The 242,523-nt window shown below is 39.7% G+C and overlaps 10 protein-coding genes, 1 long non-coding RNA gene and 1 pseudogene across 15 annotated transcripts; 5 read left to right on the forward strand and 7 right to left on the reverse strand.

The window, feature by feature from the left end:
- The first annotated feature begins 2,073 nt into the window (after positions 1-2,073).
- On the forward strand, positions 2,074-74,466 carry pot1 (protection of telomeres 1 homolog). Of its 2 annotated transcripts, none has more exons than XM_087843352.1 (20): positions 2,074-2,130; positions 11,265-11,402; positions 22,124-22,196; positions 23,258-23,358; positions 28,203-28,310; positions 39,689-39,760; positions 40,983-41,106; positions 42,858-42,988; positions 43,175-43,471; positions 44,312-44,467; positions 66,071-66,252; positions 66,936-67,033; positions 70,052-70,078; positions 70,398-70,554; positions 70,921-71,129; positions 71,256-71,391; positions 72,054-72,136; positions 72,893-72,987; positions 73,352-73,457; positions 74,148-74,464. In XM_087843352.1, exons 1-20 carry the CDS (start codon positions 2,074-2,076, stop codon positions 74,264-74,266), a joined length of 2,469 nt encoding a protein of 822 aa, XP_087699478.1. In that variant the 3' UTR covers positions 74,267-74,464. The 2 variants fall into 2 exon arrangements, with proteins under 2 accessions (XP_087699478.1, XP_087699479.1); XM_087843353.1 differs by having other exon boundaries at positions 2,087-2,130; positions 23,261-23,358; positions 74,148-74,466.
- LOC148102026 (uncharacterized) lies at positions 15,511-16,409 on the forward strand. The gene has a single exon (XM_087843351.1). It carries the CDS (start codon positions 15,511-15,513, stop codon positions 16,204-16,206), a length of 696 nt encoding a protein of 231 aa, XP_087699477.1. The 3' UTR covers positions 16,207-16,409.
- Positions 34,948-36,240, reverse strand: LOC148102027 (uncharacterized). Its single transcript, XM_087844336.1, has one exon. It carries the CDS (start codon positions 36,238-36,240, stop codon positions 34,948-34,950), a length of 1,293 nt encoding a protein of 430 aa, XP_087700462.1.
- Positions 74,467-78,390: 3,924 nt separating the features above from the next.
- gpr37a (G protein-coupled receptor 37a) lies at positions 78,391-87,092 on the forward strand. Its single transcript, XM_006782285.2, has 2 exons — positions 78,391-79,689; positions 84,731-87,092. Exons 1-2 carry the CDS (start codon positions 78,784-78,786, stop codon positions 85,562-85,564), a joined length of 1,740 nt encoding a protein of 579 aa, XP_006782348.2. The 5' UTR covers positions 78,391-78,783; the 3' UTR covers positions 85,565-87,092.
- An 11,686-nt stretch (positions 87,093-98,778) lies between these two features.
- Positions 98,779-101,114, reverse strand: LOC102797205 (hyaluronidase-like; annotated as a pseudogene).
- A 6,192-nt stretch (positions 101,115-107,306) lies between these two features.
- On the reverse strand, positions 107,307-109,855 carry LOC102777029 (hyaluronidase-like). The gene is made up of 3 exons (XM_006782284.1): positions 108,941-109,855; positions 108,321-108,410; positions 107,307-107,636 (listed from the first exon to the last, which is right to left on the reverse strand). The coding sequence occupies exons 1-3, from the start codon at positions 109,853-109,855 to the stop codon at positions 107,307-107,309; spliced, it is 1,335 nt and encodes a 444-aa protein (XP_006782347.1).
- Positions 109,856-112,454: 2,599 nt separating this feature from the next.
- hyal4 (hyaluronidase 4) lies at positions 112,455-126,773 on the reverse strand. Its single transcript, XM_006782283.3, has 4 exons — positions 126,652-126,773; positions 118,599-119,588; positions 115,095-115,184; positions 112,455-114,541 (listed from the first exon to the last, which is right to left on the reverse strand). The coding sequence occupies exons 2-4, from the start codon at positions 119,553-119,555 to the stop codon at positions 114,041-114,043; spliced, it is 1,548 nt and encodes a 515-aa protein (XP_006782346.2). The 5' UTR covers positions 119,556-119,588; positions 126,652-126,773; the 3' UTR covers positions 112,455-114,040.
- Positions 126,774-139,729: 12,956 nt separating this feature from the next.
- LOC148102028 (uncharacterized) lies at positions 139,730-141,353 on the reverse strand. The gene is made up of 3 exons (XM_087844617.1): positions 141,073-141,353; positions 140,442-140,727; positions 139,730-140,002 (listed from the first exon to the last, which is right to left on the reverse strand). The coding sequence occupies exons 1-3, from the start codon at positions 141,351-141,353 to the stop codon at positions 139,730-139,732; spliced, it is 840 nt and encodes a 279-aa protein (XP_087700743.1).
- Positions 141,354-143,709: 2,356 nt separating this feature from the next.
- Positions 143,710-152,937, reverse strand: hyal6 (hyaluronoglucosaminidase 6). The gene is made up of 4 exons (XM_006782282.2): positions 152,792-152,937; positions 146,458-147,411; positions 146,010-146,099; positions 143,710-144,198 (listed from the first exon to the last, which is right to left on the reverse strand). Exons 2-4 carry the CDS (start codon positions 147,376-147,378, stop codon positions 143,710-143,712), a joined length of 1,500 nt encoding a protein of 499 aa, XP_006782345.2. The 5' UTR covers positions 147,379-147,411; positions 152,792-152,937.
- A 4,306-nt stretch (positions 152,938-157,243) lies between these two features.
- LOC102776151 (actin nucleation-promoting factor WASL-like) lies at positions 157,244-183,422 on the forward strand. 2 transcript variants are annotated; one of them, XM_087843354.1, is made up of 11 exons: positions 157,245-157,728; positions 164,837-164,971; positions 167,161-167,247; positions 167,511-167,607; positions 168,539-168,562; positions 173,016-173,217; positions 174,863-174,905; positions 177,856-178,009; positions 180,157-180,764; positions 181,863-181,971; positions 182,347-183,422. In XM_087843354.1, exons 1-11 carry the CDS (start codon positions 157,624-157,626, stop codon positions 182,406-182,408), a joined length of 1,626 nt encoding a protein of 541 aa, XP_087699480.1. In that variant the 5' UTR covers positions 157,245-157,623; the 3' UTR covers positions 182,409-183,422. The 2 variants fall into 2 exon arrangements, with proteins under 2 accessions (XP_006782344.1, XP_087699480.1); XM_006782281.3 differs by lacking the exon at positions 168,539-168,562 and having other exon boundaries at positions 157,244-157,728.
- Positions 183,423-191,110: 7,688 nt separating this feature from the next.
- On the reverse strand, positions 191,111-213,086 carry pard6a (par-6 family cell polarity regulator alpha). 3 transcript variants are annotated; one of them, XM_087843356.1, is made up of 7 exons: positions 212,689-213,086; positions 207,753-208,151; positions 199,752-199,974; positions 194,186-194,475; positions 193,787-193,912; positions 192,723-192,922; positions 191,111-192,413 (listed from the first exon to the last, which is right to left on the reverse strand). In XM_087843356.1, the coding sequence occupies exons 2-7, from the start codon at positions 207,828-207,830 to the stop codon at positions 192,086-192,088; spliced, it is 1,245 nt and encodes a 414-aa protein (XP_087699482.1). In that variant the 5' UTR covers positions 207,831-208,151; positions 212,689-213,086; the 3' UTR covers positions 191,111-192,085. The 3 variants fall into 3 exon arrangements, with proteins under 3 accessions (XP_087699482.1, XP_087699483.1, XP_087699484.1); XM_087843357.1 differs by lacking the exon at positions 212,689-213,086 and having other exon boundaries at positions 207,753-208,192; XM_087843358.1 differs by lacking the exons at positions 207,753-208,151; positions 212,689-213,086 and adding an exon at positions 203,506-203,587.
- Positions 213,087-235,522: 22,436 nt separating this feature from the next.
- Positions 235,523-237,304, forward strand: LOC148102029 (uncharacterized). Its single transcript, XR_015719268.1, has 3 exons — positions 235,523-235,562; positions 236,365-236,493; positions 236,953-237,304. It is a non-coding gene; the product is annotated as an uncharacterized LOC148102029 (long non-coding RNA).
- The last annotated feature ends 5,219 nt before the right edge of the window (positions 237,305-242,523 follow it).

Here is a 242,523-nt window from a genome sequence, read left to right on the forward strand (position 1 = left end):
GTGAGCGTCGCTTTCTCCGGGAAGTGGGAGGTGGCAAACTGGGCTGCGATTCCTCCAAAAGACCGGGCTGCGATGAGGAAGCAGAGAGTTTGTGAAGCTCAGAACGTGGCAGACCCAAAAACAGAGCGAAGGACTGCAGTGGAGTGAGTCTAACGTCCGGCGTCCAGTAATCCTTCTTCCTCCGCCGCTTAACCCTCTTGTCGGACTGGTAATCCAGGGGTGGAGGCGGAGGTGTAGCGACTGGAGAGAATGAGCATGTGCTCAATCTGATCGCCCGAGGCATAGGCGCCGGCTCGGCCGTAGCCATGGCAGTTTGGAGGCTGCGGGGCCCTCCCCAAGCCAAACGTGAACCATAGAAAGGTGACTCGAGCTCCCGGGCATGCTTAGCCTCCTGCCTCACGCTCTCCTTGAGGAAGGCAGAAGCTGCGGGTTGCCAATACCACACGGAGTCTGCTGGGTCCATGTTATGGTCGCGATCTTCTGTTATGTGATGGCTGTGTGCAGGCAGGAGAAGGACCCAAAGTGCAGACTCCGGAGACAGAAAGTAACTCAAAACAGCTTTAATGTTAAACTCAAATATAACATAAATGAAAATATCAAAATAAACTTACACCAGAAGACTGGGAAAAACACACAGCTATATAAACGGTAGATCGCGACAATGACAAACTGAAACACAGGGCTTAAATACATAGAGGGAGCAATCAGGGAATGGACAACAGGAGGGAAACACAGCTGGGGCAAATCAGAACTGACGAGACAAGGAAGCGTAAACTGAACACACTGAGATAAGACAGAGACCTTCAAAGTAAAACAGGAAACACATAACACAGACTGAACAAAAGACACAGACTCACATGCAGGCACTACAATAGAGGGAACAGAGATGTGGGACCAGGGCAGACAGACACTGACTGGACACGGGGATACAGCAGACAGGGGAGACAGCAACTAAGGATTACACAGAGACAAACCATAAGACATGACTCTAATGAAAACCCAAAGACTAGAAATTATAAATAATATAATAAACTCAAAACCCCTGGGTCAACCACCCAGGCATCCTAACATATTCAGGTTGTAAATAATGTTTTTAAAAAGTAACTAAGTAACTAAGTAATTAATTACTTTTGAAAATAAGTAATCAGTAAAGTAATGGGATTACTTTTTTGGGGAAGTAATCAGTAATTAATTACTGATTACTTTTTTCAAGTAACTTGACCAACACTGGCTAACACAGAACCCTGAAAAACAGCACATATTATTGACCTTTTTGTGCATGTAGTAGGAGGGTTTTTCAGTACCATCTAATGTTTTTCTGTTTCCCTTATTAGAAAGAAATATAGTCATTTGCTTTAGTATCAGATTTTTCAGAAGACAAATCTTCTATTCCACATCTTATTGCAGTTCTCATACCTCCTTCTCCATCTTTTGAGCTATACTTCTATCCTACTTCTTGCGCCAATAACCCATAGAGCTCACTTTGCATTTCTAATTTTTATGTTTTGTGGTATCACTTAAACCCAAGAACACTCCTTTCATGTACACATGCAGGAGAAACCTGGATGTTAACTTTGGGATGTATCAGAAAGATACCCTCGATATGTTGAACTTACATCATACTACAGCAACAAGCCAAAACACAAAATAGTTGAAGTAAGGAAAATGGATGTGTGGAGAAGGTGACTTGAGTGTGATGGTGGAAAATCAAATGCCTAACTTACTTTTATAACTTCCACTTCACTTATTCCTGCCTTTTCTTATTTGTATCCCTTAAATTTCACTTAACGTGAAAATATTTGATTGTGATATGTTTAAATTGGAATAAAGTGTCATTTGAATTGTTAATTTTAAATTTGAGTGTTGAAAGCAGCTTGTATTTTAATTGTAAGAGAGTGAAGTTTAAACACAATTTGATTTGTTTTTTTGGGGGTGGGGGGGTGGGACGTTTTTCTATTTGCATTTCAAAACTGACTTTGATTTTTCTTATTTTTTCAAGCAACATTTTCTGTTACGGTTCAAGCATTACGTCTTGGGTCATGTTTATGCAGTGGCCTGGGTTATTTTCTACGCATGCGCCTAACAGAATCAGCCTGTCAATTCGAAAGCAAGCGAGGGAAAACTGCTGTGGTAAGTTTTTCACGTTTATTGACAGCGTGTAGTATGCTCTTTCATTATAATGACTACTTAAGATTCACTTTCGGATTTTCTTTTATTAACTTTAATTAGTTTGCAGATAGTTTGTTCGATGACGTCGTTTGACGTCGTTGTACTTATGAAAAAGCGTGTGTTGCGTTTTCATAGTGTTTTAGTTTCTTACTCACTTGTAAATACGTACATCATACACAGCACATGCCCAGATGTTTTAACAACAAGCACACTGCATTCTGGAGTTCGACCGACATCTAAATTAGTAGTATTATTTACCTAAAGAAAAACAAGTCTATTTAGATCCTCGTTGTCTTCCGCGTGTCCACAACTTCTCAAAGTTTAAGCCATAAACGTGCAGCATTATGTGTCTAATATTATCCGAAATTCCCAGTACGAGGTATATATTTATAAAAAAATATGTATAGTATATTCTGTTTCATTGCGTTGTTGTCCAGATCAGCAAAGTTTAAATTGAAGCATTTCTGAGTGGAGTTTGGTTCGGGGTTATTTGAAAAACAGAACTTATTTCTCGCTTTTCCTTGTTTTCTACCTTAATCCATCAGGTTGCAGGGTCAATAAGAAGTCTGTAATTTTCCTTAAGTAAGTGCTAAATGGGTTATGAGTTCACGTTAAACTAGATGCTAGCAAAGCTGCTAGTCTTTGTGGTGGTGTTTGCTAGCTAACGACCTCGTTAACAACTTAATTCCCTGTGACATTAGTTGAACGGAAGATAATATTACAGTACAACAGCCCGTTCTCAATACCCAAGTAGGCAAGTTTGTACTTGGTAAGTTCACTTTGAAGTCCAGACTTCCGAGGACGCAAACTTTACAACTGGAAGCGGGGAGTACTTGATGACGTCACAGCTCTGCTCAGCTAACAGTGTGTTTTTACTGCCACCCCCTTAATTTTATTGTGATTAATACTTACAGAAATTCCTCTGATACGCCTAATCACGCCTAATATTGAATAATCAATATTCATTTTCAAGTAACATACATATTTGTGTAACATACATGTAATTATAACCTTATAAAAGCTAACAGACACCTCTCCACCTTTATTCTTAGTCTTATTCATGACCATTATTATTTGCCTTTTAACATCCATAGAATTATATGCTCTTTTATATCATCTATGATCTGCTTCATAGTGTCTAACAAACTTCATACAGTTAAGCATTAAGAGTCCCTACAAGACTGAAGGATAAACTTCATCTCTCTCAATAACACATTTGACCTGTATACATAGCTCACACTATGTATTGAACAGAAAACAAACAGTTCAAATGTTATAATTACTTTATATCTTATACTATTATTCCTAGACTCTCAAAACTTACATTAAACAGTAGGTGTTAACAATAAAGTTGAGTAAATATTAAAAAGATGTAATTTGGTCTTTTCCAAAGAATTCATTTGCAAATATACTGACAGTTCTCCACTGAGACATAAAAATTAAATAAAATACTCAGTTATGAATCTTAACTTTAAGCTCAGGCAAACGGATTTTGCTCAGGGAAAGAATTATATATTTTTGCAAATGTTGTGCTCCTCTCACTGGGTATCATCATGCATATTGAAAAATAGCCTAAGCGTACTGGCATTCTTGAAGTAAAGGTGCAAAGTTTTCCTAAATATAAGGTGTGTGTGTGTGTGTGTGTGTGTGTGTGTGTGTGTGTGTGTGTGTGTGTGTGTGTGGGTGGGGGGGTGGGGGGCTATGCTCCTTTGCTCCTTGTTTGTCATGAAAACGTGACAGAATTTGAATGCTTGGGAGGAAGAGAAGAGTAAACATATGTACACAATTCGAATGTGGTGTGTTAAAAAAAAGAAAGAAAAGAAAATATGACACTTTTTAAACCTTTTGGAGCAACTCTCACTGGTAAAGACACAACATACTTTAAACTGTTATATTTTAGCTAACAAGATCAACTACTGTAGCTTTATTACTATATTTAGTTAAAAAATACTAAAATAATTTAGATGGTTAAATTATGACTAAAACTAAATGACACTTTAGTCAAAAGACTATCATTAAAACTAAATTAACATTAGCTGTCAAAATTAACACTACTAACTTGTGCAAGAACTGATGACTCAGTGGAAACAAGGCAGCTCTAACAAAGAAGCTCTCTTAAGAGGTTACCTTTTCTGGTGCTCCTGGCAGCAGCGATGACTGTTAAATTAAAAACCAAGAATGTACTGTCTGCTTATTCTGTCTCTTTAGCAGTAAGTGGTTCTTCATTGTTGGCTAGCTGCATTGAAAGGGGAGAATCTGCCTGTTAGCCACAATATTTGGGTTTGTTTATATTGTATGTATTTGTTTATAGACATTATAAATGAGGACTGTGGACAAGAGCTGTTTGAGCGAGTTGTGCGCTAGTGGTTCACAGGACCCACAAGCTGAAGTTCAACACTGTCCCCCTTATTTGGGGGGTTAATTTTTGGGGTTTGTTTCTGTCTTTTTCACTTCGTTGATTGTTCTGTCACAAGTTAGTTAAGATGAACTAAGTATATTAGCAGCAAACAACCAACCGAGTGATGTCACATTCAAACTGGTGCTACAGATGCTCTAAAAATGTTACATTTAACCCTTTTTTAAATCCTAGCTTCATGGACAGCGTTAAATTGATGAGAGTATTTTTAGAGTAGGGGTTCATAGTGTAAATTAGCCTTAATACATGTAGTGTTTCATGGACACTTTAAGATGCACTTGATTTACTGTGTTTTGAGTGGTGTGTTACTGTTGTATTGACTTATGACATATGACTGTTCAGTTGGAAGACATTTCTCTTCTCCAGGATACGGACTGTTAGGGCTGCTCAATTAATCGAATTTTAATCACGATTACGATCTGGGCTTTCAACGATCATTAAAAATGACTGAGCCAATTATTAGCCAGTGAAAATAATCGTGATTATCATTTTTGCCATAATCGAGCAGCCCTACGGACTGTTTCTGTTATTAGCATTTTATTAACTAATGCACTATTGCTTACAAAAAAATCCACCAGGTGTGTGGCAGGCAGCATCTTCCTAACTTCAGCCATCTATCAGATTTGACTCCCTTTGGCAGAAGTTTCACATTGGGGAAAATTTGAAGTTGATTACTTTTACAGAAGCAGGTGGTGGCTATTAACAGACAATGCTTACATTGTAAGTGCCTTATGATGCACATTTATTGTATTGGTTATTTACTTTTGAGATGGGTAATTATTCTCTGATTTTATTTCTGATTTGAACAACTGTTGATGGAATTACAAATGTAAACACAGCCTATAAGGAATTCTATACTTATTTAATTACAATTGAGTACTTACCTTGTATTTTGTTAATTTTACATTGTTGCTACATTTTAAGAAAAAGAACTGATGACTTATGAGAGAGTGGTCCAAACTGTTTAAAATTACATGGACTATAAAACTCTGAGTCACTGACCTAGGCCTTTAGGTTAGATATTGAATTTTCATTAACATCTACACCATTATATAGTCTTGTTTTCAGCAGAATAATATTTTTCATAAAGCACTGGGCAAGCTTCAGAATAATAATATGCTGGCTTTTCTTCATTGCAGCCACCAGAGAGTAAAGTGAATAGTGACTAGGCAGTTTAGTAGTTAGTGGTAGTCCCTACTAATAAAACATTCTCAAAGAAGAAACTTTGATAATTTGATAATGTATTTACAAAAGCACGAGTGTGCCTATATGAACTTGCACATATACAGTGGGGCAAAAAAGTATTTAGTCAGCCACCGATTGTGCAAGTTCCCCCACTTAAAATGATGACAGAGGTCAGTAATTTGCACCAGAGGTACACTTCAACTGTGAGAGACAGAATGTGAAAAAAAAAATCCATGAATTCACATGGTAGGATTTGTAAAGAATTTATTCATAAATCAGGGTGGAAAATAAGTATTTGGTCAATAACAAAAATACAACTCAATACTTTGTAACATAACCTTTGTTGGCAATAACAGAGGTCAAACGTTTACTATAGGTCTTTACCAGGTTTGCACACACAGTAGCTGGTATTTTGGCCCATTCCTCCATGCAGATCTTCTCAAGAGCAGTGATGTTTTGGGGCTGTCGCCGAGCAACACGGACTTTCAACTCCCGCCACAGATTTTCTATGGGGTTGAGGTCTGGAAACTGGCTAGGCCACTCCAGGACTTTCAAATGCTTCTTACGGAGCCACTCCTTTGTTGCCCGGGCGGTGTGTTTTGGATCATTGTCATGTTGGAAGACCCAGCCTCGTTTCATCTTCAAAGTTCTCACTGATGGAAGGAGGTTTTGGCTCAAAATCTCACGATACTTGGCCCCATTCATTCTGTCCTTAACACGGATCAGTCGTCCTGTCCCCTTGGCAGAAAAACAGCCCCATAGCATGATGTTTCCACCCCCATGCTTCACAGTAGGTATGGTGTTCTTGGGATGCAACTCAGTATTCTTCTTCCTCCAAACACGACGAGTTGAGTTTATACCAAAAAGTTCTACTTTGGTTTCATCTGACCACATGACATTCTCCCAGTCCTCTGCTGTATCATCCATGTGCTCTCTGGCAAACTTCAGACGGGCCTGGACATGCACTGGCTTCAGCAGCGGAACACGTCTGGCACTGCGGGATTTGATTCCCTGCCGTTGTAGTGTGTTACTGATGGTGACCTTTGTTACTTTGGTCCCAGCTCTCTGCAGGTCATTCACCAGGTCCCCCCGTGTGGTTCTGGGATCTTTGCTCACCGTTTTCATGATCATTTTGACCCCACGGGATGAGATCTTGCGTGGAGCCCCAGATCGAGGGAGATTAGCAGTGGTCTTGTATGTCTTCCATTTTCTGATGATTGCTCCCACAGTTGATTTTTTCACACCAAGCTGCTTGCCTATTGTAGATTCACTCTTCCCAGTCTGGTGCAGGTCTACAATTCTTTTCCTGGTGTCCTTCGAAAGCTCTTTGGTCTTGGCCATGGCGGAGTTTGGAGTCTGACTGGTTGAGGCTGTGGACAGGTGTCTTTTATACAGATGATGAGGTCAAACAGGTGCCATTCATACAGGTAACGAGTGGGGGACAGAAAAGCTTCTTACAGAAGACGTTACAGGTCTGTGAGAGCCAGGGATTTTCCTTGTTTGAGGTGACCAAATACTTATTTTCCACCCTGATTTACGAATAAATTCTTTACAAATCCTACCATGTGAATTCATGGATTTTTTTTTTCACATTCTGTCTCTCACAGTTGAAGTGTACCTCTGGTGCAAATTACTGACCTCTGTCATCATTTTAAGTGGGGGAACTTGCACAATCGGTGGCTGACTAAATACTTTTTTGCCCCACTGTATGTGACTGTCCCTTTCCCCTCTTTACCACAATGAATCTAAATTTGTAGCAAACAATAAATAACTGTTCACATTTTACCTGGTCTGATCACTAAATCTTTGTGAGAGAGCAAAAGAGCTCACTCATCCTTTTTCACCCACCTAAAGGGAGGAAAAGTCAAGTTCCCCAAGGCTTTTTAAGTGGTGACCACTCGCTGTGCCATAGTTTGCCTGGTGTGTGTGTCTGGTGACCTGCTGCTGGACATGCTTATGAGACAGTGAGGAAATTTTACTTTCACGTGGCTGCAGCTTGATGAAAGTGAAGAAATTAACAATTTTAAGTATTAAAACCAACAAAACTAAAAATTATGTGTATATAAAATTTTAGGGACTTTGTCAAGTGTATGTATAGTTCAGGGCATTTTGGCTTTGGCTTCCTCTGTATAATAAGCTTGTCTCCCCCACAGACATAAGGAGCAGGCCCAAGAAGATATCAGAAAAGTGAAATGAAGATAACATTAATGGAAGCATTGTTAGTTTAACTACAGTTTAAACTTCTTAACAGCTGATGATCTTTCTAAAAAGACAACATAGTGTGACTGTGTGTCTGTGTTTTCTTTAAAAAAGAGGAAAGGAAAACTGCTTCTACTGCTGCTTTGTCTATATCAGTGGTTCTTAACCTGGGTTCGATCGAACCCTAGGGGTTCGGTGAGTCGATCTCAGGGGTTCGGCAGAGCCTCCGCCGTGACATGCACGGCTCATTTTGTGCACCAGTAAAAAACATATATATGTCTTGAATTTGAAAAAAATCTTATTTTATTTTTCACTAAAGAGGGGTTCAGTGAATGTGCATATGAAAATGGTGGGGTTCGGTACCTCCAAAAAGGTTAAGAACCACTGGTCTATATGCTCCCAGCACATAGCTTTCCAACATTATTTTGCTTTAATATACAGTATCGCTGTATATGTTTAATATGAAACGAATTAAAAGGGCTTCTCTATATTGTAAATCATATTGTTGAGATTTTTAGATACCCTGGTATAGCCACCTAAGCGTAGGTTGGTCTGCTGCTTTTGAACCTGCTAGCCTCCATCCAGAAATACTTCTGTCTATTGACCTTGATATCCTTGACCTGTCTCATGCCAGGTTATTTACCAGCTCAATAACCTGTGCATGCAGTGAGTGTGTCTGTTTCAAAATGGTTTGGATGAGCCACACTGCTGTTTAAATAGGGATTTGAACCTACATAAATTAAAGCTGAGGCTTGGCACTTTTAATATAGTATTCATTTCTATACACAGATGCTCAAATTTGTTTTTTATAAAGCACATTTAAACGCAACTCACTGACTGAAGTGCTATACAAAAGACAGAATGGATAAAAATAAATAAGGGAATTGATAAGAAAGAAATCAAATACACTATAGTAGGTGCTAAACTGATAAAGGCAAATCAGACAGACTCAAATGCCAATGAATAAAAATATGTTTTAAGTCTTAAAATACTGAATGGAGCTGCTAGATGGTTCACTTTAATCATCAGATTGCTGTTTGTTCTTGAATAGATCATTTTAGTTCGATTGCAGCTTTTTTGAGACAGATATCACTATATACCAAAATTGGGCTAAAAGGGACTTAAAAAGCTTCATAAAGCTCGGGGAACTAAAGAAACTAAAAATTCTTTTACTTTTTTATGACAGATGGCCATTTGATTCATTGTTAATTTAAAAATAATAACTAGAGCAAGTCAGCAATTCAGTGTCTGGTATCAGGTTATACAATGTGTAGTGAAAAATGATTGTTACTGTTATTTTTTATTTAATTAATTTAGTTTTTGGTTGTGGAAAATAATCTTTATGTGAGTTGGCAGGAGTGGATGCATCCAGTCTTTCCCTGCATGTCCACAGAGAGCCCGTGACTCACTACTGGAGTGTAGTTTTAAGTGATTTTTATAAACTGTGTTCTTTCAGTGCTGTTGTTGTCAACACACTTCATGTGCTCAGCACTCAAAAACGGCTCCTAACTTGATAAAAGCCCCTATAGGATACAGTGTTTGGCTCAGTCATACTTCAGTAAATCATAATGGCTTATGAGGGGGGCCAGTCAGTACCTATATTATACTGTGTGAATACCACACTCTGTTTATGGTTCAGCGGTGAGCTGGTATTAGGTGGTTCATGTTTGGGGTTTTCAGTGATGCTCTGAGCAATAGGAAGGCTGTTGTCTATATGGGATGGCCATTCCTACATTTGGCAGGGATCGGCTGTTGTCCCAGTGCAGCTGACTGTTGGCAGCCGGCTGGTGGCCTCTGTGTTGCTTCTTTGTCAGTGAATCCTCCTCCTGTCAGAGCAGACTGAGGATGACTAACAAGACTAGCTGTATGCAGCTGTCATTATGAACTCATCACAAAGCTGCAGGCCTGTTCTTTCATTTGTAGGAAATAAAAACAACCAACTATTTAAATGCATTTAGTTTATGTAGAAAAGTAAAGGCAGTAATCACTTTTAGGAAAATCTCTTCTTGACTTTTATTGTTCTTTTTAGAGGTGATGCTGCATTTGTTGATAGGCTTTATTTTGTTTTAAAATATTATTTTCAATCCAGTTTTATGGTTTGAAAAATGGTTGGCTTTGTGGACGTTATTTGTTTTTAATTCTGTTGTATGAAGGTTATTTGTCAGGCTAAGATTTTGGAAAATCTGATTTTTTTTCTAGGTGAAAGTGCTAAATAAGTAACTCAAATAACATCAACCCCCTCATAAATTTTAGTAGCTGAAAATCTGCCAGCACAGCTGCCACTCCCTGTCTCATGAGACTGGACGGGTCCTGGCTTAAAGTTTGCTCAGCTTTGTGGCAGAGGATAAAATAACTGCCAATGGGAGTAAATGATGCCTGACGTTGCTGGTAAATGGGTATGAAACGGAACAAGTAAATGCATTTATGAACTCAACCCATTTTGACTTCTAAAATCCGCTATTTGTATACCAGAGTTTGCTTGTAAACCTTGCGTACACCATAAAGAAGAGAGCGCAGTTTACTCTTTGATATTTTTACATGATTTGTAGTGGTGTGCAGCATTAACCAGTTAAATAAAAATTATGGACTATTTTTTGGTGTTTGAACTGAGTTGCCAGATGAGTAGCCGTGCCACAGGCCAGGCTGATGAACCTACAGGTGTAGGTGAGCCTGTGAACACAGAGCAGCTCTGAACTCATGAGTAAATCACTCATCCTACACTAATTCAGGCCTCAAGCTCCACCCCTTGGGTTTAAATCAGAGAGTTTTATTTGATGGTGTTTTTTTACCCTTGTTGAGTTTCCACCTGACTGAGCAGTTGAGCACACGCTCTGCTGAACAGCTCGTCTGCCTCGCAGGCTGTTCCTGCTTTGCTGTCCTCTCTTGGTGAGGGTACCACCAAGGGACTCGCCAGTCAAATGTGCTTGAGATAAAACTAACCAGCTCTGACATGAAGCAGCATGTTACCTGCTATGAACAGGGCCAATACTTTTCTTGGGTTTTTCTCTGAAATGCCTAACAGATTTGAATCCTTCTGCTGTACTGTTGACATGGATCTGGTGGTACCTGTCAGGTAATGAGTTGTCTGTGGTAGAGGAGGGTTCAACCAGACTTTAAACAAACTGATCACACAGTGGATCAGTGTCTGTCAGCTGCTGCGGGTTCTATATTCTTGGGCAGATGACACATTCAGGTCTGAAGCTGCTGACATTCACTTTTGTCAACTGGATAGGTGGCAGACTGGAATTATACTAAACTTGTCCTTTTTTATTTTATTTTATTTTTGCTATCTCAGCCTCTCAGGTCTCACCTTGATGTCATGCCTGTCCATGTGCTGTTGGAGGGTACGGGGCCTCAGATACCAGCACATCTGACCAGGATTCCCATCTCTCTCATCACCACCAGCACAGATGTCACAGACAAAATAGTCAAGGTCTGTTACAGCAAGCCTAAAAACAAAATATATAAAGTGCCCATGAACGTGTGTGTGTGTGTGTGTACACAAATAAGATCTGTGTGTCCCAAGCAATAATGGCTTTGTACTGCTCTGGCAGAATGAACATTGTGTGATGATGGTAAATGGCCTGGTTCTTATATAGCACCTTTCTACTCTACCTGAGCATCTCTCATTCTCACAAGCACTTTTTTTCTACATTACATTGCATTCTCTCTAACATTCATACTCCGATGAATGCATCCGGTTAGTATCTTGCCTAAGGCATGCAGACTGGAGCAGGGATTGAACCACCAGCCTTCCAAGTAGCTGCTTTACCTCCATACCTACAACCACCCAGACTCACTCAGTATAAAAACCTGTAATCTTAAAGATTACATAAAGGAGTTGACGTCGATTGTGCGCAAAGCATGTATAGTCCTTAGGGTTGCAAAGGGGTGGAAAATTTCCAGTAAATTTCCGAAAAGTTTCCGGTAAATTTCCATAGTAAGTTAAGCTTGGGAATTTTGGAAATATTCCATATTGGAAACTTTCCATGGAAATAATGGGAATTATGGAAATTAATGGGAATTTAGGAGAACTAACTGGGAATATATTATTTCCAAGCATAAATATAAACAGAAATCATAAGAAAACCTCCATGCAAAATGTTTTCAACAGATATTTCAACAGATTTATTTGTAAGTACAGTAGAATAGAACACGTTTCATTAACTTGTTTCATGGATGAATAAAAACAGAAATGTTGAGTTCAATATTACCATCCCCTAACCCCGCTCATTCAAAAATGCCCCCTGTCTCCACAAAGTCCCATTCAAAAGGTTAAATGAAAAATGCCACTTATCCTCCAAAACGTCCCATTAAACATGCAAATCTTCCTTCAAGCAATCCTCTTTTCTCATTTTTGCTCAATCAATAGACTCTTCCTGGACCTCATCATCATCCAACAACATGTCCACTTCCTCAGCATCCAACTCTGAGTCTTCCTCTTCAGTGTCACTTTCCAGCCTTGTTGAGGATGGCTCTGTGTCAGGCTCAAAGAGCCGTAGGTTTGCCCGAATACCGACCAGCTTTTCCACTCTCACATTTGTGAGCCTGTTGCAAACCTTTGTGTGGGTGTTCCCAAACAGTGACCAGTTGCGCTCGGAGGTGGCTGATGATGGTGTGATTTGGAGCAGGATGGAGGCTACAGGTGCAAGGGCCTCAGATTCACATAGTCCCTTCCACCAGGTGGCTGCGGATATGTGCTGGCATGACTGCCATATTCTATCCCCTTTCCAAAGGCCTTGCTTTGTTCGATACTTTGCCAAACTGCCTAGAACTTTGCCTTTATCGAGACCCAGGTGGTCAGACATGGCTGTAATGACCGCATAGGCACCGTTGATCTCTTCCCCAGAAAGTATGCCCTTGTCATATTTGGGGTCCAGCATGTATGCTGCTGCATGCACTGGCTTCATGCAGAACTCCTTCCGCTGTTCCAATGACTTGACCACAGCCGTTTCCTCTGCTTTCAGTAGTAGGGAAGTGGGCAGAATTGTCTGGATTTCTTCTTTGAGTTTTGCAAAAAGGCACTGGACATCTGACAAGATGGCACCATCCCCCTCTATCTTCGCTATTGCTGCTGCAATAGGTTTGAGGATTTTCTGACTGCTAGATACTCTTTCCCAGAACACATCATCCAAGATGACCCTTGTTTGCCTTTAACATATTTCAGAACTTGCTTCGCTCTCTTATTCAGAGTGTCCATTGTTTTTAGTGCCATTATGTCTTTTAGGAGAAGATTTAGTGTATGGGCAGCACAACCAATAGTAGTTATATGAGGGTAGGTCTCCTCCACATGTGCCCAGGCAACCTTCATGTTGGCTGCGTTGTCAGTGACCAGTGCAAAAACCTTATCTGGTCCAAGGTCATTGATGATCACTTTTAGCTCATCTGCAATGTATTGGCCTGTGTGTCTGTTTTCCTTTGTGTCTACACTCTTGTAGAACACAGGCTGAGGAGTGGTGATTATGTAGTTAATAATTCCTTGTCCCCTGATATTGGACCATCCATCAGAGATGACTGAAATACAGTCAGCTTGGTCAATGGTCTGTTTCACCTTTGCTTGAACTCGACTGAACTCTTCATCCAGTAGATGAGTAGACAATGCATGTCTGGTTGGGGGAATGTATGCTGGTTAGAGAACATTCAAAAATCTCTTCCAGTACACATTGGATGTCAGCATCAGGGGTGAGCCAGTTGCATAGATTGCACGAGCGAAACACTCATCTGCGTTTTTCTGGCTAGTGTCATCCATAAAATCAAAGAATCCTCTGATGCCAGAGGGACCAGGAGCTGATGAGTGGGTATCTGACTCTGATACAGCTGAAACAGATTCATTTTCCCCTTGAGTGGAACTCCTGGCTGCTGCATGTGTTGGGCCTTGAGGAATTTTTTTGCACTTTGCAATGTGCTGCTGCATTTTTGTGGCATTCTTCACGTACGTCTTATCACAATACTTACACATATATACAGATTTCCTTTGTACATTAGCTGGTGTAAAATGTCTCCACACATCACATAGCGCACGTGGCATTTTTCTGTAAAATAAAACAAGAGCTTGTAAAAATGCTAATGCAATGCAAGAGATCGTAATAATACAATTGCAATATGATAATAAACAGATATAAATAGTAAGGCTAGCTAAACAACTGGAATAATCTTCAAAACAAAACAGCCAAATGAGGAAGCTAGCATCTTCTTTATGTTATACTAGCTATGGCTTATTTAGCATCTAACAGATGCTAGCATTTTATTTAGCATCTTATCAGATTGCTATCTACCAGATTAATACATTTTATGTGATATTCACAATTTAAACATTTAATGAATATATTTTCCCATAATATCATCAAAACTTACCTCACTTGTTAAGTCCACAGGCTCAAATGTGTGCCTTCAATACTCTTTGTCCTTCAGGCTCAAAAGTGTGGTCCATGTGTACATGTGATGGAGGCATGCACAGTGCCAGTAGGTGGTCTCAATAGCCATGCAGCAAGCATGTGCTCTGTACATGTGATTAAGGAATGGCATGGATATTCAAGTGTATTTGAATTGCATTTGTTTGTTTTTGTCAATATTATGCTAAAATATACTTTGCTCAACTATATTTAAGTTCCCTAAGAAGAGCCAACCTTCAATTTTGAAAATTCTCAGTTTATTCCCATAAATTCCCGTTAATTCCTGTTTATTCCCATGGAAAGTTCCGGGAATTTTGCAACCCTAATAGTCCTAACTCTGGAAAGTGTATTAATGTAACTAATAGACTTGACCTGGAAGTTGCATCTGAATTTATTCATATGTGCATATATCAGTGTTTTATATCTATTTAAATTTTTATGATTGTGACTCATGAAAATCAAAAAGTATCTCAGATTATTAGAATATTTCGTTATAGGGCTGGGCTATATCATACCGTTCACGGTAATACCGGTATAATTTTGGGCAACGATAGGAAAATGAAATATCGCGATAGAATATGGGTAAAACGTGCATGCGCAGTGCCTATGTTTACATAGGCACATGGCGGCGACGCAGAATGAGAAGAACGAAAGAGGGTCGTTAAATGAAACGGATGAACCAGAATTGGTTTGTAAAAATGCTGCAACTTCAGTGGTGTGGAACTGGTTTAGCTTTCGTCCGTCAGATACACAACAAAGCACTATTTTTGGTAGAGCATGCTACCGGGCCGTCATTATTACCGTGTTGTTTGGAAAATACGGCACACTTAAAATCAATCCTTTGACTTTTCTGAAAATTGACAGTGCCCCTTATAATCCCGTGTGCCTTATGTATGAATTCTGGTTGTGTTTATTGACCTCGAAACGATTTTATGTCGTACGCGGCGCTCGAAAATCTGTCAAATGTTTTAGTGCGGCTTTGCTAATTGCTAAGCTACGAAGCCGCACCGCTTGATGGACTGTCGGAGCATTACGGCTATATTAGGCAGGCGCCTCGCGGAGTGATACGTACTGTGAAGTACGTGTCACTCCGTATCGTATCACTTGGAAGAGATACACGGAAACGGAGCGAGCGAGACAACAAACTAAATGGGGCCTAAGAGAACGCCGTCCGCTGAGGAAATTGAGGACATCAAAAAGTCACTGGACTTTTTAACTGAAGAAACATCAGCTATCAAGCTACAGCAAAAATATATCCTGGACATTGTCGAGGAGATAAAGTCGCTTCGCAATCAGAATGCGGAGAAGGAGAAACGGATTGTCTATCTGGAGAGCAGGGTCGCGGACCTGGAGCAATACACCAGAATGAACGATGTGATCATCACAGGGCTACACATAAAACCCCGGTCATATGCTCGGGCTGTGACTGCTGACAGCAAAGAGGACCATGGAGAACTGGATGTTAGCTCTGCAGAGCAACAGGTAGCTGGTTTCTTGCAGTCAAAAGGGATCGACCTGGACTGTAATAACATCGAGGCATGCCACCCTTTGCCCAGGAGAAACGCTAGTGATAAACCAGCTGTCATCATAAGATTTGTAAACAGGAAAAACAAGAATGCACTGCTGAAGCAGGGGAGAAAACTAAAGGGATCGAACGTCTACATGAATGACCATCTAACTAAATACAACGCTGACATGGCTAAGAAAGCACGACACCTAAAGAAACTGGGTAAAATTCAAAATACATGGACTGCAAACTGTAAAATATTTATTAAACTCAACGGTACACCGGAGGAAGCCAAAGTGCTGGTCATCAAACGCATCCAGGATCTGGAAAAATATTAACATGACTACAAATGCAAGGAGCTGAACAAACAATCAACATTCATCAAAGCAGGTAACAGAAGATAACAACGGAAGCTAAAGCACAACATATTAAATCATGGAACAATCAACTAATTTAACATCTGGGAATTATACACTGCTATCACAGAGGATTGCTAATTATGAGAATCTGGAGTTAAATGCACCACAAAACATGGAATACAATACACACTTCACAGAGCAGGACATTGATCCAGAATTGAACTTTTTTAACATCAGAAACATCAGCTGCTATTATACTGAAGATCAATTCAATAAAACTGTCAAGGCTGACTGCAAAATGTCCATAATCCACTTTAATAGTAGAAGTTTATATGCCAATTTTCACAAAATAAGAGAATACTTAAGCAAATTTGCACATCCATTCAGTGTGATTGCAGTATCTGAGACGTGGATTAATATGGAGAAAGGAGTGGACTTTGAAATAGACGGATATGAATTAAATGTTATGAACAGAAAGAATAAGAATGGTGGGGGTGTGGCTTTGTTTGTGGATAAAAATTTAAAATACAGGGTGGTGGAAAAAATGACGGTGGTGGTGGATAACATATTAGAGTGTGTAACAATAGAAATTAGTATGGAAAAAAAGAAAAATGTCATTGTAAGTTGTATATATAGAACACCAGGTTCTAATATTGAAATATTTAAGGAGTGGGTAGATAAAACATTTATTAGGACAAATCAAAAAGTTATGTTCATTTGTGGGGATTTCAACATAGACCTATTAAATCCAAACAAACATAGTATGACAGATGAGTTTATTAATACAATGTATAGCATGGGACTCTGTCCAGTGATTACTAAACCCAGCAGGATTACAGCACAGTCGGCAACCTTAATAGACAATATATTTACTAATGAAATAGAAAACAGATCTATAAGTGGTCTCCTAATTAATGACATCAGTGATCATCTACCTGTTTTTGTAGTGTATAACAGCAATTACAGGAAGGCCAAACAGGAAAATACAACAAAATACAAACGAGTGAGAACAGAGGAGTCCATAAATGCATTTAAAAGTGATTTACTTAAGCAAGAATGGGAGATGCTGTATGAGGAAAAAAATATTGATAAAGCATATGAGATTTTTTTAGGAAAATTTAAACTGTTATATGATAGCTGTTGCCCAGTAAAAAAATATAGTAAAAATCAAAAATATGTTGCGTGCCCATGGATCACAAAAGGATTACAAAATGCATGTAAAAAGAAAAATACCTTATATAGAGAATTTATAACAATCAGAAGTACAGAAGCTGAAAATAAATACAAGAAATATAAAAATAAATTAACTAGTATTTTGAGGTCATGTAAAAAGGAATATTATGAGAAATTATTAAATATGAATAAAAATAATATTAAAGGGATTTGGAAAACATTAAATACCATCATTAAAAATGGTTCTAGGCAGTCAAATTATCCTTCGTATTTCGTTAACAATGATAAAAATATTAGTAACATGAGTGATGTGGTTAATGAGTTCAATAAATTCTTTGTAAGTGTTGGGCCAGATTTGGCTGGTACAATTCCTGATATAACAGATTCTGCAGAGAAAGAAACTAAACTCATTGACTGTAATCCTCATTCAATGTTTTTAACGGTGGTAGAAGAAAAGGAAATCATTGATATTGTTGGGAAATCACAAACAAAAAATTCTACAGACTCTGATGACATTGACATGGAAATCGTTAAGAAAGTGATCAGTGGCATCTCCAAACCCTTAACACACATTTGCAATTTGTCTCTACAAACTGGTGCATTCCCAACACAAATGAAAACAGCTAAAGTAATACCACTGTTTAAAAATGGAGATAGACACCAATTCACAAATTACAGGCCTGTTTCTCTACTTTCACAATTTTCAAAAATACTGGAAAAAGTTTTCATTAATAGACTTGACAAATTTATAGATAAACACAAAATAATAATGGACAGTCAGTATGGTTTCAGACCAAATAGATCAACATCTATGGCATTAATGGAACTAATTGAAAATATCACCAACAATATAGATCAAAGACAATGCACAGTTAGTGTGTTCATTGATCTAAAAAAAGCTTTTGACACAATTAACCATGAAATATTACTTCATAAACTGGAGTACTATGGTATTAGAGGAGTGGTGCTAGAGTGGGTCAGAAGTTATTTGAGAGACAGGCAACAATTTGTGAAGATTGGTGAATATCAATCAGAGTGCCTGGACATTGTTTGCGGAGTTCCACAGGGGTCAGTATTGGGACCAAAGCTGTTTATCCTCTATATCAATGATATATGTAAAACATCTGATATATTGCAGTTTATTTTATTTGCAGATGATACAAATATTTTTTGTGCTGGAGAGAATTCACAGCAGCTTTTGGAAATTGTCACACAAGAAATGATTAAACTAAAAACATGGTTTGACAGAAACAAGTTATCACTAAATTTGAAAAAAACTACATTTATGTTATTTGGAAATTGTAAAAAAGATGCCGGAGCAAAATTGTTAATAAACAATGTTGAAGTAGAGCAAGTTTCTGAAACAAAATTTCTGGGTGTGATAATAGATAACAAAATCTGCTGGAAACCTCAAATAAAGCATATACAAGCTAAACTGTCAAGAAGCATCTCTGTACTGAGTAAAGTTAAACATTTTTTGCCTTCCAAATCACTCCGGGTACTTTACTGTTCACTTATATTGCCATATTTAGAATACTGTGTGGAAATCTGGGGAAATACATACAAAACTTCACTTCAACCACTATGTAAAACTCAGAAAAAAGCAATCAGGATTATTACTAAAGCAGGATTTAGAGACCACACTAACATCATGTTCTTGAAATTAAAAATTCTGAAGTTTATGGATCTTATAAAATATAAAACTGCAAAAATTATGTACAAAGCCAGATACAATATGTTACCAGGAAATGTACAGAGGATGTTTTTTGACAGAGACGGGGACTATGCATTGAGGGGAAAATTCAATCTGAAGACTCTTAAAGCACGGACACAGGTTAAAACCTTTTGTGTTACTATTTATGGGGTAAAACTGTGGAACAGTTTTACTGTGGACCTACAGCAATGTTCAAGCATTAGTCAGTTTATAAAGATGTTTCGAAAACTGATTTTGGAAGAATATGAAACTGATAAAGTTGATCACCCATTGTATATATAACTATGCTAAACTGTATCTAAATTATATCTATCACTGTAGCTATGTTTATACATGTTCTCCTTGTTTATTGTGTGGGGTAAGTGATGATGGGAATTAGGTGAATAGTGGGATTCAATAGAACGTTAAGCATGGGGTAGGGATTAATAAGTATGTTATACTTCTTCCTACTCCATTTCAGACCTAATAATTGTCATTTCATGTAATTGAGACTCTGTTTGATTTATTTATTTATTTATTTTTATTTTTATTTTTATATATATTTTTTTATTTTCTTTTCTTTGTTTTATCTGAGCACATACGTGTGTGTACACAGAGTAAATCCAAGTATGTGTACTTGTGTATATATTGTTTTTTTTTTTTTTTTTTTTTTTTGTTTTTGTATATGTCTGAAATAAAGATACTACTACTACTACTACTACTACTACTACTGTGCTTCAACATAATATTACCGTATTGTGTGTGTATAACCTCTTTTTAAGTTTTGTGGATATTATACATGGTTATGCTGAGGATATGTCGGCCAATTTCCACTGGAAATGTCTTTTGGTTAAACTGTCAGCAAGGAATTTGCACTGTTAAATTTTTATATAACTTTAATGCACATAATAAACAGCTGCTTGTTTAAGTGAAAATACATTGATGGGGTTTTTTGCACTAATAAAGTTGTGGAGTTGTAAAGCATTTTGTCTAGTGTCAATTATATCATCAGTTATATCGTTATCGCAAATTTTCAAATGTATATCGTGATAAATATTTTTGGTCATATCGCCCTGCTCTATTTCCTTATATAAATCAGAAAAGGATTACAATATAGATCATTGATCTATATTGTAATCAGAACATTGATCATTTTAAAGTTGTAAAGTTGTAATTCAAGCCAAACTGCCAGGGGCGCTATAGCCTCTACAAAATGCCTTGTGTAGAGAGTTAGTGAAACAAATTATCAGTCGTCTTGTGATACAACATAAATATTCTTTATTGCACAAGGTGTAACCATTGATAGCCTTGCATCTGTCCACTGCCAGGCATTTCATTTTGGACAAATTCTCTCTTCTAATTTTGTGTGGGTTTTTTTTTTTTTTGTCCCCCCATCTGACCAGGCGCAGCTTTTTAAACCTTTTTATCAACGTCCATATATTGATCACCACAATATGTTTGTGTGCTAAAAGAGAAATCATTTCCTTCCTTGTTACTAAAACTGGTTCTGAAGTAAGATTAACTCAGAGAATGTAACCGTGGCGGTTTATGTTGGAAGAACAGCTGTAATCTCTACATTTTCCCTTTTTTCTCAATAGCATTTCAACTTTAATCTCAAAATGATCAATGACACTTCCCCGCTGTTTTTCTTTCCCTTTTTCTTTCTCCCTTTTCTTTTCCCCAGTCAAATCTGTCCCGTGTTTAGCAAGTGAAAATAAAATAAAATAAACAATAAAAGCAAAGGTGAATCAAATAGACCATTACGGCAAGGTTGGGATGGTCCATTTGGTAAAGTAAATCCGTTGGCCATCTTTCTTTGCCTTTAGATAATAATTCTGATGGCAAAAGAACCAAACGCGACAGGTGAGAAAAAAGAAATGGAAAAAAAACCCCCATCAATGACAATGTTTTTGTTTTTTTGTTCTTTTTTAAATTGTGACCCTAAAACTCTGTCTGTATGTTCATTTATATACTTGCTACTTGGTTGGGACTCCTTTTCCACAAATGTCTACCTCAGTGTGGTGTGCCATTACCTTGTGGCACAGCTGAGATGTTACTAAAGGCCATGTTGCTTTGATAATGGCCTTTAGCTCTTCTTTATTTTGAAGTTGACATTTACTCATCTTCCTCTTGACAGTACTCCATAGAGGCCCTGTGGGGTTCAGGTCATGCAAGCTGGCTGACCAGTCAGGGTAACAACATGGTAGATATGGTACAAGTTTTGGCACTGTGGGCAGGCACCAAGTCTTGCTGGAAAATGAAGTTGGCATTTCTATAAAGCTCAAATCATCACAGACTGTGGAATTTTGACACTGAACTTCAAACACCTTGGACTCTAAGATGAGAAAATAGACTGTTGCTCAGTGGTTCAAAGGCTTTTCAGATAAAAGTAAATTGTACCTCTTCAATCTTCACCCAGACTCCAGGACCTTGATTTAGAAACAAAATCTACAAAGATACTTGATATTAGGAATGCAACAGTGGTAGCTCCTTTCCTGAAGAAGCCCCTTTCTGTACATGGTGGTTCATGATGCACTGACACCAGCCTCGGTCCACTACTTATGAAGCTTCCTAGTTTCTTGAATTGACTTTTCTTGACAACCCTGTCAAGACTGAAATCATCTCTGTTGCCTTTTCACGTTTTCCTAGCACACACTTCTCTTCCAGGCATGTTTCAATCAAAATGCTTTGATATAGCACTCTGCTAACAGTCAACTATAATGAGCAATAATTTGGAATCATTAGAATTAAAGCAAATAAGACCTGAAATGTATATAGATAAGGTGACAAGTTCACAGTGCATTTTTCTCACTTTTTAGCTTCCAGTTCCCATCTTTTCATGATTTAGAGCACAGCAGTGATATAAGCACAATCACCTTTTGTCCTCTGGCCCATTTCTTAAGGTCTTATTAACATTGCTTGGTTTTCAGATTTGGCTTTGATATATTGACAGGAAATTTTGCAGAACGTCAGTCACAGCAAAATGCTTTTGAGTTCATTTTCACATCAGGATTTTTTTTCAATTTACAGGGGGAAGTGGTTCACAAGGGGCCGCTAGTGCCATTGAACAATGACAGTTTTATCCTGAAGATGGTCATCCAAGGTAATGTTTAAACAAGTATCAGCTGTTCGTCAATAAATTCAAATATGTGTGTGTTTTGTCATGCCTTTACTTACTGTTCCCATTACCCTCCGTGTGTTTATGATAATGTGGTGGTTGGTTATCATGTCAAAATTTAGTTTAGTTTAGAGAGACTTTTGCACTCGACATTGTATATAGGTGTTTGCGTTTTATTTTACTTTTTTCATTTTATAATTTTTTTTAAGTAAGACACTGTTTAATTACATCTGACTAAACAGATTTCTTGTGTTGTCCAGCAGTCGATTCAGAATACGAAGAAATTTAGTTTATTATCGCACACACCAAAGAGAACTAGTATATCCTCTTTAGGCAATAGTTTCCCAGTGTTAGTTATAACTAGTAATTCAAGTAGCCTAATAGTGTAGCTCTAGCTATAGTTGCTGTACATAATATAAACTATCAACTGAATTTTAACATGAGACCCATGTCCTTCATCTTTCACTGGGCCTGAGTTCAGTGTTGTCATTTGGAAAAGAGTGGATTTGCTCACTTAGGGTTTCAAAGTTTCTGCCTCAGGCGGAGGAGTCCACATACATTATCTCAGCTTCATGTTCATGTGTAGAGGAAGAGTGGAACAGAAGATTGAAAAATGGTTTGATGCAACTATATGAATTTGGTGAAGAGCAGAAAGCAAAGCTGTGAATTTACAGGTTGATCAGTGTTACTACTGTCACCTTTGCCCACAAGCTGTGGGCATTGACCAAAATAAAAACAATGCAGATGGAAGCAGTAGAAATAAGTTTCTTTCAAAGTGTGTCTGGACTAACCTAAGCGTTGGGGTGAGAAGCTTGCCCATTTGTAAGCGGCTCAGAGTAGAGCTACTGCTCCTCCACATCACAAGTTGAGGTGGCTTGATCATGAGATTAGGACACCTCTAGAATGCCTCATAAATGTGGTGTTTCGGGCATAGCCAAGGACTATTGGCTTTTGTACTTAGACTGCAGCCCCTGCAACTCGACCCCTTGAATTTACCTTTTCCCTTATCCTTTCCAGTTTTAACACATTCGTATGATGTTTTCCAGAAGAAGATTCCATGCTGAACAGCTCATCTCAGAACTCATCTGTCAATGTTGTTTTGTTTGGATCACTGGCCAAGAACTTCAGTCAGTCTGCCAACCAAGGGGTAGGTCTCTGAATTAGGGCTGTGCGCTATGACCAAAATCTCATATCCCGATATAAGAATTCTATCGTCCCGATAACGATATAAATCACAAAAATGTAACATTTTCTGTAAATTCTGTGAATCTCAGGCAGCTCGACTTGTGGAAAGTGTTTCCAGATGCGCGTCATGTAGCTGGAGTCAAGTGTTTTATCCGATGCATGAAACTATACATTTTTAGACATAAGTTGTAACGGCCGCCGTTTTCTTTGTGAGCATTTATTACACAGTGTGCTGCGGGGAAAAGCCTGTTCTAACGTTTGAGTCTAAGGTTTATTTTTTAGCACCTGACGGCTCTTTTTTACTTCTCATCTGTAAATTATCTGCTCTTTCACGTGATTCAGTTTATTTTGAAAAGTCTCAACAGGATCTTGAGCTTTATTGTGAAAGGTTTATGTGGAACATAAACAAGCGGACATGCGATGGTGTTACCGTCGTTGTTGCTAACCGCAACGCATAAAAACAGGCGCTTGTCCGTCCGTAGTGTGGTTATTAGGGATGGGTATTGTTTAGGTTTTATCCGATACCGGTGCCAAACCGGTACTTTTGAAACGGTGCCGGTGCTTAAACGGTGCTCAAACTGGTGCTTAAAGAATGGAGAACACAAAATTGGTCCAAAAACCTCTCATGTTCAGCTGTTTTCCACTTTTTCTTTGGTCATTTTAGCCTTTTTGGCCAGGGTGAAGGGAGTATCTGCCATCAAACAAGAAGACAGCCGCATGTAGCTATGATGATGTTTGCTAGTTCACCTTACATGCATTAATGTAATAACGTGGTTAGCCTACTCAACGTAAATTACACACAAACAACATTAAGCTACTCACGCAGAGAAGAACGGCTGCTGCTGCCATCATCATCAGTCATCATTTCTGCTACACTGGCAGGGCTACGGCTACACCCGCAGTAGATGTGCACGGTGTGAGGTCTCGCAGCAAGCTATCAAATACGGCGCATTTCTCGGCTTTTAAAAAAAACGCTATGCGTCACCAGGTGTTTCATTGGATTTGAGGTGTTACCTCCTGTGCACAGTATCACAATATCAGCTTAAAGCACTTGTTGCAGGCTGCTGAGTTTGCATCTTTTGCTGTGAAGTACAGCCAGACTTTTGACCGCTTCGCCTTGGGCATTTTTAATCTGTAGCTCTGCTCTAAAAGAACGTACGTACCTGGACGGTACTCAGTAAAAAAAAAGCACCGAAATAAAGCACCGAAATGTGCGCTGCTTTTCGGTCTGGTTACTACCGTTTATGTCAGAACCGGTGCCATCATGGCACCGGATACCGGTACCCATCCCTAGTGGTTATATAAAATATAAGAGAAAGAGAGAACTTGAAGAAATCAATATAGCCACTACAGTGACCATCAAAATGATGAAAAAATATTGCCGTAAACAGTTTATTTTGCGACACCACGAAACAAACGATAGTGTAAAATGAAACAATAGACGTTTTTATATCGTCATCCGATACATATCGTTATATCGAACAGCCCTACTCTGAATCTTCAAAAATAAGTCATTTTAGACTTTTGTCTTCACAAAGCATCAGGGCTGAATGAGATGGAGTAATAAATGTTGCATTTTAAAGTTTGTATTATTTACATTGAAAAACTAAGGAGTGGTTTTGTTAGAAACATCTAAAAAAGCCAGCACAGTTCTGGAAAAACATTCTTTGTACAGATGAAATCAAGATCAACCTCTACTAGAAAGGCAAGAAAAAAGTTTGGAGAAGGTGTAGAACAGCTCACGATCCAAAGCAAACCATAAACACAGCGAAGGCAGTGCGATGGTTTGGGCATGTATGGCTGCCAGCGACACTAGTGTTTATTAACCCTTTCATGCATAGCGGTCACTACAGTGGACAGCTATTCAAAGACTGTTTTTATTGTATTTGTGTCAGTGTTGATGGTATACTTGTACATAAACCACTACATTGGACACTGATGTGTCACTCAATACCCTGCCATCCACTGGTCGTTTAATGTTACTATAGATATGTTTCATTGTAATTATTGTTATTTAATCCCTAATAATGGCTAAAGATGAGGTTGTCATAAATCATGCATGAAAGAGTTGATGATGTGACACAGGACAGAAGCAGCTGAATGAATTCTGAGGTGTCTGTCTGACATACTGTCTGCCCAAATTGAGCTAAATGCAGTCAAATTGATGGAGGAGTTTTATTATACAGATGAACAATGACCCAAAACATACAGCCAAAGCAACCCATGAGTTTATTAAAGCAAAGAAGTGGAATATTCTTAAATGGCCAAGTCAGTCACCTGATCCCAACTGAGCATTTCACTTGTTGAAGGCTAAACTTTGGATAGAAAGGCCCAGAAACAAACAGCAACTGAAAGCCACTGCAGTAAAGGCTGGCAGAGCATTAGAAAGGAGGAAACCCAACATCTGGTGATGTCACTGACATGAAGGGATTGTTTTTAAAAAGAAATGCTTTAGTTCCTCACATTTTTGGTGCAATCTTTTTGTCCAACCCACTGAATTAAAGCCGAACCGCAACTGCATCTGAGTTGTTTACCTAAAATTTATTGTGTTAATGTACAAAACCAAAATTAGAAAAAAGGGATCTGTGTCCAAATATTTATCGATCTAACTGTATATTTGCTATTTCCAGTCAGTACTGTTTTGCCAATGTTACAAGTGGCTCTACTTTGCAACAAAATTGGGAGTCCACACAACTAAGTTACGCATTAACTATTTTATTTGCAAAAGGTAGAAACGGGTCATAAATCAGTAAACAGTGGTGAGGTGGTTGCTTGAGGGTCTATCAGACTGGGAGGCTGTTTACCATGTGAGGAGCAGCAAGAGAAAAACATGTCAGTGCTTTATAATGGCCTTTATTATTAGCTCCTGATGACAACCAGTTGGCTAGAAATTCTTCGCTCTGCCCATGAGTCACATAATCTAACAAAATAGATTAGGAGGCTCATCACACCATTTAGAAAAAAATGTTAAAATAATGTTCACATCAAATGTCTTCACGAAGTCTAAGGAACACAGGCCATATCAAATTTTTGACCAAAAAGATTTGGCTTTGGTTTTATTTTAAGAGACTTGAGCTGTTCTAGCTGTTATTAGTGAGTTGTTATTAGTCTTTAGTAAACACTTAAATGCAGGGTTTGGGATTTGCCAATGATTGCCGCAACTGTGAGAGACCAAATGAAACTATCCATAATAATATTTTTTTTGTTATTTCTGAAGTTATTCAACTTATCTATGATGTTACTTTGTAAAAAAAATAATACTTTTATTCATTAAAGACTAACCCCTACAGTAACTACATTTAAGGAATACTGGTAGATGATTGGTTTAGAAACTGCCAACCCTCACTCATCTTTTATCTTGGTCTAATTATTATGATTAATCACTGGCTCTCCCACACATTGTCTTTTGTCCTGTCTTCCTCTTCTCACCCCAACCGGTCGTGGCAGATGGCCGCCCCTCTCTGTGCCTGGTTCTGCCAGATTTTTTTCCCTGTTAAGGGAGTTTTTCCTTCCCACCAATGTTACGGAAGTGGAGGAAGCGCAGTTTTTGTCTTTCCCCATATTTCAAAAGTGCTTCATCTTTTTACTATGACTGTCGCCCGGCATAATTTGCAGATGATAATGGTTTTAGCCGCTGCGATGCTTTCGACCAAAACAGGTGCAACTTGATGACATCATCAACATGCGCTATCACGGTATAGTCAAAATCTCTATCATTGGCCAAATTTATATAGTTTCTATCGTATATCGTTTATATCGCCCACCCCTAATGGAAATTATAATTTTCTTTCATAAAACCTGTTACTTAAATGTCTAATGAGCTGAGGGGCATTCATGTGATTTGTGGATGAATATAACATTATTTCTTTTTTGTTTTGATTAGCTGAATCACTTTGCACATAGAGTATTTGAAGAAATCAGTGGTGAGTTGTGTTTGTGTCTCTGATTGTTTGAAGTAATGGAATCTTATGTTCTAAAAAATACAATAGTATAAAGTATATGTTATCAATGTTATCTTGTGAATTTTATTTTATTGTAATAACAAATATTTGCAAAGAGCAAAGACTTGTCATGTCTCCAGGACATGTCTCCATTTGGTAATATTAGAGACTGGATTTTAACACTTTAAATAGCTTTAAAGAGTAGACTTTAATGGTGAGCTCTGTTCTGTCCTGATTAGTCCCTCATGTTTCAAGTGTAACACTAAAATATCTCAGTTAGCTCCTGTCAGTTTTGCTCCAACTCACTGTGACAGTCTGCTATGATACTGTACTGTATAATATCTGTGACATTTTTGCAGAGTTGAATTTGTTTGTGTCCAGGGCAGAGACATTGAGTACATCAACGATAATCCTCCCCAGCTGCATATCACTATGTTTCTGGTTTCCTCACAGTAGCATTTTCATGGAACTCAAGCTCCCATAAAGCTTGTTAAAGGCAAGAAGTCATCACAGCTTGAGCTGTTGCACTCAGCCATATATCCCAGAGATTTTGTCAGGCTGTGTCTCTGTAACATGATTATTCAGAGTATCTGCTGTCCCCTTGTCAGCCCTGAGGGGAGGCTTTGAAGCCATATTGGGGTAGCTGACATGCCAAACAAAAGACAATCTACACTTTTCACACCAGCTTATCATCTGTGGGATGTGTTGATGTCTTGCTCCCAACACAAAAGTCTCTCAGGGTGCAATATTTGCTGCTCCAATTCTCCCTCTGGAAGAAAAGTTGCATGATTTGTCTCTCAGCTCTCTGGGTTTAAATCCCTGATTTCTCCTGTTGTTGTTTTTTTAATCTTGTGTTTTCTTACAGGATGTAGTGGTGGCCTCTGGCTTCACTGTGGGCAAATCTCCCACAGTTCATAAGGACAATCTGCACCCCTGTAACCTGCTGCTAACAGAAGATGGAGCCTGCATTTATGTAAGGACCACTAACTAATATAATGTATACATTAGCATTAGGCATTAATGGAAAAATTCTGTTTCATATTCACAATTTGACAGTTCTTTGATGCTCCCTGTCTTTAATTTATTCTTCAGAACTTTTTATATATGTTGACTCATATATTTTTGTGTTTAAAAAGCAACACTAATCATCCCTACATCAATTTTCTTAACTACTTGTCAGCTGACTAATTTCATCATAAATAATCAAGATTATAATATTAACTAAAACAGGGGTCGGCAACCTTTCTGATGGCGAGTGCCATTTAAAATTTCCTCAGAGGTCAGTGTGCCATATGATTGCATTAGCAATAAATTTAATAACGCTCTGTATTAACAGTTACACACTATATAGAACAACTTTATATAATTATATTTGTTCACAGATGTTGGCAGCTATCAGCGAATAGTTATCAGCTATTTTGAAACAAAGAAAGACACTTTTTATCCATAACAAAGACTCCATAACAGCAAATGGACTGTAAAACAGAAAATACAAATGCTATTTATGGTCTCCTCACAACAATGATAAGAAAAATAAACTGGGCCAATATGGCATGTTTGTTAATACACTCTGATCTCTGGTCTCCCACTCAGAGACACAGGTCTCCAAGTGTCCAGCATTCTGACGGCTACCTGAGGACACTCTTCATGTGAGAGAGAAAATCTGCTCACACAGATATGTAGAGCCAAATACTGTCAATAATGCCTCTGCAATGTTCTGAAGCCAGTTAAACTTGTCAGGTAGTGATGTCCAGCAGGTGAAAATGCAAGCTCCATGAACACGCACAGCTATGGATTCCAGCTGCTTCAATGTTGCATTAACTGGCATTAACTCAGCCAGTTAATGCGAGACAAACCCAGCTACTCATTAAAGATTTCTGGTTTGATCAGAAAATAAAACATTGGTCCATGCACCTGAAAGTCCCAAAAATGCATTGTGTCTCGAGTCTACGGATGTAGACAGTAAGTTATTTTTAGCCAATTACAAGTTGAATCTGGTACTTGGGGTTGTTAGTTAAGAAGAGGCACAACTAATGTGTCTATGCGAGCTAATTTGCGATGTGCACCGCTGGCGCGGCCATTTATTTTTTGATGCACCTTCTCAGATTAATTCACTGCGTGTCGTGCCCAGGGCTGGACTGGGACAAAAAAACAGCCCAGGCATTTTGACTAAAGACCGGCCCACCAGGTATTAAAGCCATAAAGCCTTTGAATGAAAACAAACGCTGTTGTGACAGTTAGAGCAGGGCAATATGACCAAAAATATTTATCACGATATACATTTGAAAATTTGCGATAACGATATAACTGATGATATAATTGACACTAGACAAAATACTTTACAACTCCACAACTTTATTAGTGCAAAAAACCCCATCAATGTATTTTCACTTAAACAAGCAGCTGTTTTTTTATGTGCATTAAAGTTATTTAAAAATTTAACAGTGCAAATTCCTTGCTGACAGTTTAACCAAAAGGCATTTCCAGTGGAAATTGGCCGATATATCCTCAGCATAACCATGTATAATATCCACAAAACTTAAAAAGAGGTTATACACACACAATACGGTAATATTATGTTGAAGCACAGTACGTATCACTCCGCGAGGCGCCTGCCTAATATAGCCGTAATACTCCGACAATCCATCAAGCGGGTTTGTAGCTTAGCAATTAGCAAAGTCGTACTAAAACATTTGACAGATTTTCGAGCGCCGTGTACGACATAAAATCGTTTCGAGGTCAATAAACACAACCAGAATTCATACATAAGGCACACGGGATTATAAGGGGCACTGTCAATTTTCAGAAAAATCAAAGGATTGATTTTAAGTGTGCCGTATTTTCCAAACAACACGGTAATAACAACGGCCCGGTAGCATGCTCTACCAAAAATAGTGCTTTGTTGTGTATCTGACGGACGAAAGCTAAACCAGTTCCACACCACTGAAGTTGTAGCATTTTTACAAACCAATTCTGGTTCATCCGTTTCATTTAACGACCCTCTTTCGTTCTTCTCATTCTGCGTCGCCGCCATGTGCCTATGTAAACATAGGCACTGCGCATGCACGTTTTACCCATATTCTATTGCGATATTTCATTTTCCTATCGTTGCCCAAAATTACACCGGTATTACCGTGAACGGTATGATATAGCCCAGCCCTAGTGACAGTGATGTACACTGTCTTGTTGGTATATGTATGATTTCTATACATTTTACATCAGATAAAAACTTTGGTTGTAAGATTCAGATAATTATTTAATAACAGACAGACATTTTAAATGAGAATAAGAAAGAAAAGTATTTCTTTGTGCCCACCTCTCCCTGTTAATGCCCTACCTGGCCCCCCTGGCAAAACTTTGCTAGATCCGCCCCTGCACAGTTACCAGCTCTCAGCTACATAAAAAAAAGGATCCTGGTGTTATTTGTCTCTCAGAAACAGTTCATAACTTCCCTTCAACTCATTCAAGTCACCTAAAAGGTAAACCTGTTTCTCCATCACCTGTTCAGCTCTGATGATTCAGTAAGGACATCTACTGGTTTCATCCTCATGTTTCCCTCTCACCACATATCCAAACGACATCATGACCAGCAGCTTTTACAGCTGTGGCTCCAGCAAACATTAGCTGATACTAGAAATTAATATTAAATAAATTCTAACAACAGCTGATCAAGCTTAAACGTGCTGGTGTTAGTTAGCACGACATCCAGCAGTTTCCTCTTTCTCGTGCAAAGTGAGCGATAAACAAACAAGAGAGAAAAGCCGATCAGCTGATCATTAATCAGTTTCATGATTAAAATAGCAACAGGAGAGAGAGGGGGAGAGAATGAGAGAAGAAGAGGCAGCTGTGCAGCAAAGACACAGAAAAACTTGAGGTTACTCTATTCCGTAACCCCCGTTCTCTGATAACATGAGTGAGGTGTCTCACTATGGGGAACGCTCTCTCAGCGTTGTCCCCAGAAGCCTCTATATCATTACTCCAGCCAGTATTGGCTGGCAGTCGTGACGCTTGCGTCAGGGAGGGGCCACCCTCCTCCCTATAAAAGGGTGTGACGCAGCGTCACCCGTCATTCAAGATAAGCTCACCTCTTCCTCGCTTCGTGCAAGGAGGGTGATCTGGTGAGACACCTCACTCATGTTATCAGAGAACGGGGGTTACGCAATAGAGTAACCTCAAGTTCTCTTTCAACCATTCGTTTCGGTGTCTCACTATGGGGATATGCAGACTCCCGTATTGCCAGATAAGCCCATCTGAACGACTGACTGCCAATTTAGGAGGTCTCGTGGGGACCCACACTTAACACAGTGTGGGCTAGAGACGGTGCAGTGACATCCAACCTGTAAAACCTTGCAAAGGTCAAAGGTGAAGCCCAGCTTCACCTTTGACCTTGACATATCTCTTCTATAGAGACACCCCTAAAAAGGGCCCAAGAGGTTGCCATCCCTCTGGCACAATGAGCACGAAGTCCCTCCGGGGAGGGGGCAGACCCGTGCTGGAATAAGCCAATTGGATCGCCTCAACAATCCAGTGGGAAATGCGTTGTTTGCTAACGGGCTTGCCAAGATGTGGTTTAGCCCAGGAAACAAACAGCTGATCCGACCTCCTGAAAGCCTCTCTATATAGGTACATAAAGCCCTAACTGGACAGAGAGCATGTAGGCGCTCCTGTTCAGGGGAGGAGAAAGGAGGAGGGCAAAAAGCTTCCAGCTCCAATGGGGTGCATTGGAGATAAGGATTTTTGGGCACAAAGGCTGGATTTGGCCCGAGTGTGACTCTAGAGTTATCCCGCGTGAATCGGGTGGACTCTTTGTGTATTGACAGCGCATGAATATCACTGACACGCTCCGCAGATGCGAGAGCCAGGAGCAATGCAGTCTTCAAAGACAGGATTTTTATTTCCACCTGTTTTAGTGGTTCAAATGGTGGCTGTGAAACTGCCCCCCAGCACCAGGGATAAATCCCACGTGGGAACGAGAGGTTTAGACACTGGGTGGAGCCGTCGTGCCCCTTTCATGAAACGGCAGACTAGCAGGTGATGGCTCACTGGGCCATCCACGAAGCCCACATGGCAGGCTGAAATGGCTGCTAGATATACTTTAATTGTGGAAAAGGCCTTTCCTTTATCTAACAGTTCTTGGAGAAAGGAGAGAATTGTTGTCACAGAGCACTGAAAGGAGAGAGTGTGAGACTTTCCACACCATTCCTCAAATACCCTCCACTTGTTCTCATACAATGATCTTGTGGAGGGGGCTCTAGCACTCTGAATAGTGGCTATAACACCCTGGGGGAGTCCTGCCGTACTCAGATTCAACCTCTCACGGGCCAAGCCCACAGGGCAAGTTTTTTTCACCCTCGGGGTGAGGGTGAAAAGTCTCCCCCCTGGCTTGGGAGACTAGGTCTCGTCGGAGAGGGAGAGGCCAAGGTTCGCTCCACAAGAGGGGCATAATCTCTGCTAACCAATGGGACCTCATCCACCTTGGGGCGATCAATATCATTGTTAGCCCTCTCTCTCTCACTCTGGTTAGAGTGGGAGAAATTAAGGCCAGCGGAGGGAACGCATAAAGCATAGCATGTGGCCAGTTGTGAGCTAATGCGTCTACCCCTAGCGGAGCCTCCTGGTCCCTCAGGGAGAAATACAGTGGACACTGAGCGTTCTTCCTCGAGGCAAACAGATCGACCTGTGGCTGGCCAAAGCGGGTCCAGATTTGGGTCACCACATGTGGGTGCAGGGTCCAGTCCCCGTTCTGCGGGTTTCCCCTGGACATTAAGTCTGCTCCCAAGTTCAGAGCTCCTGGAATGTGAGTAGCTCTCAGTGACAACAGATTGATGCTGCTCCACATGATCAGTCTGCGAGCCAGCATGTGCAAAGGACGGGAACGTAACCCGCCCTGTCTGTTAATGTATGCCACAACAGTGGTGTTGTCTGTTCTGATCAGAACATGGTGGTTTCTCAACAGGGGAAGGAAGTGTCTCAGTGCTAGAAATGCTGCTAGCAATTCTAGCCAATTTATGTGAGCACCCCTCTGTTGTGAGTCCCAGTTGCCGCTCACTGCTCTGCCCTCGTGAGTGGCACCCCAGCCCGTGAGACTCGCGTCCGTGGTCACCACCTTTCTGGCTGTGACAGCCCCCAGTGACCCCCCCCCCCCCGAGTGAGAAATGTGGGATTTCTCCAACAGTGGAGTGCTGCAGCGCAGTCTGCTGTCACTCTGATATAGCGGTAGGTATGGCGCTTTCGATTCAGTCTCAGTGATGCAACCCATCGCTGAAATTCCCTCATATGCAGTCTGCCTAGTGGGATGACTGCCAGTGAAGACGCCATTAATCCCAGCATCTGCAGGTATTTTCTGAATGGGAGACATCTTCCCAACTGAAAAATGCCGGCATGTGATAGCATTTTTTTTACTCTGTCCACAGAAAGACACGCTCTGTACGAGGCGGCGTTTAGAGCTATTCCTATGAAAGAGATGGCCTGAGCTGGCTGCAGGACACTCTTTTGGTAGTTTATGGTGAAACCCAGAGCCATCAGATGATCCACTGTCAACCTGGTGTGCTCTCTTCCCATTATTTCGGACTCTGATAGCAGCAGCCAATCGTCTATGTATGTTGCTATGCGGATGCCCCACCTCTTCAGTGGGGCTATGGCTGCCTCTGTGCATTTCACAAATACCCGAGGGCTCAGTGAGAGACCAAACGGCAGGACCTGGTACTCGTACATTCTGCCCTGAAACGCAAAGCGCAGGAATTTTCTTTGAGGTGGGTAAATAGTGATGTGAAAGTGCAGCAGAGTGGTGGTCGTCAACGTCCTGAATTTGTATGACCTCAGATGCTGATTCAGAGCCCGTAGGTCCAGTATCGGACGCAGTCCCCCTCCCTTCTTGGGCACGAGAAAATACTTTGAGTAAAAGCCGCATTGGCTCTGCTCCTGGGGTATTTCTCGTACTGCTCCCTTTGATAGCAAGGTAGTTATTTCTTCTTGCAGGATCCTGGCTGATTCGCCTTTTGCAAGAGAGAAAATTACTTTGTGAAAACTGGGAGGGGTGGTTGCGAATTGCAAACGATAGCCTCGCTCTAATGTCCTTACAACCCATTCTGGCGCAGCGAGAGCTCGCCATTTCTCTATTCTTGCTGACAGCGGCCCCAAAGACAGGCACTCCACAGTAGACGGAGCTCTGGCTCCCTCTTGTGGCGGAAACTGGTCCTTCGGGCCAGACCCGACTGCGCATGCGCGGGCGGCCCGCGCTTGACCAGCACCTATGGGGCCGGACACCACTGAGGGAATCAACCCCGGTGGTGTCTGGGTGCGTGGGGGCATTATGTTTTTCAACATACTTTCTGTGTTTTTCACACATTTTTCCCGTGCCCTTGGCGACATGCCTGGATGCAACGGGTGAGTTTTTAATAAACAGTGTGTTTTGTGAGACAGACATGCTTGATTCAGCTGAACAGTGTCTCGCCGTCTCTTTGTTGAAATGCGCTCTGTGGGATCCAACTCGAGTCCCAGGCGCTGAAAGGTGGAGGCAGAACACACTTCTCCGAACGGGCTCCGGAACTGAGCCCTGGAGTGAACTTGGAGCCCGGGCTGGTCCGGCTCCAATCTCCCCGTGGGGGATGTTAGGCAGTCCGCTTCTTCTTGCGGTCCGACTGCTTGGCTGGTGGTGGGGCACCCTGAGCGGCAGCAGGCGGGACGTGTTTCCTGGGCCAGTGGGTCTTAGGGTTTTGCGATCCTAGGGGACCCTGGGCCGCGACCTGCGGGGCTGGGCGGCGAGGAATTTTAAACGTCGGCATGCCGGCTGGACGGCTGGTGACCTGAGTGAACGTGCGGCGACTGGGTGGAGGCGCAGCCTGGGTCTTCCTAGGGAGACACAGCTGCAGGGCCTCTCCCTCTTTCTTTTTCTCCTCACACCGTCTTTGCATGGTGGCAACGGCGGTCCCAAAAAGCCCAGCGGGGTCGATGCTTTCGTCCAGTATGTCACGTTTTTCTCTGTCCGAAAGCCCCGACAAGTTCAGCCATCTTGCCCTCTCCTGTAGGACGATGATGCTGAGGGCTCTGCCCGCCGCTTGTACTGCTGCTCTAGTGAGGTGGAGACACTGGTCCGTAACTACGCCCAGCTCTTCCCACAGCTCGCTAGCATCCGGGTTCGCAGCAGCCTGGTCCTGGAGCTCCGCCGAGTAGGCTAGCAGGAGCGATGAGGCGTTCAATGCCCTCGCGGTGGTGGCAACCGATTTATACGCCTTGTCAGCCAGGGAGGACTGCAGGCATTCGGCCTTGGAGGGCAGGGACGGACCAGATGACATGGAAAGTTTCTGGTTTGGGTGGAGATGAGAAGCCACCAGATTCTCCACTGTGGGAATTTGGTAGATGCCCTTCTCTTTCATTCCAGCGCAGTCAAACGCCGCCGCTCCCTGCACGGGGTTGGGTGACGAAAATGGCTTTGCCCAGCAGCGTGTGACCTCGTCCACGCATTCGGGGAAAAGCGGCAGTACCTGCTTAGTAGTGCGCTTTGCTACGGGGAGCCTTTTACCCTCGTATCGTGAGGTGGAGGTCTCCGTTGTCACCGCGGGCCATGGGATTGCCAGCTTTTCAGCTGCCCGTTTTGCAACGTCAAATAGCTCCATGCCGCGGGACTGTGGACTTAGGGTTATCACAATCGGCTCCTTGTGTCGCAGAATTCCGACCAGAGGAGGCAAAGAAAACGTCGTCATCCTCGTCCGAGACGAGATGTTCCGACGCTCCCTCAGAGGATTCGCTGAGTAGCTCGTCATTAGCCTCGAGAGAAACAAACATAGCTTCGCAGCTGACCTCGGCATCATCCACCAGCGGGAGGACGATATCTCGTCGCCCCAGCTGGTGCCTGGTGTGGCGGACTCAGTGTGCTCCATCGGTGGGCCGACTGGAGACAGCATTGGGTCCTTCCTCGACAGGCTAGCCTGGCGGGCTAGCCTTCAGCGAAGGCTTTTTTGGGTGAAGCGAGCGCAGTGTTCGCATATACCCGGTGTGGAAATAGCTGCTTGGGCGTGTTGCAGCCCGAGGCACATCACACACGTGTCATGTGTATCTGAACCTGAGATTTTGCAACCGCAGGGGCAAATTCTGGGCAGCGGTTTGCAGTCTGCCATATTAAGGAAGCTTGGTGTAGCTAGCTTGGAATGGCTGGACGGCTAACGCTGATCTTTTTTTTTTTTTTTTCTTTTCTTCTCTCGGTCGGGTAGCTATGGTGAGCTAGTATGACCTAGCTAGTGTGGTGGCTAGCGCTTGTGCTACTTGGCTTGGTGACCGTGTGTAGCAAAGACAGTTAGCTTGGTCAGCTAACTGTTGTGCTAGATGCGTGGTGGCAGCTAGCACACTCTCCGACCTGGCTCTGTGGTGAAGAGCAGGCGACTCGAAATGCGAGCCGTGCTAGCGCCCGGTGACCAAGGTGTTAGCTTGCTCGTGTGGACAGTTAAGCTAGCACTCACGTTCACAGTCAGGAGAGATGAGGTTTCTAAGAAGCGAGAAGAGGAAATTGAATGACGGGTGACGCTGCGTCACACCCTTTTATAGGGAGGAGGGTGGCCCCTCCCTGACGCAAGCGTCACGACTGCCAGCCAATACTGGCTGGAGTAATGATATAGAGGCTTCTGAGGACAACGCTGAGAGAGCGTTCCCCATAGTGAGACACCGAAACGAATGTTTGAAAGAGAACTCCAGCTTTGTGTCTTTTTCATTCTAGCTGAAGTCCGGGACAAACTGCGTCCCCTCTCAGCTCAACACGAAACGCGTAATATTTCCTCTAAATACGAGAGGATTCTGTCTTTTTACGGGACGGTTGGCAACTCTACTAACTAACCTTATGAATAAAATAAAGTTCAACATCAGTAACATCAAAGCACCCACCCAGCTGTATAGAAACTCCGTCATGCTAGCTAGTACGCAGTACATGTTATTGTAACTGACTGTAAAAAGTCAGAACAACGAAAATAAACTCCACCTAAACTTGGTTTATATCTGACCCAGATAGACTGCAGGTCATAACTTCCTACCTGAAGTTCAGTTCACCTGACACTCTGACCGGCAGCCGCCTCGGGGCTCTCCTCCTCCTGCCTCCCCTCTCCCTCAGCCACCTTCTGGCCTCCACCACTTGCTAATGTTACTGAATCTGTGGAAGCTCCGCCATAGCCCCCACCAAACAACAGAGTTATTTTTACACACCGGCCAGCATCTGGCCAATCCACCACCTTTCATTGTTTATACCATTACAAAAAAAATAAAAAATCATCGGCCCTCTGAGCAAATGGCCAGTCTAGCTATGGTCGTGCCAACAGTTAACCCTAGGGTTGCCGACCCCTGCTGTAGATTCAGTGATCACTCCTGGTTGGAGTGCTGCATGGCTAATATTTCCTAATATTTGTTAATGAGCAATTCAGGGCTATGCAGAACAAAGTGAGCATCAAGCTCCTTGCTAAATCCTGCACTTGATGGTGACTTGTGCAGTTACCTTGAAGTCGGCCTCTAGTGTTGTTCTTCACATCCCCAATTAATTTCTTGTACAGCCCTAAGCATTCCAGGATCCACATGTGAGTCATTGAGTCATAAGCCTTTTTGTAATCAATCCAGGCAGTGCACAGATTGGTCAGTATGGTCTTACAGTCTCGATTGACTGCTCTGTCTACCAGTATCTGGTGTGTCTAGCAATTCCTTTCTGGGCCCCTCATGTACTGAATCATGTGCCTGTTCATTTCAGCCACTATGACGCCGGGACTGGCTGGATGGGATGGTTTCTTCTGGGGATCATAACTGTCTGGCTTTCAGTTAGCCATTCCGGTTGCATCTCGTCCATTAGCTGGTTCATATGTGCTGCCAGGCATTCATCAAGTGCAGTTAGCTTATTTAACCAATAGATGTCTTTACCAACTGTCACTGCTGTCTTCCTCTGTGTCATGTGGGAATCTCTAAGCTCCTGCATTCATGCACAACAAACAAAAATGATACCACAGCACACCATGTGCCAGCAACCTTGAGCAAAGAAGTCAGATAGATGTAAATAAACCTTTTTTCGATAACTCTCCCTCTACCATATATCAATCTCCTTTTATCACATGGCCACGTACAATGCCTACGTGCCATTTTAATTTCACCTACTGATTAAAAGATGTCAAAAAATATATCTTAACCTTTGCAGTAACCATTATTACCTAAATTTACTTCAACCACTCTACAAGGTCAAGAGCACTTCCTAAGAGCATAGAAAAACACTATGTTTAAATAAAAACTACTATTAAGATCATATAACTCCCGCTGGGGGAGAAGACAACCAGTGAGACCACATACAGAGTATTTTTGCTTGCCGAGTCTCACTTTTGTTTGGTCTCCAAAGACCTGAATATTTAGCAGCGTGAGATAGAAGAAACAACTCTAAGTACTCGGAAGATGTCAGTGTTTTCTTATTGCTACATGACAGTTTAAAAGAATTTACCACAGTTAGTGTTTGGGAAAAGGTGTAGCGAGAAACGAGAGGGTGACTAAAGCTGGAAGAGTGAGGGAAATCACCAGAGGACAGAAGGACAACGAAACAACGAAAATAAACTCCACCTCAACTTGGTTTATATCTGACCCAGATAGACTGCAGGTCATAACTTCTTACCTGAAGTTCAGTTCACCTGACGCTCGGACCGGCGGCCGCCTCGGGTCTCTCCTCGTCCTTCCTCCGATCTCCCTCATCCACCTGCTGGCCTCCACCACTTGTTAATTTTACTGAATCTGTGGAAGCTCCGCGATGCCACCACCAAACAACTGAGTTATTTTTACACACCGGCCACCATCTGGCCAATCCAACACCTTTTATTGTTTATACCGTTACAAAAAAAAAATCATTGGGCCACCGAGCAAATGCCCAGTATGCCCAATGGCCAGTCCAGCTATGGTCATGCAATTTGTTAAGCCTTCACGTGCCAACTGTGGCACGCGTGCCTAGGGTTGCCGACCCCTGAACTAAAACATTACATTTGCTGTTATTAATAAGTAACATTTAATCACACATGCTTTACTAATGTGACTACTACTTTTCTGCATGTCCTCCTACAGTCCAAAGATATGCATGTGAGGTTACCTGGTGACTCTAAATTTGCCGTATATCTTAATGCTGTTGCATTGCAAATCACATTGCATTGTGTCTGCCAAGAAGATGTACAGGAAACTTTATAGAGGTCATATAAAGTCATGTTAACAGTTCATTAAAATCCATTTTGATGACGTCCAACAAGGTCTTCAAAATCATCTTAAACATTTATTAGTCAAAAATTGACAAAATGCCTTATAACGTAGGGGGGAAAAAAACACTAAAGCACCTCACCTCTATCTCCTGTCTCCTTTTAGGTGTTGCGTCCAGTGCTTTCTAACCCCAGATCCCCACCAGCCAACAAAAGGAGATCCCCAGTCTCTGCTGAGGTCAGAATGAGTATCCTGTTTAGTTATAGAGATTGCTGGAGTTTGTCTTGGAGGTCTTGTAGCTGTCAGAATGCTTTATGTCATTTAAGGGCTGTCCTAAAGTCACCTTCCGTGAATTGGGATGTCACCAGACTTTTGTGTCTGCCTATTTGTCATTGTTTAACAGCTTCTTTAAGCCTTTAAAAATCCAGCTTTGAATAACTGCTTGCTAGGGATTGGAAGTGAACCGGGTCTTGCAGAAAACCGGTTCTCAGTATTCCAATTCCTTGAAATTCTTGGTCAGTTAATGAGAACACAATGACAATTGATAAGTGAATCAATAAGGAATCGATCAGTGATATCTGTAATGGAATTGAAATTGCTAAACTTGTGTCAGTTCCAATCCTTAAAGCTTGCTATTGCTGTTTTCACAAATGGCTTAAAACATGTACAAATCAGCAGATGATAATAATAAGTATATTTTTAGCTAAAGCCAAAATGCTTAAAAAAAACCCCTCAAATTACATGGTTAATTGTCTAATTGTTTAATTGTCTAAATGACAATATTCAGAAGCCTTAAAATCTAAAGCTGATTTCATACAGAAATTCTGGATTTTTGGCGGATGATTCTTGGCATCTTAGGCCAGCGGTCCCCAACCCCCGGGCCTCGGACTGGTACCGGTCCGTGAGTCGTTTGGTACCGGGCCACGAGAGTTGAGGCTCAGGTGTGAAATGTATGGTTTTCAGGGTTTTTATCGGTTTTCAGCGTTATTTTGTTATCGTTTTTATTGTTAACTCGGTTTTCCTGGGTCTTTTCACGTGTGTTATGAATAAATTTGTTTTATTTAGTTTTTAGTTTTATTTTGTTGTATTTATCCGCAACACGTTAAAGGCCGGTCCGTGAAAATACTGTCGGGCATAAACCGGTCCGTGGCGCAAAAAAGGTTGGGGACCGCTGTCTTAAGCCGTCCCCTCTGTTCAACGATGGCTGTTCACAGGGACTGCTTCACAGTGACTGCTTCTGGGACTTGCTCAGTTGTCTTCAGTCATAATACAAAAGATTAAAGGAGCACAAGGAAGATGTCAGAAATGAACAGATACTTGTTTTTGTATAATTGTAGGTAGTAGCATTTAACACCTCAAATACAGGACATGTATTAAGTTGCAGAATTGATCAGTGTAGAACTGACATGATGTTAACATGCTCATATTGGTGTTTTAACACAGTTTTGCTTCTCCTCAGCTTTCTTCAGCCAAGGCTCCAAAGTACACATATGCCAAACTGGACAGCTTGAAAGCTGGATCTGTTGTCAATGTGTATGGTGTAGTGGTGTTCTTCAAACAGCCTTTTAAGAGCCGTGGTACAGGTCAGTAAAGAACCCATATCAGAGTTTAGTTGGACTTTTAACCAGAAGATAAGGTGGATAAAGCTGTGCTAGTTGCTACTTAAGTAGTTTCACTCAGCAGGCTATTTGTTTCCTTAGTAGCCTTCGTCAAAAAATGCATTTGTCTTCTATCGATGTTTGTGGCAATGTCTGGCATTAAAAACAGAAGCTCTTCATCTCCCCAACCATGTGATCTGCAGCTCAGAAACAGGTTTGCTGTCCTGTATGTACTTATTCACTCTAACCTGTCTATGAAGCCCTCTGAGCATCCACTTTTGCGTCTCTCTCAAAGAATTATTTAAACATTAAAAAAGAACCCCCTCAGATCTTGAGCCCCTGGCATCCCATTGTAAACTTCAGGTAAAGAATTTTGGCGTCATGGTTTTTCTTTATTAATTCACTGTAACTTTAAGATGGATCAAACTATGTTAAATTCAACTTTTAAATTCATGCCTTTATTATATCCAAACTATACTTTTGCAGTCAGTTATAGACTAAATATAACACTGATGGAGGACATTTTTCTGCAAAATAATTATTTTTACTTTTGATACTATATGCAAAATTTTCAAATAATACAATTTTATGTGTACTAAAGTGTTTTCATAGTTCTTTATTACTCCCATTTCTAAAGAAAGTCTCTTATGTAGCATGTATAGAGGCTTGCTTATTTACAGGTGAGTGAAATCAATACTCGTGGTTTGAGTATTGGCATGATTTAAGCACAAAGGAATTCACAAAAAGATTGAGTGAAGGAATAAAGCACACAAAATCAAATTAAGTTATTTTTATTGCTATTCTTGGCAGTGATTATTCCCATGCTGACACTGTTGAAAGACAGCCAAGAGGCCATCGAATATAGTTAAAAATGACAATAAAGGTTTTCACGTGCAACAAAAGTTTAGAGAAATAAACATTTTATTTTTAACCAATTGGATGGAAAGCAGGGGCTGAAGCCTCCTCTCCAACAGAGAGTTGGGGAATGGCTGCAATCACAGCATTGTAAGATGGTAAAAAATGTACCCTTAGACCCCTCCTCGATTCAGAGATGGTCTTTCCCTGTACTTTACCCTCTATGAATGGTACTCATGACCATTGATCAATAGGGTTTGATCAGTGGTTGTTGATCAGTGATCATTAGAATTTGCGTATTAATGATCAGGGAACTGACCTCCCAGCCCATTGTTCATCAGTGGGCTGGTTTCAGTCATTGTAAAATGTACTGTTTATAAGATTGGGGAAACCTGCAGTCAGCTGACACTGAAAAAGTCACTTGAATGAGTGACGAAACGTTTCTCCTACTGAAAACACTACGTCCAGATGAACAGAATCAACCTTTTCGGGCTTCTGTTTAATAGTTTCCCTTCCTACTCACAGTCATTCAGCCAGTCTGATTTCCCAGTTATTTGGGACAATCTGTTGGGGAACAGGTAACAGTAGCTAAACTACTTTCGCTTGCTGGCTAGCTACAGGATTTTCACAGGTGTCGAGCTGTGTCTTCAGTTCACTGAGCTTGGCCTTCAAAGCTAAAGCCAGGTTGCATTAGAAGTATCATTACCAAAAAATCCCAAGGAATAGCTTAACATTTGACCCACTGAGGAGGAAGGTACAGGAGGGACAGGTGAAGAAGACAAGTGTTTTGGTGCTTACTGTCCTAGTCTCTGAAACAGTTGAATTGTTTTTATGGTAGACTAGACACTTTTTTCTGATATCATAAAGTTCTGTTTTCACAGATTTCTGCTCTAGCCTGAAGATTACTGACCACTCTAATGAAAAGATTGGCTGCACCATCTTCTGTGAGAAACTGGAGGACCATCCCAAAATCTTTCAGAATGGAGACATTGTTCGCATGCACAGAGTTAAGGTGCAAGACTGCAGAGTGCTTTTAGTGTGTTTAGTATCTATAATTTGCCCTACTGATTTGTAAATTTTCAGGTGAGAACTAAATATTGCAAAATCACCTCTATTAATAAATAGTAATATTAATGTATTGATGAATAATCTTTATTCATGAGAAATGTAATAACTAATTCTACACCTGTCTACACAGGCTCAAGTTTTCAACAAGTCCATCACGCTGGTCAACACCTTTGGTTTTTCTGTGGTGACATTTGATGGGGTGAAAGGTGCACCGGTTGAACCGCGAACATCCAGCCGTTCATTCCACTTTGACCAAGACGACCAGCGGACGGTGGAGGAGCTACGATCCTGGGCTGCCACTCAGGATCTCTTCGCCTCAGTTACCAGCACAGTCCCGCTGTCTGCTGTTCAGCCCAAAGCTTACTTTGACCTGACCTGCCAGCTCCTGGCCAAGGCCCCTGTTGATACCACCTGCACCTTGTTGAGGGTAAGAAGAAAAGCACTTTTCAATGCCATGTGAATGTTTTTGAAAGAATTTGTTAACCTTTGTTTTCCACGTGGATTAACATCCGTAATCTTGTGGCTTCAACTGGGAAGAGATCTCATGTGTTTTGTTTTGGTACTGATGTGTTTTACTTTACACCTCAGGTTTGAGAACAGAAGCTACGCTGTAAGTGGCGACTGGTTTCCTGCCAGTGATGGGGGAGATAAATTTGAATAGGATTTGGCAGTAAACGCCAGGCTCTTGCCAGTCAGCTCTCACCCACTTCTAGAGTCTGTTGTTATGCAACAACACATACAATCAGGAAAATATGTTTTTCAAATTATAGCAGGCTATTTGATAAAGAAAAGAAAACCTCATCAAAAAGAAGATCAAAACTGTCAGTGGAAAGTGGTGATTCACTCAGACACCAAAAGTGACAATTGGTGGAAGAATACTTGCATCCTTGTAGTCTTGGGATCATGTGTTGGTGCCACCTGACCAGAACCTTCAAATCCAGAACCTTAATGTTGTAAGAGGCCAGTGACAACTCACCATGCATAATCTTTCTCTGGTCCATTTAGTAATGTCTGTTTTCAAATAGCTTTTCGGGCTTTGTGATTCTTTCATGATTCTATTCCAATACAGCGTGACATTGCTTCTGCTTTTTAGGCACCATGTTTGTATTCAGGCATAGAGCTTTTTGTGACTGTACGGGCTGCAAACTGCTGCAAAATTAGAGTGACAGATGACTAGATGAGCATCACCTGCACGTTTCTGTGCTTTTATCAGGTCAAAAATGTGTGTCGTGCTCATTACCTATATCATGTTTTTTTATTTTCCCAGGTGTGGGATGGGACCAGGTGTCCTCACACTCTGCTGAAGGTAACTGTTGAGCCACATGTCACAGAGGGACAGTTGTCCTTCTCCAAGGAGAGGGAGAACCTCATTGCCGATGTCCTCGTCTATGACAACCATGTGGAAGTGGCTAGAAAACTGAAGGTCAGAGATTATAGATAATCCTAGAGCTAAATCTTGTGATTACCCTCAGAAATCACATTCTTCCTTACCTTTACTAATTTACTTTTTGCATATATGGTACGGAAGCCTGTGTGAATAAAAACAAACAAACATATTTTGCAAAGTACACTTGGGTACTGTTATAACTGCAGGTAGCTGATTATTAAATATTTCATTGGCATTACGCTTTCTTTGGTGTCACACAAGGCAATCATTTGACTGCCCCATAAACAGCCCTTATTCTTCTCAAAGAAGCAATTAAAGTAATTGAAAGTAGAAAAAACTGAACGTGTAAATTTATACAATGAAGCCAGAAGGAGGAGCTGCTGAGAGAAACCAGGGGACACGGGTGGTATTAGATGTGTCAGAAGGCCACAATGGCTGCAGGACTACTAGAGCCTTGTTACTTCCCGGATTGATTATTGTAATTCACTTCTTTTTGGTCTTACTCAAAAATCCACCCACAAGCTCCAACGCGTCCAGAACTCTGCTGCCCGTATCATCACCAGGACCCCTTCTGCCCACCACATCACTCCTGTCCTGTCTGCAGCAGCTTCATTGGCTCCCGGTCAAATATCGCATCAATTTCAAAATACTCTTGTACACATTTAAGGCTATTCATCATCTCTCTCCTCCATATCTCTTTGACCTGGTTAAGATCACCGCCCCATCTCGTTGTCTCAGATCTTCTTCTTCCCTTTCACTCTCCGTCCCTTCCCCCCGTCTTGCAACCATGGGGAGCCGGGCTTTCAGCTGCTCTGCTCCACGACTCTGGAATTCCCTACCTCCTGATTTAAGAAACATCTCTTCCTTCTCTCTCTTTAAGTCCAAACTCAAAACCCACTTGTTCAAAATAGCTTATCCCACATAACCTTTCCACTCTCCTATTTTATTTGTTTATGTCTTATGCTTTTATGATTCTCTAAACTTCTTGCTTTTATGTTGCTTTTAAGTGTACAGCGACCTTGAGTGTTTTGAAAGGCGCTTTCAAATAAAATGTATTATTACTTACTTCATACAAACTGGGACAGTAGCTTCTCAAAACAAAGCTGACAATGGTTGGTACATGTAATAATGTTAATAAAGACACAGTCTCAATTCATTTTTCCTACGATAAGCCAGATAAGCTTCAGTATATGCTTATCAGCATTCACAGTATTGTTATTCAAATCTTTACTATTATAATATTTTATTATCTATTTTGTATGTTTTTTGTCGTCTATCTCCTTCAACACCGTTCAACACTGAAAAACCATTCAACCACCGTTAGATTCCTGTTCTTTTGGACATTACTGCTCCTTTTTTACTCATTTTTAACTTTTATATTTTTTAAATTATTCAGCTTTATTCAACAAAAATTTATAAAGTATTTCACTGGGGAGACCCTTCAAATCCTCATTGAACTTACCCATCTTTCAACTCTAACTACTTCCACATACGTTGACCTAGAGCCACCATTCAAACTTTAAAACGAAGCCAAGACATTCAACTAATTAACTTTATTCTTTTTAATATCTTTTATACTTTTTCTTCCATTCCAGTGTAAGTTTCATGGTTTTTTTCCACCTGCTTCAGAGTTTATAATGGGTGTGTATGGGACAGAAAGTTGGAGGTTAGAGTGAGACAGGTCAACTGTTAGAGTGGGAGCAGGGGAAACATTTATCTTAAAATCTTCTCTTTAAACTGCTGCTGTGTCCAGAGTGTTCGGGCTACGGCCATTATTTTACCCTCAAAACATAGCCATCGTTGCACACTTTCATCCAGTGTTATTATTATTGTAGTATATGTTATGGTTCTTTCATGAATGCCACCAATGCACAGCCTCCTCCATGCAACTCTTCCATAGAGTCCAATGTTAAGATGGCTCCCAAAATTGAGCACAAAATTCAGAAAACTGAGAATTTTGTAGACGGGATATGGCTGGCGCTCAATTTTGTCAGTACGATTTGTAGTTTTCTTTTAGGAAGCTTGTTCAGGGTCACTTTTCTGTTTATTTAAACTAGCAGAAGAGTGGTGCGTATCTGTCTCTCTCTCTGTGTGTGTGTGTGTGTGTGTGTGTGTGTGTGTGTGTGTGTGTGGTGCCACTGGTTGGAGTCTCTATAACAGGGGTCGGCAACCTTTCTGATGACGAGTGCCATCTAAAATCAGCGAATAGTTATCAGCTATTTTGAAACAAAAAAGACACTTTTTATCCATAACAAGAACTCCATAACAGCAAATCAGCTGTACAACAGAAAATACAAATGCTATTTATCGTCTCCTCACAACAATGATAAGAAAAATAAACTGGGCCAATATGGCATGTTTGTTAATACAGGGATACACATGTTAATGTGATCTCTGGTCTAACACTGAGAGACACAGGTCTCCCAAGTGTCCAGCATTCAGACGGCTACCTGAGGACTCATGTGAGAGAAAATCTGCTCACACAGATATGTAGAGCCAAATACTGCCAATAATGCCTCTGCAATGTTCTGAAGATAGTTAAACTTGTCAGGTAGTGATGTCCAGCAGGTGAAAATGCAACCTCCATGAACACGCACATCTATGGATTCCAGCTGCTTTGATGTTGCATTAACTGGCATTAACTCAGCCAGTTAATGCGAGACAAACCCAGCTGCAGATTAAAGCTTTCTGGTTTGATCAGAAAATAAAACATTGGTCCACACACCTGAAAGTCCCAAAAACGCCTTGTGAATTATGTCTCGAGTCTACGGATGTATCTGTGTATTTCCGTGGTGCTGATTCTGCGCTGAGCAGACAGCTCCTGCAGCTTTTGAAGTGTCGGAATGTGGAATGCGAGCTGATTTGCGATGTGCACCGCTGGCACGGCCATTTATTTTTTTAATGCACCTTCTCAGATTAATTCACTGCGAGTCATGCCCAGGGCTGGACTGGGACAAAAACTTGGCCCGGGCATTTTGACTAGAGACCGGCCCACCAGGTATTAAAGCCATAAAGCCTTTGACTGAAAACAAACGCTGTTGTGACCGTGATGTACGCTGTCTTGTTGGTATATGTATGATTTCTATACATTTTACGTCAGATAAAAACTTTGGTTGTAAGATTCAGATAATTATTTAATAACAGCCAGACATTTTAAATGAGAATAAGAATGTATTTCTCTGTGCCCCCCTCTCCCTGTTAATGCCCTACCTGGCCCCCCTGGCAAAACTTTGCTAGATCCGCCCCTGCACAGTTACCAGGTGTCAGCTACATTAAAAAAAAAAGGATCCTGGTGTTATTTGTCTCTCAGAAACAGTTGATAACTTCCCTTCAACTCATTCATTCATGTCACCTAAAAGGTAAACCTGTTTCTCCATCACCTGTTCAGCTCTGATGATTCAGTAAGGACATCTCCTGGTTTCATCTTCATGTTTCCTTCTCACCACATATCCAAACCAATATCATGACCAGCAGCTTTTACAGCTGTGGCTCCAGCAAACATTAGCTGATACTAGAAATTAATATTAAATAAATTCTAACAACAGCTGATCAAGCAAAGTGGGCAATAAACAAACAAGAGAGAAAAGCCGATCAGCTGATCATTGATCAGTTTCATGATTGAAGTAGTAACAGGAGAGGGAGGGGGAGAGAATGAGAGAAGAAGAGGCAGCTGTGCAGCGTAACAACAGAATAACTCCAGCTTTGTGTCTTCTTCCATTCTAGCTGAAGTCCGGGACAAACTGTTCCTTTTCAGCTCAATACGAAACGCGTAATATTTTCTATGAATACGGGACGATTCTGTCTTTTTACGGGACGGTTGGCAACTCTACTAACTAACCTTATGAATAAAATAAAGTTCAACATCAGTAACATCAAAGCACCCACCCAGCAGTATATAAACTCCGTCATGCTAGCGAGTACGCAGTACGATTTATTGTAACTGACTGTAAAAAGTCAGCACAACGAAAACAAACTCCACCTCAACTTGGTTTATATCTGACCCAGATAGACTGCAGGTCATAACTTCCTACCTGAAGTTCAGTTCACCTGATACTCGGACCGGCAGCCGCCTCAGGGCTCTCCTCCTCCTGCCTCCCCTTTCTCTCATCCACCTGCTGGCCTCCACCACTTGCTAATTTTACTGAATCTGTGGAAGCTGCCATAGCCACCACCAAACAACTGAGTTATTTTTACACACCGGACAGCATCTGGCCAATCCACCACCTTTTATTGTTTATACCATTACAAAAAATAAATAAATAAATAAATCATCGGCCCACCGAGCAAATGCCGGTATGCTCAATGGCCAGTCCAGCTATGGCCGTGCCAGCAGTTAAGCCTTCACGTGCCAACTGTAGCACGCGTGCCTAGGGTTGCCGACCCCTGCTCTATAGCAACCAGGCTCACACCTGCCTGCTTAATGAGCTCTGTCTGTCACTGCCAAGATTAATATTAAATATTGGCAGTCTTCTGTTTCAACTGCTGCTGTGTTCACAGTGTTTGCTCTACAGCCATCATTTTACCCTCAAAACGTAGCCACTGTTGTTCTCTTTCCAACAGTGTGTCTTTTAAAGTTCAGCGATATAAAAGTTTTAAACTGTATTGCTCAAAGTACAGGGATAACCTTCTACCTGACCCATAGAAAAACATTGTATTTTTTTTTAAAGTGAACGTGCTCCTTGTTTTTATTACTTTTTTTATATAAACCATCACATCTCTATATCTATACATGCATGTTTATATACCTAAATGAGTATATACAAAGGAGGGAAGAAAAAAAGAAAGAAGAAAAAAAAGGGGGAAAGAGAAAAACTAACAAACAACAAAACAAAAACACATCGATCACATCTTGAGTCCGCCCCTGGAAACATCCTTGAAACCTTCAGTTTAGACAAATGGAGCCTATTCAGGACCTTAAATTGTAGTAGTCCATGCCTGCAGCAGACAGAAGTGGAGTGAACCAGTTCTTGTGCTTTAGTTCACTGATCTTCAGTGATGTTAGTATCCAGTTCCTCACTCCAAGCGTTTCTCAAGTGGTCCAATAAAGTTGCACTGTCTATTTGCGAAAGTTGGTTGTAGATCCTGGAAATAGCTCCTTTCTTTAGTGGGTACAGATCACCTGAAACTAGTTTTTGTGGTTCATTGGGAAAGGATGGAAACGTTTCTTTAATAAAATGATGTATTTGTAAATACTTGAAAAAAATCTGTTTTCTATGGAAAATTTCTGCTGAAGTTGTTGAAACGAAGGAAAAAGATTATCAATAAACAGATCCTTGATTGTGAGTATCCCTTTGGAAGTCCACAGCTGGAATGTGGATCCTGAGAACAATGTGTATGCTTGATTATGAGTTAATGGTGTAAAGATTGAACATTGACGCCAATGAAAATGCCTTCTAATCTGAGACCAAATTTTTAGTGAGTTGGACACTACCGAATTTTTACATTTATACTTACCCGGATCTGAATTTGAATAAACCAAAGATTTAAGAGTATTAGGGAAAAAAGTCATACTTTCCATCTGTTCCCAATCATGTCTATGTTCCCCGACCTAGAATGACATACAACGTATGTTACAGGCCCAATAATAGAGCTGAAAGCAAGGCAACCCCATTCCTCCTGTAATCTTGGGTCTTTGGTCTTTATTCTGGGTGTCTTCTTGTTCCAGATAAACTGAGAAATTAACTGGTCTATTTTCTTGAAAAAAGTTTTTGTGATCAATATTGGGATACATTGAAACAAAAATAAGAATTTGGGTAAAGTGCTCATCCTAATGATATTTATTCGGCCAGCAAGCGAGATGGGCAGTTAAGACAGTCTTTCCAAGTTCTTTCCAGTTTGATGGTATAAATTAATAAAATTATGTTTGAAAAGGCCAGAGAATTCACGGGTTACATTTATTCCAAGATATTTGAAGGTATTTGAGATGGTAAAAGGAAACAAAGTCAATGTAGTGCTATCTAACTTTTCTAAAGAACTAATAGGAAACAATATGCTTTTTCTTAGGTTGATTTTGTATCCAGAAATTTTCCCAACTTCAGTTAAAACTGTCATAATTTTTGGCAATTATTTAATAGGGTTAGTGATATATAGCAACAAATCATCTACATAGAGAGACACCTTATGTTCTACACCAAATCTCCTTATTCCTTTATAATTCTTTGTAGAGCGTAATTGAATGGCGAGAGGTTATATGACAAGTGCAAGTAGCAATGGGGACAGAGGACACCCTTGTCTTGTAGAGCGGTGGAGGAGGAAAGGACTAGAAATGATAGTATTTGTGTTAACTGAAGCCCGAGGTTTTGTGTAAAGCAGCTTAACAAAGGAAATATGATTAGGACCTATGCCAAACTTTGACAGGGTTGAGAAGAGGAAATCCCACTCGACCCTGTCAAAGGCCTTCTCCGCATCTAGTGAGAGTAGTATTTCAGATTGATCATAAATATTATGTGTATATATAACATTTAATAGCCTTCTAATATTAAAAAATAACTGTCTGTTTTTTTACAAATCCCGTTTGATCCTCCGACACGACTGTTGGGAGAACTATCTCTAATCGCATAGCCTGAATTTTTGCCAATATTTTATTATCTACGTTCAATAGACTTATTGGTCGGTACAAACCTGGCTCCAAAGGATCTTTACCAGGCTTGTGGATTAAAGTGATAGTGGTATCATACATGGTTGAGGGTAAGAATCCTTTAGTTAAAGCTTCGTTATATACCTAAAAAAAAAAAAAAATTGTATTTTTAGTGAGAAGTTTATCTCAACATCAGGAATGACCCCACTTTTTAAATCGCTTCTGTGACCACATTTTGACAGCGGGAACATAAAGAACACACTGTTGTGTAGAACAAGTCCTCGGGATCCTCGTGGTTTGAAACTGATTTTGACAGGAGTTAGAGTCTTGGATTAAGAAGGAGTTTTTCAACAGGTGCACCGAGGTAGATTTGACAGGGTTTTGCCACAGAATAATAGTATGTCAGTAGTTAGTGCAGGCCTACTGGATAGAGCATTTTGCTTGGCCTGCTAAATTCAAGCTTATTGTTCATTGGTGGATTTCTCTTCTGCACACAGGCGGTTCAAATCTGGGCAGTTGGAATCAGATGATGACTTTTAGAATCACCTTTTGTGACTGGATGATTAAACTTACAGCATTTAGCTGTCTGGAGTGAATTCTCCCACATTTCAGTCATTCAGTGATTAAAAGAATATGAACTTTTAATATTCATTAAGATGTTTTTGATTCTAAATTTTCTTTTGTCATTACTCAGGTTTCTCAAATGTACATTTTAAACCTGTTCAGCTACTTTCCAACTTCTTCTGTGTGAACGTCAGCTTTCACCAGTTCTGCACTTTTCTATTTAGGTGAAAAGTTATGTATTTTTCAGCTCATTCAACATTTTTAATTTAACATTCAGCAGTTATTTCATTTCAGCTCAAAACATTCAGCTATCAGCATTCACATTGCAGTTTCCTCCGAATATACATTTTCTAGTTAAACATATGTTTTCTCTACAGTTGGAAAATGAGATAAAGAAAATATATGTCAGTGGTTTACGAAGTAAAATTTTATTTCAGACTAAAACACCAAATAATGCCCTGAGTCACTTCAACCCAAGGGATACCAGCATGTACTAAAAATGAAGACCGTACAAGGGTTAAACAGACCGTCCATGTCTGAAAACCCTCCAATGTGAATTAAAACAATCCTGATAAGAAGAGTGAGGCAATTGGGGTAATTAATTGATGAATTTACTCAGGTCATCTTGGTCTAATGTTAAAATTAGTTTGATGATCTGAAACATTTAAGTGCAACAACATTGCAAAAACTAAGAAATCAGGAAGGATGCAAATACTTTTTCATGGTAATGTATAAGTCTGTGAAAGACGGTGAGAATAGTGGGCGAGCATATCCATCATCATTCAGAGCACCAAGATATAAATTATATTGTGTCAGTTAAGTATGGAACAAGACCACACAGTTTTGTAGTTGGAGGTTGTCAGGTACATCCTGCTTTTTACAGACTGGTTCATTATAAAACTCTGAATACATTGAATAAGTTTGCTGTTTATTCACTTCAAATTGACACCAGTTTATGAAGCATTTCTCATGCTTTCGTGTGTTTCAAGTGTTGCATCAAACAGAACTTAATTAACAACCAAGCTTTTGAATACAAGTCAGCTTTCCTTTTTTGCTTGTTAACCTGAAAGACCTGACCAGATGATCAGATCTGCCATACCAATGAACTATACCTACATTTTTTAAATTAAGATATTTTAGGTTGTTGCAGATCATTCTTCAGGCATTCCTTTATTTTATTTAATTTTTAAATTTTCCTTTCCTTTCCTGCAGCCACTAATTTAATTTACTGCTATAAAAATTAACTTGATAGTTGCTGCAGAGAGCATAATGGATGTGTAATCTATTTTCTTGTTCATAGAGGTTTTGTTGTGTTGTATTACATAAGGGTCTTTGTGTGGTGAGTTGAGGAGTCGCAGATGGATGCCACTCATATTCATTAGGAGAAATGTAGCCTTTTGAGAAATATAGCACTTTGAGAGTCGTGAATTTTTACCAGCCAAACAACACTACAATTTGTATTTTACTTGCATTAAGTATTGTTGGTTTAGTGCAGTGGTTCTCAAAGTGTGTGGCGCGCCCCACTGGTGGCGTGCAGAGTTCTGACAGGTGGGGCACAAGTTACCTGGCAAAAAAGTCATGCAGAACTAATGTTTAACATCAGAATCACTTTTACAGCGGAACAAAGACGTTTGTGGCAGTTACGTTAATATTATGCACATCCGCTGCAGTAATGCAGTAATGGATTTGAATTACTCCCAGGTGAAAGTAATTTGTTTTCCTACGGGTTACATTATTTTAACATTTCTCCATAAAATGACCTGAAACTTGTCATCTCATAATTACCAATTTAATTAATACAAACCTATAGGCTACAGTTTCACAGCACAAACACTTATTCTAATGAGGACACACATGAACTTTCTCTTAGTTTTTAGTTGTGAACAAAAAGCTGACAACACAAAGCAAATATATAACCAGTATAAAGAGATTTTAAAGCAACAGTCACAGTGATTCTACTTGAACATGAACAGGTAGAAATGGAGGCTATAACCTGATTGCTTATCACTACTTCTGTTACTTGTTAAAGTTAATGGTCTGGGTGCTGGGCTGGGGTCAATATTCACTCAACTTTAACATCACTCTGGGTTCTTGGCTAGCTTGGCGTTAGCATGCTGTCTGTTCAGAGGCTTGCAATGAGCCGATGCATTAGCAGCATAATGCAGTTTGCATTTCACCATTGTACTCTTGTCCTTTTATGCAGTAAATATAAAAGTAATGTCCATATCCACTATGCAGACTGGGCCACTATTTTTCTCCTCCCGCACATGAAATGAAAGCAGCTGATTCTAGCACAAGTGCAAGTGGAACCGATAAGCAGGATCAATAGGCAGGCAAACTAACAATTCAGAGAAATTAAACTACAGGATGATACTATTCCTATGGAGCATTAATAGCAAGCAACAAGAAACAGGTTCTTTTTATCATTATTGCATATGGAACTGAAAAATCCTTTTTCTTTTTTTTGTCGAGGGAGTTGGTTTTGGGGCCTGCCTCAAATGGCAGTTCTCCTGGACTGCATTTTCAAGCCACATTGTTAGTGTTTTGGCCCATGTTATTTTTCTGACCCCCAAGGGACTCTACCTGGTTAAAGCTGAGTTGAGAATTCATTAACCAAGTTTGGTAAAAATGGATAACAAAGACAAACATCAACAACGTGATGGGGAGATACACTTCAATTACTCCTATAACTGGAGGTGGGGCCTAGCAGACAACTACTAGCTACAGCTAACCAATGTTAGTACATGTCATAGAGACTGCACTGCTAACTGAAAGCTTTACCGAATGGATAAGTTATGAAAAAACACACTCATCCACCATATATCCATTAGGGGAAAATTAGGGAATAATATAGCTATATAGACGCTTCTTTCGTTGGCTGGTCCTTTTTAGAGGTACAAACTAGTATCTCGAACCAACAACCTTCTGACTAGGAAATGATCTGTTCCATCTCCTGAAAGCCACCCCGTGTTTTTATTTAGACATTTCATTTAGATCCTTCATGGTGGTTTCTTAATGAGGGCTGAAAGCCATGATTTGAGATCTCGATTTCTCCACAAGAAATACTTAATCAAACTGGGATTTGTGTTTTCTGTGTATACCTGCATTCACCTTTTTGGAATCTCAGTATTTTATTAATTTTTCATGCATGTTGTTTTGGAAGCAGGTTGCTCATATTCATTATGAGAAATATATTTCTATTTGAACAAAAGCTTACAGACATGCGTAATAATAGAATTGTAAATCTTCATTTCTTCATTAGTCCATCTAAAAGCAATACTGCAGTAATTTTCATTTTTTATTTTTTTATATTTTGTAACTCAGTATAATGTTTATGAGCAGACAATGGGAGCTGTTTCTTTCTGTGGAGAACTCAGTGAATTGCCACTTTTAATGTGACTGGAAATGATTGAAATTGCTCTGATGTTCTTTAATATTTAATTTACCCAATTTACCAACAGTTATCCCCAGTGAAGCCAATTTCCTTTCAGTAAATTTCTCTCTAAGAAATGATTGTCTGTCAGTTGTTATAATCAGTAAAATTTTAAGTCTGTCAGGCTGAGTTAGTCAAGGCTATTCTACTATTACACATACCCGTCCATGTAAATGTTTTAAAACACCTAATCAAAGCAATTAAAGAAATATTGAAATTATGTTGAATGAGACCATCTCCACACCAGTCTCTTTGATTGCAATATCCATTGCGTGTTATAAATGTTGTGGAGTGGAACAATTAATTTAAAATTAATAGTATGCATTTATTTATTTATTTATTTGTTTTTATGATGTGACAACACTAACACTGCAAAATCCTGTCACTGACAGCATTGACATTTGGTTAATTAAAAGGTAAAAAGCTTCTTTTTTTTCCTTTTAGGTCATTAAAATGACATCTAGAAAAAGATACCCATTTCAATACAAATTTAGCAGAAAATATATTTTTACTGAAATATTTATCCCTACATCTTTGTTTCTGTGAATCAGTGTTGTTTACTGCTGTAACACTAAGCTGGTCAAAAATGTGGGAGGTCATAAGCTTATTTAGCATATTACATTTAATTATGTCAATTTCCTGTATCTGTCATAGATCAAAACATTACCCAGAATTCAAATGTTGAACGTCATATTGACATGCAAGTTGGGTCATGGTCTAAATTGTGGACCTAGTTTGGACATCGTATAGATGTCCAGAATTGGTTATGGATTGTTTGATTGATTATTTGATATGGCGATTCTAATTAGTGCAAATATAGGTTATTCAAGGACAAATATAAATTATTGGAAATCCACATTCCTAAACCCCTCACTAAGAACATACATTAAATTAAAAAAAACTTAAGCTGATTCCTATGTTATGCAATAAGTGAGCCCACACTTGATCCAGGACTTGAGTTTTGTCTGCTTTCTTCATTTCATTGAATTAAAGCCAAACTTCAGAATAGTGTGCATCCAACTGTGTTTACTTTTGTATACCAGAGTCTATCAAAGACTTGATGTGTCTGTAAAATTTCATTTGTTTTTAAACATGTTTAAACCCTCAAAAAGGTTCATTTGACAAAGTAATGATAAATAGAGCAGATAAAATAAAATGAACTGTTTCTTTACTCTGTGGTTTTATATAATTGCCAGCTTGATATAATGATTGAACTCATAGTAGCTTAAACTATGTAGAAATGGAGGGAAACTGGGATGCAGCCATTTGATTTCTTTAATGGTCAATTCTTGAAACGCTGTGAGGGGAAAAAACTTTGCTTGCTTGAAGAAATAACTATGACAATGTGAACAAAACAATCAGTGTGTGCTCAACTCCTGCAGCTTCAACTCATTATATAATTTTTAGTGCTCATGCTTGATGATCTAAGCATTTCCATGCCATTGAATCTTTTTGGGAATTGCGAGGTAGGGGGAGGGGGGTGTGTACTGATGCAGACACCCTTCACTCCTGCAATGTTTCCTGTTTAGAGATGACACCATTGCGAAAATTATGCATTTATGTCGGCTTGGGGAGCGATTAGTTCTTTTCAGCACTGTAGCTAGGCCAACAAAGAGTCCGAGCTCACTTGAGCCAAGCGTTGCCTTAACTTTAATCAGTAATGACTTCATGAATTTCTTCACAAATAAAATTTTAACCATTAGACAAAAAGTGACTCATAACCCTCTTCTAGACATGTCATACAGCCTCCTTCAGTACTATTGAAACTAGCTATTTACTATTATTTTCACCTTTTAATCTCAGATTTTTCTAAGGTAAGTTAAATAATCATATAATGAAAATTAAATTCAATTGAATGTTTGCATTGTACATTGTCTCCATTAGTTTAAGAAATGACGACTGGCAAATGGCTAATATAGAGTTAGGTTCTACTACCCAGGAAGTCCTCATTGGCTAAAGACTTGTTAATCACAGTGAGATGCACCTTGCTTATTATGCCAAAAGTGGTGATGGCAACAAAAAAGGGGGATTTCATAAACCAATAGGTGATGTTATGGAGCCTATTTCGTCTTGTAAATTTAATATGGGTAAGATTGGCTTTTTAAAGAAGCCAAATGCATTAAAGACAATTAAATAATAATAGGATTTATAGGATTTATTTTTCCACCGTGGTAGTTTACTGGACAAGTGACAACATAACTTACTACTATATAAACTAGCTGATTTTGAAGGAGCTCTTTGAATTAAAAAAAAATAATTACTAGATGATTCAGAAACAAAAAAATGCTTCTATTTCTTGTGGTCTTGTTTTACCTTAGGTCTCAGAGTACATTTGATGTATTTGAATTGTGGTGTACTTCCTTTGGTCACAGCCCCCGTCTCCCATTGAGTTGATGTTCCAGCACAAAGAGCTCCACTGTCGAGTCATGCTGTATCTCTCTGGCTTTTAAAAGCCATTTCCTGCAGCTCCATAAATAAGCCATTTTGAAATGAACAGTTTCTTCCTCTCTTCTTCTAACGCCCAAAGCAATCTTTTGAACTTTACATAGTCTTTTTATGGAGCGACCAAGCAGCATTAATACCATAAGACGGCGGCAGTGGCGTCTTGGCTGTCGGGTGGTGAGCAGAAAGTGGAGTGTTTAGTTTTCGTACAGACTCAGAGAGGATGCCAGAGGCTTCTCCACTCTGTTTCTTTGGCCTATTTTAAAGGAAAATGATTTGTTTGCAGGGGAAGCAGCAGGGTACTATTTTTCTGTCAGAGGCCGATCACTCTCTGAGCTCTGGACCAGTGCACTGAGTTCTATATCCCATGAAAGCCCCATTTGGCCCCATATAGATAATGTTACCCCTTCTTTGCAGAATTGTTTTAATTCAATCACATTGGAGATGTTTTGAGTATGAATGGCCTATTTAAGGTCAGGCCAAAGCATCTTAATCAGATTTAAGTCTTGATTTTAACTAGGCCACTCCAGAACCTTAATTTTCTTTAGCTTCTTTTTCTTTTTTTTAAATTTCAGGTTGCTGTCTTTCTGAATATCCCAAGTGCATTTTAGATTTGATGCACAAACAATGGCTGGAGGTTTTGTTTTTTGCAGCATTTTGTATGGTAAAAAGCAGAAGTTATATTTCCATCAAATACAGCAAGTCCTCCAGGTCTTGAATCAGCAAAGCAGCCAAAGAATGCACAAAATGGTTTACTGAAAAATGATAAATGTAAATGAAAGCATGCATTTGTTGACGGGAGAGAATAGCTTCGGCACCTTTTGTATGCACTGCGACCTTAGTCTTCTGACCAGATGAGTTAGGTTCTTGTCTAAACATAGTGCTGTTTTTCTCAGCTGCTCATTATAATCATACCTGGGGTCTCTGGGCTGCTGCACAGGATTTAATGTGTGCATACAAACAACAAGCTCGAGTGGGCCACATCTGAGTCGACACCGCATGACACTGCCGTTATTTGTCCTTCCTTCTGTCCTCTGGTGATTTCCCTCACTCTTCCAGCTTTAGTCAGCCTCTCGTTTCTCGCTACACCTTTTCCCAAACACTAACTGTGGTAAATTCTTTTAAACTGTCATGTAGCAATAAGAAAACACTGACATCTTCCGAGTACTTAGAGTTGTTTCTTCTATCTCACGCTGCTAAATATTCAGGTCTTTGGAGACCAAACAAAAGTGAGACTTGGCAAGCAAAAATACTCTGTATGTGGTCTCACTGGTTGCCTTCTCCCCCAGCGGGAGTTATATGATCTTAATAGTAGCTTTTATTTAAACATAGTGTTTTTCTATGCTCTTAGGAAGTGCTCCTGACCTTGTAGAGTGGTTGAAGTGAATTTAGGTAATAATGGTTACTGCAAAGGTTAAGATATATTTTTTGACATCTTTTAATCAGTAGGTGAAATTAAAATGGCACGTAGGCATTGTATGTGGCCATGTGATAAAAGGAGATTGATATATGGTAGAGGGAGAGTTATCGAAAAAAGGTTTATTTACATCTATCTGACTTCTTTGCTCAAGGTTGCTGGCACATGGTGTGCTGTGGTATCATTTTTGTTTGTTGTGCATGAATGCAGGAGCTTAGAGATTCCCACATGACACAGAGGAAGACAGCAGTGACAGTTGGTAAAGACATCTATTGGTTAAATAAGCTAACTGCACTTGATGAATGCCTGGCAGCACATATGAACCAGCTAATGGACGAGATGCAACCGGAATGGCTAACTGAAAGCCAGACAGTTATGATCCCCAGAAGAAACCATCCCATCCAGCCAGTCCCGGCGTCATAGTGGCTGAAATGAACAGGCACATGATTCAGTACATGAGGGGCCCAGAAAGGAATTGCTAGACACACCAGATACTGGTAGACAGAGCAGTCAATCGAGACTGTAAGACCATACTGACCAATCTGTGCACTGCCTGGATTGATTACAAAAAGGCTTATGACTCAATGACTCACATGTGGATCCTGGAATGCTTAGGGCTGTACAAGAAATTAATTGGGGATGTGAAGAACAACACTAGAGGCCGACTTCAAGGTAACTGCACAAGTCACCATCAAGTGCAGGATTTAGCAAGGAGCTTGATGCTCACTTTGTTCTGCAATGCCCTGAATTGCTCATTAACAAATATTAGGAAATATTAGCCATGCAGCACTCCAGCCAGGAGTGATCACTGAATCTACAGCAGGGGTCGGCAACCCTAGGGTTAACTGTTGGCACGACCATAGCTAGACTGGCCATTTGCTCGGAGGGCCGATGAAAATTAAATTCAATTGAATGTTTGCATTGTACATTATTGTCTCCATTAGTTTAAGAAATGACGACTGGCAAATGGCTAATATAGAGTTAGGTTCTACTACCCAGGAAGTCCTCATTGGCTAAAGACTTGTTAATCACAGTGAGATGCACCTTGCTTATTATGCCAAAAGTGGTGATGGCAACAAAAAAGGGGGATTTCATAAACCAATAGGTGATGTTAAGGAGCCTATTTCGTCTTGTAAATTTAATATGGGTAAGATTGGCATTTTAAAGAAGCCAGATGCATTAAAGACAATTAAATAATAATAGGATTTATAGGATTTATTTTTCCACCGTGGTAGTTTACTGGACAAGTGACAACATAACTTACTACTATATAAACTAGCTGATTTTGAAGGAGCTCTTTGAATTAAAAAAAAATAATCACTAGATGATTCAGAAACAAAAAAATGCTTCTATTTCTTGTGGTCTTGTTTTACCTTAGGTCTCAGAGTACATTTGATGTTGCTCAAATGGCCGATGATTTTTTTTTTTTTTTTGTATTGGTATAAACAATGAAAAGTGGTGGATTGGCCAGATGCTGGCCGGTGTGTAAAAACAACTCCGTTGTTTGGTGGGGGCTATGGCGGAGCTTCCACAGATTCAGTAACATTAGCAAGTGGTGGAGGCCAGAAGGTGGATGAGGGAGAGGGGAGGCAGGAGGAGGAGAGCCCCGAGGCGGCTGCCGGTCCGAGTATCAGGTGAACTGAACTTCAGGTAGGAAGTTATGACCTGCAGTCTATCTGGGTCAGATATAAACCAAGTTGAGGTGGAGTTTGTTTTCGTTGTTCTGACTTTTTACAGTCAGTTACAATAACTCGTACTGCATACTAGCTAGCATGACGGAGTTTCTATACAGCTGGGTGGGTGCGATGATGTTACTGTTACTGATGTTGAACTTTATTTTATCCATAAGGTTAGTTAGTAGAGTTGCCAACCGTCCCGTAAAAAGACAGAATCGTCCCGTATTCATAGAAAATATTACGCGTTTCGTATTGAGCTGAAAAGGAACAGTTTGTCCCGGACTTCAGCTAGAATGGAAGAAGACACAAAGCTGGAGTTATTCTGTCGTTACGCTGCACAGCTGCCTCTTCTTCTCTCATTCTCTCCCCCTCCCTCTCCTGTTGCTACTTCAATCATGAAACTGATCAATGATCAGCTGATCGGCTTTTCTCTCTTGTTTGTTTATTGCCCACTTTGCTTGATCAGCTGTTGTTAGAATTTATTTAATATTAATTTCTAGTATCAGCTGATGTTTGCTGGAGCCACAGCTGTAAAAGCTGCTGGTCATGATATTGGTTTGGATATGTGGTGAGAGGGAAACATGAGGATGAAACCAGGAGATGTCCTTACTGGATCATCAGAGCTGAACAGGTGATAGAGAAACAGGTTTACCTTTTAGGTGACATGAATGGGTTGAAGGGAAGTTATGAACTGTTTCTGAGAGACAAATAACATACAATACAAATACATAATTTTTTATGTAGCTGACACCTGGTAACTGTGCAGGGGCGGGTCCAGCAAAGTTTTGCCAGGGGCCCAGGTAGGGCATTAACAGGGAGAGGGGGGCACAGAGAAATACTTTCTTAATCTCATTTAAAATGTCTGGCTGTTATTAAATAATTATCTTAAGCTTACAACCAAAGTTTTTATCTGATGTAAAATGTATAGAAATCATACATATACCAACAAGACAGCGTACATCACGGTCACAACAGCGTTTGTTTTCATTTAAAGGCTTTATGGCTTTAATACCTGGTGGGCCGGTCTCTAGTCAAAATGCCTGGGCCATTTTTTTTAGTTCCAGTCCAGCCCTGGGCACAACACACAGTGAATTAATCTGAAAAGGTGCATTAAAAAATAATTGGCCGTGCCAGCGGCGCACATCGCAAATCAGCTCGCATAGACACATTACTTGTGCTGCTTCTTAATGACGGTATCTTAACTAACAACCCCAACTACCAGATTCAACTTGTAATTGGCTAAAAATCACTTAGCCTACTGGTGAGAGGGACGTTGTTAACTTTCCACATTTCGACACTTCAAATGCTTCAGGAGCTGTCCGCTCAGCACAGCATCAGCACCATGGAAATACACAAATACATCCGAGACATAATTCACAAGGCGTTTTTGGGACTTTCAGGTGTGTGGACCAATGTTTTATTTTCTGATCAAACCAGAAAGCTTTAATGCAGCTAGATTTGTCTCGCATTAACTGGCTGAGTTAATGCCAACATCAAAGCAGCTGAAATCCATGGATGTGCGTGTTCATGGAGCTTGCATTTTCACCTGCTGGACATCACTACCTGACAAGTTTAACCGTCTTCAGAACATTGCAGACACTCGGAGACTTGTGTCTCTCAGTGTTAGACCAGAGATCACATTAACATGTGTATCCCTGTATTAACAAACATGCCATATTGGCCCAGTTTATTTTTCTTATCATTGTTGTGAGGAGATGATAAATAGCTTTTGTATTTTCTGTTGTACAGTTCATTTGCTGTTATGGAGTTCTTGTTATGGATAAAAAGTGTCTTTTTTGTTTCAAAATAGCTGATAACTATTCGCTGATAGCTGCCAACATCTGCAAACAAATAAAATTCTATAAAGTTGTTCTATATAGTGTGTAACTGTTTATATAGAGTGTTATTAAATTTATTGCTAATGCAATCATATGGCACATAAACTTCTTAGGAAATTTTAGATGGCACTCGTCATCAGAAAGGTTGCCTACCCCTGATCTACAGCAACGACATCAGAATGTCACTTGGACTGGAGAAGTGTAGCTGGATGGTAATAACGAGAGGGAAGGTAGTCAGAAGTGAGGGAATTGCGCAAAGGCAACATTGCAGATACTGAGGATAGCTACAAGCAATGTTCCCTCTAAACTGCGTGCGTGCGCAATCGCGCAATGCTGGCACGGTCTCTGCGCACAGAAAATCTGTGTTGCGCACAAAAAAATCTAACCTGAATTGCAATTAAAATAAATACGTTAACAATTCATTCTGTTTTGCAGTGTGAGTAAGTAAGTGATTGGTGTCTGGCTGCTCCAGCCAATGATGCGATTCACATTCGTATATATGCAGCTAATAGATGACAGTCTATGACAGCGTCCTTATGTGCCGACACCGGTGTTTTAGCTAGCAAAGCGGCGTGGCTGATGTGGAGTGAAGCCACGTTAATGAAAACGTGTACAACCAGTGAGCAGGACAGACAGAACAATTGACGGAAAAAGTGACTTTATATTAGTTTTAAATTGTGTTGATAGGCCACGTAAAACCAGAGTTATGATAAAAAATATTGCAATGTTTGTTTTTTTTCTGAATACTATCGTTGTTTATATTTACTGCAGGAAGAAACGTTTAAAACGGCATTTTATAAGGAAAGTGCTCGAAAGCATTCTCCGCCTGTGAGCAAAAACAAAACCAAAAAAACCCCACCCTTTCCTATTGGTGGAAATATTTACCATGTCGACCAATCAAAAGTGATATTGCAACATGGCATTTAGTTGTTTAGGAAGTTTTAGGAGTGTTTTGAGATGTGAGAGATTTGCGATGTTTAACGTGTTTGGAGTCTAAAGTTAGTGTGTTGTCTTGTTAGTGTGTAGTGTAGTCAATAGATTTGTTGTGTGTGTCAGAACAACGAGGCACTGCTGAATGTTACAGGTGTTACAGTGATACATCTCCTGTTGTCAGGCCTGCAGGTATCAGGCTGTTGTTCTCCTTTATCTCATAGTGGACAGAAATTATTTTTTGGAGGGGCACAAATAATTTGTGTGGCATCTTATTTGATGCAGAACAGCTTATTGTTCTGTAAATAGTTTGAAATGTTTATTTTAAAAAATGCATTGGCTGCATTTTTAGGTAAACAGCTGCAAAAAAAACCCTTGTTGTTTGCATAATTCAGTTACTTTTTTTGAAGAAGTAACTATATAATTAATTGCCCAACATTGAGTTACAGGACTCTCTCCCAGACCCCAGACTCATACTCATAATACAACTCAGAGCTTTATAAAAAAAGAAAGAAAGAAAGTTGTGTTTTCAAAATTGGAGTTCAATTTTTTTTTTTTTGCTTTTTTGCTGTAGTTTTCATTTTTGAAAACCTTGTGAATGTGATAACTCAAGAAGGAAGTCACCTAGGATTTTCAAATAAGTATCATAGGTGCATCTGCTAAAAATCTCAGTGATGTTAAGTTTTCTGAAAATCTTGTGAACACAATAATTTGACTAAGATGTCACCTAGGTTTTTCTAATTGATACAGGATGCAGCACAACAGGTGCATCTACAGGAAGGTTGAGAGGTAGCACTGGCGGCCAGTGTTTTTTATGCTTATAACTGTGAGGTGCAAAATGAGGTTACTGAACTATGCAGGAAATCATATTGTTACATTATTGCTATTCATTTACTTATTTGTTAATTATTTAATCAATGTTTTAAGTTTTCATTTGCTTGGACAATGGAGAAGGGCGACAGGAAGGTGGGGGGAGAGAGTGATGGAGAATGAAAGGAACTCTAACCTTAAGTACAAGTTTCCTACTCCCACCCATTGTCATAATTGTCTGTTTAGCCATTCATTTTCGTAGTCTATGGCTTTCATATCTTTCATATTTGTATCATCTTGTTTTTTGTTTTTCTACACTTTCCTACACATTTCCCTAAATGTTTCTTGCTTTTGCTTCCTGTTTGTTTACATCATAGGTCTTAGGGGAATTTTTGCTTATTTGTCATTAGTATTAATTAATTGTTACTAATTTTTTATTTACAGTGTAATGAATTAGGTTTACATTATCATAGCTTTGTGGCTACAGTGCCTGCGGTAGCGGGTGCATTGTCCTGCACATTGCAATGCTTTGCATTTTCAAGTCAAGTCATCTTTATTTATATAGCACATTTAAAAGACATCAAGTGTCGGCCAAAGTGCTGAACAGAGGGATAATATAATAAGGAGAATTAAAATAGAATGAAAACATTAAAGAAAGATTGTAAGACATCCATATATGTTGTTATCCCAGAAGAAGCCGTTCTCATTACAATTCTTAAATTCTTAATCAAAGCTTAGAACAACTTCGTAGTGATTAGTAGTCACACTCTCCTGTCTAAGAACAACATGGCCCAAGCCATAACCAGATCTTTGTGTTGGTGTCAAGGATTCAGGACTTTAATTAGCCTTTGGCCATATGTATGTGTCTAACTCTCAAAGCGTCAGTGAGTCGCTCAGACACTTGATTACTGAAGTGTTTTTTGATAATAAAGGTGGAGACAGATTGCTTTTGGCTACAGGATCATCACAGCTGAGAGGGGGTAAAAACAAAATGACAAACCCCCCAAATCCAATGACCAGTCTCTGAATCACTGTCACCACCACTGACTGTAGGTTTGGTGCAACATTGCCCTCTGCTGATAAGTAACTGGTATTAAAAAAATATAGCTGGAGGAACATTTTGCAGCTAAGTAGCTTAATTGACAACAGGTCAATAAACATGTTTGGATATAAACAACAGTGTCTTAGAAAGACAGAGAAGTGCTTTTTCAGAAGTAAAAAATGGCCACAGATTCACCAATCTGGAAAAAAATGTGGGAGAATTTCAGGATAGGGCATTATGGTCGTGCTGTGGTTAACACTGATGCCTCAAGGCAATAAGGTCCTCAGTTTGAATCTATTATCTGACCCGCATTATTACATTTGGGATGTATGCAGGATTCTACTATATAAACACTGACATGTGTGCACTTTGTATTCATATTATTAACATTCCTTGTGTACATGGTATTAAAGTTTTGAAGGACGTTGAAGTTTTTCAAAAACAACACAAAGCATCCAGGTGTTGTTACGCTGCTGGGACGACAGCTCTCAGAGTTAGACGAGGCTCTATAACTATTTTCTTCCAGTGATTAATGTTCCACATGTCGGCGTCACTGAAGTCGCACCGAACCCTGAGTTGTTACAGATGGTGACTTGCATGGCACCAGTGAGAGAGTGGGAGAATGTTTGTTGTTGCTCAGACTGAAAATAGTTACATCATCTGTTGTTTGTCTTTTGTCTTGCTAAATGTTTTTGTGAAACACTGAAGCCACAATGCATTTACAACAAACTTCACAATTGACTTGGCATTTTTGTGCTGATGTCTTCATCTCTCTTGCAGGTTACTAGTTGAAAACATGTTTTTTTTTGTGTTTGTTTGTTTTTATAGCATTTCAATACTAAAAAGTTTTGTCTTTTCTGGGGGGGTTTTTTGTTTGTTTGTTTTTTTTTGGTGGGGGGGGTCCCATCAGCCTGGAGTCTTCCTGAGGATCTACAACCTGCAAGCACGTCCAGGATCCAGTAAAGTGCCTGATCTTACCAGAAGCCAATTACAGGTAGATCACCTGGCTTTTCATCTGCACGGAGGGATGTCGTATGGCAGAGGGATCGGGATTCTTCCTGATAACAGCCCTGACGTGCAGGAGCTGAAGAGGTACGGTGAGAGATGAGAGAAAAATGTGGTTTGTTCCTCGGCTGCAGCAGAGGGGTGGAGCAGTGGGTTCAGGGTGTGGTGTTAGGTGATGACTGACCAAAACAGCTGACCTCCATCATCTTATTGTGACTGTTTGGGTAGTTTGCTGGGACCTGGCATGAGAGCATTGTGGGGAACGAAGCAGGAAGAGGGAGCTTGCAAGCTGTATGAACTGAAATTGTAAAGCTTTTGTAAACAAACATTTACGTGCATTACAAGTCTGTGTGAGTGGGGTCCTTTTGTCACAACACCACTGGACAATATAAAGAAAAATGCATTTATCAGTAACACTGTGCTCCCACACTGTTTTACTAGTAACTATACCAGTTGAGTAAGTAAGATCTACTTTAGACACTTTTTTTGAAAAAAAGTGTCTTCTTGAAAAAAAAAAACGTTTTAGGGAAGCCTACTCCATGGTGTACACAGCTGTCCATAACAGTATTATCGCCACCAAGACTTAATCTTGGTTAAGAATCAACCCTGTATTATGGATGCTCTTGTTTTTGTCTGTAAACTATAATTTTATTGTAGTATTTGATTCATTTTCCTGGTTTTATTTGCTAAGTGTGTAGTATTTTTTTGTCATCTTTGTTTTTAATTGCATCACTAAATACATTTTTTTTTCTTTTTATTTCTGTCTATAGAGTTATTGAAGCTTTCCAAGAAAATGATGAAGAAGCACTCTCTGAACTCAACGACTCAGATCTCTTGGAGGTCTGGAAAACTCCACCAGAGTCTCTTGGTACGAATGAGCTCTAGATTTCGCACCTCCGTACTAACTATGGTCACTGCTGCTCCTACTGATTAAACTTAAATAGATTTCAAACAAGCCTGATTTTACAGGACACTTATATAATCGCTCATGCAGTAATATTATGTGTATAACATTCCAATTTTTATACCTTTGTTAAAAAAGATGGAAGATATCATAGTTTTGTTTTTATTGTGATTGCGAAAAACAAATATTATGCTGTATTTGAACTTCATGTTTTACCTTAACAGACTTGGAAACATTACAGGAAAATAGGAATAATAATTGAATTCATGACTAGGGATGGGTATTGTTTAGGTTTTATCCGATACCAGTGCCAAACCGGTACTTTTGAAACGGTGCCTGTGCTTAAACGGTGCTCAAACCGGTGCTTAAAGAATGGAGAACACAAAATTGGTCCAAAAACCTCTCATGTTTAGCTGTTTTTTTGCAAAAAGATAACAATGTTAGCCTTTTCTGCAGCTTGGGCATATATGGTATCACTCTTGGCTGGAAGCAGTGCTTAAACAATGGAAAAAACACAAACTTTGTCCAAAAACCTCTCATGTTTAGCTGTTTTCCACTTTTTCTTTGGTCATTTTAGCCTTTTTGGCCAGGGTGAAGGGAGTATCTGCCATCAAACAAGAAGACAGCTGCATGTAGCTATGATGATGTTTGCTAGTTCACCTTACATGCATTAATGTAATAACTAGTGATGGGATTTCCGGCTCTTTTTAGAGATCCGGCTCTTTTGGTTCGGCTCACTAAAAAGAGCTGGCTCTTTCGGCTCCGAACCGGCTCTTCAGGTTGTTTTGTTGCTTGAATTAATTTATTATTAACAATAATATAAAATTATGCACAAAAGGAATTACTAACGTAAAAACAAGTGGTTTTATTTATATATGTTTATATATAGATATATGCGGTGGCCTCTAGAGACAAAATACGTACAAACTCCAAAACACATTTCTAGCATGAACTGAACTTCCAAAGCAGAGCTACTAGATCACTTAAATTACACAATTGAAAGCATGTGTGTATTGTTTGTGTATTTATACACAGGCACTCATATATATTCAAATAATTTTAAAAAAATGTTCATTTACCTGTTACTACCGCACACCAAATCCGGTCGTTGGTACTTGCTGGCTTGTGTAGCCACTAGGTAACAAAAGCGCAACACTGCCCCCTAGCATCCTGGAGCACTTCTGTTGTCTTTTGTACGTGTTTTGAGTTTTTATATGCTTCTGAGTTTTTACGTGCTTCGGAGTTTGTACGTGTTTTGGAGTTTTTACGTGTTTTGGAGTTTGTACGTGTTTTTACGTGTTTTGGAGTTTGTTTCTTCTTTTTTTTTATGTGTTTTGGAGTTTGTACGTGCTTCAGGGTTTGTACGTGATTTGAAGTTAGTGCTTTGTCTGTAGGGGCCACCGTAAATATACTTTTATTTATTCACTCCACATAAAATGTAATAAATAAATCATATAATACAAAAGTCAACTATTCACATTTCAACTTTTAACTATTTAAATTTTCAGCTTTTTCCTTTTACAAATTTAAAGTGAAACAACACAAAACACTGCAAACCACAACACAATTAAATATAAATTAAAATATCAAAACAAAAAGAAGATGCATATTCTCTGTCATATGGACCTGCATGAATAAACTTTCTGAATCCTTTATCATCTGCAACTGAAAATAGTTGTGGATGATTACGTTACCTTTCTAAAGTGACGTTGTTGTCCCTGGCTCTCTTTCTCTCTCCTGCTCTGTTCCTGTGCTACTGTGTGTAACTACCGCCCCTCCCCCCTCTGCCCAGCGTAAAGCACAAGGCTCGTGTGCGGAGTGAAGCAGAAAAAAAGAGCGAGAGAGAGGGTGAGAGAAAGAAAAAAAAAAAAAAACCCAAGTGACGGCTCGCGATAAGGAGCCGGCTCACGTTGTTCACGTCAAAGACCCGGCTCTAAGAGCCATTTCGTTCGCGAACGACCCATCACTAGTAATAACCTGGTTAGCCTACTCAACGTAAATTATACACGAACAACATTAAGCTACTCACGCAGAGAAGAACGGCTGCTGCTGCCATCATCATCATCATCATTTCTGCTACACTGGCAGGGCTAGGGGCCAGGACTCTCCTCTTCGGGTTTTTGGGGGATGTTGCAAACTCCGGGTCCGATAACAGGCACCACACCCGCAGTAGATGCGCTCGGTGTGAGGTCTCGCAGCAAGCTATCAAATACGGCACATTTTTCGGCTTTTAAAAAAACGCTATGCGTCGCCAGGTGTTTCATCGGATTTGAGGTGTTACCTCCTTTGACAGTATCACCTTAAAGCAGTTGTTGCAGGCTGCTGAGTTTGCATATTTTGCTGTGAAGTACAGCCAGACTTTTGACCGCTTCGCCTTGGGCATTTTTAATCTGTAGCTCTACTCTTAAAGAGCCTACGTACCTGGACCCGCCTACTATCCTCGGAAACGTAAAATGATTGGCTAGAATTCAAAGTGTATGACATCTCAGGAAAAAAAAGCACCGAAATGTGCGCTGCTTTTCGGTCTGGTTACTACCGTTTATGTCAGAACCGGTGCCATCATGGCACCGGATACCGGTACCCATCCCTATTCATGACATAGTAACAGTGGTATAGTTTTTTTTTTTTTATAAAGTACAGTTGGGGCCAAAGAAGTAAAAGAAGTTTAGTTTTAAAACCCAAATGAATTTACTTTTGTCCTTTGAAAGCTTCTGTTTGTGTAATGCTTGTATAGTGTTTACGTTTTATCTGTACTGAACAGCTAAAGAAATTTATAACTAAAAATGTAGTGTTGAATTTACTTCTATGTAGTTCTTCAGATATTGCTTTACAAACTGTTGTTCAGTACCAAGGAGATGTTTAATTCAGGATAGCGAGCTTGCTGTTGTGTGCTATATTTAAGCCTGTCCAACTTAATGCTTATTTATTTGCCTTCTTGTGTTTCGTTCCGTCTTTGATGCTTCGATTTGTTCTGTGTTGTAGATGGTGAAACAGTGGATTGCAGTACAGGTATGAAATTCAGCACTGCATTGGTAATTGCTAATTGGTTGGATTTGAAAGTGCAGGTAATGTATTATAATGAATATAAAGCAGTAAATTAGGACCAATCCTGTCTAAATAAAAACCCTCAAAGAATGACTCAGTGCATATGATCATTTTTTTAAAGTAAATCCTTAATTTATTTTAAAAAATTACATCTGTGTATAATTTCTTATGTGGTTTTATATTTATTTACCATTTTAATAATTGTTATCCATTCTATTTACTATTTACTACCAAGTGTTTAATGATGAACATTTTTCCTCTGTGGGTTGGTTTTTGTGTTCAGAGAGAAGCTGTGGCCATGACATGCAGAAGGTGACACTATCTGAAGTTAAGCGGAGTGGCCTGGGTCGAGTTCACCATGTCAGGGCCCAGCTGAAGGCCTATGAACCCCGCAGACTGCATGAGGCGCTCAAGCTTTACTGCAGCAAGTGTAAATCAATGTAGGCACATACGCTGTGTTCCTGTTGCTTCATGTGGTAATGTGTAGATTTTAGTGCTGTCAGTGTTAATCTCATTAAAATGACATTAATGCCATAACTGCATTAACGTGGAAAATCTCCATTAACGAGTTACCGCAGATCACCCCACTGGATGGCGCTAACGCATTAACGAGCTAACTGCGCTAACGCTTTGACGCTGTTCAGCCCCACTCACGGGCGATCCGCGGTAACTCGTTATCAGAGATTTTCCGCGTTAATGCAGTTATGGCGTTCATTCATCATTTTAACAAGATTATCGCTGACAGCAGTAGTAGATTTGATCTCAGATGGTGTTGATATATAAGTTTAAAATGATGATGATCTCAGGCAGGATGTCCCAGATGATGAGCTGTTGGAAAGTATCTTCTCTGAGGCATCAAAGGACTGTGGACCCTGCAGTCCCCCACCATGGGCGCTCTCTGGACAGGTCAGCCTCCCAAGACGCGCCCCAGGTCCCTCAAACCGAGCTCTAACTGTTTACCTGCTCACTCAGCTTATGTTTGAGGGCAAAACCAAGGATGTCATCTTGCTCATGGGTAACAATCCGCAATTATTAGAAAGCATAAAAGCTAAAAACATATCAAAAGAAATATCAAGACTGTGGTCTAGGAATCCATCCATCATCAAATCCACAAAAACTCCAATATCTTGGTATCTTACAGGTTCAACACTGGAGGAAATGTGCCAGCTCATGGCCAGCTACCAGAACATCATCCCCGTAAGGTCATCAGGAGGTCATCTGTCTCTGCTCGACCTATCTGCACCTTTTCTGTTCAGAGGCAGGAAGAGATACTACGGGTCAGAGATAAATCTCACACACTGATAGAGCGCTGGTAGAGCTAAGCAGGAGCTTGATCAGTCATAACGATTCCATCAATATTGACAGCCACTGATTATTATTTATACTTTAAATGTTTTTCAAAATTATATATTAAATGGTTATACACACATGCAATTTAAAGATTGTAACAAAGACAAATATCAAATAAATAAAACACACCCTTTATAATGACTCAAATACAAGCGAGCGTAGTCATTTTAAAGAGTGTGTTCGAATTTTCTTGACCCCGCCCACTTAAATGATGGATATTGAGAGGCTGTCACAGGCTGTCATTTTTATTTCTTTATTTTTATATAATTAAATATTTTAAGATAATTCTTAGGAGTAACTCATTCATAACAAAAATACAGAACAGATGATGCTTTTATTAATCCATTATGTTACCACAAGATGAATTTTCACAGTGAGATAGTATGTTTGGTTTTGTGTGTCTGCTGTTGTTGCCTTGTCATTTATCTTATTCATAAGAACAGGTTACTGTCCTTAAACAGGCAGTTCAGAAGCTTTTATATAAAAATGTTTTTTGACCTTCAAATTCTGATTCAAACAGTCGTGTTAGTTCTTGAACATGTCGTCATTGTAGTGTGTGTGTGTGTGTGTGTGTGTGTGTGTGTTCCAGCTGTAAGCGGTGTTCCAAGGCTGCAGTGAGGGAGCAGGGTTGGGAAGGAGTTGAGATGATAGATGAGAAAATTATCGCTGAAGGTGAGACAGAGATTGGTTTGAATCATCAGACTGTCGGAGTAAATACTGGCGGTGGAGAAGAGCTGAAAGCAATTAAAACAAACAGATAACACAAAATTGCCAATGCTTCATGTTCATTTTTTCTCCCGACTATCTCGTGGTTTTTTACAACTTTTTCATAACTAAAGCCAAAATCATATTTCAACTTCCAAGTTCCAAGCAGCACAACAAAGAACGAAGCCCAAGTGAATAATGTGGTGACATTAATGTGATTATTGTGGCAAAACAAACTCGTCATTTGTCAAATGTCAGCTAAGACTTCTCAGGCTGCACTTTTTCCTCTGGGGACATTGGCACGTCTTTTCTCTTTACTTTCGTGCCATTTGAGTATCTTTGTGTTTAGAGTGTTGGTTAGACAAAACAAGACATTTAAAAATGGCATCTTAAGGAAATTTCTTGCATGCATTTTTGGTCTCAATAATATTTTTTTTTAAATTGACATTAGGGTGCAGCCCTGTTTTTTAGGATATCATCATTTTAATTAGGTGTTGACCTCGAATGCATCAAGAACAGATTCAAAAGTTATTATATTACATTAACAACCCCCCCCCAACCCAAAAAAAACAAAAAAACAAAAAACTCACTATTCCTGTGTTTGCGTCTTTTCCCCACTTAAGTTTCCTCACTGAGTTGTAGAAATTCCTGGCTGATCTCTATCCAGGTCAGTTTGAGCTTCTGAAATAAATCAGGCGATGTTTCTCCTTATTTGGCCTGCAGCTCTCGGCATTCAGCCGCTGCAGTTCATCCTGCTAATGAAACTGGAGCTGCAGGATGCCACCGACACGCTGGATGTCTTCCTGTGGAGACACGCTGTGAGTTTCACACTCCTGTTTTTTGGTGTCAGATGGGATTAGACAAAGGGAGAACATCTGGATTTATTATATATTTCACTGTTGTCTTGTAAAATTTTGCGCTGTTTGAGTTTTTTGCCCTAAAGAAGTTAGGTCCAATATTCATATATTTTGGTGTTTTGGATGTCAACAAATCAAATTCTGAATTTTTAAAAGCTCTTGTCTAACCAAGAATGTGGGTAAAGTAGAAACATTAGTTTGCTTCTTACAGCAAGATATAAATAAGAGGATAACTGAAAGTAACTTTTGTATATAATGTCTGTGGGCTTTGTAGATGTGATAAATAAATGCTAATTGTGAGTTTTACTCTTTCTTTTTTCACCAGGAGTCATTCTTTGGTGTGTCTGCAGAGGATGCTTCAGCCAATCAGGAAGCTCAGAACAGCATCTGCCAAATCATGGACTCTCTCTGTCCACCAGGTGGCAACGTGGGTATGTCTGTCAAACCCATACACAGTACATGAAAAATGGACATAGCTTCTTGGTCAGAAAAGTTGAGGATGTGTGCCTTAAACCTTAAACCTGCATGTTTTTTTAAAAGGCCAATAGGTCCCAGCTTCTCTGGTCATATTGAAAAAAGGTCTGGCTGTATAGAAATCTCCAGTGCCTCTCAGCTACCTGTGACTTCAGAAAAAAAAACTTCTGTGTTTTTCATATCAGTTGCTTCTTTCGTGCTTTTTGGAAGTCCAGTTTCAAAACAGAAAGATGAAAATTGGAAAACACTCATAAAAATGTGACATGACTCATGTCCATCTTTCATACAGTGTGCATGGTCAAATCATTAGAATAATTCTTCAGTTTTAGTTATGGAAACATAATAACTTCCGATCTAAATTGTGTAATGAACTGGACCAAAACATAGAATCAGACATGATATACTGAAAGCTTCAAAGGCATTAATTTGGCTTTTTAATATGTCTAACTTTACAGCTCTGTGGTAGAGATTTGGGGAAACAAAACATTGCACAAAACAGTATGTGAGCAATATATATATCTATATATAACAATATACAAAAAAAAAACTTCCTGCAGCTTTGCAAAACCAGAAGCAGCAGCAGGTTTAATGTCAGCCGCAGGTTTGTGTTGCCGGATGCTTTGTCATGTCTGCCTGTTGGTCCTCAGGTCAGCACCCATGGCTCGACTTATGTTTGATGGCATATCAAGCAGAGGACGACGATGGACAGACTAAGACCTGCTATCAGGTCTGTGACACGACTGTTGTGAAACCCTCATCTGAATGATCTGACACCATCTGCACCACCTGTGGGAAAGATTCAGATGAAATTCTGATCAGAGGATTCTGATTCTGTCTGTTGTTGCTTTATTTCTTTACATTTCTATTTATTGTGTAAATAAAGTTGAAAACGGAATAAAATACCAACTGCATTTTCTTGCCATTTCCTGTGCCGCCTGGGTAAACTTTTGATGACTTTTCAAAATAAAAGGTGAAAATTTTATTTTTTATTACAGTGTATCCAGTAAGTATTCACAGCATTTCACTTGTTCCACATTGTTTGACTTTTACACCCTTATTTCAAAAATGGAGTAAATTCATTTTTCAGTTCAACATTTTATACACAATGATGACAGCATGAAAAAGGTTTGCTTGTAATTCTTGCACATTTATTACATGAGTATTTGCAGCCTTTGCTCAATAGTTTAAGTACTTTTGGCAGCAATTACAAGGTTCAAGTCTTTTTGACTATGGCCAGACTATTTCTGGCCAGTTTCTCCCATAAGGTTGGATAGATTTTCAGATCTCTCCAGAGATTTTAAATCGGGTTCTGAGTCTGTCCAAATCTGAGCCATCCTGAAGTTATTCCTTTGTTATCTTGGGTATGTGCTTAGAGTTGCCCGATTTGAAGATGAACCTTTGCCCCACACTGAAGTCCAGAGTACTCTTACATATTTTAACTGAATGAAGGGGCTTAGATTTTTCATGCAGGGCTAAAGACTGTTCAAATTTGGCCTCAGTCTTTCCTGAAGATTCTTATCCTGAATTCCATGACATCACTCCATAACCTGAACTCTGAGTCCGTTTCCCACTTTTACCAAATGCTTGAAGCTAGGATGTCTAATGTTATGAGATCATGGTTACCACATTAATATTCCTCCCTGCATACTTATTATATCTTGTGGCAACTTTAACTCCACAATTGCTCAGAAAGCATCCTTCCAAATCTGAGAATTCTGTTAGCTGGATTGTCAAAATCGTTTTTTACTCAACGAGTCAGGAGATATTTTTCTTTTGCTAATTGCTCTGCACAGCATGCAGGACAAAGACAACACTTTGCTCCTGCTTTTTATATCATACAAACAGGAAATGAATGACATACCTAGTATCCATGTATTAGGATGGTTTACTGTATATTTCTTAAATCTACCTGTTATTCGCCAAAAAAGTAATTCAAAAGTCATTTGTCAGTCAAAATGCTATAACTCTCTACATACGTACGTACATACATTCAGAGAGAGGGAGAACCGCAGCACATAAATCTGAAGTAAATGTTTGCCATGAAAAGGTTTCCAAGCAGCAACTGACTGTTAAGTCTATATTTATTGTTGCCATTTTAACAAATGCTAACATGAAATGTATTTGCAGGTTAAGCTTTTAATTTATCTTTGGAATGATGTATGGCATCACATTCTAGTGTCCTAAAACGCTGAGCAGCAATATTTGCTCTTTATGGATGCAGACTCACTCTCCATTTTATGAAAGCAGATCCTCCAAACACCTTTCAGTATTTATCTGTGGGTTTGCAGCACCGTCTGCTGGTCTACTGAGTATATTCGTGATGTGATCTCGTCCCCCAATTAAGCATTAAGTGTGAATGCCCTTAACATTTGCAATCGTGGTTTTAAAAAAAGAAAGTACACTCTTTCATTTGCAAGGTTTAATCTATCAAGACATAATCAAAAATAATATGGTCCTTAGCATTTCTTAAAATGAAGTAAATACCACTTCAAATGAACAACAAAACATGCCATGCCACTGTGGCATTGTTTATTTAACAAAAACTCTAAGGATAGCCTATTATTGTAGGGTAGACGCCCTTTCAGCAGTAATAACTTAAAGTTATACAGAAAACAGTTCCTTTATCAGTGTCTTACACTGTTGTGGAGGTTTGGGGGGGGGTATTTTGTTGTTGTTGTTTATTGCCTCTCCTGTCCGCACTCTAGCAATCCGAATTATTGTTTAAAGCCCAAGAAAAATGCCAAACAGATTTACTTTTCCAAGTGGACCTATTGCTATACTGGCCCACTTGATTGTCATAGTTTTTTTTATCTTTATTTTTTATTTTAAGTTATTACAATCAGAACGGGGGTGGGAAAAAGAAATAAGAAGAAAAGAGAAGTTGGGAAGAGAGTTAACAGAAAGATAGGGAAAGAAAAATGGAGAAGAAGGATAGAGAGAGAAAAGACACTGAAAATCTGTTTCACCACCTGCTAAAAAAAACAAGCAAACAAGCAAAACGAAAACACAGTAGGGAAACCACAGTAACAACCAACATAAGCATAAATAACAGTAAATAATAAATACTGAATCTTACTGAGCAGCACATGAGCACGATATGTTTAGAGGCAGCAGCCACCCAAAAGGTGTCTGTGAGTAACTGTTTGTACTAGGGATGCACCGATACCGATACTGGTATCGGGTATCGGGCCGATACTGTAAATTGTGTGTGTATTCATACTCGTAAAAGTTAACCGATACCACGAACCGATACTAACTTATTTCATTAATCAGAGGGTGGCTTGTCATTTCTGTTGTAGTTTTTTAGATTGGCCACTAGGGGGATATCCCGTGCTAAACAGGCACAGGGTTAGACGAGTCAGACTGGCGGCTCCAGATAAAAAAGAGAAACTGGAGGCTGCTGTAGCTAGGCTAACCAAAATGTCAGCAGTGTGGACCGGAACAGACAACTTTAACTCAGGTTTTGGAAAAGCGATGAAAAATGTCAAGAGAAAATTCACAGGCAGTTAAAATAACAGAGGCTCTGACTCATTTTATTGCTCTGGATGACCAGCCAATGCCGGTCATGGAAAACATAGGATTGCACGTCTAGAGTTGCGATATGAAATTCCCAACCGCCTATACATCAGGGAGATAATGGTGCCAAAACTTTCTGAAGAGGTAAAGACAAGCAGTGTGTGCGATGTCAGTCCTTGATTTAACGGCACAGTGGACTGATGATCCACGGGCAGATGAGGAGTTTGTTTGTCAATGCCAAATACTTTCGTTATTTTGTTTGTTTGTTTACAATATGGACACTGCAATAATTTAAAAGTTTATTTTATTCTCAAACCTAATTTGTATTTATTTTATTCCAAACAGAAGTGTTTATTTATTATTCTGAAAGCTCGAGACAGTGCCAATAGTTCAGTGATATTTTATTAAATTACAATGTGGAGACTCTGCAATAATTTAACAGAAGTGCTTATTTTTCACTTGAAATTTTTTTGTGGTCATTTTTATTAAGATTTTATTTTTTATCAGCAGTGAATAAAATAAAACCTGTCTTCCAATTCATTGCATTTGTGTGTGTGTGTGTGTGTGTGTGTGTGTGTGTGTGTGTGTGTGTGTGGTAGAAGTATCGTTTTTTGTACTCTGTATCGGCAAGTACTCAGATCCAAGTATCGGTATCGTATCGGTTTGAAAAAATTGGTATCGTTGCATCCCTAGTTTGTACACCTCTGTGTGTGTGTGCGTGTGTACGCTGGTATTTATAAGGTTTCTCCACCTAAGTGTCTAATAGTAGGTGTGTGGAGCCATAGCCCTGCCCCCAGGTCATGAAGCAGGCATGGAGGAGATCCGGGCCCCAGACATCCCGAGGCCCCTCAGAGCACGAGAGCCCAAGGAGGACCACACACTCTCCTTTACACCAGGCTCAATTCATGTCTGCATCATGTGCACCTTTAAATCCTGTTTAAGTTTGAATAGTACAGGTCAGTACTAGTGCACTATTTAATACTCAAATTTTCCATCTGATGGCATACAAGAGTAAAACAACAACAACAACACATTTCTTTTAAAGGAAGTTTCAACTTATATGTGTTGTTGTTGTTGTTGTTTTTCATATGCTCCCCTTTTGTGCCTGAAAACCTTTCACATGAACTCTTAAGTACAAAAATATAAATGAAATAAACATGTTTCCAAATTCTGGAGCAACCATAAACATCATTTTTCTGACGATACACATCGGTACCAAAGCACGTTTAGAATATTGGACGGTTTAATGTAGTATCCGGTGGGATTTAATAGCAGGTTAAAGAGACGATAACAACCACCACCCCCGGCCCTAGTCCCCCTCCCTCCTCCTCTTCTTAGACGCTCTGTCACATCGAGCTTGGTCGTGTCTCGCATTCGTCGGTGCTCCACTCCGGTCCCCGGGCGCTCCGGACCTGCCACGCGTGCAGAAACGTACTATGGACCTACTCAGGGATTCTCCATCCCAACACCCAATTCCTGACGCTGAGGATTTACTTATTTAGTTCACAGTTTTCAGCCCAGTTTAAAAACTTTTCCGATCAGATTTTTTTTCTCACCGGTGATGCCTCCGGACTGGAGACGCACTGGGACGCACCCGAACTTGAAAGGTGCAGCACTCTTAAACGGCCAAAGACTTCGAGGAAGTTCTGTGTACACAAAAATGAAAGAAAGTTGACGGTTTGGCGGCAGATTTGAGTTTAAAAACGATCAAAACACAGAGATGGATCAATCGATCACACGGTTTCATTTTGCGGTTTAGCCAGAGCCATGAGGATGTGTGCAGCCCTGAGTCTCCTGTGTTTGTGGCTGTGCAGCGAGGCCGTCGTTTGTCAACTTCACTGGGACAAAACAAAGACGACGTTTAGTCCTTATAATAAATCCGCCACCGCTGAAAGGAATGTGCACAGCCGGAGATGGCGCACAGTCAGCGAGGAGGACCGTGGGGGGACACGCAGTACGAGTGCAGAAGCCTCATGGCTGGTTCCTCTAAATTCCTCGTCGTCTGAGCTGCCAGAGAAAAAGATCACCAGGCGCTCTCTGCGTGAAGGTGGTGCCCAAAGTGGAACTCGGTCATTTTTACCAGAAGTTCTAGTTTCAGGCACGAAAGAAAATGATACAGATGAGCCGAGCAATGAAGTGTCTAAACAAACCCTGCATGGACCCAACTGCACGCGCAGGATGAGTGGACGCACGCGAAGGCAAAGGCGGGTTGCCGTCTCTGGCAGGGCGACGCACAGCGAACCGCTACCTGTGGCCATGGCGCAGGAGCTAGAAGCCGACCCCCCCTTCAGACTCAATACAAGTGACTATGAGGATGAGTACTCTCTCCCGGACTTTCCCGACACCACGCGGCTCGTTCCGGTGAACACGCGAACCAGACGCAAGCAGGTAAAGAATCCATTCTACCCGGTAACCGCGGAGTCGTACGGAGCCTACGCTGTACTGATAACCGCCGCCCTCATCTTTACAGTGGGCATCATCGGGAACGTGTCGATCATGTGTATTGTATGTCACAACTACTACATGAGGAGCATCTCCAACTCGTTGCTAGCCAGCCTCGCGCTCTGGGATTTCGTCATCATCTTCTTCTGCTTGCCGCTTGTGGTGTTTCATGAGCTCACCAAGAAATGGCTGCTGGGAGAGTTCTCATGCAGGATTATCCCCTATCTGGAGGTGAGAGGCAGGGTGGTGGGGTAGTGGTGGTTTGGTAGTCCCTCATGGTGCAGCAGATCTAATTGTAGCCGAGTTCATCTTACAGGTGAGACCATCCCGGTCAAGTGAACCTCTAAATTGTTTTGCGCATCTACACAAAGCGCTCTCCTTCGTTCTCCTCCTCAATACACAATAAATCCTCCAATGACTACCTGAGACTGGCTTCAAAAGTGAGTCAGTCCATATATCAGTTTTTATTCCAGGACCAGGTCCAGGACCTTTTCCCCTAATCCCCAAGTTTCATTTTATCTTCTTTTCAATTTTGCTGGTAATGAGCTTTGTCATTCATGATTTCTTGAAATCTTAAATGTGACCTGCATCCACAATATATCTGTACAGAGTTCCTTCTCAGCCAGGTACATAATTCCTGACATGTTAAAAGAACATTATTCTCAACTTCAACACGTGTTCAAAACATTAATCAAAAGTGGCTCTTCATAGTTGACATGAAACGTTCAACACATTTCTCCTCAGGCTCATCTACTCTACATCTGTGCTAAGTTTTATTTGAAAATTAAAGGTCAACTCTGCTCAAATTGAAAAACTTAAAGGAATGTAATAATGACATGTTAAAAATGTACTAAACATCATATATATGACAGTTGACATGAAATGTTCCTCTTGGAAACCCACACTGTGTGTGTAGAGTTTCATCTTAACCCACTGCATAATTTCAGGAGAAATAAAAGGACATTTCTGGTCAAACTCAACATGCTCAATCGAATATAACACCACATTAAAAAATTACTCTACATATGTGCCACATCTAGTCTCTGCATGTTATGGAGGCCACACGTGAACTCAAGAACAGCTTTAGTGCTGGAGTTTCATCCAAAGACAAAATACCAAATCAAGTGCAGCCAGGAATACACATTCCAGGGAAAACTACGGGTACATAATCGTGGGAACATGTAGCAAGGAGCACACAACTATGGTAGGACAATAACAAAGGACAGCAGAAGACAGAGATAATAAGTACACACTGGATATCAAGAGGAGAGGCAACAGGCTGGACACACAGGTGGAAGCTATAGACATAACAAGGCAGAGGAAGCAAACAACATGAGCCACAGAGAGCAATGGTTACCGTTGTAAAATAGGAAAACACAACTACATGGGCAACAAGGCTTAACTTACATGGAGGAGAACTACACAGAGGAAGATGAGAAGTCACAAGAATAAATGCAGATGAGACTGGGACAGCAAGGAACACAGAACGGAGCAAATTAATATCAATGAGACAGGAGAAGTAAAACTCAATACCAAGTACACAAGACTGTCATTTCCTGCCTGGAAACTGGTTGTAGTTTTGCGGACCCAAATGCTGTAAGCAATAGATGAAGGTTACCAAAGAAGCCAACACCCAGGAGTCAGAAGGAATAATTACTAAATTGGGAAATGCTATGGAAAACACAACAAGTGGAACGAAGGACAAAGAGAGACTGAGACAATAAATATAAGAGACAATGATTGAGGCAAGTAGAAGTAGGTGGAGAACCACTGCTAAAACTAGAAGACAAAGCACAGATGACAAAAGACTACTAAAGTAAAAATAGAAAGTGACTAAACAGATGGCAGACTCAAACACAGAGACTTGACATAGCGGTTCATGATGGAGGATTCAATACTTTCTGTGATCCTGTGACGTAAATTTTGTCATCAGACAGTTAGTGTGGGGGTGCATGCCTGCCTCTTTTTGTCACCTCATGAGTTGTCCAATACATTAACTATGTGAACATCAGGTCTCCAATAAATGAGTATAATCCAGGCTTAAAACCTGCTTAACAGTAATATCTACTCGGTTGTTGGGGTATGAGGTCCCTGTGTCCGCAACAGAGTATAATCCAGGCTTAAAAAGATATAAACTATACAAAACAATAAATAGGAAGGGGTACACATGGAAATAACCAGAAACTGACACAAAGAACTAAACGGTAAATAGGCTGCACTTTGCTACTCTACCTGAGAACTCAAAGCGCTACAATATACTTTATCCATCCATTCAAAGGAGCACTTTTTGCTACATATTCTACAAGGATAGTTTAGCATGAGGACTGAAAGAACTACGGATCGAACCACGACCCGTGGTCTACGATACTTCATATTGTGGCAAAAAAAAAAAACAAACAACATGGATCAAATTGAGAGCCAACAGAATGTTAAATAATGACAAAAATTCAAAGACTATAACAGAAAACCCCAGGTCCAAAACCCTGGGGCAATCAGAACGTTTTCATAACTTCTTCTGTTTCCCTACATATTAATGAATTCATAAGAAAGGTTAGGGACAATAGGCTGTACATAAAAGAGATGAGTTTAGCTGACACTCATCAGCTACAGCTGCCTGTTTCTGGATACCCCTAAAACCAGTATCCAGATGGGTAATGAATGAAATGTACCCATGATACAGAGGGAAAAAAAATCCTTTCAGTCAAACTGTTTTTTATTAAAAAAAAAAATTTCTGCTTTAAAGTTGGACCTTTAAACCATGACTCTTCAGGGACTGACTCACTTTTAAAAGCATTTATTCTCACAAATGTATTAATTTAATTTTAATTTAATTTTTTATATATCTTCTACTGACTCTATTACAAAAAACATCATATCTTTGCCTTTGAGACACTGACAGTTGTTGTTCAATTGGTGCTTACCTAAATTCCCATAGCAAGTTATCATGTCTGCAGCTTGTGACAGCTGAAAGGGTTTTAATGTGACATCTGGAGACAAAAGGTCTTATTTATTGTGTTTAAGCTTCTTAGCAGTGGAAGCTTTTTGTCTGAGGCAGTGACCTACATGAGTTTATTGACGTCATCACCTGGCCTTATTGTCACTTAATGTAACGAGTAGGGGTGGGTTTTTATAATCGATTTATCGATTAAAATAGATTCTGGCTTGGATAACGTAAAATCGATTCATTAAAATCCTGAATCGATTTTTTAATATAAATTTATTTTGCCCGAAATCTCACAAAATTTCAACAACCACCAAACAGCTAAGACAGTAAATGAGAGCAGGTACACGGATTCTGCACAAAGACATAAACACTCAGCGCGGACCCACGGATCAGAATCAGTGAGATGTGACTTTCTCATGGTCGGGGCTGAAAGCCGACAGCTCGCTGATTCTGATCTGTCGGTGGGTCCGAGCTTTGTGTTTCCTTTTTGCGCTGATCATAAAGTTGTTAGTTTTATCTCTCTCCAAACAATACTGACCTAACCAGCAGCAAAAGAAGATCCAAACTACGCTTCACATAAACATCGTCATGAATTCCCTCTGACTTTTGCTGTTTTGCTTCCACCACACAATAAAATCACACTTCATGCACAGCTCTCTCTCTCTCCCTCTCTCTCTGTCTCTCCCTGTCTGTCTGTTTTCTGCATTATTCGCTTGCTTGTTACGCACAGGTCTACCGTTGTTTACAGCGCTGTCGGCCAACGTTTTTTTTTTCGTTTTATATACTTCCGAAAAGAAAACCTAATTTCTGCCATTAAATATTGAACAAATTTAAACTTTTTAAAATTATGCAAAATGCAAAACGCTTCGCTATGTCTCTAATAAAACCGCTGTAACTTCAGAGGTAATGTTCATGTGTTGATTAATGGTTTTCTTTCGTTTTTGATGTACTGCAGAATATTTTTATAAAATCCCAGGCCGGGAAAATCACCTTCATGTTTTTCTGTTTTATCCTCAGCTACTTTGACACAAAGGCATCTGCTGTGATGCTCACACCTTTGATAAAGTCTTGCGTGTGTCAGCTTCCTTTTTATAGATACAAAAATATGAAAATGTACTGATCTGAATTATAATATATCTGACTGTCAAAATTTCCCAGATTCAAATCGAATTGAATCGAATCGAATTAAATCAATCGTGGATCGAATCGATTCGGAACCTTGTGAATCGGAATTGAATCGATTCTAGACATCAGTGACGATACCCAGCCCTAGTAGCGAGGTGTGGTATGCGGCTCCACTGCAGAGGAGGGGTGGCGCCAGAGAGGCTGGCAGGGCAGCTGGAGCTGATCAGCCAATCAGGCTGTCCCTTTATCAGGAGGTCCTGCCAAAAGCTAGATAACTGAAAAGCTGAAAAGTGAACAGCCTGATCAAAGTGAACACTGTAAATAAAAACATCACTAGTATTGCAACAGTGGGTGTGACACACCAAAAAACTCTGCCGAATCTGATTTTAGATCTTCAGTTGATTTATCCAATTTGGAACAGGCCAACATAAAATTAGTTTTTTCTGAAGACTTTTTTTAAAGTCTAAATTGATTATATCTAATTTTTTTCAACATGACACTTTTGACCCTGGTTTTGCATCGTGGGCGTATATCATGGTATTGAGGCGGAGACTAATGATTGACTGCTCTTGTGTCACGTTTGTTACAAGTTAAAAATGAGAAATTTGGGATACCACTTGCACCAGCCAACAGGTAAGAAACACAGTTTCTGATTATCCATCCTGCCTCTTGCCCTTGATACACGCCCACAATGCAAAGTGGTCAAATAAATGTATAAATTGCTTTTTCCCAAAACTCTGCTGACAGTTCTGTGTTCAGGTTCTGTACCCAGGCTTCCTGTATAAAAGCTGAAAACATTGGAGTATGAAAACAAGTGTTTGGAGGCTTCATTAGCACCAAGAACTCATAAAAAGTCTGGTTAGCTGAAACTGTTTCAAAACTAATTATCTAATTTGAGTGTAACTAAAAAATGTGACTATGGAATATTGTATTTAGTACAAATGTGAAAATGATGCAAACTGTCCATCTATACATAAAAAATACACACAAATTATGCATACAAAAAATATATATACAATTTTTTAAGACACATTATATCGTGGTTAATTTTTTTTAGATTTATTTGAATTTAATGCTAACATTGTTAGAGACAAATTCTGGTTTAACTCTGTTGTACTTTTTATTTTTACTTTACTTCACATAATTGTTACAGTTATGAAATTGTACTTTTAACTTTTAACCTGATTCTATCCTTTCTCCCAGGTGGTTTCTCTTGGGATCACAACCTTCACACTGTGTGCTCTGTGCATTGATCGTTTCCGGGCAGCCACCAACGTGCAGATCTATTATGAGATGATCGAGAACTGGGCATCTACCACTGCAAAGCTGGCGGTCATCTGGGTGGGCGCTTTGCTGCTGGCGTTGCCTGAGCTGCTGATCAGACAGCTGGTCACTGAGGACGACGAGCCACCTGATGTGACACCCTGTGAACGTTGTGTAGTTCGCATCTCAACAGACCTCCCGGACACACTCTATGTCTTGGGGCTCACCTACAACAGTGCACGCCTCTGGTGGTACTTTGGCTGCTTTTTCTGCCTGCCAACGCTGTTCACCATCTGCAGCTCACTAGCGACTGCCCGCAAGATCCGCAATGCCGAGTGGGCCTGTGTCCGTGGGGGCAAGAAGCAGCTTCAGCTGGAAAGCCAGATGAACTGTGCCGTGGTAGCTTTGGCCATCCTCTATGGGTTCTGCATCATTCCAGAGAACATCTGCAACATCATTAATGTGTATATGGCAGCCACCATTCCCAGGAGAGCCCTGGACATTCTGCACCTTGTCAGCCAGATGATGCTCTTTTGCAAATCGGCTGTGACGCCCGTTTTGCTGTTTTGTCTATGCCAGCCATTTGCCAGAGCCTTCTTGGACTGCTGTTGCTGCTGCTGCGACGAATGTGGCCCACCCCACTCCCCCACCACTGCCACTAGCAACGTTGACAATGAGTGCACCACCACCGAGCTTGAGCTGTTGCCATTTAATACCACCCGCAGGGAAGCATCCACCTCTGCCACCTACTCTGCTATGGGGACAAACTACTGAGGTCAATAATCAACATTGCCATTGTACCCATCCATAGCTATGATTTTGCACGCAAGGGTTCGCCCTGCTTTCCAGCACTCGACGCTTGAGAGGGGAAGTACGATGCGATGATATGATAGATTATTGACAAGCGCTCTCTCCTACAGTGTCCAAGAGTGGAGCTACACCTGAGTGGATAAACACCTTGTCTCCCCAATTTTAAACCCAAACAAACGTTCAATTAAAAGGTTTAGCAAAAACTTGTTTCTAAAATATCTGAGATAATTCAAAGGACATACAACTATATATAAAATGAACATTTTATATATTAAGTAGGTGTTACAGTTTTGTTCCATTGTGAGAGGTGTTACACCAAACGCCCCTGAATTGTCTAAAACAACCCAATGTACGGCAGGGCTGGAATGGCTGCAGTGAAAGGAATGTGTGGATCCTGTGGACACAGACCCTGAGACTGAGCTTCATCTGATGGGATCAGCAGATAGTTTTTTGTTTGTTTGTTTGTTTGTTTGTTTACTTGTTTGTTTTTAAAACACCCCAAACTCTTGAACACGCTTATGTTTACTGACTCACCGAATGAACCTGCTCTCTGTCTATTAACTGTTAAAAGATTTTCTATATTTGAATGAACAGTATTAGCCACTGGCAAAAACCTCAGCATTTTTAATGAACTCACTGGTATTTTTACTGAATCTGAGATCAGTTGTAAACTACTTTTTGTCACTGTTTACAAAATCTGAAACAAGACATGGTTGGTACATTTCTGATGTCACAAGAGTTTGTACCATAATTCAGTTTGTTTAGAGATACTTTTGTAATTCTCCACAGTTTAACTTTCAAAGCCAGAGGAGCGAATTTTACCCGTGGTTGTGCAGAAATGTTTTCACGTAAATATGCAGTTGTTTTAGCTCCACCAGCATTTCCTCCTGTGGTACAGACTTGTGTTACATTAGTAACAGTTAGTGCAGTACCTAGATGTTTTAAATATAGTCATTCACAACTGTTTTTTTTTCTCTTTCTGTCAAAAATTGTAGTTAATTAGTATATAATTTTTTTTTTTTAAAGAAATTTATGAAATAGACTTCATGTCTGTTGGCCCTTTGACACACTGGTGACCTGTCCACAGTATACCCCACTTCTTATCCTCCATTAGCTGGGATAGGCTGCAACTCCTCTGCAATTGGCCAATAACCTTTCAAAGAAAGATTTTAAGATTGTATTTATATTATTGTAGGTTTCTACCTTACAATATACAGTGCCTTGAGGCAACCACTGTTGTAATTTGATGCCACATAAATAAAACTCAATTGAATTTGAAGTAAATTTATATAGTAGTCAGTTCCCTTTCTCCAAACGGTTCTTTTAAGAAACTGTAACCAAATTATAATTTAGTATGACTATGAATGAAGATTACATTAAAAAGCATTTTCCCTGAAATTCATGCAACATTCAATTTTTTTGCTTTTATTGTTTTGTTTTTGTTTTTTTTACAAAATGAAATATCACATTAATAAAAGAAAAAAAATACATATTTTTGGAGTATGGTTTGAATATGATATTGTCTTTTTTGTGCAGCAAATTTCCACATAGTCACTTCAGTGTGGTCCCAAGTAGGGGTAGGTTTTGATTATCGATTTATCGATTAAAATAGATTCTGGCTTGGATAACGTGATATCATTCATTAAAATCCTGAATCGATTTTTTTATATAAATTTATTTTGGCCGAAATGCCAGAATCTCAGGTTAAACCTCACAAAATGTAAACAACCACCAAACAGCTAAAACAGTAAATGAGAGCAGGAACACGGATTCTGCACTAAGATGTAAACACAAAGCGCGGACCGCGGATCAGAATCAGTGAGATGTCGCCTTTCTCACCCCACGGCGTGGACACGGTCGGGGCTGAAAGCCGACAGCTCGCTGATTCTGATGTTTTGGCGGGTCCGCGCTTTGTGTTTACGCCCTTTTTTGTGCTGATTCTGAAGCTGTTAGTTTTATCTCTCTCCAAACAATATTGACTGAACCAGCAGCAAAAGAAGATCCAAACTACGCTTCACATAAACATCGTCATGAATTCAGTCTGACTTTTGCTGTTTTGCTTCCACCAAGATAAAATCACACGTCATGCACAGCGCTCTCTCTCTCTCTCTCTCTCTCTCTCTCTCTCTCTGTACTTCAAGAACAGTTTCCTGTCTAAAAATCTGTTTTCTGCATTATTCGCTTGCTTGTTACTCACAAGTCTACCGTTGTTTACAGCGCTGTCGACGCTGTTATTTTTCCTTTTACTTACTTCCAAAAACAAAGCCTCATTTCTGCTGTTCAACAGGCTAGTGAACAAAATTAAACTTTTTAAAATTATGCAAAATTGCAAAATGCTCAGCCGTGTCTCTAATAAAACCGCTGTAACTTTGCTCTGCTTCACTTCAGCAGCATCAGGTAACGTTCATATGTTGATTAATGGTTTTCTTTCGTTTTTGATCTACTGCAGAATATTTTTATAAAATCCCAGGCCAGGAAAATCACCTTCGTGTTTTTCTGTTTTATCCTCAGCTACTTTGACACAAAGGCATCTGCTGTGATGCTCACACCTTTGATAAAGTCTCAGCTTTCTTTTTATAAATATAAAAATATGGAAATATACTGATGCATGATCTGAATTATAATATTTCTGACTCTCTGAGGCAAAATTTCCCCGATTCAAATCGAATCGAATTGAATCGAATCATGAATCGAATCGATTCGGGACCTTGTGAATCCGAATTGAATCGATTCTAGAAATCAGTGACGATACCCAGCCCTAGTCCTGAGCTGTGATCAAACACAAAGCCCTTTAAAAAAACAGGTAATGTTTCATTAAGAGTACATATAAGAGTAGAGTGTTTCTATAAGCCCTCACTTATTACTGAACTGCTCCATTTAAATTTCTGCAGCCTTCAGAAATAATGTTACTGAATAAATGCTTTCTCCCCATGGTAACATTTTTCAAACATGATTTTTGTTTCACGGAGTTGAGGTTGGCTGTAGCATACTCCTTTGGATTTGATGTTTCTTTTGATGAGTTTATACCAAAATTCACTACTGAGAAATTAATCTCATCTTGCAGATTTCCAGAAACAAGTTCCTAAAAATGGTACTTAGCTGCTATGGGCCTGAGTTCAATCAAGTTATTGGCACATTTAAATGTAGTGATGCCAGGTAGTGATGTGGCTTGGTCAACCGGGCTGCGCAACAAAGATCGAGAGGTGCCAAAATGCAACCAAAGTGTAGTCTGGCTTAATGTGCACCTAACTGACTCAAGATATGACTGTATGAGCACGTTGCTCTTTACAGGCATTTTAATGATATATCACTGCAGGAGCTCAGGGATTCGCTGGTAGTGCGATGCTGCAAAAGATTGACAAGATTAGACTTTTGTCAAAGTTTAGCTGTTCATAGAGCTTTAACACTTGGAGGACAAGAAAACAGTAGAGTGTGAGACGTCACTGCCATACATCCAGAGCACACAGCTACTATTGTTGCTGCAGTTCAAATTGAACTCGTTTACTCAGAATTGCAATCAGTCCAGTTAACAGTTGAACCTCCTTAAAACATGAACAGAAAGCAGACAGAACTGAAAAGTCAAATCAGAAATATAATTTATTATGAAAGTTTTTTTTTCCCTCAAAAAACTGCTCTGATAGTTCATTTGCTGCATCACATTCAGCACAACCCTCAGCTGTTTTTTCTCTCACCATAATTTAGTCATCATCGTCACCATGCAGCTAACGTGGACAGAGCACGCCATTGTCCAAGCTTCGTGTTAGGGAGTTTGTCTCTCAGCTGGGCTGGCACAGTGAATAGTGTTACAGTGCCACAAACTGCACATCTAGCCTCATTTATGCTAAGACAATAAGTTGTTGCTGATGGTCTTTTTGTCCTGAAACAGTGCAGTCAGTAAACAAAAGACTGTAGGCAGTTTCTTCTTCTAGTGAAGTTCTTACTCTTAATTTAATTTTGTTAATACATGTTTCTAATTAATATTTTAATTAAATTAAAGTGCACCCCAAGACTTTTTTCTTTACTTTGCTTTTGTCCTTAAAGCAGTTCCCCTTACCAGGCAGTGTAAGTACTGTTGTAAAACTGCACAATGCTTTGAAGGCACTGATTTCAAAGTCACTTTCCTTGTTTGTGCCTATGAAAACAAATCTAAACACATCAGTGAAACTTCAAAAAAGAAAATATGTTCCAACACGTACACTGCTGATTGCAGCACTGAAGATGATGATGAGCTTATACAGAGGTGCTTCTTGACATGGGCTGAAATATGTTTTCACATTTAGGCCGTATTTACACTGAACATTAACATGCTACTCAAATATCTGATATATTCATCAAAGTGCTCTTTATTGTTAACATAAATGACTTCTTCATTTCAGGAAAAATACCACTCTCTGTGTTGCACTGAAGTAGTAGGTTAAATGTATTAACATGGAGGCAGTGGCACTCCTGTTACTTGTTTTATTTAGGCTGTTTTAGGCTATAAAATCAAACGTTTTTATGTTTACGTAAATATTTTAGCGTAAGTGGTGTTTCAAGTTAAATACTGTGTAATGCAGGTTACCTGTAAGTTACAGTAGGCAACACTACAATCATTAATACTTGTGAGTAATGCTGGACTCACAAAGAAGTCCTACCATTAATTAATATTTCAATCTTAAATATGAACAACCTATCTCTATTAATCAGCTATGTACCACAGGCCTTCAAGCTTACAGTTATTAAACCGTTACTTTAAAAGCCATGACTTGATCCAGATGTCTTAGTTAATTATAGGCTAATCTTCAACTTTGGTTTTATCTCAAAAATTCTTAAAAGAGTAATTGGAAAAACAATTAACTGATCATCTCCAGAGGAATGGCTTATTTGAAGAGTTTCAGTCAGGTTTCAGAGCTCATCACAGCACAGAAACAGCTTTAGTGAAGGTTACAAATGATCTTCTAATGGCCTCTGACAGTGGACTCATCTCTGTGCTTGTCCTGCTAGACCTCAGTGCAGCATTTGATAGTGAATATTTTATTACAACAATTAGAGCATGCTGTAGGTTAATTATGGAGTTCCACAGGGTTCGGTGCTAGGACCAGTTCTGTTTACATTATACATGCTTCCCTTAGGCAGTATCATCAGAAGACATAGCATACATTTTCACTGCTATGCAGATGAAACCCAACTTTATCTGTCCACAAAGCCAGATAACACACACCAATTAGTTAAACTGCAGGAATGTCTTAAAGACATAAAGACCTGGATGACCGCTAACTTTCTGCTTATAAATTCAAATAAAACTGAGGTTTTGTACTCGGCCCTGAAAATCTTAGAAATATGGTATCTAACCAGATTCTTACTTTGGATGGCATTACCTTCGCCTCCAGTAACACTGTGATGAACCTTGGAGTCATTTGTGAATAGTATATATCCTTCAGTGCACATTTTAAACAAATATGTAGGACTGCTTTCTTCACTTTGTGCAGTATCTCTAAAATTAGAAATATCCTGTCTCAAAGTGATGCTGAAAAACTAGTTCATGCATTTATTACTTCCAGGCTGAACTACTGTAATTCATTATTATCAGGATGTCCCAAAAACTCCCAGAAAAGCCTTCAGCTAATCCAAAATGCTGCAGCAAGAGGACTGATAGGGACTAGAAAGAGAGAGCAGATTTCTCCTATATTGGTTTCTCTTCATTGACTCTGCATTAAATCCAGCATATATTCAAAATCCTGCTCCTCACATACAAGGTCTTAAATAATCAGGCCCCATCTTATCTTAATGACCTCGTAGTACCATATCACCCGATTAGAGCACTTCGCTCTCAGACTGCAGGCTTATTAGTTGCTCAAAGAGTATTTAAAAGTAGAATGGGAGGCAGATTTTAGGTCCCTCTTCTTTTTTTCAGTTGTTGCCTGTCCCGTTCAGCACTGTAGAAATGAGAATTATTGTCTGAAGGCCAATAAAAATGCCAGATTTTATTTTCCCAAGTGGATCATTACAGTTTTGTCATACTAGTCCACTTGATTGATCTTTACTATTTATTTATTTATTTAGCTTTTAAGGTATTTCAAGCGGAACAGACAGGACCAGGGTACAGGAAAGAGAAAGTTCAAGAAAAGGAGAGGGAAAGAAAAACAGAGGAGAAGAGGAAAAGAGAGAAAAGACACTAAAAATCTGCTTTTTTTCCTGCTGGGAAAAAAGAAAACAAGCAAAAAAGAACAACAAAGTAGGAAAATCACAGCAACAACCGAGATAAGGATGAATAACCTTAAGTAACAAATACTGAACAGTACTGAGTGGCACACAAGACCAACAATGCGGTAACAACAATATGCTTAGAGGCAGCAGCCAAGGAAGATAGTGTGTCAGTGAACACCTGTGTGCATGAGCGCGCTTGTGCTCATTCTCAGTTAAACAGTTACAGTTTCACCATGTAACTATCTCTCTAGGGGCCTCTGACAAGCTCATGGGCCGCAGTTGGTTGATTACTGTCCGGTGTGTGGAGCCAAGAGTGGGAATCTGAAAAAGCATAGCCCCAGAGAACAGATATAAAGAACAGAGGCAGAGGAAAACAAACTTTGGCAGAAATACAGGGAGAACAGAGGGACCATGACAGAAACATTGTTAAAACAAAAATCACACAAATTTCCTTACTTTTTATGCAAACTTTATTTCATAAGGCTTGAAAAAAGCGTTTGAGACTTTGTAATCATTAGTTTACTTTGATAGAATCTGATGGCCATTGGAAAGAAGGTTTAGAGCACTTGCACATTGGCTTCATTTTTCAGACCAAAAATTTATGTCAATCTTATATAAAGTCTGTTGATTAGCTGTATTCCAACATGGGATAATTTTAGATCTATTCTCATATGAACTCAAGCATTGAGGAGTATAGATATTAACCTGATGGTGAAACTAAAAGGAAAATGTGGGGCTCACCAAACTTAGAACTATTTCATTATGATTCAGTGGTTCATTGTTGGCCCAAAAGTTTTTTTATTTTCTTATAAATCTTTACTTTCATCTCATCATTTCAATTAACAGTGAATTTGTATTTATAGCATTTGTGTCATCTGCTAATGGCATAACATTCTTGTTTAATTGTGTTCATAGCAGAATGATCCTGATGAGTCTCTTTTTATGTAAACCAAATTCTTCTCTAATCATCAGTTTGCCTTTGATTTGTTCTCTGGCACAAAATGTGCATGTTTAAGGCTTTTGTAAATGAAGCTGGCAGCCCCTGTTGCTGCTTCAGTAACTAGACAGCACCATTCATTCAGAAACAAAGGGGTGATGGGTACACAGGCTTCAGTATTGAACAAGCTGCTCACTGACCTTCTCCCAATTGCTCCCAGGGCTGTTTTCTGGGATAAGAAAGATATCCCCGGAGGGCTTGAACTGCTGCCTCTGACTGGTGGAGGGGAGCCAGGCTTCCAAAGTAACTACTTATCCAGGATTTTTCAAGGCACAAGAAGTTTGGTGGTCTTAAGCAAAACAGCCATAAAGCTAACTATCATAAAAAACTATGAAAAGACATGAAGTTCCTTAATGCAAGACAGGGCTTGCTGCCAAATTGCCAGGTCCATGTTTCTGTTTTTTTTTTTTTTTTGGTTATAGAGCAAACACAATGCAATTAAAATCTCCCTAATCTAGTTGAGATAGCAATGTTCAAATGTATCTAATGATTGGCTCTGCTCTTTGCTTCATTTACACAGGTGATTTTATGTGTAACCATCACCCTGACTTCATGCATACAAGCAACTGAATTTGCTCTAACAGACCTAAATAAATATCAATGGTATTGAAAGTAGCTGTACATAATGTTATATCTGGAGATGGCCATGAGTATTTTTTTTTTCTCTAGTGGTTAAAATTTTATTTGTGAAGAAATTCATGAAGTCGTTACTAGTTAATGTTAAAGGAATGCTTGGCTCAACAGAGCTCTGACTTTTTTAAGGTGTGCATTTGAGAGTTATACCAGGGAGTCAAGTACTTCCAATGCTTTCTTTTTCACAGGAGCTACAGTATTCAGAGTCGTAGATAGTGAAGAAGTAAAATTATTAACAAGATGGACATAAAATAAACTTAATAATAATCAAATAAACTTAATTGCAGCACTTTCAGAAAGACATCCACTGTGATGAAGTCTTTTCCCCACTGCTGTTGCCATTATTGTAAATTTAAATGTATTAAGAAATGATCAGATAAAAGAGGGTTTTCAGGAAACACTGTTAAATGTTCAGTTTCTAGGCCATATGTTAGAACAAGATCTAGAGTGTTATTAAAGTGGTGGGTGGCATCTACCATGGGAGAGTTAACAGGGGCTATGCTGCCTCTAGCTGAGCTGGCTACAGGGGTCTGGCTATCTTTGGGATTTTCAAGGGTGCGAAGCTGGGTCTCCAATTCAGTGATCCTGGCCTCCAGAGCTGCAAACAGGCTACATTTGTTACAAGTATTGTTATTACTAAAGGAGTCTAAGAGTAACTAAACAAACAAACCAACACAATGATCAGAAATGTGCAGGAGCGGCAGGTGAAGAGGGGCCATGCTGCTAGCAAGTTGGTTATGAGCTAAGCTAAGCTAGCAAACCCCTAAAGACAAAAAACTATAAGTCTGCTGACTGATGTGAAACTTATTGGCACAGTCTGCTGCTGGCTTCCACATCCAGAGAACAAAGAGACAAAGAAGAGAAACTTCAAGATATGAAAATTTTGAATTTCCAGGGATGCTATAAAAGACATGTTTCAGGATTTTGCCTCAAACTGATGTTTGTGGAACCCAGAGAGTTCATGAATTGCAGATGTTTTTCACTTGTCAAGAGAAATAGGAAAACACAATACAAAAGGTCCTTTTAAATTAAAGTCCAGTTAAAAGTTCCTTTAGTCAAAGTTAATGTGATAACTGGGAAACATCAACAGTGATTGTGAATATGAACATAACAAGCACCTCTGTTAGACAGTGGAAAAAATAGTAGTGCTAAATGCTAAAAATGAACCACCCAATGCTAGCATGCATCTAAGGATTACAGTATGTTAATTCTAAATTGCTCTTAGGTGTGAATGTATGTATCAATGGCTTTCGCTCTCTCTCTCTCTCTGTTGGCCCTGCAACTGCCTGACAACTTGCCCAGGGTGTACCCTACCTCATTCCCTATGGCATGGCTCTTGCCCCACCACGACCCTGAATTGGATAAGTAGAAGAGAATGAATGGATGGATGGATGAATGTTTAGCTGTATTTGTTTTGTACATTAACACTAATAGCACAGGTTCCACCATGCTCTTATCATAAGAACCTGTTGGTTACACTAATCGTGCTAAAAGGAATATTATTTGGACACTGAAATATGTATGCAGATGGTGTTTTGTTCAACAATCTGCATTCTTGTTTTAGGCTGTGTTAAATCTAGTTGTTTCATAATTTCCTCAGGACCACTTGCTGCTTTGAATGACAATACACAAAGAGAGACCATGTTATGCTTTTCGGGGCTTTCTCTTTCCTTTGGAGTATTAAAGCTTTTGCTTCATATGTAAAACATTTGCAAAGTTGCAAAGGCCAAAGAGACTTTCTCCCAGAATCACTCTCACTGCCTGATATGCCTTATTGGCAGGCTTTCTTTTGGTATGTTTTTTCCCATGGAACACATTTGCATAATTCCTTCCTAGCAGCATGTTTGGTACATGCTTCAACAAAGCTGGTTATAGCAGACGCCTGGGAAGAGTTTAGCTAGAGGTGTCACAATAGTGAGATTGTGTGCACTAATCAGGGCAGAATGGGCTTCTGGGATTGAGAAAGAGAGAAAAAATGGAGACTTTCAGACCGAGAGTGAAAAAAATACCACATAAGACCACAAATGTAGTAAAGATGACATTTTGACATCCAAGTCTATGGAAAATGACTCACTTTGGGAGCCTGCAGGTTGTTGCTTGCTTTAACAAATCAAAAGAGCATTAATCTTGACAGCTAGACTGATTCGTGAAATCAAATAATATCACACAGTCTGTACCACACAGACTGCATAAAAACTACATCAGTTTTTATCACAGCCTCCTTTTTTTATTAGGACCTCATACCTTGTGAAAGACAGGTAACTTTTGGGGTCTCAGTCAGGAACAGCCAAAATTTTATGACTTGATAATTGCCTAATCTGACTTAGTGACCACTGCAACAAAATTTGTAATCTTTTAGCAGAACTTTGGCTCCAGTTTTTAACAAAAACATTTCATTTAGCTACAGTTTCAGTGTTATATATTAGGTTCACATTTTTACATGCAAGATACTGCTAAATAGCTTACGATCATCAGGAATAACTGATACCTCTGGTTGTAGCATCCAAATCTAAGGTGGGAACTTTAATGTGTGCTTAACCTATCTGAAAGAGAACAGGGTGAAAGAAGATAATTACGAGGAGAAAAGTGGGGGAAATGATCATGGGGCCTTTCTGCCCAATTATCACAATGAAAGAGCCTATTAATTGTGAGTCAGTATCCATAATATATCTGCTCTGACAGAAAACAGAAGCTGGGATCCTTTGGTAAATTGCAATCTGGCTGCTGGAACTGGATCTCTAATTGTGTTCCCCCAAAAGTGCTGGGTGAAAGGGTGGGGTAGGATCAGCATGGGAAACAAGTGCGTTTCCTCAGTGAAGCATCAGTATGGTCACCAGAACATTCAGTCACAGCCAGTGACCTAGAAATGCTCTGCAATCCCCAACAAAGCAGAAGAATCAGGACAATAAAGCTCTTATTACCCCCGGACGACAGTTTCCATCTGACAGAACAGATTATACAGGCAGCTGAGCTTAGCCAAGCTGGGCCAGGCTGGGACCAGACTGCCAAAACACAAAGGGTGACGGCTCTACCAGGAAGAGACTGTGGATCAGTTCTTTTTTGACAGTTTATACATGTACAGTGAGGCCTCACGGTGGAAATAGTATCACCAAAGAGTGACGAAATTATGTTCACCTGTCTTGTTCAACCTTCCCCTCTACACCTAACCCTATGCTGAGGTTTAGTTAACAGTGTTGGATGTATTTGTTTATTTTTTAAAATGACTAAAATAGTCGCAGAATTTGTCTGACTGTGTAAATCACTGCACAAAGCTGCAAAGTAGTTATGTATCCAATCCTTTGATTATGTCTGTGCATGTAATTGTAAGGTCACTTAGCTAGATTTCAGAGGACAGCTGTTACACTGTGATTCAGTATTATGTTTTTGATCATTAAATGTCTGTCAGCTGTTAAGGAGCTCTAGTTCAAATGTTAAAGACGCACCTGCAAGATAAGTACACCAGTGCTGAGATACCAGTGAAGAGGAGAACAGGACCCCTGGTTTAGTTCTTTTCTTTTTTTTTTTTACTTCTGTCTTTAAATCCAAATCTAGTAAAACTATAAGATGTATTTTATATATAAAGGTAACCAGCAGTGTATAATCTAGCTGCAACATTAAGGTGATATGCAAATCACCGATAATTATCTGGTAATACAATGTTTTGAAAAGTACCAGCCTGCATATGGAGACTTTTGTTTGCCTGTTTTATTTGATGACAGTGTTGTTTTATGTAATTTTATCTGAATTAGTGTACAGGTCTACACATGACTCTAAGTAATAAAAAAGTAGTGCCTATTGCTTTTCTACAGCAGTTTACTTCTTATCACATTCTAATTAACTGTGTAAGAATCAAAGATTGTAGAGAAAGATCTGCAAAGCAACATTAAAAAAACAAAACCAAACAAAGAAGGAAAAAAGCTCAGAATTTCAAATGGCTGCTAAACTTTCAAATCACAGCAGAAACCAGGAAGAGAACCCAGACATAAAATATTCATGCAGCCCACAACAGGCAGGCAGATACTGAATTCTTCTGAATGCTGACCGCTCCTGAATATAGATGAGAGGACGTGACCAGAAGCCAAACATGTGTTCTAACATAAAATGTCACTGTGCCCTGGAATTCAGTTATTCACACAACTAAACAATGAGTGAATGTCTCAGTACGGCACTCTGCACATACCACAATACAGCACATTTTTACAGCGGACAATGCGTCTTGTTGTCACTTTAATGTTTTGAATCATTGTATTGAGGCAGGTTAGTCTCCACTTATTTCCAGTCTTTATGGTAAGCTAATCTAACCAGCTGTAGCCCTGTGTTTAACATGTGGATGTGAGTGTGGTAATAGTCTTCCACTCTGCATCCCAGTTAAACTTTTCCTGTAAAATATGAGCACTTTTAACTCAAATCTCCCACTATTATAAGTGATCATCTTTTCTAACACTTAGGGTTGAAATACCACAGTAGTAATTCTTGCGTTTTTTTATGGCAGAAACATTTATGCAATTGTAGAATTTTTAGCATGCGTATTCTTGCATGCAACTTTATTTTTCAGTGCAAGAAAAATGCCCTTTCTGGACCTCATTAAAATTCAGTTCAATATCTTGCTTATTCCAGTTGTTTGTAATGCATATCTTTTTAAAAGGTGCAAAAAAGTGTAACAGTAGGATTTTGATTTGGAAATAAAATGACGTTCTTTTTTCAGATAGAAAAGGGGGTTGCTTAAGTTGGTGTCATAGAAAGAGCACCACACGTGTCTGTTATTAAAACACACCTGCCACTATATTGTTCAAAAATCCTAATGCTAAGCATGTTATATTCACTACTCACTAGTACAGTGACAAAAAAATTATGTTAGTTGCAGCTGATAATTGTTATCATAGTTATTTTATTAACCAGTTGGCTTTAAGTACCACAGCAGATAAGAGCCAATGCAAGGGCCAGTAGCAGGGCCTGAGGTTGTTAATTTTAGCATCGCAATGTTGCATTTTTTATTGATTAAATTTTGGGAGGCTTTTATTGTGTAAATGCCTAATAATAATAGCATAAGGCAGTATTTAGTTGTGAATTTTGTGCTGGTAAAAACTCCTACTGTGGTGACCTCTTGTGGCACAATAAGAGCCATTGTGAAAAATGGCACAGGATATATACCCAGTTCTTTCTGATCTTTGGTGTCAATTATCGGTATATAATTGACAGGTAATCACAAAAACACAGGTTAAGTCCATTTTAACCCTTTTTTAGTTTAGACATATTTTATGAAAGAAGGTTGTTGAAATGAAATAAAAAGTTACTTTAAACAAACTTATGATCGTCTATCCACCGGAGACAAAGGCAAACACACATACACAAACACACTCACTTACTCACTCACAAACACCCACACCAAGACACACAAATATAAACGGATGGAGTGTGTCCTATCAGCAGATGTGTTGATGACTGCGTCGGGAATGACATTGAGCGTAATGACCGACCGGCATGGCTTTTCAGTATAGCACATGCAGTCAAAGTTTTTGTCGAACAAGTTGATGTCATCTTGTGAGAGACCACCGCTCACAATCAAAGGTCCACCCCGGTGTTGCTGCTTGATCTGGTAGCGACATGAGTGCAGATGAAGGAACCCGTCATCATCCCAATGCTTCCTTATACAGCGACCTTGGCCCTGGCATAGTGCATCACTACAGAGGTGTGTTGCAGTGGAAACATTCACAATGTACCTGTTCATAACCTGCTCCAAGTGATGTTGTGCATCAAAGCAAGAGTCCTGCAGGGTTGTGGGATATTGGAACATTTGATTAAAATGTTATGATTGAAGTCTTGCATGAAAGATACCTAAAAGCAACCAATTTCCTATCAAAAGTACAATCTACCTTTGTGTCTGTGACATTCATGCCTCCCCAAGATATGACGCCAGCAGCGCCCAGAGAAGCAGCTTCTCCAATGGTGTTAACCAGATCAAACTGCAGAAACAGAACAGAAAGAGTCAGAGTAATGTTGACTGATAGTTGAAACTCATTATTCATGTATAAGACTAAAACAAGTCTATTCTCTAAAATACATACTTTGTAGCAATTACCTAATTCCCTGATAACATGTGTTTGTTTGTGTGTTTTTAAATGTCATGTATTGTTACAGGTTTTTATGAAATCATTGTTTAAGACTGAGTGCAGGCACGTGGGTGTAATCCTGAGTATAATGGAAGATTTGATGGGAAATTAAGTAAACAAACCATGTTTATTGTTGTTCCCTTAAAGCTTTAGTTTAATCCAGTGAGTAAATAATACACTTATTAGAGTTAAAACTTTTATAAAGATAAGGATAACAAAGAATGTAGCTTCAGGACAATTAATACTGGTTTCACTTTTGAAGGCTTTTAAAAAATTGAAACATAAGAACAAAAAACAAAAGCAAACAAACAAAAAACAGAATTGTATGTTTCCATGTACTCTGTGCTCTGCTAAAGTAGCTTTCCATGATTCACTGTCTACTTTGACATTATAATGAATAAAGATGAGGAAAACATCTGCCTGAAAAAAAAAGTTTTTTGAATAGCCTGAAGCCTGAGCTATAGTGCTGGAAGATGTTAGTAAACAAAGTTTACTGTGAATGAGAGCCTTGTACTTAGAAAGTAGTTCATCCCTAAATTCTATGTTGGATGGCAGATACCTTTCATTCCATCAAGGATTGGTGAGGCATACAGAGCACAAATTGTTTCTCAAGGTAATATAATACTGTGTGTTGAGCAGTGATGTCTTACTTCTGACACGTAGTCATCAACGCTGTCCTTGTACACAGGTCTTATGTAGGCATAGATAGGGATTGAATAGGTGCTTTGGGGGAGGGTTGATACCCTCATGGCTTCCTGGATGTGATGGCGAACAAACAAACGAGCTTTCCAGGAGTCTTTGAGGACCAACTCCAGGTAGATGGAAGGAAAGAGTGCCGTGGACTCTTTTCAGAGCCACAAAAGATTTGTCATTCCTCTGCTTCTCAATATCAGGACACTCTCCAGTAAAGCCCACCATGTCCTGGTTGCAGTCATAACAGTCAGGATACAAGTAGTAACCCCAAAGTCTTTTTGGCCTCAGTTTCTTCCCAATTTGGATGGATTGGACAAAATACCTCTTGGCTGCTCTTTCAAACACAATCTTTGCCCTTTCCTCTGCCTCATCTTCAGAAAGTGAAGTTTTCTTCTTTTTGACCTTTTCGATTGAAACCTCTCGGTAGATATCTTTGCTTCCCCAGTTTCGAATCCACTGCGGTCTCCACTCTTTAAAGTCAAGGACAGCCAGGTCAGGTCCATCGGTGGGAATATAGTGCTTGATGTCATCTGCAGCATCGTCATGGTGGTCCTGCATGTCTATCATTTGCGGAAAACCTTCATCATGCATTTCTCCAGTGTCTTCGTCCATATAGGGAAAGATGTCAAAGCGGTCAATGTAAAATATGGAGATGCTTTGGTTGGTCACCGTTTTCAGGGTGCTGCTGACAAAGCTGAAGTAGGGGAGGTCAAGGGGCATACCAAAGTGGATGTTACACAGTTCAGTTGGAGCATTCCACGTGAACATGAAGGGATGGCCAGGAAGGAAGGAAGCCTGTCCTTGGAAAGGACCTACAGGAGGATATCAGGGCCATTGCGCTGACAAACAGGAATACAAAATGCTGTGTTTCATGGATCAGTTTCACTCCATACATTTTGTAACAAGAATGAGATCTGTCATAAAAGGAAACAAACACCAGTTAGGTTCGAGGCCCTGATATTGATATTCATTTTGCTTGGACAGATTTGTGCTGATGCCAGACTTATTGCTCTTTTTCTGTCTTCAAAAGGGGCAAAGTATAAAAGATGGAATTTCATCATTGAATCCTTTCTTAATTTTCCCAACATTTTCTTGTTCTTACCACATTCCAACATTTCTTTTGTATGCATGACAACAAGATGGGCTTGCCCCAGCATGTTCACGAAGTGACGACTTCAGTATTTAGCTTCACATGCAAAGACACTAAATTCCTAAATTTCTTTTGCAGGAGCAAATTTTTTTATAAAGCTACATTAATAAGAGCACTTATTAATAACACCATATATCCAAACAAAATTCCATCTTATAAAATCTTCCAAAACAATAACTTTTGGAAGATTTACAAATGTTGCAAATACAGTTACAAACACAATAAAATTGCTAAATCTTCATCAAGTTTTTTTTTCTTCAAATTTTCAATTTTAGTTTTATTGAACTTGATGAACTAATGATATATATTTTTGTTAGTAAATGTAAGAGAAGTTGGGTTAAGTGTGTGTGTGTGTGTGTGTGTGTGTGTGTGTGTGTGTGTGTGTGTGTGTGTGTGTGTACATGTTTAGACATCTTCGTGAGGACAGAAAATTGGCATGCTACTTTACTATACCAGCAGTCACTTATGGTGATAAAATGCCCATCCCTACGAGTTTGAAGGCAATTTTTAGGCTCAAAATGTGGTTTTAGTGTCAGGCTTCCAATTAGGTTATGGTTAGGTTTAGGCTGAGGTTTAGGATTAGGCATTCATTTTTGATGGTTAGGGTTAGGATAAGCGGCTAGTGTGTGTGTGTGTGTGTGTGTGTGTGTGTCTGTGTGTGTGTGTGTGTGTGTGTGTGTGCTTGGGTTAGGAACCACTAGTAAGCCTGCAGTGTCAGAGCGAAGTGCTCTACTTTGGTGAAATGGTATTATGAGGCCTTTAAGATAAGATGAGGCCTGATTATTTAAACACTTTGTATGTGAGGGGAAGGATTTAAAATTTGATTCTGGATTTAACAGGGAACCAATAAAGAGAAGCCAGTATGAAAGAAATATGCTCTCTCTTGCTAGTACCTGTCAGTGCTCTTTAACCATCTATTCTTCAAATCTACAACTCTCCTAAGAAGAAATTAAGCCTTTGGATCAAATGCAGCAAACTCAGGGAGTTTTTAGGACATCCTGATGATAATGAATTACAATAGTCTGTTGCCGGTTAACCTGATTAGTTTTCAAATGTTCATCCAATTGTTTTTTATAGTACAATTTACTTTTCACAAAAAATCTAATTTAAAATGAGTTAATATTTTTTAACATTGTGTATCTTCTCATTTCAAACATTTAATATGTTTTTTGTTTTATTGTGAATAAAATATGGGTTTATGAGATTTGCAAATCATTAAATTCTGTGTTTTATCACTGTTTATTTCAAACAGTGTTAAAGCATTTTGTGAACTGGGTGTAGTTTTGCAAGGACAATCCCTGTGATTAACATAGTTTTAACAGTTATTTTTTTTAAAAACCCTTGACCTTACAAAATGTTTCCTAACCCACATAATGATAGTTTTATTTGAGTTCTATTTATTCAACACTACACTCTTGCCGAGTTATATTTAAAGTAGAAAGCATTTCAGAGGTGCTGGCAAACTTGACCCTATAATAAATCCCTACTAAACTCTCAATCAAACTTTAAATATAAACATGTTAATCAGGTAAATGAGATATCATTAATTATGTGCTTACTTGTTCTGGTCCAATTTGTTTTGGTATAAAGTAAGCCCTCAGTGAGTAATTAATACCCGTTAGTCTCCTCTTTAAATAAGCTCTTGCAAGTGCTTGAATTATAAGTGGAGCACTTGTGGTAGCTTGTCAGAGCTGAATGATCTGCTGCCTTGAGGTGTTCACTCCTTTTTGGGCTGTCTTGATGTGTTCCAGGTTCCCTCCTTACTGCCTGGAGGAAGATAGCTGAGGAACCTCTGGGTTGAGGACAATCTGTCCTACCACTCGCAGACAAAGTCTCTGTCCAGACACGCAAAGAATGTGAGTGCTTGAACTTGGTCATTTGTTTGTGGAAATGTAATAAGAAGGAAATCCACTTTTAGTCTAGTTATCAAAGTGATAAAATGCATGAAGGACCAGGTGGCTGGTTTCACCAAAGATCTTTACTCATAACAACAGATTTTTAAATGTTGTTTTTACATAACAAAAAGAAGGGTGTATTTTAAATTGTGCCAAGTAATTAAATTCTGTAAACTGTTTCTACAAATTTCTAACTTTGATTAACACCAATCATTTTATACAGACCCATAATGTTTCTGTTTCAATGTTTCTCACGCATACTCCATGTATATAGTTTCACTCACATATATGTATACTTATATGCTTTTTATTTTATTTTATTTATTTATTTGTTTTCCTCTTGTTGTATATTGTTTTCTCTTCTTACCTTTGCACCTTTGTGGTCCACCTACCCAATTTCGTTGTGCAAGAAACTGCACAATGACAATAAAAAAACTCCAAGTCTAAGTCTCATTTTAAGGAAATCTCTTGTTTGGTTAAGATTTGAAACTCAATAAGTCTACAGTACAAATAGTCTAACCTTTGTGGAACTATATACGGATGGGAATCAAGAACCAGTGCCCAGTAGTTCAGAGAGCACGATGCCATAGTGCAAACTGGATCCAGGACAGAAAGCAGCACACAGACAGCATGCTAACATTAAGCTAGCAAAGAATCCAGAGTAAAGTTAAATCTGAGCAAATGCTGATCTCACCCCAGCAGCCACACCCTGAACTTCAACAGGTAAAAAAATGATGATCCTCCGTTTCTACCTGTTCAGGTTTCTAAAATAGAAACACTGTGTTACAAAGACTGGTTTTCCTTTGCTTTGTGCCCATACTTAGCTAATAAGAGGAAGATAATATGTATGTCCTCATTAGGATAGGGATTGTGCTGGTGTGTGGGACTGTAACTGATAGGTTTATATTCTTAAATGATAATTGTGAGACAACATATTTAAGTTCATTTTACATAGAAACAGTGATGTAATGTACTGCATTACTGTAAGAAAAATATTCTGTATAGTATGTGTAATACGTTACTCTTTTCAGTACCAAAAAAATGACCCCAACAGTGATCTCAACAAAGAGGGGAAATACCTCCAACATGCAAAAGCATTTGACCACATAGCAGGCAGTCAGTCTGCAAAATAGTAATATTGTAATTCTGTTTAGCAATCATGATTACAACAGTGAGAATTGATAAGAGAATTGAATCAATAATGGAATCAGAATGGCTAAACTCTTATCAATTTCCAGCCCGAGTTCTTTAGTTGTGAAAAAAATCTTCAATTTTTGAAACAATGTAATGTTTATTTTTATAATTTTGAGGTATAGTGTTCTGTTGTTTATTCTTCTATCTGTGTATGCTTTTACTGCATTACGTGTTTGGGATCATTGCCATGCTGTAAAAGGAAACTGTTGTCAGGCAGGACGGACTCAGGCGCAGACTGAGGAATACAGTTACACAGTTCTTTATTAAGCAACACCAGGTGCTCTATATACAGGTGGGGGGAAGGTGGGGGTTTCCAGGGAACCACTGGGTTAGTGGAAATGGGATCGCCACACTCACTCAGCTCCTCTCGCTGCTCGCGGGGAATTTCTTCCTCACACTCAGGGGATCCAAGGTTCATGATTCGGGACAGGTCCGGGAAATCTATTTACAAAAACGAACGTTAATTCCAAAGCTAGCACTAGGAGAACCAGAAGTTTACAGAGCCAAGCTTTCACTAACATGAGTTTCTCAATATTCCAGCGACGAGTAGCTCAGCGCTCCTGCCTTATGAAGAGGCCAGCAAACAAAGTGATGAATCACTCAAAATCTCAGTAACCTAAAAATCGAACTGGATCTTGTTGATTTGTTGCAAAAGGAATTGGGAAGTAAAAGTTATCAGGCCTTATTTCAGTTTTTAAAAGTGGGGAACCTGTTTGGAAGGATTTGAGGAAATATTTTTTTATTTTATTTATTCATTTATTCATTTATTTATTTGAGCATCATTCCAGACCATACTCCATACCAGTTGGTGGCGGTAATGCACCTTTCAATTGTTTGCCAACCGCCAATACAAATGTAAGAAAGAAGAAGAAGAAGTGATGAATCACAGGTGGGTGATTAACTGCAGGTGTGTGGGTGAAGGCGAGAGCCCAACATGGCAGGGCGATAGTACCACGCGCGAGAAAGCAAAAGCCAAACCAAAATATTTGTAGCCGCAGGGCTGACCGGGCAGGCGCAGGGACTATGGAAGCTGTTTCAAATCGCAGTCTTTCCAAAATCTGACTTTACTTTTCTGGATTAAGTAAAGTCCAACATCATTAATCCAACATCACTAGCTGAAATGCAGCCTCAAAGCACAACAGAGCCTCCTGTGTGTTTTACAGATGGCTGTAGACACTCACTGTTTAACCTCTCTTTCGACCTCCTACTTACTTATTGACAATAATGTTTAGCAAACATTACAAATTTGGTTGTTGTCTAATTTGGCCTTTTATTCCCATTTCCCTTTGTTAAGAATGGCCTCCTGATAACCACCCATGAACTGTGACATTTCTGATGAAGCTTTAACTATGGATCGATCAACTGAAGAGCCAGAAACATCTCCTAAATTCTTGCTGGATTTTCCTTTTTTCTTAAGGACATGATTTTTAAAAGTCAAGTCATCTAAATTTAGATCCTGTCCATCTGTTGTACATTTTTCATACATTAAAATGGGAATAAATTAAAATAAATTAAAATAAAATGTTTTTACAACATATAATGGGGCTACATATAAATTTTAAAAGGAGTTCTTAGCTAAGTTATAATTCTCATATTTCTTTATTTCTTATATTTTGTTTTGTTTTTTTATTTTTCTTGTATTTTGTACACCACTGTTGCTTCCTTTAAAAAGGGCCAGGCACAAGGACTAGACTGAAAATCACTGAATAAGGAGTCAGTGTCCAAGGAAAACCTTTAAAGACCTTCAGAAAGCCTGGAGAACTTTAAACACTTTTTAAGGAGTATGAAAAAAATAACATATTTGGTCAGTCATGGGAAAGTTAGGATTATGGTGCAAATTTATGTGTTGCAAATCATTTTTGTAGGTTGTCACCATTAGTTGTTTTTTTCATAATGTGGCTTAGAAAATGTTACTTTTAATGCCGTTAATAAACCTGGTAAAGTAGCTATATACTTAAAAAGATCTATCAAACACAAAACACACTCATTCTCTTTGTGACACTCGTGTTTATTTCATTCATCAAATCATTCTGATTTACAAGCACATGAATAAGATGCTATAGAAGAATGATGTCACTGTTCTGAGGACATGAATGTATATTTGTATGTATTTGTATTGTTGTTGCTCTGCTCATGTCACTTATTAAGGAAACGTCTCCATTTTTTTGTATTATTTATTATTATTTGTTGATTCATACACTCAGCGGCCACTTCATTAGCTACATCTGTTGAACCACCCCATACTGTTAATGTGTCATCGGCCAATTAGGCCAGCAACTGAATTTAGGTGTGTAGCCATGGTGAAGATGACCTGCTAAAGTTCAAACAAAGCATCAGAAGAGGCACTTTTTCTATTCTAACTGATCACTCAAAGCAATTTTCACTACAGGCCTCATTCACCCAGTTATACACTGATGGATGAATCTGGGCCAGATTCAAAGTTCAAACCTATATGACTGGCCTATTTAAATTCATAAAAAATGACTGACAGTTGTGCTCAGATGTTTACAACACAGGTAATGTTTACAAATGTCTTTCCAAATAGTGTCTTTGTAATGTAACAGACAGAAGCTTCATCTACTCAACTTTAGATTAAGGTATATTTTTCAAAATTCAGTTTAGTTGAGCTGAGTTTAGTTTAATTAAGGCACATTTACTTTTAAATAGTTAAAACTGAAGTTTAAAGTATAGCTTGTCTTAACAATTATTATTATTGTTGTTGATGTTGTTGTTATTAGTATTAATAGCACTATGTTTTGAGGGAATCATTTACTTACATTCCTTTCTGTTTTTGGAAAATAGATGAATGATAGATAATCACATGAAAGAAATCTACTTTCCTCACACATTAAATCCAAATGAGTTTCATGGTGGTTGGGTGTACTAGTTTGGGAGAACAGTTCCGCCGTGCATAGCACTGACAGGTAAAGTTTTCAGCCCAGGCACTGAGGTCATCAGCAGAAGGGAGGCCAATAGCCGCATACTTCCTATCAGCTCGTATGATGTGGAAATGGGTGGGGTTTAGGTGCAGGTAGTGGCGAGAGTTGTTGCTCTTCCGGACACAGCGGCCCTTCCCCTGACACAAGACTTCGCTGCAGAGCTTGGCAGCTGCAGTCACATTAGCAATGTAAGGGTTCAATGTGGATCTCAGGTACTTGGACAGAGCATCACAGGACGCCTGCAAAGACAGGATGGAGTTTATGTGAGAGGTTCAGGTGTTCAAAAAGTATGTACAAAAAAAATCTTAGAACTTCAAGATGAATGTCAGCAAAAATATTTTATTGGGGTAATTAAAGTCCAAATAAAACATATTGCTTAATGAATGTTTGTGTCCAAAGGAGGAACTGGACTGAGAACATGGATAGTGGCAGTAAGACCATCTAAATGGTCTGTTTTATTCTTAATTAGAATTTGCATTCAGTTGTGCCACTTTAAATTGGTTGTAAGACAATAAGATATTGTGATTGTGTGAACATCAAATGACGAGAAAAAGATATACCAAATCAAAAAGCAGCTGCAGCAAATGAAGCTGCAATACCTCTTTCACATGTCTGGTAAACACAGATAAACAGTCACAACTGTTAGTTCCTCTTAAGAGGGGAAACAAAGGCATGTTAATTATTTGTTGATGCAAGGCTGGCCAGTTGTGTTCCTGTCTTCGGGTGGCTCGTGTGATACTTGAAGTCTTTTCTCTTCTCACGAAACAAACAAACACTGGATTTGCAATGTTGCGAAGGAATCACATTGCTCAGCTGGTAGATTTTTAATGCTGACGTGTCAATATTGTGTCGAGTTAGAATATCCTTTAATGACAGGAGATCTGATCAAAACATCCAGTAAATATCAGTAAGCTGTGAATTACCTTGTTGTTGTAGTCTCTGGAACCTCCCCATATTATGACCCCAGAAGCTCCAAGTGCTGCAGACTCTCCGATCGTGCTGATTAGATCTCTCTGAAAGAGCAAGAACGAAACTTCTTTTTTTTTTTTTTACATAAAAAGGCTCAAAGTAATTTCTTCAAGAAGAAGAAGTTATTTCAGTCAAATAATCACATTTTTAATGCCCTACCATCAAGGCCCCAAAACACCCCACAGCTTCTCTCTCATTCAGATCTTTTAGAATCCAGTATAGAAAACCTATAGATAAACCTTGGTAGAGTTGATATAAGGTACTACAAACTGTTCAAAGTGAATGAACTCCAAACCTTTATCACATTAGAGTTCTAAATTGAGTCCTTCATTCTCCTTTCCGAGCAGTATTAATTGATGTTTTTATGTTGTTTTCAAAAGTTTTTAAAAAATAATTCTTCATTTGTTGAGTTTTTTTTCTGTTGTGTTCTTGTTAATGCTTTTTGCTCTTACATGAGAAATTTAATAACTATTTAGGTTCAAATGACAAAACCCTCATGTGATGGGCTGTTTATTGTAATCATAAAGATGAAGTGAATAATATGCATAAATGTGATTTTAACACAAACACTCACCCTGGTCTGAAACTTTTTGGTCTGATCCCGGTACAGTGGCCTGCAATAGACATAGACTGGCATAACGTAAGGACGTTTAGGCAATGCTGCCACCCTCAGAGCCTCAAGAACACGGTTACGAACAAAGAGCGCAGCCCGGGGAGAGTTCCTCAGATTCTGGTGAAGGTAGACTGATGGGAAGAGAGCTGTGCTGCGTTCCCACAACCAAAGCATCTGGTTGTTCTGCTTGTGGGTCTTGTGGGAGCACTCTCCCGTGTAGCCAAGCTTGTTCCATCCATAGTTGTAGCAATCAGGAAACAGGTAGAAGCCCCATCGGTGGTTTGGACGCTCACCAGTACCAAGGCTAATGGTTTTTTCCATGAAGTGACGTCCAGCCCGCTGGAACTGTTTCTTTGCCAGTTTAAGAATTTGCTTTAATGATAAGAACGGGAGCATCTGCAGGGTACGACTGATGGATAATTTCTGATAAATGCGTTTTGAACCCCAGTTCTGGTCCCACAGGGGGCGCCAGGATTCCCAGTCAATGACAGCCAGCCCAGGAGAAGAATCCTGGGAGATGTAGTGATCTATTTGTTTTTGGGCTCTGGCCAGGTGCTCTGTCAGGTTGCCATTTTGGGGGACCCCACCGCTGTAGAGCTTATGCTTGACAGAATCAGCTCTAGGGTAAAGGCCAAGGCGGTCCTCATAGAAGGTGGTGAGAAACTGGCCTGGCACAGCTGCGGGTGTCGTCACTGACTGGAAGGCTGCAGTGTCCAACGGGATGTGAAGACGTTTACAGTGCTCGACTGGCGCGTTCCATATAGCCACAAAGGGATGGTTATTGATGAGCGGTGGCTCAGTTGGAGGTAGGGCAAGGGCTAAGGTGATAGATCCAATTACACAGAAGCCAACAGAGGAGAAGAAGGATGGGGCCATGGTAATAGGTCTGGACAAGCAGGGCAGACAGTGGATAAAAGTCAGCAAACATCAACATAAATCGTAGCTATTTTTGACAAACTCTGTTTTCTCTTTAAAATAACCAAACTCCGTCTTCTTAAGATGGGCTAAAAGTGGGCACTTTTGATCACTTTTGATTTCAAGTTATTTGAAATATGACTCTCAGTGAAAGATGACTTTTCATAATTTTTACATCTCAAACAATTAATGGAGAAAACAGTTATTAGATGCTATTAGATCATCAGTGGATACAAAATAGTTCTGAAAGAGCTCCACTTGAAGCTGCAAAAGTTAAATACTACTTTTATAATATGAATATAACAGGACACAAAGCTGTTTCTGCAGTTAGAATGTAAGATACTTCCTCCATTATTATTTTATGTGTGTGTGAAAGAGAAAGAGGAAGATAAATACGACATAGCTCTGCTACGTGCATGCTCTGTGCTCAGAGCTTAAAATGTCAGCAGTGGCCCCAATTTATGTAAATGATCATTATCAGCAAAACAGGTAACATTAGACAATTTTAGCTGCTAGAACATACACATAACTGCTTGGAATGATGAACCAAATCTCCAAGTTCACCCAGTGGCTGAACAATCTGCTCTATTCACCTAGAGTAGTGTAAGGACACTCCCTGAGTGTTCAGAGTTCAAGTTCACTTGCCTAATTATCATCTGTAGGGGAAAATTTATGAAAACAGACTAATTGTAGTCCCTAACAATTTCATATGTTAATGCCATAAACTTTTATTTCATTATATATTAAAAAAAAAATTCATATTTATGACAAATTTTAAACAGCATATCATTTTAAAAATGATATTGTGTAGGAGAACTGAACATGTTATCAAGTCATGACTCAAAATGCCATTAATACACATTCTAAAAAATATTTTAAAAATATGGTTTATTTAATTTTAGTGTGACTTACTGATCTCTAACCAGGAACAACAACAAAATAGATTTGGCTTTTGCAGTTCTTTTTCCTCTTGATCAATAACCATTTATACTGACAAAATTAACTTTTGGTTTGTGGACGATACTATTTGTAACCAGCAAAATAGTCATTTACAATGGATTTGGAATGATAAAAGTGCTAAATACTGATATAAAATAAAGATATTTGTAAAACCTTCCTTCATATTTGGTGTTCAGATAGAGCCCTTGTGAATGTGAATACATATGTTAACTACATTCTGTTTTTGATGTCCTTTTTGCTCATCCTGGTAAATCAATATAAAATTAAAAATGACTTAAGGATTTCGCAGCATATCTGTAAACAAATTGTCCACATTTTAAAAAGATCAAATCTTTTTAATAATATCCTTTATCTTACTAGGTTATCTCACTATTCTTTTCAAATCAGTCAACATTTTTTGGATATAATCTAGTGTTTTAGCTCCTACCTGTTGCTGTCTTCAGTGGCTTGTCATAATACTTCAGTGTTTCTCAAGTAATTTTTTTTGCTGTTTCATATGTCAGAGGAAACAGTTTCTTCTCTCTGGTAGATCCTTATCTAATTAAAATACTAACTGGTGAGTGGTTTAGAATAAATGATGCAAAGAATTTGGAAACAGTTTTGGACAAATACAATCAACAGTAAGATAATTTAGTGAAAAAGGTTTTTTAAAAGTTGCATATTTGCAAGATGAAAATAAAACTCAGAGTGCATGAAAAACAGAATGGTAACGAAAGTTAAAAAATAAACAACAAAAGTTAAAATAACAACAACAGCCTGGTTCATGTATAATATTTCTGGTTTGTACTGATTTATCACAAAAATGACACGATGATGGCAACATGTTTTTCATGCTTTAGCTTTGTGTCAATTTCATTTGTAAATCAGGAGATTGTAGTGCATATAGTATTTTAGTTACTTAAGGTCTTCAGTGTTTTGACAACATAAATTAATGTTATTTATAGTCAAAACTTTTCTGTATAAAAACATATTTGCATACTTATTATTACTTATTACTAAATATTCCTAAACATTTTCTTTGTTCTTTAGAGTTTGTCTCTTATTCTTGCCAGGGCAGTCATCTCACACCAGTGACTCATCATTATCATTAGTTCAGCCTTCTGTTCCTTTTTCTCACTAACTGGGTCTGCGGTTTAATGACTGTAGAAAAGGTAGTCAACATTTTTCAAGACACAGTTTTTTCATTGTTTGAAAACCTAATATAAAGACAAAGATAAATAATGTCAACTGAATGTGAATGTGCTCCATCAGATTCATATCCAATCTGATCTGGATCAGCAGATGATCCAGTTGGCTGCAACTCAACTCACTAAGCGGAAGATGTTTCTTTGTTACTTCCCCTGAACTCATCACTTTATTAATAATGGCAGGAAAAGGAAGAAACACACTGTAGCTTTGGAAAGTGTTTATTAGCAGTGCATTTACAATCAGGTAACATTTTTCATGTGTTGCATACTCCTTGTTACATATGTCGTTTACAATCTTAAGATTTAATAAAGAATACAGTGACTACAGGAAATTTACAATTGCTACACAAAGTCTGAAGTAAAAGCCTAAAAACATTAACCTAAAGGCAGGCTTGAGCCGTCCATGTGACGCGCTTCATTGTTACTTAATGTTAAATACTAAAATTTATTGGTTACCCCTTCTACCCCTGTTTTCTTCTGTCTCTTTGACTACATAAGCAACATAGGCTGCCTTTTCATCAGCTATTTAAACTGCAACAAACTGCCAACTTCTCCAAAGGTAATGTTTCAGGTTAGTGTCATTACAAATACTCAATACTGTTTGTTCAATCTGAATGTAAAGCAAACTTTAGGGGATTGATTTTATTTAGAAAAAGTAACAAGACTGAATTTTATTATCTAATGACTTTAAACTGTTTTTGTTAGGAACAAGGATACTGAATTAGAAGATTTTCTTACATTGTGTTATGATTGGTAAAATCAATAAATTCCTAATACATTAATGAAAGTTAGACCATCCACAGTTTTATTACTGAACAAACAGTATTTGCTGATGGAGGCTGGTTCTAAAATGACAAATGGTGAATAGATATGACAACTTTGCTTTGTCAACTTTGGCATCGTAGTTATAAGTATGCTTTATACTTGGAATTATCCAGAGAAAAGCACATTGGGACACACTGAGAGAGAGAGAGACTGAATAAAGAGTTTCAAGAGAACCTGAGGTATCAAAAAACTGGTAAACTTTGGTAAAAAGGTGAAATTAAAGGACCTCAGTTTCCAGAGGCTGTGTCTGTCAGATATAGTTTGTGCCATCTCCTGCATCCAGTTGAGTGCTTCCTTGCACTTTCAGTTGTACATTCAGAGACAGTAGCCGTTTACCAGTCACACTGAGATGAAGTAGAATCAAATACAAAATCCAGAGATCAATAATATAAAAAGTCTTTCTGTTCTTTAGGGTAACAAACCCAACAGAATGTATTCTGAAGTTAAAAGCAGCTATATGCTGCATCCTAACAGGCTCCAAAACGGTTTGTGACATTTCCTGGAAAAACTACAAGTAATAAGTAACAATACAAAAATATAAATTTGTACATATACCGCAAAGTATAGTAACAGTTCATTCAAGGTTTTGGAAATAAAGGATGTCTTTAAAAATGCATCAAGTCTTTGTAATTGTGCTCCTATATATGGATGTGCAGTATTGTATTTTGAGCAGCCTTTGGTTTTTGTGGACAAAGCAAAACGGAGGATCATCATGCGACAAGCCAGCTCTGCCTTTTTTCATGAACCATAAGGCATTTCACATGATTTCTCTGCAATATAAGTTACAGTGAATAAATTCAAGCATGTATATTGGCTGTGCAATTCCATTTTTCCTTCTGTTTCAATGGGTACACTGCTGATTTAGGCCACAAATAATGTCTAACAGGCAATCATTTTCTGATTGGGTAAAGTGTTTTCATGAGACATGTTTTCTGCATGTATTGTATTTCAGGTGGTATTTTGCAACTGTTTATAGCACATTTATCAAACAGCACCAGCGAGACGTTCCTATTACTGCAATTAGCTTTATGGTGCATAAAGTCAAGTTTATGTCAGTATCCTTGGATAAAATAAAAAAATAATTTTGAATTTGAACATTATATTTACTGCAGCGTTGACATGTCACATCTACCCGCAGCTAAATTGAAACTAACTTTCTCTTTTGAAGCCATCTTCAAACATATATCTTTACTAATAATACATTCAACAGGAGCAACAAAGTTAAGTGATGGTTGACGCAAGTTGGCGGTGCTGCACTCTCTCCTGCCTCCTGCTGTTCATCCTGTTCATCCTCCCACTCTGTCCTCTTCTTGTCATGATCTTCGTACTCCTCCTCTTCCTCCCATGGCCCTTTATCTTCTCTTACTTTGTTGATGCTGTCGCAGTTCTCACCATTGTGGCCCTCATAGCAGTGGCAGCGAAACCTCTCCATTAGTAGCTGCTGTTCATGCGGTGAATGCCAGCCATTCACAGTAAAGTCCCCATCCTCAGAGGGATGGATACGGTAACTGTCAGCACTCAGGTGGAGGTAATGCCGGGCGTGGGGGTCCCGGCGGACGCAGCGGCCATTACTCTGGCACAGGAATTCACTGCAGATTTCTGCTGCCCGTGTCACATTGGTGATGTACAGACCCAAACGGTGGCTTAGGAAGGACTTGACGTGGGTGCAGTTATGCTGTGGAAACAAGGTGAAATTCGTAATAGCTTATATGATACTACAGCCAAAATTTTGAGTTTAGTGGCTTCACATCAAGTTCTGCTTTAAACCCAATGATGAACCAGACTCACTATAACAAAGATACGCCAGTGCCTAAATATAACCTTAAAATGAAAATGTATAGGTTGGAATGGAGTGGCATCCTCACAGATTCTGATTCCTCATGGATGATGAAAGAAACTTTCAATTTCAGCAGAGGTTGAAATAATTATTTCCCCCTCTGTAAAGCAACTTGAAGAGACTGTTATTGTCAACTGGCTGGAACAATATAAATAAAACGGAACTAAAATGAACTGAATTCCTAAAGATGTGTTAGGAGTTCAGCTTTATGTATAACATCTCTGCACATTAAAAATATTAATCACAAATGTCAGAAGAGCATATGCATGCACAGTCTCCTCTTGTGATTTTGTTAGACGTTCATAAATAAATCTCCATATGCACCAGCATATATGATGAATACATACTATAAATAGTTTTACTTTGTTAATGTAGGGCAAAGACCACCTACCCTGGATGAGGTCAAATTTAAATCTCCCCAGATGACAAATCCTGCAGCTCCCAGTGCAGCACTCTCCCCTATGGTGTGGATCAAATCGTCCTACAGGAAAAATACAGGTAAACCTGTATCACATCACATCACATCACATCACACATGTCTGTCACCATCACTAACACGCCACCATTTAAGGCAGGGATCTCAAATTATTGATGGCTAAGTGATGATGAAGTAGCTGAAGAAAAGGAAAAAAAATAAAAGAACAATAAAATAACACAAATGTCAACATATTTGAACACTGAATTTTTAATACTGCGTGGACCACACTGCATTCATCAGTGTTACAGTGAGAAATTGGTTATGTTGTGCAAAGCTCCACAAGATCATACTTCAAAGAAATTCTTTAAATATCCTTCTTCTTTTCAAAGACATTAGCTGTTAACCTGCCGAATCAACAGATCATCCTCAAACATTTGGTTTTCCCTGAACCTCCACTAGATGGCAGTAGGGAGCAGACTCAGAGTATAGCCTGACTGTTTAAGCACATCGTTACTGAAAATGATGTTTACTGCATACAAAAATTAATAATTAAATTATTTAAGATGCTTGCAAGCCAGACACTTTATTTGTTTCCAGATTTCAGGCTCAAGCCCTCTACCGAGGCCTACAACTTTATCCAACCAACAGAGGGCTGATGTCCCTGCTTTACAATAAAATGTTAAACTTGACACATACCTCAAAATGTTACGGGAAGAAGACTTAGACTTAGGCCTCTATACTCACAACTTGACATCATTATGTGCCCGCCACTGTTAATCCAGTTCAAAGTGGTGCATGGAGCCCACTTCTCAATATCCAGATTATCTTCTATCTATCCTGAAATCACTCCATATTGTGATAGATGACAAACTGCTGAAGCCTCCCTGATCCATGTCTGTGGCTCTATATTTTTCTACCACTAGTAAAATCCTGCTTTTTTTCTATTCAAACGTTTTAGAGAGAGTTTGGAACAGGACTGCACAGGTGCCAGTACTGTTATATATACAGTATGAGGAGCCTTAAGTCAATGTGGAGGCTGAAACATATTTTCCTTTGCGGCTACCGCTTCTGTACTTTTTATCCCTTCCAACCTTTATCCTCTGACTCATTCTGACTTAACTAAGGTTTTGCTTATGTGTACCAACCACCTTTTGCATACATCCTAAACTGCAGTTCAAATAGGAAAGAATATGTTCTACTTAGAGGTTTCAATTCACATTTATTCATAAGACTGAAAATCAGAAAATTCAGACATTGCCTAAAGTTCTTGTTGTATGGTTTTGGAATTTTAAAAACCAAAAAGGCTATTACATTTTAAATTATCTTTTGAAAATGCATGTTGTATTTAATTAATCCACAAATTTTTTGAATGGATTTTTTGATCAGAAGGAAGGAAACAGCACAATTATCTTTTATTGTCTAAGGAATACAGTGGTTTTGATGTCATACATTTAAGATATATAGTGTGAGTGGCCAAGAAAAGGAAGGTACTGAATTCAAATTCTGATGTTATGTCATACTCCGCTGAGCTTATTGAATTTGAGCATGAACCTCCTTTAATTTCTCAGGAATTTTGCAGACGTTTGTGATGAAACTTAGCACACATATTGTGTGGGTATCCAAAAAGAAGAACTCATTGAGTATCATCATGTTTAACTGACTTTGTTCAGAATTGAACCAGCAGTTAAACATGGTTCGGGCATCTGACAAGGATGCCCCCTGGGTGCTTCCTGGATGAGGTGTTCTGGGCATGTCCCACTGGGAGGAGGCCCCGGGGCAGACCCAGGACACGCTGGAGAGATCATATCTCTCGGCTGGCCTGGGAACGCCTCGGTGTTCCCCCGGATAAGCTGGAGGAGGTGGCTGGGGAGAGGGAGGTCTGGGCTTCTCTGCTTGGGCTGCTGCCCCCGCAACCCGGGCCCGGATAAGTGGAAGAAAATGGATGGATGGATGGATGTTCAGAATTGTCATTTATGTTTAAAATAATTTTACAGTCCAATAAATCTGGCAAGATTTGAATGACTCTCCCATAGAAGTTAATCATGAATGAGGAATTGCATTACCAGTAAAATTCAGAAGACGAATGAAAGAACAACAACAAAAAAATGCTATTGGTTCTATTTTCTCTTAATTTGCTCAAGATAACATGAAGCAGGGCCGACCTACCACCCCTAAGCTGCCACAGGGTGAGAGATGGGATTCATCCCGGACAGGTCGCCAGTTTGCAACAAGACTAATGTAGAGACACAGACAACAATTAATTAGGCTATCAACCTAACCCCACTAACTGCATGTCTTTAAACTGTGGCAGGAAGCTGGAGTACCCAGAGAGAACCCACACAAGTATGGGTAGAACATGTAAGCTCACACAGAAAGGCTCTAGCCAGAAGGACTAAAACCCAGAACCTTCTTCCTGTGAAACAACAGTGCTAACCACTGTGCTGTTGTTTTATGGTATGTCATAGTGCTTTAAATAACAATTTAAAAATCAATTTAAAAAAAATGTAAATGAAATATTTAAAAAAAAAAAAAATTGTAGGTTGGGTTTGTTTTGTTTTTGTTTTGTTTTTAGGTCTGCTTCAAAATTCAGATAAAACCGAGGCTATTGTACTCAGCCCTGAAAATCTTTGTGTCTATGTATGGCATGGTACGGCTGGCATTACCTTCTCCACAGTAATGGAGTGGTTTTTGACCGTGATATCTCCTTCAATGCACATAAAACTACTCTATAATTAGAAACATGTCTCATTGTGATGCTGAAAAACAAATTCTTGCATTTATTACTTATAGGCTGGACTACCGCAGTTGATTATTATCATATTTTCCTAAATGCTCTCTGAAAAGCCTTCAGTTGATCCAGAAAACTGCATTAAGAGTAGTGGCAGCAACTATTTGAAAGAGCATATTTCACCACATACTACTATATCTGTCCAATGGAGCATGTTGCTCTAGTCATACTTGTGGTTCTTAGGGTAGATCCTTCAGCTTCCAGGCCTTTCTTCTGTGCTGTGTAAATAAAACTGAACTGAATTGACTTGAATTGGATCAGGTAACCCTGAACCTTCCCTTAATTATGCTGCAACAGGCATAGGCTGCGGGTGATGAGGTGGTCATTTCGCCCTCTCTGTGTTTATACACGTCTCTTTACTTAATTATTAGTTACTATAATCTCTGTATCTCTTCCACAGTGCGTCTTTTGTCTCACTTCCCCTCACCTCAACTGAAGGTTTCATTTTGATAAAAGGGATTTTTCCTTCCCACTGTCAGCAAGAGCTTGCTCATGGGGGTCATCTGATTATTGGGGTATTATCTCACACTGTAAAGGAACCGTTGTTGTGATTTTGTGCCATAAAAATAAAATTGAATTAAAAGTATCCCTGTGAAAGGAAAATGAACTACTTTGTTGCGTAATGGAAATTTTATCCAGAACACACAGTAGAAAAAAATATGTAATATTTTGGTAAACTTTGTTCTTACTGTAGTGAGAAAGTTGAGGGCCTCATCTCGGTAGCCCAGCCTCAGGTACACATAGGTGGGAAGGTCATACTCCTTTGAGGTCAGTGAGGCGACTCGGAGCGACTCTCTGATCCTGTGCTGGGTGAAGTGCAGGTTGCTGATGCTGTTGCTGTGATGCTTCCTGATTGTGACAGAGGGATAGAGGGCCATGCTGCTGTTCCATAGCCACACCAGCTCATCATTCCTCAGCCTCTCCAGCAGGGGGCAGAAGCCTGTATAGTTCTGATCATGCAGGTTGTAATTGTGGCAATCAGGGTAGAGGTAAAAACCCCAGAGGGCACTGGGCCGGAGCTGTCTCCCCAGCTGGATGGTTTTTAGCATAAACATCTTGGCACTTTTCTCAAACCTCCGCCGTGCCAGTTCCTCCACTTGTGCTGCAGTCACGTTGATGTATGCTTTCTTGGTTAGCTCCTTTGATTTGCGTCTATAGATGTCCTTTTTGTGCCAATTACGACTCCACTGAGGTCGCCAGAACTCCCAGTCGATAACAGCCAGGCCACGAAAGTCCTCTGCAGGTATGAAGTAGTTGATGTCCTGGTAGGCTTTGAACAGGTGTCGGTCCAGGCTGCAGTTTTGAGGTAGGCCACCAAAGACGGCTTTGCCATGTGGGGTGTAGTGAGGGTAGTAGCCCAGCCGGTTGGCATAGAAAATTGTGACGTTCTGGCCTGTCCAATCAGCACGTGGGCTTCCCTGGATGTGGAATAGGTGGTTAACGTTGGTGGTTATGTTGTACCTAAAGGTGCACAAGTCCAGTGGAGCATTCCAGGCAGCAATGAAAGGTTTTCGGCCAATCACAGGCAGTTTGGCAGGTTTCTGACCAAAAGCTGAATGAAATAGCAAAATCAGCCAGGAACAGGTGAGCGCAACAGGTACAGCATGGTGGGAGGAGGATTCCCCAAGTACTGGCACAACAGGCATTCTGGGATTCAGAAGGTGCAGCTGTCAGTCATCCTGACAAAGGGAAAAGTGACAGGGAAAAAAACAAACAAATGAAAAACAAAAGTCAGACATTTTTTTCATCTGTAAGACATTTTTTTTCAAATTATTATTTATCTATTGTTTCACCTTTGTAACCTGCATGAAAATTGTTGTATCATCTGTCTAATGAAAGTTACAATAGCAAAATAGTAAAGGTAAGGATGGCTACAAAACAAAGCAACACAGAGCAGGATAGTAAGATTTTCTCTGAGGATTTTTCATATATTTCACGTGGCACCACTTTGGGTCCTGACCTCAGAGTTAAGAGACTCTGTTTTCACATATAATGCAGCATTTCACAAAACTGACAGAGACTTTTTTTATGTATAAAATGTTGCAGTACATCTGGTAAGCTCTCCTAAATTTAATTTGCCCTGACTGTTTTTTTATTGTTTGGCAATTTTATTGAAGTCACATTTGATGAGCTCAACAGTTCTTCTGAATTAACAATGGTCTGGTTTAACTGTTTATTTCATCTTTCAACACAATAGAGGATCGTCAAAGCTTCAACATCTGACTTTATGAGTGTGCGTGTACATGGAAATTTGCCATGTTCAAGTCTTGAAAATATGTTGCATTTACTCAGTTTTGACATTCTACATTACTTACTCTTGGCCTTTTACTCTTTCCAAAATACATAAATGATTAAAAGGATTTCCATGGTATGAGTCAGAGGTCACATAGACTAAGTCAGTTGACACCTAGGTACGTGGACTTCTGCTAGACAGAGCACGACTTTTCTGTGCACATGTATTCTCCCCTTACCATAACTGAAGCCTCAAGCCGTAATGACAGGTCTTCCTTCCAAATGTCTCGGCAAGTTTCAGTGTTTGCTGCATCCCAACTTTTTCAAGCAAACATCCAGTCACAGAGCAGAGACAACAATCAGATGTCTGAAATCTGGATGTTCAAAAAAATTTCACTTGAATTTCTTTATTAACGAAAATGCAATTTATTTATATGCTATTTATTTATTGATTACCCTTTTAGTCATCTAGTGTGTGAGCAGCTTACTGGCTGAATATTTAGTAAAGTACTAATGGCAGACAAGAGGTGATCTTATTTGCTGAATATGGTTTGAATTTTGAACTAGTTATAATTGTAAAATATTTTATGCTAAAAAATATTTGAAAAGCATTCTGGCTAGAACAGGGGTATCAAAAATCACACGTGGGGCCAACATCGGCCTGGCAAAGGCTCCAATCTGGCCCTTTGAATAGCTTTTGAAAATGTGGAGGAGGGCATATCTTTTGGACTTTTAACTGTTTTTTCATAAAATTTACTGTTTGTCTTGCTGATAAAGACCCTCCCCACAGCCATTCATACTGCAGCAATAAAGTCAAATCAAAGTGGGTTGTATGTGGCCCCCCAATATATGATAACCTTGATCGCCCCAGTCTAGAAGTTTGGATGTTAAATTGTTTACTTTTTCACATAACATTTTGCTTTACAGAATGATATGTGATAAAATAATGGTATGTACATATGACATACGTTTGTTACAGATACTGTTTTGTGACCATTTTGTGAATGCCTGTTATTAAAGCTCAAGGTGAGCATTTCGCATCACCAGCTTATTTACACCATGGCAGCAGTGGTAACTGAGAAGCTTGGCTACAAGGTTAACAGCCACAAGGAGCAGTACCCTCCATGGAGGAGGCTAGAAACCAGGCTCAAGGTAGCAAGGCACGAAGTTATCTAACTAAGTTATCTAAAGGGATGGCTAAAATGTACAAGCAAGTTGCCCATAGTTGAGGTCTTAAAAACGGCCAAGGAAAGACTCACAGCCTTGGCCAGCTACCTGAAGAGGTATACCAGAGAGACAGAAGCCAGGAAAATAAACAAACTGTACTTCATTGAGCCATCCAAGGTGTACTCCCAGTGGCAGAGGAACAATATAACAACCAAGGCTGGAGAAGGAACAGTACTGGATGGGCATCTGGGAGAAGGAGTAACAGAGAGTTTGCATCCTTTCCAAAGTTTCATGTGTTCCTTCCTATGCTGAAAATACAACCTGAGGCTGTAACGAGTCATTTGTAATTAATGTAAATCTTCTATTTTATCTTCTCACTGGTGTTCTTGAGATATAATGATACAGCTTTTTAAATTTTGTTCTCTTATATGGAAAGGTTTTTTTTCTCCCTCACTTTCAGTTTTGCTCAATACACAATATGAGAATCAAATTACTTTTCTTTATTTTTGCAGTCAGTTTCTCTCTGTATTCATTTGACTGCACTTACTGTTAGCAATTTAGTTTTTAAAGTTCACTATACTGTAGAATTACAGTAAATGCATAGATGATTTGATCAGAGGAATGTTAGTGATTATTCTCTTTGTTAGCTTTTGTTTTGAGCAAAAAGGTTGAGCTGATTCAACTCAGTTTTATTTGACTTATATAGCACCAGATCACAACAATTAGCTTAAGGTGCTTTATATTGTAAGGTAAAGACACTACCATATTAAGAAAAAACAGAGACAACTCTGACATCATGTGATCCCTTATGAGCAGTGGAAAGGGAAGAACAGTGGAAATGAAAAAACTCTTCTTCCTTTTAACAGGAAGAAACCTCTGGCAGGACCAGGCTCAGGGAGGGGTGGCTATCTGCCATGACCACCTTATGCTGGTTAATGCACATCAAGACATAGCAGATTTCTTTTCTGGAACCCCTGTCTGTGGATACCATCAAAGATTAGGTCATTGGTTTATGCAGCTCTACAAACATGCATGTTTTAATTCTTATCCATTGTGTAGATCATGACGTGAACAATGGCTACATGCAATTGTTTTCTGCTTTTGTTCAAATGATGACAATCTGCATGATACAACATGCTAATATTAAACCACATCCACTTCAATTTAAATCTTTTTGTGAAACGCCTTCCTAAAACAACTCATATTACCTTTTTTTTTTTTAGTAAAAGTTGTCATGTTAGTCATGTTTAAAAGAGAAAGCTGAAGTTGATTCTTTAGAAAACAGTGAGATAAGAGTCCAAAGATCCTTTGCTTTGCTTTTTGTTTTCCAGGAAAACAGTTTACACATCCTAACTATTGTCACTGTTCATAGACTGTATTTGGAAAAGATGGGCATCGCCACTGTCTTCTGTCAGATTTTGACCAAATTTTGACCATTTTACTTTTTTTGCAGTCGCCGTATTTTTTGTGGTGGGGTTTCTTTTGTTTGTATTGTTTCAGTCTAAGTCCGCCATTGATGGTAAGCTGAACTAAGCTTTCATATTCTCCACTAAGTGGTCCTTATCACAATAAATGATGAAGGAGAAGCCACCGATTAAACATGCTGGAATTTATATTCAAAGTCTGGCTTTATGTCAAAATAAATTATTTATCCAGAGTAGCTCTGAACCACAACCCGGTCTGGCATTGATTAAGATAAGAGTTTGTTTGTGTCTGTGGTTCTTGTGGACTGGCTCCACTCATTCAACAAATATTGTACAAGAAAGTATAAGAATGTCTAATTTTCAGTGATTGTAGGAAAATTTGGGTGAATATGACCTACAGTTGCCAGTGTCTGAAATTTAGGGTTTATGGGAGGAATGTTGACATAAAATGGTATAATTTGCAGTAACTTACTCTTTTGTAAGTTCATATACAGTTTTGGAGGAATAGCAATTATTATTTTTGGTGAGTCATCTAGGTTTTGCTGTACAGCCTCCACAACTCTTGTGACCTCAAAGAAGCAAATTTCACACCAGGTACTTCTCTGTAGTGGACCTCAGAAGTAAATGCTACTCCCTGTGTGAGGCGTTTTTAAAAGAGGACAAAGTTCTGAAAACAGAAATGTGAAGAGAGGGAGACTCATTTCCTGCTTTTGATGCTTGGGAACTGAGCCAAGTTCCCTGTGGGCAGGGCAGAGCAAAGAGTCGAAATAAAAGATATTCTGACATACACCGTCTGTCACATAAATATGTCTCAGCGCCAACTAAACATCGCCAAGTCACATTACTGTTCTTTCAGTCAGATTCAGAAAGCTTTTAACATTGCAGGCTTCATATTCGTTGGTTATGTCTGATTAAGAAGCAGACCTGATTTTAAATCCAACTTCCAAACTAATAAAATGGTCTCAATAAAACAGTTGAATAAAGAAAAAAACAAACATCCTTACTAAATTAACCTACATGTGTATGTAGAAGTAGAATGGGACGCAGATCCTTCAGCTTTCAGGCCCCTCTGCTGTGGGAGCAGTTCCCAGTTGGACTTGAGAGACAGACACCCTCTCTACTTTTAGGATTATGCTTTAAACTTTCCTTTTTTGACAATGCATATAGTTAGGGCTGGATTAGCTGACTCTGAATTCTCCATTAGTTATGTTGCAATAACCCATAGGCCACTTGGGTTAGGATTGGGCACAGGGTTTTCTGCCCTCGCTGCTTACCACTGGCAGCAGATAGCCACCTTTCCCTCAACCCAGTTCTGACAGAAAACTGAGAGAGCTTTTCTTTTGCACTGTCACCAAGTGCTTTTTTATAGGGGGTCATCTGATTGCTGGGGTTAACCTTACAATATATAAAACCTTGAAGCAACTGTTGTTGTGATTTGGCACTATTTGAACTATTTGAACGAATGGAATTTAGTTCACTTAATAGATAAAAGGTCTAGGATGTCAACTGGTTTTAGGTGTAATCAAACAAACCTTTAGGACAAAAGGGTTCAAAGAATACAAATGAAATGACCAAAAAATGAGCGGCATTAACAATTCTGATCAACCATTTATAGAATCTGACAGAAAAGACACGTCCTTCCAACCCAGAACAAGCCTGATGCACAAGACTCAGGCTCATGACGGGAATCGTCTTCTTAAAAGCTATTGAAATATTTGCTACAGTAGCGTCTTGCAGTTTATCATCTTTATGCAGTGTTACATTCGTACTGTGTACAAATGTGAGAGTTGTGTAACAGGTAACAAAGAGCTTTGTTTTAAGTTTGCCCAACTGATTTTGTATTGTATTTTCTCAAACTGAAAGTGGCCTTGCAGCTTGTCTTTGCTATCATCTCTATGAGCACTCAGTAACATGACTCTGCCTCAGAATTTTCCACGAGGCACAAAAAAGCTGGTCCAACCATGTTAACCAGAGGAGCGAAAGAAGCCTTTTAACACATGGTATTGCTGAGCAAATGTGGTCTTGATTCCAGAAAACAAAAGCTGGAAAACAGGAACTACCAAAGTTGAAATCTTTCCACTTTGCAGAGCCCAGAAATCGTTCTGCCGAGACGAAAACGACTGGTGATTTGGAGTTTGGGGCTGGTTTGTCAGATGGAGAAAACACGTGTATTTTCTGTTGGCAGATGTTTTGTGAGATTGTACAGGTATGTTTAACTACATAAGCTGATTAAACCTGCAAATCTCATAGCTCAGTGAAAATATTAATGTGGCTCAACCTACAATGGAAAAAGTGATGAAAGTTTAGCCACAGAAGCCATGAGACTTGGTCAAATTAAAATATGATTAGTCAGTTGGAACTAGGTTAGACTGGATATATCACATCACATCTAATCATATATCATATATCACATCTAACATGAATTAGATGCTCTAGATTTTTAGGGCAGATATAAATCGATTAGGCTGCACAATGACATACAATCAGGATGGTATCTGTGCAACACAATATAAAATTAACTGGATTTTCAGACTTTATATAGAAGTCAACTGTGCATTTGATTTCAGTTATTGTAATGAATTATGTTTGCCATCTCTCCCTCCCCTCACCCCCAACCGGTGGTGATGGATGCCCCCCCCCCCCCCCGAGTCTATGGCTCATTGTAAAGAATTCTGGTTTAGGCCATTTCTGCTTTTGCTTCACTTTCCAGACCTGGAAGCTACTTTCATCTTTTATAAACAGTCTAATGTTAGCTACCGTCCCATCAGGTGTCACCTGGGCCCTGTACTATTAAACCAGCTCAGCATGCCCAGGGTTTCTTTCTGTTATCTGGATTCACTTACTATGACAGCAGCAATCAGGAAAGTGTTCACACAAATGTGATTATCAACTTAAGTGAAACCAGTTTCCCTTGTGTGGTAACATGAAATGTATGGCAAATGCGCGACCAGTCATATTTATGGTTAAGCGCTGCAGAGTGGAAATATTTGAAGAGGTTAGCATAATACTAACTCAAAGCAAGCGCAGCAGTGTAAATGTATTTGACAGGAAAATCACTGCACAACAATTTCTGTTAAAAGCTGCAAGAATGTATCAAATCAAAGCACTTTATGTGCTTTGATCAATAAGACTGGAAAAGAACTGCTGTGTTAAAAACATTTAGCCTGTTTGAGACCAGGAAAGGAAGCTGACAAAAATGCCAACTGTGTAAGCTTCCAGACCTATCAATATCACAATTATATGATTATATTATGAGAGAATTTGAATGGATTATAATCAAATATTCAGTAAATTAATGTTTAAAAGACAATTTTAGTTTTCATTCTTTCAGTTGCATGTCAGAAAGAATAACTATAAAAACAGGAGTTGATAGTAGGTTTAATCTATGCTCAAATTTGAAATAAGATCAGCAATTACAGTATAGGTGTACGGTATAGGTGAGTATCCAGCTGCTTTTAGTAACAACCCTTGAAAACTGTGCTCTCTCTTGTTGTCAGGTATTCTTGCTGTGACACTTTATGAGTCAAAGCATCCTTAAAATGGGATTTTGTTACTGCCTCTGTTACAGCTGATGCACAGCTTGTGCCTGTTGGGTAAAAACTCCACTCAGATGCTTAAGAAATTTGCTGCTGTGCATCTGATTTCTCAATGGGAAAAACTCCTCACTTTGAGGGTTATTTTTTAACATTGAGCCAACATTCCTTGGATGATTGGGCACTCCTATCCTCCTCCTCCCCTTCCTGCATCACCCAGAGCATTCACCAAGGGTGGCTGCTTCCCTCAGGGTTTAAAAATACTTTTATCTTCCTCTTTGTGCAGCAAAACAAAAGGTCCCAGAAAGCCACGATCCTTCAGCCTGATAAAATAAAAGTTTTTAACAGTTATCTGGTGAAAACATGCTAAGGGTGTAAGAGCTCACCTATAGATGCTCGGGTCTCTTCTTCAGGGTTCAAAGCAGGAGTCATGGTGGCTGTATGTGCTGCATGCTTGCATTCATTCCTTCTTGCAGTCTGAAATACAAGCCAGCCATCTGCACTTATATACAGCACAGAGAGGAGACGAGAGGGAGGAGAAAGTGTGACTACCACAACACAGTGATTAGAGAGCAGAGAGGGAAGGAGGGAGGAGGGAAGAGAGGCACAGAAACAAAGGAGAGAGAGTGAGGGTTTAAATTTGTTAGCTTGTAGAGCTCATCAGATGTCTGATCCTCCCTGGAAAAAAAAGTCCATTCATCCACTTCAGTCAGTCTAGAACACACATGTAAACAAAAATGTCATCAACTGTCTGTGAGAAAGTCTGATCAGATCAAATCTCACTTTTTTGCATATGAACTTTACATTCAATTAAAATAAGTTGTCCCTTGCATTTTTTACTCGAATATATTAGTGATACACACTGGTCTATATGTAGTATTAACATCATATAAAGATGGATACAGCTTCTGGGTGTGAAAAATCAAACCACGTTTAAACCACTGTCTTAAACCTACATTATTTTTAATGGCATTTTTGTTATATTGTACAACAGTGTGCCGCCTACTTCATGTGTCAGAGTAACGGTCTTTGTTGAACTAAAGCCTCCTTCTTGCCCTGCTGGAGCTAGAACACCAGAATCATGTTTCTCCTAAATGGACTTCACCAAAAAACAGGTGCCTTGTTATAAATGAGCTGAGACTAATATGGTTCATGTACCAGAAGGTTGCTGAATCAATCCAAGCTCCTCCTGTACATGTGTATGTATCCTCAGGCTGTGTGTGTGTGTGTGTGTGTGTGTGTGTGTGTAGGTGTGCGCGCGCGTGTGTGTGTGCCAAAAACAAATAATCAGTTACACTGGTGCCACCGGGCCCTCTGACCACCACCAATAGGCGATGGGTGAAGTGTCTTGCCCAAGGACACAACTACCGAGACTGTCCAAGCCGGGGCTCAAACCAGCAACCTTCCGATTACAAGGCGAACTCCCAACTCTTGAGCCACAATCGCCCCATAAAGATGTCTTTTGACATATTTTTTATCACCTAAGAACAATTTGTATTAGAGTGTTGATTTTTTTTTTCTTGACTTGCTCACCAAAGTAAAAGAAAATGTAGGCCCGTGTTTAGAAACAGTACCTATGTTTTAAAATTAAGTGACTTCTAGCAGTTGTGCACGAAAGGGTGTAAGAATAATGTGTTCATTTTTCTCTGGCAAATTCTGAAGAAATATGTAAATATGGACTTTTTTTTAGAGCTCTGCTTTAGTAAATCTGAGACAGTATAAAGTAAGTTTATACAGTAATTCATTTGTGTACTTTTTCCTTTATAACCCTGGCTGTACTAATAACAATCAGTGTCTTTCTTTGATACAGAGGAAATCTTATAGGCCTCTGTCTGTCACTGTATATTGAGGGAGCAATCGTTATGGAATAGAACCTGCTAGAGTCTCTGCTCATTTTGAAGGTGTCTTTATTATTAACTTATGTAGTGGCAGTTCAGTTCAATTTCAATTTAGTTTTAATTGTTAACCACCAATCCACAACAGTAGTACAGAATAAAAACAATATTAGAGAGAAATTCAAAGAATCAGAAAATCTCAAGCAAGCATGAGGCAACAGTGCAAAGGGAACAACTCCCTTTTAATAGGACGAATCCTTCAGCAGAGTAAGGGAGGGGCAGCCATCTGCCACAACCGGTTGGAAGTAAGAGGAAAGAGAGGAGAGCCAAAAAGAGACAGGATAAAAGAAAAGCTATAGGTGAGAGTGCCAGAGTTTAGAGAGGCAGAGTTTATTAATTACTAATGATTAAATACAGTGGTGGTGTATACACAGAAAGAAAGTGGACAGAGATGAGTGAAAATAAAATAAAATAATTTCATCTCGTGAAGTCCCCCATGAGCCTAAGCCTATTGCAGCATAACAAAGGGAGGATTCAGGGTCACCTGATCCAGCTCTCACTATAAGCTTTATCAGAATATAAAGTTTTAAGCCTAATCTTGAAAGTGGAGAATGTCTACCTCCAAATCTAAACTGGGAGAGAGGCCTGATAGCTGAAGGCGCTGCCTCTCATTGTACCTATAAAAGTGCTAGGAACCAAAGCTAAGCCTGTGGGTTAACAGCAAAGTGCTCTTGTAGGATAATAATGTACTATGAGATATTTAAGATGTGATGGGGCCTGATTGTTCAAGATTTTGTTAATTTTAATTCTGAATTTAACAGAGAGCCAGTGAAGAGAAGCCAGGATAAGAGAAATGTGGTCTCTCGCTTTCTATTCTCAATTAGTGCATTCTGAAACAACTGAAAGCTTTTCAGGGAGCTTTTGGAGCAACCTGATAACAATGAATAAGTTGTGTGTAAACTAGCTTTTGAGCATCACTAACACAGGATTTGTACAATTTATTGTACAAATTAAGTTACTAGTACGCCCAATTATATGCAGAACGGGAAGCATTACAGCAAAGCATTATGTGAAACAAAGACTACAAAATGAGGCTTGAGTGGTCTATCTCACCGTATCCATGGGAAAATTATACTTTCTGTTTAAACCACCACAGACCAGTCAGAGGGCCAGTGCTGGCCCCTGTCTACTGGCAAAAGTGTCAACAATGGGCATGCAAGCATGGCGCAATGGAAGAAGGTGGCCTGGTCTGAATCACATTTCCACTGCATGTAGATGACAATGCTGAGAAACTTCAGATCCTACCATCCATGCAGATTTTTCTTTGACATTTACCACCTACCTAAGCACTGCTCCAGACCATGTACACCCTTTTATGAAAATGGTATTGCCCAATGGCTGCGGCCTCTTTCTGCAGGATAATGCGCCACAAAGTAAAGTTCAGGAAGGTTCAGGAATTGTTTGAGAAGCACAACAAGTTTGAGGCATTGGCTTGGCATCCAAATTCCCCTCATCTCAATGCAATTGAGTATCTGTGGGATGTGCTGGACAAACAAGATTGATCCATTGAGGCTCCACCTTGCAATGTATAGGACTTAAAGGATCTGTTACTATCATCTTGGTGCCAGAAACAACAGCACACCTTCATATTTTTCATTATATATTTATTCTATACTAAAACATTAATAATAGGCGGTATAGCACAAAAAGCTTCAAAGGACACATCCTCAATGATAAATGGGATCTATGGTTTATTACTGTATGTGAGTGCATTAGTTTTAGTTAATACTAATTACCTAGTAGCAGTTAATACTTCAGTCATAAATCCTTACTAGATGTCAGTGTTACTTAACTATTGCTAACATTGCTCCAATGTAAAATTACACTTCTAGACCAGTGTTTTAAAAAGATCCAGGGACCTTTCTATAACACTTACATCCTGGTGTTAAACCAATGCTATAACTCTGAGCTTTTAAAATTCTTCAACTAAAAGCTCAGAGTTTACAGTACATCTCAAAATAAATGTACAAGCATTTCAGCTTCTAATGTACACTGTGGTGCACCATTAGTTTAAATCCCTGTGTAGAACATTCAAATGGGTCATCTCATACAGGACATGCCAGTCTGCTAGTTTAATAAGTTTAACCACATAAACTTGACAGCCCTGAAGAAAATCAGCTGAGTCAAACAGAGAACATGAAATCTCAGAGAGCTCAAAAGTCATTATTTTCTTCTGTCCCCAAAGTAAAATGCAGCTGTTAAAAGCAGTATCACCTTGTCTCCACATTCGTTAATTTGTATTCTCCATCCTCTGCACAGCAGAGTGTCACTGTGCTAATTAAATGATATTGTATATATGGACCTGGCACTTTAGCCAGGGCTGAAATTCCAGTGGTTAACCACACATATTTACAACAAGGAGACAAAAGTCACAGGGAGCCCAATTCTTGCAAGCCCCTATGTTTAATATGGACATGGCTTTTCCCTTTTAATGTTTTTTTCAGACTACAGAGTAAACCATCCAACTAAACAGCATTTACATGAAAAAATACAGCTACTTTGTATTCGTGGAGAGACATGTCATTATGGAGGAAACCATTCTTTTACTGAAAACTGAAACGTTTGTTTTGTTTATTCACTATCAGCTTCAGAGTTTCATCAGTTTCCGATGAAGCTTCTTTTTTCTTTTATACAAACTTAGCAAAAACTTAGCCTGGTTTTCACTTAAATTTCAAGTAACTGTGAGTACGATACTCCACTTGTTATCTTTGATAGAGTGATGTGAAAAACAGGTCTCACTGGCCTGAAAATATGTATGGGCTCTTATTGTTTTTAGGCAGGTTGCTGATTTACAGTATATGACATGAACTTGTGGTATGTGAAAACTGGACCCAAAGGCAGACTTATTGCACAAATAGAAACATTTACAAGATTTATTTACAACAAACCTGTCAGAGCTTCGCTGTGTGGAGGTGAGGAAGAGCGCACCCAAACGCAAGACTCACAGGTTGGTGAAGGCTGGAGTTAATTGTGAAGAATGGATGAACAGAACATAAGGTGGCTGAACTAACTGAACGAATGAACGACTGACTGACTGACTGAATGGATAGACACACATGTGGCAGAGACAACGGCAATGACAAGACCATGAGCTGGAGAGAACTGATGACTTAAATACACAGACTAATAAGGATGATAATGAGAGACCGGTGAGTACACAGCCGAACATAATCTGACTAATGACACATGGAAGTAACTGGAACAGCAAAACGGGAAATGAGAACGAGTGACAAAATAAATTGAATATGAACAAACTGAAAACAATGGGTCAACAACGCAGGAACCCTGACAAAACCAAAACTAAGTGGTCAAACATGACTCGGGCTGCAACGTTCAAAGAGGACCTAGAGTCGAAAAAAGGCAGTGGCCGGAGAAGGTTTGCATAAGAGTGGAACACACGTAATGGGGAGCTCTGATCACACGATGGCGTGATGAACTCTGACTGAAACAAAGCAGGCTATGACTGTGCAGGGCTTGCACGAGGCTCTGGTAGTTGCTGCCCCTTGAGCTCATGTAGAGGGGAACCGCTGCCTTGGTCCCTGTAGCAGGTGGTGGTGTGGAGACCGCAGATGGCTGGGCAGGCTTGGCTGAGGCAGGAGGCGGGACTCACTGAGGCCAGTCTTGTATCTAACAGACCGATGCCTTCCGCCCTCCAGCTCGGCTTGACTGGGCCAGAGTCTATATATGTATATTTGTAAAAATACATATACACATATAGAACATGCAACAGAGTAGAAAGATAGTCTCTCACTCAGAGAACCAAGGTTACAAAGTAACCATGCATTCTGTAGAGACCCTGCTTGAGCACAACCACCTCATCCACACTGCCCCTATAAATGAAAAATTGTGTGTTTCTTGATATCATAACTTGTGCATTTATGAGTGTTCAGATGTGAGTCACCAACTATTGGTGGTTCAGATGTTTTTTACTCTTACAGTAATCTCTGATTCTTGCCTCCTTTAGATCGTTTCTCTCGGCTTGTCCTATACATTTTTCTGTATTTGCTTCTGAACACATCTTTCTTCTCTGTCTTTTTAAATCCAACATACAAACACATACAGTATACATTTCAAAGGTTAACACTGACGCCTGCAAGAGATTTTGAAAGACAATGGGAACGTGCCATCAGTTTAGACTGGGTCTTAATTATATGCTTCGCATTGTTGTGTAAGAAGGAGCACTTTGGGGGGGGGGGGGGGGGGGGGGGGGGGTGAACAGAAATTCAAGCAACACTGTTTGGTGAAGTCTTTTCACTGTTTGTGTATTTTTCGATGCTCTATAGCAACATCTTTACAACAGTTCCTTCAAACAAAACTGTGTTTACTTAAGCAAAATAAACAGTTTTCAGGGTAAGCTAGCTTCCAACTAAGTATCCCTAAATAATTGAAGACTGTTTCACATTAGAACAGAGGAGCCAGAGAGTTGGAAAAAGTATGAAGTCAGTTAAGCTCAAGTCTGACGAAACAACGCAGCACGCACTGGTTTGGAACATAAACTATATAATAGATAGACTTTGCCACTATGACATCATACTAGGGTTTCTGTACTCCACACACTGAAACATCATGTTAATTTTTTGTGTGTTTGTTCTGTGTTTTGTTTTGGGGGTTTTTACCCAGAAGTAACTGTCAGGATCTGGGCAACACAAGGAGGCCAGAGTGAGTTAAAAATCTTCACTAACAAATCCTGAACAGGGGGATCACTAGGAACATGGGAAAGACCTGAGGGAAGCTGAACTGACATTCCAGCAAAGGACAAGGGTAGACTGGGATATAGTCCAAGAAAAACAACTCATACATTTAAGAGTTATTAGTTCGGGCTTTAAAATCCTGAAGTCTGGTTCAAAATCAAAAATGTACTTACTTATCAAGATATAGTATTGCAACATTTTTACACTTTCAAAAAAGTGTCTTCACTTTGAGAAAGAAGAGCTTTTAATAAAGTACAATTCAAGCCTTTGGACAAAGTCAGGGAAATTGAAAGACATACAAATACTACCTCAGTGTGTGTGTGTGTGTGTGTGTGTGTGTGTGTGTGTGTGTGTGTGTGTGTGTGTGTGTGTGTGTGTGTGTGTGTGTGGGCGTGTGTGTGCTGAGGGGCATTTTTTTGAACCCCTCAGGCAGTGTGATCCCGACAGCACATTTGTTTCCACTACCTCTGCAGATGAAAGGCACATACCATGAACCCAAACTACGCTTTCTTCACCTCCTCATCCCCCTCACTCACTCACTCACCCATGTGCGGAAACCCCAGCGTCGGCTGGCTGTCGTGGTCATAGGCTCCTCATGGGCATATGGACTTCATTACAGAAATGGCTATGCTCAGACAGCATGGATCCTACTGCTGCTTTAATGACCTCAGTTGTAATGAGGCTTTGAGAATGAGAAGGAATACTTGGCTAAAAATGGTGCCTGGAATCAATACTTACCACATGATACGTTGAGTTTCAGGATAAACAAAGTTGATTTTCTTCAGAAAAATTTGCCAGGCATTTACTTCTCCACTACTACGATAATTTAGTTTTGATAGACCAGGGATTGAAAAAGCATACTTGTGCTTATTGGAGAATTAGGCCATCAGTCCTTCAATATTTGGGGAGTTTTAACTTTCAGAGCCAATTCAAATAATTTCCATTTTGTCATTGTAACGTTTAGATAAATGTTTGCAGTCATGTATTTGTTAATTCAGTTAAACACAGTACTAGAAAGACAGTAAAACATTGTTAACTGGCTCTCAAGAAAAAAATAGCTGTTTTATCTGTGAAGCTATAGTAACAAACATTTTCCAGAAACCTCTGTGCTGTGATTTGCTCTATAAACAGACTGAAACCTATCAAATATGTCATTTTTTAAAGAAAGCACTGATATACCTATAGCCTTTCTGATTCTTTATTTAACAAGAAAGGTTTGATATTGGTTTTTAATTACTCTGTATCTTAGTGTACGAGTTTCTTTAATAGAGTTTTATCTACAGTAGTGTGGAAACTCAGGCAACACGGAATAGGCATGACACATAGGATTCTCTGGATACACCAGAGGCTGAGGCTCCTCAGCAGAGCACCCAACCAGTTTTACTAGAGACAACGACATCAGCTGCTCCACCTCAGGATTAACCAGAAACCAACCAGAGTTAACTGGACCAAAGTTTACTGGGGATTCCAGCTGAGGTACAGTCTCTGCAGTCTAGTCTTTATTGCTTTTATGTTGTACCTGGAATCAAAAAGATGTGTGAATCATTTGGAAGTTTGTGAATGCTATAACTGTAATCATCCATTGGATGTCACTGGTAGGCTCTGTCTTTGAGGCTTTGAAGCTTCAAATCTTTTGTTGATACAACCAGGAAGAAGAAATACAAAATACAAAACTAAAGAAAATCGAGACATCCCAAACATCAAAATGTGCAGTTACATTGTATTATGTATTATGGACATCAGAAAAGCTGATTTTAGGGAAAGCCTTTGCAAATCAGCATCCTTGAGAGTTCAAAGGGAGGATGCTGAAGGGTGCGAAGCCTAAATCGAAGTCCCATGAGGGAAATGAGGATCCAGACCTACAAGCTGTCGGCCTCTAGGCACCTTTTAGAAACTGGGAGATCAGACACGATTCATTCCGACTGAGTGCTGAGCGTACAACACAAACTGCCTTAATCGATGCCAGCTTACCTCGTTGCACTTGTCCAGCTTGGACTGCAGAAACTGCAAGACGGTTTCCACTGTGGCCCCATGGGGTCTATCAGGCAGTTTAATTCCAGGGGCAGGGGGGCCTTGTTTCCAAGACAGCATTTTAATTTTTTCACGGTTGTCTTTCAGTAACCATGCCATGTGTGTCAAGGAATCTGCAAAACACCTCTTGCATAACAATGTGGCAACAAGTGACAGAATGATAGTGTTTACCCTTTCGGACAGGCCTTAATCTGTTCTGTCTCTCAGCCTGATGTCATCAAAGTGGATGAATAATCTTTGGATTACAAGTTTCTCTCATCTTAACCTTTAAACTGTGAAATGATCAACAAATGTGTTTGATATTGCATTCTTTTTTTTTCAATCTCATCATACTGTGATGATGTGTATGACACTTATTTACTTATTTTCACTGAAACGGCAGCCCATCTCTAGTGTAGCAGTATCACAAACTCTCCATTCTACATTCAGACCTTTGTTCCTGTGAATTGTAGAAGTACCAGCAGTTGTATTATTCACTTCTTTTAAATGTATTTCAGTAGAAAGGACAAAATTATGTGTTTTCCACAGGGTTTATTATTATCTTTGCTTTTAAGCCAGAAATGGATACAGTTTAGATCCTTTTTTTTGTCTTCATTTCAGTGAGTTTGTAAGGTGAGACCATCTAGATCATCAATTGCTGCTGTTTGGACCTTGTTAACTGCTTGTGTACAAAGAATGTAAATGTTTAGCTGCATTGACTCCCCGCCTGTAATCAGCAACTGTAGATACCACTAGTGGAGTGGCAGTAGAAAGATAATAACCAGCGTCTTGTCTGGGTCTCCGTGTCTGTGAGTTTCCTGTTTTATTCTGAAGGTCTCTGTTTCATGTGAGTGTGTTCGGTTTATGTTTGCCCTGTCTCGTCAGCTCTGATTTCTCCCAGGTGTGTTCCCCTCCTGTCTCTCATCCCTTGATTATTGCTGTGTGTATTTAAGCCCTGTGTGTTCTCCTACCTGTTGCCAGTTTGTCTGCATTATTTCCCTGCATCACCCTATGTTGGTTCCCTGAGTCTCCATTTCAGGTCTGCTTGTGTTAGTTTTTCCCAGTTTAGTTAATCTTAGGTTCAGCACTTGCCACCTCCTTTGCTGTTTGTTCTATCTCCGTCACAATAAAGCTCACTCTCATCAAAGTCAGTGCTTGCATCTTGGGTCCTACTTCCAACCTCCACTCGTCTGCCACTGCGGACGTGACAGTTACACACTGATTTTTCTGATTCTGGTCTTTTCATTGATTTGCTGATATTGGGGAAAAAAAAAACCTTTAGATGAATATCAGCCAGCATTAAGGCCCTTCAGAGGTTCAGGCCAGTAAGCTGGAGATGATTTGTTAAACAACAAAAAAGGTCACTGACAGGAAACTCGTGTTTAGTCTCTGCCAGGTTTACTTGCAGACACGCTGAACATCCACCATGAGAGCTGACACTGAACTACAGCTGATTATGGTTATTAGTTCAAGTGCAGGAGCTAACTAAAGTCTGAGGTTTTTAAAATTACTGGTCTTTGGTGTCTGTGTACTTAACACATATTGAATGATGAACCCTAGAAGTTTATTTTCTAAAGCAGAGGTAGAATGCAAAATGTCTCCTTAACTTCTTGGTCTCATTGAAAAAGTTGAAGGAAACAAACAGCAAAACACTGTCTTTGTTATTTTTTTAAACCAGCTGTGCTGATGATGTAATTTTTGTTTGTTCTAACAGGTTTGTGTTAAGAAAGTGAGGAAGATTATAACGTTAGAAATATTAGAAAACAAAGAGCTTGTGATATGCAGATGGGGAGGGTCTTTACACACTTGGCTGTCAGTCATCTTAATCCATTAACAACACTGACAGAAGATTGCTGCGAAAATAATTTAGCGGTGTCAGCTTCAGCTAATTAGATTTTATTATATTTTAAAAACAAATCAGACTCAATTTGACTGATCTTTCTCTTTGAGATACACTTCCAAACAGCTTTCCTGCACTTATGCTATTCATCGATCATTTACTGGAAGTATCATGATGATGGCAGAGCGCTGGGTTGTCTGAAGTGTCACTGTGGACTCATAATTTGCACAGATAGCTCATCATTGCTGTTGAAGTAGGTCTCAGCTATGACCAAATTAAGAGAAATCATGCAACGCTAACTCCAATCCCCTACTACTACTTACCCTCTTGCATGTTTACTAATTACTGTGTTACAGTTTTTCTCCATTGGTTTGGCTCATTTCTTGAAACAGAAATTACATTCTCAAAATAACATGGACAAACCTCCAAACCTCTTGGCAAATGTTCACAACAGAATGGCATTTCTCATTCATTTTATCAAATGGCAAATGCCTTAGTACATGTCTCAATTGTCTCAGTGCATCTTTGCAAATGATTAAGTACAAGTAGCCTACAGTTATACAGTTAGCCCACATTTAGCACATTTTCCAAATGAATAGATCTTGTAGATCTAAACTGATTAGTTGATTCTCAGTCTAATGATCATTCCCTCCAAAACATGTCAGCATGATTTCATTGTATAAGTACTCGCATGCACAACCGTCTGTTCAATTGTCAAAATTGGTCAAGAACATAATACCATGAATACCATATATGAATTTCTTTGAATATTTGATAAACTGATGACAGTCATTGACAGTCAGGTGAAACTAGGTGTCCCACACAGGTGTATTCCATGATTGTGTGCTGCCAAACACAGATATATAGAGCTTGACCAGAGCCAGTCCGATCTCTGAACATGGATAGACAAGGCCAAGCAAACGGACAAGGGGAAGTTCTTCCTCAAGGAAGAAGAAGAAGAAGAAGAAGAGGAGGAGGAGGAGGACTGAGAATGCGTGGTGGAGGAATAGGGGGAAGAGGCCGAGAGTAGTAGGTCTATACTAGCAGGTGGAGAGGACTAGTGGAATGTTGTGATACTAAATATGACAAGAAATATATTGAACAAATTACTGTAAACTATGGAATTACATAATTTATACCGTTTAGAGAAGTATGCCAGTCACTGTGCAGCGGGAGAATGAGTACAGCGACCACTGAATAAGTCCTTGTTTTTTGATTTTGTGTTCATGCAATTTACTACTGTAATGTACATTTTCTTTTTACATATGTATGAAACTTTCTTTGCGTGTGAATAAAAAATGGTTATCATTTCCTTGGTAGTGTGAGGGCAATCTGTGATGTCAAACCTTGGAGGCTACTCTTTTCTGTTGTATACTGTTGGTCCTCTGCCATAGTGACAAAACATCTAAACATTTTGTATGGCAGTACTCACACAATGCCAAAGGGACGATGCATTTTGGGGGCACTGACTATTCAGATTAGAAAGAAATGTAGTTTTGACACATGAGTGAACTGTTTTAGGGGAGATATGAGCTTTTGCAGGTGGACCATGTTGTTGTGATCAACCATCCAGGTTTATTTTGACAAAAGCACCAAGAATGATGAGAATGTCCGATCTGTGTTGAGAAATGAGCCAAAGCTATTGAGAAGGATCTTTGCCATTTTGGAGACACTGACTGTTTAAATGAGAAAGGGATTTAGATTGAAGCCTGAGTGAACAGTTTTGGAAGAGATATGAGCTTTTGCAGGTGAGCTATAGTGTTGTGGTAAACTGTAAGAGTGTTTTGCCAAATGATCTTAGAGTTTTGAGAATGTAATTTCTGTTTCAAGAAATGAGCCAAACCAATGGAGAAAAACTGTAATTCACACTAGACCACTTCCTCTCATCCTACCATCCTCTGCTCCTCTAGCCTTTATGATCACCTGGAGCCCATCAACATCTTACTTTACAGTTTTTCTCCATTGGTTTGGCTCATTTCTTGAAACAGAAATTACATTCTCAAAACTCTAAGATCAATTGGCAAAACACTATAGCCCACCTGCAAAAGCGCATATCTCTTCCAAAACTGTTCACTCAGGCTTCAATCTTAATCCATTTCTCATATAAATAGTCAGTGTCTCCAAAATGGCAAAGATCCTTCTCAATAGCTTTGGCTCATTTCTCAACACAGATCGGACATTCTCATCATTCTTGGTGCTTTTGTCAAAATAAACCTGGATGGTTGATCACAACAACATGGTCCACCTGCAAAAGCTCATATCTCTCCTAAAACAGTTCACTCATGTGTCAAAACTACATTTCTTTCTAATCTGAATAGTCAGTGCCCCCAAAATGCATCGTCCCTTTGGCATTGTGTGAGTACTGCCATACAAAATGTTTAGATGTTTTGTCACTATGGCAGAGGACCAACAGTATACAACAGAAAAGAGTAGCCTCCAAGGTTTGACATCACAGATTGCCCTCACACTACCAAGGAAATGATAACCACTTCTTATTCACACACAAAGTTCCATACATATGTAAAAAGAAAATGTACATTACAGCAGTAAATTGTATGAACACAAAATCAAAAAACAAGGACTCATTCAGTGGTCGCTGTACTCATTCTCCCGCTCTTGTCCACTGTCTTCACCCTCCTGATTATTTACACGCTGTTGTCCGTCTGGCCACAGATTCTCGTCCACATCACAGCGGATACTTTCTCTTGCTATGCAACGAGGGAAGAAACGGCGTGCATGCCGCAACCATCCCCTGCATTGATCTCCTGTAATGTCGTCACACGCTGCGTTCATAGCATGGAGCAGGGACGGGTGATCCTGAGCATGATGCTCATACACTCTCCACCTCCAAGCAGAGAAAAACTCCTCTATCGGATTGAGGAAAGGAGAGTAAGGTGGTAAGAACCCCATGACCATCCTTGGATGCGTTGCAAACCAGCCCCTAATGAGTGGGCTATGGTGGAAATTGACATTGTCCCACACAATTACATACATGGGTAGGTGAGGCCCTATGAGACCTCTCTCATTATCAGGGATAAAATCGGTATAAAGGGCGATCCAAGAAGATGAGGAGCTTGTGTGTGTTGTATGGGCCAAGACTGGGGATGTGAGTGCCCACACCATTTTCAGAAATGGCAGCACACATAGTTATATTGCCCCCTCGCTGACCTGGGACATCCACTGTGGCCCGGTGGCCAATAATATTACGGCCACGTCTTCGGCCCTTGGCCAGGTTGAAGCCAGCTTCATCCACAAACACCAGGATGTGAGGGGTCTCATGTCCTTCCAATGCCATTATTCTCTAAAATAGAGTAAAGGACATAAAATCAGTCATACAGAAGAGTCATATACTACAGTTAGACAATTACATGTTCTCCCCCACAGGTTCAATATACTACAGGCCACTACTCCAGTGGTTCTAAACTAGTGATAGGCCTATGAGGAAGTACTGCAGGGGTATTTGATAGAAAGGGGAGTGGGAAATACTGACTACTTACTGAGATGTTACAGTAAAACCTACAGCATTAGATAGATTTGATTGGGAGACAACAAAATAAGGATTATAATGAGAATCGTGTCATACAGTAAACTGCAGTTTTCTGTTGAAATTGTTGAAGCCAGATGAAGCAAATACTGATTCTGAAATCAGGTAAAAAAGGTATTGAAACCAAATAAGTGAACTACTGCTTACTGTGATTACAGGTAAGGTTACAATGAGAGACAACCAGTAACTGACTTACATTTACATACTGGTAGCGCTGCTCCTTCACTCTGTCAGAGTTCCTCTCAAATGGTACCCTGTAGATTTGTTTCATTGTCATTTGATGCTTCTTCAAAACCCGGTCTATTGCGGAGATGCTTATTGTGTTTATATTCTGGAATATATGATTGTCCTGAAGGATGGCATCACGGATCTGTCTCAATGTGATGGCATTATTTGCCATCACCATGTTACAAATCTCTCTTTCCTGTTGTTCATTGAGCAGTTTTCCTCTGCCACCCACGCGGGGTTGTCGTCCAATCCTACACAAAGAACAGAATACAGTAAGTTACCAGTGTAATTGTATTATTGTTTTACTCACAGTAACTTCACCACAATCCTAATGCAACATTGCAGAGTGACTGGAATACTTCTCTAAACTGTATATATTATGTAATTCCATATTTTACAGTAATTTGTTCTATATGTTTCTTGTCATATTTAGTATCAAAACATTCCACTAGTCCTCTCCACCTGCTAGTATAGACCTACCACTGTAGGCAGATGCACACAAAATCTCTACAGTAAGTTATACATTTTTTGCCTCACGCACAGTGCCCTGTCCTCTACAACATATAATTCCATCATAGATTACATAGAGTACATATCTGTTTTCCCTGCGAAAGGTTTGGATGATGGAGGAGACTGTAGAGCGAGGCACATTAGGCTGCACTCGACGACCTGCCTCTGCCATTGTGAGGCCATGGTTTATGACATGGTCTATAATTGTGGCCCGAATTTCATTCGGGACAGCACAGTGTCTTCGTGCACCTCGGCCTCTTCCCCCTATTCCTCCACCACGCATTCTCAGTCCTCCTCCTCTTCTTCTTCTTCCTCCTCTTCCTTGAGGAAGAACTTCCCCTTGTCCATTTGCTTGGCCTTGTCTATCCATGTTCAGAGATCTGACTGGCTCTGGTCAAGCTCTATATATCTGTGTTTGGCAGCACACAATCATGGAACACACCTGTGTGTGACGCTCCCCCTTCGTTAGTCTAGTTTCACCTGACTGTCAATGACTGTCATCAATTTATCAAATATTCAAAGAAATTCATATATATTGTATTCATGGTATTATGTTCTTGACCAATTTTGACAATTGAACAGACAGTTGTGCATGCGAGTACTTATACAATGAAACCATGCTGACATGTTTTGGAGAGAATGATCATTAGACTGAGAATCAACTAATCAGTTTAGATCTACAAGATCTATTCATTTGGAAAATGTGCTAAATGTGGGCTAACTGTATAACTGTAGGCTACTTGTACTTAATCATTTGCAAAGATGCACTGAGACAATTGAGACATGTACTAAGGCATTTGCCATTTGATAAAATGAATGAGAAATGCCATTCTGTTGTGAACATTTGCCAAGAGGTTTGGAGGTTTGTCCATGTTATTTTGAGAATGTAATTTCTGTTTCAAGAAATGAGCCAAACCAATGGAGAAAAACTGTAATAAAAGTGAATTTCCTGTTTTGTGTAATATTTTTCTGATGCAGTCTCACAAACTCAAAAGTGCCTGATGTTTTTGGGCATGCTTAAAATTATCACCACAACTTTAATATTGTGTGAATTCAATTTAAAGGACAAGTGTCATCTCTGGAAGGAAACTGCGGTCAGTTTGCATGTGTTTGTGAATTTTCACCTGTTCCATTACGGCTGAATGACTGCTGATTTCAAATTTATTTCAAAAACCTTAATTCGATGTCAAAAGTACAGTATGTAACATGTAGAATGGTGTCCTTTTTTAGAGACCATCAGAAATTTGTGGTCTTCTCGAACTTGTATTCTCTCATTTGTTCCCTTAATATTTATAGCTACATACATTCACACTCATTTGCTGCCAATAGTTTTGTAGTTATGGGTGGTTTATTCTCATTTTTGCACCTTTTTCTGTTTTTTTTTTTCACATGTGATTTCTGTTGCTGAACTGATCCTGCCTGCTGGCTCTCCTTATCTCATCATTCCCATTTGCCCCCTTCTGAATGCATTATGTTTAGTAAAGATAAGCTATTTATTAGTGTTCTGAATCATATATCAAGTGAAGGTCTAACACATTGAAAACTTCACGTATATCACTCATTAAAATGATAGTGAGAACAGATAATTGATTTTAGGCAGAACTAATTTTAGTAAACTCTCTATTGCTTGGTTTAAGTAACTACACTCAAACATTGTGAATTTTTTATGAATAGATAAACCATCACAAATACATTTCAAAACTCCATAGAACCCAAAACACAATGGTGGTTTAGAGCTACCAATTGTTTTCACTACTTTTTAGCTAAAGAGTGTTTGTTGTTTCAAAATGGAGAAAATGAAGCCTGATGCGTAACCCTTGGGTGAACCTATATGTGTGTATGCTCTGCTTTTCATTGGCTTCAGTAATGAGCATTATAACTGCTTTAAAAGCCTTAACTTAAACACGTCCTTGACAGTGGAAATTGTGTGGAAATTTTTGATAAATAAGATAAATAAGTAAAAATAAATAATAATAAGTCTTCACTTATCCCGTGAGGCTCCCATTTGGAACAATCCAGATATTTGTCCAAAAATTAGAACCTACTGACTTTAGCATCATGGCATGTAAAGGAGATAAAAAGAATCTAGAACATATAATTCAAGAGAGAAACTTTATTTAGTTGTGAGAACTTGTATCAAAATATGGAGTTAGTGACAATAAAGTTCCTGAATACCAGCAACTTAAATTCATCATACAGAAAAAGTTTAAGCCCAATCCACTGAACATAGAAAAGCCTATATGGATTACAGAATTTTTGTATTTCTCTACTCCCAGATTGTTGTCATTTTCCCTTCAAATGGAAAGTAAGAGCACCTTGAGGCAACATTTTTGTGGTTTGGGATTATATAAATCAAATTGAATTGAAATGAATGCTAGTCAGCAGCCAACAGTCAGGTAAAACTAAAAACAAAGACCAAAAAACAAAACTCAAAAATATTGTTTAGTGGGAACATTATGGGAATCTAAATTTGCAATTTGTGACATAAATAAAACCGCAATGTACATTTTTCCTGAATTGAACTTTAACACAGATGCAAACATTGTTGCCCGGATCAGACCACGATCAGACTGAGTTTTGCATTTATAGGCCAAATCTGAGAATTTCTCATTTTTTCAATACAAACAGTTTTCTTCAACTAAGGGACATTGGCATGAACTGTGGCTGATCACACTTGTGGTCTGACAAAGACTTTACAGCAACTCTCTGGTCCTAAATCTTTGTGTCTACAATATGAGAGACTTGATAATCAAACAAAGTCCCAGGAATATGATGACACATAGACAGAAGAAATGGAGTGACAGGAGGAGCAGGATGTCTCCCAGCAGATTGATCCCCTGAGGGCGAAGTACCGGCACAGTGGGTTGGAGTGGGGGAGGAAGAGGAAGAGGTGGCATAGTCTGAGGTACCTCACAGTAAACACCTGTCCAGCCCTGGTAGCACTGGCAGGTAAACTTTTGCTTCATGTCCAGGATGTCGTGGTTGTTTAGGTGGCCACTGATGTGAAAGCGAGGGCCGCTGGGAGCTGAGTTGTGGTGGATGTGGAAGAAGCGTGGGTTCAGGTGTAGGTAAGTGTCTGAGTCCAGGCTCTTACGGATGCATCTACCGTTCTTCTTGCACAATGCTTTGCTGCACAGCTTAGCTGCTGATGTGACATTGATGACGTAATGTCCCAGAGGACCATTAATGTACTTCTTCACCGTTAGGCAGTTTCTCTAGGGGAGGAAGGAGAAATTCTAAGTCAAATGTATAGGACGTTTATTAGAATAATATATTGTTTTTAATTTTCAACAGCATTGTCAACACCATTAGCTTTTTTATTCCCTACTTTAAAGACATTTTCTTGTGCTGAACTGTCATAAAATATAAAGGTTGAGGACTAGAAAAGCACTAATAAATTATGCCCTCCAATGACTAATATACTGCTTTAAAGTTTGGAGGTGATCCAATGAAAACTAAAGCATTTGATTAATTTGAATAACCCTGACCTTTGACCTATGACCTTGAAGCATTACATAGTAAAATGGAGTATTTTATTATGTTTACCACTGTAATTTATAGACAAACATGCAGCCAGAAACAGAGTGAAACCAAAAGAAGCTCATTTCAAATCACTTCCCCTCTGTCTTATGAAAACGGTAGTATTATGGGGCTCACCTCTAAATGCGCATGAGGACAGAGTGAAGAGTTTTAGGACAGAGCCAAAGTTTTGGCAGTGCAATAGGAGCATTGAGCCATCTGTGCAAAGTGCTGATTAGTCACTCATTCTGATAACATGACTGGTTAAAATATTCTCCTTCTGAAAGTGAGACTCTTGCAAATACATATACCATAAGGCCAGCCACAAAATGACTCTTCATCTTTGGCAGTCCATCTTCTTGTAGTTTCAATATAGCTAACATCAAGGCATCACATTGGAGACTAGTGTAAGGTCCTTGTTTCTGTGTTTTCAGACAGTAAAGGAACTGCACAGAAATTAGTGGGATTTTTTTCTGTGTTTTTTGCATGTACCACAGTGATTTTGAGTGGTGGTGGGCACTGCAGACTTTTCTTATGTTTCTCTCCCCCCCCCCTCCCTTTGGGTTGCAGTGTAAATTGTCATGCATTTGAGCTTTGACATGTGGTGTTTGCTTTTTAAATATATTCCTTGCAGTGCTTCTTGTGTCTTTTATATGTTAGGCCACTGTAGTGCAGCACAATTAGTTTTATTTTAGCATTTAACTTATTTTAGAAGGAAGTTCTTTTTTATTGTTTTATTTGGTGCTGCTTTTGCACATCAAGACTTTAGCTCATTTTGAAAATGGTGGCAGCAAAATGTCTCAAAGGTTGGGACAGAGACATGTGTACCACTGTGTGGTATCTCTCCTTTAAATAAAAGTCTGTGATTTTTGGGGATCTCTAGAGACCAGTTGCTGGTTATGTTCACACATGGCTTCTTCTTTGCATTATAGAGCTTTAACCTACATTTTTGAATGGCATCCTCATTACCATCATCAATCCCAGCCAATCCACCTTAACTCTTCTATCCCCCTGCTGACGGTGACGGTGGCCTCTAGAGGGTTTTCATAAAGTCGTCCTTCTGATGGTCGCCTTCATTACCATTGTCAGCCTTCAGTAATGGACACACAGGGCCTTTGTTGGCACCATCAGTCCAGCCAAGCCTCCTGAACTCCATCTCTGGCACTGCTCCCCTGGTCAGCCTCCTGAAGTGGCCTGTCTTCTCCCCTGACCTCTTGGCCCGGCCACCGAACTTTGTCTCCTCTGCTCACCTCCTGACTGATCCAGTGGCCGATGAACTATTTCATCCTTGCCGTGGGCCAAACAGTCAGCCCCCTGAATTGCTTCATCCCTGCCCCAGGCCACCTCCCAGCCCCCAGAACTACCTGATGGCAGCCATCAAATTCAAAATGAGCAAATATTTTTCTTATGATAATTTTTTCTTTTTCTTTTATTTACATTTTACACAGCTCCTCAATTTTTTTTTTAAATCTGTGCTTCTATTTTTGTCTGTATGTCTAGCAGTTACCTGTGATTGAGCATACTCTGAGGATCCCCAAAGGACGACACCTGATGCTCCCAAGGCAGCGCTTTCCCCAATAGTATGAATCAGGTCACTCTTAAAGAAAAGGACAGGTGTATATTTTGCCAGTAAGCACTGTTAACACTTCAATTTATGTTGCCTTTAAAGAGATCCAGGAATTCTTTATATCCACCATTGCACAATCTATTAATTTTCTCTTGTGTACAACCATCTTTGTGGTAAATACTAGGATATGTTAATGTCAAAAGAGCAAAGCAAATCAGGGATAATTGTGAAGTGGATCATAAGGAAAAATGGTCCCCCAAACATTGCAAAATATTGCAGTATGTTGTATACAGCTTAATTATTAGGCCAATAGACACTTTTTTGCTTCTTAAATGTGTCCAGTTGGCACACACACCATGAAGGTGTAATTAAAGAGCTTAAGGCCTACCTCTGACAGAACTACAAAGGTGTAGGCATAGAATGGTCGGGAGTAGACAAACACAGGCAATGTGAAATCCGCACGTGCAATGGATGCAATCCTCATAGCTTCCTTGACTCGATAATGGACAAACTTGACTGTGTTAGAGGAGGACTTTAGCTCATAGTCAAGGTAGATGGATGGATAGAGGGCTGTGCTCTCCTTCCAGAGCCATATCAGATGGTCATTGCGAACATGTTCAACATTTGGACATTCCCCAGTGTAATGTTGTGGATGTTGTTTGTAGCCATAGTTGTAGCAGTCTGGAAACAGATAAAACCCCCACAGCCCACATGGTCTGCGACCTTGAGCCAATGCCAAGGTCAGATTCATGAAAGCTTGTCCAGCTCTCTCAAAGCCTTCCTTCGCTTCCTTTTCAACTTTGCTCTCTGGCCAATTTGGGTGAAGTTTTCGGATCTGTTCCCTGGACCTTTTGCGGTAGATGTCTTTAGAGCCCCAGTTTCTGACCCACTGAGGCCTCCAGTTCTCCCAGTCAATGACCCCTAAGCCTCGGAAATCTTTGTGGGGGATCAACTTGTCAATGTCAGCCCGGGCTTTTCCAAGATGTTTGGAGATGCTTTGGTTCTGCGGCAGGCCACCATTTATTGGGATCCCAGAGTTCGAGTAGTATGGGTAGTATCCCAGACGGCTGTGGTAGAAGATGGTGACATTTGGTCCACTTAGAGTTTCATTGAGGTTTGCTACAATATCAAAAATGCTAAGGTCCAAGTCCACCTTGAATCGAAACCGACATGACTCAGTGGGAGCATTCCAGACTACAACGAAAGGCTTATGAGGTATCAGAGGTGGTTGGGTTGGTTTGGTCTGGTCACCATCAACTATGCAAACCCATAAGACCAGCAGCAGGAGATGGAGTGCCATTAGCACCATGGCCCTTGATTCCTCAAATAACAATTAGTAGTCCTGCACAGAGAGAGAGAGAGCAGATATTTCATTTTCAGAGGGAAAATAAATGCATTATGAGCTTCAATGAGCAGGAACATTCATGAAGCACATAAGTGATGAGCACTGAAGTGAATGCTCTAAATTCCCCAATAATGCAAGAAACAAAGCTACCTTGTTCTGCAAAGAGCATTGGAGTGAATATTGGTGCAAATCACGAGAGAGAGAGAGGGGCTGGTTAAACCACACACTTTTTAAACATTAAAACCACCAATATGAGATAGTTTGAGAAAAGTCTGTGGTGAATTAGCAAAGTGTCCCTTAAAAAATTGCAGAAAGAAATCAGAAAAGCCACAGTAATATTTTGTCATGAATTTAAAACATAATTAAATTTAGTAGAAAGTTGTTAGTGCTTCTGGAGGCAGTGAACAACTTCTAAATGTGGATATCATCTTTTCATAAATTAACTTAAATACCTAAAAACTTAACTGTTATTTACTACTGCATGGCTCAAACACACTAACCACAAAATGCAGACATACCTGTGAGTCATGGTGCAGGGGACAGTCGCATATTCTAAAGGTAAAACTAGCAACAAGCTTGATTTATAGTCACTCCAATGGCTGTATGCATGCCAACTGTGACATCACCATTTATGCTGGTATTGGAAGGCAATTTGTTGCATGCTTCTTGTGAATGAAAGAGATTGCCACTGAGTAAATTAATGATGAAATAAATTAAAGTACTTACAAGAAGAAATATGTTCAGTTGATGTGCCTTATTATTCATTCACTCTTCTATAGGATTATGGTCATTTAAAAACTACTTTTTAAAGTATTAAACACTGATCTTTAAAATGTTTTATATTTAAAAAAGAATTGTATTAGAAATTTCATTATAAAGACCTCGAAGTACACTTTGCAAGTCCTCCTTTTTGTATTAAGTAGTTCAACCCATTGTGGTCTCTGCTAACACAATGATGGTCATCAACCCAGCAACTCTCCTCACCCATCGTATCATAGATTTGCTACATGAAGGAAAATGAAGCACAATCCAAACGGTTTAACAATAAATATGACTCAACAAACTCAAAACACAACATGCATATTATTTTAGTTAACATTTAGAAGTTTTGATACTGCAAATGCTTACATTGATGCTTTCCCACTAGCCAACCAAATTAAATATTTATACATGTTGATGGTAAAATGCATAGACTTCAGTCAAAGCACAAGAATGTTTAACAGAAATGATTGCAGTGAAATTAAACATTTAAATAGTGCTTATTTAAACTGCAAAATGATAAAAGTGAATCAAAACTAGTTTTCATGAACTCAAAAATGTAACAGGAACTCATATTTAACTTAACAGTTTAAAAACGATATAATGCCTTTAAGTAAATATCGTACAAATATGACAAAGCTTGAAAATGGGTTGTCTGATATTTGCCTTTTCATAATCTTTTCAGTAGTGTCAGAATGAGACACTTACTTACTAAATTCTACAAAGTATGTTTGCTTTAAATCTACAGTAGAAACCCCATTGTATATATAGTCATGCACACATGCAGTAGGACAGGCAAACTCTTGTTTAGCCTTTTTCAAACTAAGACTGTTATTTTCTTCGATCACTGTTCTCTACAGCTTTTTATGTTACACCATCATCCACTAATTGCTCTTGGAACCCCTCACAAGCAAGTAATCATATTTCAGTTTTTCCAGAGTTAGGGGAAAGACATTGTGGCCAGTCTCTTAGGAAACGTGGGTACTGAGGTTGTCTCCAAGAACACATGGAAAATCTCCCATCATTCTTTTTTCAGGACTGTAACCAGAGCAGGGGAGCAGGAAACCACTGGTGGGCTGAGGCTTCTCTGATCATTTCTGCTTTACATTCATCTAAGAAAGCCCTGGATTGTTCACGAATGATTTTAATGGCACAAGAAGTGTATGATTTCAGTAGTTTTGGATCAGTAAGTTGAGAACTGCAGAAGAATGTGGTAGAGAAGAAGGCAGTTACAGTCACAAATAAGTTGTTGAAAGATTATCAGAAAGTTTCCTCCCACTCAGATTAAAATGCATTTCTTTAGACAGTGTGTTTTGCACCAGCTTCAATATCCTGCAGACTGAATGTCTTTTTCTGGTGATGCTGATCCAAGACAAGCAGAGTGTGGTGAAGGCGCTCAGGCTGGTCTCCAAACCACTGAAAGCAGGAACCCCTGGAAACATGGTGAATTCAGACCACAAGAAAGACCCCCCAAATACAAGATCTGAGTATAAACATCCACATGAGATTCAATTTTATGTTTCATCACAGATGAATGCAATGGAACTGTGAGTGAGAAGCAACCGAATTCATCTGATCCAGACTGGAACAAGGAGTAAACTGTTGTTGTCATGTGTCATGATTAACAGTTGGTTGATCCACCCCTTTGATCTAGATCAAAATATCTAAACAGCTATAAACTAACTATAACTCCTGGATATTTGGTATTAAATTTTGGTCAAAACTTGATTAGGCACAAAATGGATCCAAGTTTACTTTGTATATTTTTTTCACTTTTAGGGAAACAAACTGCTTTGAAACGTGATTTAGTCGCTAGTTTTTACTTAGGTGATCTCTCATTTCATCCAGTTTCATCAACAGGTTGTTCACTTCATTATTTGTCTTTGTTATCAACTAATCACGTTCCCACTGGCCTCATCTCAGAACTCATTCTGGGTTTATAGCTTTAAATATTAACATATTCAGCTCTTTTTTCTCTTTTTTTTCTTTTGCCTGTCCCGTTTGGTTCTTTTGCCACCAGAATTATTGTCTAAAGGTGAAGAAAGATGCCCAACGGATTTACTTTACCAAATTGACCATCCCAGCCTTGCCGTAATGGTCTATTTGATTCACCTTTTATTATTTATTTTATTTATTTTTTATTTTCACTTGCTAGATACGGGACAGACTTGAATGAGGAAAAGAAAAGGGAGAAAGGGAGAGGGGGAAAAACAGCGGAGAAGAGGGACAAAAAAACAAAAACCAACTAAATAAACATAACATATTAAACTCTAATAATGACCTCACTAAAGGTCTTTTTAAAAAAAAAAAAAATTAGCATTATTATCCTTAATGTGTTTTAATACACCCACCGATATTGGTTTTCAAAGCATTATTTAAAGGTTTAAATCATAATGTTGAGCATATCTGCATTCTGAAGTTAGCTCTGTGCTTTGATAGTAGAAGTAAAGTAAATAAAGTGTATTTATATAGCAATGTTTCACAGACAGATGTGACTATATATATATATATATATTTATATATATATATATATGAATCAAATCAGCAATATAGTGAGGGGCCTGTCCATGTAAATTTTTAAAATGAAATCTAGATCTGATTGGTAGCCAGTGTAGCAACTTTAAAGCAGAAGTTATATGAGTTCCTTTGTTTGAGCGAGTCAGTAGTCTCGCTACAGAGTTTTGGAGAAAAATAAAATAAATTTAAAAAGCAGATTCTTACTATCCGTTTTAAGTTTCGCTCCCAGGAAAAGCTTAATCACAAATAACAACTAAATTACTGAGGCTACACTTCTGCAAGAGACCTAAATCACCCGGTTGCTGTTTAATGTCAGGCATTGAACTGTCCGGTGCAATAATCAAGGTTTCAGTTTTGTCTGGCTTTAGCTGTAAATAGGTGTTGTTTAACCATTGCTTAATGTTTTTTAAGCAGTCAATCAAAGCGGAGAGTTGGTGAACTTCAGAAGCAGCATGGCTGAATATCATCAGCCAAAAGATGATAAGAAACATCAAGAAACTGCTGTATTATCTGGCCTAAAGGAAGAATGTATGTTAAAAACAGAATAACTCCCAGCACCGAGCCTGTAGGAACTCCAGATAGCACCATTCAGACATAATCTGATTTGCAGACACACTAAAACTCCTATCAAAGTAGACCAAGAGTGAGAAGGGGGGGGCTCACTAGCAGAACAAGATCTTTGGGGAAATTTAGGCATTGATCTTTAATCTTATCAACTAAAAATTGAAGAAAAGACACACCAATACTGCACTGGGGCACGCAGTAAGCACAAAAAGCAAAACACCATATCGATGCATGTAATGTTTGACCCATCACTACCTGAAATGTTAGCAAGCAAGCAAAAGTGCTTTTCTGATAATGCAGATAATGCATTGCTGTGACAAAAAAAATCATGTGACTAATGACAATGTCATGTGGAGGAGAGAATCATATCTTGTCTTAGGTGTTGTTTGTGTGTTTACATTTTTGGCTCGTTATCATCCACTGTACTACAAAGCAGAATAAGAGCCACTTTAAGAAAAAAAATTAATTTGGGTCATTTTGAAAATAAAGTCGAAATTTCAAGTTTTACGTCAAAATACTATTGTTGTGTCCTGTAATGTTAGATATCAAACTGCACCACTAGAGACTGGTGCCGTAAAAAAGAAGAAAATGTTGTCCAGCAATAGTCACGATTGCAAACTGATAAACATACATGTAATTTCCTGCTGCATTCAGTTATGTAAATTTATGTGCTTTGTTCATTAAAAGGCACTTGTTCCTTGCTGAGGATTTGTTTTATTATCAGCCCCCAATACAACCACTTTGAGAATAAAATAACTATATAATAAATAATGGAGCCCTGAAATAGAGAAACCTGATCTAAAATTGATACATGTCACTGAATAAAATACACACTAATGAACTTACTTTAAAACACATTTTAGTATACTTCAGTGCTAAATCATATACCTGTTACTTCACCGGGAAATATATCCTATAATCTTTGTAAACAACTAAAGGCAAATGCTTAACCTGCAGAACAATGATATTAAAGAGAGTGAGGCTAAGCAAATTTTGTCCAAATGGAGCGTACTTGCAATAAACAGTTTCTTTCTTGTGAATATTTTAAATAAGTAGTTGAAAAAATGTTTCTTCCATCTCTGTTGTCATGCTGTGTGATGTTAGCATTGCTGGAAGCTTGAGACAAAATCATATGTTCAGTAATATCTTAGCCTAACATTGTCAATCTGGCAAATTGTCAAATGCGTTGCCCAAAACTTGTGACAACCCAGTACCTACATATGATATAGACATTTTTAACTGTTATTGAATGATGAGTCTTTTTGTCTTTTCACACTGGGACAACGGCAAAGGACAGTAGCTCACTGCCAGACAGCACTAGATAAAACAGTCACAACTTCTCACAGTCTCAGTTAAGGGCAACTAACGATTTTCCACTGTTTTGCTTTTTCATGGCCACTAACTACCAAGCAAAACTTCACACTATTAGCAACTATAGAAATACTGATTCCTTGTCTAGTATCTGCTATTTATCGTTTGATGAGGTAAAACAGTTTAAAGAACCTATAATAGCAATTTTCTTTAACAGATTACATACCTTCCCCTTCTTTATTGAATGTGCTTCAAATTAAGACCTGTTGGTGGATGACTGCCTCCTCTCTTGGTGTTGGAAAACTCAGAAAATCTCCATCTGATAAGCTGTGAATGATCTCTTTGTCTCTGCACCCAATTCTTTTGGGTCCCTGGGGTGATATCAGGGCAGAAATGCCCGAGTATTGTTTTGTTGTCCCCTCCTCCAACGTTACTCAATACTCACAAAGCCATCTTCATAAAGAAAGTCTTTAATAAATGCAACATATTACCAACAGTTAGGATTAATTCATGGAGGGGTTTTGTTTTGAGAATTTCCTTAAATGACCAGATTTTAGATTTTAAGAAACTTTCACTTGTCACGGTCGTCGGTCCTCAAAGTGTGATCTGCCATTTTGTTTTGCACTGTTGTTGCTCCCTATCCTCCACTTCCTCCTTTCCCAGTCTGTGTGTGTGTGTGTGTGTGTGTGTGTGTGTGTGTGTGTGTGTGTGTGTGTGTGTGTGTGTGTGTGTGTGTGTGTGTGTGTGTGTGTGTGTGTGTGTGTGTGCGTACCAGGTTTGGTGCATGGCCTGTTTCCCAGTGTGCCTTAGTTTTCTTGATGGCGCTACTGTGAGGAAGAACCTTAAAATGGGGACCCAAACATCCATGTCTCATGAAGAATTCTTAAACAAATTCTGGAATGTGTTTGATAAAGGCTCTAACCCATACTCAGCGACTCACAGGCTATTTTCTTTAAAGCAATGTAAGAGGAGTGTTGAGGATTATTCACTCAACTTTTGGATTCTGGCTGAAGAGACAGGTTGGGAGGAAAAGGGCCTCTGAGGTATTTTTCTGTACTTTTTAAATAATGAACTAAAGAGAGAATTAGCAGCTAAAGAATTACCTGCTTCCCTTGATGCTCTAATTTCCATGTTTGTACACAAAGGTGGCCATATGCACTGCCCTAAGGGAGTCCAGCTCTGTTCCCATAACATTACTGGCCTTTGCAGATCAGTTTATTAGTGAGGATAAAACAGGAGTAACACATTTCCTTCTCTGTGTACCAGTTAAAAGTCTTGCAGCAGCATTTTGGACCAGCAGAAGATGTGACAAGGATGACTGGCTAATACCAAGGTATAACAAGTTACAGTAATCCAGCCGAGTTGTAATAAAAGGATGGATTACTGTTCTGAGATCATTTTTTGACAAGATGGGTTAAATTTTGGCCAGTTACCTATGCTGAAAATCCTGGATTTCACTACTGCTCTCACTTGACTGTCAAACCAAAAATCACTATCCATTTTAAAACCCAAATGGTGACAGCGGCCTTTCCATACTGTGCTAGAGGGCCAGTGTCCACATGAAAATAACCCACCAGTGACACCTGTCCGAATAGACAGAACCTCTGTCTTATTTTCATTAAAATTTAAAAAAAATTAAGAGTCAACCAAGTTTCCACTTCCTCAAAGACAGTCATTTAGCACTTGAATGGAGTAGCATTTTTTCTCTTTTAGAGGCATATAAACCTGCATCTCATTTGCATATAAATAGAAAGCAGTTTTGTGCCTCCTAAAAATAGGAGGCCAAGGGGCAAGCAATATAGGGGGGAAAGCAGAGGTCCAAGTATTGATCCCTGTGGTACGCCACACAAGACTAGAGATGAGGAGGATCTGAAATCCAAGAAGACTGACACAAAAAGTTTTCTTAGCCAGGTAAGACCTAAACCGCTGCAGAGCAGTACTACAAATGCCTATACAGTGTTCCAAGTGAGTGAGATAGTAAAATATTGTGATGCACCATGTCAAAGGCAGCTGTTAAGTCCCTGAGAACAAAGACCACATGATCTCCTACATCTGTAGCCAGGACGATGTCATTAACAACCCCAAGTACAAGATTCTGTGTTATGCAGAGATTTAAAACCCATCCATCCATCTTTTTCCGGTTATCTGGGGCCGGGTGGTCGGGGCAGCAGCCTAAGCAGAGAAGCCCAGACCTTCCTCTCACCAGCCATCAATCTCCATCCTCCAGCTTGTACGGGGGAACACCAAGGGGTCCCCAGGCCTTGAGACATAACCACTCCAGCGAGTCCTGGGCCTGCCCTAGGTCTGCCCTGGGGCCTACCATCATTTGGGACATACCTGGAACACCTCACTCAGGTGCCCAGGACCCATCCTGTAAGGTGCCCGAAATGCCTCAACAGGTTGCTTTTGATGTGGAGGAGCAGCGGCTCTACTCTGAGCCCCTCCCAGATGGACGAGCTCCTCGCCCAATCTCTAAGGGAGAGGCCAGCCACCCTTCAGAGGAAGCTTATTTCTGCAGCTTGTATCCGCAATCTCGTTCTTTCGGTCCCTACCCACAGCTCGTGATCATAGGTGATAGTTGGGGGATGATCGACCAATAAATTGAGAGCGTTGCTTTTACACTCAGCTCTCTCTGAATCACGACGGACCAGTTCAGCGTTCGCATCACTGTGGCTGCAGCACCAATCTATCTGTCAATCTCCTGCGCTCTTCTCCCATCACTCTTGAACAAGAAGTGATGGTTTTAGATGTGTCCTTGATCCAACACAGCTGATTTAAATGGCTAAATTACCTCCTCAACATGTCTTGAAGTTCTCCAGAGGCTTGGTAATGAACTCATCATGCGATTCAGGTGTGTTGACCCAGGGTGATATCTAAAACCTGCAGGACACCGGCCCTCGAGGCCTGGAATTGCCCACCTCTGCTCTACAATGTTTGCTTGTTTTTCCACCATCAACCAAGGAAGAGAAAAGCATGAGAAGACCACCATCTAGTGGACATAAGGGTACTTTAGCAATACCATATAGGCGGCAGTGAAATAAAAAGAAAAAAAAAAAAAAAAAATCCCAGCTATTTAATAATAAAATTGTAAGTACAACAATATGATTACCGAAATGTACTGAACATGCTTTTCGATAGCTTTGCAATAAAATGTTTAGGTGAACTATTATAAATTCATATGATATAATATTGATAGTATTACACGAATCCTAATAGTGTAAATACAAAACAAACAATGAAAAAAAGTATATAAATTTCATCTTGGTTTTGCATCATCCCTTGTGCTAGAAATCTCTTCTGCCTCCATTTAGCAAGAACAACTTTCCACCCCCAACCTTCTTCACCATCTGTTGAAACTAAGATAAACTAATCAGCTTTTTAAATAACATTTTAAGCAAACAAGACTTTTTTACAGGATAAAATCGTTGGTCCCAAAAATGACTACCAAAGTTTTCAATTACTGAGATCCTGCTTCATGAGAACATCGTAGATTGTCGGTGCTGCTTCTTTGAAACTTGTGACCTTTGCTCAGTGTTTTATACTGCAGAATGTAGGAGCAGCTGGTCTCCAGATTAGTGTTGGTGTTAATGCCACTGATGTACTTGCTGCATGAAGACAGGTCCTGCATGAGACTGTCTGTCCATTTGTCACCTCAGCATTCACAAACTTCAACATTTTATTTGTTTACCGTTAAAATATAATTTAGGTTAATTTGATTGTCACAGCAGAGCATTAACATTGCGCTTCTCGATATCAACACGTCTTATACAATGAACAGCCAACACATTATGCTTCTGGACTGGTCTTCTACAAAACCTTAAAAGGCACCTTGTTGTGTCTGGCACTAATATGTTAGCAGATCAAGTTTAGAAACTTGAGCGTATAAGATGTCACCTATCATTGTAGGCTCTGTTGGTAGTTGTTCACCACTACTGACTGGAATAATAAGGACTGTGGATATGTGCCATTCTGGGCATTTTGCAGAACACCAGAAGAGTAGAAACAGTAGAAAAGCAGAAAAATGGTTAGTGGTCAGGTCACGGAATCAGGTTTAAGTACTTAATTAGACAACTATAAAGATGTGACCTGTAAAAATAATGTCATAGGGAATTATCATAGAGAATTGAGACTTTTATTTTGGTCTCCCAAAATCTATTTCTCAATGTCTGCAGTGCTTATGGTGGTTAGAAAGTTCCTGGTTAAGAAAGCAGTAAATCAAGTCTATTTTACTATGTTTAAACACAGGTTTACACATAGTAGGCTACATACTGCACACACTATAATATGTACAAGATAAAGTAGAATATGTATAATATAAAAATACATTTTATATCTGGATTAGCACAAGAATATAATGTTATTTTACAATCCAGTCGGTTTAATTTCAGGCAAATAATAATGATAAAGCTAATAGTTTCCTTACAGAGAATTTTCTTCATACTTCCACGCTCTACATCTACTGGCATCCCCCTGCCCCCCACCCTTCTCCCTCTGCAGAGCTGCATTTCTGCTGCCGCATGGGATGCACCGTTTTTGTTTTCAGCGACATTTTATTCTTACCACGGAAAAAATATATATAATTCAACAGTTTTACAGTGTTTAATGTGTCACATCTTTCGGCTTTTCTGCCCATGTTATCTGTATTATAGCGGATATGGGCAGATTTTGTTGAAAGCAACACCCCTCTGCTGTATCCTTAAAGTGGTTTGCTCCCTCCTGCTGCCATGTTGGATGTACGCATTACTGCTGCAGTCGCTGGAGTTTCCGAATGAAAGTTGAGCGTTTATCTGTCTACGTACACTTAACGAGTCACTGGTTTCACATTCAACACCAAACTGAGAATACAAGGGTTTTTCCTAAGCAGGAGCAAGACTGGAAAAGAGATCGCAACCACATCCTCCTCCGCCCTCCTGCTCGGAGTCGAACTGAGCGGAGATGATCCGGTTGCAGGCCACAGCAACCGGAGCCCGCATGGATTTTCTGTAAATACAGCCGTTTGTAGTGCCCGTTCCAGGGATAACTGCATTGTTTCGGGGTCGACTACAAGATTCTGGTGCCATGAACAGCCACCCGCCGCCCCGCAGGGCGGTTAACGTCGGCTCCCTGCTCCTTACCCCGCAGGAGAACGAGTGCCTGTTCTGCTACTTAGGCAGGAAATGCGCCGTAAGTTCCTGCGTTTGTTTACCACCTGCAACTTAAAAGTAGGTGCAGGTGTATTCACTTCACATTGTATGGGAAATGCATGTGCTTCTCAGTCCAGCTAGAATAGCCAAAAATTAGATGAATATTGAGTAACTCAACTATTCATAAATAAAACATAAAGATAAATATGGTCAGGGGGGGAATGGCCAGCGATAAATAGAACTTTTAATACAATACTTAATACTTTAGTTGGGCAATTCCTGATAACCTTAATGAGTCAATACTTTAGATGCTAAGCCAATACCTGGAAGAAAAAACATTTAGGCATGCAGGTGTGCATGCATATCAAGGGGGGGAATCGATAGAATCAATGCAAGTAAATGGACTTTTAGCTCATTGTTTTGGTTTCCGAGACTGTGTTTTTACAGTTTTCTTTCTTAGTGTCAGCATTGTTTATGCTCGCTCCTGGTAAATAAGCACAGGTACAAAGCTGAGCTTGGCTTTCTTTAAAGATGAACACAGCGAATTTGTGCTTTTATGTCCTTATCAGCTGGATGCAAATGATAGCCACAATAACAAAATAACAACACAGAGTTCTTCTCGCAGGTGATAAAAGCAGCTTCTTAAATTTGTTGTTAAATTTATTTAAATTGAAGCTCCAATAATTACTGTTATTCTGCTACTAAAGGCAAAACCATTAAGAAGCACTTGACTCACTAGTACAACTCTCAAACACGCACTTTAAAGCATATAAGAGTAAACAGTGTCACACTCATTTAGAAAATCTTAATTTAGCCTGAAAAAGAGTTTGTTGCTCTATAAAAATAAAAAAAAAGCCCTTTATAACGCTGGGACATCTTACTATCCATCAGTGATTGAAGAACAAAAGGACAACCCAGGGTTTCTTTTTAGCGCTGTAGTCAGGATAAGAGTCGGAACACTGAACCAAGCATTCCTGTAATGTTAAACTGTCTATATTCTTCACAAATAAAATTTTAACCATTGGAGAAAACACTCAGAGAGCACAAGGGATAGCTCTTGTGTTTTCTAAAACTTTTTTTTTAATTACAGCACGCTGACGTCAGCCTTTTTTCTTTTTTTTTAATTACAATATGATGATGTCTCCCCAGCAACATTATGATATCATAGGGTAATAGGTGATATTTAGTCAGACTCTTTCTCTCCAGTTGATTTTTCTCTCTGGTTTCTTTCTTTGAAAATAAGTAGATTGACAGTCTGTCAGCATTACCTGTACATGGTGTTAATGTGCTGTGTTCAAGGCTGGGCTGTTCAACAATAATTAAAAAAGCAGAGAAGCCTGTTGGGTTATGTACAACAGGCCTTTAAGGTGGCTGGAATTAAACAATTACTTGACCGAACTGTCTTAGCTTAGGCCGATGTCCAACCTTTATTTTATCTCAGAATTTCTTGAAAAAGTAGATATAAAACAGATAACTGATCATCTACAGAGGAGAGGTTTAATTTAAAATTTCCAGTCAGGTTTCAAAATTCATCTCACTACACTAACAGGATTAGTGAAGGTTACTTATGGTCTTCTTGTGGACTCATCTCTGTTCTTGTCCTGCTAGACCTCGTTCGATACCATTGAACATATTGTATTATTACAGAGATTAGAACATGCTGTGAGTATTACTGTGCTGCATTGGTTTGAATCATAATTATCTGACAGAGTCCAATTTGTTCATGTAATTGGAGCGTCTTCTTCACACACAGGTTAATTATTGAGTTCCATAGGGTTCTGTGCTAGAACCACTTTTATGTACATTGTACAGGCTTCCTTTCGGCAGTACCATTTGAAGGCATAGCATAGATTTTCATTCATTTAGTTAAACTGCAGGACTGTCTTAAAGACATTAAGACCTGTGTCGATCTGTAGGACCAGCACCCCTCCGTCAAATTAATCCTAATCTCTGATCCCATGGATCTTACCCAGTAGGCAGTACAGAGCTTATGTGGAGCTGATGGGTGAGGGGACTTGCCCAATTCTAACTGCCTCAAAAGCTCTCCGGGTGTCTACCCTGCCTCCTGTCATGCAAAAAAACGGAAGTCTGAGTACCCTTGCAGGCCTGGCATCCAGTAGCCACACCTGTTAATGGCAGCTCCCCTCCAGATAGGTTCTCTTGGAAAATCATTGGTTTCATTTAGTGACTTGGGAAAACTAAGTCCCAGGGGTCTGTTACTTTTGTAAGGCTGAAGTGGCCTCTAAGAGCTATTTATATTAAAGCAGATTAATACTCGGGTTTTTACCTGTACTGTTTAACAAAGGCCTAAAAAGGTAATGTCTATAATGTAGACTTTTGTGATGCAGGATATTTTATTAAAGTAATTTAGAATCAGTAAAACAAAAGCAGAATAAAATAATACTAATAAAAACAAAATCAAATCACTTGAATTATACCTATCTAATTAACCTACTCTGAGATAATGCTGACCTTGTTCTGATCTTTGTGAGGAAAAAGGTTAAGAGAATAAGTGCGCCTTGGCCATCCTTATCTCTTGTGTGTAGGTAGGGATGCCACAAACGATTATTTTGATAGTCGACTAGTCACCGATTATTTTTGCGATTAGTCGACTAATCAGATCATGCATCCATTGGACGTACAGCTTATTGCACCAGCATGCATCTGCTCTTATATAACTATTATTAGCTTACAGATTTAAGTGTTTAAGGTATGTGCTAACTAAAAATAAAGACAAGATGATAGTTCCTTAAATTTTAATGAAATTTGCAGATTGTTTCGGTGAAGTTTAATAAACTCCTTGCTATCTAAAATATAACGGGACACCGGAGTATATTCTCGAGCATCTCACACTTCTGATAATCAGTTGTCTGCTTGACGTTTATTCAGCTGTGTAAAAACTATAACTTTAATCTCAGCCTAACCGATTTACTCAAGAACAAATAAAATACTACAAAAAAGCCAAACAATAACATTTTAAGTTATCTAAGTGACTTATATATGTTTAACCTGAGTAGTAAAAGACGGCGGTGGGTTTGAAAACGATTTGCCGGGAGGCCGGTGTTCTCACGGGCTCTAGTGAGCCTTGCCCCCGGCTAGCTATCGAGCTGGTGGGTAACAGACGTCTCCGAAAACGTCGGAGCGCTTTTGTAAACATGTGGTGTCTTGATAAACTGAGCAGATATTTGAGGTTTACACAGCTACATTCTCGCCTGAAAATATGTTCAATGTTTATTTTCTGACCCAGAAAGAATAATAAGAGTAATTTTAAAACTAACTAGCTGCCGCCATTGTTGTAAACTGAGCTGGGCCGCGCTATGAATTCTGGGACACAGCTTCTTCTTCTTCGGGGTTTAACGGCAGCTGGCATCCTTGTACATGCAGTGCTGCCATGTTCTGTTTCAGTCCGTTATTACACTCTTAAATCCTACTACTAATTCCTGCGTCTTTTGTGATCTTACAAAGCTTCAAACGACGCGTCGACTATTAAATCAGTCGTCGACGATTTTGATAGTCGACGTAATCATGATTAGTCGACTAATCATGGCAGCCCTATGTGTAGGTATAACCCAATAGAAGCGAAGCATAATCCACTAGGAAATAATGGAAATCCAAATCCTTTTGAATTTATTCTCCAACATGATAAAATGAGCAGATAAAAGGCCTAAAATACAGATAAAGATGATTTACTATTAGCAAAAACACATAAAGGTTAACTCTGTTATCCATCTAGAGCAGCAGCCTAAGCAGAGAGGCCCAGACCTCCCTCTGTCCGGCCACCTCCTCTAGCTTTTCCGGGGGAACACCAATACGTTCCCAGGCCAGTCGAGAGATATAAACTCTCCAGCATGTCGTGGGTCTGCCCCGGAGCCTCCTCCCGGTGGGACATGCCCCTCATCCAGGACTCACCCAGGAGGCATCCTTGTCAGATGCCCAAATCACCTTAACTTGCTCCTTTCAGTGTGGAGGATCAGCGGCTCTATTCTGAGCCTGTCCCCGATGGCCGAACTTCTGACCCTATCTTTAAAGGAGAGACCAGCCACCCTTCAGAGGAAGCTCATTTCTGCTGCTTGTATCCACGATCTCGTTCTTTCGGTCACTACTCACAGCTCGTGACCATAGGTGAGGATAGGGACATAGATCGACAAGTAAATTGAGAGCTTTGCTTTTACACTCAGCTCTCTATTCACCACAACAGGCCGGTACAGCATCCCCATCATTGCAGCTACAGCACCAATCCATCTGTTGATCTTCCTCTCCCTTCTCCCTTCACTCGTGAACAAGACCCTGAGATATTTAAACTTTTCCACTTGGGACATCAATTCGTCTCTGACCCACAGTGGGTACTCCACCCTTTTCCATGAATCGCTACCTTATCATGCTGGAGGGGTTTGTGTTTGTGTCCCAGGGATCCCAGGGGCTATGTTCTCAGGAGGCTTTTGCCTACTGTACGGTCTCCCATGGCAAATTGGTCCTGGGTGAAGGACCAGACATAGCGATAACAATCAAAGGAACAGTTCACCCTGACTGGGATAGGGTTACTGGGGCCCTACCGTTGAGCTGGGCCCGTAGAGGGTGCCAAAGGGCGAGTGTCTGGTGGCCAGGCCTCAGTCCATGGGGCCTGTCTGGACACAATCTGAAAAAGGGACATGGGCCTATCCTTCTGTAGGCCCACCACCCACAGGACGTGCTGTAGGGGTCTGGTGCAGTGTGTGTCGGGCGGTGGCCAGGAGCGGAGGCCCTGGCGGACTGATCCCCTGCTACCAAGACTAACAGTCTGTATCATTTTAAACATAAAAGGTTGAATGTTTAGACCTTTTTCCCTCTCTCAGATGTGATTAGAGGTAAGCCGAGGTGACTTCAAGCTCTCTCTGGCCCACTTATCTTGCCAACTGGATGATCATTTTCCCACTTCTAAGTTCAGATAAAACTGAGGTTATTGTCCTTAAATAGCAAAATAAATATTACAAACATGGCATCTAACCAGATACTCACTCTGGATGCCATTACCTTGGCTGCTAGTAACACTGAGTAACACTGTGCAAATTAAACAAAAATATGTGGAACTGCTTTCTTGCATCTGTGTAATATCTCTAAACATCCTATCTCAGAGTGATGCTGAAAAACTAGTTGATGCATTTTATACTTCTAGGCTGGGCTATCGAAATTCATTATTATCAGAATGTCCCCCCCAAAAAAACTCTGAAAAGCCTTCATTTGATCCAAAATGCTTCAGCAAGAATACTGACAGAGATTAGAAAAGAGAGCATATTTCTCCCAAACTGGCTTCTCCTCACTGGCTTCCTGTTAAGTCCAGAATCTAATTAAAATCCTTCTTATCGCATAAAAGGTCTTAAATAATCAGGCCCCATTTTATCTTAAAAGATCTCATAGTACCATAACACCATAAGCGAGCTCTTTGCTCTTGGACTGCAGGCTGAACTTGTGGTTCCTAGGAAATTGCTAGCAGAATGGGAGCCAGAGCCTTGAGCTATCAAGCCCCTCTTCTGCTTCCAATTTGGATCACAACAATAGATAAACCTTCCTTTTTGATAAAGCAAGTAGGACTGGACCTGAATCCTTCCTTAGTTTTGTTGGAATAGGCCTAGTCTACTGGGGACTTCCCATGATGCACAGAGTATTTCTTATTCACTCACCTTTTTTCACTTGCTGTGTTTAGACGCCAGGCATTCAATCATGAGTTATTAATAATCTCTGGTTCTTTTTTGCGCTCTTTTTTTTTTTCTTCCCTTCAACCCCAACTGGCTGCAGCAGATGGCCGCCCCTCCCTGAACCTGGTTCTGCCAGAGATTTCTTCTTGCTAAAAGGGAGTTTTACCTTCCCACTGTTGCCAAGTGCTTGCTTGTGGGGGCCATCTGAGTATTGTAGTTTTTTCTGTATTATTATAGGGTGTTTGCCTTGCAATATAAAGTGCCTTGAGGTGACTGTAATTTGGTACTATATAAATAAAACTTGAATTGCATTGAAAACTGTTACATAATACTAACTGCTCAAATCAGTTACGTCTTCAGTGATTAATGCATGTACACATTTTTAGCACTAACTCATGGTAGTAGGCACTATCAGGAGTTTAACAGGAAGCAGTCAGGCTGCTAATGATATAAAAATGACTGAGATATTGATTTTTGTGTTCATCGTTAACAGATGCTAAGATCTTAGCTCGCAGAGGCTGCAGTGTCACCACTGTCTGTGTTCATTGCTGCATTCTTCTCCTCTGTAAGAATTTAGATGCTTTTAATTTAAGGTTTTAAGGAACAAATTTTGACCCTTTCTGGGGGATGCTGATTGGTGATTTCCTGCTGAAAAGTGTTTGCACCTGTTCCTCTGACCTACACCTATAAATTACAGAGGGAAAGGACGCAGTGACATTTCCTCATAACTTCCTCAGCAGCCGGAGTTACTTCCACTGCAGAGGAATCATGGCAGTGCATCAAACACTGTGCAACCTCTGCAGAAACCACAAACTGGAGCTGTTTGAAACCTGTGCAGTGCTGACTACTGCAGCTGGACTCCTCTTGTTGTTGTTAAAACACTGTGGAAAAGTGTAAGACAATGAGGCGGTGTCAGTACTTTTAAGTTTTACCCCCCTGAAGTTGGGAATCGGTGTATAAAAAGAGTTACAAGTCCTTCACTTTTCACCTAATGTAAATGTAAAGTCAGCAATTTAACATCAGAGTTCTTTTGTTTGTGACTACATCAATACAGCTGAGTCACAACCCACGAATCAGTGTAGGGCCTTTGATATCCTGCCATCAAATCAGACTTGGATATATTCATTTGATTCTGCACATTTGTGACTCCCTGTTAAGGTAGAATGCATTTGACATATATAATCTGATTTCCAAAGGTCTCAGTGTTTGCCTGATAACCAACTCTATTTCTCCTCCCAGCTGTAATTGTGGCTGTTTGAAGGTTTTGCATAGTGTATGTTTCCTCCTCCATTTGTCACACATGGAGTTTACAGGTATATACTAAAGAACATTGTGTGTCTGTAAAATCTTAAAGAAAAAATGGAGGGAGATGAAGTGGTTACATTTTCAGCAACTTAACCTTCTTTTCTGTAGTTGTCTTTGTTCTTTCTGTAAATCTCACAGGTGATGATATTAACCATCATATCTGTGCTTCAGACTCTGTGTTCAGCAGTGGTCCAGGTGTATGGTGCTGAGAGGAGCTGTAACTGGGTGAAGAGGTGCTGTGGAGTGGCCTGCCTTGTCAAGGACAACCCTCAGAGATCCTACTTCATCAGAGTCTTTGACATCAAGGTGAGTGACACCAAACGGAAACAATCCAAAAGCTTTAAACAACGCAGAATAGTTGAAAGATGCATCTTAAATGATTATTTTTACATTTTTGGAAGTTTTTTTTTCTTCTTTTTTCCCTGTTTGCTTTCTGGCAGAAGAAAAACTGAAATATGAAACTGCTGCCAGTTAGCTTAGCAGTGGTTACAGCACTGGAAACAGGCAATCTGTGCATTTAATAGAATCTGCCTCTAATGTTCACAAACAGTCATATCTTGTTTGTAAAAGAAATAAGAACACGGATTTAAAGGGGGTTACTTAGATTCCCAAAAAGTTGATTCTGTTCATCTGGACGTAGCGTTTTCAGTGGGAGAAACGTTTCCTCACTCATCCAGGTGACTTCTTCAGTCTCAGCTGACTGCAGGTTTTCCCAACCTTATAAACAGTACATTTGCACAATAACTGAAACTAGCACCACTGGCAAACAATGGGCTGTGAGGTCAGTTTCTTGATCATTAATATGCAAATTGTCATGACCACTGATCAACAACAACAAAAACAGCAATAACACTGTTTGCCACTGGTGCTAGTTTCAGTTATTGTGCAAATGTACTGTTTATAAGGTTGGGAAAACCTGCAGTCAGCTGAGACTGAAGAAGTCACCTGGATGAGTGAGGAAACGTTTCTCCCACTGAAAACGCTACGTCCAGATGAACAGAATCAACTTTTTGGCATTTCCTCTCCTGGATGATTGAGCATGCATCAAGACATTATTTTTTTATATTATTTTAATATTGCTTGAAACAAAATTGTTTTGTTTTTTTTCTCAGTGCTTCTGTGGAGGGTTGTGGCCAGACTTTTCACATTTACTCTGTGTGTTCACTGACTTAATTAGAACAGCACTTTAAGTATGATGTACATTCAGTTGTACGTCTCAAATGGATCAAAATGAATTATCAGATGTGTGGTTGCTGCCTGAGGCGGATACAGGCTCTCAAAGTAATATCAGTGTGGACTTAAGCTGTATATATCCATGTATATATTTATTTTCTCTTTCTTATGGGAAAAAAACTGCTCACTTATCAGAATCAAGGAATGCTGAATTATGACAAGAAGAACAGTCATGATTATTTTGGTCAGCTTTTATTTCAGAAGTATAAGATTTCATTAAGCTAACAAACAATCTGTTGATTGAACTAGACGTGACAGGAGAGAGGAGGGTCTGACTGTGGAGTGCCCTGTTACGATCCCTGTTACATTCATGTTTAGCCATGAATGTAACAGGGATAATCTGCCTTTCTGAAACACTGTATGACCAGTCAGTACTATTCAGTACGACCCAAAATAAGTGACTGATAAATTCATTATCTTTACTCATTAACTCAGCGGAAAGTATTTTTCAGAGTGTATTTGCAGAATAGCTATTTTGTTTCACTTTTCAGATCTGTAAACTGTGTTTATTTTTTATACTGTTTGTGGACCAGACGAGTAGGTATTGATCACCGAGGGTGGTCTGTGGGTGCAGGTGACGGCAGACTTGCATCTCAGGTGACCTGTATTATAACTATAGGGAGTGCGAGGGCAGGGCCAATAATAAACCCAGCACCTGCAGAAAAGGCACCTTGAAGCAATTGTTGTTGTGATTTGACACCATATAAATAAAATTCATTTGAAAAACCTTTTTGTAACTTTTACTTCCTCTAGTCAGTGCTCGTTGACCAAAAGTACTCTTCCGTCATCTTGGCTGGAGCTGAAGTAAACATACTGATATGAAAAAAGGCATTGTGTTTAATTTATTACACAACATAAAATAAAAATAAAAGTTATAAGTAATTGTTTTATCACATTTAAATTGTTTGATTGTGTTCAAAGCCAATTTTTTAATTGAATTTATAGTTAACGGCCCAGCCCTACTTATAGATAGAAAATGCATGCTGCAAATATTTGACAGTTTCATGTTGGTTGTTTTGTTGGTGATTTTTTTTTTTTTTCATTTAACTAAGTGGAGGTGAGCTCCTTATGGAGGTGTGTTCAAGGATACCAAAAATGCATCATTGTCTTCCAGAGGAAGACATTTAATTTCTTGAACAAGCAGCCAGCTCCTAAATCTCTCTTTGGGTTGTTGGGAGTATGAATTTAAATTGTAGAGGATTAGAAGTCAGATTTTTTTTTCTTTCTTTCAATTTCATTTTTCTGTAATTTTTTTTCTGTAGGAAGGGAAAATGATGTTCGAACAGGAACTCTACCACAACTTCTTCATCAGCAACTCCAGACCCTACTTCATTACATTTGCAGGAGATGTAAGTGTTTAATGTTTTCTTTTGACTACTTCAAGACTTGAATGTCTACAGCAGATGATTAGTCTTCCTGTTTTTAGAGTCTATTCTCACCAAGAATTTTATCAGCATAAAATAAGGCTGTGTGGTTCTTTCATATTTCCAAATATCAGTTGTCAGGCTTGTCTTTATCCACCTACAGTGTATTACGATTTAATGTTGCACAGTTTTTCTGTTCTTCAGAGAAAGCTGTTAGAATCACATTTCACCCTTTCTCTTTCTTTCAGACATGTCAGATTGGTTTGAACTTCGCCAGCGAAGAAGAAGCCAAACGATTCAGAGCCACCATTGATGACTTGCTCAACCGACGACAGCGGAAAATAGGTGAACTTTAATGTTTCAGTTTGTCTTTGTGTTCTTCCTCAATCGGTTTAACCTTTCACAACTTTTATTGGAGATCACACCTTATCGTTTGCTCACTCAGCCTGAATGCAGCTCCAAAGTCACTGCCTTAAAGGCAGGTTTGGAGCTGACTTAGAGTTTGGCACACTGTTAGAGAAGGGAGGGGAGGTAGTTAAAAGTGCAGGATTGTTTAGTGGTGAAAGTAAAAATGAAAATCTACTTTGAGCTGTGAATAGCACTGACTCTCCGGACACTAGCAGTGGAAGGCTTGTAGAGGACTGATCCTAACCAAAAGTATTTCTCGGAAAAAAAATATCACCTCTCATATCAGTCATCAAGCTGTGGTTTCCACTGACAGGTTTGGTTTGGGACTGTGTTTTTGTTTGTGTCTGTGGGGTTTTGTTCCCCTATTTTTATTTTTTCTTTCACTTCGCTGCTGTGTGCTCCATCTCTTCCTCTCTGCTGCTGTAAAGCTGTCAGTCTTTCTCAGTAGAGTAAATGTCTCTGCTGTGAGGCTCCTCTGACTTCCCTTCAGCTCCTTCCAGCATGTTGGCCTTTTGAAGTGCACCTCTGAAACTGTGATGATGACTGAGGGTTCAAAGGCTCACGGGGCTGGCACAGCTGGCAGGACACTGTATGGCAAACATAGTTGAGCTTTCAAATCTTTTGCTTCTCTTCTTTTTCTGCTCAGGCCAAGAATAACCTGACTGCTCTATTAAAATGCTTTTTCATATGTGAAGCGGCATTTCTGCACCTTAGGGCTTTAACAGAACTAATTGAACCTAAAAAGCACTTTTCTGACTCTTTTTTTCTCACTAAAACCTCTTAATAAGTTCCGCTTCATACTTTCTAAAGATTGCTGACTTGTGATTACTTTTCTGAAACTATAATTCTGTTAATTTTTCTTTTGCAGAGAAAAGAGGCGACCCTAAAAATGGTATGTTAAACTCTTAATAAGTTTTGCTTACGTAGGCTCTTAACTTTAGTTAATTTTGTAAAAAGTATTTTTCTCATTCAGGCTTTAAAAAATTCAATAACAAGTACATAGAAATGAATAAAATGAGGATGTCATCCATCCTCTGAAGTAAAAGAAACAAAGAAATACAGCAAGATGCAACATGTGGAGAAATGGCAAAGTAAACGTTTCAGTTATCCAAGGATTCAATAGAGGATAGAAATATGCTAAAACTGTAGCATACGAAGCACTGAATAACCAAGAATATAGGCACTCACTCATTTCCAATATTAGCAGGTTACTATTCTAAATAAATTAATTTAGGGCTGGGCGATATGGCCTAAAATCCATATCGTGATATAATTTGAAGTATGTGCGGTAACGATATATATCACGATATATTCTTTTCTTCTGTATAACTTATTTTCCACACTATAAGGCGCACCTAAAATCCTTTAATTTTCTCAAAAATCGAGAGTGTGTCTTATGTATGAATTCTGGTTGTGCTTACTGACCTCGAAACGATTTGGGCGTGCAGAAATCTGTTAAAAAATGTTTTTAGGGACAAATGCAATCGCATAGCAGGATGCTATACACGGGCCAAACATCAGTCAGGAGAACAACTGAGATTATTCATCCACAATACGAGGTTAGTTATTAATATACTGCAACAACATGGGAATAGAGAAGCTGCGAGAGAATTCAACATTAATGAATCAATGTTACGGAAGTGGAGGAAGCGCAGTTTTTGGCTTTCCCCATATTTCAAAAGTGCTTCATCTCTTTGCTATGACTGTCGCCCGGCATAATTTGCAGATTATACTGGTTTTAGCCGCTGCGATGCTTTCGACCAAAACAGGCGCAGCTTAACGACATCATCAACATGCGCTATCGACAACAAATGCACCCGATTGCTACTATTGACCTTCTATTTTTTGTTTTGTTCTTTGTGTATGTATTTTGAAAATTACTGAGTAAATTAGCAGTTGGAATATCTGTTTGAACTTGCTTGTGTGGGTTTTGATGGTTACAGTGGAGAGACCATTAAATGAAAGCTGCTAAACACATGAACTTCAGACAGTTTTGATGGCGATTGGTAAGGAATCCATTGACTTTGTACTAGGATATAGAATAAGAACCAGCTGATGTCCAGTTCAGCTAGTTATTTCTAGAACAGTTCAGAGCTGCAGTGGCTGTAGCTCAGGTGGTAGAGCAGGTCACATACTAACTGGGAGGGTTGGTGGTTGCATGCCAGATATCCTCGGGCAAGATATTATCATCCATCGGAGTCTGAATGCGTTTGAATGTTAGATAGCAAGAGCATAGAAAAAAGTGCTTGTGCAATGGGTGTAAATTTGTGAATGGGTGAGTGAGGCAAGTTGTGTAAAGCACTTTAAGTGCTCAAAGTAGAAAAGCGCCATATAAGAACCAGTCCATTTCCCATTATCCAGTGTTTAAGAGCAGTGTTGATCAAACTGGCAAACACTGGTCTTGTAGAAGGACCTCCTTGTATGACCGCAGAGGCGAGACAGTGATGACAACAGCGTTCGTCCTACAGAACACGTGTGTGTGTGTATGTGTTTGAGAAATGCCAGTAGACTGCAGTGTGCTGTTGTGACGTTTCCTAACACATTGGCATCATTGTTTCACAGTCTGGCTCTCACACTGACAGAGTGAAGCAGGTTAAATCTGGTTTATGGAGAAGCCTTTCTGTGCTGTATGTAGACCACACGCTTTCTGTTGTTCTCTTTAAACCCTCTAGTGTGGGTTTTAATACTTAATACTTCATACAAAAGCCTTTGTTGGTGATAACATCTTCAAGTATGGAGAAACTAGTCATATGTATTGCTCAGATCTGATTTTGGCCCCGTTCTTCCCCACAAACAGTCCTGAAGGTTCTGTGGGCCCCGTCTATAAACTCTGAGCTTTAGTGCTTTCCAATGATTTTCAACTGGATTTAGGTCAGATGATTGGCTGGGCCGTTCTAGCAACTTGAATTTCTTTCTTTATGTGTGTTTGGAATCATTGTCTTGCTGAGACATCCACACTCATTTCATCTTCATCATTCTGGTAGATGGCAGCAGGTTTTTATCAAGAATGTCTCTGTACATTTTCCATTCATCCTTCCTTCAGTTACATGAAGCATGCCAGTGTCATATGCTGAAAATCAGCCCCACACCATGATGTTCCCACCTCCAAACGTCACTGTTGGGATTGTGTTTTTGCAGTGCCTTTGACCTTTGACCTTGTCTAAATGTTGTTCTGCGCTTCAACATGCTTTTTCTTCAGCTGTGGAGCCTTGCATGGTGAGCGTGCATACAGGCCACAGTGGTTGAGTGCATTACTGATTGTTTTGTGTGTATTGTACCTGCTAATGCTAGGACTTCTTATTAATAATTATGTATTACATCAGTTTAAAATATTTATTAAACTTCATTAATGTTTTGTGAATTTTTTTCCAAAATAGAAATTAGCACGTTTTTCATTTTTTGTTCATCTAAATTAGGTTGGATATTGGTTAAAGATGGCTGCTTTTGAGTCCTTGCTTTAATTTAGAAGCTGTAAAATGTGGTTATCAGTGTGGATGGATATTTGATGTTAGTTTTTAGAATTTTATAAATGATTAATCCTTTGTATTTTCTTTTCAGTCAGTACTATTAAAGTACTTATTTTGATATCAAAGCAAAAGTGCCTCAACAGCTCTGTTTGAAAGCAGGGAAACAAGCACTTCCCCCATCCCACCCTAGTCCTTAGGCTGCTGATGAGGTAGACCTGTTGGTCTAGTTGTAGAAGTCCAGAATTCTTGGGGAGTGTGGTGGGGGTGCAACCAGGGATTCAGACATGGATTACTAGTGGATTAGTGGCTGTGTCAGATGTTACTTCAGTTTGTGGAGATTACATGGAATTTCCACACTGTATGGCTTGCACCAACAGGAGAAGAAATGGAACAACATGGACAGTTCATTGTGCACATTAAAAAATAATATGTCATGAATGCTCAGTGCAGACGGATGAAACCACACAGTTTGTAGCAGCCTTCTGTCATATCTGTACATGGGATTATAGCAAGGCATGTTGATGACACTGTGAGAGAGTCAAAAAGGGTCGCTTGCTTGGATTATTTTCCTAGAGTTAAGAGCAAACCAGCATTGCATGGAATTCGTTTCAGTTCCCTCAGACAGGCGTTAAGCCTTTAAAATATATATATATTTGTGTAAATAAATAAAGGGCGGGTGGTCTTTATCCTTCAACCTCAGGTCCTCTACCAGAGGTCTGGGATCTTGAGGGTCCTGCGCAGCATCTTTGCTGTTCCAAGGACTGCACTCTTCTGGACAGAGATCTCAAATGTTGTTCCTGGGATCTGCTGGAGTCACTCGCCCAGCTTGGGAGTCACTGCACGTAGTGCTCCGATTACCAATGGGACCTATGAGTTCTTCTCTGAGCCCTTGGTACTTCTGTTCCTTCTTCCTAATGTTGCTTTCATTCGGTATCACTACAGCCGTATTCCTCTGCTTGTCCACCACTACTATGTCCGGTTGGTCAGCCACCACTATTTTGTCCATCTGTATCTGGAATTCTCACAGGATCTTAGCTTGGCCATCCTCCACCACCATGGGGGGGGGGGGGGGGGGGGGGGGGGGGCTCCCATTTTGACCTTGTGGCTTCCAGGCCATACTCAGCACAGATGTTTCTGTATGCTATGTCGGCCACTTGGTTATGGCGTTCCATGTATGCCCTGTCTGCTAGCATCTTGCACCCTGCTGTTATGTGCTGGATTGTCTCAGGGGCATCTGTGCACAGCCTGCACCCAGTTTCTATGGATCTTGTACTTGGAGCTTGTTCCTGTGCTGCCATGATTAGTGCTGCAGCTGTCAAGAGGTGCTGTGCTAGCTTTAAATCTCTCACAATGGATGTCCCTTTATGTTTTTGCACTGTCCTAATACTGAACTCATGATGTCAAGATGCATAGAAATATGTACACACAAACTCTTTTACTCACACATAAACACATTTCATTGCAATGTTGACCCTGTGCTAACTTGCATATGACAAATAAAAACTAAAACAGTGACAATACAACACTACCAATGTTCTGATGAGTTGGCGATATTCATCTGTATCATCAGCATATATCATCAGTACTTATCACACTCACTCTGTATTTTGTCTCTAGTTCTCTGAGGTCATCCTCCCAATGACCTCTCTCACTCACAGTCATACTCTCTCTCTCACTATCTCACTCACACTCACACTCACACACACACACACACACACACACACACACACACACACACACACACACACACACACACACACACAGATACTTTTTGGCTGAATGTGTGACAATAAAAATTTGAGTTGTTAAAAATCATAAAAAAAAATTATAGTGGTTGTTTCTTTTTCAACTCTTTCTGCTAACTTCCTCCATGCACAGGCCCAACTCTGCATGTGGCCACAGTAGACATAAAGAACCCGGAGATCAACAATGTCCGATTCCACAACTCCCACAGCCATCAACAGTCATATCACATCAACAACATGCTGAGCCACAGCGGCCTGAGCCGGAAGGACAAGAAAACCAAAGGCAAGAAGAAGAAGCTGACGAAGGCTGATATCGGCACGCCGAGCAACTTCCAGTGAGTCCGAGTCACACCACACAGTGTACTGAGTGCTCCAGTGCTGAGCAAATAGGACTTTTTTTTAATTTATTGAACCAAATCAAATGTCTAAAATAATGAACATATTTTATCATTTAGTTAAACTTTTTCATCTGTCGATGGAGAAAATTAATATTTATTATTGCACAATTAAATTTTGACAGTTTAGTAACTGCAGTTCTTCCATATGGGCAAGCTGCTCTTGTGGCCATTCTGCTCTCTTAAGGCCTCCTGTCTTGTGGCCAAACAGATTTCAACTGCAGTATCCTAGATTTAACCTGGCAACAGTAGTCCTAGTTCTGCTGTGGAGATCTGCTGTGAGTGGGAGAGCAGAACACGGACCACCAGCTGCAGTTGGTGCGGTTGAAAATTGTCTACGAGATGTAGCTGATTATTTCTCTGTTGTTTACTGTCACAAGGGTAGGGGTTAAAACGTGGTCCCTTTAGCACATGTGCATATATATCCTCACATATGCACACATACCACGCTGTGAAACCCACAAATATGACCTAATTCAGACCTCCAGCTCATAGTTGATCTCCAGAGTAAGGCTGTTCGATATAACGATATATATCGGATGACGATATAAAAACGTCTATCGTTTCTTTTTACGCTACGTTTGTTTCGTGGTGTCGCAAAATAAACAGTTTACGGCGATATTTTTTTCATGGTTTTGATGGTCACTGTAGTGGCTATATTAATTTCTTAAAGTTCTCTCTTTCTCTTATATTTAATATAACCACACTACGGACGGACAAGCGCCTGTTTTTATGCGTTGTTGTTAGTAACAACGACGGTAAAACCACCGCGTGTCTGCTTGTTTATTTTCCACATAAACCTTTCAGAATAAAGCTCAAGATCCTGTTGAGACCTTTCAAAATAAACTGAATGACGTGAAAGGGTATGCAGAGTGTTTATGGATGAGAAGCAAAAAAGAGCCGTCAGGTGCTAGAAAATAAACCTTAGACTCAAACGTTAGAACAGGCTTTACACGCCGTGTAATAAATACTCACAAAGAAAACGGCGGCTGTTACAACTTGTGTCTAAAAATTTATCGTTTCATCCATCGGTTAAAACACTCGACTCCAGCTACATGACGCACAGCTGGAAACACTTCATGCAAGTTGAGCTGCCCGAGATTCACAGAATTTACAGAAAATGTTAAATTTTTGTGAATTACATTTACATTTCAGGTTACAGGTTACATTTCACTGCGTGTTATACTTGTATAAATATGCATGTGACGAATAAAGAATCTTGAATCTTGAATCAAGCTTGCTGATTGGAAAACACAAGATTAGAAAGGCTGGTGTTAGCTGGTAGGCAGAGACTGAACAGCAGAAAAGCAAAAGTCTGCTTTACACACCCTAAAACTTAAAATAAACAATGACAAATGATAAAGTTTTTGGACTGTGGTGTCTGTACAGTCTGATCTAGCAATGATAGGCTCCTTTGTGGCAACAGTGAACATGTTGCATTAACGTCTGAGAGCCTTCAATGGCCACATTATCAGAGTGCAGTGTGTGCATTCACTATGTATCATGTGCACATGCTAAACAGCTGATGTTCTTCTGTGTACTTACGTGTGTTTGCATGATCTCACTACACATCTGTCTTCTTCAGGCACATTGGTCATGTGGGCTGGGATCCAAACACAGGTTTTGATGTGAGTACCCCCTTTATATACACACACAAGCAAACACAGACACAGAAGCACAGTAGTGACTTGTGTGGTGGCTGCTTGATGAAATTGCACAAATTTGGCTCTTGTTGCTTCCTGCTCTGCATCTGAGAAACTGCACAGAAGGAATTTGCAGATTTTCTGTCAGCTCAGGAAAAAAATCTGTAGGTTACATCTTTGTAACGCTGACTCTGTGGGCAATAATGTAGCTGTGACGCTGTCTTCCACTTTCCTTGTACTGGCAACATTTACTGTGTGTTACTGGATCATTTATGATACAATACTATATGGCTTGCAATTAATTAAAACATACTTGTTTAAAGCTTTATGAGTCTACTTTACAGACCCAAAATGTATAAGGATGATGGATTCAGACTTGATTAGGCCCAGATCAGTCATGTCCCTGCAAGTCCCATTCGGATACATTTTGGATCCATTCACAGTTACTTATTGTCCCGACAAGATCAGGATACATTATTAGAAATGGCTCAACCTTCCAAAATTATACAGAAATATCTAAAATGTAGTTGACCAACATGTAGATCGCTCTCTAAAGGCTTCTAGCATTGTTTTTAGTTAAATTTAGTTTTTTAGCTTAATGTAAAACTGTTACTGTTAGCAACAGTAACACAGTTAAACACCTCTCCTGTTGCTGTAAGAGAGCCATCATGTGTCAGTGAAGTCTAATAATAGACAAAATTATACAAAGTTCCACTGAGCAACATTAAAGTATATTTTTTTTGTAAATCACATTAAGCATTTTTATCCAAAATTATTAACAAGTTAAGACTGTTTCTGTTGTTTTCACATTCAGTTGTTATCAGAAGCTTGCATACACTCAACATGGGCGTGAATGTTTTGGTAATTTGGGGCTTTTAATGGTCTCTTTGAAGTGTTTTTCCAAGTTGGAATTAATGTACAGCATATAACTTTAATGATTTAAAAAAAGATGCAGATGTTGGAGTTTATTTTGGGTTTTCTCTAATCCAGACCTGTGTCAGTTATCTTCTCTCCAGCTGATCATATCATATGAGTTACAGAAATCACATTTTGTCTAAAGATTTCTGAAGAAATAGACCAATTTTCCATTAGGTAGTGTTAAAAATGGCTCACAGCCGTTATACTGCACATCAGGCTGTGCACAGGAAATGAATCGTACTCACAAAAAACTCAGTTGCTGCTAAAACATCTATTTTAGTAGCAGCCTTTAAACAAAACCTGTAAGGTTAGTATCATCTTTAAAGCTTCAATAAATGTTTCTAATGCACAGAAGCATAGGAAAAATAAAATACCTGATTGGATACCAGGAATCAGGGTACAGCCAGTGTGCATTTCCTGCTGCTCACCACAAGGTGTCACACGGCACTTTGAGCGTCAGTCTGAGCTCCTGCACTGTGGACAAATTAAACACTCATCAGACCTAGAACATGAGGAAGTCTATTATTAGTTTTAAAAAAACAATCTAACATTAACAGGGAGCTGTTTAGCTTTTAAAATCAGTTTTATTCAGTTATTTATTGTAGGGTCTTCGCTTTAAAATATAAAGCACTTTGAGGCCACTGCTGGTGTGATTCAGCTCTATATAAATAAGACTAAATTGAAACTGAATTGAAGATCTTCAGTAGGAGTAAATATTTCCATAGACAGTGACAGTAAGTAACATACCAGGTTAAAGCCTTAGCCCGGATACATCTTTGTCTGCAGGCAACTGCAGACTCGAACAGCAAACTTACCTGTTCTTCCATATTTACTTCAGTCCTTTGTTTTGTTTTTTTGTTTGTTTGTTTTTGTCTGCACAGCATAAAAAAAATCCAACTGTAAAAGTATCGACAAAAAGATGTGAATTAAACTGCAAGCATTATGACATTCACAAAACAAGCATCGTGTTTACTTTTCTGGACCAGCGTCAGTCATCTTCAGTGAAGACAGTGAAATCTGTCACATACATCCACACAGAAACCAAAGAACACACTTTACAGCCCAGCAGAGTTTATATTTGAAATGTCATGTAGTATCACCTGTTATTTCTCCACTACATTGTATGAAAAAGATGACACCTGTGGCAGTCACCTAGTGTTTTGGTGTTCAGGGTATTTATTTTTAGTTCATATCATTTTATATCTCACAAACAAATTAATACGTCCACTCCAACTGTGTGGAAGCTTTAGGTAGTTATATTTAGGGCAATATCCCACAGTGACAGCTACAAATAAGCTAAAAAGATGTGATCCTTTTGTAGATTTCAAATAAAATGAAAGGTAAGCTGATGTAGTAAATATTCTTTTATTGGATTAGAAAATTGTACACTATAGTTTTTTTTAGATTTTAAATATATTGGAGCATTAAACAGGCGGATGTGTTTTTGGGTTTAAGGGTCCAACAGGACAGAGATGATACAGAAACATGACATCCTTATAAAGTTCACACTTTAAGTTTATGAATATGCAACTTTTCACAGTTCTCATTCTCTAGTTACTTGCTGGATGAAAACATAATTTTGACTTATAAACACATGGACATACTTCATATAGAGAGGAAAAAGGGGGAAATAGGACATAAACTCCTGCACAAATGCTGGGCTTTATAGCAATGATGACAGGCTCAGGTTGTGTGATATGAGCAGGACAAAAACACCACAGAAGGGGAAGAATGACAAAGTTCATTCTGATTGATAAGACTTTCATTTACCTTGTATCTGGGTTTAGATGTCATTGATATACAGACATATCTACTGTCTCTTTCTGCTGCCATCAGACATTAAAAAGCATTAGATGAAGTCACTTTTACCAACGACCATATTAACGGCCACCCAAGTATTTTTGTTTTTCTGTGGCTAAAGTCATATTTGAGTTGCTGGCCTGGTTTTTGCACCATAAGGTCCTTCATAAGGTCCTCCCCAGCGTAAAGCATATTTTAAAATATACTTTGTCAACAGCTGAATAACCTGGACCCTGAACTGAAGAACCTGTTCGACATGTGCGGCATCTCTGAGGCTCAGCTGAAGGACAGAGAAACGTCCAAGGTCATCTACGACTTCATCGAGAAGAAGGGAGGGGTGGAGGCAGTCAAGAACGAGCTGAGAAGACAGGGTGAGCGCGCACACACACACACACACACACACACACACACACCTGTGAACTGAACTGATAATTACAAATTGTTGAACAGCATAAAAAAGAGTTTTAAATTCCCATTTTTTTGTCTTTCACAGAGAAATAGAAATTGTTGAACTAGAAATAGAAATGTCTTTGTTCAAAAATGTACTGTGAACACAGAAATGATACAGTATATTAATTAAATTTTTTAATTAGAATAAAATGCTTATTTTTTTATTGTGTTGTTTACCGCTTCCAAAACATTTCATCGTTTTGGGGATATTCCATCATAAAAAAATAATAATAACTGAATAAATGCCAGATTTAAGTGAAATGCTTCATAAAAATCCAGTTGATTCTCACTGGTCAGTGTATGAAGTCAGAGATCTGATATTTTTGAACTTTTATAAATTCACATGTTGCAGTTCTTCTCACGGTTTTATCTTGAGCTGCCACCTGCTTCCGTCTCCTTTTTTCCCATCTCACAGCAAATATGAGCAGATCAAGTGCTTTTTTGAGTCTGAATTGTTATTTTCTGAAACATACTCAGATTCTTCTGTCCTGACTGTTTTAATCACGTTACCATGGACTAGTTAGAAAAGAGGAAAGAGGTGTTTCAATTTAGGACAGTGCCAGCGTATGTGTTGGTGTAAATTGAACCCCTCTTTAATTACCTGTTATATTCTAATAATGCGAGTCATTCCCTCATTTATCCTTAATATTTTATAAGAATTTTATTTTTTTTAGTGTTGCAGACTTATACTGGTTAGGTTATAAAATGACTTGTTTGAGAGAGTAGCCTGTAGTATGAAGTTAGTTTAGCATGCACATGATATATTTTACTCATGTGGCTTCAAATATTTCAGGTATCTACAGTCACATGAAGGTGGTTTGAATTTAGTAAGACAATCTGTGGTTACCTAATCTAGTTAACTTAGGAAAAGTTGGTGTAATCAGCATTATACCACTGAGAAACATCGACAGGGTTAAGACTCTAAGCTCTCAAGTATCATTTTACTTGGTGCATTTCAGGGAAAGATAAAGACTTCAGACAGTCTCTAAAGTTTCCAGGGATTTAGAGGTTTTTAGGTTCTTCCTAAAAAAAAAAATTCCAGTGAGCTGACTGGTCAATAGATGGTGATTTCTTACAAGTTTATCTCTTGTGTCAAACACAACCTGCTCTGCAGCAGACTGGGCCTGCAGCATAAGTAATTGTTGCAGTGTGGTAAGAACTGACCCACCTTAGACCCTTAGGCTATGTTCAGACTGCAGGTCTTAATGCTCAATTCCGATTTTTTTTTATCAAATCCGATTTTTTTTGTCTGGTTGTTCACACTACAAATAAAATGTGACAGCAAACGCGCTCCAGTGTGAACCCTCAAAGCGGCCCGCATGCGCAAAAGAAGACGTCACACACAACGCGCCGTTTAGACCCAGACCAAACAGTATTGTTTGACTGATGGCTGTTAATATAAAGACTTGTTTCGAACTTTACGTTTCCCAATTTTACTTTAAGTTACAAAGTTATTTTGTTATTTACATATGGCCTAATAATTATCCTTATTGCTGTTTTAGAGGAGCGGTGCTTCAAAGGATAGTTGCAGATTTCTGTCAGAATCTGCAGATTATACAGTACAAATAAAATGTTCACGTTTCTCCAACGTTGTCTTCCCAACAGTTTCACTAACATCTACACCGGATGGCCAGGAAGCGTTCGCGATGTCTTCTCCGGAGCTGATAATTGGCGTCTGTCTTGTGTCAGTGACGTAAAAGACGGATTTAATGCGACTTGACCATTCAAAAGGCAGTCGCTTTCTAAAACATCGGATATGTATTGGATTCAGTACCACATACGAAAGTGACCCAGATCGCATTTGAAAATATCGGATTTGTGCTGTTCACACTGTCATACCATGATTGGATATGGGTCGCATAGGGTCAAAAAAGTCGGATTTTATGCGCTTTCGCCTGCAGTGTGAACATAGCCTTAGTTACTTTGGGGCTTAGTTACTTTGGGGCTTAGTTACTTTTCTGAGCTCCAGATCCAGATGTTTCCCCAGATCACAGTGCTGCAGCACAGTGGAGCAAAACTGCACAAGAGTTAAACGTAGGATGTTTCTTGTTGTGTTCTACTTCTACAGCACCCCCTCCACCACCTTCTCGAGGCGGCCCTCCGCCTCCTCCCCCGCCGCCCCACAGCTTGGCTCCACCCCCACCCCCACCTCCACCTTCCAGAGGAGGCCGAGGAGCCCCTCCTCCCCCTCCTCCATCCAGGGCCCCGGCCTTAGCCCCGCCTCCACCACCTCCCTCCAGACCGGGAACTCTGGGTGCCCCACCTCCCCCACCTCCTCCCACCAGGGGAAGTCACCAGCCGCCTCCTCCATCCCACCACCACCACCAGTCTCCCCCTCCTCCTCCCCTTCCTTTACATGCCTCTGTTACTCCCCAACCTCCACCCCCTCCACCTCTCCCAGTGGCACAGCATTCTGTGGTGAGCAGCACTCCTGCACTGCCACCTCCCCCTCCTCCTCCCCCACCTGGCCCACCTCCTCCTCCAGAGCCAGAAAGCGTAGGTGGGGGTGGAGACTCGCCTCATTCACCAAGTCCAAGTGGGAAGTCGGTGCTGTTGGAGCAGATTAGAGGAGGAACCCAGCTGAAGAAGGTGGAGCAAAACAACAGAGTGCCAACTTCCAGTACTGGACGAGATGCCCTGCTGGACCAGATCCGACAAGGAATCCAGCTCAAGACTGTGAGTCAGTCCCTTTGATCACTGTGATCACTACAATAATACATAATAAATACTTTTTATTTGCACATATGAAGACAGTCTTTTTTTGTTTTGCTTTTTTGTGTTGTTTTGTTTTGTTCTGGGTTTTTTTTTTGTGAAAACCCACATTGTAGTTCCAGGTAGATTCTTCATAAGCTACTTGGAAATTTTACTACTTATTAGCCAGCTAACAACAGTCTCAGATAAGCCCACCAAAACTACCAGTAGAATGTTTTGTTTTTGTTTTTGTTGTTTGCTGCTTAAATCAGCCTGTCCACTGTCTACTCCAAAACTAAGCTTTTCCTATATTCAGCCCTTTTTAGACAAATCTTTTATGCCAGTGTAAACGTATCTATGCATTTCATACAGTCACTCAGTCTGCCTTTAAGTCAGACTTAAAAATTAATGAAATCAAGATCCTTTGTGGAAAAAGATGTATTCAGAGATCTGATGTTTCCCCATTTGTTTTATCTACTTCATAATCAAAATCTATTTTGTAAAACTGAGCCTAGGTCTTATGTTATAATTAAATTATGAGGTTTTCTACAGTGTATATAAAGTACTGCAGTGTGGGCATACCATTCAACTAATTTAGCATGACTTTTAATTTGTAAAATGAGAGTTTGTTATGTTTTGGGTTGTTTGTCATTTAACGCAAAGTTCATAAATATCTTTTGCAAATGTAGAGCCTTTGTGAAGACTATTCAGAAAACAAGAGGACATGTAGTGAATGGACATGGGTATTTCAGCAAAAATACTACTTGATGTTCCACTTTTCATCCCGAGTTTTTCCACCTCACCCCCAAAAGCTTCTGCTACTACTGGCAAAAGGTGGCAGTGAAGAAAACTACTAGACTACCAACCATGAGAAAAGATGCATTTTAAGACAATACATTTTTAATCTACCTTTTCATATGAGCAGTTTTCCATTATAAATGTCTAGATGCCATAAGATTCATTTAAAGTTAAAACGTTCATCTTAAAAGAAGAACAAACTCTGAACCACAACTTTCCTCTGGATTGTGTTACAATGCTACAATGTTGCAATTCTTTTTATGTATTCTGTTTGTCTGTTCCCAGGTGTCGGATCATCCAGAGTCCGGCCCTCCGACACCAGCTCCAACCACAGGCATTGTTGGTGCTCTCATGGAAGTGATGCAGAAGAGGAGCAAAGCCATCCATTCCTCAGGTAGCAGCCTGAAAATGTTCCTTTTTCTGTCAGTCGATTTTCTCCATGGACCTTTCAACCTGTTGTTCATTGTTTATTCTTTAAGTTTTTCTTCTGTTGTTGAAATCAGAAAAATTACTTTCAGTTTAGTTTTCTCATCAAACATGTAATCAAGTACTTAGCACTCCCCCACCTCTTACCACTGTAAAAAAAAAAAAAGTAAGTGTGTGTGTGTGTGTGTGTGTGTGTGTGTGTGTGTGTGTGTGTGTGTGTGTGTGTGTGTGTGTGTGTTCATCTGTAAAGTCTGTTCACTCGTTTATTTCCTGTTTAGATTTTGATTGACTGAGCCAATATGAAAACTCTCCGCCTTCTTCATCTTAATGTTTCTTTTCTCAGATGAAGATGATGATGATGACGAAGATGAGGATTTTGAGGACGACGATGAGTGGGATGACTAATCAGCACACACACACACACACACACACACGCACACATACAGTTTCTCCTAAAAAGCTAGTATCTGACTGACTAAAAATGTAAATGTTGTATGAACTTGCTGTATATTTATTTTTGCCTTATTTCCTCTCTTTTTTTAAAAAAAAAAAGATTATTATAAATAATCTGTGCAATACCTGATCCGTTAAACCTGATCCGTTAAATCTGGTCCGTTTGCCACACATCCTCACAACTCCACATGTCATTTCCCTCATGTCATTAGAAGCACTTAAATCCAGCATCAGCACAATGTGGAGACGGCACCAGCTACATTTCACTTTCGCTAGTAGGTGAATAGAGAACACTCAACTTTGAGGAGTCTGAATCTGTGTGTGCTCCTTGAGAAATATTTGTGTGCGTTTTCATGTCTTCATTCCTTGTTTAAGAAAATTAAAAGGGAGACCAAATGGGCATGATCATCTTTGTGTTTGATAGCAGTTGGTTTAGTATTAGAGAACACTATTAGTTTCTTTTCATACTTTCAAGTTCCCTGCGAAATTTTGGTTGCTTCTTCTTTTTTTTCCCTTTCCTTTGATTCATCTGTTGCACCATGTCTTCGACTTCCATGATAGTTTTTGTTTTATGTTTTTGTTTTTTGTTTTTTGTATTTTGTATTTTTTGGGGGCGGGTCAGGATATCAAGCAGGACAATGGGGTCCTTTAAAAGACTGAAAGTTGTTACTTCAGTCATGACTGGTAAGTTAGGTTTTTGTTTGTTTTTTTCATTGGATCTAGTTCTTTTTTTGCCATTCTTGTGACATTCCCTGCAGCATGTGGGTTTGCACTGCCTGTGATCCTGCATCTGTAAACATTGTAGGAAAATTACTTGTTTTAATTTTTTTTTATTGCCCTCCGGTGAGGCTTAATGCTGCATTTAGAAGCTACTGACGTCGACCAAGTGAAAAAGGAGCGAGACAGGCAGTGGTGGTGCACAGTCAATAAGAATACTAAATTGTATACCTAAATAAATGTTATTTACAGAGAGGCGCTTGTCTTCTATTCTTTGTCTGAATGGTTTACAGCAGAAATTCACTGAGATTTGTCACATGGGATGTATGTGGAGTTGGTTTCAGGGAAGAGGCTTAAAATGACTAGCCAGTTAACTCATGTGCCCAAAATATTTGCATAAACACACCTCTCCGCAGTTCCCTCACACGGACTCGTACCTACATGTACATCTAAAAATAAAATATCTATGTATTGATGGTATATACTGACCAAATGTTGATGACCCCTCCTTTAACCATACATTCTTCACTTCACTTTCGGATCACTCTGACACCACCATTATAATAGGGGGAGACTACAACCTGGGTTTTAATCCAGGAATTCATAGAAATTAGTCAAAGGAACTGGGAGTCTACAGATATTCTTAAACAATACATGAATGATTTTGGTCTTTGTGATGCTGTGTGTTCACATCACCCCACTCTCAGGGACCAGTGCACCACTCACATTCTTCCCAAGATTACTTTTTAGTTAGCAGCTCCATTATGAGGGATATTACAGGCAGATTTGTTCTATCAATATTGGTGATTGTGCAGCAATGTCTTATCTCTGTGACACAAAGAAGATGCATCACCAATTAGGAACTGGAGATTTAATACATCATTACTTAAAGAACAAGATTTCATTCATTATTTCAAAAACCAGTGGGAAATGTATTGAAAAATTCATTACCCTAAAATACTTAAAGTACTCCTTAAACTAGGTTGCAAAGCCCTTGCCAGAAGATTAGAAAAAGTCACTTCATTCATAATAGGTTTTATCAACACTCAGCCAATAAAACATGCACGCTAATAAATGTAAGAGATTATTGCTTCATCAACACATAACTGTTTCTATACAGGAAACATGTGACTACAGAGCCTATATATGTAGAAAAACTATAAAACTGGCGTCTAATATGGTTCTAAGTTTGACATTGAAAAGATGTCCACAATAACCACATTTGGATCATAAATAGCCCGTACATGGAGGTCCTATGAATGTCTACACTAGAAGTTCAATAGACGTTCAAAAGACCTCGCCTGGCGTTGCACAACAACCCTTTCACTGGACCAAAACTGTAAATCCAAAGATAACTTAACCCTCATAATGTCCTCTCGATTGCCATACACCTGTTGTCCTCACATCACTCCGACATCACTTTGCGCAGTAAGTACTCTGTCAACTGAAGTAAATCAACAGTTCTGCCTTGTTGTAAGTTGTAAATCTCAGATTACTGCCACCACTCCACAACACTCAGGTAACATTAGATATTTAGGTATAAATTTTTGCACCGGGCTCTCAGATTTGGTACAGTAAAACCGCATTCCTTGACTGAATACAGTAGAAGATAATTTCACAAGTTGGAAAACCTTATCTTTATCACTCATTGGAAGAATTCCTACAATTAAAATGGTGGCTCATGAACTACACCACCACAGTCAGGTGTCACTATGGATGATGACACTATCCAAGTAGGTGGCAGCATATGCTTGAGGGTCTGGCGTGACCAATTCTGGTGTGACGAATTGGTACCAATCATACAGAGTGGAGAATGCCGTTTTTTCTTGGACTCTGGAGATGAGGGAATCAGCCAATATCTCTTGATAAAATCCAGTATTGTGAAAAAAATGAGTCAAGGAGCTTGTCGATCTGGGGGCACGGAGATCGTGCCCTTGTTCATTTTGCGGTAGTCCACACAGAACTGTATGGACCCATCTTTCTTCACCACAATAACTCTGGGGCTACACCACGTACTGTTAGACTTCTATTACTTCAAATTTCTGCATTTCAGCCAATTCCCTCTAAATAAATTGCTCTGTGACTGGGTAGGGGAGAGAACACATCTGCAAAACGCTGTTGCAATTCAGCAACATCTTTTCTTTGGTTCTGTATGAGATGGTCATCATAATGAAGGGAGGCCGGAATGGTGGAATTTGGCACCGCCAGACCTTATTCCACCTCTTTCCTTCTCCAAATTCACCAGGGAAGCAGTTTCAGCCTTTGTCCATGCTCTTAGGAGGTTAAGGTGCAATTCCTGGGCTTGGAGAAGGTTCTCCCTTGATAATCTTCACAATGTGTGTAGCTTTTCTCTCAGGTCCAGAAAGTACAAAATTTCTCTTTTATCTGGGCATGGACCTCCCTCCCAGTTTCCTTTAGTTAGGTCCTACACCCCCTGCGGCTTCCTGCCGAACAGTAACTCAAAGAGAGAAAATCTCATGGGGGCATGGGGCATCTCCCTGCTGCAAACAACATAGGTCTAACCAGTGAATGAACTTACGAATCATGGATTTTAGTCTTATTTAGCTGCTCCACCAACCTGTCAGTCTGAGGGTTGGTGAAACAGATCTAATGCCCAATAATTCACATAGTTCTTTTAGTGTGTGAGACATGAACGCCGTGCCCTTGTCAGTGAGTATCTCCTTCAGAATGCCAACTAAAGAGAAAACCTGAAACAGTGCCTGCGCAAGACTTTTTGCAGAAATGTTGCACAGCAGCCCTTCTTTGCGATATTGTGTTGCATCCTTTAGAACTAATAAAAAGTGAGTGAAGTGCCCGATGAGGTCCGTGCCAATGCACTAAAATTGGACCTCTATTAAAGGTAACAGGTGGCCGGCTGGTTCATTAGGCAGCAACAGAAGCAGCTGCAGCAGTCATTTCCCTTTGGGCCACTTGCACGTCTCTGCAATGGCCTGAAAAACCTCCAGGAAGGCCAGTGGTTGTCCCCTTCATCTGTTAGAGTGTCACTGTGGGTTCCAGGAGGGGCAGCGGTGGTGCCCAGGAGGTGCCAGAACAAGCAAAACAGATTGCCCAAAACTTTGGTGTAGCACTCAGCCTAGTTCTGCTACCGTTCTAGCTGTTGTTGGAGCACTGCCATCTGTTCCATATGCATGGCGGTAACTCAACCACGATATTGGCGCATTTGCTGGCTACGCCAGTTGCTGGTCCATTAGCATCACTGTGGAAGTAAGACCCGTCACACTCAGCACTGTACTATTAGTGACGATTTATTTATAGGGCTTTATATACAATGACAGAGGTGTAGCTTTTCAGCTTCTGTTGGCTAAGTTTGCCCTCTTCTTGTCCTCTGTCTGCTCCCACTCCTCTCTTCTGGGTCCCGGCATGCTACTCAAATAGTGGCGACATGATGAAATTAATGAGAGACAGCTGTGACCTCCAGCCTTCCGTAGCACTGCCCCCTGAACCTACTGTTACACCCCGCCCCTTCAGCTGAGACACAAACCATACCCCACCACACCTACTATTGCCTGGTTTGAGTCACTAGAGTCAAACATCTCGAAATATTTATGGAATTGTATTGGAGATTATGTATCGGAATTTCAGGAGCAGGACCACGCCTCCAAACACACTCCTTCCGATTGTCATCTATATAGGTTCCCCCAGTTCTGCAAGCTAGTTGGATGAAGGCACAGGAATATAAAAACAAACATGATACTCGCATGTCACCAGTACCATCCTGGTGAGAGTGACCATGCTGCAACAGGTAGATAGCAGTATCATCCACCCCCACAAGAAGCTGGAAAGCAAACTGAAGAGGGTTGAGAACATGTTTCACCTGCAAGCTGAACCAGTCTCCTCAGCACCTTGATGACATGTGATGGTCAATAATGGTCTGAATTCATTAAGGCCAGAAGGGGTGGCTTTCTTTGGTACTGGCACTGACAGTCAAGCGTCAGCCAGCAGAGGTTGCATGAGGAGAGGAGGAGTCTTCACCAGTTTTTCTCACAAAGGTGGTCTCTGTCTGGAGCTGAAGGGGTGCAGCAGAGGAGGATGTGGATGCAGGGAGGTGTTGATGGGAGGCAGAGGGGATCTAATTTACTTTGCACACAGGTATGTTGATGAGTGTCTGTGTGTTTGTCAGCTGCACACACGCTGACTGCTGGTGAGGCAGGTTGGTAACACCTGGCTGTGTCTGTGGCTGCTGACATGGCTCTGTCACAGATGAATGAGAAGAAGATGGCTGTATCTGATCTGGCCTCACACAAAGCTTCTTGGCTTGTTAAACTTCCTGTTCAGTCATTTTTGTTTCAACAAATCTTTGAAATCTTGTCTCACTTGTGCTAGAGGTGCAATGTCAGATTCTCTTCCTCTTTTTGCCCTAAAAACAAACACAATAGAATTTTCAGGAGCTGATACAAACTTTTTTCAGTGATCTTTTCATTGTTCAGTTCAGTGATGCACAGTGTTGGGGAGTAACGGAATACATGTACCGCCGTTACGTATTTAAAATACAAAATATGAGTAACTGTATTCCGTTACAATTACCGTTTAAAAAGGTGGTATTTAGAATACAGTTACTTTGTTGAAATAAATGGATTACACGGCGGTACTTCCCTGTTTCATATTGTGGCGGGTCAGGCTTGTTTGGGTTTTGTTTGACAGCTACGTTCTGTTGTTCCAGGTGGCAGCGTTACGGTTGCCATGGTTACAGGGTGACGCTCTCTCTCTGCGTGTTTCCTGGGTGAGAGAGCGCCTGTTGTTGTTGTGCTAAGCTAATAGGCAGAATGCTACAGGTATAGCTCTAAAGAATGTACCATCATAGGCAGTGTAGTCCGTGCTGCAGGGAGGATGGACTGCCATACACGTTATGTGTCTGTGAGCGAGGGAGGGAGAAAAAGGAAAAGTACAAGCTGTCATCGGGCAAAAACGGGAGCTGGAAGCATGTAAATATAATAATAACCACTGCAGCCAAGATGAGTGACTGACAGCCCAGTTGTAAGTAAGCTATTAAGCTATTAAAGCTAGTTTTCGGCTACGAGCCCGACACAGAACCCACCGTATTAGTCAGAGGTCCCTTTACTACGGTTTGGAGCCGCGGACCTTCAGTAACAGTAATAAATCACAGCAATAGTACATTCATGTAGTTGTAAACAGCATGATAATATATTAAGTAATCCAAAGTATTCAGAATACGTTACTCTCATTGAGTAACGTAACGGAATACGTTACAGAATACATTTTGGGGCATGTATTCTGTATTCTGTAATGGAATACATTTTAAAAGTAACCTTCCCAACACTGGTGATGCACACATGTACGGACTGCATGTTGGCAGTTTGGACATGCGTAGTGTCTTTGGTGGACCAATCAGGATTCTTTTTGGTGTGACGGCATCTTTCTGTTTCTGCCTGACTGAAATATGTGGCCTTCTGTTCATTTGACAGTAACTTCCACTGTGGACAGAAGATCATAAGAACACACTGTCAGCATGCATAAGTACACAGCTACACTGCTACACTGCTACAACACATAACTATAGGACAGCTTCTACACATGCACAAACACCAGCATAAAGCATGAACAGTATATATATATGAACACGTATATATATGCAGATTTACACACTTACACTCGCTCCCACAACTGCATTTACCGCTGCACTTCTAGTGATGTTCAGCTCAGCCATGACCTTTGACCTCTGCTCTGTCAGGTACAGCATGAAAGCATTTGGTGGCTTCTTAATATATGACCACTCTTCATCCTGCTGGGATTGATGCTTTTTTTTTGCTGCAGGAATAAAATGCAGAGTAAAAGCACGTGTTACCTCTGTATACAACTGTGAGGAAAGTAGTTTAAAAACAATATGGAGAGTGGAATAAACTCCACTTCCCATGACTATCCAATAGGAAGCAGTGTATGGGTTGATGCAAAAGCATGCAGTATTCTGGCTGATGTGCAACTATAACAACAAAACACATGCATTATAAGAAAACAGATTTTCAAGATGTATCATACATGATATAAACACACATATTACTTTAAGAGTGCATTTTAAAGAGGACCATGAGGTCACAGAGAACCTGGTGTGAATTATTATGAAGGAATTTATAAATGAAAAGTTACTGAAGATGTGACACGTTTTCTTTTTCAAAGAAATTTGCTCATGAAGTTATCTTTGACCAAAACCTATAAATTACCCTAAGTGGAGATTCTGTTCATGCAGTTGCTTATTGATGAGACATTTTACATCCAGGTCATGACCTTTGACCTTCTTTTGATGTATTGTGGATAATGTTCAGTTCTAGTGTTATTATTAGTTGGGGTTTAGTCTAGTTAATATTGTCATTCATGCTCTCTGGTTTATGTGTCATTTTCCTGTTTAGGTCTGCCTTGTCCTCTATGTATAACTTTTAGTTTAGCCTCACCCCCCTTATCTGTTCCCATGTTCCTCTCCTTGTGTTCCTTTCCGTTCCCCCAGTCTGTCATGTCTTTCATGTCTGCGTGTTCCACATCCTATTGTCAAGCTTGTGTTGTCACGTCTACATCTCTCCATGGTTTTTGTTTTATTTTGAAAGTCTTGTGCTTCCATGTTTAGTGTGTTTAGTTTTGCTTCCCCTGTGGTGTCAGGTTAATTGGTGACAGTTGTGTTTCTCTAGGTGTTTCCACTTTCCACTACTCCGTTACCTTTCCATGTTTAAGTCCTCTGTCTTCCTTTGTTCAGTAGTCAGTTTGTCTGTTTGCCTTGCTTCATGTCACGTTAGGTCCTAATCATTACAAAATTCAGAAATTTCAGCGAAACATCAGGGTGCACAATTTAAACATAAATTTTCATCACTTGGTCCCAGGTGGAGCGTGGAGTGTCATTCCAGACTCCTCCTCCTGGAAAATCATCCGTGGAGCGAATTGCCAGAATCAACAGGGTCTCCTGTGAAGGCCCTGCCATTTCTTCCTCCCCTCGGACAGCGGCGTTCAATAATCATTCTTTTATTAAATCAAAGCTTAAGATGCTGGTTCAAAATGGGTCTCTAACTCTAACCCAAAAAAAAGTAATTACTACTCTGTCACTGTGTAACAACCAACCCCATAGCAGGGTTTGTTGTTACACACCTCTTTATAAAGATTTACCTAGCTACCACTAGCTTTAGTTTGTTTAGTTTAGACTGACTCAAATTAACTTCACCTTTTTAATAAGTGTCCATATTTTTTTAATGGCTAATGTTTTGTGATCTATCATTTATTTCATTTATTTAAGATTTATTTATGTAGATAGTCCCTTTGAAATTGAATATCTCATGTAATATAATAAGGAAAACCATATGAAAAATTACTCTGACCCATGACAATTACATAAAACTTCTTCCTCTCAAAGTTTTATGTTGGGTCCACAAATTCACCAGTAAAAAAAAAAAGAACAAGTTTGTCAGGTCAAATGTGTGATATTAACACAACTCTACAGTTCTCACTAATGTGCCAGTAACAAGCAATGTGACAACCAACCGGCCACACATTTTTCAGTAACACGTGATTGGGAACAAAAGTTTTCATTTCCTTTGGTTTTAGTTTAAAATAAAAAAAAAACAACAAACAATTAAACGTGAAACTTTAAATCAGCCAGTTGTGCACATGTGATGTGAATAATTGCAAGAAATTATTATGACATTCCCCTCGTTGTTACTTTTTTTTTTTTTAAACCAATTGTTCACCAATAAAATTTACATTTGGTAAAATTTGGTGCTTTATAGTACAATTGGGTCACTATTTGATAAGTACAACAACAAGTGCTAAATAATTTGTCTTGTGTCTTGGAGGTGTCTCCTCTTGCTAGTTTGCTGTGTAGGAATTTGAAGTTCGGAAAGATTGACACAAACGGTAAATGGTGAGGTGAGTAATAAATATACTTTTAGCAAATCACATCTCAACTCCCATTGTGAGGAAACAGGATTTTATTTGTGTTCTTCAAATGCTGCAGGGGTTTGAAGACTTTCAGCTGTGGACAATGGGTACTGTCAGAACCACTCATAAAACAGACTGACTTACTGATGCTTCTGCTTTAAATCACAGTAAACTTTTATTTAAATGTAATCAACGTAAAGTAAGTAGTATTGGGTTAAAATACATGGTACCTTTGTTCATTTACTGCTGTGCTTTTCCTGAAGTATTAAAAGCTTTTGACAAAGTTACAGCAGAGAGAGAAACAGAGCCAGAACTAAGTGTAATTCTGAGATGTCGGCAGTCTAAGACCCAGTTACCCAAATGCCAAAGCAACTTTCTTCACTTTGCTTCATTTCATGAAGCTTTCATGTGTATCCGCCATGTTTGCCACACTAAGCATTAAGATTACTACACAGACACAAAGTTTCACAGTTAGAGATACCAAAGTGACGTAGTGCTACTTGCACTGGTTGTTGTGGTGCCGCAAAAATAAAACATGAAAGTCAACTATAGGTTTGAAGACATTTTTTAAAATACATTGACATCAAAGTGACTTATGGCTTTTACAAGAGGATTTATAACTATTTAATTTTTTAATTAAATGGTCAATATTAATCTGTTAATACATTATGGTATTTAAACATTTCCATAATATAATATTTTTAAAAAATGATATAATTACTGTTGTTTATAGAACCTGACAAAGCTGAAAACTTCAGCCATACGTTGCATCGTATACAGTGTTCCTATGCCTTCATACAATAAAAGCCAACAATCCACCAAGGCGGGAAAGAGGTAAAGTGTAAACTAGCAGAAGACTGTGACTGGTCCCTCCTGAGGTCCTGTCAGTGCTTCATACGTCAGCTCCCTCCTCTTTTAGAAGTCTGTTATCTAACAGGACCACAGCCACCTGTATTTGCCGTGGTTTCAGCACTGTTGCGCTAACATTCATAGTCCTCAATGGAACAGTGCTGTCGTGGTTACAGTGCTGTTACGTTGCTATCTTCTCTCATGCTCTCCTCACTGCTACTAGTTGTGTGGGTGGAGTTTCCGTTGTGGCTGGAGATCATCATGGCGCTGTCTCTCAGGGATGCTCCGACATTACTGGGCAATGAGACACTCTGTGGGAGGGGCCTACCCACGGTGTAGCTATGTGGCCCATTGCTAAGTGAGTCTCTGTCCGGCATAGTGGTGCTGTTAGTGACCCGGTGGGAGTCGTAGGGTGTCAGGCAGTCATTCTCCAGAATGAGGTCACCTTCATCATCATCGTCACCACCATCATCACTGTCACCCTCAGCAATGCTGTTGCTGTGGTAACAAAACACATGCCAAATGATTAATAAAAAAGTGAATGCAATATAAACTGCACGTGTCCGTTCCTATTGGCAACTTATGAATAAAGTTGAGAATTCAGCTAGCTTTGACTGCATTTTTCTAAAATTCATGATTCTCATTATTATTTCAAAACAACAGTTTCAATGAAGTTTCATTTCACTAAACGTTTAAGCACAAACTTCTTTTTCTCCTTTAACAGATATGATGTATGCCAGTGCTGCCACAGTCCCCATTCTTTCTGTTCATAAGCAGGCCCAAAAAAAGATAATATGCATGACAAACCTTGCAGTGATGGGATTGCTCAGAGAGGCGGGGCTTTGTGAGTCATGTGACACGGCAGAGCCTGTAGATCCAACTGAGCCCAGAGAACCCGAGTTACCTACGGAGGTTTTACTCCTACGATGCGTAACATTGTTCCTCTGGTTAGCTGGCTTTACGGTCACAATAAGGTTGTGACTATTTGCCACCATCATGTCTGTGACCTAAAATGACAGATGAGATAGTCAAATAGGGCTTAAATGATGCGATGAAAAATGCAGCTGTTTTTCTTAGATTTACAGTGTACATATTATATTATATAACATATAATATTTTTTATGAATATAATATTGTGCAATTTGCACTCCACTCTTACACAATGCCAGTCTTACTTTATTTGTTAGTTTATTTGTTATTTATTGTAGACTTTACTATTTTTACTCTTTATCATGTTGCTGTAACACAAAAGTTTCTCTTTTGCACTCCACTGAAACATGTGACAGTTAAAAGCTAATCTTTAGCCATTAGGAGTGGCCCATGGTGAAATTAGCCATTCGTTTTACCAAACTGTATTCTACAAGGTGCGTGTGCGTAAGTATGGGAGGGCCCGGTAGCTTTTAGAGACTTGATTGGGCAATACATTGTCAGAAATTAAAATGAACGAATGGGCTGCTGTCAGTGCTTGTAAAGCCAGTGCACAGCAGCGCTTCAATTGACCCATTGGCCCAAAAGTGTGTTGGCCTACCAGTATGCCAGATTACCAGCCCTGATTGATTATCATTAAAATGCTCTAATGAGTGCATATAGAGTGACTTAACACCCCGTTACTTTGATACATACAAACACTGGTCTAATCATTACTACTACTTTTATTTCCTAAGCTGTTTTTGAACTGTTACTTTGTAAGCTTGTATCCACTACGGATAAAGAAAAAAAACGACACACAATCAAGTGCGACTGTGTTGTAATTTATGGGCAAAGTACATTTACTGTTCATGAAAAAGAAGCACACTTGAATCTTGATCAAGTTAATTCTGAATCTTCTTCTGTATATATTGAATTTTCTTTGAGCCTGGAAGGGCATTTACCTGATCCAAAGATTTTCCTGCTACATCGATGCCATTGACCTCGAGGATCTCATCGTTAACACCCAACAGCCCAGTGCTTTCTGCTAACCCACCACGCACAAGACGAGATATGAACACCCCTGGAACCTTCAGGAGCAAGATATAAATATGAGACAACAGCTTTTAGCTATTATAGCTGATATTAATATATTCATAACTTTTATCTTTATGTCTGCATGAAGGTGCTACTTGCTGATATTTTCAGAGAAATTTTGAGATGGGGTATCTTACTGGCCCAATCATAACTGCACAATTGGTACATCATTGGTGAATTACAGGGAAATAATTCATCAATTTTGTCAGCATTAAAGGCAGAATACTGTCTTGTAAGCAGGGTAAAAGCAAAGTAACAAACCTTACCTTCTCTACGCCCTGCGGTGTCACCCGCACGCTCACGCCGTCACGTATGTAGAACCCAAGTGGTTTTTGAGTGCCATGCTTGTGAAGTCGTACCCGTCGATGTGTCTCAGGCAAAATGTCCACATCGATGATTGAAGAAATCTGTCTGAAGTTCTTTGGCGGTCCAATCATGAGGCCAGATCTGCCCTTTGAGTGGGTGGAGCCTGAGCCAGTGGCGCGCAGGCTCGTTAAGCCCAGCCCCTTTCTACGCCTCTGAAGGGAGTTGGTGCCAAAAATGATAGGTTCATCCTCTTTAAGAAGACACAAAAGAATGGAGACTGTTAATGGCTACTTGCTGATTTGTGATTCTTTTAAAGTGTTAAACTTTATAGTTACGGTGTATTATTTACACCATAATTGGAAAAAATAAAGTCCATCCATCTTCTTCCGCTTATTCGGGCTGGGTCGCGGAGGCAGCAGCCTAAAAAGAGAAGCCCAGACCTACCTCTTTCTGGCCACCTCCTCCAGCTTGTCCAGGGGAACACCAGGGTGCTCCGAGGCCAGCCGAGAGATATAACCTCTCCAGCATGTCTGCCCCGCGGCCTCTTCCCGGTAGGACATGCCCAGAACACCTCACCCAGGAGGCATCTTTGTTAGATGCCCGAACCACCTCAACTACCTCCTTTCAATGTGGAGGAGCAGCTGCTCTACTCTGAGTCCCTCCCAGATGGCCGAACTTACCCGATCTCTAAGGGAGGCCAGCCACCCTTCAGAAGAAGCTCATTTCCACAAGTATTTGATATTGGATAGTTGAACTTTTCATTCCAAAATTTCTACATTCAAAAGATCAGAGCTTTCTTGTGTGTACTGTCAGTCTCAGATATAAACACAATATTACTACTAGCTTCAGATCATTTTTTCCCACAGTTCCATTCTGTCTGTATCCATATTTTGTCAGGAATAAAACCAGCCATTTTAGCTAACTGAACTACAGATACAGATAGCAGTTGCAACACGCAGAACAACTATTAAAATGTCAAAAAATGTAAACTTTCACAATTTTCACATTTTTCAAAACTCCTACCCAGTTCTATAAAATCTTTGAACTTTTCCCGGAATGACGGAAAGAGAAAAGCATGGAGAAGAGGGAGAAACAACTCATCATCTGATGCACATTAGCTGTCAAACAGGGTTAATGGGAATGTATGGCTGCCAGTGTGTGTGTGCATGTGTGTGTGTACACGTGCACGCACACATTAGGTCATTAGGAAGCAGCATTAAGCAGCATTAATGGTTAATGCACAAAAATAATGTTTCCTATCAAGGCATACAGAGCCAGACTAAAGCATGAAGACACAAACATGGTTAAGCCTTCTCTAAATGCACATATAATGCAATCAGATCCCTCTAATTTTGCAAAAGCTATTTTTGGACCACTATAAATCAACCTGTATTAATCATTATTTTGTGTTCTTGTATGTTATATACAAGGACACAAAATATAGTCTTTTTCAGAAATAGTTAAACATGTGCTAAACCTCATACAAAGTTGTTAGATTCCAGTGTGTCCCAGTTAGACCAGCTCCTACAGGAAACAGTGAGGAATGATCACTGCCCCACAACAGTCTCAAATAACTGTAAATATTTATGGCAGATCTGTGACATGCTAGCTTTACTTTGCACATTTTTTACTGAATCTCATCTTTGTTTATTTTTTGACCCGCCCCATACAGTAAAAACTGGTGACAATTTGAACCAAAAATTTCAAATTTGGATTCATCCCTCCATCCAACCTGTTGGCACTGATACTGATTTTCAGTCCAGTTCTAGCGTGACCGCTAATGATGGTAACAGCAGGCATAATCGACCTGTGTGACTGTTTTCTGCCAAAATTTTAGCCCAGCCAGGCTTACTTATTAATCAGTAGTCTTGGCATTCTGGCTGCAGGGCCTTCGCTCATCTCCACAACTTTTCCCATTTTATAAAACACTCTATGACCTCATAATAAAATCACCAAAACACGCACTATAGCCGAAATTACAGTGAACCCACGATCTCTAACATGTATGTGGAGTGACATTGACAGACAACATCAAAGTTATAAGATCAGACATGAACCTCCCCCTCTCTGCTGGCTTTAAATATTTGCTGCTTACTACTATCATAAGCTTTGGAGCTCAGAAATGGTATTCAGGATGGCCGTAAAGAGTAAATCTGTGTCTGTGTCTTAGTGCCCCATATATCTGTCCCTAATGTACCATGTTTCTGTTATCTGCAGCTGTCATGAGCATTTGTATGTTTCTTTCTAGTGTGACCTCACTCTGTAGTGGCCCACCATCTGGAGCCCAAGGGGGTGCCATATGGCCATATGCAGTGCAGGACAACAACAGGCCTGTGCACAGTGCAGACAAAGAGGGAGCGTCATTCTGTAAGGGCTTTGTTACTTCACCTCCTATTTAAAAGCAGACTATTAGGTCTGAAACTGTATAATTTTCTCAATTGTGATAAAAGCTCCTGTAATCACTGTGACGCTGTTTTACATTTAAAACAATGCATCAGACAACTGGTGCATCTATTGTGTTAATGTCAGTGTTATTTTGTTTAAATTGATTGTTTTGAACCCATCAACCATGATTACTTAGTCTATTTACCGCCGCTCCATTTCTTAGTGTTTCTCTCAGTGCAACATGACATTTCTGTGCCACGTGTTGCAGACAACATATCCTCATGCCACAAGTTATCATCAGTAACTCAGTTACCGTATCAGTAGTTTCCAGTTTGACTCATTTTAGTTTATCAGATGCAAAATTGTGATGTGAAAAAAGGTATTTTGTCTCTTAGTTATCATAAATCACCTCAGCAACATACTCAGGGTTGGAGCAGCACAAATGTACACACCGCTCTTCTGTCAGTATTAATAAGCCCATAGTCACTTTGATTCTTCACATGAAACTTTACTGATTAAAATACATATAACTGCTTTGTTGTGTCAAAGTCTACTCGATGTAGACTTTGTTGCAGTGTTAATGTGTTAAGGTAATCAACAAGTGCAAGTCAACAATTCTCTCTCTCTTTCTCACACACACACACACACACACACACACACACACACACACACAGTGTAGTGGCATTGCATGGAACTGATATGACTGATGAAGTCTCAAAAGACATCAGTCATATAAACTGAGTGAGATTATCTTGCTCCAAAAAGTAAAATAAACTCACTCATGGCTAATGGCTTAAAGCAGCAGATGGGTTTCTATCCTGTGGTATTCCCCTGTCTATCCCTCACTCACAAACACAACATACTCACAAATGCACACATGTGCTAACACACAAAGACAAGCTGTAGTAAAGGTCAAAATGAATGTAGCCAAGTAAGAGGAATTAAAGTGGAGAGAGAAGCGTGTAGGAAAGGAAACACATATCTGCTGTTTTCAGTGTAAAATGAACTTTTTGTTGCCTTCATAAAGGGTTTGATGATGTCTTCAGTCATTTAGAAGTCTTTTACATTTCACTGAATACTTACAAGTGAGACTAGTGAGCAACAGAGCTGCTACAAAGACTACTAATAAAATGTGAGATCCTTACTGAACTTATTTGAGACAGACCTGGTTAGTTAAAAACAAACTATCGTCACCACTTAATCTTCCTGTTGCTCTTTCCTTCAGCTGTGCAAATTTTGCCAATCATGTGGATGCAGTGAATAAATGGGATTACACTTCAGGAATGAAAGATAAGTGATTGCGGGAATAGATTTTTAGCTGCCTTACTCAAGTCCTAATCCTTTCTAGTGACGCCACTACTCCTAATGCAATGCATGGGTTTAAGATTTTTCAGTAGGATTTACAGGATTTTATCATTTCTGGACTGCAGAGTTTAAAAGAGTAAACAAAGCGAATACAAGCCTCCTCAATGAGATTTCAACAAACGTATTGCACATGCACATGTTTGCTCTCTCTGTGTTTCCAGGGCCTTGTTTTCCTGAGCTCTCTTCCTTTTTAGATCCCCAGACCATAGAGCTGATCTGATTTGCTGGCAGCTGTCTGTGACTCTGATCTCTAGCAGCCTGCTACGCAGCACATTAATGTCATCACATCCTGAGTTATGACATAGCATGAAAAGGTGTACTGGGAGACAACAATGGTACGGTGTATTAGAAAACACTCACATAATCCATAATGATGGATGGATAAACATCACCAATGTCAGCAGGTGTAATAAGTGTATAAGTGTTTCTGCTTCATATGTAGTGTCTTAGGGGTAAACGATAAAGCTCACTAACATTACAGTCGACCTGTAAAATTACAGGATGCATTTTTGTCTTTCTTGAATTATTCACTCTTGGTATGTCTTGGGCACAAAGTATGTGCTACCAGAGGTGTGTGCCACGAAGCCAGTTTAACTGGTTAGTGACGTCATAGTTGTCAGTGTCACAAGGGTGGTTGTCTTTTTAAACTTGAATACATTACTGTGGGTTATGTTCTTTGGTTTAACAGTGGATGGAAGTGCCAATTTTTCACTAATTCTTGATTTGTATGCTTTAAAAAGAGATTTAAAATAGGAAGAAGCTGCCATTCTCAGTGGGAATACTGAGCTTGCTGACCTCTGCCGATTCAGTGAAGTAAAATCCAGACACATAAGGGTAACAAATAAGCCCTCAGTGTACTTTTGAGCAATTAAATGATTTCAAAATTAACATGAAATTTAACAAGCAGTCAGATTAAATGCCAGCACTGGAATAAATAGTTTAGAACCAGCTGGAGTCAGTGAAGTGAGCTCGGGAAAAGCTCAGGAAAAATGCGTGCATGACCTAAATTGGCGGACAAGAATTATCAGATTCTGTAAATTCTTTAAAACTGGTAAGCAGTGATTGATTAAAAATAAGAGCAATGGGATTGTTCATGTACAGCGAGGGTGTGCTGGGAATGCCTGGCAGAGGCCCCCGGTCCACGAGATCTTAAACTCCGACTTCAGGCGGAGCTTCAACAACATTCCGAGGGAGGCTAAGGACATTGAGTCCGAATGGACCATGTGCAGCACCTCCATTGCTGCAATGAGGCTACAGGCTACTGCACTGAGCTGCAGCTGCAAGGTGCCTGTCATGGTGGTAACCTCCGAACTTGATAGTAGATAACCGAGGTGAAGGGAGCCAACACGCTAAAGAAGGAGTCCTGTTGGGCTTGGTTAGCTTACGGGACTTCAGAGGCAGCTGATGGGTAACGGCAGGCCTGGAAACGCCTCGGTGTTCTCCATTAAAAGCTGGAAGAAGTGGCTACGGACAGGGAGGTCTGGGCTTCTCTGCCTAGGCTGCTGACCCAACAATGTGGCCCCAGATAAGCAGAAGAAAATGGATAGACAGATGGATGTGATCGTCCACTAGTAAATTAATCATTGATGTTATTCCCTTGGAGGGACGAAAACATTTTAAAAAGACATGAAATATACTTTGGAAGCCATCAAAATAACTGTAGGATCAATGTGTAGAAAGACATATAACATGTTTAAGAGATCTGTCATTTAGATTGCTTTGCAAAGTAATTTTTAATTAACTAAAAATGTATTTTTACCTCATTTTTTCTCTTACCTCTCTTGGTTATAATAATGCGGAGCAGCGGATTGGCTGATGCAATGGCTTTGTGGTAATTTTCATCATTGTTGATTGGAAGGAGGTCCCCGTGGACATCTGCATATCCTAGTAGCACATCAACACCAGGGATGTGATGAATCGTTTGGAGGAGGCGGTAGAACTCCTTGAAGCCCCCTGGACCATTTCTCTTCAGAGCAAAACGACGATATTCTGCATCAAACTGTCGAAGGCAACAAACACACATCAAATGATGTTTAATAGTGAGGCTCAATCTGTGTTTACAATTTTAGCTAAATGTAATACTAAGCATTTTAAGCGTGGCTAATTGCTACAGCCACTAACTAGGAATGGATAACAAAACCTGTTGACCCTATTTAACATACTTTGGGATTCATTTTTGAAGACCGTAGTCCTTAAGAGTTTGATACGATGTCACCTCTAAGCATAGAAAAAGTGTGATGTCACTAAAACCTATCTAGAAAAGTTTTAGACCCTTCCCTCACATCCAACCTGTGGGGCATACACACTGACAACATTCAACATCGGCTGTTTCATTTCCAGCTTCAGAGTCATGATTCTGTCTGACACTCTTCAATAGGGCTGGGTATCGTCACTGATTTCTAGAATCGATTCAATTCCGATTCACAAGGTCCAGAATCGATTCGATCCACGATTCGATTTAATTCGATTCGATTCACTTCGATTTGAATCTGGGAAATTTTGACAGTAAGAAATATTATAATTCATATCAGTACATTTACATATTTTTGTACATATAAAAAGGAAGCTGACATACGCAAGACTTTATCAAAGGTGTGAGCATCACAGCAGAGGCCTTTGTGTCAAAGTAGCTAAAGATAAAACACAGAAAAACATGAAGGCGATTTTCCTGGCCTGGGATTTTATAAAAATATTCTGCAGTACATCAAAAACGAAAGAAAACCATTAATCAACACATGAACATTACCTCTAACGTTACAGCGGTTTTATTAGAGACACGGCTAAGCGTTTTGCATTTTGCATAATTTTAAAAAGTTTAAATTTGTTCAGTATTGAACGGCAGAAATTAGGTTTTCTTTTCGGAAGTATATAAAACGGAAAAAAAAAACGTCAGCCGACAGCGCTGTAAACAACGGTAGACTTGTGCGTAACAAGCAAGCGAATAATGCAGAAAACAGTACAGAGAGAGAGAGAGCTGTGCATCGTGGTCGAAACAGTAAAAGTAAGAGTGAATACATGACGATGTTTTTGTGAAGCGTAGTTTGGATCTTCTTTTGCTGCTGGTTCGGTCAATATTTTTTGGAGAGACATCAAACTAACAGCTTTAGAATCAGCGCATAAAGGGCGTGAACACAAAGCGCGGACCCGCCGACAGATCAGAATCAGCAGCTGTCGGCTTTCAGCCCCGACCGTGAGAAAGACATCTAACTGATTCTGATCCGTGGGTCCACGCTGTGTGTTTAAGTCTTTGTGCAGAATCCGTGTTCCTGCTCTCCTTTACTGTCTTAGCTGTTTGGTGGTTGTTGAAATTTTGTGAGATTTCAGGCAAAATAAATTTATATTAAAAAATCGATTCAGGATTTTAATGAATCGATTTTACGTTATCCAAGCCAGAATCGATTTTAATCGATAAATCGATTATAAAAACCCAGCCCTACTCTTCAACTTCAGATCACTGTTCACAAACTCTTCCTTCAACATGACCCCCACTCTATTCTCCTCCTATCTGTACTATGAGAGACCAGCTTGCATCCACCTCCAATGCCCCTGGCCTGGGTTCCTTACACCTGGTCTCTTGCATGCACACTATATCTAACTTTCTTCTCATCATCATATCAGCATCTCTCTCACTTTAGCAGTCATAGTCCCTACATTTAGAGTCCCTGCGTTCACCTCCACAACCCTGCCTTTGTTTCTCTGGCACTGCCTCCTCTCCTCTTTCTTTGTTTTCAGCCAGCAGAAGCACAGTTTCCACCAGCACCCTCATGGCCAACAGCACTGGAGGCTGTGGGTTCGACTGATCTGATATGGAAATCTCATTCTTGATCATCTGCATGTTTTATTTACCAAAGATATTATACCGGATGCCCTTCTGACACAACCCTCTCTATTTATCTGGACCTGTTTATCGTCATTTCCTGTAGCTTCTCTCTCAGTAGCAGTGACTGCATTGCGTTAAATCAAAGAGGGGATCCTCTTAACGCATTCCTAATTATCGATTCAATTCAATTCCATTTATATAGCACCAAACCACACAACAATCACCTCAAAGTGCTTTATATTAGTATAGTATAGTATAGAAGTAAATTAATCTACATAGATAAGGCTAATCTGAACACTGAGAGTAAAATTTGAGATTTTGTTTCATTTCAGTGCTAAAATCCAAGCCCTTTGTAAAGGCCATCCTCAGTAACCACCTTTGATATGGATGTAAAGGTACAGTGCCCATTTCATGAATGGAAACACAAACAAGGAAAAATCACAGGGAACTGTAGGGACAGTACTGGTACAGGAGTTTAAACATATTTCAAATATTATGGAATATTTGTTATTTTTATGTACTGTAGTAACAAATCTTAAAAATTATGTCATTCTATCAGTCTTCTTGTATCGTGACATCTCCAACTTGCATGATGTATTGACAAGGCACGTACTGTTTGTGTGCTGTTTGGGGCTAGTGATGCCTGGCGAAAGCAGAAATGTTTAAAACTTGTTTAATTAAAACTGAGACATGACCTAAAACTCAAACTCTGGAGTTTAATTTTTGTCCCAACTGTATATTATAACAGAAACTTTCAAACAGTAATTACACAATGAGATCCACGCTGACTTTGTTTTGTCTCCCAACATTATGCTTCTTCCGGTGGATATTAACACAAATACTGTGTCTCCCTTTAGCTCTATAATTAACTGCAGAGAGTATTAGACCTCTCACTGGCATGTTTGCCTTGAAAGCTATACTGGGCGTACTCAGTGTGAAGAATGTGTGCTTTATCAGAGCATTCATCTGTATCTTGGACTCTAGGGTGGCATGCTACTTTACCAGTACTGTCATATGATATATGGAAATGTTGACGTTGCTGCATTCAGGGCTGTAATCAGGTTTTAGGGATTAGTGGGGTACAGAAGAGTCACACTGGTGCTCTTTGTTAAGTAAACAATAAGGTTATTTTTAAAGTGCTTTTCACATATGTGTTGGCATAAAGTGCTCAAATGTTCTTATTAATAATAACAATACGATTGAATGTAAAATGGAAGCACAGTTAACAGGAATATAAAGCCAAGTTCAAACACAGCATGAAAGAAAACATTATAAAGAAAGTTATTAAACAATAAGAATGAGTCCACAGAGTTGGATAAATGAAGTCAAAGTGGGACTTTTCCAAAATTTCTTTTGCCACCGGCTGAAAGGCTCCATCCCCACCCCAATCTCACATGAGTAACACATTCTGAGATAAGAGATTGCTGCATTTCCATTTAGTGCTCTGTATATAAGTAGCCGGTGTAGAGTATAAAGCAGGAGTAATATGAGCTCACTTAGGAGAAAACATAAGTATTTTGGTGGCAGCATTTTGTATTGCTTGAAAATGAGAAGGAGATGATTTCCTGGATGGGATTGAGCAGGAAAAAAGTTGGGATCCAAGGAAAACTGAGGCTGTGCTCAGTGACAATGCATCTGACCACTTGTTCCCTTGCGTGCCCCACTGACTGGAACTTCTCATCTATAGACTGATTCTCCGGGTCGTGCTACCTCAGGCTGCTTCACCCTGTCTCTCCTTGTCAGCTGGTCTCTGGTCCTCAGCATTTACTGACGACTCAGAGTCAACCTGCGCTTTCTCTGCTGGCTGCTGCTGTTGATAATTGTGCAACTTTACAGATGGCGCTCTGTCATTCTGGAGCCAATAAATCATTTGCGTTGAATGATTTTGTTGGTTTCATAAAGTTTGACTTTTTGAACTGAATCCTGGTAGTGCAGGACAGACTACAGAGGCCTCACTGGGGTCGGTTCAGATGGGTACTGGGACCCTGGCAGAGGAGGAGGAGAACTAATATTAGTGTTTGGAGTGTTTCACCAGTTAGCATCGCAGTGGATGCAGGACAATTTTACATCTTTGAACTTCAGCTTGTTAGAGTTGGAGGTAAAAACTAATCTACCAACCACCTGGTTCTATCAGCCCTGGTCAAAGAAAACAGAGCTGTCTATTTTACAAAGTTGGCTTTTAACAGTCAGCACAATCCCACATTATTATTTGATACCATTACCATGATCATATCACCTGCTTAACCTGCTCTTTCTGTTTTTTCTGATGACAATAGCAAAAATTTTCTTCATTTTTTTTTCTTATAGAGGTGCAAATGAAAAATACAATATGTTATGAACTGGCTCTCCATCCATTCTGTCCCAGGCTCAGCATACAAATCTCTGTAGTTTATATACCTGTGGCCATGAAAGTGATTAGAACACCTGAATTCAATCATTTGAATGGGTGAATACTTTTGGCAATATAATGTATTTATATCTGTTCCTTTTTATTGGCAACTTTGTACAAAAGAGGAATTTGTTGCGGTGTCATTGTGTAAAACTGTTCTTATGCCATGACATGTTGTTTCTAAAGGACCACAGCCTCCTGCCAAAGGGCAGTGTCACAAACAGTTTGAGACAGGCACGCAAGATTGTTGCCGACCCCACACTTTATAGAGTCCTGGAGGTCTACAAGTCTTGTAGGGAGGCAGATTGCTGCCAATCACCTTCTCAGTGGAGGGAATGACATGCTGCAGTCTGCATTTGTCCTTGCCAGCAGCATGGTGATGGAGGAGGTGAAAATAGATTCATTGATGGAGAAAAACTGCACCATCACTGACGTTGGCAGGTTGTATTTTCTCTGTTGTGTCTTCTTGATAAGGAGGCTGATGTTTGGGAGGGGTGTCTAGTTTCCACTGTCATCTCCATTGTTTTCACAACATTTAAGCTCCAGGTTGTTGTCACTGCACAAAGTCACCAGTCAATCTCCCTCATATAGACGGACTCATCTCCACATGAGATGAGCCCAACAGGGTGGTGTCATCTGCAAACTTTTAGTTTTAGGGAGTTTACAGACTGGTGTCTGGAGGTGCAGCTGTTGGTATACAAGAAGAAGATTAGAGAAGTAAAGACAGAGCCCTGAGGGGAACCAGTGCTGATGCAATGAAAGACAGGAAGTCAATGATCCACCTGCAGGTGGAAGCAGACACATTCAGCTGGGAGAGCTTTTCCTGCAGCAGAGTAGGGATGAATATATTAAAAGCACAACCAAAGTCCACAAAAAGTAGCCTAGCATAAATTCCTGCAGAGTCCAGATGGAGTGCCGTGTTAACAGCATCACCTAATAACCTGTTGGTTCTGTAGGCGAACTGCAGGGGGTCCAGGAGGGGGACAGTGATAGATTTTAGATGGGATAGTACCAGACGGTCAAACTCTTCATGACTACAGAGGTCAGAGCAACAGGTCGGCTTGTGATCCCTTTTTTAAAAAAAATGGAACAGTAATGATAAGTCCTGTGGAGGCAGGCTGGCATATGACATGTCTCTGATCAGCACAGGGCTTCAGGGTGGATGGAGACACTGAGCCTGGTCCTGCTGCTTTCTGGGTGTTCTGTTTTGAGTTTGTTTACATCTCTTTCAAGTAGGGAGAGAGGTTTCTAGGGAGATGGAGAAAAAATTACTGAAGGGATGAGCAGCTGAGTCCAGATGAGGGGAGCAGTATTGCTGAATAACAGTCACATCATTACACCAGCCACTGTAAGTACAAAAACAGATACCTCCACCTTTGTCTTGCCAAAGAACTTCATGTGGCAATCGGCTGTGAAGAGTTGGAGTTCTACCAACTGCACCACAGAGTCCAGTATAGATCCACTCAGTCAAGTTTCCATAAAACACAAAACAGCCAATTTAGAGCAGTCTCTGTTTTTCCCCATCAATAGCTGGAGTTCATCTATTTTACTGCCCAATGAGCTTGTGTTCCCTGTAGTGGAGTATGGAGGCGGTGGAGATGCAGGAGCGTACCGGCTTGCTTTCCTCTCCTACAGCGTCTCACTTTATGAACCTGAATGGCCAGATCAGGCAATGAATGATGGGAATAAGTCCTCAGGAGTTGTAGCCCTGATGTTCATTAGCTCATCTCTGGTGTAAGAAGTTCTGGTTGTATGGCAAAGCACAGAGCAAAGCTGAAAGACTGCGCAAAATATTCACGAAACTGTTCCCACTAAAAATGTAAACAACAAACCGGTTGAGTTAAAAACACAGCAGCCAGTACAGCAAGGCTATGAAGGCATCTGAGCAGGAAATATGATCAGCTGGTGATGTGTGACCCAAAAGTAAACAAATGACTCAGCCATCATCACTGGACCACCAGCTAGTTATACTCCATACAACCAAATGACAAATCACAACTGTCATCTTGAGCTGACAGTTGTTGTGAGTTGGTGCTATATAAATACAACTGAACTGAACTGAATGACAGGAAGAGCAGAGATTGGACAGTGGGTAAGATACTGATCCATTCTTCAGAGAGTAAGTGTGTGACTGATAGACAAAAGCACTAGGTGAATGTGTGTGTGTGTGACTGCGTGAATGAGACAAGTAGTAGAAACTGTTGTAAATGATGAAACTGAGTAGAAAGATGTTGTGTAAGAACCAAACCATGTACTGATTCTAATAGGTGATAACACCGTCCCGCGTTACTGAACTGTTAAGTTACTTCAGTTACTGCTAAAGAGTTAAGCATTCGACTCACTCTTTGTCACTGTATATAATGCTGTGTCACTCTTACTACACTATAATGTGCCATCACTGACAGTAGCACACTGGAATAAAAGAAAAATCTCCCTCTTTTTTTGCACTAATCAGTGCTGCTGTCTGCAAACTGCACTCTCTGATAAAATGTTCATTTAGAACATCATCAAATTCATATTATTGGATTTCCTTAAAAAATGGATATAATTTTGAGGCTATGTTGCCCATTCTAGTGTCAATTCCTTTGGATAATCATGGGAAACACAACTTGCTTATAAAAGATAAACGTTGCCACTGTGACATGACCCACTGGTTAGTAAATCCCATTGTAAAGCTAAAAATGTTCCCTAGCGCTATCAGTTTGCAGGCGGATGTCATGAGCACGGCACAAACCTGACTGTGAAGCAGAGGAAATCACAGAATTCTCTAACAGAAGCTTCATTCACTAAACTGCCCTTCATGTTGTTTGACTTTAAGCACGTCACAGGACTACAGAACCACAGGTGTTTCTGACACACCCCCTCCTACCTACTAAAAACTGCGTGGGTTTGAGCACTGACTCAGTCTACATATTTCTATACGTGGACTGGTCCACATTCTTCATGTGAAACCAGTCTACAGTCTGTGTGAGGCAGCTGAAGGGCCTGTGGAAGGTTTTATCTTTAAACTATTTTTCAGGCTCTTCAAACATTAGCAATAAAAAGTACGTTGAAAATGCTGCCAATATTTGAGTTTAGACACAGCTTCACCTAAAAAATATTTTGGTTTTCATCTTCATGAAAGCACTTACTATTACAGAATAATCACGCTGAAATTTTATGTCTTCGGTATGCTTGTTTCTCAGCTATTACAAAAGCTAAAGCTCACAAACAACTAAAATGTAAACACCAAAGAATAAGCCAACAACAGCTTGGCACACACACACACACACACACACACACACACACACACACACAGATCGAGTTAAACACAGGACTGGGATTATCGAGGCTGAGCAGGCTGACACGATGTTGGTGGTGTTGGTGGGGGGGCTGCGGGCGGCAGCAGCCAGGCCGCTGTCAGCTGAACCCGGTCGGATTTCGTTTCTTCTAAATATCGCGTGAATTTGCAGCGGCCAGATATTTGTGTTTGTTACATCACGATCTGGATGAGAAGAGCGGAGGGCTGAGGTCCTGATAACGCACACCCTGCATCGCTAACAGCATCAGTCAGCAGCCCATCACTTACTTTGCTCTTGACCTCCACCAGGTTGTCCGACAGTCTGAACGAAGTCCGCTGCTGCTGCTGCTGCTGTTGCCTGGACATTGTGCTCCTCGGTCGGCTGCTTGTCTGAGGCACTGCGGGTAAAAATATCCGCTGGAGGTCTGACAGCCTGGCAGCTCCCTCCTCTACTCTCGAGCGTAAAGCTGCTGAGGGGCTGCAGCGGTAATGGTGTTGTCCTCGGACAGGCTCCTGGCTGCCGTGCTGCTGCGGGCCCTCCTTTCGTTCCTCCCGACGCACAGAAACAAGCCCGGCTCCTCACAGGTGCAGTCCGGTAAATCCAGTATGAGATCTGAGGTACCAGCGAAACCCGCCCTTCTGCTCCCCACCCCTCCTCCTGATGAACACAGGGGGCGGGACGTGATACTGGAAGAAGAAAACACAACATGACCTGTCTATTACTCTCTCTCTCTCTCTCTCTCTCTCTCTCCGTGTGTGTGTGCGTGCGTGTGTGTGTGTGTGTGCTGCTCCATACTCCAGTGGACAGATTCATATTACTCCTCCTTTGCTTTTGCTGGCACAAAGACAGAAAGGATAATAATAAAAGTAATGTCAAATCACTTTTACTTATATCATACCGATAGCCTGGTGAATATAAAATGTTATATTTCAGAGAAAAACTCAACTAGTGCAAACAATGCACTTTTAAGCAGTGTGGAAACACCAAGACAGAAATAAAGAGGGTATTAGACAACCAGCTGTAACACAGTTATGTTGCAACCATATTATGTTAGAGCACAATAGTACAGTGCTCACCAAACACATTTTACTATCAGACAAAGATGAGAACATTCAAAATGCAATGTTTAAATTATGATTTTATGATTTTCAATCAAAGAAGGCTATCCAGACCTACCTGACCCTATGCAAAACAGTAATTCCCCCATAAACCTGAGTGTGCTGCACTTGGCAGCTGAACTGAAATCAAGTGTTTGCGGTAACTGGCAGTGAGTCTTTCACATAGCTGTGGAGGAGTTTTGGCCTCTTTTTTGTTGAATTGTTTTAATTCAACCACGTTGGATGGTTTTCTAGCATGAGGTCATGTCAAAAGCATCTCAGTCTGATTTAATTCATTTGATCATTGTTTTTTTGAGCCATTCAGAGGTGGACCTACTATATGCATGTGGATCATTGTCCTGCTGCATAACCCAAATGTGCTTGTGCTTCAGTTCATGAACTGGTGGATGAACATTCTCCTTCAGGATTTGCTGGTAGAGAGGAGAATTCATGCTTCATCAATTACATCAAGTCATCCAGGCCCTGAAGCAGCAGAGCAGCCCCAGACCATCACACTACCACACCACCATGTTTATCTGTTAGTATGATGTTCTTTTCATGAAAAGCTATGTTAGTTTTATATCAGATTTAACAGGACTCAAACTTTCCAAAAAGTCCAGCTTGTGTCTCCATTGTTCAAGTTTTCTCCATTTGTAGATAATAACTGTAACCATAGTTACCCACGCCTTTTCACAGTTGATTTGTGATTCAACAAGGATTCAATCCCATTTTAATTATATAGAAGCAAATCACAACAGCAGTTGCCTCAGTGCCCTTTATACTGTAAGGTAAAGACCCTGCAATAATACAGAGAAAACAAAGAAATCCCAACAAGCAGATAACCCCCTATGAGCAAGCACTTTGGCAACAGTGGGAAGGAAAAGCTCTCTTTTAACAGATAGGGCTACCTGTGAAGACAGCATAAAGGATTATAGTGAGTGAAGAAGACTGTAACTACAATATATGTAAATCACCAAAACTAGCTCAATTAAGGCTGAAACCATTAGTGAGATCTTGTACACTGTGTTTGGTAACCTAGCGGAGAAATAAAGTTCTGCTTTTGACATCACTGCATCTCTCCAGATTGCCAAGTAGGACCAGATGAGAATGCTATTTGACAGCAAAGGAGCCAGGCTACAGTAAGGACACTTCGCCGATGTCTGCCTAGTGTGAATTGAAGCAATGGGTGACCTGGTGGAATTCTGGTGAGTATTAATATAAAGCTTTGTCTAATCAGTGAAGTCTTAAACAAAATGCAATGGAAAAATTCATTACATGAATCAGCATAGCAATTATTCATCTGCTTTGGTGGGAGTAACTAATTAATAATTATATATATATTAATAACCATTAACAATAACCAATGATGAGATTCAGAGCCGTATATAAACACACAGTGCATCATGGGAAGCCTCCAGCCAGTTAGGCCAGTGTGTTTGTATCATGGCAGGGCCCCTGCTTATATAAGAGACTGTTTGCCCTTTAGCCTTTAAATTTGGTTTGGTGTCTTGCTCATGGACACTTTGGCATGTGCATTTAGTGGACAACCCACACCTCAGAAATGCTCAGAAGGACAGACAGATGGATAGAGAGATGGACAGACATCTCTAATCCTCTCTTGTTTTCTGTGCATCACCAACTTGCCACTTCTTTAGCGTTATGGTTTGCTTTAATGTTAGCCTATGAGTTAGGGTTATTCAAATAAGGGTCATGGTTGGTCATGTTGATCAGAAGGATTGTTGAAGCAGGGATATCATGGTTATGTAGTTCATATAAATATATATGCCCCACAGGAGATAGCATGAGTATTAAAAACTAAAACTGTGAACACCAAAAGATCATGATTTTTGTCCCAGGTTTGAGTCAGACAAAAAATATAAGTAGAAGTTGCTATTATAGAGTGGTTGGTAATAGTGGGGTAACACATTGGAAACAAGAAAGTATCAAGAAGGTTCATGCTGTAGTCTATGTACAAAAGCTTGAAAAGCCTTGGGAGACAGTGGTCCCTCGTTTATCGCGGGAGTTGCATTCCAAAAATAACCTGTAATAGGTGAAATTCGCGAAGTAGCCAGCTTTACTTTTTACAATTATTATAGATGTTTTAAAGCTGTAAAACCCCTCACTACACACTTTATACCCTTTTCTCAGACAGGCATGAACATTTTCACACTTTTCTCTATTGTTTAAATACTCTCAAAGTTCAAACCTTCATGGAAAAATAAGTCCAGTATTATAGAATGAAACCAAAGGCACCTGCAGGTGCTTTTGGCGGTGCAAAACGCTGAATCAACATTGTTGTTATTTGTTGGGGAGAAAACTTACAAACATACAGTACAGCACTTCAGAGTCACTCTGCTAGTGATCGAAGATTTATGTAAATTTGACAAGCTGGACGCATTCTGTACTGTACAGAAGACGAGATTGATTCACAATGGTCTACAGCCGATCAGGACGCAGAACACAAACTTTTATTCTTTATTCCCATTAGGCCCTAATAAGAATAAAGAAGAAAGGTGTTTATAGTGTGCCACGTTTTTCATCTATTAACCTGCAGCCACACCCAGGAAACCAGATGAGCCAGGTTTAATGAATCTGAGCTCAGTGAGAGACAGAGTGAGACTGAACCAGATAAAAGTGTGCATGTGATCAGGAATGTCAGCTATGTGAGCTGACCTGCAACTGCTCTTAATCCAAAGCTCTTCTATATGCCTTCATATTTCATGTCTCTCTGCTTTTCATTTTCTTCGTAATTCCACCTAACAAGTATTCTCCTTTGTGGCTCATTTTTATTCTTTCCTTTTAAGTTTTACATTTCCATGTTTCTCTCATGAAACCTGTCTGATTACTAATACACACATCTAATCTGACCTGCAAACACTTCTGATTTTATTGCTTTTTGTTTTCGCTCAATTACACAACTCTTTTTTACTCCACTCTTTCCTTCTCGTGCTTCAGCCTCAGGGGTTTCAGTTTAATGTGTTCTTCTGTTTAATGGTTAGTGCTTTTCCTTTTTCTTCTTCACACTCGTCTTTACTATGGAGACCACTTTCCCCCCCCAAAGATAACATCTGGCATACTTTAGTGAAGTAAGACATGCTTTTAGCAACACCTCACACACATTTTTCTGCAGGTCCTGCTCTTGTATGTCTGATATGTGTGGTATGTCCCAGCTTCAAAGGTAAGTTAGTTTTGTGTATTGAGGTGTGACAGGTGGTGATGCTGTAGAACAGGTTTTTATCTGTGTCACGTGGTTTTCTGGTTGGTTTCCAGTGTAACAATACAGGGTGGAGGTCATACGCGCACACATTCCAGCATACAATGGGATGTCACTCAGGCCTCTTGACTGCTAGTCACAATAGGATCTGCATACCAGTGTCTTGTCCTACGCTTTCAGCCCATACTTCAAAAATCACTGATGCAAATCAAAATGAGAATGAGCTTTATTTTTTGTACTGTTTTGGGGTTTTTTTTGCAAATTTATTCTTAAAAATCACAGTGATACTGATTTTACATTGTGCTCTGGTCATGCAGCAGGTTCCAGTGTCCTCTTTCAAAAAGCAAATTTTTCCATTTTTAATAAGTAGATTCATGTTACGACTCTGAATGAAGCAGAAATTGACATTTTTCATTGTAAAATGAAACTGCAACTTCACAAGATGTGATTTACTTTTACTATGTAAGCAGTAGCCTAGTGAAAGTTCTTCATCTCTGTATTATAATTCAGTAAAAAGGACTAGATGTTACAGTCCCTGATAATGCATTGCTTTAGATAGAGAGACTCTTGAGGGATGGCTGTTATGAGGAAAAGCAGCCCAGAAACTTTACCAGCAGCACACATCGTTGTGTGCATCAACTTTCGGTCTTTTCTCCAGGCTAATTTTCCTTGGTTAGGCTAGAGATCTGATCTAGATTAGATATTAAGATTTGGGACGTAGTGGACCTTGGATTCATCGGGTGTTTCGGCCATTATCACTAGACACCCTCACCCAAGGAGGCTCTGCCAGGGTTGATCAGGCCCTGGAGTGTGTCACTGATTTATGTTAACTTGTTATTTCTTCTTCTTTCTTCTGTTTAGTTTTCTACAGTTTATTCTATCTATTCACTACAACTGAGCAATAATACTTACCTCTTTAGCATTTATGGAGTCTCACTTCTTCAAAGGGATAGAAAAGGTGATAGAGAGAAGTAAGACAAAAGGGACAAGATAGGAGAGAGCAGAGAGGGCCATTAACATTAATACAGCAGTGTTAAAATAGTAGTAACAGTAATTTCCCTGCATGTGCAAACTTATCTTCTTGGAATCAGAATCAGAAAACTTTATTAATGCCTGAGGAAATAATGCAAAAAGCTGGCAATTTATTGTCCAAGCTGACGTGGTTGAAGTCATCCAAAATAGAATGAAGGCACTCGGGTGCTCAGTCTGTTACTGGGCCATGGCAGAGTGAACAGTGTCACATGCAGCTGTGGGGCTAGCAGAGGGAGCAGCATAAACAGCTACCATGGGTAAATTCCCTGGGCAAATAACACAGCCTGAGTTCGAGAGCGCACAGTTCAATGTCAGGGCAACAACTCCGCTCTTTCATAGTTATGTGAACAGGGTTACACCACCAGTTGTTAACAAGAATAGCAAGCCCCCCTCCTTTCTGTTTTCCGCACGTGAGGTGTGAATTCAACAAAAGTTCCATTATATTTGAACATAGTGAAAAACATTTTATACTGCTTTTTTTTTTTTTTTTGCCTGTCCCATTTGGTTCTTTAGCCGTCAGAATTGTTGTCTGAAGACCAACAAGGATACCCAATGGATTTATTTTGCCAAATGGATCATCATGGCATTGCCGTATTGGTCCATTTGATCGACCTTTGTTTTTTATTATTTATTTTATTTTATTTTCAGTTGTTACAGACGGGACATACATGAGTGAGGGATAGGAAAGGGAGAAAGAAAGAGGAAGGAAAAGAAAAACAGAAGAGAAGAGGGACAGTGAGAAAGGGGGAAAAAATATCTCCGGGATCACCTGTTGAGAGAAAAAGAATAAAAAACAAGCAAAAAAAACCAAAGCAACATACTGAACATAACACCATCGCATTAATCTAGCTAAGTGTAAACAGCAGTAAATACTAAATATTGAATGTTGTTGTGCAGCACGCAGGACAGACAGCGCACAATGTGCTTTGAAGTAGCAGCCAAGAAAGGTGTGATTTAAGTCTATGAACAGTGAACACCCGTGTGCACACCTGTGTGGATCGGCGCGCTTGTATTCAAATGGTTTCCCCATGTAATGGTCTGCAAGAGGATGTAGAGAGCCATAGTCCTGTCCCCCAGGGCATGAAGCAGGCATGGAGGAGATCCAGGCCCCAGACATCCAGAGGCCCCAGAGTCCAAGAGCCCAAGGAGGACCACCGGAGGGGCATCCGTGCCACCTTCATGGGAAGGGCTGAGGATCCCCAGACGAGGGGTCACCCAGTAGCCACCGGGCAGAAGCTAGAGGGGGCTGCACCGGCGTGCCCGCCGGCTCTGCCGGCAGCCAGCTGTGCCAGAGTGATTTTATACTGCTACAACCTCAGCTAATCTTAGCACAACATACCAAAATGTCATAGACTGGTCCATCTGTGGCACAGTCACTTTTATATTGTCATTTCAGTAACAACATGGAATCCCTGAAGATGACAAAGAAGGACTTTAGGGCAAAATGTGTAAGTGGCTGGTGATTAGTTCCTCACAGGAGCTAGCAGAACTCAGTTGTAAAGAGGGTGCTGCAGCAAAATCCTCCTTGTGAGAATCCTCCATCTGGTCTCTACACTCATCACAACTGTTACCACCACTTGATTAAATGCATTACTGCAAGAAAAAAAAATTATTAAGATACATCTTCTAAATTGCAAACTTTATTTTGTTAGGTTGTGTTGACTGAATAATTTTGAGAAACTCTATCAACTTAATTTTTTATTTAATTTGAAATTAAATCCCAATTTTAATGGGTTTAAGGTGATATTCAAGGTGCAGTTAATTCAATCAGGTAGATAACTATGTGTTGCATGTTTAAGGTAAGTAACATTTGTTTTACAAATAACAGTTCTACTAAAGCAATGTTATGAGCAGTTTGTTTATGATGTTACGCTCATGTTGCAAATGTACCATACCACATTAAAGTAATGCTAATATTTAACACTGTATATAGTCATTCTGAACTTTAGCATAGAAGTGGATAATACTTATGAGAGCAAAGCATGATTAAAACGTTGCTTTTTAATTATATCTAATTTCAGTCAATGACTCTTTTTTGTTGTTTGTGTGTTTAAAAGTTAGAAGCCTTCAAACTGTGAATACTTCTGTGAGAAGGATACCTGCTATACATGATATTACATTGTAAATGATTTTGGTTACTATTGCGAAACAGCTACGTATTGTTCTTGATCTTAAGAGCTGTATGTATCATTATTACTTTTTTAACACATCAAGTTTTGTGAAATATTGTTGATATGATTTTGGCAGTAGCATCCTGGCATACACTATGTGAATGCCAGGACATTAAGACTTCACGTATGCAATTTGCGCATAGATAAACATTATTTAATATTTTAAAAAATATATTAAATTATAACTGTGGTGGATTATCTGTCTGCAGTTTTAAGCAAGTTTAAATTGTGAAGCCTGACATTTGTTTGTAATAATGGTTAACGTTTCTTACAGCAATTTTTCTGTATGTGTTATCTACAGATAGAAGAAGAGTTCAAGAGAATAACCACTGTAAGCTTTGAATCTACCTTCATGGCTAAACTTGACCATTGGACCCAAAAACTGATGGATGCAGTTTCATCAAGGCGTGAGAGTCAGGCAGGTTCCTGAGGTATGATAACTGTTTAGACTTTGGTTAACCTCAAAATGCAGTTTGTTGGCAGTCACCCATATAGTTTATACTCATTTCTATACTCTATTCTATTTTTTTCTTGACAGCTATGATGGCATTTGAAACAACTTTTCCTAGATTATGAAGTGTCTGTGGTTTTCTCATCCACTTAATTTAAACTCCACTCACCCAGTCAAAGAAGAAGTCCAGACCACAAAAAGTCATCACAGATTCATTTTGTTGGACAGTGATTGCTTAAGGTTTGCATAATTTATCCATTCTGTAGCAATATTTGTCACAGTCTTTACTTATATGCTAATCCAACTGTGTTTTGATATTTCTAAAGTATAATAAAGTAAACAAAAACAGAATAAGTGGAGACCCTAACTTTGATGAAAATACAGTTTTGCTCTATTTAAACTAATGTCAGTGTATAAGGCCTTGAAATTACATTATTATCAACAGTGTGACAAGATTTTTGTGTCAAGATAAAGTCGTTTTTCCTCTTTCCTCATGCACATATACAAACCAGATATGCAGTTTGAAATCAAACCTGTACAAGTGATACATTTCCTGGCCTCTGGAGGGCACCAACACCTCAACTAAACAACAGAGGTGGAATATGAAAACTGGTCATGTATTTGTTTGCTTGTTTTGCTTCTTTTGTTGGAGTCCAGATTGTACACCATGGTTTTTCTCCATGTACAGCACTTCTGTCTCTCTCCAGCATATCTGCCTGCCTGTGTTCCTGTATTTTAAAAAACTCATCCTGCTTTAAGATGTATTTAATATTTATATGTCTCTCCGGTCCAGGAACTAAGGTTCCAAGGAAGTCTGTTCTGTGTCTGTGCACTACCTTTAATAGAGGTCCTGTTTGAGCACATTGGCATGGACCTCATTGAGCTGTTTCACTGGAGTGCACAAGGATATCGCATTGTATTAGTTCTGTTGGATTATTCAACTCAATATCCAGAAGCAGAAAGCAGCTAAAAAAGTTACGACTCTGAGTTAAGCAAAAAAAAAGTTGAAAGGACTGTAAATAAACATTGATTGCAGCTGTGCAGTTGGGTCATTCTATTACAAGATCATAGTAGCATACAGAGCACTGACCTCTCAAAAGGCTGGTTTGCTTGAGGTTCCTATTATATTAACACATCCTATAAGTAAATAAAGATATATTCTGTCAAATCCTAAGTATCATAATCAGTCCTGAGCATGATGTCTCTCTTCCTTTTTTCCTTCAGCCTACACTGATAGTGAATTCATGCAATCAATTCCCTAGATATGCCTTCAGTGCAATCCAGTCTGTTCTTAGCATTGATTCTTACTTTTGGAACTGGATAGCTGAAACAAATCACTTGGTAACAGATGGTGAAGGTCAAGGGCCAAGGGTTCTCATGTGAAAAAAGCTCAGTGATACTTTTATAGTTAGCTTATCGTCTTTTTGGTGATCTGACAGAGTGTGAGCAGCAGTCCTGACAGATGCTGGGGGTCGTGGTCTCATGGCTTTCAGGACATTGTCTTGATAAATTTAATCTGCACTCAGTAATAGGCTTCTCTAGACTGCATTTTGTCTTTGAGTGTTGAACCACACAGTACATTGAATTAATAACTGTAACTGTCTGCATGTGGATTGCAGTGCAAAGAGCACTTTTAGTGGTAAATAAGTTTAAAACAAAAAGAATTCAAACATCATTTCTGATTTTTTATTACATTATTCAGTTTAAATCAGTTTTATTGACATGGCACTAATTCACAGCAAAAGCTGTCTTTATGCAATATAATTAAGAATCTGGAGGATGTCTGTCTCCTGAATAAAACTGTGAGCTGGTTTTAACAGGAGGGGCCTGAAAGCTAAAGGCTCTTCCTCCCAAACTCTAATAACCACAAATGCACCAGCAGTCTGAGAGAAAAGTGCAATATTGGCATAAAACGATACCATGGAGTCTTTGTCTGAATCTGTATTATTGTAGGGTGTTTACATTATGATATAAAAGCAACTGTTGTTGTGATTTGGCACTATGTAAATAAAATCAAATGGAATTTTTAATGAGATGGGATCTGGTCATTCAGGACTCTGCCAGTCAGTGAAAGGATTTCAAATTCAAATCTAGATGTAAAAGTGAAGTTTGTATTCCCTGTTACTATTCTCACTGCACCCTTTCAGACACACCTAAATAAAGACTTTCAGGGAGTTTTTAGAAAAACTTGATAATAAATGTTGGCATACATAAATCAGTGTTTGTAATTAGTGTTGTTTAAAAAAATCCAATTGGGCATGCACAGAAAGTCTGAAGGGAGAAAGAAGTTAATGACATAATGTGTCATTCTAGACTAGAATAAAATATATAGATAAACTCAAACAGCACACAGACAGTTTCTACAAATGTTAGTGAAAAATGGGTTGCTCTCAGAGGCTCAGTGAATTCCAGCATTGTACTGTGATAGCTTGTACCAATATGTCTTGTGTCTTCATCACAGCCTCACCAACTTCCTCTTTGCTTTATATTATTGCCACTAGATGGTGCTGTCAGCTGACTGTAAATATATGCTGCTTTTGTTTGTTCAGAGGAGGTTGGTTGCTGGAGCCATTGTTTGCATCTCAGCTGTTCTTCTTTTGTTTTCTGTTTGCATTTCTCTCCTCATGTTGAACTTCACTGCATCTCACTTTCCCTTTAAAGCCAACTTTTTAAACAATCCCCATTTGTCACCTTCATATGGTGACAATAAAGGCATTGTGTGTGTGTGTGTGTGTGTGTGTGTGTGTGTGTGTGTGTGTGTGTGTGTGTGTGTGTGTGTGATGTGCACAGCTTCATAAAAAAAGGAAAAAAAGCTGACCGACAGTCAGCAAACGGTCGGCACAGTGTATTGTGGGACATCCGACTGTTTCTCCTATGGTGCTAAATTATATTCAAACAGCTCAATAACTGAGAACACCTTGTATTGCCACAATGTGGGCCTCTTGAAATAAAATCAATTACGTTCATGATTTATCAAATGAAATGTCAGTATCTTGAAGAAAAATGACAGAATTCGCCAAACACTGCCTGGACTCTAAGAGAACAGTGGTGTGTTTTTTTTATGAAACCTGCTCCTGTTACAGTGGTTGTAATTTATCTTCAATAAACAAGAAGCAATGGTGATCTGGATATGTCCCTGTAATAACTTTAACAAGACAAAGGCCCTGTGGCATATCCATTTAGCGCACACACAGCACACACCAGATGTGATTTCTGTAGTATAGAAGGAGGCCTTTACTGTTATAATTTCTGAAATCTCTTTCTCATTTTTTGGCTCTGGGTCCTCATGGATTCTGTCCTTGATGTCTTTTCACATGACTCCTACTGTTTTACTTCACTAGCTCTCCTTTCCTTCATAATCCAGCTTCTTTGTTCAGTTTAGTATTGTTTATTAAGCGTCTGAGCATATTGTATTTGGTTGCCAGAGTGTTTCCAAAGTAACCTACAACATAATTTGTCAGGACATTTGTCAAGGTTCTTTTTTATTGGAAAAATGATTGCAACATTTAAGTCTAACATAGACATGATATATAACTCATTCTCTAAGCTCACATTCTATGCACAAAGAGGTTTATACACAGCTTCTGATATATTTGTACAGTATTAACACTTCAGCAGTCTTCAGATTCCAGTAACAGGCTGAGGCTCGAATGGAACTCTGACTGATGTGTCTGTGAGCTGGAGATAGGAAAGAGGTGGGCTGCACAAACAAGAGTCTGAAAGGGAAACTGACAGAGAGCACAGATTAAAACCTTGTAGAGTGGAGGCTGGATTGGCTCCAGGGGCGGATGATTGGACTACTGATGTCTCTTTCTCATTATGGGATATAGTGTGTAGAATTTTGAGGTAAAAAAAAAAAAAAAAGGGAATTTAATTAATTTTGGAATTTTGTAACATGGCAAACTGTGGGACAAGTGAAGCACTGTGAACACTTTCCAGAAGCACTGTAAGTTTATCTAAAAATTGCCACAGCTATGAGTTGTTTTCTTGTTTTTGTTCTTTGCTAGAGAAAGAAATCAGCTTGTTTTTTGTTTTGGAATTAAAAATTTATTTCAAAGTTTTAAAGTGTCAGACTCAGTTTCATTAAGGCCGTACTGGGAAAATTGAATGTCAGTCATTATTGATCACTCAAAGTGCCCTTACACTTACAGGCCTATTACCCATTCACAGTGCACTTTATCAAGTTTATTTGTCATATACAACGGCACATCATTACTGGGATCAGAGAGGCTTCTCTGGGCCTTCCTCCTACAGCTGTCGGGGGCATGGTCTGTGACCCAGCTTTTTGAGCTATTTAGAAATGTTGATGTCTTTTGGTAAAGTATTGTTTAGTTTGTGTGTTGTTCTTAGTTAAGGTTGTAGTTGAGTTATTTTGTATTTTTGATTACTTATGAGTATTATTTTAGTTTTTAGTATTATTATTTAGTGTGTCTTAGTTGAGTCTGGTCTATGTTTCTTCTAGTTCTCCGTGTTTATGAGTCTTTTCCTGTCTTCTGTGTAGTCTGTCTTGTCCCCTATTCAAGGTTCAAGGTTCAAGGTTCTTTATTTGTCACATGCATAGTTATACAAGTATAACACACAGTGAAATGTAACCTGACACGCTCCTCGACATGTGCAAAAATGGGGGGGGGGAGGGGGGGGGGGTTGGTAGAGGAAGAACATTATATACATATATATATATAGTATGTACATTGGGTGAATGTGCAGTAGTAGCAGCTAGCAGGTGAATTCTGTACATTAATGTAACATAATCTGACTATTTTACAGAATAGACAATATAAACATATTTAAGATTAAAGGAATTTGGAATGTACATTGTGCCTGGGTTTAGAGTGTTTGGAATGTTAATCTATGTTAATCGTGTAAGATATGCCCGTGTCTTCATCTATCGATGTTTCCTGTGTTATTTTGAAAGGTCTAGTGTTTCCATGTTCGCTGTGTTTAGTTTCACTTCCCTTGTAGCATCATGTTCATTTATGTTAGCCGTGTTTCTCCAGGTGTTTCCACTTTCCTCTTTACCCTTCTGTGTATTTAAGTCCTCTGTCTTCCTCTGTTCAGTGTCGGTGCGTCTGTTTTCCTCCCTCCCCGTCACGTCAGGTTTCAAGTGTTTCATGATTCTGTTCAGTTCATGTTCATGCAGTCTGCTGCTTTCAGTTCATGTGCAGGAGGAGGAAAATAGTAAAGCAGTACTGTGATACAACTTTTGAGGAGTGTGTATATGGACATTACATTTTTTTTTTTTTCTACAAAAGGACCAGAGCAAGAGAGCGTGTGTCCAGGACAGAAACAACTGTATTATATTGCTAACACAACTGCTGCTCTTTGCAAGGACATGTACAGACAGGAAGCTAATGCAGAGCTAGCCAAGAACACAGGGTAATGATAAAGCTGCCCGTATGTGACCCCAGTGCAGCAGCTAGACCCTGTGTGGTGCCCAAATTCTTTTGAACCCCCGAAAAAGGGGGACTATGTATAAAAATAAATTCCTAAACAGCTTATGTAATAATTTTGTTTCCCACTGAATTCAAGCTTCAGTCACAGAGCCCAAAGACACCCAGCCCAGGGCAAATACCACATTGTGTCTTCTGTAAAAACATGTACAGGTAATTCATTTCAATTCAATTTTATTTATACAGCGCCAAATCACAGCAACAGTCGCTTCAAGGTGCTTTATATTGTAAAGTAGACCCTACAATAATAAGTACATACATAGAAACAGAGGCTACAAACCTCACTGCTCATCATTGCCATGCCTTGTACCATGTTGAAGATCAGGCTCTGGCTAATGGGATGGGCTTTTACATCACTCTGGACACTGGCTTTGTGTTACCGTGTTTTTGGTGCAGATACTTGTGCCAACAGTTTAATGCAGGTGTTTCTGTTCCAGGCACAGTTTATGCTTACTATGCTTACTTACTACGCTTGCTCTTGTCCTTTCTTGCAATAAAAATGACAGTGAAAATTTCATTTATATTGCACCTTCCAATACATGAAAACGCAATATGCTTAACACAGGAAATGAAGAAACTTTTTTAAAGTAGTAAAAGGGTAAAACAGCACAAATGTAAAACAATTTTTAAAGGCAATTCTATAATGATAAAGGATAAGCTAATTTCTCAGATTCAGTTTCAGATTTTTAAGTGATAGAAAACAGTTCTGGCAACATTGTTGATGTGATTATCGAAACTGAGATTACTATACTTAAGTCACAAAATTACAACAAAAATGTAGCTGTAATTAAAGCAATTAAAGTCAGGAACAGCATATTTTTTTCTTGAGTGAAGGAAAATACAGTGAAACAATCTTTTCAAAGGACAATGTATGTCCCAGCAGGACTGTTGCATACATTGTTAGGACATAAAACCATATCCACATAGTATTACATAGTCAAAGACAGAGAAAAAGAGAATGCAGATGAAGCAGACAGAGTGACAAGTATAGATGTTTCCAGGTAGTCGTCTGCAATATGCTGTAATATTGTGAACTAGTGCATTAGCAGTAGTTTTTGATGTGAAATGTGTGGTGAGACTTAGAGTCTTACAGGGTAACTGTGGAATGCTACTTTGGTGCCATGAAGCCAGAATAAGCCACCAGAAAGAGGCTCTAATGCCACTTAATGGGCAATCGTGGTTTGTGTGTGTGAGTGTGTGTATGTGTGTGTGGGGAGTAGGTTGTTGAGGTCTGCTGACTCGTGGGCTTTTGTGGTGAAGGAGCATTAGTAAAAAGGAGAGGAAGCATTTGTGAATCATAAGAACTTCGCAATGGGATTTAAAACAGCACTGAATGTGTGGTCTGCTTCCATTAACGTGGCTGAATGGGTAGAGATCAAGTCATAAAGTTGGTTTGGGAGTGCATGTGTGTATGTGCTATGAAACAGGGTTATGAAAGTGTGTGTGTGTGTGGGGGGGGGGGGGGGGGGGGGGTACAGGAGGACTGCTGACATCAATATAACAACATAAAATCATAAACAGCAGGGATAAAATGCCTCTTATCGATGACTTAAAAGATAAAGTGACCACAGGTAATTGGGTTGTCCAGGATTGGTTTACACCTTCATCTGCACTTTGAGCAGTTTAGTAAAAAAACAAACAAAAAAAGATCAATTTAAACGAGGCAGATTGTTTGCCATCTTATCTGAAAATCAGCAAGAAACCAAATACATTAATGGATACAAATGAGGAAATATTGTCCCGTAATGTGCTGAGATAAGAGGAAAAGCCATTAGAAAAGATTAAGTTGTATTTATTTCAAAACCAACTGGCATTGGGTGAGTGAAGTCACTTAGAAAAAACATCAGATAACACATGGAAATGGGGTAAAATATAAATCTTCTGGCATCCATACAGTTTGTGCTATTTATTCAGGTCCATATGATGGACAGCAGTCTAAGCAGAGATTCTCAGTACTTCATCTTTACTGCCACCTCCTCCAGCACTTCCAGGGAAACACTGGGGCATTCCGAAGCAAGCCAAGACGTTTTCTCTCTCATGTGGTGCTGTCTCATGTGACTCTGTCTCAAGGCCTCATCCAAGCCCTTGAAACTCTTCACCTGGTAGAAAGGTGAATTCCTCACATTATTTCAACTTCTCCCCGATGCAAACTTCACATTTTTTGGCTGGGAACTATGGCCTCAGAAAAATTCGTATTCCTGCTGCTTCACACTTGGTTACAAACTGCTCTAGTGAATCTTACAGTGCATCTGAGATGTATTCACAGCACTTCACTTGTTCTTTTTTGTCATATTAAAAAAAAAAAGGTTAAAATCTTTTTTTCCCCTCTACATTCTACACACAATACCCAATAACAACAAGTGTCAAGTGTTTGCTTGAAATTCTTGCAAATATTTTCCAGAGGTGCACTGTTCCATCACGCTGCCTATGCTCCACCACTATTGGGCCAACACCTCCATCAGTGAATGTGCAGGTGTTTGTCTGGGTTCTGAAAAATCAGCCTTCCTACAGCCATGAAGGCCTGTTTTTCAGACAGGCAGGTGATCATGGACCAACTGGACCTCCTGTAGATCATTGACACCAAATGGAGCTGGAAGATCAGCTGTTCATCTAGACTAAGCAGCTGTATGATGTGGTGGCCAGGTACCTACATCCCAGCCCCACGAAAGAGGAAGCTCACCTTCTGGACCTCATCGTCTTGGAGCAGTTTGTGGAGGGCCTCCAGGCTGCAGGGTGAGTGGGTCTGCTGCCACTGGCGCAGAAGACTGGATTTTTACAATGATGCTGGTGGGGGAACCCTTAGCGCTGTCGCGGGAGGAGCCAGTGGGGAGGCCACAAGTGGGAAATCGGTCGACCCCAGCCACAAGGATGAGGCTCCGTAGTGCATCATCACTGCGCCCAGCCGTTGCAGAGCAGTGGCTGCTGTTCCTAAATAACCCTTTCTTTTCTGTTGTCTCTCTGCAGATTCCGGTGGATATGGATACTGCATGCCACCCACCATGAGCCGCAAACTGATCAAGGCAGGAGTCCTAGAGGTGAGGGCAGTTAAGACACGTCCGTGAGAATGGCTGCTAATGGAAGTGGGACAGGTGTTCTGGTCTCCAGCCCTCAAAGAACCTCTCCCAGCCCAGGAGAGATGTACAGTGCCCTGATAATGTGCCAGTGGGGTACATGTCAAGCTATGGTGGACTTGGGCTGTGAGCAGACCCTGTTCCACCTGGCCGGGGGCATTGCTGGAAGCAGAATGGGTGGAAATCAGATACGTAAATTAGGATATTCACAAATATCTAATAGTGCCAGTGAAAATTAAATACCAGGACAAAACATATAGACTTAAGGCTATGGTTTAGGGATGCACCGATACCACTTTTTTGGAAACGAGTACGAGTACGAGTACTTGCTTTCGCCGATACCGATATCGAGTACTTAATAAAAACATGATTTAAATTTACAGGTAACAGCTTTAGTCCTATAATTTAACAAAAAACAAACAAACAAGGGACTAGTTTGGAATTAAGAACATTTATTTAAAATGAAAAGCATGTTGTATGCAACATATTACAGAATAAATAATTATAAAAAAACAAAATTTAATCTTAAAATTTGTTCGTCTGTTTCTCTGTTTAGAAGTCTCACTAGTACAGTCACAGCTGGGATGACATCAGAGGCTAGTGCCTCGTAGCTGCTCACTTTTTTAGTTAGTTCCTCAAAGGGGGCGAGGATGGCAACAGTTGTCTCCATAAGAGCCCATTGATGAGCGGTGAGATAGTCAGGGAGTTCATGCTGGGACACATACACGCCCAGCACTCGCTTTTGCTCAATGAGGGACTGGAGCATGTAATACGTGCTGTTCCAGCGCGTCTGTACGTCCTGCTGCAGTCTCTTTATTGGCTGGTTGAGCTGTCCCTGAATGTCCTCGAGGCGGGAGTAGGCTAAGGCGGAATGTTTAAAATGCCCAACTATTTTCCGCCCACTGCTATAGCATCAGCTATGCTCCTCTGTGCTAATAAGCGTGGGTAAACTCTTTGTACTCATTGTCGTGTTGGGATTTTAGGTGCTTGATTAAATTGCTTGTGTTAAATGCGCTACCTTTAGAGCCTCCTCTGGACAATTTCGCTGAGCACAATTTGCAGTCCGCCTTTGTTTTCGCGTCTTCGTTCACTTTGAAATAGTTCCACACGGCTGACTTGTCTCGCCTGCCCTTCTCTCAGCTCTGAGCTGCAGCCGGGGCCTGGAGGCGGGCACTCGGCGCCTGTGATTAACCCCTTACATGCTGCTCAAACATAGACAGGTCTCAGACCGTGGTATCGGTCCTCGATATCGGGGGACTTTTAACGAGTACGAGTACTTTAGAAAATGTGGTATCGAGGCCGATACCCGATACCGGTATCGGTGCATCCCTACTATGGTTAGTTCCTGCCTGGCGCACCCCTTAGTTTTGACGAGATTGGGGGAGTGTGTTGGGGAGCGCTCACAACCAGTAGGGACGTGTAGTACTCATTGATGATGAGAGCATCTTTTTTTTTTCTTATTTCTCTTTTTTGTAAGATCATCCGACGCTGATTCTGGGGAGAAAGAAATGGTAGGACCTTCATGGGAGACCCCTTTGAAATCAGTCATGGTCCAATTCTACGCATGGCTACGCATCTGGGGGGGGGGGGGGGGGGGGGGGGGGGGGGGATTTTGCTGGTGGTGCCCATCCTGTCAGGTGTGTCAGCAGGTGAACCAGCTGCCACAAGTTACTGCTGATGGAGAGTCAGTTTGAGCGCATGGACCTCAGGCCATTTTACAAGAGTGCACGTGGACATTGCTTAATATTAGTTATGTATTATAAACTATACTATATTAGTGCTGGACCTAAATAAAGAAAACTGGGAGGAAGGCCAGGGAAAAATTTAACTGACACATAGGTGGCCTAACTTAGGTTGGACGGCTACCGAGCCTAAGTCTATGGTATGCAGTGGACTGTGGTCTGTGGCTTGGCTACAGGAAAGGGTGGTGCAGTGGGTTCAGGGGATAGTTCCAGGGGAGGCTGGCCGACTAGAGCTAGGACAACTAGAACTAGTGCTCATTATTTCAGCCATGTCGGAGCAGCCAAAGGGGTGGGCTGAGAAGAGTAACATGGCAAAGCTACATAAAATGTGTACTGTTCCACAACACAGCCTGTGCATCAGTTTCTTTTGTATCACAGATGCTACAAACTTGGGACCCCCTTTGTGTGCAGTTTCTGTCATTCTCTCTCCTCAAGCTCCATCAGGTTGAATGGGGTGATAAATTTTGTAACACTTGTGGCAACTCAGTTGTAAAGAGAGTGTAGCAGCTGAAACCTCCTTCTGGTTGATCTGTGCTCTAGCAGTTTGCTGTGGTCACCAGTATTTTACATGAAAGATCTTGATTTTCTGTAATAAATAAATTACCCCAGGTCGTGAACAGCATTTCTTACACAGCATGTCTCTTTAAACACGACTGGTTTAGTTAATGCCTAAAACTTAATTTTGGCCTCATCTACTCCACAGCATTTTCCCCTAAGGCTTCTCTGAATCATTTAGATGTTCACAGGCAAATTTAGATTATTCCTGTACTTGAGCCTTCTTGAGCAGTAAGACCTTACACACACTAACTTTTAGAATCACCAGTTAACACTAACAGAGTGTCTTTGGACTGTGGGAGAAAGCCAGAGTACCTGAAGAGAACCCATCCAAACATGCAAACTCCACACAGTAAGGCCCTGGTGAGGTGGTGGAGCTGAACTCAGTATCTTCTTGCTGTGAGGAAACTGTGCTAACCACTGCCACTGTGCTGGCCCTCAACTGAATGCTTTAAAATATTTTCTCAAAAGAAAATGAGAGAGGAGATGAGAGAACAAGCATTTAACAAAAACATCTAAAGCAATCTGAAATTGCTTTTTTAAAAACATAGGGAAAAAAGCTAGACCTGGAGCTAAAGTGCATGAAAATGAAGCACTGAAATTTTTTTTGAAACCACCAGTTAAATGCAGGCTGTTTCTGATTGGTGGCAGTTTTTTTTAACACCCCCTCTGCCCCAAACATACCCACAAACACACACATATATAAACAGGTACATGTCCCCGAATAATGTGTGCATACACATTCAGTGATGTGGTGAATTGCCTTCAGTTTGACGTGTGTGAGATTTCACAGTATAAGATTTGACTGTAGCAAATGGTTACAGGCTTGTTACGTGAATATGTGCCTTGATCATTAAATCATATTGCCCTATGTATATGTGCTGCTGTTCTGTGTGGCCTTTGACCACAGCACAACAAACCACCATGGGTTTTTTTTTTTGTGTTGTCAGAAATTGTTGTGGGACTGAAACATATGTTTTGAAGTTATAACTGGAAACAGCCTGCGGGAATAGTGCACAAAGAGGAAGAGGATGCAGGAAAACATGAGTATAAGAGGCTGAGGTTGGGATATACAGTCAAATATGAAATAAATGAAGATGATCCTGGTGGGCATTAAGAACATTAGATGATGTAGTCTGTGAGAAGAGGAAGAGATAGGCAGTAAGAGCTCTGGATGACGGAGATGCTGATGTTAATTGGTAGATAGAGGGGGAAGGGGCAAAGCTAAAAAAGGAAAGAAGCGGATATAAAAAGGAAAGATGTCAAGTCATAGGAAGGATGACTTGACATGGAGCACAAAGATTGCTGGTGAAACTCCTTTGCAGAGATAACATGATTATTAGATAATATTACAGATATTACAACAAAAATATCACAAGATAAATTTAATGGAAGTGTATAAACTAATATTTGAATCAAAGACACAACATCGTGAAAGCTATCTGTTATTACAAAAACAAAAGGCTAAAGAAAAAGGACGGACTTATAGACAACAATGGGATGAACTGTGCATTTCCACTTGAAATCAGTGTGTATTTCAGTCTTGATACCAGTGTGGAATCTCATTGTTGTAGTTAAAACATTAACAGCTGACACCTGATTACCTAACACTTTCTTCTCATTTTTGACCTGCTAATACTTTTTCTGGGGTTTGTTCTGTCCATCAAAGCCATTTCCAAGTGCTCTCCCATGCTCTCGCTCTCAAATTCACACACATTTGAAAAGCACTCATGCCGAACATGAGCATCTCTATTTTAGGTATTTTATGGTTTAGTTAGCATTTTTATAGTGTACTACATCAGGTAGATAGGCTTGGGCTACCAGGTTTCATTAGGATGCACAGTTACGTATCATCTGTGTAACATCTGTATGAAGAAAAAAGGAAGTGGTCCATGAGTACATGTGTCTGTGTTTTGATTTTTAAAGATTTGTTTGTGGTCTGGTCCTTAAAAACCTTAATGGCTAAAGGCTAATGGGTTATACTGCCAGGGGCACAGCACAGTCTGTAATGGTGTAATAGCGTAATTTTGTGTGTGTGTGTGTGTGTGTGTGTGTGTGTGTGTGTGTGTGTGTGTGTGTGTGTGTGTGTGTGTGTGTGTGCATGTTGTGCTTGTATGTGTTGTTTTTCATAGAACAAATAGGGACATTACTTTCCTAAATGGACTCATCTGTCCTTCAGCTCTGTGAGTCCACAGATAGAGGGTGAAATAATTCAATAGGGAGGACATAAATATATTTGTTAGGGCTAAAATGAATATTAAGAAAGCTAACCAGACTGAAAGGAGAATTTGTAGCTTTATCTCACTCCCAACTATCTGCATCAGTTTATAGCTGCACTGTGACACTCCCAGTCTAGTGGCCCACCAGAGGTAATACTGCTCAGTTGTTATGGGCTGAAGCTATGGATAATGTACCATAACTACTGTCTTTATTAGGTATAACTTTTTGGAATAGATTTTGAGTGTCTGCAACAGAGTGAGATGTGAAGATTTATGATAAACAAACATGAAATCGATCGTGGCTCAAGAGTTGGGAGTTCGCCTTGTAATCAGAAGGTTGCTGGTTCGAGCCCCGGCTCGGACAGTCTCGGTCGTTGTGTCCTTGGGCAAGACACTTCACCTGCCGCCTACTGGTTGTTGGCCAGAAGGGCCGATGGCGCGATATGGCAGCCTCGCTTCTGTCAGTCTGCCCCAGGGCAGCTGTGGCCACAACTGTAGCTTGCCTCCACCAGTGTGTGAATGTGTGCGTGAATGGGTGGATGACTGGGTGTGTAAAGCGCTTTGGGGTCCCTAGGGGGGACTAGTAAAAGCGCTATACAAATACTGGCCATTTACCATTTACCATTTATGAAAGCATATGACAGACTGGGGAGACAAAGGATGAAACACAAGGAGAAGAACATGGGAACAGACGAAACCCAGAGACAAGGAGGGCGAGTGAGCAAGAGACACAGAGTAAGACACAAATGGGAAAACAAACATGGGACAGAGAGGGAATAAATACATGACTGAGGAAACATACACAGAGGACATGACAGACTGTCACAGGAGACACGGGGATGAGACAAGGACAAGAAAACATAATAATTGAATAGTTGGTTGAGTCAGCGTGTATTAAATAAGTTGATAGGTTTGGATGGAGTTTGATTGGCCCATTCTTTTTATGGACAAGTTGACAAGCAATACACCAAAAGACAAGCACACAGTTTAAAGGAGCCAGTATGGCACAACAAAGCAGATGCTATGAGGCCAGAGCCAAGATTAAAAACTGAACTAAGTACTGTCAGCATACTGTCATCATCATTTCATCATCTTTAAGGTTTTATTCCTGCTGTTTGAAATAAAAAATGATAAGAAGAAGAATTCCAGTTGCACAGGTGTTTGATTTCAGTACTCAGTATTCTGTGTCTTCAACCTTTAGGAAGCACATAATGTTTGATGTTCTCTATTTATAGTTATATGAATTTTACTATAAAATATAATAAATAACAATTAAAATGTGCAGTTATCAAGTGATGCCCTCAGTGTTTCAAGAGTCTAGCAACACCCCTGTTATTGCAAAACATACTGCAGGCCTGTGTTGTGTGTGTGTGTGTGTGTGTGTGTGTGTGTGTGTGTGTGTGTGTGTGTGTGTGTGTGTGTGTGTGTGTGTGTGTGTGTGTGTGTGTGTACTTGTTTTCATGACATCTTAGGACAATTTTATGATAACACACTCACAAAATGAGGACGCTCAGAAAAATGAGGACATTTTTGAGGTCCTCATTTTTCTGAGCCTTCTAAAGTGTTCTAGAGGCTCCCAACATGCTCCCAAACCAAAAATCTCGAAAGTCCTGAAACATCACAATTTTATGAAAAAGTGTGTTTAAGTGTGTTTAGCGTTTTTCCTCACTTTCAGTTTTCGCACCTACTGGCCAGTTTTGGAACTTAACACACTTTAAACACACTTTCAGTGACGTCACTCTGCGAGTCCTCATATTGTAGGTGTGTCAGACACAATAACACATTTGACCCAGGTTATACCCTTCTGGGGCTTAGCGGACACATGCGTGGACAGCACCTTTTAGCTCTTATGTCCACAGTCATATTCAATGTTGAAATGGAGGTGAACTTTATTTGAATCATTCGTGGAATAATAACAGATAAGATTTGAGCCTTCTAAAAATTGTTCGTTCAAACCTTGCCAATTAAACAATCATTCTAACACATATCAAAAACCTTTCCCATTTTTATACATTTTAGGGTGAGCTATAAGCAAGGGTAACAACAGTTAAATCAGGCAAATCTTGACAAAAATGAAGGTCTTTAGATTCAGTTATCAGTGCCTGCACATCTTGGTTTTTTTTGTTGTTGACAAAATGTCTCGAAATATAAAGTTTCAACATTTGTCTAATTATATTACTATTAATTAATGAGTCTTACTTCTCAAGATCAATGCACAAATTGTCTGACCTTCACTATGCAGAATGATGTGTGTGCAGATTTTGACCCTTGAAGAGTTATTAATCTGCATTAATATAATTGCATCTGCAATCTGCAGTTGAACTTGGAGATTCCTGCCGCTGTCATCTGATTCAGTATGATCATCAGGCTCAGTCTCGACTCTGTGTATCTACAAGAATTGATGAAAAAAGTCAACACTTCATTATATTTTAAATTCAACTTACCTTATACTTTTTACAATATAGTATAAAATGCATATTGTTTCTTTAAAAACTAATAACACACTATTAAAAACTGCAGAATGCACAATTCCAGCTTCATTTAGTAATTCAATTAGTAAATAAAAGTGAGTAATTAAGTCACTTAATTAACTAAGCAACTGTAAATGTCACAGTATGCAGCAGTACAATTCAATTTCAATTCAATTTTATTTATATAGCGTCCAATCACAAAAAAAAGTCGCCTCAAGGCCCTTCATAGGTACAGAGAAAAACCCAACAATCATATGACCACCTATGAGCAAGCACTTTGGCGACAGTGGGAAGCAAAAACTCCCTTTTAACAGGAAGAAACCTCTGGCAGAACCAGGCTCAGGGAGGGGCGGCCATCTGTTGCGACCAGTTGGGGTGAGAGAAGGAAAACAGGATGAAAGACATGCTGTGGAAGAGAGACAGAGGTTAATAACAGATATGATTCAATGCAGAGAGGTCTATTAACACATACTGAGTTATAAAGGTGACTGGAAAGGAAAAACTCAATGCATCATGGGAATTCCCAGCAGCCTACGTCTATTGCAGCATAACTAAGGGAGGATTCAGGGTCACCTGGTCCAGCCCTAACTATATGCTTTAGCAAAAAAGAAAGTTTTAAGCCTAATCTTGAAAGTAGAGATAGTGTCTGTCTCCTGAATCCAGGCTGCCGGGGGATTCCCATGATGCACTGAGTTTTTTTTCCTTTCCAGTCACCTTTCTCACTCACTATGTGTTAATAGACCTCTCTGCACTGAATCATACTTGTTATTAATCCACAGCATGTCTTATTAATCCACAGCATGGCTTACAAAAGTATTCGGCCCCCTTGAACTTTCCCACATTTTGTCACATTACAGCCACAAACATGAATCAATTTTATTGGAATTCCACGTGAAAGACCAATACAAAGTGGTGTACACGTGAGAAGTGGAACAAAAATCATACATGATTCCAAACATTTTTTACAAATAAATAACTGAAAACTGGGGTGTGCGTAATTATTCAGCCCCCCGAGTCAATACTTTGTAGAACCACCTTTTGCTGCAATTGGATTCCATTAAAATTGATTCATGTTTGTGGCAGTAATGTGACAAAATGTGGAAAAGGGGGACGAATACATTTGCAAGCCACTGTAAGTACACAGAGAGATAATGAGGGGATGAGGAACAGCTGGGACAAATCAGACCTAACAAGACAAGGGGAAACAAAACTAGACACACTGGATATAGGAAAAGGACTTTCACAATAAAACAGACATAACAAGGGTAATCTAATAAACAAATGAACTTAGCTAACCTAAAGAACTTATAAATAAACATCGACATCCAAACAAACTAAAACTTAAAACGCTGGGTCAACAGACCCAGGAAAGTGACAGTAAAATCATTTATTATACACATTATACTTATTTTCTTAAATTGCTTATCTATTATCTGTATTTTCACCTGGGGGTCTAGGGGTGCTGCTCTTCTTTTCATAACAAATTAGGACATGTTTATGATAACACACTAACAATATCAAGACAAATTTGGCCTTACTCCATCAGTGAACAGCATGCCCATGCTAACTTAAACTAGACCAGCAAGCTAACCACATGTGTACCAAGTGTTACTTAACAATAGGTACCAAACAAATTAACGGAACGAAATTAACTGTAACAGCAGTTTGCAAAACATTGTGACGGTTCTCAAGTGTTCCTACCTCAAATACAGCGCATGTTGCTGTGTTTTTGTTGTTAAATGGACGAGGAGAGCCCGTGGCTGGTGAGAGGATGCAGCATTTTGTCAGTGGAGCATAGAACGAAGTCTGTGATTGGTCAACAAGTGAGTAAAGATGCATCTGATTGTTTGAAAGCCTCAACCAAAGAGCTGCTGGTCACGGCAAGATACAAACTCGCTTGAGCTCTGCGTGAACGGCATATCCGGGACCTTCAGCACTCAGGAGAGATTTATCTTGACGTATGTATTTACCTTTGATATCCATGATTCGACGCACACTTCGCAAGGTAAAGTTGTATGTTTAACAAGCTAATTAACGTTAGTTAAACGGAATTAAAACAATGCACAATCGATTTGAACAAACTGAAAGTGGTGAATGATGATAAATGTTAAAAAATTACTTAAGATTTATCTTCAACAATAGATATTAGAAGTTAAATTTAACTGTTCTTAAATTCCCACTGGAGTTAAAGGGACCTGCGGCCTAGCATGTGCTCTGCATCTTCAACTGCAGAGACAGTCAGCCTAAGCTCTTTTTAAGTGTAGCTAACTGCAACACACATTTTTTCAACACAAGATATGTTTGGGGGGATTTAAATGATAATATTAATCTTTTCGTATTTAGCACAAATCAATAGTATTATAGTTATTCGCTCACGGTCTGGGTTTCTGGCCCAGCGTTTCTGACTTTATTCTAAAGTTTTTGAGTTTCTTATGTTTGGTGGCGGGTTAGTTGACTTTGGTATAACGTTATTAACATCGTTTTAAGGAATTTATGTTAGGGCTGTATATTACCACGTTTGTATTTTCATGCCATGTTTCCTGTTTTATTTTGAAAGAGTCTGTTGTGTTCAGTTCATTAATCTCACTTCCCTGTTGTGTCAATAGAATCATTTGTGCGAGCTACTACGCTGCTGTCCCTCCATCCAGTCTCAACCTCCAACAGGAAAATAGAAGTCCTCATATGGTAGGACCAGTGATTGTAGTGTGTGTTACATTGTTCTCATATTGTTTTAAGCTGTGAAGGACATGAGTGTGTTTAAGTAGAAGTCCTCATATGGTAGGACCAGTGATTGTAGTGTGTGTGTTACACTGTCCTCATATTGTTGGGTAGCAGAACTGTACAGTGTTAAGTGTCTATAAAATCTGGTATAAGGAAGTCAGATCCTTCTGTAATAATATTCACTGATACAAATATGATCTGTAGTTAATTATCTAGTCGGGATTTAAATTACATAATGTTTCTGACATTATATTGTTGTCTTTTGTTGCAGACACCAAGTGCTGAGGTCCTGTCTCAACCTCCTTCAGACCAATTGGTGAGTGACATACCCACTTCATTCTTCCAACAGGTTACACATTGTTTTTTTGTATTTGGTATCAAGTATATGTGTCAGTTGGGCCTAGTGCATAAATGAAATGCACTTTGATTGTATTAAAACAATCAGTTTGAGTCAAAGTTAACCAAAATCAACATTAGCATTAGGAGAAAGTAATTGTCTATACCATTTGTTAGTCCAAACTTTCCCTTAAAGCATCAGCTTGATCTTTATTCTGACTACATTTGATATTTTTGTCCTTTTACACATGTTTTTGTCCATTTAACCTCCCACTGATCAGTTTACATGATTTAATTTCTGGGGAAATAGATGGCTTTACATCAGTGTTGGGTTTAGAGCTTTTATTGACAACAGCAGGAGAAGTAAGAAGTCAGGAACATGAACTCTACATATGTTCAGTCGTCATGTCCTCATATTGTTTTAAGCTTTGAAGGACATGAGTGTGTTTAAGTAGAAGTCCTCATATGGTAGGACCAGTGATTGTAGTGTGTGTGTTACATTGTCCTCATATTGTTGGGTAGCAGAACTGTACAGTGTTAAGTTTCTATAGAATCTGGTATAAGGAAGTCAGATCCTTCTGTAATAATGTTCACTGATACAAATATGATCTGTAGTTAATTATCTAGTCGGGATTTAAATTACATAATGTTTCTGACATTATATTGTTGTCTTTTGTTGCAGACACCAAGTGCTGAGGTCCTCTCTCAACTTTGTACAGACCAATTGGTGAGTGACATACCCACTTCATTCTTCCAACAGGTTACACATTATTTTTTTGTATTTGGTATCAAGTATATGTGTCAGTTGGGCCTAGTGCATAAATGAAATGCACTTTGATTGTATTAAAACAATCAGTTTGAGTCAAAGTTAACCAAAATCAACATTAGCATTAGGAGAAAGTAATTGTCTATACCATTTGTTAGTCCAAACTTTCCCTTAAAGCATCAGCTTGATCTTTATTCTGACTACATTTGATATTTTTGTCCTTTTACACATGTTTTTGTTCATTTAACCTCCCACTGATCAGTTTACATGATTTAATTTCTGGGGAAATAGATGGCTTTACATCAGTGTTGGGTTTAGAGCTTTTATTGACAACAGCAGGAGAAGTAAGAAGTCAGGAACATGAACTCTACATGTGTTCAGTCGTCATGTCCTCATATTGTTTTAAGCTGTGAAGGACATGAGTGTGTTTCAGTTGCTTTCCTCGTGTGGTGGGACCAGTGATTGTAGTGTGTGTTACATTGTCCTCATATTGTTTTAAGCTGTGAAGGACATGAGTGTGTTTAAGTAGAAGTCCTCATATGGTAGGACCAGTGATTGTAGTGTGTGTGTTACACTGTCCTCATATTGTTGGGTAGCAGAACTGTACAGTGTTAAGTTTCTATAGAATCTGGTATAAGGAAGTCAGATCCTTCTGTAATAATGTTCACTGATACAAATATGATCTGTAGTTAATTATCTAGTCGGGATTTACAGTACAGAATGTTTCTGACGTTATATTGTTGTCTTTTGTTGCAGACACCAAGTGCTGAGGTCCTGTCTCAACCTCCTTCAGACCAATTGGTGAGTGACATACCCACTTCATTCTTCCAACAGGTTACACATTATTTTTTTGTATTTGGTATCAAGTATATGTGTCAGTTGGGCCTAGTGCATAAATGAAATGCACTTTGATTGTATTAAAACAATCAGTTTGAGTCAAAGTTAACCAAAATCAACATTAGCATTAGGAGAAAGTAATTGTCTATACCATTTGTTAGTCCAAACTTTCCCTTAAAGCATCAGCTTGATCTTTATTCTGACTACATTTGATATTTTTGTCCTTTTACACATGTTTTTGTCCATTTAACCTCCCACTGATCAGTTTACATGATTTAATTTCTGGGGAAATAGATGGCTTTACATCAGTGTTGGGTCTAGAGCTTTTATTGACAACAGCAGGAGAAGTAAGAAGCCAGGAACATGAACTCTACATGTGTTCAGTCGTCATGTCCTCATATTGTTTTAAGCTGTGAAGGACATGAGTGTGTTTAAGTAGAAGTCCTCATATGGTAGGACCAGTGATTGTAGTGTGTGTGTTACATTGTCCTCATATTGTTTTAAGCTGTGAAGGACATGAGGACATGGGCCCTCTGACCACCACCAGTAGGCAACGGGTGAAGTGTCTTGCCCAAGGACACAATGACCAAGACTGTTGGAGCCGGGGCTTGAACCGGCAACCTTCCGATTACAACTCTTGAGCCCCTTAGCCCCTTAATGTAGAATTACACACTGCCCAACGCTGACTTTTCCTACAATGCAGAGAAAAAAGCAAACGGACCTATTGCATGCATTGATTCTCATAGTTCACTGTTACTTTTCAAAGGCTCAAGGACCAAGTATTCTGGGGTTCCAAGCCACACGCTTTACTCAGCTGCCCTGGACAACATGAAGGGCACCTCTGCCTCAATCACCCTGGACAACAAAAACATTAGCAACACTTCACCAAGAAGGGGTAAACGCACCCAAATACAAAATGTTTTAGCTGAATATACTTGTGATCAAAGGACAAGTTTATTGTTTTCAGACATGACACTATTGAGAGCTTTTATCATAAATCCTTTCATCTCATTTGATTCCCAGCAGAACACAGCACTTCAAATGGTTCATTCCAAGCATCCTTAAAGGAGCAATAAGCAATATCTTTTCACTGCTAGGTGTGCTGTTGTGCACTGCCTGTAAACCAAACCAAAGTCTATGGCTGGAGATCAACACAGAGAGAGGGATTATGACTTCATGCTGTACTCCAGATGTAATTACACCTCTAGTTCTTCACATAGCCATTTTTAATTCCTTCAACCTAAGTATGATGAATTGTGCTTATTGCTCCTTTAAAGTGCTCCAGTAGAAAGCAAGGTTTAAGAACATTTTGCATTCACATTAAGATATTTTCTTTTGTTTCCATTTATGACAGCTGGGAAGGTGAGAATCAAGTGGACAAATGATGAAGTGAAGGTTGCTGAGCAGAACGTTTCACTTCATAACAAGCTGCAAAGTACCAGGTAAAAAGGAATGTGACTGCTGCCTCCAAGCAGAGCCGGCAGCTCTGAAAGGCAGAGACTGGGTTCTCATAAGGTACTACATCCACAACAGGATCATAGCATTAAAAGAAAGATGCAAGAAAAAAAGAAACAAGCAAGAGAGATACTTTGTTACTTCCACAGTTATGTCAGTATTGCAGTTTTCTGTATTGCATTGTTCTTACTCATAAATCTGTGGTTTATGCTGGGTGCTTTTTGCAATTAAATGATAAGAAAGGCAGATAATGTTCCACGTTTTTATTCACATGAACATTCACTACAAAATGAATTAATGCATTACAATATTAAGACTTAAAAAGTAGACTGACCACATTTGACCTATGTCTTTTTTTAAGTCTCTACACAGCTCAGATTTACTGTTTTATTAACACATAAATGTCTGATATTTCTGTCAGAAGTTACCCGACTGGTGAGCATTACTATTGTGCATCCATGCCTATTATATTGTAATCTCAAAAGGAGCCAAGCTAAAAATACAGAACCTACCCTTACCTGGTCCTTATAAGTCATGTATACTTGAAAATTATGTGTTTCCATGGGCTTCACAATTCACCTAAACATGAAATATCAGTGTGTGACCTTATGGTACTGATAAGTCACATAAACCTGACAGTGTCCTCACAAGTAGCAGTAAATTCAGGTTTGACCAAAATTTAGCCCTAGCCAAAATCTCAACAGATGGGCGTGTTCCTGGAAGCATGGGTCAAACCTTTTGTGATTCCCATGCCTCTAGGACCTTCGGAAAGGCACGTTCCCATTTGTCACATTTTTGTCATACGTACTGATATATCACGAAAACACGTATGTGAGTGTGTGTGTGTGTGTGTGTGTGTGTGTGTGTGTGTAAGAACATGACAGAGGTGCTGAAAGACCTAAAAACAGAGAGGTTTGTTTCTATCCATCTATCATGAAACCACAGCCTGGTCACATGCTCTACATTAACCAGCCATTAGGAATCAATGGCTCATCCATAATGCATTATGGTCATAGGTACATTAAGAAGTCATGACATTAACATCTGATTGATTTCATCAGAATGGGTGGCACCAAACCCTTTTAGCCCAAAACCTAAGTGGAATAAATATAGATATATAGTGATTTACAGTAAGAACAAACTAAAATTAAATTAAATTAAATTAAAACAAAAAACAGGTGCACAGCTTACAAGACAAGACAATTTTTCTTTTCTTTTCTTCCTCTTAATTTTTCAAAAGCCAGAAGCCTAGCAAAAGAAACAGAAACAGGAAATTCTACTAATGTGTGATTTAAATTTAATTTAATTCAAATTTTAAAAACTCCCCCTTAGAAAAATAATAAAGGTGAAACAACACCAAAAAGTCAATAATACAAATACCGAAGACTCATAGTACACTAAAATTATCAAGGCTAATGGGCAGGTAGGACTCAGATGCAGGGTTTAGAAGACCACAGTTCAGGACTTTTATTTCCAGTGAATAGATATTTACACCGTGAACAATGCAACAGGGGAATAGTGCTCCAGGCGGGTCCAGGGAGGTAGGGAATCCACACATTCAATATTTACAGGTAACACTCGCTCTCAAACTCAGCATCAAGCTCAGCACACCACAGAAGGGAATCCGGGGATCTGTACAAAGTAAAACACATGGTAAGAATTTGTGACACGAGAGGCAGAACAAAACACACACACAGAAGTAAGAGCCAGTGTTTAACTGAGTAGTTCAATGATGCAAAGCATGACTATCAGCTACTACCTTAAGTAGTGGCTCCCTGATGCAACCTTCAGGAATGGGTGGTTGATTGTTGCATTGAGTCTCGCCCACAAACACAGACACAAACAAACAAGCACACAGAGGAAAAAAATCAAGGGGGAGAAATATAAAGAAGACAAACCTGGAGGACTGAGGGACAATGACAACAATAAGGTATCAAAAACTCCATCCATCTCTCGATCCATACGTCCATTTTTTTTCTGATAGTCATCCAGGGTTGGGTTGGGTAGGTAGAAGCCTAAGCAAGGACACCCAGACCTTCCTCTCCCCAGCGAACTATTCCAGCTTATTGGGGGGAAACACCAAGGCTTTCCCAGGCCAGCTGAGAGATCTAATATCTCAAGCCTGTCCTGGTTCTGCCCTGGGGCCACCTTCCAGTAGGATATTCCCAGAGCACCTCAATCAGGAGTTGCCCAGAAGCCATCCTAGTCAGATGTCTGAACCTCTTCAACTGGCTCCTTTCGATGTGGAAGTGCAGTAGCTCTAATCTGACCCTCTATTGAATGACTGCAATCTTCATCCTATCTCTAAGAGAGAAACCAGCAATCCTGACTAAGCTCATATTTGCATCTTGTATCAGCAATCTCATTCTTTCAGTTGGTACTCAGAGCTAATGACCATAGGTGAGGTGAAGATATAGATTGACCAGTAAATCAACAGCTTTATTTTTATGCTCAGGTCTTTCTTCAACAGAAAAGACTGGTGCAACATCCACATCAGGCTCCAATCTGTCTCTCAATCTCCTGCTCTCCTCCCCCTCACTCGTAAGCGAGAGATCCAACAAGATCCAACTTTTTGCAGCAATGTGGGCCTAGTCTTGCAATGGTTATACAGTGACTGAAAGGCTCATATCAGTGGACCCCCCACAGGGTTCCCCAAGAGATGCAGTTCAGTGTCTTCTCCAAGTCCACAAAACACATGTAGACTGGATGGGCGAACTCCCATGCATATTTGAATATCCCGGAGAGGATAAAGAACTGGTTTACATTCCTCAACTAAGATGAAAATGACATCGTTCCTCCTTAATCTGAGGTTTGACTAATTAGCTCTCCTTTCCTGTACCCTACTATAGAGCTTCCTATCAGTAAAACAGAGTGATGGTAACAAAATTAGTTAATTTTATTATTTCTAGGCTGAACTATTATAATTGATTATTATTGGGTTGCCTTAAAAATCACTAAAACCCTTGATCCAAAATGTTGCACTAAGAGAACTGAAATAGACTAGGAAGAGAAGAGTATATTTCTATACGGGCTTCTCTTCATTGGCTCCCTGGTAAATCCAGAATAGAAATTAAAATCCTACTTCTTGCATACAAGGCCTTGAATAATCAGGCTTAATCTAATCTAAAAGACCTCATGGTATCTCCCCAGTAAAGCACTTTTCTCTCAGACTGCAAGCTTACTTGTGGTGCTTTGGGTATTAAAAGGAGAATGGCGGGCAGAGCCTTCAGCTTCCTGGCTTCCTTCTGTGAAACCAGCTTCCAGTTTGAATTCACAAGACAAAAACCCTCTCTACTACTCCACTCTAAGAATAGGGTTAAAAACTTCCTTTTTAATAAAGTATATAGTTAGGGCTGGATCAGGTGACCCTAAATTGTCACTTATAGCTTTTTTTCCCATTAGTACCTACTCAGGTGGGTTCGGCATGGCTTGACACAGTTTTTAGGGTTTTCCATTAGATGATAGTCCCTCATACCAGCTATTTGTTTAGTAGCTACTTGAAGATCCAAAAAAATGTGACATTCACAGCCTACATGCCGGCTAGTCAGTGACGTCACTTGATGAGTCATGAGAGCGTGTCTTTGAGAAAAATCAAACCACCATTTTTGAAACTCGGCAATGAAGGAAACAGCTGCACAAAAACAACACTGTGGTCATCGAGCCTGACCAAAAACAACAGACCAAGCAGCAGGTATACCGTTGCCTCAACATCCACCTTTGTTGCGGCATTCACGTTGCTGTAACGAGCCAATACACATTAGATGGTACTCGATTGTAATGGAAGACAAGTCGAACTGACTCGACTTGTTTTTAAATGCGAGTAAATTGGGCAATAAGTATGCTTTCAATTCTTTTGCATTCACTTCATGTCTGGAAATTTGCTTCATAGCTGCAATGAATCCACTCTTTTAAGAGCAAGACAGATATTGAGGTTGTCCTGTAAGGCCAGAAGAACTCCTGTTGGTAAAATAAAAACACAAATAAAATTCTGCTACATGCCTTAGTCTGTGCCACAGTCTGTTATCCAATCTGGCATCCAGTACTTTACTGAGACAGTGAGACCTGTGGTTGTGCCTGCAGAGCAGAACTCTCCATCCCTTCACAGGCCCTAAGCTCTCTTTGAAAGTATTTTGGACATTAAAAGATACACTATGGCTTCACAGAAATTCATCACACTCATGATTATTGCATGAACTGGTGCTGCACTTTTCCTCCAGAATTGTACTCTTCACCATTTTTAGCGTCCATACCAATAACAGACCAGTTATTGATTGAGATTGAGCATTGAGATACTGCCTATGGAGGTCAGGCTCCCCCAACACTCACACGCACTGCCCTGCCTATAGTTGTTGTTGAGATATTTTGATCAGAATTTATATCATTGATACTCTATAAAAGAGAGAGAAAATTAATTTCATAAATGATACTGAGATTTGATAAAGATTTATTCCAACCAGCTTGTTTTTTAAAAATATCTTTTTGACCTCCTTTATATCTATCAAAAAATAGAAAAGGATTAACAACTTCTTCCTCAGTGGACCAGTTATCAATGCCTGAGATCAGTTGTGTACCACTCCAGCTGAAGTGCAGGATGATACAGGATGCATCATCATTCTGTTTTGTCTGCCCCTGATATCAATTGTGAGTATACGTGGAATATATTGATATACAAATATACACCACTCCTAGTGTTGGTAATTTTTTCAAATTTTATACACATACCAGTGAACATGACTGTGCCATCAGGTAGACAGAGCCCACTAGAGACACTGTGGTGGCTCCCACACAAACTCTTCCCCCTCTGTGTAAATTTGCCATCTGTACATAAAACTAGTGATAGGTCTCAAACAGTCATTAAAGTGGATATCCTCCTTATGAGTCCTTTTAATATTACAGGCCAAGTGACTATGAGATAAAAGTCACATTTTCAACTGATATCCCTGGATGGAGGAAAACTGACTGACAATCAGTTTGATAAGCTGTGATTAAACTGAGACAGAGGAAAACATGAATGGAAGAATAATGGTCAGCAAGCTCATTACTCTACATTAACATTCACGAGATGCTTTGTACAGACCGTTTATTGTTGAGTGAGAGTGTGTGGAGAACAGAATATGGGGGTAATATGTGTGGACACATTTCCAGGTGAACTGTGATTTCCACAGGACATGATCTGCAGGCGAGGAGAATCTGTGTAACATCTCCTTGGGATCCAACACGTTTGCAGACACATACACTTACACGTAGATCACAGTATACATTATGTTAGAAAGGAAAACTAAGCCTGTATGATCCCACAGCTACACTCTGTCATTCAGGGACCTCTAGTGGTCACATAATGCTATAGTTTCAGTCAAGCCAAACAGGGAGCGCTGTGACTCAGTGGTCACAGCGCAGCTGCCTCAAAGGCCAGCTTTCATCCACCTAACCAAACCTTTACTCCTGCACCGTCACCTGAGAAAGAGTAGCT

This window comes from Neolamprologus brichardi, chromosome 7 (genome assembly GCF_056152115.1).
Source record: "Neolamprologus brichardi isolate AB-2024 chromosome 7, ASM5615211v1, whole genome shotgun sequence".
NCBI lineage: Eukaryota > Metazoa > Chordata > Actinopteri > Cichliformes > Cichlidae > Neolamprologus > Neolamprologus brichardi.

Bases quoted from the DNA above. Each gene is read 5' to 3' on its own strand.
- pot1 (XM_087843352.1), top strand. From the start codon at position 2,074: ATGCGCCTAACAGAATCAGCCTGTCAATTCGAAAGCAAGCGAGGGAAA. The intron at 42,989-43,174 runs GTGCAAGACTGC...CTGTCTACACAG, and splicing joins TTCGCATGCACAGAGTTAAG to GCTCAAGTTTTCAACAAGTC. The intron at 43,472-44,311 runs GTAAGAAGAAAA...TTATTTTCCCAG, and splicing joins CCACCTGCACCTTGTTGAGG to GTGTGGGATGGGACCAGGTG.
- LOC148102026 (XM_087843351.1), top strand. From the start codon at position 15,511: ATGGGGCCTAAGAGAACGCCGTCCGCTGAGGAAATTGAGGACATCAAA.
- LOC148102027 (XM_087844336.1), bottom strand. From the start codon at position 36,240: ATGCTGTCTCCAGTCGGCCCACCGATGGAGCACACTGAGTCCGCCACA.
- gpr37a (XM_006782285.2), top strand. From the start codon at position 78,784: ATGAGGATGTGTGCAGCCCTGAGTCTCCTGTGTTTGTGGCTGTGCAGC. The intron at 79,690-84,730 runs GTGAGAGGCAGG...CCTTTCTCCCAG, and splicing joins GGATTATCCCCTATCTGGAG to GTGGTTTCTCTTGGGATCAC.
- LOC102777029 (XM_006782284.1), bottom strand. From the start codon at position 109,855: ATGGCCCCATCCTTCTTCTCCTCTGTTGGCTTCTGTGTAATTGGATCT. The intron at 108,411-108,940 runs GTGAGTGTTTGT...TTGCTCTTTCAG, and splicing joins CCAAAAAGTTTCAGACCAGG to AGAGATCTAATCAGCACGAT. The intron at 107,637-108,320 runs GTAATTCACAGC...CTGTCTTTGCAG, and splicing joins CCAGAGACTACAACAACAAG to GCGTCCTGTGATGCTCTGTC.
- hyal4 (XM_006782283.3), bottom strand. From the start codon at position 119,555: ATGCCTGTTGTGCCAGTACTTGGGGAATCCTCCTCCCACCATGCTGTA. The intron at 115,185-118,598 runs GTAAGAACAAAG...TTTTTCCTGTAG, and splicing joins CCCTCAACTTTCTCACTACA to GACGATTTGATCCACACCAT. The intron at 114,542-115,094 runs GTAGGTGGTCTT...TTGTTTCCACAG, and splicing joins TAAATTTGACCTCATCCAGG to CATAACTGCACCCACGTCAA.
- LOC148102028 (XM_087844617.1), bottom strand. From the start codon at position 141,353: ATGGATAGACAAGGCCAAGCAAATGGACAAGGGGAAGTTCTTCCTCAA. The intron at 140,728-141,072 runs CAGATATGTACT...CTGTTCTTTGTG, and splicing joins CAAACCTTTCGCAGGGAAAA to TAGGATTGGACGACAACCCC. The intron at 140,003-140,441 runs GTAAGTCAGTTA...ACTCTATTTTAG, and splicing joins AGCGCTACCAGTATGTAAAT to AGAATAATGGCATTGGAAGG.
- hyal6 (XM_006782282.2), bottom strand. From the start codon at position 147,378: ATGGTGCTAATGGCACTCCATCTCCTGCTGCTGGTCTTATGGGTTTGC. The intron at 146,100-146,457 runs GTAGGCCTTAAG...CTTTTCTTTAAG, and splicing joins CCTTTGTAGTTCTGTCAGAG to AGTGACCTGATTCATACTAT. The intron at 144,199-146,009 runs GTAACTGCTAGA...TTCCTCCCCTAG, and splicing joins CAGAGTATGCTCAATCACAG to AGAAACTGCCTAACGGTGAA.
- LOC102776151 (XM_087843354.1), top strand. From the start codon at position 157,624: ATGAACAGCCACCCGCCGCCCCGCAGGGCGGTTAACGTCGGCTCCCTG. The intron at 168,563-173,015 runs GTATGTTAAACT...CTCCATGCACAG, and splicing joins AAGAGGCGACCCTAAAAATG to GCCCAACTCTGCATGTGGCC. The intron at 180,765-181,862 runs GTGAGTCAGTCC...GTCTGTTCCCAG, and splicing joins AAGGAATCCAGCTCAAGACT to GTGTCGGATCATCCAGAGTC.
- pard6a (XM_087843356.1), bottom strand. From the start codon at position 207,830: ATGTCCAGGCAACAGCAGCAGCAGCAGCAGCGGACTTCGTTCAGACTG. The intron at 193,913-194,185 runs GTAAGGTTTGTT...TTGCTCCTGAAG, and splicing joins CACCGCAGGGCGTAGAGAAG to GTTCCAGGGGTGTTCATATC. The intron at 192,923-193,786 runs GTAAATGCCCTT...CTGTCATTTTAG, and splicing joins CAGGAAAATCTTTGGATCAG to GTCACAGACATGATGGTGGC.